The sequence below is a fragment of the Neolamprologus multifasciatus genome, chromosome 22 (genome assembly GCF_963576455.1).
Source record: "Neolamprologus multifasciatus chromosome 22, fNeoMul1.2, whole genome shotgun sequence".
NCBI classification, from domain to species: domain Eukaryota; kingdom Metazoa; phylum Chordata; class Actinopteri; order Cichliformes; family Cichlidae; genus Neolamprologus; species Neolamprologus multifasciatus.
The window spans coordinates 17025257-17228049 of record NC_140459.1 but is presented as its reverse complement, the minus strand read 5'-3'; the positions used below and the strand labels follow the sequence as shown (position 1 = coordinate 17228049).

Here is a 202793-nt window from a genome sequence, read left to right as displayed (position 1 = left end):
AACACAGCTGCCCTGGTGTGCTACAGATAATTGAATTAGGTTTAACAAATGCAGCAGAGGCCTGACTAACATCAGGAATGGGTGAATAGAACAAGACGTTGCCTCATAACACTGTAGTTCCCCTTTAATGTACTGCTTCATAATGCTGTCTTGCTTACACCGCTGCCTATTATTTCAGCAGTACTGTGTTTACTGTTTTGTTTACTTTAAAAAGGCAGTCCAAGTTGAGGAAGCATAAAAACAAAAGATAAATACTTCAGGAAAAAAAAGGAACGAAGGCTTTAAGCTTTAATTCAATCTTTATCTACTCAGCTATAACCATTTATGAGGAAATGGCCTGAAAAACCTCTCAAGACAGCGTCTGGGGTCCTTGTTGTTAGGGAAAAGCCTCACCAAGCCCCTAATCCACTCCTAGTGCTCTCCTTACCAATTAGAGATGTGTACAAGTTAGTGGATCACTTTAAGTCATTCTGATTAGTGATTGCGTGTACAAAGGAAGGAACTAAATGTAGTAGTACAATCCTCTTCACTCACAAATCACAGACGAATAGCACCCCGCTCTTAATTCTCGTGACAGCCCAAGCCATTCTCTGAATATGAGGTAGGATGTGGCAATTTAAAAAGGAACTGAGTCCCCCCCCCCCCCCCCAGTGTAGGACTAATGGGAAAAATGTCCTTTGACACCGAACTGTACAGACAAATCTACCCTCCCTGTTTTTATGAGGTCACTAAAAGAGTATTGTAGAAGTGTTGCTTAAACTGCAATAAAAAATGACAAAGCAATAAAAACATGTCATGGACATTAATAAAGGCTGTTCACATGTAATAAGACGTAAGTGTTTTGAATTTAAAAAAAAAAAAAAGGCATTCGAGAAACTGATACGGATACCCAATTATACCTATATCGAGCTTTAGCTAACTACACACTCTTTACGTGCCTATTAAATAAAGTGGAGTCATTTCCTGTAAGTATGACCCGTGGTTTCAGTCGTCTGCAAACAGGATAAGCCTTTAATCATAAGATATGCCCCAAAGTTATAGCCAGAGCCCAATAATCCAGAAATATGGATGACAGGCTCAGGTGATGCTGTGTCATCCTATTACTGACATCTATTTTCACTCTTTCAAACCTTTTCAAACGCTGCCTCTGGGCAAGCAAGATGTCGCGCTCAGGACAACCTGATTTACTCTCCCCTCCTTGTCCAGCACTGCAAGTGACACCATCTATGGATTTTGGGGGGTCATTCTCGCACAATGCCTCTAATTTAGCTCCCTAAAGGGAGGCGGAGGTGGAGGAGCAAGAAATGCGCCAGAGGTCACCCGGGACAGAGAGGCAGCAGAGCTGCATGAGAGGCGGGGGGTTGGGTAAGGGGTGCGGTTCCCCGAAGGCTGCCAGGGTCGAGCCCTTGCCATTGTGCGACCTCTAGCAAGCTAGCGATCAAGACTGCTGCTGGTGAAAGGACTAGCTGCGATGTACAGTGAACATCTAAAAGTGCTCCACAACACCTTCGGTGTCCGATATTTATCCCTTCATTTTCGGCAGTTATCGGTGATTAGCAGTTAATTGTGACATGCAATTAGTCACTTGACAACAAACAGCCTCCAGAGCGATATTAGCTAGCAGGTGTCAAACTGGAGCAGGTCTTTAACTTGCCCGGTGAGTGGGCACACAACAGTAACTTGCATAGTACAATATATTTTGAAGTGATTTTGTTTTTCCACTCTGTCACCCCTTAGCTTTGGTACAGGGGCTTTCCAATACGGCCACTGGTCACCTACCTCCGGCTAAACAGTAAAGCCGCGGGCGGCTGTGAAGCTAGGCTAGACATTAGCTGTGGTCGTTAGCGCACACCGATGCTAACTATTTAGCCGGGAGAAGGGATTGTGAAGCTTAGGTAAAAGCTCACTTTCCTCCCAGGCTGCGCTTTACAATTTAAAGTAACTTCTATTACGTGTGACAGAAAAGGGAAACAGGTAATGACATTAAGGTATGCCGACGGTGTGACAGGTATTTCACGTTACGTAGTTAACTAAATGAAAGCGTCGTGGAGTTGGGCTAACGTTACCTGTTTGGTGGGATCGTTTCTCCCGTGCTCAGAAGACAGGTGATGTCTCAGCAGCAAGGCCCGCTTGTAGTTGCGACTGCCTTTGACGAGCTCGTCGCTGTTTTTAGTGGCAATGTTGTGACACCAGGAGCACGACATGAGTCCAGTCTCCTGGCAAAATTTGAGCCATGGAAATTCTTGCAACCACGAAGCGTGGAAAAGCGAGTGTTTCTGAAGCAGCGTCTGCGGTCTCATCTCTACCCCAGATTTCCTGGATCCCGTCTCGCCTCCCCTGGCAGTCTCCTGGCCGTCAGCGCTGTTGTTGTGACCGTTCCCCGCAACCCAGTTTTTCCCGTCCCCGGACCCGTCCTCCGTTTCCACCGAGTCGACACGATCGTCGCCCTCCCCAGCTGCCCGACTGCCCCCTTCCGGGTCCTCTTCTTCCTCCGCCTCGGGTTCCGTGCTATCGCTGACAGATCCAGCGCCCTCCACTCTCTTCTGCGATGGTCCTTTCGCCCCCAGATCCCTGTCCTCCTCTTGATCCGGCCTGTTCCCGTTAAAATGTCGATCTTGACAGGCCGGGGCCTCCCAGCTGTTACAGTTCCCCCCACCGATACCGCTGGAACCCGTTACCCCAGCTAATCCACCTCCTCGGAAAGCCAGCGACCTGCGGTTTCTCTCACCGGACATTTTTTTTTCTTAATATATGTTAGAATCTTCACTTTCTCAACAGTATCCCCCCTCCTCCGATTAAAATGCTGTGTTTATAACCGATGTGTTTTCCGAAAGAGATGGACCGTCGTCGTTTCTGCGCTCCGCTCGGCCCTCCCGGTGAGAGTATGTAGGTTATGCGGAAATAAATAAAGGTTTTAAACGCATAATGAATTTCAGGGTTCTCGCTGCGTCCGCGCAGGCCCCGCAGAGGTCGAATGGCAACGACTTTCCTCCCCACAATGCACCTCGACCAGAGGGGGCGGGGGGGAGGGGACGTGTTGGTGTTAGTGGTGGTGGGGGGTGTCTTTTTAAAGGAAGATGACGAGGGGGGGGGGGGGGGGGGGTAGATCAGCATGGGGTCTTTTGTGCTTTAAAAAAAGCACCCATTTTCCGCATGCTTTTCATCTGATGTCTGTTTGTTTTATTAGACCGCGAATGTCAAATCACATTCCTCACGGCGGGGTGTCCCAACATTCACGAATGTCTGCAGTAGGAAACTTGTCGGGTGTCTTTTTTATATTATCCATTTATTTACTTTTTATTATAGTGAATTATACATAAATAAACAAAGGTTGGTATTTGAATATAAAGAAGTGGGGCCAATAAATATACATAAAAGCATGTTAACCGAGATATTTATTCCAAACAAAATTGCTTACACTACACTAATATTAAGTCAAGATTCGACATTCAACACCACAATATTCCCCCTGAGCTTTATGTGGTGTGTGTAAGACTGTTGCCTTATATTTTGTATGTGCTCGAAGAACATTTGCATTTGTGTGTTTTTTCCAGATCTCCTTTGTTGAGTTTGCTGATGCATGTTGAACCCTAAAACAAAGGTGTTATTGATTAACTGAGATTTTGTATACATATTTTGAAACGCGCGTGTCTTAAATAAAGTCACGCAATGCGTTTGGACGCGAAGCGTCATTCTCTGGAGACTCCAGCCTTGTATTCTCGCGTATTTGCTCGTCTCCCACTCCTTGTGATCAAAACGAAATCCAGTAGGTGGCACTCTTTCATCTGAGCGTCTTTTCTCACCCTCAGTGTGTGTCACATTGCTTGGTGTATAGTTTCATTGCTTCCCAATTAAGAGCTTTGCACACACAGCGTGTGAACAAGAGTGGAAATTAACCCGGGTTTGGATGACAATAACGTGGAGGATTGTATATCCCACAGGAGTGGGTAAATCCCCAAGAAGAAGACAAGGAATGTTTTGTATGGCTACTGTGTGTGTGTTTATTCATCTAGCTCGTACAAGCTATCAGCTGGAAAATAAAAATATAATGGAACTAAAAGGAAAAATAACTAAATTCCTTCGATTCTGTCATACTAAAATGCAGTGTGTCATCTCGCATCAAATGAACAGCAGGCCTTGCAGGTGGCAGTGAATTCTGTCTCAGCAGAGCAATGACTGGCTGTATCTTTAAAATTAGAAATAAATCTTGAGTTGACTTGATTGTAAATGGAGGTTAGTTTGAGCTTAAAAAAGATATGTTCAAAACAATATTTAGCCGAATATATATAACTCTAAAAAAGAAACAAAAAGAAGAAAAACAAAAAAGAAATAGAAACTAATAGCCATGATAAAAAATGATATTGATATATAATTTCATTCTTCCTGTATATGGTGGAGTTACATGATGTGGAGCAGCAGTATTTTCCTCACTATTAGTATTAAAAATAAAATGATAATGATTTAAAAGCCCGATTTAACTGGCTTTTCTTTAAACTTATTTAACTGTCGCCGCCTGAGACTGGCACCAGAAGCAACACGTTTGCATGTGTCATAGTCTTCGTACTTCTTCGTATTTTACCTGACACTGTATCTGTAAGAAAAATAAAACAACATATATATACATCTCTGATGGACAGAGTCTCCCACCCCATGCATGTAGATGTTGCTGAACTGCAGACCTCCCTGCAGCTGTCAGACTGTACAATCTGAACGGCTCCCAACAAACATAGATGTTTACATCAATGCTGTAACTGCAATAAGTTAGTTAATTAACCAATTCGCACTACAACCTGGTTTGCCTCTTACCTGTAATTATTTTTATTTAATTTAATAACTGTACAGTACTCTCTGTTTATAGTAACCATTGTCCTTAATGTAAATATGTAAGAAAAATTGTGTATGTTTCTGTTCCGTGTCCTGTGTACTGTTTGTTTGTATATTTGTCTTTTTGGCTGCTGTTACAACCAAATTTCCCCTTGTGGGACAATTAAAGGATTATTCTATTCTATTATTCTATTCTATTCTATATACGACTACACTATTGCAGATACATATACATTTTACATATACATATACATACTCTTGTTGTACAGTAAAAAAACAAACAAACAAAACAGAAACACAAATAATGACGTGTCCTTGCTTTGCATTGTTGTTGGGCTAAAACTTGATCCACGTGCTTGCTTCTGTTTACACTGCTGCGTGCTGACGTCACCGCGAACCCCACCCCGCACGGCGGGCTGCCTGGCAACATGAGGCAGAGAACAGGAAGACCCACAGCAGGAAAGTGAACAACCTGCGGACCCTGAGTAGAAATCGACGAGAAACAACGCTTTGGACGGACAATGGAGGATGCAGACAAAGGTAATTAAATCATCGACGTGTGCCAGTGTCGTAATAGATGTTTTAAAACTACTTTTTCCTTAGAGAAAAGTTAGCGGACTAGCTAACTTTGTGCTGTGACTCGAGTTAGTTCGTTGAGAGCATATGCTACCTCTCGCCATACGAATAAAGTGAGTTATTTTTGCGACGGACAACAGTTTGAAGAATTTGAAGAAGAAAATAACTTTTTTCAGCAGCACCACTGCAAGAGATTTCTAGAAAAATGACACGGAAGTGCGGTGTCACGCCACAATTTTCATTTTTTTTACCAGCATGTAAACCACCCATTACTTATTAGGTGAAACCATAAACGCACATTTTCAGTTTTTGTGTGAGTTAAAAACTTTGACAGGCAGTGAAGAAAAGCAGTAAAACACTAGTCAACAACATATTTTGTAACTGACGGCTTAGCCTGTAAGAATGGGTTACACCTGTTTGACAGCGCACTGCTATAACTAGTTCAGACAAGTCACGCTGTGCTCTTATGCTCTTTCAAATGGTTTTTTACACTGGAAAAAAAAGTTTTATTTTGAAATGTACGAACTCTTATTCTATGCCAAAGTGGTTGTGAGTTGTGGGTTTTGCTGATTTTTCTCGTGCCAAACTATAGCACAGTTCAGTTAACCACAGGTATCCTGAGTGTCTTCTACCTGCATTTCTGTCTTTCACCTCGTTCCTCTTCCTGCACGTTTGCTTTCCTATCAAGCAGCTGTTCTGCTCTCTTATGTACTTAAACACAACTGCTCCTGTCTCAAGTCCATATGTCTTTGCTGGAGTACAGAAAAGTCGATATTTGCACACAAAAAAGCTTGTATGTCCAACGTTTTGTGATTTTACTCATAAACAGCATAATCCATTCTTCTCTGATCTTTGTATTATTTTATTCTACTTCATTTGCACTAAAGTGCTTGTGGAAAGAAGCAAAGCATCTGAGTTTTATTTGTTAATTTAAAATGTCATGTTGGAATTTGCAGCACAAACAACCTTCACCCTCCTCTGGGTTCTCAAAAGTAATTTTCTGATGGTTGAAAGTTGTTTTGTGTTTTGTGTTTTTTTTTTTTTTTTTCTTTTTCTTCTTCTTCCCTTTTTAATAACGCAGAGAGAGAAAGCCAGAACAAATGTTGCGTATGAACACCAGAATTATTGATGTAACTGGTTCCTGATTGATAATTTGTGCTTCTCCATATCAGAAGAAATGAGGTGTGTTTCTGCATCACTTTCTGTGTTGCTGCCAGTGGACACAATAGAAAAGAATGCTTTACTTGGCTTTAAATGCCACGCTTGTGAAGCCCATTCCTGAATTAGAGTTGCAGGTCCTGAACACATCCTTAAGTAAATGGTATCTTAGTAACTGTTTGATCTGGGTTCTCTTTGCTCATAAAGGTTTCTTGTGGTATGCTTTGGAGGGTTTTCCCTTCCCACATGACATGTTTTTTCACTGTGTGCGTGCAGCGGATGCACCAGTAGATATCTTGTCTTTTAGTGGTTTTATAAGTCATTGTATGTGACCTTAAAAAACACACTTTGAAAAAAGGTGAATGCCAGATTTCTTTTAAGGCTGTGCACACTTGCACTACAGGCTATTGTTCATCAAAACTGCAATAAAACAGGCCTGTACCACAAGTAATCGCAAGAAAGTGAAATTGCATAGTTATCAGATAAAGGGGAAACTCTTTGCCAATCTCTAACTTTACTGCAGCCTTGAGGTGGTGTCTGTTTACCTCTCTAGGCAGCAAAAGTAAATGATCTGCCTCTTGAGATGTAATTTTATCACCTTAAATATCATCATAGGAACTGCTGTGCTCTCTGAATTTATAGTCACACTGCTGTACAGGCAGCCAAGTTTGTTTCAAGGTCAGACTTTTGGTATGGTAGCTCTATTTTACTACCATCTGTACCTGCATCCTCCTCGTGGAAGTTGAGGACGCTCAGTGACAAGTATTTGTTTGCTCCAATACAATAACCTCCCTTTACGTTATTTATTTATGTATTTATTTTAAGGGAGGGTTTCATAGGTTAGATGCTTCAATCCTTTTTCAGTAATTCAGGTAAAGCATTTGCAAATAACTTGGTGAACAGGTTTTTTGCAGGACCATGGTCGGAGAGTGCTCTGACTGGTGCCTCTCAAAGGAGTCTGCTCTCCCCTGATTGTGTGTCTCTGTGCAGATGACCTTTAGATAACAAACTTGTCTGTTTGTGTCCTCCCTTTTTCTTGCAGTATTATGTTATTTTTTCCATAGTCAATGTTTTTTTTCCCACTTAAACTCAGGTTCAGTGAAATTTGTGGTTGACTCAGATGTGCCTTATGATCTTGTCAATCTTGATTTGCCTGAACCTAAATGCCTTCTCACTCAGTCATATTGTTCCAGGTCAATGTCAAGGACTGTAGAAAGTTTTTGTACTTCAGACTAACTTTTATTGTTGTTTTGAATGTTGCCTGTTTCATTGTCTGCATACAGGCTTGTGGCTTGAATCAGTTCAGAAAGGACGTGGTCAGGTTCACCAGCCCGTGTTGTTTTTCAGCTGCCCGGTCTAATGAGATTGATCAGGAGCAGAAGCCAACATTTTTTGGCTTTATTAGATTTCTGTGATGCACAACTGTCTGCTTTCAGCTGTCAGAGGAAGTCTCTCACAAACAACATCCCCACCCCAGTAATGCAGATCCGGTCGTTTGAGCTGGAAATACATTCAGCACATCCAAATCATACTTTAAAAGCTGCAAACACTGCATGTGTTTATGTAAAGGTTTGCTATGATTTGTTCAGTCATGCCAACAAATGTCATATTGGGCTACAAGCTGTGTCAGTCTGGCCTGGACCTCCCATTTAGTGAAAACCAGATGTGTGTTTACCAAAACCATTAGTATTTGAAGTCTACTCAGAAATACACCTGTCAGCAGTCATGGCTGTTGTAGATCATTTTAAAAGGACTTTTTGAAGGGTTTGATGTATGTGAGAAGCTGTAGCCTTGAAAGCTGTAACTTTGAATGTTGGTGTCGCCAGGTTTGCACATTTCATTTCAAAGATTAAAGGGAACACCAGCTGTCTATTTGAAAACTTTGTATGTGGACCTGATAGTTGCCTGAAAGAAAACGTTGGGAAATATGGTATAAGATACTTTATGCTGGTCCAAAAAGTCTGAAGTTTGAGAGAATACTCAGGCAAACATGCTTTTAACCTAAATATATACATCACAATGCAATGCATTTAATATTTATCTGAATTGTTTGAAGATTCAGCAGTAAAATGCAGTGATCAGGCTCTGTTAAACTGAACGAAAAAGAAACTCAAAGGTCATTAAATTCCACTACTTTCAGTACAGCTTTATGGAGAATTTTTCACCGACTTGTGAGATTTGGCCAAGCAGCACTCTCACCTGCCTGGTAGTTTACTTTCCAGTGAAAGACTGCAGACAGAAACTTTGATAAACTATTTAAAAGAAAGTTCAGTAGAGATATAAATTATTACTCCCAATTAACCAAAAGTTCTTTTTTTATTTCAGGTTACTTCTGTCCCTGCTTTCATTATCTTTTAATTGGTACCTTACATGACTGTAGAAGGTTTGGCAGACCCTTTGTTCCTGTCCGATACCTGCTGTTTTCATCTAAACTCCATCACTTCAGTTATTTAAGGTTTTGTAACACAATCAGGGAAAAACTTAAACTTTTAGCGTTTATTGGTCATCTTAAGCCCGGCTAAGATGTATAATGACTGCAGAAAGTTTTGGTTTCATTACTTTTTTAATGTGCTGTACTACCATGCTGCTCTATACACCATGTCCTGTATTTGTAGTGCAAATAGAGTAAGATGGTGAATCTGTTTTGGAAGTAGGCCACACAGCAACAGCTTTCTAATCTGTTGCCATACATTAGACCTTGTATTTGGAGAAACAACCCATTTTTAGTGTTTACCGTTGTTTGAAAGATGAGAGGATTGACACCCTTTTCCAGTTTGAATGGTTCATGTACAGTTGTGTTGTGGGTCGTTTAGCTGTTTCCAGTTGTTTCCAGTTGTTTCCAGTTGTGCGCTAACCATCTGTAAGCAGCTGCTTCACATTTAAGCAACAGATCGAGAGGAGATTTTTTTTTTCCAGCCTGTCAGACTAACTTTAATCAGCTTTCATCTCCATGTTTGTCTTAAGTCGTGTAGCCAAGAGTCTAGATTGAATGCACATGTACAGTATTGGTGTCCATCTGAGGTGTAGCCACTTCCCATCATGCACATCTCATGCTTTGTGGGCCTAGTCAAAGTATCCACAGTTATCCATGTCTCATGATTCCTGTTTAGGCTAATCGTGTGACAGGCTCTGCTTTGAATAGTAAGGTAATTGATCGTGCACTGTTCTTCATTAGCCGCTCTAAAATGGCTGTTTGTTTGTGTTTACGGTCACAGTCGCGGCAGGGGTTGATTTGTGTTTCTGTTTGTCTTATAAATCAAATGGGATGCTTTAATGGCATGAACTTATTCTGTGAAAATGTCTGGTTTGTGACCTTGACTTTCATCATTTTTAATAATATAGCTATACAAGCGTACTGGTTTGTGTGCACGTGTGTCTGTATGTGTTGTTTTAACAAGTATCACATGGATTAGGGGCTCCACTGATCAGGAGGGCTGCGGAGTTATGTTGAGTTCATCATGTTGGGAGGCCTGTCCAGTCTAGCTAAGAGAGATACTGTTTGCTAAGATATAAAAATGAGTGTGCTGGTTCGATCCGTTTCAGTACAGAAGGATTCTTGTAGAAAAGTATTTGTGCTTGCATCTTAACGAGGACCTCTTGTATTCATATTTACCTCTATATTTGTATTCTGAGACTTCCCAGTTTAAGAAAATATTTTTTTCTGCTAAACCGACCCCGTCATACAGGCTTTCAGCTCATATTCTGCCCAAAACAATCACTTTCAGCTCTTTCACATTTCCTTCTGATTACCCGTCCCTCGTCTGGCTTCCACAAAGTGAACCACAAAGTCTTTGTGAACACTACTTCCTCTTTTTGGGAGTATGCAAAGTCACAAAAACAAACCTACTGAGGGACGTAATTTCTTATTGTTTATGTTGTGGCTGACTTGTGGGGAATGTCATAAAATGCCAGTTGAGAGGGGAAAATATCTGTTGTCAGGAAATCCCAAAGTTACAGAAGCCAGAGAAATATTACCTGCAGCCGCCAAGTGAATGTGTAATGACTCTCAGCACTGGAGGCTGTTTGTATGCCGGAATACTTGAAGAAGTGCCAGTAATACTAATCATTTAGACTGTTTTAAGAGAATGTGTTCGTACATTTACTGAGACGTTTATATTGGACTGTTGTTTGCACGTTGAGGCTTGATAGTTTGCCTTGAGCGACTGCAAACGCATTACTTCTGGGTTGACTTTGCTAAATAGAAAAGCTGTGTTGTGGAGCCTGTCTAGTGTAGCTGTAGTGTTATGCTAGTTAGCCTTATATGACCAACAACTTATTTTACAGACTTGTCATGTGTACTGTAGGGTTTGCTGTTACATTGAAACTCATCATCTCCCTGTCACCATCATTGTAATACCTCTGCTGCCATGATGGGGGTTCTTTGATACTGAGTTACTCTTAGTCACCTGTTTTCCTCAAATGGAAAAAATGAACATGTTCATCACTTTGATGTACAGTTAAGTAGAAAAATAAGTACATCCCATTAAGATTATGTCTTTGAAACATTGCTTACAGTTGAAAATGAGATCAGACCATAACTATGACCTGCTTATTCAGCAAGTGCTGTGTTTTTTTTTTTATTTGTATTTTTTCTTTTTAACGTGTGGGATGCCATCAGACCAAGAGCTTTAGAAAAAAAAAATCTGGATTCGTTTTAGTCTGATGAGGATTTAAAAAGGATCTCCAAATTGTTTGAAAGTGGAAAATGTGTCACTACTGCTGGTGCAGATTTCAACCGTTTTCCTATCTGCCCAACCAAACAGCAGACCAACCAAAAAACATCACCACAGTGTCTGCAGGTAGCTCAAAGCGCATTCATCTACAGTGAGAACGAGAGGGCAAACATTCACATGGGAGGCTTTCCCACAAACTAGCCTTTGATTCTAAGAAGGCAGAATTTGAGTTTCCTTGTGAACATGCAGGAAACGGATCAGGCCTGTGGATTAAAAGGCGCAGAAGAGCCTCGTATCTTACAGTAAGGTTGGTGGTGCAAAATGTTGATTTGCTTTGCTGCCTCAGAAACTGAGCAACTTGATGAGTTCGGTCTAATATCAAAGACTCTTTTTTTTTTCAATATGAGTTTTCTTGCTGTGTTTAACTTTATCCACAGATACTGATTTAAAGAGACTCAAATGTTGGGTTGTACAAAATATGTAGGAGGAAAAATGTCAACTTTTTTTTTTTACTCTAGTTAATCGTGGAATTTGTCCCCTAGTGTTTCAATACTTTCAGGAGAGCACCGCTCCTTCTCTCTAAATGTAAGGCATTTCCTGGAGAGGATCAAGCAGACATGCACGTCTGGCTTTCTGCACAGAAGAATGGTGGCTGCACAGGCCTGAAGGGAGCTCGTGATTTATGTACATCATTTTTAAATTCTCCTTGTGAATATTTCTGTACTAATATGCTAATTTTCCCCGCAGCGATACCTTTGCAGAGTTTAAATCTTTACCACTTCAATTTTAATGCTGCTCGATACCGGTGCTGCAGCACATCTCTCCAATGTTATCGAGTAATTTTAGGGCAATTTTACATCCGTGGTTGAGTCTGCTGGGATTACTTATTATACATCAGGGAAGAAATAAAAAATTGTAAATCTACTGAAGTGTTTTGGGCTTTCCCCAAAGGAAAATCACCAGGGTAGTAATTGAAATATATTTGAATGCATTTCTTTAAAGAGGGGGTTGATATAACCCTTTCTGTTTTCCCTCTGATTGCCTGGGTAGCCCCTCCCCCTGCAAATTGCACATTTGCTTAAATATAAAATACATTTTTGATTATTAAATGTCCAGAGCTAACAGGAAAGTCTTCGTCTGACACGTCTGTTAACTAAAGGTAAATTACTAGGTGGGTAACTGAGCTGATAACCACCAGACCTCAGTTTCAAACCAGTAAAAACTCAGTATATGATCTTGCTTTGAGTCGGCTTCACTCTGTTTAAACTAGCCGATGTTTGTTTTGTACCTCCTTCCACAATGCTCTCGAGCTCTTTCAGGGATTCTGTCCGTTCATCGTCATAAAACTTGTGCTGCTTTTCTTTTTCAACGCAACCTTGAAAGCTTCAGTGTCTAATATGTTGCCATCTACGCTGCTTTTTGCACGTTTGATTGAAATGTGACATGGATTGCACTTATGTTTTCCTCTCTTTGTGCAGCCTAAATACCTGCTTTATGTCACGGCTCTGTGCCGTGTCGTAACGCAAAAGAAAAAGTCTGCTTTCAGGCGAGGAAAAACTCGATTCAAAGAGTTTGTTTTCATGTGATGAAGGTCTTGCATTACAGGAGCTTTCTAGTTCAGAGAATGCCATTGTGGCAAGCAGTTTGTGTGAGTACACAATCTAGAACTTGTTCCCTCTACCACTTCGCGTAGCCTCTGGCACCCTCTCTTCTCCTTTCTAGCTGACTAGCATTACCGCTGCTTCAAGCTGGACTGTCCACCCTGGATTAGAGCTTTGCTGTAATCTGGGACACTGCAGATTATGCTTTTCATCTAATGCGCCCCTACACAATCACATCACATGACCGGCCCACACAAATGGGGTCGCTCTCATGTCCTCCTCGATTGACAGGCTGGGAAGCGAGGGAGGGCGGGAACAGCGGTGGAACCCGAGAGTATTGGAACAGCAGTACCGTGCGGTATCGCAACAGCAGCTAGGCACACAAAAATGACAGCGATGGCGCTCACGGTCTGCAGGATGGACTAAGAACTGACCTTTGGGATTATAGTGGAGAGGAAGTGGGAGGGTGTGTTTTTTGTGTGTCTGTGTGTGTGAGCCGGCTACAACAGCTGCTTGAGGGGACAGGTAACTTATTAACGGCAGGACGGGAGCAAAGGGCTCACTACACCTTGGCCCAAAACAGAAACCGATATTTAGAAATTGGAATCACTGTAGTCACTCTCACCTTGTGACTACCTGAGGGCCGATACAAAACCTCCTTCCTTGTGCATGCACACACTCGGACACTCGAGTGTGTCTCCGCATGTCTAGTAAAGAAGGAAACGGACACAAGCAGCACGCGCCTGGGTCACATGCAAACAATCAGCAATAAGCACTCGGCTGGCTCTGCTTAGGTAGTGCTGGTAAAAAGGAGGTGGTAGTCGCTCCGGCCAGCGACACGCTGAAAGCTGTAAAGAATAAAACATGGACCCTCTGGAGGAATACCGCTCTCCGTTTGACTTTGAACAAGGAGTCAACACCAGCTATCTCTACCTCTCCCCAGCCTTAAGCGACACACCGCCCAGCTCGCCAGCTGTCAAAACCAGAGGTAATCACAAGGAGAGAAGGGAGAGGCCGAGTGAAGGGTGTGTGTTTTTCGTGTGTGCCTGCTGGATAAAAAGACAAAACATGGGTTTGGTTCATTGAACAGGAAGAATTTGGGGTGGGGGCACAAACTGGAGGGGGAGGGAACAAATGATGATTGTTGGCGATGCGTATGACATCATTCTCTCAATTTAGATGTTTCTAGATCTCAGTGTTGATTTCAGACCATCATAACTCTTTAAACTTCAGTCATAATTATGCTGCTGTACCACACGGCGCGCCGTGCCCTCACTGCTCTCCGCGTTTTCCTTCTTTTTCCTAGAAATGTAGAAAATAAGGATGCAATGACTGTAAAACTGTCCGTTTTTCTGTTTTTGGGGAAAAAGAGAAGTATTCGCTGCAGTAGTTTAAAGTTATTCAGCTCTTTATCACGCTGTCTTTGAACATTTATCCAGTCGAGTTAGATATAAACAGAAAAAGACAGAACAAGATGGACACAGAGTGAGGTACACAGGACAGTTTGTACCATAAGTTATTGGGTGACATTTTTGCAACGTCCAGTACAGACTGTCCATATCAAGTTGTGCTTTGATTTTGTCTCATTTTTACAATTAAGCCTTTCCAACGAGTTCTCACAGGCAGCAGTGTGTGCAGTTTTGTGTGAATTCATTATTCTTTCCTTTGCGTCATGAAGATGATTAAGAGTTTTAGTTTTGTACGGTTTAGTCTTGAGTTTGGTTCTTTCTAGAGTCTCTGAGTCTGATATTAATTTCCTTTCATGTCTCGTCCCTGTGTTCTGTCCTCGGTGTCTCCTGTGGATGTCAGTCTTGTTGTCATGTCCCATTGGTCATAGTCTGCGTCTCTATGTTCTGTCTTTAGCGTTTCCTTAGGTTGCCCTGCCTGTCTTATTTCTTCCTCTCCCTCTCTCCATGTCTTAGTCATGTCTCTGTGTTCTGTCTCCTGTATCTGTTTCCATGTTATTTGTCTCCCCACTCTGCCACGTGCTTCCGTGTCCGTTTACCTCCTGTCCTACTGTCAAGCTTTCATGTCCTCGTCTGGGTCGCTATGTGTATGTCACTTCCTGTTTTATTTTGACGGTGCCTCGTCTCATGTGTGTTATGCTCAGTTTTGCTTCTCCTGTTCTGTTACTCAGATTTGTTCCAGCTGTGTTTCCACCTGTTGCCCTTCCCTTCGTTGTCCTGTGAATTAAATTCCTCATCTTCCTCTGTTCCTTGTCACGACATCGTCAGCTCCCTGGCTGTGTGCGTGCTCCATGTGTCTTACTGTTCCCAGGTCCTCGTAGTTTCTGTTCATGCTGAGGTTTTTATGCCTCAAGTTCTTTAACGCTAGCACTGTTGAAAGTTGCAAATAACACAGAATGGGTTTAGTGCCTCGACGCAGCTGGATGCTTCTTTTAATACAAGCTCTAATTCTAAGTATTTCCTTAATAGGAGAGTTTTGATTGTTGGTATCCGGATCGCTGACTGTCACATTTCCTGTCGTGTTCGCTTGCGTGTTTGTTTACATAATAAGGTGGCCAATATTTTAGGCACCACGATTTCAGAAAAAACCGCACATATCAGTCAAGTTGCCGCTTTTATATTAAATGTCATCATTTTACCCTGCTGAGCATTTATGCTAAATTTCCTTCTAATTGGTTATGGTTGACAGTGTGCTCGGTGACCTTTAACCTTTGACTAACAGTATTAATTCACTCTTGAGTCCAATTAAACCTCTGTGCAAAATTGATGAAATTTCCATGAGGCGTTTGAGGTAGGTCGTATTTATGAGAATAAGTTTGACAGAGAGAGAGAGATGGAAAATCTTAAAGGATGTTCCTCGTCATGTTTGGAGCTGTTTGTGTGCAGACACACACACAAAAGTGTGCAAGGATTAAGTTTGATATAACTCAAATGAGGTGAACAAATAGCTTCCTATGCACACTGTCATTCTCGTCTTATTCTTTCGTAACATTCTGGTTGTGTAATACAACGTTATTGATTTCCATGTTTATTGGTGTGTCGTCTGGCCCTTTATGAAAGCTGCATTAGCGTGGTTACCGCTAGTCAATGACTAGGCGGCATCGCTGCTTTCCTTTTGGGTCGTTATCACAGGAAAAGAGGGACAATCAAAAAGCTCGTGGTCTCTATTTAAGTGCACGTCTTCGTCGTTGCTACAGTACTGACAGACACACAGTTGGGTGCTCATAGGGCAGGATTGTTAAGAGGAAATGAGCTCAAACCATAGAGGTTGGGCAGGGATGTGGGTGAGTATGCAGTTTGATGTCGCAAGCCAAACTTCTGCCTACACTCGCATATAAACTTCTCTATTTGTTTCTCTCTCTGACTCTCCCTTTGTTTCTTTTTTTTCCTCTCATGCTCTTAGCACCTACTGATGGAAACACACCTACAAGACATTTACAGAGGTGCCCAGAATTTTACATAACCCGATGTGCTTGAAGAAAATGAGTTCCTGGGCAGCATATTGTAGGTTATCAAAACATTATGTGTACTAAAATTTAAAAAAGGGTGGTGTATTATTTTTTTCTTTATCTGGCTGAAGCACAGCCGTTATAACAGGAAGTGTCTATTGCAAAATTGTGATGTTGTAGTACGCAGGTTTGTCTGCATATATGGTGTCAGTGCTGTATCACTAGTAGAAAGAAGAGGGGGGTAAATTCAAAAGAGAGTGGAAAAGAGCTTAAGGGCAGATGAAGTGAAACACCCCACAGGAACAGAGGGGGTGGTTTCAGGACTGAGATCTAAATGAGAATTTCCTCTGTGCTTCTTTTTGCCTGATTACCATAATGCCCATCTCCGTTTCCTCGTCGAAACGATTTGCCTCGGATTTTCACTTCTCTCGCCAAAGCGTGTTTTGACATATAAATATTTGCACTTGTGAGGTGTCCAATCCGCTCGCCTTGTCCCCTGGCGTTAATTAAATGTAAAAGGAGAAGCAATTAATGGCACGGCTCCCTCAGCTCGTGATAATAATGTGTGTTTTGAAGGCAGAGGAACGTTATTTCATTAACGGCTCTCCAGACGGCGTGAGGCAATCCCGCTGTCTTTGTGGGAGTGTGCACTGCTAGATTTATGTGATTTTTTTTTTTCTTCTCTTTTTTCTGTCTCCATCTCACGTTTTCACAGTGGTCTGCATCGAAAGAGAGAAAGGGAGTCCTCAGTATTTGGAATGAAGTAGGAGGAGGAGGCTGGAGATGAAGATGTATTTCAAGTAACATTCCTTTTGGCGAGATTGCGCGTTTCACCACAGCCTCCGTGTGGAAACAAAATGTATCACCAGCTAAAATTATGTTGTGCGTTTTGCTGTTTATGCCAAATCCTGACCCCAGCTGGCTGACAGCTCAGTCACTGAGAGGAACATTTCCTATATTCATGCAGTGAACAGGTCAAACTAAAACAATTGGCTGCTGGCTGCTTACGTGACCACCTTCAAATGCAATTTTTCTTTTTAAATCCTAAATAATAATAAGCAGCTTCAAATACACAGAAGCTGCACCTGATGTCTTCATTTCACTCTTGCACTATTACATATATTTCACTGTTATTACATAATTATTACAACCCCAGTCTGCTGAGAAAATTGCACATGGCCAAATTCTCTTACTCGTTAGGTTGAGCCAACGCTTTAATGAAACTTACACTCTTCTCTGTTTTGTGTGATGGTTCTGCCTCCACGCTGAGGTAACAACACTGTATGTGTATGAAGTTCACTCCAGCAGTTCCTTTTTCTTGTATTCTTCCCCTCACACTGAGTTATTCAGCTCTGGGGTTTCCCCTTTTTCCTTTTTTTTTTCATACTCTCCTATTTTGGGTTTTGTGTCTATACTTTAACTTCCTTGAAATAATTTGACTAGATACCAAAAAAAGATAATGACCTCAGGGAGAGATTTTTGTTTCCCCTATTCCAGCTCACTTCTGGCCGAGAACATCCATATTGGGTGTCGTACTTTTGTTTCACAGATCCCAACAACTCCTCCTCTCACACTGTCTGAGCCGAGGATGTCTCCATCTAGAAAGTCCTTTGTATTATTGATGCGCTCTTGTTCCTGCTGAGCACAGCTCTGTCAGAGTCATCAACATCCAAGACAAGCTTGTACTCTATATGCCGTGTGTGTGTGTGAGGGAGATGGTATAGCTGGTCTGTGCAGGAAGAATTGTGGAAAGCTTCACTCCTTAATCTCTGTCACATGTTAAATCACCAGACATGTCTGTGCATCTTTAAAAAGAGATCACTTTATTAAATTTTGCACTTCTTGCTGAGTAAAAAACATTGTTTTCTTTTCTTTCTTTCTTTCTTTTCTTTTTTTTACCTCCCAGGTTCCCAGGGCCATCCGGACTCGGTCCCAGAGGTTGGAGAGGATGCAGTGACATCTGTTGGCGCTGCGTCCTCAACAACACCCGACTTGACAGAGGAAGAGCGTCAGGAGCTGCAGGAGGAGCTGGCTAAGGTCAGGAGGGGTCAAAGATTTAATAGAAGAGATGTTGGTCTGAGCGAGATAAACATTCACGCTCCCAGTTTGGGATAATCAGTTAACCTGACATGATGGACTGTGGGAGGAAGCCAGAGTACCCAGAGAGAGCCCACGCATGGGGGAACATGCCATGCTCTTTAACCACTGAGAAGCAAAGTTCAGGCCTTTTCACTTAAAAAACGGTTCACAGCTATTTAAAACAGCTGAATGTTGTTGCTCCAGGACCAGACCTGCTGGCGCGTGTGACCCGTGTACTAACGGCTCGGTCCTCTCTGCAGCTGCCTGGGTTCGATTCAGCCTCAGGGCCTTTGCTGCTGCCTGTCACCCGCCCTCTCTGGCTCCATGCTGTCCTGTCCGCCTCTAACAGATAAAGGCTAAAAGGCTCAAAAAATAATTTTTTTTAACGACTTATTTGGAGAACAGTCATTCTGTTCAGTTGATTTAAAGTATTTTGATCAAACGGCTCATTTGTCGAAGAATGTATTTACTGCAGATTTAATGAGATAATTTGTATTTGTAACAGCAGAACGGTGGTGTTTGTGGGGACTGGCTCCAGATAAATTGGAAATGTTGCCACGGTCATGCGGTTAAACAATGGTGGAGTTTTATGACCTGGAAAAAATGTGTTTTGAATTTGGGTCTTTTTATAATGGCAAATACTGGATGAGCCAGACTTTACATGTTGGGGTACAGATTTATATGTAGAATCAAATATGGTGTGTGTGTGTGTGTGTGTGTGTGTGTGTGTGTGTGTGTGTGTGTGTGTGTAGGTCGAAGATGAGATCCAGACTCTGTCCCAGGTGCTGGCATCCAAAGACAAGCAGCTGGCTGAAATTAAGAGGAAGCTGGGCATCACTCCTCTTAATGAGCTGAAACAGAACATCACCAAAACTTGGCAGGAGGTCACTGCCTCCACTGCGTAAGTACTGAGCTGCGCGCTTTTCACGATGCCTTCATGTCAGCCGACTGAAAGCGTTTGCTAAAGACTTTTTGTAGTATTTTTGTCCTTTTCCCGTCCTGATCGAGAGCTTTCTTATGCATCAACCCTGCACGTTTTCTCTAATTGCTCTGAAAATACGGATAACTGTCAGCGCTGTGGAGAAAACGCTCTTTCTGCGCTGAACGAGGAGAAAGCTGTCAGTGCTCCTGGCAGGCTGCCCGTGACCTGTTTGAAATTGTTCGATGGGATTCACATTGAAGGAAATGAGCAGAATTCTGATGCTCTCCCGCTTTTCTTTAAAATGAAAAAGACACTGAAGTTTACTTCTGACCTTGACGTGTCTCTTCAGGCTTTGATCCTTCAGTCTCTTTTCATCAGACTCATATCCTTTTTTTTTTTTCTTTTTTTTTTGGCCGCCCATCACTCCTCTTTCTCTCTCTCTCTGTTTCAGCTATAGGAGGACTTCTGAAACTCTGTCTCAGGCCAGTCTGAAGGCTACAGCAGCTTTCACAAATATGGGCTCAGCCATCACCCGGAAGCTCGAGGATGTCAGGTGAGTCAGACGGGGAGATGTCAGCGAATCATATTTTGTAATCCTTTGAAAAGCCACAGTAAAAATGGTTCCGCTGTGCTGCACCTGTCCATCATATCACATGTGATAGAAATGTGTTCCTGTAGCGGTTAGAAGGCCTGAGCTCCTCTTTTCCTTCTGTCCTTCCTCAGCGTTTTAGAGACCACACTCCTGTCTTTCTTTACTAACCACTAACAAAACTCTTTTTAACATGATTCAGAGTTTGTTTTTAAGGTGACAACTTTAAAACTGGGGACAGTGTGAGACAGCTCGCCTGCTTCCGTTCATAACGCACCCGCAGGCCCACATGAAACACATCTTTGTTTAAAGCATAAGCAGTGGCTTCCATATCTCCTGTATATCCATATTCTGCCTTTGTTTGTGTTAAACAAATGAGAAACGTGCGATAATCAGCATGGAAACAGCAGAAGTGGGAGTAACTTACAGCATTGCTTGGCTTTTGCAGGTCACACTATACATCTAATAAAGTTAGGTAAGACTGCTCACTTATTTAAGGCCAGTTAAAGGAGAAATAAATCTTTTTTTTCTTTTCATACCATCTTTGTGAAATGTGTTTGAATGTGGGACTGCAGGGGTCGTTCTTCTGATCGATTTCAATTTGCATGAATAACCTGGACATTTTCCTGCATGTTTTTTTTTTTTTTTTTTTTTAATCAAATTCTGCAGAATGAACTGAAATCAGGGGTGTTTTTATGCACTAAGGTGTTTTATTTAAATCGAATTAGCCTGTTGCACCACTTTGACCAGCTTCTTATTAAAGGGCATATGTTCCGGTGGGTTAGGTGTCAAACTGTGCGTTCAGAGCACCAAACGCAGCACTTCCTGTGAATTATTCCTGATTAAACCCGGTTTAAAAAAAAAAAAAATCAACAGCAGATTGTTGCATTTGAGATGTATCTCTTGTTGATCCTCCCTCTCGTGTCTTAGTGTGTCTCCCCTCCCCTGTCATCCTTCTCTCTGGATTACTGAGCCGCAAACAAGATTATTAGTCCTCTCAAAGCTGCAGTGTGCTGAGAAGAGCAGCCTCAAAGACTCGGGGCTGGTTGCCATGGGGGGGTGAGGGCTACTGAGGGCCTGACAGGGGTCAGAAGGGTGTGTGTGTGTGTGTGTGTGCATGTGTTGTCCTTTTGTGTGTGCGTGCGTTTGATGACATGATACTCACCCATAACTCACAGGATTAACACGTACCCGCTGTGTTAATACACAATCAATCTTAATTGGATAAAGTGGGATTTATAGGATTTATGCACTCGGTAGAATAAATGAGGGTTTGTGCTGTATGTTGTGCTCTCTCGCTCTGTGCATGCTCTGCTGCCGCTGTGCTAAGATGACCACTAACACTTCCTTCTTTTCTCCTCAATAATGCTGTCGGATAGCGTAAAGTCATTGCAGCACTCGGCTAGCATGCCCGTCATGAGGTAAGAGAACCCGAACCAGTCCGTGTGAATGTTGGAGGCTGCTCAGTGTCTGTGGGCGGCAGTAGACAGACAGAAGAGCGTGTTTCCTGTTAAATAAAATAAGACCTGACAGCGTACCCTAATAATACCGAGAGACCGCTGGTGAAAGCCACTTTATCTGCTATCAGTGAAGCTGCAGCTTTAATAATCTCGCTCCGCCAGGCCGCTGCTGTTTCGTCAGGCTCAGAGGTTTAACAGAAATCTAAAAAAAAAAAAGAAGAAGAAAATATGAAGATGCAGGGAAACGCCCACCTGCACAAACTGCTCGCCTGCTTTTTGTTTTTCTGCACTTGGAAAGAAAGTTCTGCCCTAAATATGGCTCTGCTGTCACAAAACCTGGACACACACACATGTAACACATGTTTATTTCTTATTTGGTCTGTAAATATAATCAAAAATTTCTCCCGGTGAATCCGAAAGTTCAGCTCGAGAGCGCACGCACACGAGAGGCTTTTCGGAAGACTGTCCTCTCGCCCTCTTCGCTCTGTATTCCCTTTGTGTGTTTGCATGAAAAACAAGCCCTCTTAGCACTTTCTCAGCTGAACAGAGAAGAATGGGGTCACTTTAGAAAATCCCGCATTGTGTGTATCGAGTATCAGATAACATGACCTTTAAAGGCGGTGCTTGCAGTGGGTGTCCTGCTCTATTTTCCTTTTGAAAGGAAGACGTGTCTGCATCTCGTCTGGGTGTGATTATGTGTGATAACTTCAGTCATCTTTTTTTTTTTTTTCTCTCCTCTCTGTCTTCTGTCTTTTTCCTTTCACAGAAACGCACCAACCTTCAGGTCGTTTGAGGAGAAAGTAGAGACTCTGAAGGTAACGGCTGGATAAAGGACCTTGATGCCGTCTGCAGACGTGCTTGTGTGGATGTAGAATGGCTAGGAGTCAGAAACGCACCATTATTCTGTGCACAAACTGTATTCCACTGCATTTTGGCATCACGCCGCAGTAATGAGGTCGCGTTCAGTTCGTCCTCTCTTTTCAGTGTCCGTGAAAAGAGGAATTCGGCTCTTAAATAACTTTTTAATCAAGCTTTAAAGTGGGCCTTTGTGGCTTCTGAGAGCACACGGTGTCCTTGGTTTCTTAGTTAGATCCAGCTGTCGCTCCACGTGTCTGGTTTAAATAATAAAAATTAGATAGTGGATGTCAAAAGGCTCAATTCGAGGCCTTAAAAAACAGTAGGTGATGTCAGATGCCCTCCCTGAATCAGTCCTGCCACTTATCCAGGCTTGGGACCAGCACTAGGGGTACAGGAGCTTTATGAACCCTCCTTTAGCAATAAAGGCTTTCAGTGTCCTTCATATCCTTAGTAGTGGAAGCTGTGACATTATTTGAGTCATTCAGGTCACAAAAATGTTGTGCAATATAAGTTCCCAGAGTTATTTAAGGGTCATGTAGCACTCTCACTGTTTTCAGCCTGGTTGCGTGTGACTGAATGTCGATGTATCTCCTACCGCATGGCAGGAGTTTGATGAGACGGTGTGCAGGGTGAGTTGGGTATCTGGTGACGTTAGTGGTCCTGTTTATGTAGCGGGCCTAGAAGATGTCACTGACTGCAGGTAGCTGGATCCCAATGATCTTATCATCCCAATTAGTGACCCACTGTGCACTGGTCTAAGTTAGTGGTGAGAAAAACACATTTCTGTGCTCTGGATGAGTCAGAAAATATCACACCTTCCACTACAAAGGATATGAAGCACAGCTTCTGTGCACACTCACATAAAATGATCCCCCTGAGTGCCCCCTACTGAAATCTGAGAGGTTGTCAGATGGTGATCATAAAATGATGGTTAAAAATATGCAGGGATTATAAAAATATAGCAGTAAAATGCAACATATTGCATTAAATGTGACGAGTTTAATGCTGCAGAAAATCTTTGATCTTGGGATTTAGCGTGCAGTTGAGTTAATTATCTTAAAGCTGAGCGCGCTCTCAGTGCTGCTTTTTTAAAGGTGATGGCTTCACTTAAATATTCCTTTATTTAAACATTAAATGTTGCCACAGCCTAATAAACGAGGCCTGATCAAAGTCAGCGGATCAAAGTGAGATTCATTTCACTGGTTGTACAGATGCTGGTGTGTGCTCTCTGTTCTAGTAGCTGTAATTCCAGCAGAGTAAAACCAACGTTGTTTTCTTTCCTCCTGCCTCAGACCAAGATGACCCCATCACCATCCACCAGTGAGACCGGCATCCAGGACGGCGGTGATTCTCCAACCGCTGAGGCTTCGCTCAATCAGCCAGACAACTTGCCCTCCCAGGAGGAGCCGATGCACTGAGAGGGCCTAACCACTCTTGAGCCCTCCCCAGCCCCTCCTCGCTCTCTCTGTCGACCCTCTAACCCCCCGGGCCATCTACACTCTCCCCCTAAACGCTGCGTGCCAGTTTCCCTTTATTGGAAACCAGTGACTCCCTCCCCCCCACGCTCCCAGCCTTCCTTGTGATCTAATTGTCTGATCTTTTCTCATGACACGTGCTCTCACTTGTTAACCACCGCGGAAAGTGAAAGCATGGGATGGGTGCAGGCATGTGGTCTTTTGCTGTGTATCTTCGAGTCTCTTCAGGCTCACTGTGGGAGAAATCCTCCCTGCTGTGCCACTTTTCCTCTTCCCCTTCATCTTCTCCTTCTCGCACTCCTCATGCCTCTGCCTAACCTGCCAAACATGCTCCAATTTATTATTTTTTTCTGTAGAAATGTAACAATTTTTGTGGGTTTTTTTTAAATTTTCTGGCAAGTAGAAAATTGCACAAAAAGTTTTCACTCGTTTATGAAGGATTTACACATTGGTATGTGAACCAGGCAGTTGTAGGCTCCTAGCTTCTGCATGGCCCTGTGTTGTGTTAGTTGTTGTTATTATTATTAGAAGCACTCGTTTGCTCTGCTTACATTTTGGGGTCTTTTTAAGTTTACCTTGTTTTGGGCTTCATTTTTCTTACAGCACGATTGCAAAGTAATTTAACACTGCGTTCAAAGAACAAAATGTAAAAATGTATGCCTTTCAGTGTCATAGGGGTGTGACACCTGGTGCGAGTGCTGTGGGTTAAATTAGTCAGTTTTTCCACAAGTGCAAACACCGACTCGAAAATAGGAATTTCAGAGCACAGGATGGGGGTGAAACACACACATATACGAAAAAAATCCCCCCCCCCCCCCTTTCTTTGCCTTTGTGATGATGTTGTCAGAGAACGATCTCCACGCTCAGATAGTTACAGGAAAACTGCCAAGATCAGCGGAACAGAGATAGAGCAAACACAGCGTCAAGGTTCAGCCTTGACCTGAAGTGAAAGAGGAAAAAAAAAGAGCCAGAGTCAATATTTAAACACTTCATTGTTCCTGCGTGGGAGGTAACACCTAAACCTCCCCGCGCTGTGCATGATAAAACGCCTAGCAAGAGGATACTTCACTGATATGAAATAATATTGTAACAGAGAAGGTTTCCCTCCCTATTTTGAATATGCGCACTAAGCTTAACAGGCTTTTTCCTGCTTTTTGGGGGGAAGTTGCATGAATAATTGAAATTCTGATTCTGGTGGTAGAGTTTTGACAGACTGCACAGGTACATACAGTATTGGGTAAAACAAATAAAGGCTGCTTTCAGAGATCAATCACCATTTCTGAGTGTTGAAGGTAAACTTAGTGGTGCATCTTCAGTGACCACTGTTTTCAGTTTGCTATTGATCCTGCACATCCTAGAAACTATTGAACTACTGAACAATGAATGAATCGAGTTGCGTGCTACCCACGGGTGACGATGGAGGCTCAATGAACCTCGAAGGGCGAACAGAGCCAGTGTGGAGTCAGCCAGGGCTTCCTCTGAGACGTGAGCGTAACTAAACTACTGATTTGTAACCCTTCCCCTCTTCTGGATGCACGACCGACCTTGTGCAAGTCTTCTCCTGCTGGTGGTCCAATCGTGCGTGTGATTCAGCTCGCCCTTCGCCATTAACGTCGCCATGCAGACCAAGGGTCGGGAACACTGCTTTCTAGCCATGAGCAAATTTGTTGCAGCCTTTTATCTGAGGCGTTTTTATTTGGAGTCGTTTATTCAACACACACACACTTTTGTTCATGAATGGAACCATGGAGACAAGAAATGCACTCTAATTAAAAGACTTTTGAAGTAACCTGACTCAGTGCTCATTGACTTTATGTGGGAGGAGTGGGGAGTCACTCAGGCAACATTGCTTACCCTACTGTGTTTATTCATTAGTTTCTATGACGTCATTTTACATTAAATACACAAATATTATAGAGGTGCAATACCTCAACCGAACACAAGAGGGCAGCCAAGATCAGAAGCTCTGCTTGTGGTGCGTTTACGTCTCAGTCCGACCCAGACAGCCTGGAGCCTGCTGCTGAACTGACTCACAGTCATTACTGCTGCCTGTCACGGTGAGGGGAGATGTAGGAGAAGTGAGGAAGTCAGAGGAGACGACAGGCCTAAAATGTTTGTAACCGGCTTCTAAATATATAAGCAGCAGTTTCAGTGACACTGGAGTTGGAAAAAGTTGAAAATACTGATCTGATCAGCGTTTAAATCAGACCTGAAGTCTGGGCTAAAGCAGCGGTAAAATGAGAAGTATAAATTTAGAGTTGACTGCAATAATATGACTAACAAAGCAGTTGGTATTCGTATTTAATTGTTATTCCTACCACAGTAGTGTGCAAAAGTCTCGAGTCACCCCTCATTTCTTTATATTTTGCTTCCAAGGAGCCAGACTTTCTTGTAAAGTGGTCTCGAGCAATAGTTCTCCAGGCTTTCAAAGGTTTTCTTTACACATTGGCTGTTTGTTTTTCACTCATTTTCAATCCAGTCCTCATGCCTGACCGTTTTCAGAGAAATATTTGTTTAAGCTATGTAAAACTGACCCAAGTCCACATAAAATATGGATGAAGTAATACAGACAACTTTGTAAAGAAGTTTAAATTGTAACTTTACACATTTTGTCACCAGCAGCTGGCTACAAAGACTTATTTGCTCCAATTTCTTTAGGGGAGTCGCAGTTTCACTGCCATAAAACAGTATTTTTGAGCCATTAACTGAGAACTTATGTATCTCAGCACAGTGTGCACATTGGCCCCTAAAAAAATTGAGGAAACTGGACAAGTGGAGGACAAAAGAAGTATTGGTAGGCCTGAACTATTTACAGCAGCTGAACAGTATCTGAAAGTCATGTCCTTAAGAAATGGGGAAGCGAAGGGAATCTTCTTCTGATCCACTATGTAATACTGGCATCAGATCAGCAAAATCTTCATTTGTCAGCATGAGAATGATCCCAAACTCATGGACAATACAGTAATAGCATAATTAGACAGAAAACCACATAATGACCATATCTGTTATGGATTGGCCTCCCCAGAGCTCGGCTCTCTACATTACTGAAGCAGTGTGGGATCAGACAACAGAACAAAAGGGAGCCAACATCTGAAGGTGGTTCAAGAAGCCTGGAAAACTATTCTTGAAGACTACTTAAAGAAATCACAAGAAACTCTTTTATCCAAGCTGTGTTGAAGAATAAAGGATGTCATACCAAATATTGAGCTTGTTAGAAATGTACTAACTCAAAAATATATCTGTAGAATTGACCTACATTATTTCCAATAAACAATCTTTAGGAACACTTTGTGTTATCAGAAAGCGTGTGGTTAAACTGCACTCACACAAAAGCGCCACATTCATTAGAAACGACACACCGACAGCAGCTAACAAACAGCTGCCAAAAAATCTTTATTCAGTTATAACCAGACGCCTGCAGAAACTTGAAGTCACACAGATCGCTCTGGAGAAGGTCTAAACTCTACACCGAGTCAAACAACAACAGCACCAGAACGCACTTTGTCAGTAAACACAATTTTACAACAAGAACGATGGCGTTTTCTACACACACAGATCAGTTAAGAAAAAACAAAATGGTACAGGAGATTTAACAGTCAGTGTGCACCGATTCTTCTCAACCGGAGAAAAATCATATATATATATATATATATATATATATATATATATATATATATATATATATATATATATATATATATCTCGATAGAAGTTGTTTGATAATATCGTGGAAAAGAATGCCATTATAATAATAACATCACTGGTGCAATAGAGTACACATTTTGTGATGGATCTTTACTGCAAGTGCTTTGTGTCGTGTGCTGTGTTCACAAAGGATCCCGTGTAGACTCAGTGTGTGACACTGACAGCTGTTGTTGTCGTGCGAGTTATGAAGAAGCAGGCCAGTTTAAATGTGCAGAAAGAGAACATTCAGTCGAAACATGGCTTAGTGTGTGTAAGGTCCAGCAGGCAGAAAAAAACAAACCTCCGGGAATCCCAAATGACAATTTGGGCCGTTTTGGATTTTTCTTGTTAAGAGTTGAACGAGAAGATCGATACGCTGCTATTTAGGGAGGCATTAATGACACGTCCCACAGGGGACCCTGTAGTATGTGTCATTATGTGGACTCCATGATCCCGTTTCCCACCTGTGTGTAGCACAAAATGGGACTTACTATGCCGTGGGGTTTTGTGGGAGCTAGTCAAAGCAATGTGTGTCCAGCACTGGTTAAAGTTTTTCAACTGAAAGAAAATAAAAAACAAAACAAAAAAAACTCCTCTTAGTTAAATAGTTTAGAGCAGGGATGTCAAACTCATTTTCCATCGTGGGCCACATACAGCTGAACATCTTTCTGTCAGTGTGAAGAAGTTTAACCACACATTTAAAGAGCAAATCAGTTTTTCCACACGATAAAGTTTTTCTACTGTAGTAAGTGAAATAAAATCAACTCAAACTTTAAGAAATTATAACTAAATAATAAAGTGGGCAGCTCATCGCTCACAGTATGATAGTATGGGGAAGGAAAAAGCTGTAAAACGTATGAAAACACAGTTAAAAGTCAAATTTTTTTTGCCATTTTTCCTTCTTTTTCAGAGCCATCCAGATTGGGGGTTTTGCCGGCCAATTCTAGCCCCCATGCCTTATGTTTGACACCCCTGGTTTAGAGGATGTGGGTAGGTCAGTCTTGCAGACACCAAAGCCCGCTCGTCTGTAAGCCAACTTGTTGCGGCACGTTGTTCTATAATTTTATAATAAACAAGCAGCTGGTATCGATCTTCTCTTCAAACTTCACGATAATGTGAATAAGCATATTCCTACCCTGCAAAGAGAGAAGTGGGGGAGGGATCAGACACGTGATCGGCCCCACGGACATCTGAGACCTTCTGTTGTGGCGCCAACATGCAGAACCAATTCCACCTTCATGAAAACCAGAGCCTGCGGTTGCACAAATCTCTTTGTCTCGGGTAAAACTGACCCATGTGTGTCTCCATCACCCCCCACCCCCCCAAGCACCCTCACAGTAAAAGGCAAGCTACCGATTTCCCGGCAGCAGCGATTCTTATCATCTAAGGTCACACATGGGGAGCCCTGCGTGCGTGCCCCGTTTCTCATTGTCCTCGTCAATTATTCAAAGACTCGGACGCACGCGTACGCACGAACAGTAGCAGCTCCCCCCGCCCCCTCCCTCACGCGCTCCACCGATAACACCGAACATCGTCTGCGCTCTTGACTCAGAGAGGCCTCCGCGTCCTGTAAACGCGGAGTTACAGCTCATACTGGTTGCCTGATGGAAGGTGATGCTCCGCAGATGCCAGTGTGTGTGGTAATGAATCACGCAGGCGGCCGTTGGGCTGTTGTGAGCAGAAGTGTGTGTAGGGCGGTGAAAATTCATGAGGTACGACAGCTTGAACACTGAAATGTGCATTTATGGTTGCAGGAATGGCTTGACCAAGCTTTGTAGGGAGTAGAGGTGTACAAACACACACACACGCACACAAAATAAGCTTTTGTGGTCACTTGCACAACACAAACACAACAGGAGGAGGTATAAATGCTACATTGAGCAGATGGGACATACCTCGGGCGGTCGTTGGAAACACAGTCCATCATCTCTCTCTCTCTCTCTCACACACACACACACACACACAGATGCCGATAACTCCTTAGCGGATCTGTGTTTTTGGACCAGCGGCCCGGTGAGACACAAGCAAGCTCTTCGCATCGTCACATGATGAGATCTGAAGCCACAGGGACATACGCTGAGCAGCAGGGCCACATATCGCACCCATGATCTCACTCAGTGGGCTTTCACACCTCTTTCACTCATATTGTGTTTGCTTGCTTGCGTGTGTGGAGATGAGAGAGGTCTGTGTTGTGTTACATCACTGTTTAATGCGTGCAGTGACAGAAGCCCAAAGAAAAAAGGCGACAAATGTGTTGTCGCTGATGTACGGTTGCATATTATCCTAACAGACCCTGCTTGATACATGATGCCGACTGATATAAATGATACAGTTGCTTGAGCGATGGATGAAAACGAGAGAGCATCGCCAGTTTGGAAACGGTTTGTACCGCCCCAAAACGGTCTGAGCTAAATCCCTACATCGGCCGCGTACCGCCCATCCCCGTCTTTAGACTCCCCCCCTGCGCGAGACGCCAGCTTCGTGAGAACATAACACTGCTACTCCTGATGGCACAGGAGGAAGGAGGCCTGTGAGACTGATACTGGAGCTCATCATGAAGTTTTAAGCGGCTTCCTAGGACTCATTTTCAGCACATATAGAATGAGGAAGAGACTTTGGGAGACTAGTGTTTCTCTCAGAGCTGACGGTGTTTGAGATGTCAGAGGGGGTGTTACAGGCTCATAATGTTGACTGGAGGAGATACCAGAGGAAATCCTTTTGTCTGGTTTAAGGTGGCACTTGCAAAGATGAACTGATTTCCATCTGAAAACTATCTTAATCAGTCATCACAGCCTGCATCCAAATGCCAAAGGGATAGCTCATCAAGAAAGTCTTTGTTTGTTTTCTTGATGAGAGTCGAGAAAACGTCTGAAGCTTGTGGAGAAGTTAGCCTGTCAGCTTAGCTTAACCTCCAGACTGGGAAAAACAGAAGGAGCTCAGTACACTCTGCCACAGCAGCGCCTCTGACGGCTCAGTCACACTAGAGCAAACACAGGACACGGCAACCTCCATGTGAATAGGTTTAAAAAAAAAAACCTATTCCGAATTTGGAAACCTTTTCCAAATTCATCGGATGATTGCAAGAAAGTGAGGTAACCAATATCACTTTTGATCGCAAGGTGAAACAATTAGTCTGACTCCAATCATTCATGGGCAGATTGGCAGGTTTGCACATAACTGCCATGTAAAGTCTTGATTATACTCCACAGCAGACAAGGCAAACTGCAGACCCGAGGATTGAGCAGTGAATCTGACATCTGCTTGAAGTCTGTCACTTTGGCAGGGTGTGTAGATGGTGATTCGTCGTGTTAACTCTGATCGGTCACAAAACTCAAGCAGGCACTCGGATGAACAGCTGATGATTCAATTTACCTCACAGGGACTCGAGCAAAGTCCCTGCTTAATTCAGAAACGCAGACAGATTTCTAGCACGCTGCAACCAACCTGAGCCAATCCATCAATGACGTGTCTCTTTGCATTCAGGGTCTCGATTCAACTGGTTGCCATTGCGTGTATTCCTACTTACAGGTTACTCAGCGCCTTTGTCATTTTGCAGTTAAATCGTTGTTCTGTCTTCATGTTTTAAATCTGTGAGGTTCGGACTGGACTTACAGATTGTGATATTCGCTGCTTCATCAGTGAATCGCTGCATCAACACAGATTGGATGTAACTTGGCGAACTTGGCCTAGTTCAATCGCAGATGGTTTCTGTCTTATTGCTGTTTTATCACAATCTTCATGAACCAAAGTCACGTTGAAGACATGGTCTTCGTCACTGATGCAACCTTTTTGAAGCTGCAATAATATTGGTCAACCTCGGTCTCCACCCACTGTTTTCTCTAGTGTGACTGTTTTGCAGTGACTGAATCGATCTATAAATGGCATCCACCTGTTTAATGGTGCGGTGGAGCATTTCTTCACCCAGACTTGTTACTTTCTGCGGTGCTGGTGGGAGAGCTCGTAGCATCATAATTGCTTTTCTTTTCAGTTTGGTTGCAGTTAGGCAACAAAACTGATTCTGGTTTGGGTTGAAATACAAAACTTAGAACTAAGAAACAGTCTGGGCCACAACCCTGCTGCCGCTGGCAAATTATTGCTTTTTATGCTTTGGTTTTTGTGCAGCTGAAACAAACAAATGGGTCATTTAATTTAAGATTCAAATATGCTGGAGGTGGATTTTGTTGCACACCAACTCAGCCTCCTTCTCTGTTTCTCCCAGTCTCTGTGTCACAGAGAGAAGCCGAGAGCCAAAAAGTGGACAATAGTGTGCCACTCCTGCAGTTGTGGCATCTGCCAGCTGCTGCTGGGACTGCTCCATAGGACATGTACTGGACATGCAAACATTTCAACCACAAGGACACAAAGTGTCTGCAGCGTTGAGCGCCGCGTCATTGGACACTTCCGGATATCGGCGTTGCTGACATTAGCTTCATATACTTTCACTTCCTAGCTTCAACAGAGCAAAGATTTCTCAAAACGCCTGGCAGCTGCATCAAAAGCAGAACCGACCCCGTCCAAGAAATGACACCCTAAGCACCTCGGCGTAGAAGAAACGCTCCCAGCCGCGGTCGCCGGTGGTAACAGATGAGGAAGTGTTTGAGATTTTACAGCCCAACTGTGGCACCTGATGCACTGAACAGACTCTGGAGCAGGAAAATGTGTTGCATCTAGTTTACAGTCTGGAAACACATATTAAACATTTACATTTAGAGGCTTCAAAAGGATAGAAAAACGCAACATACCGTGGCGACCACGTCAGGGCGGAAAGCAGCCGCCGCCAAACAAAGTCCCCCTTGCAAAGTTTCTTAAACATCTTAAAATCGGGGAAATGCTGTTTTAAATAATCACCGTGTTTAAGGGAACTCGCGGTTAGACCTCTCAAATCATTTTGTACCGTGTGTGGTCTAAACAGTTGATTCAATCAAGCACCACATGATTCAGGCCTCCTGTGACTGATGTCCACACATGGAAAACATCGGCCTTTTCAAAGCTTTGGGTGTCTTTTCAATCCAGCTTCCCAAGGGCGATGCATGCAGGAGGAGGGACGAGAAAGAATTCATCCTCAGCATCCAACCAGCTGAGGAACCGGGTACTTTTAAAGAGATTTGCAAACAAAAGCAGGGGGTTTTATTTGTAAGCTAAACTGTGACACAGCGTGCAGTCACAGTTTAAACCGAGGACTGCACCGGCTGCTCTCGAGTCCCCGTCCTGGACGCCACAGCACAAGTAGAGCACATTTATATAAAGTCATGTTTTCCCATAATTTCCTTATTTGCATGCACATGCAGTATTAAAAATACAGTTAGACCAGAGCAGTGTATATATATATATTTATATATAGATATAGATATATATATATATATATAATGTTTGAAAAAGGAGTGTAAAAATCCAGTGCGACAGTCATTGAGTTCTTGAGGTCTACATGATTGTAATCAAAATGAAACAGCCAGTGAGGTGATCCAGTTTGGAGAGAGGGCCGAGCTCTCTGTTGCATATTCGAGTTCAAACTGAGGAAGCTGCGGCACAAATACCCTGAAAACAAAGACTGAACGCCGTCTCGACTGTTTAGTGAATTAACATTCCGAATGATTAAAAATCCAATGATAGAATTCTGGCTGACGGAAAGTGTTTCTTCTCTCTACCTGATTGCCTCACCTTCACGCCAAACGCGAGCGATGCCCGTTGAGGTTTTCCCGTGGAAGCCGCTTAGCAGCTCAGCGCTAAAAATGGATCATCTCACCGACTGTTTCACATGCCGTTTGCTGAACACGAGGCTTCCTTGATTTCCCAAACATATCGAGATTGCACCACGACAGCAATTCTTCTTCATGTCAACATATATGTATCTACAAGCCCTTACACAAAGGGGAGAGAGGGTTCATGTTTGGGAAAGCAAAGAGAAGGGGAAAAAAAACTAAACAAAAAACACATTGGAAACACAGTATCATCATCATTATCATCATCAGGTTTGGATCAAAAAAATAAGTTTACAGCAAAGAGTAGAAAAGTCACTCGCAGATATCTTGCAACATCTTTCTTTCTGGAGCTGAGACGGGGCTAAAGAGGCCTCTGAACACGACTCACAGGAGAAGTCAGACTAGCCAGCACCAGAAACATTCCTCCAGAGTTTCTCAGAGCACAACGCTGCGACGGCTTGAGGTCCGATCTAGAAACTCCACGCTCATCAAGGCACATTCAAGACTCCTCCAAAAGGTAACCACCAGAAATGAGAGGTGGTGGTCGAGAGGGGGGAGCAGCTCTTGGAAACACACACTCAGGACTTCTGAGCATTTCCCAAAGCCATTTCACCCATCCTTCCACCCTCCTCCTCCTCCTTATTCACATTCCTGAATGAATGAAGGACGGACTCGAGAAGAGGGCCCCTACCCTTTTAAATCGACAACAACAACAACGCTGCCCCCTGTTGCTGCTCTGGCAGCTGGAAAGAGGCAAAGACACCCCCCCAAAAATCCTGCCAGTTAGCACAGCAGCCATAAAAACCAGCCCAGAGAGTTGGAAGGCTCTGACACTGCAAACACACTTGTTCCCCAGTCTCAGCAGAGCGCCACCTGCTGTTAGCCTTGCAGAACACTGGAGGGTCTGTGAGGCAAACTGCAGGGCGCAGGGGCAGATAACAGCACCGTGGGCTCACGCATAATATCGCCCACTAGACGTGGGTGGGTGGCACGTCTGCAGACACAGCTGAGGTGGGAGCCGGGGAGGGGGGGGACCTGACCAAAGGCACAGCCCGTCACTTTAAATAAAAAAAAGTAGGAATTTTGATCGTATTATATTAGAGATATCACACAAATGTACTGATACACACCGATACTGTAGCTTAGATATACTGTACTGTAGCATATATTGACCTCATAGGTGGATGATACAGGGTATATTAAGTGTCAGCCTCTTGTCACAAAAACAAGCGTCGTCACGTATGAAATATTGATCTGGTTAAGGATCAGCTTACACAAACGAGGGGTCCTCATAAAACTGTCAACACGTGAACTGCTGTTAAAGCTGCCGCCGTTCAGGAGCAGTGACAGCCCAAAGTGCAACATGCACGCACGCACACACACACACACACACACACACACACACACACACAGAGGGTCCCTCATAGCTCATGAGAGTTGATGTTTATATCGTCCGTAAGTAGAATAATGCTGTCTTGTTTTACTCGGCTCATAAATCACAGCTCAGCCCTTTAATAGGCAGCAGCGAAGTAAACACGACAGAGAACAAAAGCCAGACCAGCCGCTGCCGCTCCGTGTGACAAGAAAACAAAAAACAAAACAAAAAAAGTCCTCATAAGTATTCATATGGCTCCCTCTCGAGGAACAAGCCCGCCTATCGTGGGCCTTTGATGCCACCGTTTTAATTAAGCTGTGTGAACACGTGTTTATAATGATAGCCCATTTCTGAACTCGTGTTTACGCCTCCACCCCCCAAAATCCCATCAGGTTTCGGGGCTGAGAGATCAGATTAATATGAATGAACAAGTTAGATGATCTGATCGGTGCGATGCTGCCATATGGTGTGCTGCACATCATTAACCTGTCAATTTGGGGGTAAAATGATGAACATCGTGATCTTTTTTTTCTCTTGCTATTTTCATCTAAATGGGAGTAAATTATAAATTATGCATCTCTGCAAACATCTCCATTTGATAGTTAAATAACAAGATGCTGCAGCCATATGTCTGCACGTTTTGTCAAATTTCATCATGCTCGGTGTACGGTAAGAAAAAACTGCCCGTTTACTCACTCCATCCAGAGCCTTTGAAGGTCTTCATCAGCACTGATAAAAGGCAAATTTAAAAGGGGACCTATGTATTGTGCTACTTTCCTATAATGAGCCTTTTATTCTCTGGTTCTGCTAGAGTAGCTTTGCATGACTCACAGTTTGAAATAATCCTTATTTATATGACGGGCTACAGTACAAGCCTGATGAGTTCAGCCCCTTTCATTTTTAGCCAGCTTTCCACCGATTGGCTGCCACTCACAAGCAGCAGTTTTGAACTGCGGGTCTTCTGAAGCAGATGTTTCTGGTTGGCTGGGATCACATTTGTTAGTCTGATTATTTTAATATGAGTAGAACTGCAACAGTATATGTGACAAAAATAAGAAAAGAACACAACAACCCATTTTAAGCTACTTTACAACCCTACTTTACTTTTATGTAACTTAGTTCCCATAGTCCTAATTTTACCAGCTGTGGTGATTATTAATGAACCAATTATTAGACTTATGAAACGAGCCCTCCTGCACGGTGAATATTTGATTCTTTTGAGTACGTTTTGAAGCTCAGACTCGAGTAGACTGAGACTGCACAGCTGAAATAAAATGAGAGAATCATATTCAGTTCAAAGATCTGCAGTTCAATGAAAACCGAACCTGCTGATGAAGCCTGAAAGCTCAAGGACCAGTGAGTACATGGACTGTGATTCGATTTTCATCAGCTGTTATTCTGAAGCTCTTTGTTGTTACAGAAAATAACTTCCAAGCTTGAACATAAGAGCTCAGATTCAATGTGAAATAGAAAAAAAAGCTGATTTACTATTCTGCCGGTGTTTTCCATCTATTCACAGGGCTGAGCCACAGACGCGAGGAAACAGTCATCAATAGAAGTCACCGAAATAAAAGCATAAAAAAAAAAACCAACCGTGTATTTTTGTTTGTTTGTTTTTTGGGTGGTTTTTTTATTTTATTTTCATGTTCTACAGCAAAACAATGTTTACAAAATGGCGTTAATGGAGAAACAGCACTGCGTTGAGTGTTTAGCACCCCTGTTTCTCCCTCCGCCGAGGGCACCAGGACGTACAGCATGCAAAGACAAACCCTGGCAGAGTGTCTCTGAAAGCACCGTCACGACGAGGCCATCTTTGGGCCATTGAGATGTTCTCTGATCAGGCCACGGTCCACAAAACAAATCCCATCGAGCTTCCCCACGATCCAAGAGGACATGGACGGGTTTCAGAAATATGGCAGCAAATATATCTTTGAGGTAATTTTTTTGGATCACCTCTAAGCGAGGGAGTGAGATGAGCTTATTTTGGCCAAATCTTATTGTCAACCGTGAGATCGGCTCGACAACGCAGAGAGAGGAAAAACTAGCTGCCTGGAAATGCTGCCACTGTAATTATCCAGTGCTCTGAATGAACTGAAGGGACTCGTTTCTGGACCGGACCCTGACTGAATCTGATTGGCTGCCAAATATATATAAATATATTTTAAACATCAGTGGAGGAAAACGATCCAGATGCTGAGACGGAGAAGCCCCATTCAGCCTCAACTAAAACATCCTTAAACCCCAGTGCGGGCAAATCAGGAGTGGACGAGACAGAGAAACGCCACGGGCCGTTAGACGCTTCAGGGGAGTGCAGGAGCACCGAGCTTCAGCAGCAGCCTCCCCCCCCACACACACACACGCGCGCTTTGCCCGGGGCTCCTTCAGAGTTCACACACAAGAGCCAGCGAGCGCAAACACACTGAGGTGTCAATCAAACTAATTGCAGGCGGGCCTGCGTGACACGGGCGGGGAACGATGGGGGTGGCGGAGTGGCAGAATTGGAAATATGATAAAGGTTTTAATCAACTGCAGTTTTTGACCCAGCGCCGGCAGTGGAGAGCGTTAAGGTGAAGGAGCTCCAGGCGGGAACGTGAGGGTCACGCTCACTCAAAAGAGCCTAACGAGCTTAGTTTATGAAGCCGATGACGCCACATAAGAGTCTCCCTCAGCAGAACATGAAAACAAAAATCATAAACACTTCATATACATATATATATATATATGGATGTGTATATTCATATGTATGAAAATTTAAAAAAAAACTAATTAGTTTCATTTTTTTAGCTTTGAATGCAACTGTTTCTTTCCAGACAATAGATTTGACTTAAACAGTAACATGTTCACAAAACCTCACTGTAACAAGCACAATGGCCTTTCAAAGAGTGACTTGAAGGCTGCGCCTATAGCACGGCTCGTTCATAAGGTGGCATTTGTGATGACAGAGGTCGGCGGTCATTAAAACAAAAAAGGAGCGTAAAAGGAAAACAAATATATACAGAATACAGGAACAAACTAGAAACAGCTGATCAAACGTAAGAGAGCGCCACAACTTTCAGGCGCTTAAACTGGACGAGCGTGTGTGAGTTTATCAGCTGGTGTTGGTTTTTAGAAACTCTGATGAAGCCTGTTTGTGCGCGAGTGTGCGTGTGAGAGAGTGTGTTTGACAGAAACCCTCCCAAAAAAGGTCGAGGCTTTCAGGACGATCTTAGAAAGCAGATGGAAAGAGTTGGTCCGCGTTTGTAAACGCTCGGGCCTTGTGATTCTACTTCCTGGCTCTGAGGCGGAAGAAAGGAGGCTTTTCAACCTCCTCTCACCTCAGCAGCCAATCACACGGACTCTTGTGAGCCAAAGCTTTGCGTTCCGAGTGAATTAAGTTAAACGCCAAAGGAGTGACTTAATTAGGTGCCGCTTTGCTCTCCCAAAAATGAAAACAAAAGCTTGCTGCAGAGAATTTAAGTGGGAGCAGCCGCAGGCGGGCGGACAAATATTATTACTCTTTCTGTAACGTCCAGTCAGGAGATGACGCGGAAACACTTCCAGCTTTTAAAAGGGACCACAAAGGAACTGTGTTACACAAAAAGTATCTCACTTTGGGTTTTCAGCCCGCCCTTCTTTTGGATATCAGGTCATCGGGAGGCGCCTTTGTGGCGGATGTAAACAAACTTAATTTGTTGGAGTAAAAGTTGGTGCAGGAGGACAATTGCGTTGAACGTTTCATGGCGTCGCATGCTGCTGACTTCCAGTGCTATGAGGAGGGTCTTTAACACACATTGTAGTAGCAGGTAGGTAAACAGTCTTAGTTTCACCAAGAAAAAGAAAAAGAAATAAATGACACCGACTACACTAAACATGGCACCTTAACCAAAAAAACCAAAACAAAACGTGAAGGACAGGATAAAGTTTTTGGAGTTTTTGGTTGCAAAGTTGTCATGAAAGATAGAAGCTGTTGAGATAGTGCTGCATACACTTTAAGCTGCTGGTTTGTTTTGCTCTCTTCAGAATCACATCCCTGGTAAAGCAAAGAAACAACGAATACAAGTCGACGTGATCTGCTTTTGATTGTGTGAGAAGAAACCGTGTTTGTGTGTAGATCACTCGTATGGTCCATCTGCTTTCCCTGACTGGAAGTTGGATCTTCTGCTTTATTTGTTCTTTTTTTTTTTTTTTTGCATTGGTCATTCATCTCGTGTGTGTTTGTGTACGTGTGTGTGTCTCTTCCTCCTCCTTTCCGACCGTCCACCACCCCTTCCCGGCTATGCCACACATGCATTCCCTCAGGGCTGTCCGGGAGGCGTGAGGGACCGGGATAAAAGATCACCTCAAAGTCCAGAATTGGATACAAATGGACGAACAAGTCGAAGGAAGAACAAAAACTGCGAGCTTTACCTCCACGTGCTTTTTCATAGCTTTCTTCAAACGGACTTCAGAGAGTTCCCTTCTTCTTTTGGATATAAAAGTGTTTTTTACTCTAATCTTTTGAGAAAACACACACTTAAAAAAAAAAAAAAATCATTTGGCCTTTTTCTCGACCCCCTTCTTTGACAAGACTTTCATTTAAAAACCAGAGCTGTACAAAACATAGAAAGATGCGACACTGAACCCAACATTGAAAAAAGAAAACAAAAAAAAACTGCAGAAATCATTTTTTTTCTTTACACTGTTTAGCTGCACCGAGGTTTTCCCAAAAACTGGGAAAGAAGGGAATGGCGAGCCCACGCTGGGAATCCCGGACGGCAATGTGAAAGATGACTCTGCCGTCCTGCGGTTGCTTCCACAGCTGGAATGGTTCAGTGGAGCTGATGAGGTTGGGTGGGGTGTGGGACGGAGTCGGAGAACGAGGGCGGGGCCATAGCTTGACAGACAGTTGCGATGTTGATCTGAAGAAAACCGAATGCATGCAGGATGACGCCCCCCCCTTTCCCCCTTGTTTTCCTCAGCTGGAAAACTGCATGGCTTGTTGGTCTGGCGAGCTGCGGGGGACGATCAGTCAGTGAATCTCTGGCAGGCCTTCTTCCAGCGGCACGCGGTGCACCACATGTCGCGGTTCTCCATCCCGTACACCTTACGGCACTTCTTCCCTTCGCCACGCACCTTCCGACTGGAGGAGAGATGAAGACCAACAACACCTGAAGCTGTTATATATTAACGACATAACAAACAACAGCACAACGCTTGATACACTGGGCGTTATTATTCCTGGGCTCTTATTCGTCTTGCCCAGATGCCCACTGCAACAAACTGATTAGCTCCCTTTAAGGCCAGCCTCCCTGGAAGAAAGCTTTTTTCTCACTGGTTGCCCCTCAAAGCCGCAGGAGGGTGGAGCTACTTAGGGACATCATCTAAGATGTCATAACCGAGCAAAAAGAGCAATCACGAGTTTTCAGCTCATAGAGATTACTCGTGTTTACACTGACCTCACTATTTGAAACTTTGTCCGCTATGAAAGCATACATTTGAAAACCAAAACCAGGAAGACTACAACATGTTAGAGGTTAACATGAACACAAATCTATCTGACATGTTCCACATGTTTGCAGATGAAGTTGCTGTCTCAGCTTGTGTGTATCTTCTTCCTCACAACAGCGCATAGTTCCTCTGTGGGGTTCAGGTCAATGGCCAATCAGGTGCAGCAATAACACGGTCAGCAAAATATTTGGCAGTTTTGGTGCTGTGGGGAGGTCCCAAGTCCTCCCCACAGTACTCCAATCGTCCACTACAGCTGTCTGCAAACAGCCAGCCTTTACAGCAGTGACCTTCTGCGGCTCATCTCCCTGTGTGGGCTGTAGATGATCGTAGATGATCGCCATCTGGAGGACCGTTATGTAGTCTTCTCCATGATTGTGGCTGTGTTCACTGCACTAGACTGACAGGCACACACTATTTAAACCGTGTTTATAGCAGTTTACTCAAACTCGAAATGAAATATTCTAATAACGTGAGATAGGGTTTTTTTAGCTGTAGGCCACAATTATAAAAGTTAAAACAGAAATGCTGAAGCATTATGGTTTCTATGTAATGACTTTAGAATAGATTAAATTTTCACTTTCTTAAATAACTGATGGAACATATTCAACTTTTCACATTCTAATTTTTTGAGGTGCGTCCATATGTTGGAAGAAATTTCCTTTTTGCTGAGGAAAAACATGACATCTGTCTCCTCCCAGTCCCTCCATTGTGCTAAGCTAACTGGTTCTTTTTAATTACGCCACTGACTGCAGAGATAGATAAACATAAATCAGAGCCTTATTCCATTTTTCAGGTTGCAGCAAACAAGCTGAAAGAGAAAGATTTAATTCGACCTTTAACTGAAGCTATAACCAGTCATACGGTGAGACTCTGTGACAGTCCAGTACCTGAGGGCAGTGGTGGCTCTGGGAGGGGATGAAAGCACTGCAATGGTCTGGGAACGTTGGTCACCAAATCCTTGGCTTTTACTGGGAGACACCTGGAGAACGAGAGCAGATCATGAATAAGAGAAAGACGAGCTGCGTGAAAGCAAAGGCTGAGCCAGGCTCTCTCACCGTGGTCCCGGTGAAAGTGACGGGTGGCGACTGCCAAGAGATGCTGAAACTGGAGCTGTTGGTGGGAGTGAAGCTGGTGGACGCCGAGCCGGCCGAGTTGTTGCTGCTGCTGGACGGGATTGACACTGGAGCCGTGGCCTGAAGGCAGAGGTCAAAGGTCAAAATATTAAAGTTAAAAATATCACTATTTTTAACTTTTATTTAAATTCAGCATATTGGAATACTTTTATTTCTTTTAGTATTTGTTAATTGATGCAGAGCTTCTTTGTATTGGGATGTCAGACAGTGGTTAGTGAAATCCTCTTACGAAGCCTCAAGCTGAACATTTTTTTGAACGATTTAATGATCAAGCGCCTTAAAGCATACCTTGCTTTAATCTCTTTTTTTGCTTCCAATTAAAGCCATAATTTATAAAATTATCATTTTGTGCTCAAGACCATAAACTAATCAGAAAAGTGTTAATGATGTCACAACCAACAGAGCATCTGTTCCCCATAGACTTAGTATCAACTGGAACCAGGGGAGTCTCCCCCTGCTGGCCATTAGAAAGAAAGCAGGTGAATGACTTCCCTTTTTTTACCCAGAAACTACACCTGTCTTTTACATACAAGCTATGTGTATACTGCAGGCTACTGATTGGCTGGAGATGGGACTTTTCCATCTTTTCTGACACTGAATTTACCCAGAGGAGGTTTCTTTTTTTTGGTCAGATTTCTCTTTCTATTACATTTTTTTGATTAAAAAAAAAACCTCTTGATTTTGTCATTTTCTAGGTGAGGTAGATTTTAATGGTCGGATAAATATACTTTATTCAAAGAAGGTTTTTTTCAAGGCAGATTTTTGGCCTTTATCAGAAACATAACTACTCATGTCAGACCTAAAGCGTGCAGCTCTGCATTAATATTAGATGCACAGATATTAATGGAAAGCTAATGGCGGTTATTCTTTAAACAATAATCTGAAAACCGAGGCTAAAATAGATAAATTGTGTCATTTTTCAACCTTTAATTAATTATTCAAACCTGCTGCTTGTGTGTTGATAGACCGCAACTGTTAGCACAGCTGCTATAGGGATGGAGGGACCACAAGTCGCTGCGAGATCTTTAGTGTGTTTACGAACACTGTGACACATCGTCAGCGTAACAAGGACCTCGATAGTAATGTGTGAGAAACTGAGGGACGTATACAGAGCACATCAGTCTTCATCACCTGGTAGGCATGGTCCGTGTGGATGAGGTAGAGAGCGCTGGGTGCAGAGCGGCTGAGCGGCGTGGTGCCGCCGGCGTGGGGCTCCTTGGTGTCAGAGGGTTGAGTCGGTTTATGGGAGTCTGGCAGCTGGCTGACCGAGGGGAGAGGAGACGGGGGAGGAGGCGGGGGAGACAGGACAGAGGGCGAAGCTGGGGACAGGCTGCTCAGCCCGTCGGCCACCGAGTCCGTGTTCAGCTTAATCTCCGTGTAGTAGAAGTCCTCCTCACCGTCGCTGAGGTCTGAGTCACAGTTACGACTGGGAGACGAGCGCAGGAGCAGGACAGACAGAAATACATCATGAATGTAAATCTCCACCTAAAGGTCAGGTTAGCCATCTATCCAGTATCACTGGGACATATTACTCTGCTGATAACCCGTAAGTCATTAACCAGAGGCAGGATATGAGCAGCAGAGCAGTTTTTGAGGCTTTGAGTGGACTTTATCTCAGGTGTGTATGCACGCCGTCTGTGTCTTACCCCAGGTGGATGGTGCGGATGTGTCTCTGAATGCCAGCGGCAGTACTCAGCACTTTGCCACAGTTCTTCCACAGGCACTTGAACATCACCTTCATGGAGTTCTGCAGGAGACACACAGCACATCAGTGTTTTGCTGGCGCTCTGATGCCAACTTCAAAGAGTCACACGCAACAACTGCAGGGTACATAACAAGAAATCATACACATGAAAGCTTCTTTTCTCTGAAGGATGTGTTTTTAATATCTGCCATTAACACAGAAAACGTTTATCTGCACCACAGACATGTTCAGATAAAGGTTACAGAAAAATATTTTTTTAGGTTATAGAAAAACTCTCTGTTTCATTAACGAGCAGGTGTACCTAATCAAGTGGACAATGTACAGTATAAACTCACTGATAACATTACAGTTGGTTTAAGACTGCACAGAAATAAAAATTCGTTCAGGTAGCAAAGTAGGTACAAAAAAATAGATCCACTGGTTATTATATAATAGTAATGGAAATAATAGTATATATATATATATATATATATATATATATATATATATATATATATATATATATATATATATATATATATATATATATACTATTATTTCCATTTAAAAAGTGTAAAATTTAAATTGCAACTTGCTCTTTCTTTTGCACATCACATGCCATTTTATTTTAAACGAACAAACACATACATAGAAATTACAACATTCTGATGTAGGGGCTGTTTTTGGAGTAAAATAACCATCCATCCCATCCATCCATTCGCTTCCGCTTCTCCTTTTCAGGGTCGCGGGGGGCGCTGGAGCCTATCCCAGCTGTCATAGGGCGAGAGGCGGGGTACACCCTGGACAGGTCGCCAGTCTGTCGCAGGGCCAACACACAGGGACAGACAACCGTTCACGCTCACATTCACTCCTAATGGCAATTTGGATTTTCCAATTAACCTATCCCCACAAGCTGCATGTCTTTGGACAGTGGGAGGAAGCCGGAGTACCCGGAGGGAACCCACGCAAACACGGGGAGAACATGCAAACTCCACACAGAAAGACCCCGGCCTGATGTTGGAATTGAACTCAGGACCTTCTTGTTGTGCGGCAACAGTGCTAACCACCATGCCTAAAATAACCATAATTTACAAAATTAAAGCGATATATGGAGATAAATGTAATTTCTCAGATTAAACATGCTGCTGCACTGCCTCGCTAACTGTTCAACGTCATACCTGTCCTAGATTAAAATGCGGATATGCCATGTTTACGTTGGGAATTTAAAGTATTTAAAGGACTTTAAAAATGCAGTCTCCTTCAGAGTGATCAGTTTATGATACCATATTTAAAGTCTTTGCGTTACACTATAAAGTGTCACTTTGAAATGATGTAGATTAAAACCAGGGAGGAAAACAAAATAGACACACAGCTTTAATGCAGCATCTATCTCTGGTGTTACCGTGGACACAATGGCGGTGATGCTCCAGTGTCTCTGATCTGCCTAATGTAATTAAACCTCCGGCGTCCTACAGAGACCGTGTATTGTTTTCATGGAGTAAAAGAGCCCCGTGAACTTCCTCCCTGCCCTCCTGCACTCTCGCTCCGAGCTATTATAAACGGTCTTATAGCCACGTCTGTCAAGCTATTGTTACGCAGGCTGATTTAACTTTGACAACATGTTTTATTTCTAATTTTCTCTCTCTTTCAGAAACACACTCTCACACACACACAGAACAATCACGTGCCCCCCTTCCCCAATTGCATTGTTTTGTCTTTGCGTAACAAAAGCCGATTTTGTGTGTTGGCGAGCGTGTGCGCCCCTTTAAAGCAACATTTCACAGTTAATTAAATGGGGAGCCTCAAACGGTGCGGCGCTGCCAGGAGAAAAACAAGAGCACGCGAGTAGCATGTAGATAAGTTCACGAGGAAGCCTGGCATCTGCACGTATAGATTGTGTGAGTGCGACTTGTTAAGCCAACATTATAGGAGCTTTTGGAGACACTGTTCATGCCTCCGTCTGCGCTCTCGTCCTTTTTCATGTAATTCCTGTTAGTCACTCTTTAATTTTTCATCCACAACTTCATCTCTCTTCCCGTTTCTCCCTCTCTTTCTCCTCCCTCCACGCCCTTCTTTGTGATCTTCCCAATTATCCGAGTACACTGCGCCAACGTGGAGCTCACTAAAGAGTCTATCGATTTTTTTCCCCCTTTTCTTTTCTTTTTTTTTTTAGAGGGCCGGCAGAATCTTTTCTGTTTGCCGTTGAGGGTATTGAAATCATTACTGTGTTTTTGAGAGGAGCTACACGCGAAGGCTGAGGAAGTAATTATTAAGGACAAATGTCTGGGGAGGACACACTCAAGCAGCGAGAACGGAAGAGAGAGGGGAGAAAACAGAGGCGAGAGCAGGGGAGAGGAAAGAATGAAAGGAGGGGTAGATGGATGATACCGTCGGCACACTGGCACACAGGAGCGCCGATAAGCAGAGGAGAACCCCGAGATGAAGGCAGGCAGAGAGAGAGAGAGAGAGAGAGAGAGAGAGAGAGACGCAATATACGTCAGACAAAATAACGAGTGACAGCGTGGTGTAGATGTGATGAGCTGTCAGTGGCGCGTAGTGATGAGACGAGGTGAAATGATTAGTGTGAAAGAAAGTCTGTGTGTGGCGAGGACGCGTGACACGAAACTCAAGATCGGCGCAAAAAAGGCTTTGTGTCCTTTCCTGTCCAATTTCCCTCTCCGCCTATCAGTCAGAAACTAAATTACATCGGTAACCTCACAGGTTAATATTACAGAAGAGAAATCAACCAGCTCATGTACATGTGGTGGGATCTCAAAGACAAGTTCACGACCTTTATTCTTACCTCCAGATATGCCTGCTATCAGGATCAGTGCGACTGTTTCCTTCAAAAAAAAGCTTTTAACCACACGGTAATAAAAGTGAAGCCACAAGTGGGACAAAAGCACCTGGGAAACATACCATCATATCTCCTTCCCTTAACCCCGTGATGATTAACTACTAACAGTGCTGATGTTTAACAATGAAAAACTGCTACCATGTTAATATGGTTGTATCAGAAATAATCCAGTGCTGATAACTCCCTGAATGACAGTCATTCTTATTTCTCTTGATGCTGCATTGATAGCAGATGTTTATCAGGTAACTTGGCTGCTGATTATTATCCATGAAGCGTAACTGCAGTTAAAGTTCTTCAACAGTATTTTGAGTCTAAAAACACACACTAACAAAAATTAAGTTTAACCACTGAGTTTGGCTCAAATCTTTATTGGCTTCGTCTCTTTTCTACTAAATTTACAGAACCATCGAGATGATATTAGCATAAATTCAACGGACTCGAAAAATCGTGTTGGGAAAGTGGTTTTCATCATTTTGAAGGGGCATTTGATGCTTGTCCTTGTTTTCTGTGTATATGATTTTCCCCGTACAGCAGTGATACTCGCTTTAAAGATTTCAAATAACGAGGCAAATGCATGTACAAGTAATCCCTCACAGGGAGTCGGCTCAGGCTGCTATAAACACTTGGTTTCATGTGTTTTTTGTCCTACTCTTGGCTCTGTCATTAAGTAAGGATATAGCTAATATGATCACTTCAGTGGCCTCACCCTCCTCCACCCTCTCTTTAAAAGAAATGTGCCTTAAAAAGACATCTGTGTCAGGCAGGGGAAGCGCATCAAGATAACAGGGCGAGAGGCAGGGTACACCCTGGACAGGTCGCCAGTCTGTCACAGGGCTAACACAGAGAGACAGACGACCATTCACACTCACATTCACATGGATAATCTAGAATCACCAATTAACCAAACCCCACTAAACTCATGTCTTTGGACCGAAGCCGGAGTATCCGGAGAACCCACACAGGATTTTTACCCAGTTAACGGTATTCACCTTGCGCTTGCGAGGAATGGGCTCATCAAAGAGCAGGCTGCTCCCATCCTGCTCATCCAGAATGGGGTCTTCAGGTCCTGCGGGGCCAGGCCCCACCCCTCCCAGGCTGGGTACACGGAAGGGCTTGAAGCTGTCTGCAGAGAGCGGTGGGGATGGTGTGGAAGGGTTGGACTGATCGCTCGGAGCAGACCAGCTCCAGTAGCCCCCCGAGGAGCTGTTGCTCGATGGGGTGAAGGGTCCGGCCGAGCCGTTGTCTTTCCACGATCCACTCAGACCCTCTGAAGACACAGAGGAACAGGAGATGGAGATCTAACAGAAGCTCAAACATCTTTAGTTATATCTATAAATGCTACAAACACAACAAAGGATGAGATCAAGACATCCAATTAGGTTCAGACAGCTATATTTGCACTTCACAAAAAAAGAGCCTCCCAGGAGCAGTCTTCACTATGACACAAGAAAATAAAGGTTACTCTCCTGTTGTGTGATTCCACCGAGACACTTCCAAGGTCTTCTTTTTTTTTAACATCAAAGAAGAGTTTCTTTTGAATATCAGCCACAAAAGGCATTTCACTTAGTGAAGCAGGGGAAAACTTTGCAGAGAGTGTACATGTGTGTGTGAGAGAGACAGAGACCCAGTTTGGTTTAGTGAAGCTGCTTCCTGGCAGGGTGCCTCTCTCTTCTCTCTTCACTTGTTTCTTCGGCAGAACATTTAACATAAAAGAGGATGTGGCTCACCAGCAGCACAGGCTCTGAGTGATCAGAACAACAAGACTATTGGTTCATTTGAGAGATATCAGCAGTGCTCTGTGTTCCGTGCACGTGACTACATTTAGATAAAAAGTGTACAGTTAGCATTTAAAGCCCAGTGTGTTCATCTGTGCATGACGTACGGCAGTGACACCACGTGCACGGTGGTTGGCTGCGCGTCTGCTCGGCTGAAAGGACAGCAGGCTGGTTACAAAGACCGCCTAAATGGTTTCACGAGATTGCAGTTATGGGGCATTTTGGACTTCCGCCACTTTGCCGAGTGGCAGAGATCCAGACTCATTGTGCTTTTCTTTGGATTTCCACAGCTCATTGATGAGATGATCCTACAGCACAGCAGGTGGCAGTAATTTATCAACCTTAAGCTTCCACATGCATTCACAAGATAACAGCTGTGAGGGAATGAAACTCAACACACAAATTATTGGCTCAGCAACTTGTTTTAGTTCGCTTTTCATAAAACTTCTGTTATGTTATTAGAAAAATAGCCAAGTGATGCATAAAAAGGAAATATTTATTTACGGCTGTTTATTTAGTACTAATGATGCTTACCACTGACTCTCACAGGTGGGCTCCTCACCAGCGGGCTGGTAGAGAGGCTCGTCAGCACCATAGCGGCCGTCACTTTGTCCATATCCACTTCCTCCTCCGACCGCCTGTGGAAACAGAAACAAAAGAAAACTTTACTGAGCTGCTTCCAATCAGTTAAAGAGAAAGACCTTATAACTCTCTCACAAATAAGTCTTTCTTTTTAAAACGGATAACAATAAACACACTACAGGCACATTACCATTTACAGGAAGCTCGAGAGCTCAACATGTGTTTGTCTTCTTCGCTGCTCGGCCCGGTGTTTTTAGGGGGAAAGCAGATGTTGAGGTTTCCATACTGCTGCGATGACTGCAGCAAAAACTGCTTATTAAATTCAAGTTGGGTTTTTTTGTTTGACTGATGCAATCACCCAGACACCATTAAGAAAAATAAACAGCTAACAGAATAAAATGAAAATAGAAACTAGGAAACTGATTTACTGCACAGGATGTTGCAGGCTGCAGAGATGACATGCTTCACCCCTGTTGTTAAAACAACAACAACAACAACAACAACAACACCCAGCATCATTACTGATGCATGCAAAAAAATAATAATAAAGAAATAAGAGGAAGTCGCATAAAAAAAATTCAATATTGATCGTCTCTGCAGTGTTGCAGTATTCTGCTTTGTGCACGATCCTACTGATAAAAAAATAAAACAACAGGGCAGGATGGAAAAATGAGAGAGCGGGGACATGTAATAACATTCACCGCCTCGTCTAATGGACAGAACAAAGCACCGCTGTCACACCCACCGCTGAATACCACAGTCAAAGGCTAGATGTCGTTCTCAGTGTTTATTTTTGGAAGGGTTTTGAGGCGCACACGCTCGGTTTCAAGTTGACTCAGTTTAAGAAGCCAATAAACACAGCTGACATTGAAACTTAAGGTTACTAAATGCATCCGTTTTCTGTGTAGATACAGAGAGGAAAGAAAATGTGAGTCTAGCTTTATCTGCCAAAAGTTTTCCAGAGTGGAACCGGCCTGCAGAGAAGAACAAGGTGCAGTTTTGCTGCTTTGGCAGCAGGAATAGGAGAAAGACATTTTAGGTCAGTGTTTGGATAATTGACACCTCTCCTAAAATGTTTATACATGGAGAAAGACGACTGGTTATTTGCTAAAAGAAGAGTGCAGCTGTTTAATGACTGCACGCTGATGAGCCACTGACAGGGTCACGTCCATGCAGCGGTGAAAACACTCAAACACATAAAGATGATCTCTACCGGGAATGCTTGCTGGTTGGTAATAAGTAAATCTGCGGTCTCAGGTGAAACGGTAACTAAATGTTAATTAAAAGCGGGTTTCATTGCCCAGAACAGCGTTCTTGCTGACTCAGAGTGGGCCTCTGGGAAGCAACAAGAGAGGAAGTGTGATCAGTCATCGATCAGCAATGTGTCAGCCACACTGGCCTAGAGACCAGTGAGGGTAGGGAAACGTGTATGTCCTGACAGGTTGGTGAGTGTTTGCTGGAGGCTGCTCCCTGTTACCAGGTGAAAGTGGTCACAGTGAGGGTGCAGCGCCAAAAAGTTCCTTGTGATCTCTTTGGTCCCTAGCAGATTGACACGGTCGCCAAGGGTTTGCATTGAAGACACCAAGTGATCGGCAAAGACTCGTCATTTACTCTCTGAGCTTTAGTAAAAAAGTGAAACGAACTGGAAACGGAGAACGTTCACCTTAAAATTTCTAAAGCTATGCCTCAGCAAAAGTTGCAGCTTTTACTTTGAAGGTGAGCGTTCGCAGTTTCTGGTTTGCGTCACACCTTTTCAAAGTTCACTGAAGCTCAGTGAGTAGTTTGCAAGCATTTGCAGTCTTTCTTGCACACCATCTACTCCTGACTGAAGCGATTGTGGGGAGGATTTCGTTCCAGCGTGATATTCCTTCTTATGACCAATTTCATGCTGGCAGCAACTTCACCAGCGACAGGTGGTCTCTAGGACGGCGTGACTAGGACTTTAGCAATCTACTTCACAGTGACTGTCAGCAACCTCCTGCCTCCGGTCAGGGAATGCTTTCCATAGTGACCAGTGCTTGCCAGGCAAATCTCTAAGGGAGTGTGTGTTACCTTTTCTGACCAAAATATGTGCATTATATGTGCATCAGACCTTTCGTAAATGACGATTATTATTATAATGCTGCCAGAAAATCATGGATGTGCTATGACTGCAGATGAAGTTTTTATTTTTGGCCGCCGAGCGAGAGCCTGTTAGCAGCTACAAGTTCAAAAAGCTAACAGAGCTAAAGGGGATTTCCAGAGCTTTTTCTAAGAAAAGAGACTTTCAAGGGACTTTTGCAATCAAGTCATTTCCCTAAAATGGATCCAGCACTGGGTCGAATGTACACAATTTTGATAAAAAACCTTTACTAATCAGATCTGAGTAGCAGTTTTCACAAACATAAAACACGTGAAGCTTTATTTAAAAGACATTTCGTGACTTTTCATTGGACAAAGAAGAAAAGAAGTTAAATATAAATGCAACGACAGGTTCACGTTGTAGAGAGGCTCTTTAATGCCAGCATCTTCTTGTCAGTAGTTTCGCTGTGAATAAACGACACTTTAAAATTTATGTGAAAGTAATTAAAAGCGTATTTACTTCACAGGGGAAAAGAAAAGAGCGATGTGAGCAGAGAACAGGAGCGCGCTAACAAAGGAAGAGCCTCAGCCTCCATTAGCTGATATCTAATTTATTACCCTTTCGGCTGTTGAATATGATGTCATTACAGCCTCCACATAAATCAAGAAAAGGAGCTGCATGCACAAATGCCACTTTTACCCCTAACCCCCCCCCCCATCTCCCCCAACCAGCCACCCAACGTCGCCATTAAAAAAAACCACTTCCTGGTCACCTTGGGAGGCCATCATGTGACTGTAGATATTATATCCACGGTAACAACGACAGACAGTAATTGCTGGGCGCTTTGTCAATCTTGAAATATGAAAGAGTAAATCCCAGGAAAACACATTAGGAAGACTCATAATTAAGATGTGATGTATGAGATGACGAGGACGAAGCTGAGAGAGCGGGAAAAGGGAATTTCCCAAATCGCATTTGTCATTAGTGGCCTTATCAAACTTAGTTTCCATCCAAGTGCTTATTATGGCTGTAATTAAACACACGGGGAGAGCATGCATGCACGCATGTGTGTGTGTGTTAGAGAGAGGCCCGTTAAAACACATGATACATGTGACACAGGAGACAGGGTGGGATGGTTAATGGATCAGTAAGTGAATTCTGAGAAATGAACTTCATACCCTGGCATGTTTGTGTGCGTCTCTGTGCGCTTTAATATTCTTACTTCACTTTATTTGTAATAAAACATCTTCCCATATCCAATCCCTGGAGCTTCCTAAAGGGAACATTATCTTGGATGTATAGCTTCATCAACAGAAAACTAGAGAGGAGGTAAAGGGCTTGTTTACTAATGCAGATTACATGAAATGGATCTATGTAATTTTATCTTGCTGCTGGCTATTCATAAATGGAAAATGAGTTTACACTATAGATGCTGTTAATGCTGCTAAACCTTTAGAGACTGATAAGGTTTTTTTTGTTTTTTTAAATGACCTAAACAAAGGCCGCGGACGCTTTAACCGATACTTCTGTTCAAGCAGCGTTACCAAATCGAATTACCTCTCTCCACTTTACAGCTGCCCCCAAGCTCTTTTACTCTAAAAATGCAAATATGTCACTGTTCATGGACAACCCTCCCACGAGATGATTTCACATTTACATACACTCACCTGGCACTTCACTAAGTACACCTGTTCAACACACAAACCCGATCAGCCAATCACATGGCAGCAACTCAACATATTGATGCCAAGGAGATCTGCTGAAGTTCAACCAGAGCATCAGGATGAGGAGGAAAAGTGATTTAAGTGATTTTGGCTGGTATTTATTTTAGAAACTAAATAAGAGTGTACATCACTGTCCACTGACAACAGACCCTTGAGATTATAAAGACACTTACAGTATCACACTTTATTTTAAAGGCAGCAGAGTAATTATAAACCTGCACGCTGCTTCTTTTTTTTTTTTTTACCCCTTCCTGCCCTCAGCTCTAAATTTAAATGCATGCGGTAGAAAATAAAGTTTTCATTAAAAATAGAAAGACAGCACAAAAGATAACACAACTGTGGCTGTGTATAATTTTTTTATAAACATAAATAAATAAGCTGCTGTCATTTTCTAAATTAAAAAATCTAATTATTTTGGTCTGTATGTTTTTAGGATTGTTTTTTGTTTTTTTTTTGTTCCACCATCCACAAAAAAATAATAACAATGTTTTAAAAAATTTAAAATGTCAAACAGACTGTGTGCAATCACATATTGGAAAATCTGTAAGGACAATCCAATAAAGCAAGTGAAATATGCATCTTTCTGCGCTCTCACTGGAGCTTTATGAGAAAAAGTAAAGTCTGCAAGCTTCTTGAACCAATAAGGTGCGACGTCAAACCAACAGGAGGGTCAGGCAGGTCTCAAAATACACACAGTCCACAATCTGAAGACTCGCTTTAGTTTTTGTTGTGTTTTGATGCAGTTTACACACCTAACAGCTTGGTTAGGTTAAGAAAAAATTCATATTCTTTCAACACCGAACAAGTCAGCGAGAGCGACTCTGATAGAAAGGCTTGAGGGCAGAATTTTCCCATATGTGCCCACTCCCACACACACCTAAGGCAAGGTTTTATCCTATCTTTTTTCTTTTAATTATTCATCTTATATTATTAGACGAGCTTAGACTGGTTAATGGGCTGAAGAGAACATAAAGCAAAAACAGAAAAGAAGTTGATTGGGGCTATTCGCCGTCTCACAAAGACCTGCAGATCACTGCCCGACTGCAGGGAAAATCATGAACATATGTTGGAAATGACAGATTAGAAACTAAAGAAGTTAAAATTAGAAGTAGGGATAAGACGGTGTTAACCCTCTGTGGGAATGGAGGCACAAATAAAACAACAGCTCCCTCTTCAGGGGACTGTGATGAGCTTGGATGAAGATGTGGCGGTTTGCCAATATGTGTGTGTGTGTGCAACAAGTGGTGAAACTTGTACTTCCACAGCCAGATGTGCCTACTCTTTTGAAGGCAGTGAATACAACAAAACAAAGGGCCTCCATGAGAACAAATGAGACAGGAAGCGGGGTCACGTTCTTCTTCTTTTTTTAATGTGTAAAGTCAGGTCGCCACCATCGAGGGGGGACGTGGAGGGTTTGGTTTCAAACAAAACACCGGGCAGGAGGAGAAAGGGGGGGAGACAATAACAGGAGGCTCATGTTACCGTGGCCACCGTGGGTTGGCAGGTAGATGGAAGACAAAGAAATGGAGGCCTTGTCTTTGTTTTTCATCATTTTTTAAATTTTAAATGAAAGAAAATACGTGGAAGGTGGAAAAAATATAAACGTCTTACGAACGGGTTAAGTTTGCTGTTTTGTCTCAGTATTTAAGGTAAACGCAGCCATGTGAGTCTTTCCCTTTATTCCACTGGATAGTTACAGGGAGTTCATACGCCAAATATACCAAATAAAAGCTCAAACGCTCCTTATCACTCGTTATCCCAGAATTTGACCACGCACACTCAATTCAACAATCCTCCTTTTTACAGTTAATGAGAAAAAAACCTCTGGTCAGAATGAATAACAAGATCCCGTCAGAGACACAGACTCTTTAAAATCTCTAATCTTTGTTTTCTCTTTCTCTGCACTCCCTTTTTCTTTTCCTCCCAAATGCCTTCAAACTAACTGGGCCAAGGTCAGTCTGTGCACACACACACACACACACACACACACACACACACACACACACACACACACACACACACACACACACACACACACCCATGTACACAAACATGCACAAATGCCTGGTAGCTTTACTTTATATATCACCCCAAAACTATCAGTCATTTTTAATGAAGGCAGCTGAAAGGTGTGGTGGGTTACAGGAATTCCCCTGAAACACAGGCCAGCGCTGCCAAGCACACTCGCCGCCCCCCCGACTCCTACACTCTTCTGTCTCCTCGCCTTCCCTTCGCCCCTGCTGGACTCTCTCTCTCACTTTTCACTCCTGCGCTTTGAGCTTCTCTGACTTTCTTTTGCCGTGGATCACAGCGGGAGCGAAGTTAAAAGTGTGTGTGTTTTGTGCACGCGTTCGCTTTGGCTCCTCTTCTTTGATGCCACGTGGCGTGCGGTGGTCTGCTCCTTTATAACAAGCACTGGACTATGAAGTCTATTTCCTCCTCAATACGCTCTTATAAATCAGAGAGCTCCTCCTCTGCTATCTGCTTATCTGATTTTCTCCCCGCTCTCCAACACACACAAACTGCCAAAAGGCATCTGAGAATGACATGGAGCTAACATGCATGAAGGGCACAGCTTTTGATTGGCAGGTGTGTATGAAGGGAGATGCTCAGGAATTTCTCTGACATGCTTGTGTGCATCGCTCAGAGATGTTTCTGATAGCGGTTCTTTGTTGGTAAACACGCATGAACAAAACAAAACAAAAAACACTGTATTTCCATAAAAGCTGAGACGCAGCGGGGTCAGACTAAAGCAGAGCATCGCCTATTCAATTTCCTGAAGCGCACTTGGGCCCGGCCTATTCACAAGGTGGGCATAATTGTGTCTGTGGGGCTAGTACACATCCTGCCAACAGCTGCAAGACAGTGTTTACCTCTTTGCAAAGTCAAACGTGGCTCGTAAGCAGCATCAGTTTTTATGGCTGCAAAAGGAATTCAACAGCACATAGAGAGTGTGCCCAAAATAAATAATCTCCCTTTAGTGTTGTCCGTTTGCTTATTTATAGACTTGGAGCATGAGGTATACTGGCAGTTAGGTTTATGCATTTTTGGATGCTGGCATGACTTAGCTTTAATTGCAAGCCTTGACCTAAATGCTGCTTTCAAGTTTCACAGTCATTTCAGTGCACAGCCACCTGTTTGCAGTAGCTCATGAAAATGCTCGTGAAATGCTCGCCTTTAACCGTTTTGCGCATACTTTGCGACACCCAGCAACTCTCGTCTGAAGCCCGCGGACAACAAGAGTTGATATGTTGTTTCCAAGATTTTATGTCTTTAGTTGTGACTTCAGCATACAGTGAATTCACCATCAGCTTGACATCGTGACGTGTATAATAATCCACTTCTTTACCTTTAAAAACATTAGAGTTGCTCTCACCGTCTATTCAGGTCAGTATCCATGTAGACCAGCAACGGCCAGCCAACTTCGTGTTGTGAGCAGAAAGTGTTGCACTTTATTTACGCTTCACAATTCGACTGGAGAATTTTGTCTTCAGTCAGTAAAACAGGTGACTTGCAACTGTAAACCAGGCACGTGGCACACGGCACATCTAAAGTAAACACTGCAAATGCAGCAGAACCTGTGAAACGATATATTAAATTGGCTGAAGTTGAAAGTGTGTAAAGTAAAGCAAGTATTTATCTTTAATCTGTAATTTGAATGTTTTTGATACATGGTCATAATGAAATTGCTAGATGCTGCCCGTTTACTACTGCAAATACATCTGAGGTAAACGTTATTAAAGCTGATTCTGCTTCTTTATTGATTTCATACTTTATTCCATCACACAATCACAAGCATTTGGAACTTATCCACTTGCAATTTAGAGATTAATGTGATTAGTTCAAATATGAATTTTAATTATTTCGTTTTACATTTTCCGACTTAATAGATTAAACGACTGATGACTGATTAAGAAAATAATCACATTTTTTCACAGTGAAAATATCCATCAGTGGCAGCTGTAGCTTGCCTAATGACGTGTGGCTTCATAGCTTCTTCTTCTTTAAAAAAAGAAAAAGAAAAAATTCTGATCAATGTCTCTAAAGCCATAGATAATCCTGTCATAATTTTTATGGACAGGATTTCTAGGCGCAGCCAAGTGGCGGAGGGCTTTCGCTTTGGTGGCCTCAGGATCTCATCTCTGATCTTTGCGGATGATGTGGTTCTGTTGGCTTCATCGGGTGAGGGCCTCCAGCTCGCACTGGAGCGGTTCGCAGCCGAGTGTGAAGCAGCGGGAATGAGGATCAGCACCTCCAAATCTGAGGCCATGGTTCTCAGCCGGAAAAGGGTGGAGTGCCCACTCCGGGTCGGGGATGAGGTCCTGCCCCAAGTGGAGGAGTTCAAGTATCTCGGGGTCCTGTTCGCGAGTGATGGGAGAAGGGAGCCGGAGATCGACAGACGGATTGGGGCTGCAGCTGCAGTAATGCAGACGCTGCACCGGTCCGTCGTGGTGAAGAGGGAGCTGAGTGTAAAAGCGAAGCTCTCAATTTACCGGTCGATCTACGTCCCTACCCTCACCTATGGCCACGAGCTGTGGGTAGTGACCGAAAGGACGAGATCGCGGATACAAGCGGCGGAAATGAGCTTCCTCCGAAGGGTGGCTGGCATCTCCCTTAGAGATAGGGTGAGAAGTTCGGCCATCCGGGAGGGGCTCAGAGTAGAGCCGCTGCTGCTCCACATCGAAAGGAGCCAGTTGAGGTGGTTTGGGCATCTGGTAAGGATGCCCCCTGGGCGCCTCCTGGGTGAGGTGTTCCAGGCATGTCCCACCGGGAGGAGGCCCCGGGGCAGACCCAGGACACGCTGGAGAGATTATATCTCTCGGCTGGCCTGGGAACGCCTTGGTGTTCCCCCGGATGAGCTGGAGGAGGTGGCTGGGGAGAGGGAGGTCTGGGCCTCTTTGCTTAGGCTGCTGCCCCCGCGACCCGGCCCCGGATAAAGCGGATGAAGATGGATGGATGGATGGATGGTCTCTAAAGCCACTTTGAGATCAACAGATGGTCTGAAGCGATGCGGACGCTGTGCATCAAGATAAAGTTGTTAAACCGGTCAGTCTACATTTCTGCCCTCACCTACACCCTGGAGGATTAGGCAGTGGCTCAAAGAATAAGATCGCAGATACAACTGGCAGAAATTAGCTTTTTCTAAATGGTATTTTGGCGACTCTTCCGAATCGAAAGGAACCAGTCGAGGTGGTTTGTGTAGTTTAGAATGAGGCATTTCAGGGATGTCTCAGAGATTATGTCTCTCAGGTGCCCTGGTAACCCCTCGACATCCCCCCAGAGGAGCCACAGGTGGTGGATGGATTTTGACAATCTTTTAATCATTTAAACGCTACTATCAAAGAAAAAGATCCAATTTAATCACGGAAGCGGACGGCATCTGTTTATATATCACTGTAATCTGAGCATGTCTGAGTTTTGGTCTGCCTGTCGGATAAACTGAGGCATGTGACGACCTCAACTCAGCCACCAACCAGTCAAGAATTATGAGCTGTTGCACAGTTTGCTGATATTTCACAGTACACCAACTGATTAATCCCAATTAAGCATTGCCACATTTGTTTATTTCATTTACAATAATGTTTCTGAGCTGCACATCTGTTTTGGGAGCGACACAAACACACACATAAACAAGCCATATAATCAAAGGACCTAGTCATCTTTCTAGCCATAACAACATATGCACCGGCCTCGCAGCCAGCTTCTTGAAATAGGAGCCGTGGGCATCCTTCCTTTCACGCAGACTCTGCTTCAGCCCTCAGAGCTGAAGTGCCAAACCTCCATCTGATTCACTGTAACGTGAGTTTCATGGTGAACTTCAGTCCAGATCCTCTGGGCCCTCTTCTTAGAAATCTCAAGATGCCCACATTTAGTGTGGAAACATCACAATGGAAAAATGGAAAAAGCAGATGGTGTTAAATTACAAGCTGCCTTCTTTCTAGATTTGGAGATGAGAGACCTTGACTGAACCCATCAGACTACACGCAAACGAATAACAATGCCACGCTTGGTCATGATTGTTGTAATCTCGCATGGACGTGGCATTTCTGACACAACATCGCGGTTCTCTGGTTGATAAACGAAATAACTGTAGTAAATACAGAATTCTAATCCGTCTCCTATTTTTATATGAAGCTTAAGATCGAGTTGAAACTTCACAGCTGTTTTTTTTTTTGTTTTTTTGTTTTTTTGAATGGCACTGGCCTGAATCGAATTTGACAAACTACACACTAATTGAAAGTGCAGCAGCCTCAAAAGTGCAACCCCAACACTGCAGCAACACCTTACCTCTCATATATCTGTGTAATGAGAGCCGACAGTCGTTCCTTTTTAATCATAAAACGGGGAGTTCACATTAAGGGGTAAAACACACAAAGACGGAACGAGACGACTTCTTCTTCTTCTGATTTGGAAAGTCAAAAAATTAAAAAATCAGACCCTGATAAAATTCTCGTGCTGTGAAGCCTCTCGAATTCACTGCCCCTAATGAAGTGAGGCCAAGACATAATTATGAGTGACTGCTGACTTTCAAAGCTTCAAAGATCAAACAAGGAGACGGGACCGTGTTCGAGAAAGTGCTTTACATGATTAATATCAATCAAACCCCGAGAGGCAGAGCAAAGTGTTTCTGGTTTGTGAAAAATCAAATATGTTGAATGAGAGCCTGAAAAATCTGCCCGACCATGCCAACACCATCATCTCCTTAAGCCCAGAAAATCCTGCACACATCTAAAGTAAACAGTGCAGAGACTGGCTCACTGGATGTAGAGGGCTGGTCACGTATAGATTAGTGAAGATGATGAAACCATTAAGACTCAACAATAATATTGCTGAGAGCCACAAAGCGTCTAATCATTGGCAGCTAATTAGTTGATTACACATTAGCATGTTTTAGTTGTCGGCCTCTCTCTCTCTCTCTGTCCTCCAAACACGCAAAGTCAAACACACAAAGCAAGGCGGGCACGCTTACACATGACAATCTGTGCAGATGGAGATGGACACGCACCGTTTGCTAGGTTTTAAACAACAAAAGCAGCACACAGAGACACTTTTCTCATAGCTACAGCTCTCCCCTAAGTGAAAAACAGGGCGTGGCATTAGCTGGGCAAGTAGCCAAAGCCCTGTGTGTGTGTGTGTGTGTGTCTGTGTGTGTTGCTTCCATGTGTACCCAGCCAGTCACAACTGTACAGTGTAAACTATTTGCAGATCAACAGAGGAAGTTGCACGCCTTTGTCCTTCTCTGCCTCTAATGTACCGAGAGCAGATGTGGCATGTTTTCACCTTTCTCCCGCAGTATCCCCTCAGAGTGCACTTCGTTACAGGTACACAATGCCAGCTCTTCTGTGGCTCGATCTCATTCTTTGTTGGAGTACAGCTGATCTTTAGTATCACAGAAAACACGGCCTCTTACTACACACTACACCACTGGGACAGAGAGTGTGCACACAAAGACGAGAAGAAATTAGATCACAGATGTAAACAGGCACGTGTGTGTGTGTGTGTGTGCGTGCGCGTGTGTATGGACGGGGTTAAAACAATTATTTGCACTTAGATATATGAGTTTGCTTGACAAACGAGCAGATAAATGTGGCTTAAGAAGCCCTCAGGCCTCAATTTTCATTCTGACAGCTGAAATTATAATGATTTTAACATCATCTGGACCAAACAGTCTTTGAGCTGCAGATCACTCACAGCCACTCACAGAGTCAGTGAAGCTGAAAACCTGCTTATTAGAATATCTGAAAGACATTCATATGCTACTCGTCATTGTTGACTCATAATCCCCCCCCCTCCCCAAAAAACCCCCCTCCTCAGTGTCAGATCAATTTCTGGCATGACGGCCGCAAATGTTAAGCAGCAGCTGTCTTTCATGATTTTTATGTATTACCGTTAAAGAGGCAAGTCGCCTTTTCTCGGAAATCACCAGACTCTTACAACCGAGCTTAAATAAGAAAAACATTATAACTGCTGCCTGCAACAGCCAACAAGTCGGGAAAATCAGAGACATCACCATTCGAAACGATAATAAAAAGTTTAAATGTTGCTTTAGGTCTTGGAAAAAAGTGGAGACACGCAGTATCGGCGCAAACTAGTGATAAGCAGCAGCTTGTGTTGAGTGCCTGCTTGAAAAATTAGCCAAGCTCCAGAAAATTTGTCAGCATTCCTTATCACTTTCCTTCTCCTCTCGCTTTTCTATTAAAATGAGGAACTCCAGGAACAGCAGCCATCCAGAACAGCTTTGTTTATGACCCACCAGCAGACTGTTTTTGTGAGACAGGATTAGCTTTGAACTCGAATGTAAATATGTAGTGACAAAGGCGAGTCAGGGGTGGTTAAGTGCACGAAAGAATGTTTTTTTTCTTCTCTTTTTAGGTAGTGTGTGCCTGTGTTTATAGAATGAAAGTGCTGCAGGGTCAAGAAATGCACCTTTCTTATCCCTGTATATGTGTGGTATATGGTATATGAGTGTGTATGTGTGTATATATGTGTCAGTTTGATGTATATAAGCTCTGATTCGTTCATATTTCATATCCACAGAGACGGTTAATCCGTGAGCAACTGAAATGAGGGCAAATGATCATCCGCTCTCCCTGCTGCCCTTTTGACTTTTAATATGCCTTTTGACTGGCACGCACACACACTTCAGGAGTGCGCCCTAGATTTACATTTTGCATTGGCGATTCTATTTAGATCCTAGCATATAGGATATGTACCAGTCTCTGGGTGAAGCCTATACACACAGATACACAATACAGCGCATGCACACCTTCATCACTAACAAAAGGTTTTTATTATCTAATATTATGGTAGCAGCTGTTTTGCTTGACTGGAAGTAAAAAGACACTTAATGGCTAATAATAAATAAGAGTTTCTAACCTGCTGCATTAACTCGGCATCACAGTATAACATGAAACAGTCACAAAAAAGTGATCCGTGTGTTCACGTTTATGGACATGAGAGCTCACTTTTTTATGACAGTCAGTGAGACTTTCTCAGTAATATATCGAAATAGCAAGTCTAATTGTGCCTGCAGCGTGCATTTTGTCCAGAATAAGCAAGGATGTCTCACCATGGCAACCATGAAAACAGAAAAGAAGTGGTAATAGTTGAATTTTTACCAAAGCATGGTATTTTTTTTCCAAAACCTAACTGAGAAGCTTTTTATATCCCAGCCACTTATGTTAAGATGTTCTATGAAAGTGAATAATATACACTCACCAGCTTCTTTATTATGCACACTTCACTAGTACCAAGTTGGAACACCTTTAACTCTTTGTTGCACAAATTCAACAAGGTGCTAGGAGCAGTCATCGGATACTTTGCTTCATATTGACACGAGAGCATCACACAGTTGCACAGACTTGTCAGCTTTACATCCATGATGGGAATCTTGTGTTCCACCACAACCCAAACATACTCTACTGGACTAAAATCTGGTGATTGTGGAGGCCATTTGAGTACAGTGAACTCATTGTCGTTTTCGAGAAACCAGCTTGAAATGATTCGAGCTTTGTGACATGGTGTGTTATCATGCTGGAAGCAGATGGGTACACTGTGGTCATGAAGGGATGGACACAGTCAGCAAAAATACTCAGGTAGGCTGTGGGATTTAAACACTGTTGATTTGGTACTAAGGCAAAGTGTGCCAAAAAATATCCCCCCACACGCTTACACCACCACCACCAGTCTGAACTGGTGGTGGTGGTAAATGACCACCAGTGGTGGTAAAAATGTAGCAACAGATAAATATAAGCCTATGCTTGCTAACAGGAGAGTCACCCAGAGTAGTCTTCTTCTGCCGTAGATCATCTGCTTTAGTCTTTATGCATCCAGAGATGCACTTCTGCATACCTTGGCAGTCACTGATGGTTTTTTGACTTCCTCTCAGCTCAAAGCAGTCTGGTCATTCTTTTGTGACATCAACAATGCATTTTCGTCCAGACAACTGGCGTTCACTGGATATAGAGTTAGAGATATGGGAAAATCCCAGTGGATCAGCAGTTCCTGAAATACACAGAGCAGCCTGTCTGGCACTAACGATCATTTCACGTTCAAAGCCACTTAATCACTATCATCAATTTGAACTTTAGTACGTTGCCTTAATCGTGTCTACATACTTAACCGCACTTAATTGCTGCCATGTGATTTGGTGATTAAATATTTGTCTTAATGAGCAGTTCAACAGGGGTAACTAACAAAGTAGCCAGTGAGCGTATGCAACAAACGGCATGATTACTCATGATTACTGATGGCTCTCTAAGAACGGGTGTTTCTGCATTCTAACAGAGGATTAGATCATTTTTGTCCTGTCTACTCTAATTTATTGTTTTGGTCAGCGTGTTAATGAATGTCGCACACCAGTGGGGGATCCATCGATTGTTTTGACCAGGGGTCCCCAATCCCAGTCCACGAGGGCCGGTCTCCCTACAGGTTTTAGATGTGTCCTTGATCCATCACAGCTGATTTAAATGGATAAATTACTGTCTCAATTGTCTTGAAGTTCTCCAGAAGCCTGGTAATGAACTAATCATGTGATTCAGGTGTGTTGACCCAGGGTGAGATCTAAAACCTGCAGGGACACCGGCCCTCGTGGACTGGGATTGGGGACCCCTGGTTTGAAATTCAGCAGGTTGTCTTGACCAAGTCCACATGCCTCATATACACTGAGTTGCTGCCATATGACTGGCTGATTAGGTGTTAGCGAGCAGATGAGCGGATGGACCTGTGGATGTAAATGTACAGTTATGCTTTTTATACTGTGGAATCTGCAGGCATGAATTGTTCAGTTAAGATTTATGAACTACTGTTTTTTTGCATTTATTGACTTTTTTCTGAGGACGGGGGGGTTGGGGGGGGGGGGGGTATCAACTTAAATCTTGACGTACTGAACTGCTCCCCCGTGACAATGCTATCAGTGCATCTCTGTGTGCTTTCTTCTGAGCTGAATCTACACTTGAATCAAATAAGCACCCTGACAAACACGCGGCTGAATAACAAGAACAACAAAAGCACTCGTCTCCTCTTTTTTAGGCAAAACGAGAAGAATACACAAAACACACATCAGCAACTCTGGAAAGCTGTGATCTGAATGTGTTTGCAAGTTGAACTTTTGCACCCATAAATCGTGACAATCCGTTGTCAGCCGACTGCACACAAACATTATCAGGATTACCAACCATGTGAAGCGCGAGGAGACTGTGAGGTATCATTGTACAGTGTTTCATCTTTTCCTGTCTACAGATTTTCAGCTAAAAAACAACCACATGGAGCGTCCTGATATCAAGGGGTTTCAGACAGTGGCAGGTGATCCTTAGTTAAAAGTCACTACTCTATCGATCTGTCTCTACTTTAACCTGTATTATAGAATAAACAAATTTCCCATTTCCAAAAGAACAATTAGGGAAAAACAAGAAAGCATAAACCTTTGACAAAAAATCAAAAATTATAAAGAGAAACCCTCTTATTCAAAAAACAAAAGATTGTAATATTTCTAACAACACAAAGATAACAAGGGATGTAAAAGATAAAGGAAGAAAGAAAGGTTAAGAGGTGGGAGACGGGATAAGCAATCTTAGCAAATACACACACACACACACACACACACACACACACACACGGAGAGTGATGGGCTTTCCCTGAATAGATGTTGCTGAATGCCGTAATGAGCAGAGCGAATACAAGTGGATCTCACTGCTCCGAGCTATTCATTTGGCTTCTTCGTGTGTTCATGTGACAACATATGTGTGTGTGCATAAGAGTGTATGAATAAATGTGTCATGTTCTGAGAGATGTTTATGTTTTTGCGCCGCAGTATGTGCGTCTGAACACAGGGCAGCCGCGTGACTGTATGTGACGCCGTAGAGAAAGAGTTTCCACCTCATTCTCCTTCCCAACATGTTTTTTTAAATTTTTTTTTTTTTTAAAGCAAATTATTTAAATTATGTTTGCAAATTAATAATAAATATTAAAACAGACATTATATGTTCATGATTATTATTATTATTATTGCTTTTTTTCTTTTTTTAATAGACGATCGTTTTGACTTTGCTGCAGGGGCAAGCTTACCACTGTGTTGCATCACCTCCTTTAACAACACTCTGTAAGCATCTGGGCACTAAGGAGACCAGCTGCTGTAGTTTTAGCGCTGAAATGCTTCCCTATTCATGCTTGCTGTAGGATTTCACCTGCTTTACACTTTGGAACCTCCTTTGTTGTAATTTTTATTTCCGTAATGTGCTAAACGCTTTCGACGGGTGACAGGTCTGAACATGTGGTTGCAATAAGTGCCGAATGTGGTTTGGCTCTGTTGCTGAGATCAGCAGCATGTCAAACTCTAAAACCTCTATTATACAATTAATAATCTGATGCCTGTAGGCTGCAACAGACACCGATCAGAGATGCTGGATTTGAAAACTGTATTCTGATAACATCACATCTCCCTGTTAAACTGTGAAATGTGACGAGAATAGTTTACAAAAAGTATTTCAGAACACTTCACCTGAGCTCACCTTAAAGGATTCTCATTTAACACTTGGTAGAACCTGGGACCATTTCGTGGCCTTTGCGTTTTTTAATTCCACGCCATTTCCACTGTGTTTAATGGAATATAGCCAAATTTTCAAACAGGTTTCTTTTTTTCATTTTATTTTAAAATTTCAGTCTGAGTTTCTTAAATGAGCTTAAATGGCTGAGCTAAAGGCATACATCCACTATCGAACCTCGTGGCCGATTTCTGTCCCTTTGAAACCCATTATAAACGCTATTTTTCATACCACCATTATTTTTACAACGGTTAATGTAATTGTCTCAGTTATGGTGCCATTTTGGAGTCCGGACCTTAAACTTGTAATTTTTTCATTTGTCCATCAGATGGCGCCCTTTTCTCATATTTCAAGCAATGAACGCACTTCAGCCAAAATTAAAGATTTTGAGCGTGTCGTTCTGCAACAAAAAGTGAAAGAATTGGTGTTGTGTGTCACTATCAGTGTTGAATAATGATGTTAGATAATAGTAACTGTGCTTTTTTAAAAATATAAAGGCCTTTATGTCTAAAAAAAGAAAAAAAGACACACAAACACACTTTTTCTTTCAAAAGTATTTTCTCTCAGACGGCCACACAGCAATGTAAACAAATTAAATAAAAGCAAGGACCAAAACCAAATTACTTAAATAAAATTAATTATTTTTTACCTTGAAATACAATTTTTTAAAACTGCTGCGGTTAAATCACCTATGACCCGGAAGTAGTTACTGACGGGAAGCCATTTGGTGCGTTTGTAAACAAGCCAGAGAGAGACACATGTGGGAGAGACGCGGTTTTTTTTCCTCTTTTTATTTATTCAACGGTCACAAATCGGTTAGCGACACAACCACCTGCAAATTGTGAGCGAAGCGGAGATCCGAGGGAACCGTCACGGTGGAATTTCGAAAAACTTACGGACAATGGCGAGGCTGGCCGCCGTTATCGGCGCGCACAGGTAGCCATTTGGTGGCTACCTGTGCGCTACCAAATCTTTGGGATAAACACCCTGATCGCAGTCGGGACTACGAAAAATGCTGATCTTTTCGTGAGAAGTTAAACGTAAGTATTGTTACATTATTATTACGGAAAATTATTAATTTTTAAATGTTACGATGGCCGTGAAGTCCTTCCGATGGGATTTCTTTGTTTACTATGGATGTAAACAAATAAAAATCCTCTAGTTTTATTGTGGATCCTCTTGTTTTATTGTCTACGCAGCAAATTACTTCTAAACGTTGGTGATAAGGCTGCGCTTGTGATCTTGGGCACACGACCCAGACCCCGGCCGTCCGGCTGCCCGTATCCCGTGTAGTCTCCACGGTGGCGGGCGCGCAGCGCGGGTCTGGCCGCTACTCAACGTGGCCGCATAACAGAGAAGCGCCATTCGTGGGTGAAGCATAAGGAACTTTTTAACACATTAAATTGCGTGTTGTACACTACGTGTTGAACTGTGCATGTGACAAAAAATAATCTTGAATCTTACTATTCACATGTGCTATGTCGTGCCAAATTAGACAGCGCAGGTTTAGGCTGCGCGAAGAAGTGTCTTTGTTTCGCGAGAAGCAAAAAGAGTGAAAAATTAGTATCGTTACATTCAGTTTGGGGCTACGACAAAAAAAAAAATGTTTTCACGTGGTGTCGGACGTGTTGTGCTGGGGACACTGACACCAAGACCCAGACCCCATCTCCTGGCAGCGGGCAATGGTGCTGCTCGTGACGCGCAAAGGTGCACCTAGTGGACCGCTGGAGGTGTTGCAACGTCCCGCGGACACACAACTTTCTCTGATTCCCAGTAACATAAATGTTCATGTTCATCCTTCTAAAATAAATGTTTTTCTGATTCAAAGTGATCTTGTATTGTTATTTAGACAATTTCTATTTTATTTTAGAACAAAACAAGGTAATAAGCTTTTGGTGTATGCAAAAAATGATAAACCTGATATGGCACTATATGACATTTAGTGTGCTCCTGCACAAAAAATAATAATGGATCAAAATGAATGTTGGTGCCAATGTTTGGACCATCCAAAGGCCTAATTATAATAACAATCAAATATTACTTCAAATGTATTTTATGAAAAATATTTAAGTTTTTGGTTTTATTCTGTTAAAAAAAAAACCAGGGCGCTCATGTACCCAAACTGGTATTTAAAGGGTTAAAACAATGAAAATATAATTAAAACTTGATATGGATATTTTAAGCAGAAGTAGTTTTAAAAGACTGACTCATTTAAAGTGGAAAAAAATATTGATATAAAACCTTTTAGAGCACTTTTTGGGGCTGGACCATTTTTGGTCCCTAGGACCACGAAAGGATGGATTTTTTTAAAATGTGCTCCTGCACAAAAAATAATAATGGATCAAAATGAATGTTGGTGCCAATCTTTGGACCATCTAAAGGCCTAATTATAATAACAATCAAATATTACTTCAAATGCATTTTATGAAAAATATTTAAGTTTTTATTTTTTTTCTGTTAAAAAACAGGGCGCTCATGTACCCAAACTGGTATTTAAAGGGTTAAAACAATGAAAATATAATTAAAACTTGATATGGATATTTTAAGCAGAAGTAGTTTTAAAAGACTGACTCATTTAAAGTGGAAAAAAATATTGATATATAACCTTTTAGAGCACTTTTTGGGGCGGGACCATTTTTGGTCCCGAGGACCACGAAAGGATGGATTTTTTTTAAAATGTGCTCCTGCACAAAAAATAATAATTGATCAAAATGAATGTTGGTGCTAATGTTTGGACCATCTAAAGGCCTAATTATAATAACAATCAAATATTACTTCAAATGCATTTTATGAAAAATATTTAAGTTTTTATTTTTTTTCTGTTAAAAAACAGGGCGCTCATGTACCCAAACTGGGATTTAAAGGGTTAAAACAATGAAAATATAATTAAAACTTGATATGGATATTTTAAGTAGAAGTAGTTTTAAAAGACTGACTCATTTAAAGTGGAAAAAAATATTGATATATAAACTTTTAGAGCACTTTTTGGGGCGGGACCATTTTTGGTCCCGAGGACCACGAAAGGATGGATTTTTTTTAAAATGTGCTCCTGCACAAAAAATAATAATTGATCAAAATGAATGTTGGTGCTAATGTTTGGACCATCTAAAGGCCTAATTATAATAACAATCAAATATTACTTCAAATGCATTTTATGAAAAATATTTAAGTTTTTATTTTTTTTCTGTTAAAAAACAGGGCGCTCATGTACCCAAACTGGGATTTAAAGGGTTAAAACAATGAAAATATAATTAAAACTTGATATGGATATTTTAAGTAGAAGTAGTTTTAAAAGACTGACTCATTTAAAGTTGAAAAAAATATTGATATATAACCTTTTAGAGCACTTTTTGGGGCGGGACCATTTTTGGTCCCGAGGACCACTAAAGGATGGATTCTTTAAAATGTGCTCCTGCACAAAAAATAATAATGGATCAAAATGAATGTTGGTGCTAATGTTTGGACCATCTAAAGGCCTAATTATAATAACAATCAAATATTACTTTAAATGTATTTTATGGAAAATATAAATTTTTTTATTTTTTTCCCTGTTAAAAAACAGGGCGCTCATGTACCCAAACTGGTATTTAAAGGGTTAAAACAATGAAAATATAATTAAAACTTAATGTGGATATTTTAAGCAGAAGTAGTTTTAAAAGACTGACTAATTTAAAGTGGAAAAAAATATTGATATATAACATTTTTAAAGCACTTTTTGGGGCGGGACAATTTTTGGTCCCGAGGACAAACGAAAGGGTAGGACTTTGAAGTTCTACAGAGTGTTAAGATGAAATTAGTGTTTTGTGTGTGTTTGAACCCATGCAGTGATTTCCACTGGAGAATCAGGTCTGTTTTTAATGCAAGGCCACCTAAGGACTATCTCGACCATTCAGCGCTGGTTTTTAAGTCGTGTTCCTTTTTCTTTGAGAGATTCTTTTTAAAGATATTATGAATTGAAAGTAGGGCTGCTCGATTATGGCAAAAATGATAATCACGATTATTTTCACTGAAATTGAGATCTCGATTATTTGACGATATTTATTTAACACTAACAATGTATTGAATAATGACTTGATTGTCAAAAAAGAAATGAAAAATGTAAACATCTATGTTTAGTGAACTTTGCAGTGTTGCTCTGTGGTGCAGCTACGACACTGTAGCAAAGTTTACACACTATGTCTACTTGATCCACATCTGACTCCACGAACCCATAATGTTTCCACACCACTGAAGTTTTTTTTACCTCTCTTTTCAACCAACGGCAGTCACTCTCCTCTCCAAATAACTTCTGCTTAGCTTTCCGAGCTTCCCTCGGGTCCTCTTAATCAGCGGTCCCCAACCCCCGGGCCTCGGACCGGTACCAGTCCGTGAGTCGTTTGGTACCGGGCCGCGAGAGTTGAGGCTCAGGTGTGAAATGTATAGTTTTCAGGGTTTTTATCGGTTTTCAGCGTTATTTTGTTATCGTTTTTATCGTTTACTCAGTTTTCCTTGGTCTTTTCACGTGTGTTATGAATAAATTTTCTTTTTTTCGGTACCGGTACTAATTTTATTTTGTTGTATTTATCCGCAACACCTTAAAGGCTGGTCCATGAAAATATTGTCGGGCATAAACCGGTCCGTGGCACAAAAAAGGTTGGGGACCGCTCTTAATTGTTGTGACACGTGTTCGAAATGCAGAGAGGTGTGCTCGATTTGCCACACGGAGCAACGCAAGAGTAAAGCACGAGGGAGGGGCTAATAATCGGCTCAGTCCTTTTTAATGATTGTTGAAAGCCCAGATCGTAATCGTGATTAAAATTCGATTAATTGAGCAGCCCTAATTGAAAGTAATAAAATTCCTTAAGTTGTAAAAATAATTTCATGTTTAGAAACATTATTTTTCAACTGCTGCAATAAACACCCTAGCAGTCTTTGACAGAGCGGTCAACTCCTGCTAATCTTAACCTCTGAAAGGCTCTTTGGGATGTTTTTCAAAACTGAATGTTATCATTTAATAACTTGTTTTTTGTTTGTTTATAGGCCATTAAAAGCTACAGATACCATAACTATTGCTAAAAAATGATGCAGGAATGCTTTTATGCACAAAACATTAGGCCATAGAAAGAATGTTTTAGTCAGTACAAACGCAATACTGGACAACACAACTTCTACAGAGGCTTCAAGGCAAAAGTGCAGAGCAGCAGCTTCCATGCTTCGCTGATTGCTACGCATGCTTAGGCACAGTTCTGAGAGATGGTCATCATTTTGGCATCAGTTAGAGCCCAAACAACAGCAAGACTTATAAGTGCCCTACCGTAATTGCAAGAGTTAGCTGGCATCCAAGCATTTACAAAGACGGCCCGTTTCCTGTCCATTTGCTTTATTAAAACTATTAATATTGGAAAAAGGCTTAATGAGATGCAAGTTCAACAACTACTAACCAAGTCCCATCTGATATCAAACTTCCTGTTTCCTTTAAGCACTGAGTATATTTACTCCTGCAGCTACCTCTCACCTCATCAGTGTTTGCGTTAGCGTTGAGTGTTGAGAGCAGTGGTGATTATGGGGGTCGTAAGAGCAGCTGGTATTAGCTCAAAGTGTTCTTTCTCTCCACCTGCCCTCTGGACACCTGCCAATAAGTCGCATAAACCACAGCCACATGAAAAAAAAAAGAAATCCACACGAGCACCCTTTTATCACTGCCGAGCTCGATTATAAACACCTTGGCTGTAACCAGAGCAGATGCAGACAGGCACATGCCCACACTTTCATACATACACCTCTAGCGCTTCAGCTCCCCAGAGAGCAATACACACATTGGAGAAAGGAGCCTCTTTCCCAATTACACTTTGTGAGAGATGGCTTCTGTGTGTCACAGTGTGCATGTGAGTTTGTGTGTGTGCGGGCTTGCTGAAGGTGCTCGTAAAACCTCCGGAGATTGAGTTGATGGAGAGCATTAAAACAGGCCTATCAGCTGGTTCAATCACTTCACCCAGCCTCCAGGCAGGACAAAGGATCTGCCCGCCACTTCAACATCTACCTAAAAGCCTTTTACTTACCCCCCACCCCCCATCCCCTTCTCATTCTTTCTCTCTAGCTCTTCCTTCCCCAATTTATTTGCTAATTGTGCAACATTTAACCTTTTGTAAAGGATAAGTTGACTGCACGGCTTCAGCGTTTAAAGAGCTCCTTGCCCACTGGTATAGGAAAACACAGACACAAAAAAAAAAAAGAAAAGAAAAGAGAGAAAAAAAAATCACTCATTGGCAGCGAGACAATCAATGCAGGATGCAAGCATGTTTGGATGACCTTTCCGTTCAATCTTTCTTTGGTGCAGAAAAAGAAAAAGAGAGAAAAAAGGGACAGAGAGAAGCGAAGGGTGTGTCTTTGGGGAAAGGTCTGCATTAGGCGAGCTTCACCTCTGATTAATTTACTCCTGTGTGGTGTGAGTGTGTGACACCGCCCAAGAGGAGACAGCTGCGACGAAAATAAAAAAAATGAAAACACAAAGCAAAAGAGGGAGCGAGGGAGCTCGAGTAAGAGAGAGCCCACCCCTTCCTTCTTACTTTCCAACATGTCAACAAGTCCACACAAAGACCCCGCCATTATCCAATATAGATCTATACAGATCCATGCGCACATTAGTAAGAAAAAATTCTCTCCAGTCGGCACTTCTGCTTATTTGTTCCCACACAAAAATAAAAGTATAACATGAGAACTGCTTTGCAGCGTAGTTATATTTTCTACTACAAAAATAGAAAATAGAATTTTAATCAATTATTTCATGACAAAACAGTCCTGAACTGTCCTGGCTTTTATGTTCAATTGTCTCTGGCACCTTTATAAGTGTTACTTTTACTCTGGCTGTACCATTTGACGAGTTGGGGTAGCCTAAACACAGCCCAAGAAAGCAATTCTCTTAAACTGTTAGCGGTTGGATGGGTAATACAAAGCAGTAATATTTGAAAGTATCGGCAGTAAAATTAAACAAATAAATAAAAATAACGCCATTGTCTAAAATAAAAACTCTAAGAGTACCCCAGCGAATTGGTCCACTTTTAAAGCAGAGGGGGGGACGGGTGGTTCACAAGAAATCCCGCTTTTACATAGGTTACTGCAGATGCACAACATCGGAATATTTGCAAAAAACAAGAATCTGTAAGTCCCACAAACAAAGAGAAATGCTCCACATCCCTGCTGCATTATTAATAACTGTGTAGGATATCTGCATTCTTCAAAGCACAGCCCGCGTCGCACCATGTGGAATGAATTCACCCGATGAGAGGATTTATTAAATCGCATCCGAATGCAAGTGTGGCAGAAATGACAATAAAACCGGCAGAAAGGAAAACCTACAGGCTACGTGAATGTGACTGCACTCCCGAGCTGCACTCCCGCCACCTGTGTGTATGTCATCATGCCGCTCACGTCCTCAGCGCTAACGCTCTAAGCAGCCGCGAGCGAGGCCACAAATTGATGGACGCTTTCAACCAGCCAACGTGCCAATTGTCACTTAGCATTTGGGTCAACGCTGCGTCCCTTAGCTTACAGTAGTCTGCAATCAAAAGGTAAACAAGGGAAAAAAAGATGTCTCTTTGCTGTCTACCTCTCTCTGATACTGTTATCAGTTTCAGATGGGTGATGGTTCTGATTATTAGTTACTTAACCCTTTCTATGGGGGAACAACTACAAATGACTGGCATATTTGCATAGCTAATTTGAGGTGTGCATATGTGTGTTTGTCTCCAGTGGACCTCTGTATACATGTTGAGTACACTGCATGTTAATTTATGTGTACATTATTAATTAAAGCTAAAACATTTAAAGTTTGCATGTGAGAATGTCCAAATGAACAGCGGGTAGCTCCAAAATATGTGAACACATTTGAAATTTTGAGAACGCTCCAGGTTGCCAGAATTCGACACGGCTCCTTGTCGTCGAACACTCGGACAAACAACGTGTATCCGCCTCTGTGTGTTCCGTACGCTGCTGTAATTTTGCCACGCTGCCTCTTCTAGAGCTCAGCAGCAGGAGAACATCTCTCTTGTCAGTCAGAGGAAAAATACAGTCACATACACACACGCACACAAAGCAGGCAGAAAAGAGAGAGAAGACAAAGGAAGAGAGGGAGGGCTGGACTGTGGGAGGGTGGGAGAGACACGGATCATGAGCGAAGAGGGGGAAAGAGCGGGAAAGCAGAGATGGAGAAAGTAAGACAGAATGTCTCCGGCGAGGGAGGTAAAAGCAGGGGGGAAAGAAAGAGATGGATAGCTCATGCAGTGATCTGGGCAAGTGGGACAGTGGAAGAGAGATGAATGTAATAAAAAAAAAAACAAAGGTACACGATTGGCCAGCAAGAGTACAAAGTGTACTGTAAGTGGGAAAAACAGGAGGGAGGTTAAAGGAGTAAGGGGAGCGACAGTTTTCTCTTTGTTTTAGTGAAGATCAGTGAGACATCATCTCCCACACAGCAGGATACATTCACCTCTGAGTTAATACAATATATAAAGCCAGCTGTCAAGTCTGATTTAGCACCAGTACAACTTTATTCAGGTTAGTGAAGGCCGTGGCTTTGACTGGCAATGCAATAAGTTGTTACTGGAAGAAGGTGTGTGTGTGGCTTATGCGTAAGTTGATTTTGTAAGTTGAAGCGGTCACCAACACTCCCCACAAAGACCATACTGCAGGGAAGCACCCGTATTTACACTGATATCAATGAGAGGTCGTGAATTATTCATGCTATATGGAGGAGTACGGCTACGCAACATGGTTTATGTGCATGTTTGCAGACCTAAGCTGGAGAAAATGCTTCGGTGTGACTGTCTAATGGGAGTGTTATGTTTCCCTCCATCAAGGCTGGAGGAGCAAAAATAAGAGAGGGTGCTTTAAAAGAGAGACCAAGAGAAGGGGAGAGAGAAACCCCTGGTAAACACATCCATTTTCGGCTCATAGTGAGACAGTGCTGCCAAAGCTGCTACGATACACACACACAAGTACACACTCAGGCATACATTCAAAAACACAAGCACAGCATCTGCAGCTCTGCAGCTCGCTGGTTTGGCAGAACATTGGAGTCCCACCCGACCCAAACCCGTAAAGTGATTGCACACACACACTCAGACTATCTCGCTCACATGGGAGTCAAGTCGAGCATGTGGAACCCAAATCAAAACAATAACAACCTCGCCTGCAGAGCTGGTAGACCACGTGACCGAAGCCACGGGCTCCCATTGTTTGCAGGGGGACATGATACAGAAAGCATGTGGGAGGGAGGGTAATGAATCTATAGTTGGGGGAAACAGTCGCATCGCTGATATTAAGAACGCCTCGTCGGTGGGGCTGATGTTTGTCTAGGAAAACAGGAGATGGTGCGAACAATCTTTCCAAATAGGGGGGCTGAGGGGGCAACTGTACCAACTGCCTTCTGAATTCCAGCACCACCCTGAAAGTGTACACCCCACACCCCGCACAAAGATACTCCTATAATCTACCTCAAAGCAAGAAGTGCCACTGCTGGCTGTTTAATTACTTACAAGCTGTTTTGTACAGCTACGAGCGACAACCTGAAGAAGAGCAGTGCTGTAAAAATAAATAAATAAAAAATTAACCTTTTACCTTCAGGGGTTGTGTGTCTGTGAGTCTACAGTAAGCATGTCTGCTGACCTTCAGGTGAAACTAATGAAGCTAATGACAAATGTCTTTAAAGAACAAAGGACGGTGGAGGAAAAGAGAGAGAGTGAGACAAAGAAGAGAAAGTGCGAGTGGATAAAAGAGACAGGGAGAATATTGCACTGGACCCCTACAGAGATGAGACGGGCCAATCAGAAGCTTTATCTTATTTGAAGGTTGGGTGGTGTGTGGCCATGGCCAATTATGATCTGGCGCTTTTATGATGCAGCTGAGGTCCACCATTTAGAAGTTTTAGCACCACCAAAAGCAGGTTTACAGATTTTAAATGTCACGATGATTTCTGAGAGACAATCACAAGGACAAGAATAAGGAGCAAAGGCAAAAGGCAGCCTTTCTCCATGTCCTTTTGTCTTCTTCCACTGAATATAAATCTGTCCAAGTCAGTTAACCGAAACCCGGCAGATGACAGTTTAAAATCTATTTTGGAAGTGCCTGCTCACTTATTTACAGTCCTGCTCTGCTGCCTCCTCGCAGCTTTAGATCTTATTGGAGACACCAAAGACCAGGGAGGCCCCTTATTGGATTATGGAGTAAAAGGATATTCCACTGTTGTCCTATTTGGGAACAATTTATGTAGATCTTTCTCAGCAGATGGTTGTTAGATGTCAGACTCGCCAATGGCTAACTTTCAATTAACTTTATCGCTCCCCTCCTCACAGCATAAGGCCTCTTTGTTGAGGAAGACATCTGTGGGATCGTTTTGGCTAAATGCAGAAGATTTAACAGCACTGAACTCAATTCAAAGAAGGCTGCACAGCAGTGGGCTTTCTAGCTTTCCTAATAGTTATTTCATCGCTAAACATAACAGTACCAAAAAAACCCAAACCTGAGAGCAAATCAAGCACATCTGCACCGAAAGATCCCCGATACACGCTGCGCTGTCACAACATTAAGCGTGTATGGTTGCTGCTTATATGAAGAAATATCTTATTGCTCCCTTTGAGGTGAAATTACATGCAACAGTTCTAAATGCATTATAGCCTCTCCCACGGTGTAAATATCTTTGATGCATCTGTTAGCCCAGAAGGTGCATTCATCTCACATCTGGATATTAACACTCATGTAGACATAATGGTTTTGGCTCGTTACATAAGTCAGGATCGGATGAAGGCCCTGCTTAATCTACAAATTTGTTACTGTAGTTTTATTTTTACTGCAAACGAACAGAAAAGTGCTTTTACAGACTGCTTTTTTTTTTTTTTTACAGTTTGTCTGTAACCCAGGCGGTAACTGACAATCGCTTTCAACATCAGTTCTTTAAACGATAAAACGTATTCCTGTGGTTAAAACTCAGTTCTCTATCAACATGATGGTGTGCAATGTTGTTTCAAACTGCTAATTAGCAGGTAATGTGTCCTCCTCTGATCAATACTCAACTGTCATTGGATTAATACAAAAACCTTTGATACCATTAGTAGAGGATTATGGGGTCAAAGCTCTTCTAAAGGAGGAAAGGAAAAATTGAAAAATGTGAGATTTGTCCATCCAACCACAAGTGTTGGGGGGAGGTTACTGCACTGAAGATATTTTGCTGCACACCAAAGGGTTTTTGAAACTGAGCCAAAGGAAAATGACTAGTAATGTAATCAGATTACTCTGAGCTCACTCTGAGCCAAGAAAACCCTGACACTTTTGGGAAAAATGATAGAAGGCATGTCACGATACCAGAAAATCAGTAGTCAGAGCCAAAGCCAGCAGACGTGCAGGATTCTCCATACCCAAATTAAAACCAAAACAATCTCATGTACTTAAATTTAAAGTTAAACAAACTCTTTTTAAAATTAAAATCAACAAATATTATCATTATATTTTGTAGACAGGACAGACTGAAATGTTAGAATAGTGGCTGATTAGCCTACTAAGGTTACGATGAGGTATAATGTTAGTTACATCACGGAACGCCATGGATTTCGCTACAGCAATGCCAGCTGTCTCAAACAAAATGGTAATGTGTATTTCAGGTTAAAAACCAAAGTACTTTCATACCTGACTCTTACTGCCTTGTCAACAAGTTGGGGTGGCGCCATCGTGCAAGCTGCACTAATCTTTCATGTTGTTTTGTGTGCCATGTGGGCGTCATTCTTCTTCGGCACAAAACGATAGACTAGAACACTTCAAGGTGTCTGATGCCTGGATGAATTGCTGCTGTAGTGCATGCGCTGCCTATGGTTCAATCAATCCATCCAATTCAGAGTAACGGAGGGCTGGAGAATATTCCAGCTGTCACAGGGCGTGAGGCAGCATACACCCTGGACAGCTCACTAGCCTATCACAGGGCTAACACAGAGAGACAGACAGCCATTCACATTCACACCTACGGCGAATTCTGACTCACCAAGTATTCTTTTGAACTTTTGGAAGAATGTAGAGTACATGGAGAGAAACCACAGGGAGAACATTCAAACTCAACACAGAGAGGCCCCGGTCGCCCAGTGGATTCAAACCCATGACTTCCTCGCTGTGAGGCAAAATTGCTAACCAGTTTACCAGGACCTATGGCATATTTGCATTTTCTGAATTTTGCTATCAAAAGGTATCAGCAGCTTTGGTACTGATGACATCCCTAACTTAGAAACCTTTGTTGTGACTTAAAATAACCCGATATAAGAGAAACGCTGTTGGTAAGTAATATGGTAGGATTGAAACAATAAAAAGGAATTAAAACATCCTTACCACACGTATATTAATGTCCCTGAAAATATATACTAGCCATAAAAGAACATGCACAGACACACAATTCATTTGATAAAAAATATGCACTGAACCATGCTAAGCAAGTCTCACAGCAATTTACACATTTCATTCAAAGATCTGAGAGACTAATTGAAAGATGTTCCTGCATAATACCAAGATAAGTTACTGAAGACAGCACACCAAACAGTTTTTATATGGTGCCTCAGTCCAGCTCTCAGCAGATTAAAAATACAATTAAGGGCCCCGCAATAAAACATATGGCGAGCAGTTTATAGGAGGAACTACCACGGGTATGCCGTTGACTTTAATTTGCACTTATCTGCTGAGATTATAACGAAGAATAACGGATGTTCCCATGCAAACACCACGAACAAAGTAAGAAAACCATTCTTACAACATCTGGTCTGTAAAGCGGACGATGCTGGCATTCTGCATAGTGACAACTGAAAAGTAGAAGAGTAAACTCATACACACATGCAGATTAATGAAACACAATCAAACCAGGGCACCTCCACCCTACCTTCACCGCCACTTCGACATGCCTCGCCCACTCTGCCAAACCACGATAAAACTGATGTGCGACACTCAAATTAAAAGGTGGCTGCAGGTATGACACCCTCATGTGGTGCTCTTAATTAGTACATCTCCATTTTAATTAATAAAGCCTGTCAGCCTGACAGACATCAATAATTTAAAAAAGACAGGTCAGTGAAGCTTTACAATTGATGGCCCTAATTAGAAATAATGTGTGCAGGTGGGAGGGACTTCAGCAGCGCCGGGTTTATGTTTGGGTTAGACTTGCAAATTCCTAATGGTACCACAATATTTTTGTGCCCCTGGGTCAGTGTAATAGTACTGATATCAAATTATGGCAGAAATTGTAAAATCTGTGTGACATCACTTTGAGTTCTCTGTGTTTTTAGAGCATTTTTTCTACAGCATGCGAGACATGCGTCTTTCAAAAAAAATAAAGACCATATCTACAAGATTAGTTCAGAATAAAAACACACAGAAACTGGGAAACAAGGTAGTAGACTGCAGCTTAATTCCAAAAAAAATCGAACAAACGTGCTTAAACAACAAGCTGCAATATATATTCCAAACCTGTCAGCACATTCATAAAATGTCTTAGTATGGCAGAGCAGCACACAAATGCTTCACTATTTGAATATTTGTTTAATGGGTTTTCTGCTGAAAAGTCACACATACATAGACTGGTCGGCAACCCCCTTGAAACCTCTGGTTGCTAGGGAAAAATATGTATTCCTTATTTGGTTGCTGGAGGTGACTGACACCAAAAGTATTGACCTTCTTTACACACACATGAACATCCCATTCTTAATCCATAGGGGTTTAGGATGATGTCAGCCCACCCTTTACAACTATAACCCCTCAAACCTTCTGGGAAGGCTTTTCACAAGGTTTAGGAGTGTGTGTATATAAATTTTTGACCATTCTTCCAGAAGCACATTTGTGAGGTCAGATACTGATGTTGAACGAGAAAGCCTGGTTCACAGTCTCTGCTCTAATTCATCCCAAAGGTGTTCTGTCGGGTTGAGGTCAGGACTCTGTGCAGGCCAGTCAAGTTCTTCCACACCAAACTCACTCATTCATGTTTTTATGGACCTCGCTTTGTGCACTGGTGCACAGACATGTTGGAACAGGAAGAGGCCATCCCCAAACTGTTCCCACAAAGCAGGTAGGATGAAATTGTCCAACATGTCTTTGTATGCTGAAGAGTTCCTTTCACTGAAACTAAGGGGCATGGGTGAGTGAATACTTTTAGCAATATAGTGTATCTATTGAGATTTTGGGGGTATTTTGGAGGCTCTTAAGTATTGGCATGCATGTCAATAATGCTATATGTAAGACTTTGCTGTAGCTTCAAACAAATATTACACACATATTGTCATTTCAAAAGCACATCAGCACACGTAATCCACCCTGTTGCTTCTCTTGCTTTTGTTCAGCATCTGTTCACTAGTTAAATGTTTGAGCTTCGAGGAAATCTTTAAGTAAAATCCACATTAACTTTAGGTCATCATTAGTTCATATGTTTGAATACGATGTGTGCTTCTTGACAATGCTGCTAATTAGTACTACCTTATATATACAGACACACACACACACACACCACAGATGAGAATAATGCACATGCGTCAATAGGATCAATGGGTGCTTTTCTTTTCCTACAGCACTCAGCAATCAGTCCATTAAAAATGGGGACTATAGATTAGTCCACTGCAGCAGCAGAGGGCCACAGAGCAAATCTCCATCGTTAATGTCAGTGTAAATCCCGGACTACATGGATGTTCAGAGCAGAGTTTTTAATAACTGCGCCATCCAATTATGAAATCAATTGAAATGAACCACTCAAACCCAACCTGACCAATAACTCCACTGCAAGACAGCTCATCCATAATTCTACAATTTTACAGCCACAATCCAGGCTATAAGCTAAAGCCCAACCAATACTGCATATTTAGGTGCTAAAGACCACAGCAGGTGTTACTCCTGTCAGCAAAGAACAGGAAAAGTGAGAATACAATTCACACACAAATCTCAAAATGGTTTGAGATTACAGACAAGAAATAATGCAGTACTGACAGTAAACGGGTACTAGCAACGTGTATCTGACAAATTGTTTAAGAAGTGTATATTATTATTATTATATTCGGGCACTCATATATTTGTGATAGACAGAAACCTGCCAGTAATATCAGTCATGCCGAGCCTGTTAAGTTACAGGATATTGAATTATGTATAAATGTAGCTGGAGTGCAGTCTGTGCAGGGGGACGAATAGGTGTAAGGTATACTAGCAATCACAGCCCAGCCAATAGCATAAAAAATTTATTTGATTTATTCAGCCTATAACAGTCTTTGTCGCTTTTTGACCCTGACCTGCTCGAACTTATATTATTTTTTATATTAAGCTTACCCAGACCCAAGGGTTAGAGGTCAACTTGCACATAACTCACTATGAGAGCCCAACAATAACACACACCTTGCCTGCACACTTTCTGCGTCCAGCGCTTTGGCAAAAGTTCATATTGGATTCAGGCCAGCCGACTAATCCATAGCTACCTATTCCCCCATGTACACTAGCAGCACACTTAATTAAAAACCCATTTGCATATAAATTTAAACTCACAATTATACTCCTGTCAGGTTTGTTGTTCTCGGGAGCGAGATCCTTTCAAATGTCCTGGCAGACCAACTCAGTGTGGCTCTCACTTGCGTGCCTCAGATATTGAGAGGAGAAAGAGGAGTTTGCCTTTGATTAGTCTACGTGTAAAAAATCTAAAGCTTCATTAACAGCAGGGTGAGGTTGATCCATGAATACTGTATTTGAGATTAGATAGCGGCAGCAAATCTTGCTGAACAGAGTTAGCCAATTTAACCTACTTTCTTCACTTATCAACAACATGTCACCAACTTGTGGAGGCAGAACCCCCGAGAAACAACAGGCATGATATTTAAGTAAGGCCTCTGTTTAATAAGATGCGCTCCACGAAAAAAAAAAATCCTTGATGCGCGAAAGCTCCAACGACACCCTGCGGCACATGTGCTGCTTTTTGTCTCAGCTGGGTTTCACGTCTCCTGTGCATTTATTCTTTATCCCCACAGAGAAGATCTAATTTGGTCTCATTACGCTGAGTTATATTTTACTGAGACACCAAAGATGTAAAATGGGAGGTTAGAGAGAAAGGGTGTGGTATTGCACTGATGCACGTGATAGTTACCGCGCAACCCTGACACTAATTAGATTGTATCAGTCTAATTTGGGCATGTTTACACTGGTTAGCTGATCCTCTCAGAATTGATTTTAAGATTCTGCTGATCCATTTTTTTTAAAAAAAACATACGCAAAAAAACCCCCATATGCACCTGGTACCGAGATATGATCAGAGACCTTTTAACCCCACATAAGCCAGAGCGAACACCTTGAGACGATCCCTAGTGGCTGCTGAGGCTTCTTCTATCAATAAAGCATAAAAGTAAAGCTGTCTCTATCCTACTCTAAGGCTAAGTCAAGATAAAAAAATCTAAGAGTGATTTAATCGGGAAGCAATGAATGTGAAATCCTGAGCTGATATCGATGTTTAAAATGATTTGGCCAACAGATGATACAGACGTCATTATTTATCTCCCCTCGTGTTCAAGAGAAACAAAGAAATCTTTGTTTTAAACTCCTTCAGCTCTGAGTCACATGCTCTTTAACCCTTTAGCCTGTACAAACTGTAGTGACACAACAGATGAATATCGGCCACTGACGTTCAATTAAAAGTTATTTATACAGCACCAAATCAAGCATCTTTACAGTTTTCTGGTCAGTGTTCAGGTTTTATTCACCACAGGACATCCAGTGGTGTTTGGGGTGGGAGCTACTGGGTAGCCTGTAAACACACTGCATCCAAATGTGTTTTTTTCTTCTTTTCTTTTGTTCTCTCCATTTTCCATTTGCTTGTATTTAAGGAATGTGCTAAAGGAAAAAAAAAATTTTCCTTTAGATTTAAAAAGATAACTAAATAAATAAATTAAAAAATCCCAGCTAAGGCTGCCATCAAAATAAATCACAACATTCGTATTTTCAGAAGCCGTTTTTATGGTTCAAAAGCAGGAACGCTGATTTACACATGCTGAACAATGTTCCTTTTATATGAATACAAACACTTTTCTGTTATTTTTAGCTGTGTGTGGTAAAGCCAATCAGATTGTCAAGATATTTGCCTCAGCACACCTGGTTTGGTCATACTGTTGTGAGGAGAAAAAAAACCCATCAACATCCAATCAGATAAAGGCCCGCTGAGATTAGGAAAGTTAGACAGTGGAGGAGAAGGAACAATTTGTCTTTTCAGATAGTAATCTTCTGGTTTCTAAACTCCACTGGCATCCAAACCAAGAAAACTGTTTTCTTTGGCAAATGCACAGTGCGCTTTTTCCCTCCCTCTCTCGCTTTCCCTCTATGTCACTCAGTCTTTCGAAAACCCACGCCGCTCCCCTACTTTCTCTTATTTCGAAACCCGAGCGCCGGCGCTCACCGCAAACACAAACACGTTGTGCAAAAGCAGCGAGAGCAGTGTTTCCAAAAAAGTAAGAAAACTCCATAAACACAAACAAAACCACCGAACAGCAGGAAAACAAACTGATTACGGGCCGTGCCACTTTATCAAAAGACAAACGATAATTTGAGAGTCCCTCTGGGCCTCTTTTTGTCTTTGGCCTTGTTCCATGCCTGAGTTGGCTGATGCAGGCGGCTCTGAGAGTGGAGCACATGGTTGGCTCAGCGCACTAAACTGGGTGATCTGCAAGCACACTGATCAACAATAAAAAAAAATTACAATAACAAAATGCTCTTGGCAACAACGCTGGTTTTGAAGTTGGTTCCCTCCCAAATTCCAGTCCACCCTCCAGACTCCTTGTCATCAGTTACCATAATTAAATTACATGTGTAACTTTGTTGAGCTTTTATGTATTAAAAAAAGAAACAAGGAAAGAAAAAAAATCATGGAGGAACAGCAAGGGGTCCAGTCATTTAGAAATACATGAATAACCTCTGTTAATGCTAGACAGATTTGGGGTTGGGTGGGGGGGTTGCTGGCTTTCTGAAGAGAAGAGGATCTAAACCCTCAGATCTGCTGTTTTGGGATTTTGTAATAACAAGCAAAGCACTCTTGATTTTGCCTTCATCTAGGGTTATACTTCACTTCCCCTGCTAGCAATTAGTCTCCTGAATGCTATTTGTCAAGAGCCAAGCCATTCGTTTTCCACTGGTCTGGCCCCACTAGCTCTTGTTACAATTGGCCGTTTCCTGAATAAAGAAAACATAAGCCCTTGGAGGAAGGAGCAGACCCAGCAGCTGGCTGAGACTAGAGTCTGACAATGTTTAACCATGTCTGATAATTCAGCAAAGACAAACATGGCAATAAACAAATCAGAACCTGCCGCAGTGAGCAAATCTTTCTACTCTTAACGTGCAGAATAAAAAAAATTTTTTAAAGAAAAAAAAAGGAAATAATTTTTGAGCGTTTGAGGGTTGTAGTGATGGAAAAAATATCAGTCAACACATGTCAATCATGCAATGCCATCGATTTCTGTTTGCAGGACTCATAAAAAGTTGCCAAAGCAAGCGTCCTGCAAACAAAAGCAATGTACGCAGCTACTCGATAAAGCACAGAGAGTTGGACAAGCTGGCAGAAGCATGAAATGTAGTTACAAAAAGCCCCCCGAGGTCCAACATCTTATATGGCACACTGTCATTTTTCCTCTAGTTTCCCAATGATTGCAGAAGAGGCATTTGGGTACTTCACTGAATCCCAGCGAGGGAGGGAACCTATTGTATTCTAGGTTGCAAGGGATCTGGAGAGCCATCAAACAGCCAGACATTTTCTTGGTAAATCACAAGTTGAGAGGGAACTTTTTTTTTTTCAGAGCGCAATTAACAACCTCAAGGTCAGACTTCTCTGGAGAGTTCTCTCCGACAAAAATCCTCAGGCATTTTTTTCCCTTTCCTTTCTCTTTTGCTGTTAACTTAATAGCGACACATGCTCTCTCAGCTCCGTTACCTTCTTCCCCTCCGCTGTATGCACAAATTTCCCCTCAGTGCTTGGGCTTCCTTGGGCTTCCGCGTCCCTTTGCCACCATTACTCCTCGCCACCTCCCTCCCTCTCGTCTCTTTGCCCCTTTGTCTCCATTACAGATAAACGTTACTCTTTGGTCAGCGGCGACACAATTTCTTCCCCAGTGTGGGAACAGGTTTAAAATTGGTCGCAGGTGTGCAGCGGATGAGACCTTTGGATCTTAATCTTGAGGCAATAATGGAGCTGTATACCAAAGAGGTCACTGTGGGGATATCTAAAGAAAGAGCTTAGAATCATACCTGCTCTTAGAGGCAGCAACAATGAACTTTCCATCTTCTTGATTGTGCAAGCACACTTTATGAATTGGGCTGAAAATTGATTTTTTTTTTTTTTTTTTTTTTTTGTGGGAAGTCTGCTTTTGCAGTGGGTTTGATTTAGCACTTGACTAGCAAAATAGATTGTTGGATGTTGAGTTGAGGCTTTGAAGTGCTATACACAAAATAATCAGAGTAATAAGTCTATTCTATGCTGTTGGACTTTTCATTAACTAAAAAAAGATTGTGGCATGGGGAAAGGATTGAACTTTAACTGAACTTTAACTGCGAGAACATTAAGAAATAAGAAACAGGAATGAAGGGATGACTTCACTTATAAAGAAAACTGAAAAATCCACAATTATTCTTCTTCAATGCTGAAACTTTATTAAGCAAGTCATCTGCACATATAAACATTTGCTTTATCTTCCCATGTTTCCTGTCTCTGTCATTACTGTGTCTGCCGAATGAAGAAAAAAATAATGTTCAGAAACAGAAAAGAGGTGTCTTTAAGGTATAAATGAAAATAGAGTACTGTACAAAAGTTCATTTGTTTAAATTTATTGCTATGAAAATAGGAAGGTGGTGTAGCGATTTATTGAAAAATGGAAAAATTTATGGAAAAGTGTCTTATGACTTTAAATGGTATTTATGTGACTTTCATTTTTTGGCTCACAAAGTGAAATAACTAACAAATCCCTAATAATGACAAAGTTGCTGATGTGCAAAAAGGCAGTAACACAAACAACCCCAGAAAAGACTTAAAAATACAAGATCTGATAAGGCCAGAGCATTTCAACATGTTTGACTGTTTTTGCTATTTTGGCAGCTTTTGGTTCAGTTGCAGATGTCAAATTAAATTGTCAAACTAAAAAAAAACAAAAAAAGTGAAGTGTTACCTTGACTTGTCAAAAGAAGATAACGCTATTGTTTCACGAAAGTCTGTACACAGAATTGGTTTCAAGGACTTCTTCTTAAATGTTTGTATTAGTGTTTCAACAAGTGGCAGCCAGAGCTTCCTTAGAACAAGGCAGGGAAAAAAAACCAAAACATAATTACAGGATTCTTTCCAAGTTTACTGTGAAAGATCTACTGCCCTTCATTAGAGATATGGCATAAGAGGGTTAGCATACAAGTGGATGGAAAGTTACCTGGATGACAGATATCAATATGTCAAATTCAATAATGTAAAATCTAAGCAGTTGAAGGTAACTTGTGGTGTTCCTCAGGGCTCTGTGCTGGGCCCTAAATTATTTATATTATACATAAATGACATATGTAGCATTTCCAAAGTGTTAAAATGTGTATTGTTTGCTGATGATACCACTGTGTTGCTCAGGTAAAAACCTAGAACAGCTTCTGACTACAGCGGAAAAGGAGTTAAATATATTAAAAAACTGGTTTGATGTAAATAAGTTATCATTAAATATAAAGAAAACAAAATTGATTATTTTTGGCACTAGACAAATGAAAAAATGTATCTAAAATCAGGGTTAATGGAATTGAAATTGAAAGAATGTACGAAAATAAATTTCTTGGAGTGATAATTGATGATAAGCTGAGTTGGAAGTCTCATATAAACCATGTGAAAACAAAAATGTCAAAAACCATTGCTATTCTCTATAAAACAAAGCATGTCCTGAACAAAAAATCATTATACACACTCTATTGTACTCTGTTGCTTCCATATATGACTTACTGTCTGGAGATATGGGGTAATGCATATAAAACGAACACTCTTCCTATTTTCAAGTTACAAAAAAGAGCTATAAGAATTATAAACCAATCAAACTATATAGAACCAACTAACATTTTGTTTATTAATCTGAATACCCTGAAATTTTATGATTTAGTTGAATATAAAATGGCACAGATAATGTATAAAGCACAAAATAACTTGCTTTGCCCCAGTACTCAGAAGCTGTTCAAAGTCAGAGAGAGTCAATATGACTTAAGGGGAACAGATTTCTTTAAAAAAAACAAGATAAGGACAAATATAAAGCAGAGATGTGTTTCTGTTAGAGGAGTTAACCTGTGGAATAGTTATGACAGTGATTTAAAAAGGTGTAGTTCATTTTCCTTGTTTAAAAATAGAGTATTAGAAAAATATATATATCAAGAATGAAAAGAGCAAAAAACAAACAAACAAACAAAAAAAAACCTCTTGAATCTTTTGCTTTGATGTAGTTACTTATCTAAGGTGGAAAGTTTTTTTTTTTTCTTGTTTGTTTGTTTTGTTTTTGCTTTGTTTTATTATTTGCTTCGAGCCCTGTGTACAGGAACTGCATGCAAAAAGATCTTTTGTTAAAAGGGTTGGCGTAATAAGCAAATGCTTCAGCCAATACCTTTTGATTAGCCTTGTCTCATGCTTTCTTGCTTTGTGGTAGATCTTTGTTTTGTCTTCACTGAGATATTTGAATGCTAATCAATAAAACATATCGCTCATCATCAGAGTGGATAGTGGGTTTAGGTACCATGTCCTAACCTCTAACCATAAGATTGGAATTAGTGCGAGCTATTCTGACAATCTGACACGACTAGTTTTTGTTATAACACAGCCCCCGACTCCAGAAGCACATTGCCAAACGCCATCATGCCATGGCAATGTGCTAAAAGTAGCCATGGCAGCCATTGTTAGCTTTTCATTTCACACCAAAATACGCAAAGGTGTCCATAGTTTAAAACCAAATCTAACTTTAGTCATTGGTTGCTTCTATATACACACGTATATAAGAAGTATTGCACACAGTGCTCATGTTTTTGGTGCCTTAGAGATGTCTGCACAGTCTAAATAAGATCCCAGCATACATAATCCAGTTGGAATTCTGGCTGGAGAGCCAATTTGGATTTTCGGAGTGCTGTGTGTGCCCACACCAATAACTCTGAAGATGTATAGCTCTCTGAAGGTCATGTCTTCTTTCAGTCATTTTATGAGGATTTCTGAATGTGACTTATAAGACATCTCCCCGTGGCTACATTGTTTTTAGCTGGCCTCTGTGGGAGGAGGTGCAATCACTAGACAACATGAAGTTGGTCTAGTGATTGCACATAAACTTGAGCAGCAAGATAATCAATAAGACATCCAACCATAAACACATAAATATCAATATTTTTGCAATCCCCATCCAAAGGACAGGTATGAAATTCCAGTCTAATCTATGCAATAGACCTTTCTTCCTTCTTAATGGGCCATAAGGCAGCTTCTAATCAATGACTCATCAACAAATAACAGTTAAATTTAAGGCAATAGCTCAGGATGGAGTGATAAAGTTGCTTTAATGGGAAACTTTTGCTGTACTTTTCAGCAAGTTGCCATCGATTGGACTCTTGCAGCAGAGTGAAGGCAGGTAATGAGGAGTGATGTCCAATAACAGCAAAGTGCTTTACAAGGTATTAGGGTTTCACATTTAATTGAGAAAGAGTGTTGTTCCTTTATTACATAGAACTTCACTGTCGTGCACTGCTGCCCACCAATGGTTAACTGCTCTATTCTGGAAATGGCTTATGTGGGGGATTAGTCTGGTGGTCTAAAATAATATTTGTGTGCATGTGTGTGTGCACGTGTGTGCGTGTGCAGGGTAAAGAGAACCACCGAATGAGTAAAGGAATAACTAATGCATCATAACATAATAATTATTTCCAGTTGTATAGGGTTATGTTCTGCATGTAGGATCAGTTTGGAATATGTGCCCCAATGTTTATACCACATGAAAGCAACAACTGTACACGCTGGCTATGAGGGCAAAGTATTCTGCAAGGCCACGGTGTCTTTGCTGTGTAGCAGGAAAGACGCTCAACAGGGTAACTGTTGAGAAACCACCAGAGAGGCATGCCGTTTAAATAACAATACCCATAAATGCTTCTGCAAGTTAAAGAAACAGCATCCAAAAGCAACATTTTGCTGAAAACCTTTTAATATTCAGAACACGGATAGAATCCTAAATCAACAAAATGTCTGGATCGGTTTATAGAGGAACTATTATGCTCATTTCCGCCTCCATATTTTTACTCTTGGATTCTACTAAACTAGCTTTATGCGAGTCACGATTCATAATAATCCACATTTATCTTATAGTAGACACTGGTGTAGTTCACGCTATGTCAGGAAGCAGTTTTAGCTACCCTCTCCCTCCCTTGAAGTCAACTTTCTTGTCTCGATCACAAGGAGAAGGTTTGAAAAGCAGTTCTTTGAGGCATGTTCTCAGACAGCTGTCTGCCCGAGATGACATCATCCACAGTAACAGTAGAAAAAAAACAATCAAACTGTTGAGTGTTTACATCAGTATGAAGCCTGAACCTTTGGATTATATGGATTACTTGCACATACACATCTATGCAACTATATATCTATCTATTTATAATAAACACACACACACAACACTGTATGTTGGAAGAGTGTAGCATGTGTGAGGCCATATAATAAAATATTTATGTAATGGAGTAAAGCAGACTCTTGCCAAATTATCTTGTAAACTATGTGCTGCAAAGATGGCTTCGAGGATCAAATAAAATACAGGATGTCAGCCCACATAAGGTCTGTCCTATTTGTGAGATGACATATCTATGTCATAAACTTTTTGTGAACTTTGCCTGTACCACTCACCACACACTAGCCAAGCTGCCTGCAGGATAGGAATCAGACTGTCACTGCTAGAGAATTTCATATACACAGTCCTACCTGGCGTGGGGGACGTCAATGCTGGAGGAGACTACTTTGCGTTTCTGCTCCAGCAGGGACACCGATCGGGTGTCAGAGTCCCGGCTAACACGTTTTCCGTCCGTTGAACGCTGCTCCTCCGCTGGCTCTGGGCTCAGACAGCCGCCCTCCACCTTCTGGCCATCTGGAGCTCCGTTACTGGAGCTCTGCTGTAGAGAGGCAAAAAAAAGAAATAATTCAGTGCTTGTGCAGAAATACCACATAAATAAGTTGGAAGAAATGATGAAGTAGCAATCAGCTCCTTCAAATTGCCTCTTTTTTTAATTTAACAAGGTCATAATGATAAATATTTTCTGCAATTCTGTTACTGGTGAAGAACACATCTACAGAATGAGTCCATTTTAATTTATTATTAAAGAGAGTAACCAAAAGTAAAAATAGACAGAAAATAAGGTCTGGGCATTGGCTGCCTCAAAACCTGGCAGCTAAAATTTGAATTTGAATGTTTACATTTTAAATGTGATAGAACACAGTCTAAATACGGTTTAAGAAAATTTCCACATTCTTGGGCCTAAAAAAAGTCTTTGCCAAAACACACTGGATAGAGTCAAAAATGAACAGTGGTCAGTTACAAAACCAGTCTATTATTCTTCCTGCAGACGTTTTGGAGGGATGAGGTTTTCCACAAAAAACTGCACTGTCATGAACAAAAATATAATAAAACATTACATAATAGCACCACACTTGCTTCTAAAGTAATTTGTTAAAAAAAAAAAAAAACTAAAAGAAAATTCATTTTTTAAAAACAGCATCATCTGTACTTTCACAAACACCATCAGGTTTTAGTGGAAGAAATGTGAGCAATTTATTGATAAGGCCAGAGAGAGAACGAAGGGTTTGCATGTATGTATGTATCACAGCCACCTTATTAGGAACATCTGCTTAACTCCTTGGTAACACAAATATCTAGTCAACCAATCACATTTCAGCAAGTTGATGCATTTAGCCATGCAGACATGCTGAAATTCAAACTGACCATGAGATTGGTGAGGAGAGGTCATTTAAGTAACTTTGAATGTGGCATGGTTGTTGGTGCCCAAAAGGCTGGGTGAGGATTTCAGAAACTGATCTACTGGGATTTTTCCCCACATAACCATCTCTATGGTTTACAAAGAAAGGTCTTAAAAAGAGACAACATCCAGAAAACTGCCAGACCGGTTTAAGTGGACAGGACGCTGGTTACAACCAGTGTGTGCAGACGGTATGGTCAGAATTTGGCATAAACAACAGTAAAGTGTAAATCTGTCCTTACTAGGCCTTACTTGAAATTGATGGCCTTTCCGGCTTTTTAATGCTTAAAAAAACAAATTATATATATATATTATTATCCTAAGTCTTTGGTCCCAGACATTTCTATACACAGAAAAAACCCTATCATTGTATTTTAAACCAATACATAGAGAGGAAGTATATTTCACTGGTTTCACTACATCATCACATTGGTTACTTATCTCCCATAGCCAAACCTCAAACAGAGTGGTTTTGTCAGATATAAGAAGCAAGGGTTGGGTCAGACTGAGAAACTTGGGGACACTGCACACTTATTCAGTAACTTCTCAAGAAATGAGAATATAGGTCAACCCTGCTGCATTGCATTGGTTTTACTTAGAGCTGGGCGATATAAGATTTTTTCATATCACGATATGTTTTTTTCATTTCAGGCGATAACGATATATATCACGATATAAGCCAAATAACTATATTTGTAAGATTTAAATGTGCCGTTGCTCACAAGTAAAATGTGAAATAATCAGCAGCTTGTTTTGATTTAAATATTTATTTCCCATAATAAGTTCAACAGGGTAGATGTACTTAAGGAACATGAGACTTTTTCAGATAAATAAAGGCAAATATTGCAAACTACACAAAAGGCAGCCGCTAAAGCGTTTAAGTTTCAAAATAGAACAAACAAAACAGACTACTAAATTGTCAATTCCACTTAGAAACAAAATATTAAGTCTAAAAATAAATCTTAGTTTGTTTTACAGAAGAACAGACGAAATTGACTAACTTTTGTCAATATCAAATAAACTGAGAACTAAAAGGAAATTCTCAATCTCTCCTTGTTGTATAGCTTAGCTTTATAAAAAACAGTTTTAACAGTTACTTTAGTCTGACAAAAGCCGAATGACGAATTAGCGCTTCCAGTCAGAGATTGAGCATGCACCGCTTTATTGTATTTCCAGACTTGCTTTCGGCACAATTTACAGTGCGCGCTACTCTGTTTTTTGTCAGACTTGAAATAGCCGAAATACCTTCACACTACGGAACTTCTATGGCTCTTCCGTTCAACAATCTCTCCGGCATTGGAACCATCATCATCTGTTTTCTCTTTGGTAACCTTCAGTCACGCTCTCGGTTGATTTTTCTCTAGTCGGCACACTCATTTCCTCCATTACCCGGGCGGCACTGCGGCTGGCTGCTTCCCAAACAAATACACATGTGCGGCTTGGCACTTGTGCTGTACGTAACAAGTCACCTGACGTGACGCTGCGGCTGTGATTGGTTCGGCTCTGCGCTACTTAATTTGGATTGGCTGTTCTTTTTTTTAAAAGGACAAGAGCGGTGAGATCTATCGCAATAGTTTAATTTTTCTATCGAGAAAAAGTTATTTCGCAATACATATTGTTATTGTTCTATCGCCCAGCTCTAGTTTTACTGTAAGACTACAGATTTCATAACGTAAACATTGAATCTTATTTAATAAAACACAAACTGTCAACAGAGACTATAAAATGTTGACTAACATCATAGTTCACTGAAGCCAAGGAGCATTTTCCCATAAATAGTCATCTTTTATGTACAGTCTATTGCCACAACCAAAGTAATGGTGTTTATTAATTAAATAAATTGTTAAAGGGTAATAAAAACAACTTTTTTTTTGTTACGGCAAAATAAAGTCTCAGATAAACTGCCTGTTTTATCTCACAGACATACTGATTCATCTTGCTACGATTCTGGCAACATTGCAGAAGCAATAAAAAAGCAGAATGAAGTTCAAGGTAGACTGGGGTAACCAGCAACAATGGTTTTCTTTGTTTCAGGGCTTCAGCCATTAAGGTGACCTGCTCTGGCAAGATTGTCGGATCAAAAAACAAGCGCAAATGCACCCACCAACACATACACACAGACTCACACGCACCTCTGTTTGTAGCTAAAGCCACGGTGATCTTAGAAAAACACACTGAGAAAATGGCAAAACAAAAGCAGAGTGACACACACAGCTGCCCAAACCAAGCGCTGAGGAGAATGGCATTCAGGCCAGTGTGTGTCTGTTTGTGTGTGTGAACTAGATCATTATCTTAAAGCAGTGCAACAGGATTAGTCTTTACTGTGGAAAAGTCAACACACACACACACAGAATGCACACGTCCAACACACAACACCATTCATTTCGATTAATGAGACAGAAAAAAACGTGACGAATGGACATCAAATATCATTCATGATATAGTCTCGTCACAAAAACTGCCCAGTGCTGTGCAAAATACACAATGAAAACACAAACTTGAGTAAAACAACAAGATGGATTACACCGGCTGGGAGAAGATTAGGTGTTGTGTGTAAGATGAGTGTATTCCTCGGATAAAACCAACCGTAATTCCTTCCTTTCACCGGGCTTATGAATTATAGCGTTGCAGAGAGCCAGGAAATTGTGAATCATGCCAAATCGGTGGTGAAATGTGAGTCGCATATGTCAAAGCTGGTGTGTGTGTGTGTGTGAGTGCCTGTGCAGAGAACAAATACCCGGAGTGTCCCTCCTCTACTCATCTATCATTCTCGTTCTGTGTCCCACTCAAAGAGACACAAATTAAAACTCGTAACCTACTTACAGCAGTTTGTGAAGCGTAAAGATTCTTCTACCTGTGCAGGTCAAAGGTCATAATAAAGAATTTCAGTGGGAACCATGTCTGTTAGCTCATGTGGGTCTTTGTTGCTGGGAGGAATTTCTATTATGACTATTAAAAATGGTTCTGATAAAGACAGTTAATGGCTTACTCATAATCTCAGTTTTTCCAATACAGCATTCCTGGGCTGAACCACATCCTGACCACAAGTTTAAAAAAATGCAAACAAACATTGACTTTTTTTAAAACACAATTTCATTCAAAAAAAGTGCAGCAATATATTTTTTGGATGTTTTAAATATTAAATTAAGGGGGAAAAGTGTATCATCCTCATACGAAAATATCCTGGCACATGGCAATAACATCACTTTTTTTTTTTTAATTAAAATTAACTTACAATATGAATACTTTGTCAAAATGACCCTTTGGCATGGTGCCTGGTGAGTCAATCTAATCAGGCTGGGCCAAATATCCTGAGCATAACATGTGCCAAACTGTGGGCTATAGCTGCCTGTAGGGTGTTATGTACAAATTGAAAAATCTACATTTTAATTACACAGCCCAAGGTGTCTAACTAATTTAAAAATAAAAGACAGATTTTAATGACTGTGTTTAGTTTGATTATTTTAGCTGGGCTCCAAATGATCTCAGCTGGATGCACTGTATACATTAAGATTTAGTTAGTGGATGAAGTTATCACCTTTCTTATCCTTTTACTTATGATGTACCTGTTCCTTGACTTGAGAACATGTCGGTAACGCACAACAGCTTTAGCAGCTAAGGATGTTTGCTGGTGTCGTCTTCTTTTATATTCAGAGTAGTACTGACACACACAATAGACTGTGTATGAAAAATGAAAGTCGCTTCAAGGTCTGAAAAGGGAAGCCAATGCAGAAGAGTCTAACCAATACGGGATTTTTAAGACCAATTTCAAGACTGACATTTGGTGATTAAAAAAATCTTATATTCTGATATAGCCAATATTTTTTTTCTTTCAGACACACGAGACATACACAGATTTCTCTAATATTTGTAATGTGTATTTACTCGTGTACACTCTGACCGACTCCGCTCAGATCAGCTGTTTGTTGTGTAGGTAGCTTTCTAAACCCGGTTTAGAAAAATTGTAGAGTGCCCTCTGGTGGACAAACCATGCATCATCAACACTCATAACATCAGTGAAGGGCGTTTCTCTGATTTCTTTTTCTTTTTTCCCCATCAGTCTTTATAAACGTCAATACCAAGAGTTCAATAAATAACTAATAATGGCTGAAAATATCGGCCCACCGATAAATCGGTCGGGCTCCACTTAAGCCTGCATTCTTTCTAAAGGCCAGCAGGCTGCAAATTTTTCGAACTATATAACTGCCCCAATGTGTGATCTCATTAACAGTTTCTTAATGAGTTTATGAGCTCCATCACTACTTTTAAAATCATACTGAATACATTAGTGTCAAAAAAAGAGGCTAAAACCGACTCACTGTGTACCTTTCGATCACAAGTTGTTAACCAATGAGTGTGTGGTGTCCCTGAGTCCACTTCTCATTTGTTACATCTTAATACCAAGATGATATTGGTGAAAATACTCAGCTCGAAGCTTCACAGCAGAACTTCACTAACCTGCCATCGCCATCTAAAATACAGTCTATAAAATGGACACAGCTGGAGAGCCTTATCAGTATAACAAGTGGATATAACACCTTGTAGACATAGTCCATAGTCTAGTATGATCAATGTCAAACACTCAGAAGCAAATAATGGTAAATGAGCCTTTATGTACAATTTATTATTATCATTATTATATATTAGTAATACTTTTTTTGTAGATAGGTTACCACTTTATGTTTGGGTTTATGATTATTCCTGTGCCTGTGTGTAAACAGCAAGAATAACGTGTATGTATAAACTCATAACCTTCCTTCACCCTCAAAGGATTACTCATCCATTTCCACATGGGCGCCAGCATCCAGACTGACTGTAGTTCCTGCTGATGTTGCTCAGCGAACCAATAAGCACAGCCAGCGACGGGCCCGCCTGAGATCACCGCCTTAGAACAAAGAGTCACAGCCTCTGTCAACAAGCTTGCTTCATTGACTCCCGCATCGGTGTGCAACAAACACAAACAACGACAGCTCCGGACCAACAAGAAGTGAGTGAGATCTCTTTGTTAGCAGCTGGAGAAATCACCGTAACTTAGTTCTCACACAACACACATTTGCACAAAACAGCAAGTCAACAAGTGGCATTGCGCCCCCCCCACTCCCGCCCCATGCAAAACAGGGACCATTCGTTCGCCATTCTGGGCACAGAGCCAAGCATCCAGATTCTTTGGAGCACGCCACCCGTTGCCAACCTGGGGGCGCCCACTTTGTCGGCCGTACAGCTGCTGCTGTTCAAACGGGGTGGCATGCTCTCACAAACAGCTCCTGTTCCAGGATTTAAAGCAGTCACATCTCACTCGTTAAAGATCCAAAACACACAACAGATGAAAATCACATTCATATTAGCGCCCTAATGCACACAAAAAGCAACACAGATGCACATGTGAATGCATACACACACACGCACATACAGAGCATACCCCTCCTCCTCATTTTATGGCTTGTTTTCGACATCAGCGGGAATTGAGTCGTGCTGAAAGAGAATTGACCATTGTGCTGACAGGAATACGCTCTCACCCTCAGCTGCACTACTCCAGCCTGCGCTGGGGACTGTAACAGAATTGTGCAACAGCTTTTGTGTTGATCACTGCATGCACAACTGCAAAACGGGAGACCTAAGTTCACACTGCATTTCCCATCACTCACAGATCTAACAAGTCCCCCCGAAGAGCGGGTTTATCTTTGGGAAGATCTGGCATCTGTTTGATTTAAATAACAGTTTACGAGATTTATGTGCATTTTCAGGCAGAAGAGTACAATTTACTGCTGCAGGAACTGTGACAGATCCACAAACTGTGGCTCAACATTTCAGCTTTGGTCATGGAAATAAGACTGAAGATTACAGCCTGCAAGTTTCTGCATCAACAACATGAAAACACACACACACACACACACAAGAAATGCAATCAAAATCACAGCATCAAAAAAAGTTGTTATTCAGCCACAAGCATTCCTCAGTCACTCCCTCGCTATAAAAAGGATGAACACAATACCCCACACACACACTTCCCCTATGTTAGAAACAGTGTGCTCATCCAAGAGCTGAACTGGCCTTTTCTTCCTCGCACAATCTTTATTTGGGGCCACGTGACAGAAAAGCATTCAAGTTGGATTGCAAGGCAATCAGATCATCGCTTGTTAGGCCTACATCAGGACTGCAGATTTGGACACCGTCACAACTTACTATGTTGACTCTAATGCAACAAGAAGTGCGCGTGATCTCTTTTATAATAGCTCTTAAAACAATAACACCCTTGAGCAGAATGAGTGCACACAGAGACGATCGATTTTAAACAGTGTAACATGCATTAATATATGAATGAGAGAAAAACAACAACAACAAAAAAACCCTAAATGTAATTAAATCTTTAACCAAATGTGCAATTAAATGCCGGTTGCACAGAATTATCTGTAAGAAATGTCACATTCACATACATATATGTATAAAATATAAGGCGGCGAGCATGCAAAAACCTCGGGCCGGTTATTTACATCAGTCTAAAACGCTGCAGTCAGAGCGTGTTTGTTTGCCTCATCTTACCCACCCACTAGCCCACATAAACATTGCGCAGGCCCCATCAAGCCCTTTGTCCTATATATCTGATGTCGCCAAATGTCATGACAGTCCGTTATATGCTTCAATATGCAAACGACTTATTATAGCAATAACAACATAATGCGTTTTTTTTAATCCCAGCCGATTAAATCTCCCGTCCGCGGCGGCGGGAACGGCGGCGGTGACACCGTTAAATCCGCTCCGTGCAGGAAGCGGTTAAACGCTGCAAAACACCGCACAACAACAACAGTGAAGCGTCGCCTGCCGGTCGGACCCACGTACCTTCAGGCTGGACTTGAGTGGTCCTTTGGCTGCGGTGTGATTGAAGCCCGAGGCTATCTCCTCCTCGGAGAACTCCTTGAGGCTCCCGTCTTGCATGAGCACGGTGTAGACGCTTCGCCGGGCTCCCGCGACCGACAAGTCTCTGTTTTCCTGCTTGACAGCCTGGACCACTCCTGTCACCGGGGCACCGTCCCCCGTCGGACTCGGCGCATAAACGCGGCTGCCGAGGACCGAGCGCTTCACCAGGCGCCTCGTGTGCATCTCTAAAAACTGTTTCACTGTATTCAAAGCCGGCGAGCCGGTAAAATTAAATCATTAACCGTCGAATTATAGCCGGTAAACAGCGTCGTGAAAAACACAAAACTGCAGCGGGTAGACTACGCGCTCCAACAGCCCTGACAAAATGTTAGAAAGGGGCAACATACTCGGAGGAGGGGGAAACTCCAAACAGCGTCCGGAATGCACCGCGCACAAGCACCCCGTAAAAAAAGAAACAAGAAACCGACCAGCTCTGAATTAGTAGCCGACGACTACGATTCATTCGCCGCTAAACAACCTCTACATCCAACCGGCTACCAATCTTCCTCCGTTCGACCTGTTTGTTTTCCTCTCTGCTCCCTGCGAGCTGAGGGGGCGGCGGGAAAACGCGGACTAATCGCCGTAGTCGTGAGCCGAGACGACACTTGTACACGATTAAGTAAAAATGGTGGCTAATACAGGGCAAACAACTTGAGCGTAGAAGCACGGGAGCCAGCACGTCGAATTTTTCCGCCCCACACGGCTCTGTACCCCGACACCTCGACGTATGTGTTACAAAAGATTGAAATTTGACCGTTAACCGGCTCCGGTTCCAACTACTGCCGCATCCAGTCCGCCGTCACCTCAGACCGAGCGGGGACTCTACCGGCGGAATGCTGCCTGTAAACATGTGCGGTCCGGCGGCCACGGCGGTCTCTAATTGGTCGGCGCTGCACACGCCTCCACAAGCCCCCACCGCTCCCCTTCTCCTCCGAAAGAAGGTAATGCAACCGGGGAGGATGCTCCATTGAAAACAATGACGCAAGGAGAGATTGGAAGCGAGAAGGGAGGGGGTTATGGCAGAGGGAAGAAAGGAAAAAGGCGGGAATTTAGGCTGTGGAAGAGAGAAGATTTGGACCAGGCAGCAAAGCTTCATGCTTTAACCTACTTGTACAGCCTACTTTTCAGGTGCCGTGGGACCTCTGAATTACTATGATCTGGTTAAAAATAAATAAATTAAATGAGGTGAACTGGTCTGCCTTTTTGCTTATAAAAACAACAGGTTATTTCCCTTTTTTTAACATGCCAGTTTTGTTTTGGTAAAACTGGTTGTTAAACATAAGGTCCGGGGGCCATAATCGCCCTGGCAAAGACTTTAACCGGTCCCACCGTTTTAGAACAAATAAAGGAGGGTATAACTTTGGACTCTTAAATATATTTTCATAACTTTTACTGCTGTTTTGTTTTTTATAGATGGATAGATAGATACAATGGCATTGTTTTTATCATTTTGCATCTTTATAACAGCACAGTGGATTTTACACCAAGTGCAAACTTTCACTTTGAATTCAAGGGGTTGCATTCATACAGTCATTTTCAGATGCTCAAAAGTAACTGGAGAGTTAACCAAAGGACCTATGACATTGATGATGTTTTGGCTACTGATACAAGTAGCAGGATAAACAGCAGGATGTGAAGTGTACAGGGCTACACTCTCCAGATAATGTCTCAAAGCATGCTGCAAAAGCAACCCAAAAGTTTCTCAAATCAAAGAAACTGGATATTTTTCAGTGGCCAGGTCAGTCACCTAATCCCAGCCCAATAGAGCATGCTTTTCAGTCCCTGAAGAAAAAACTGAAACCAGAGAGAAACCCACAAACAAGCAAAGAGGCAATACAAATAAAAAAATTGTGCTGTTGTATACTAATGGACCTAATTGTACAGAACATCGTAGAGCAGGGATGTCAAACTCATTTTACATACGGGATCATATAAAGCCCATTGTCATCTTAACTGGGTCTGACCAGTGAAACTTGCTTTTTAGTCAGTGCAAAGAAGTTGATTAAAATGATTAAAATATAGTTAAAAGACCAAAATTGTCCAAATATGTCCAATAGGCCAGATTGAAGGCTTTGTTGGGTCAATTCTGACCCCTGGGCCTTGTTTTTGACAACCCTGCAATAGAGCCTGAAAAGGAGGAAAAGGGGTAGAAGAAGCAGAAAGACACAAAGAACCGAAAGGGGAGCAGAGGAGGACAGGAAGGGGACAACAACAGGTGTGAGGACCCTTCGATTAAACAGCATTATGCTTATAGGAAGAAGGTAAAAAAAAAAACTTAACATATTTAGGGATGAATTTATATCATCATAAATACATTTTAATTTTCCAAGGATAGACAGCGCCCTCCATAACATTTTAGAACTGTAAGAAAAAAGTCAGCAGGGTCTTATTAAACACTTGTGCCCAGAGGTCTCTAACTTGATGACCGGGGTAGCCCCCTTCCTTCAAATAATCTTAAAGCCGCTTCAGAGGGCTGTTAACCCTCATATAGCTGGCATCACGTACTAAATGAGACATTTAAAAGTGTGATTTCACAAGCTATCGCTCTCTGACAACCAAAAAAGTCACGGGATAAATCTCTCTCTTGAAAAGAAAGTTCAGTTTGATAAATCAAGTGTGCCAGCATGCTGATTCATCGTAATTATCACCCAGCGTGGCAGAGAAAATACACCAAAGAATGTTATCGCAGAAACAAATGACCTAATTAATGTCAAACGTTAATGTTTTTGGAAACTCTTCCCCAGCGTACAATCCTTCTACAAGACATCGCCCCGGAGAATTAAAAGACAAAATGGCACCATTTATTATACTTATATATTTAATAGAACAATTCATGTCATAAAATATTTACATGCACAGAATGGAAATTGGACAGAGTGGAGTGACAGATGTGGCTATAACCGCCAAACCAGGCTTTGCCCTTTGATCAAAGGCAGGTGTCACCATAGAGTTGTCTGATGGTCGTGAGCGGGAGGAGGGGGAGGAGAAGGGAGGGGGCGGGGGGCAAATCATCTCATTTAGTGAGGGAGCTTCTCCAAACCTCTACCACTCCCCCCCCCCCCCCCCCCCCCCAATCCCTATAAGGAAATATGTGTTTATCTGACCAACAGCTTGAGAGAATAATTTTTTGGTGCAAGTAAGCATCTATTAGCGGTGTGTTTTAGTTTTGTCCTGATTAGATTTGGCACCAACACCCCCCCCCCCCCCACCCCCACTTTGGCAGATCTTCCTTCCTAGTCAAAAAGAAAACAACAAAACTGATAATTAAAGATGTTTTTCTCATAAAATACTGGGAGGTGTGTGTGTGTGTGGGGGGGGGGGTGTGGCATTTAAAATCCTCTTTCACAGTGGCAGCACTGGGAGATACAACAGCATTTCAAATGTATATAATTTATTAATCCGATAGCAGTCAGAGCAGGCCGGCCACACTTGTGTGAAACCACGGGCGAGCTCCAGCATGTCTAATGAAACACAAACCCGAAGCTGGAGATACTGTAACGCTGTAATATTCTGATGTGGGTGGAAACAGATGACACCGATTTTTCTGCAAAGAGGTTACATACTGTAGCAATGATAAAAATAATAACGACGACAAAAAAAAAAGATATTTACAGCACAAAGCAGAGGCAGTATTCATTTAAAAATAAACAGTAACGAGGCAATTTCTTTTTTGTGTTTAATAAAAGTACCACAGGTTTCTTAATATGCATGTACCAAAAGGAGCTGTACCATATGTCTGGCATTTAAATGGATATTCTCAGATATGAAACACCATCAACTTTGAGCTAAAATAACATGAAAACATGGTTGTAGTTGTTTTTTTTTTTTTTCTTAAAACAAGTCATACAATCAGTGCTTTGAATCTTATTTTAAAACTATATGACTCTGGACATTGTACAAATAAGTAAAAGCTCACATTAAATTTCCAGCGAGTAACAGTTGATTAAAATACTCCTCTAACTACAAGCCTCGATTGGCACTGTCGTCAGTTCAAGCTACATAGAGACAGGCATGGTTTCCTGTATTTAAAAGAAAAAAAAAAGAAGCGTTAAATGTTGAAAAGTGTGCAGCGATGTTAACTGCTTTCGATAATCTGTACTTGTGCTTTAATGCCGACATAAGACTGTACCAAGAATAGACTCGAGGAAACATACAAAGTACAATAATACAAGCTCGTCGCGTCATTTCATCACAATATGTCATCTGAACTTGTTTAACCAAAGTGTGCAAAATGACAATATACACTGACACATTCATTTTTCTTTCTTTCTTTCATTTGTTTGTTGTTTTTTTAAAAACAATGAACTCTTTAAATGCTCTGGGGGGAACACGTACCTAACTGCCACAATCCTCGCAACTCATTTTCATTTAGTATCTCAGTAAAAACACTAGAAATTTTTATTTTTTTTTATAAATGCCTATTCACTTTTTTCTCTCACAGACATACTTTAACATTTCACAATTACACAACAATAATCGTCTTCAAATAAATATGAAATTCACAAAAAAACCCTTTGACATTGACTGTAGCTCTTCTAAAAGAACAAAAAAAAGCTTTAAAAACTTCCCTTCTCTCTTCACTCCTCGTTTTCCGTTTTTTTGGCTCTCCGCAGATGACTAGCGTCAACCTGCGACACGCTAAGCCCACACATATGCGCCGTGCAGTCTGAGCAATGACACGTGTGCGCGGCAGGGAATTCATCAGCTGTGTTAAATGGTGAAAATCTACTGAATGCAACCTCTGTCTCTGCTAACCGTTTGGCAGCAAAACTGAGAGGGGTGGGAGAAACCTAATTCCTTGTGGAGAATGCACAGTGGAGGTGTTGCCGACCTGACAGGAAAAAAGCCTAAAAATACACCACCTGACACCTCAATAAAACATGACACTGAGTCACTCGGAAGAAACTAGAAAGACTAGCAGCTGCAGAGGGAGCACACAAACAATATAACCTTCACGTGTGTAAGTGCATGAATTTCACCATCACTTTATGGCACTGAATTACTTTTTTCTTTTTCTTAGATAGTGTCATTAGCTAACTATTAAAATGCTGCATGAGCGTTGCGATTGGATATTTATTTGGTAGTTTAACTATTGAATATTTTTCTTCCACAATCAAGTGTTGTTAAGGCCCACCAGTACCGATGACATTCACCATGATTGATGAACTAAAGGAGTCAAGTTTGGATATGATAAACCGTACCCAGGCTGTAAGGAGGATGCTCGTGCACGGCTGGGTGGATGCTGCGGCGAGCTGTTTTCTGTTCACAAGTCATGCGCCCAAAGCATCCTTGATAGCAAGCTTAAAGCACTGCAGCGAAGTCTGTTAGATGCATCCAGGCGATATGAGGAGGGGAGCGGGGACGACGACTTAAAGGCGGGACATTTCTGGGCCCAGACCCAGCTCTCCGACGCTTTCATAGTCAGGCTCCGCCTTGCCCACGTCTGACCCCTCGGCTCGGTGCTCATCCTCTGAGCTATTAGTCTTTGGGATGCGGATGGTTTCGTAGCCTGGGTCTGTGCTGTCAACGGGGCCGGGCTCATCGGGCTGGCTGTAGATATCTCGAACGGTGGCGTAGAGGTCACCGGAGGAGGAGGCCGGGACCAGACCTTTAATCTCCGCTATGCTGCTGTAGTCGTGCTCTTTGTCCTCCTCGTTAACAGCGTCGTCACAGTTTGTTTTGTTGACTGTGGAGTACACCGCTGACTGAAATGGCACAGAGAGAGAGAGAGAGAAAGACAAAAATGACACAAACCGTTAACCACAATCATGTTGCTTTTCTTCTTCTTTAGTTGGGCTATTACTCAACTAATATCGCCAAAAAAGCTGCGCGTCAAAAACGGCACAACAGTGGAGATAATAAGATTGTTAAAACACTGACGCATTCATACTCAAGGACCCCTGCTACGTCCCCCACAAGCACATTGTGTGATGTTATCTGACTATTTTTCCACTGTTTCTATTTTTTTTTCTCGGGTGCTCGGAGCATTTGCATTCGCATAGCAGAGGAGCTGCTGTCTCGGGACCGGAGACGTCAGTTTTGGGAATAAGGGAGTTTAACACACACTTACCTCATTGTCTGACAGAACGTGGTTGTCGAACTTCGGTGCAGGAGACGGAGGGGAGTGTAACTGGAGGAGAAAAGAACAAAATAAACAAAAAGAACATTTAGATATGGGAGTATAAAAGGATAAAAGGAAAAGACTGAGGTTTTAAGAGCTTCCACGGTTGCTTAAATCACCCAACAGCGGCCGTTAAAAGAATCTGAAGGTATGTTACACATTTTTATTTTCAGGAATTTAGATGCAATCCGGTTGTAAAAAAACTCTTTTTAATATATATCAAAGCAAGGCAAACCCAATACAGCAAGCAGAGCTGATCCAAACGCCTTTGAAGGAATCAAATGAAGATATAGTGGACTTCATATTGAGCTTCTCAGAAACAGTACCCAGCAGAAAAGCACCGTGAGTATGAAAGAACGCCTAGTAGCTGATCGATAGTGAAATTCTAAAGTGTTCCCAGCAGTGGGACGACAACACGCTCTGCATTTTCGCTTTATACAGTCGAGCATGCGAAGCTACAGCTCGCAACAGGCACTCGTTCATTAAAAAAATTAATAAATAATGGAGTGAAAGTCGGTAGGCAGCGACAGAGAATGCGATGCTTTTGTGCAGTCTCTGTCCACTCCGTCTTATGATCAATGAGAGGGCCATTAATCAAAAAAGCACATCTGACAGCCGCACAAAACACCTCAGGAGCCTAATAAGAATCTCAATAACCCCGCCAGCACTGACTAAAGAGTTTATGTCTTGTGGAAAATAATAAGGAAAAGGGAAAATATTGTTAGGTTTTTTTTTAATTCAGATGTAGTCCTTGGACAATCCAAGGTTAACGGTAATACACTTGTATTAGGGGAAATGTGTTCCCTGCTGAGGCACAGCACTCGATGCCTCATGCGAGCTACAACGTTAGCTGTGCTCGGAGCCCATCCATCAAACTGTCCGCCGCAGCTGTACAGCCGAGTATCTTCATGCAGACACATGTTTCTCCAACGTTTTCTCCAAGCACTTAAATCAATATGATGACTTTATGGTTAATGCATGTTTGGAGACATGATTACTTTTATAGATCCAACATACACTCGTGATGCAGCTGACGCCTTTTGCATTTCACTTTAATTAGCCAACCAATTAGGCAGAATGCCCCCAGAGGAGTGTTTGCACGAAACAAGGACGTAGGTGACGTGACCCAGACACCGCACCTCCAAGTTTGTTAATCTAATGTGAAGCTCGCCTCAAGTATTATTGCAAATTAAAGTGTTTTTTTTTTCATTTACCCGGCCGCGCATCAAGCATCTAAACTGCAGATGGGTGTTAAAATTTGAGTCGTAAAAACTCGATTGTGTCCGCGTGAAACATTTCTTTTATTAAAACGAAGAACCGCGACAGGACGGGTACTTGTTTTGTGTTGATACACATCAGGACATTACGTCTGACAGATTAATATTTTGCTGTGTTGCAGTAAGGTGGTACGCTTATGTCTGTGGGTATAAGGGAGGATTATGGGAGCTTGTTTATGTGCACGTAGGTGACACAGTGATATACGGGGCAACAGGTTTGACTGTAAGCTGATTATAGCTGTCTCAGAGGATGGGCGAGTCAGGTGTCAGTGTGTCCGTCACAGTGACGCGCATGTTAAGACACATATATATTATATGAGCATGAATAGACCAGTTCAGGGTGTTGGAGTTGCATGTAGTTGGTCAAGTACATACGGTTAGGTTTTGCCTCTGTGAACAGTTGAGATATAATTTAAAGGAAGACTTTCAGCTTCAATTTAAGGGGTTCAGCAAAAGAAATGCATTAAATGCAGGCCTTTTTATTTCTGCAGCCACCTGTAGTTGCAACTTGTTTGTGGGTCTTTCTGCCTTCAGTAACTTAGAAGCTGCTTTAGTGGGCAGGAAATCAGGTGACTGACTTCAAGAGTATCACATTTCTTTGAGAAACTTTTGGGTTGCTTTTTCACTTCACTTTGAATCATTATCCATTTTTGCAGTGACGCATGTTCCAATCAGTTTAGCAGCATTTGTCTGAATCTGATAAGGGAGTATAGCCCTGTACACTTCACAGTTCATCCTGCTGCTTCTATCAGCATTCACATCATCAATAAACACCAGTGTCCCAGTTTTACAGGCAGCCATACATGCTCATACCATAACATTGTCTGCAGCATGTTTGTTCATCTCTATTTAAACTCTCTAAGAATTTTTTTATTGCGGGCAAAGTCTAAGCTGGACTTCATGTTCTTGAGTGTAACCAGTGGTTTGCACCTCTTTTAAGCTCTCTCTGTTTCTCCATACCTTGTAGACCAGGGGTGTCAAACACAATGCCCGGGGATTAGAATCAGATTCCATTCCAGCCTACTGGATGTAAAGAAGGGAATAAATTTTGGACGTTTAACTGCATTTTCAAAGTTTACAGCTTCATCTCGACTGATAAAGAGAACCCCCATGGCCATTCATGCTACACCAAAGTAATTAGACCTCATTTTGACAGTTCCATTGAACAGCTATGCTAACACTTTGAGAAGAACCTTCACACAACACTGAAAATGCTTCAGTTGAGCCTTTGAAAATGTGGTACTATGTACAAAAATGGCTAAAATTCCTAAAAAGTTAATAATAACAATAATTTTGTGAGACCCCTTCAATTAAAGCTGAAAGTCTGCACTTCAATCACATCTTGACTGTTTGATGTTCACCACCAGCTGCGATGGCGTACAGCAGCAAACTTGTAAACTACATTAAGACTAATATATATTCTCTCCCATACCACAAAATCCATCAATAGTGATTCTCTTTAGCAACAGCTCAGCAGTGCTGACACGCCACATATCACAGTTCACCTGGACCGTGCCCCCCAATGTATACCCCGGCAGCCCAGAGGCTGGGTCAAATTCATTTCCTGCACCTTGCATGAAAAGCCTGCAGGCGACACACAAGCAAATGACTGCAAACAAGTGTTAGTGCTGTTTATGGCAGTTCAATCACTGTTCAGTGCACACAATCACAGAAGCCGTGAAGAAAGGGTCACAAAGGCTGCGGACGTGTGTTTCAGTGTAGCTGCGGCAAATATTACAATAATAATAAGCAGATGTGTGTATGTATGGAAATTTACTGCATATAAGAAAAAAATGCCATCGTGTGTGTGAGTGTGTGTGTGTGAGAGAGAGAGAGAGAGCAGCATTTACTGAGCTGCTACCTGGGGGGATTCCTTTCAGACATTTACATTCATGCACCTCTGAGATTGCCTGTGTGTGTGCGCAAGAGACAGAGACGGAGAGAGAGTTTCTATAGCCCATATCATCCATCATGAAGCCAGACTAACTGTCGTAGAGATGGTGGCCAGCTGGTGCTCACTGGGCGCGCGCACACTCACACACACTTGGTCAGACAAGACAAATCACAGACGACTCCTGGTCATACATGGGCGTAAACCACAGGGAGCCAAGAACATTCATGCTTAGCCTTAAATACGCCCCAGGGTGTCTATGCATAGCAGAATATATGTAAACACACACACACACACATCATAAAACCTACATGTGTGTTTGGTGTGTGTGTGTGTGTGTTTAACTTGAGGGGATGGGGGAAACTAATATATATGCGGGTGGATGTTAAATTCTGTGTATTTTAAAAATGTGCAAGTGTGTGTGTGGGTGTGGGTGTATGGTTTCCAGATCTGTGTGAAGATACTTTGGAATTTACAAGATCAAGATTTTATCACAGATATGGGGGTTAGACGAGGCCATGCCTGCTGTCCAAACGAGCAGCAGTGATGAACTAATTGGCTACAAAAACACCAGAGACAAAGGAACAAAGACGTGTGAATAAAGTAAAAAGATACATCAACACAGAAAAGAGGGACCCAAACCTAAAGTTCAGAAAAATACAGAATAGTTCCGGTTTATAACAACATGGGTCTTCTTGTTGCTTAGTGCTGTTATTTGTATTTGGTGCAACAACTTACACCATTACTAAGAGGAAAGCAGCAGTTAGACAAACGAGCAACCAGACAGATTATCATAAAGAGCGTATTTAAAGCAAGGACAGTAAAAACATAAATAAATGGATTTATCTTCCGAGCTGGAAAAGCAAAGCCAACGTGGAGGTGCCTCAAACCTGCATTCTATCTGATGGCCACCAGATGGCGACAGCTGTGGTTGCAGAAAGACTTTAATTCCTATAAAAGGCTAATCCGCTTTCCTTTCAAATTTCCTTTCATCCACTCATTTTCGATCATATTAAATAAAAAATGTAGTCTATTTTGAAAGTTTTGGTCTTGGTTTGTATTTTAAATGGAGGATTACCTGCAGTATGATATTGCTCGCTCATTGGCTAATAAGTTATCAGTCACAAGTTGCAGTCAGATGTGCCCCTCATCACATTGGGTCTTTTTACAACCAAGATGGCGATGGCAGAAACGCTCATCTCCGGGTACTGCACCTCCCTCCCACATTTTAAAGACATGTGTAGGGTTAGTTTAACTGGTTACTGTAATGGTACCGCTGTAACCACTTTAATCTAGTTGGCTAACATGCAAATATTCACTAAATAGAAACACAAAGCATAACAGAGCATCCGTGTATTTAATTAGAAAGTAAAGCAAATTATTGACCTGACGCTAACTTATCTTAAGAGGAACAAGTGCACCTGTGCTAAAATGCAATGGACCAACAACACCACAAACTCGTATATCTTTTTACACTGCCCCCTGGTGACAGCACACTGGCACAACACTGTAAACAAATGTATGTAAAAAGTGCAGTAACATTAGAAGTATAATTTAAAAGTACTTTAAGTTAAGAGATGATCTCTGTGGCAGACTTGATAATGTGATTCTTTGTCTGATGCAATTCTTTGAGCTGAGAGTGTGTTGGTTCTCTGATGGATCTCAGCATGCTGTAAGCAGCAGCAGCAGCAGCTCTGCCCTGCCTTGTTCAGTCCATGATAATGAACTGCTGTGCTTCTCTTTTTACCTTTTCTTTTACTCTTCCTCCATCTCTTCTTCTACACATCTCCACATCTCACCCTCTGTAGCAGTTTTCTTCTCCCTCATCCTTTTTTTCTCGCCGCCTCCTTGTCGATGACTTCATTTGTATGCTCCTGGCTTTCTTTCTTTCTTTTTTTTCCTTGTCTCTCACTCCTCTCTTTCCTCCTCACCCGTCATGCCTGCCAGTCCTTTCCGAGTTTTTTCGAGTCTCCCATCATCTCTCTGTCACTATCTCCATTTCATCTATTACTCTCTCCTGCTCTTCTCACTTCGGCTCCCATTTTCATTTTTTTCTCTCCTCCCTTCACTCCCACACCGTGGTTTTTTTTGTGTTTTTTTTCCCTTCTCACCATCAAATTTCTTTCTTCGGTCTGCCAGTCTTCATAAAGCAGCACGAGATGTCAGCTTAGCGGATAGTAATTTTAGCGGAGAGACACATCTGTCTTTTTCTTTCTTCTCTGTGGTCTTTATCTCAAGCCAGGCATGATGTTGAGAAGATGACCGACATCAGCTATATATTGGTATAAATTGCGTTATTAAGATGGGGAGAATGAAAGAGTGGATCCCTATCATTACCGTAGGATGATAAGTTTCGGCCTTTTTATGCGTGTGGGTTTGTCAAATGGAAATCTTATATTAAGACTAAACTGACTCAACTTTTTCCAACAACGTTCCATTTTTCCTCGTGGAATAAGGCCACAATTAAAGCCCATTTGCTCAAGAGAAGCTTTGCTGTGTTTGTGGTTGTTGTGCTTCGAGAAAAAAACCTCGGCATCCCGTTCAGTAGCAGTGCAACATTTTTTGGGTGGTGCATCAAGTGCCATGATGCTAATTTAACAAAAGTTTAAGAGCAGTTTGCAGTTTAAAAGCTCCAGGGTCACGGCATAACTGAAAATTACAACTCTACTTATTATTCTTGTTGTTAAAAATGTAAAAATTAATTTAGTTTCTCCCTTTTTTCCCCTGCACAGCTCCATTAAAAGCTTTTCATTTCTCTGTTCTATCAAATTAACAATGTTCATTATGCAGATTCTAGCTGATTAAATCTACATGCAGGAGACGCATAACACACGCTGGGCACCGCACTCAGTGGAAGCTGAGAAGCGGCGAACACGTCTTTCTCGACCGCACGACTGAATCAAACAAAAGAAAGTAAAATGCAATGGTATATTTTTAGGGTGACATCATCGTATCAAAGATTTATTTGGGTGTTGTAAAATATTTAAAAAAAAATTTATGACATCCAGTGCTTAACAAATTTATTAGACCACCACTCAATATATAAGGTTCGAGCCACACTTGATGTTAATGTTAATGAAAATTAACATTATTGGTAATTACCAAATTTTTTCTTAATTTAATCAAAATGGATTTGACTTGATTTTCTGATGATTAAAATATAATTGTTTTCAGCTGAGAATTTTCAAATTTACCACTTTACAAAAAACGTAATTAAATTATATTTTATATTTTAACATTATGTTTTTAATGCGACAATATAATTATTGTTATCCATGAATTTTCAAATGTGCTGTTTTGCAAAAAACCTAAAAAATGTTAAAGTACATTATTATTTTTTTCTATTAATATGCACAATTAGAGTTATCTACTTACATCCCTGAACAGAAAAAAATAGTTTTATGTCTACAAAAAACCCCCACATTTAAACAATTTTTTGACTGATTTGTAAAATTGAAAGGTGATCTAATAAGTTTGTTAAGCGCTCTAAACGACAAACGTTTTTTTTACTAGAATGTCTAGAACTGCATTGCATTGCTGTATTTTTCTTGTGCTAACTTTTTTGTTTCATTCTACATAATCTTAACAACAATAGCTGCTTCATTCCTCACCTCCATGTAACCTGTCCTCCCTGGCCTTTAAACACCCTCCTGCTCTCACTCTGAATGCATTATAGCGAATACGAATGAAATATTATCACTATAATTTTCTTTTTAAAGCGGTGTTTTGTCAAGATGGTCGAGAATGGATTCATCGTTTTTACCGATCTGAGTATTTTATGCCAAGGGAAATTGAAAAATTACTTTCCCTGTCATATATTTTCATCATCTGACTAATGCTCATTTTCCCCGTCGTCACAGGTTACTTTTCTTCTTTCCTGCCACGCTTCCTCTCGCTCACGATGACACATTGAATGAAAGTTGACTCTAATAAAACTGCTCGCTCTTTAATCAGACGCCGCCTGTAATAAGCAACTGCGGTTATACAGTACAAATATTCAATCACTGGAACGCTCCTACATGCAGCACAGCATAAATGAGACCTTACTTACAATTCACGTGGGGCTTTCTCACAAACATAAGCTAATAAGCACACCCACGTGCACCATCTTTGGTTGCTGGTTGATTCAGAGTGTGTGGAATCATCTAGCGTCCCCTTAGTTATGGTTAATGGATTGGAAAATGGAATTTATCCAAATTTCATCAAAAATGTTTTTTTCAGTTCATGTTTTAAAGTTGTTGTTTTTTTTTAGTAGAAATAAAACCAAATTATGGTCCAGTCGCAAAAATGACATAACGTTACCTTTTCACATCTTTTCACAGATTTGCCTCAAAAGTGTTGAAAATGTGTACGATGTCATATCAAGTATAAACGAAGATTTCCAACCGTGTTTGGTGATTTGTGCGTAACTCACACGAGCATGCTTCATTCTAGATTTGCACCGATACTGGTATTGGTTATCGGGGCCGATACTGTATAATGTGTGTGTACTCATACTCATAAAAGTTAACCGATACCGAGAACCGACACCAACTTATTTTATTAATCAGAGGGTGGCTTGTCATTTGTGTTGTAGTTTTTTAGATTGGCCACTAGGGGGACATCCCGCGCTAAACAGGCACAGGGTTAGGCGAGTGAGACTGGTGGCTCCAGATAAAAAAGAGAAACTGGAGGCTGCTGTAGCTAGGCTAAACAAAATGTCAGCAGTGTGGACCAGAACAGCCAACTTTAACTCAGGTTTTGGAAAAGCGATGAAAAATGTCAAGAGAAAATCCGCGGGCAGTTAAAATGACCTCTGGATGACCAGCCAATGCCGGCCGTGGAAAACATAGGATTGCACCGTCTTCTCAGCATACTCGAGCCGCGATATGAAATTGCCAGACGACCATACATCAGGGAGATAATGATGCCAAAACTTTCTGAAGAGGTAAAGACAAGCAGTGTGTGCGCGATGTCAGTCCTCAGTTGAACAACACAGTGGACTGATGAGGAGTTTGTTCGTCAATGCCAAATAATTTCATTATTTTGTTTGTTTGTTTACAATATGGACACTCTGCAATAATTTAACAGTTTATTTTATTCTCAAACCTAATTTGTATTTATTTTATTCCAAACAGAAGTGTCTATTTATTGTTCTGAAAGCTCGAGACAGTGCCCAATAGTTCAGTGATATTTTGTTACATTACATTGTGGACACTCCGCAATAATTTAACAGAAGTGCTTATTTTTCACTTGAAATTTTATTTTTGTGGTCATTTTTATTAATATTTTATTTTTTATCGGCAGAGAATTAATTAAAACCCGTCTTCCAATTCATTGCATTTGTGTGTGTGTGTGTGTGTGTGTGTGTGTGTGGTAGAAGTATCGTTTTTTGTACTCTGTATCGGCAAGTACTCAGATCCAAGTATCGGTATCGTATTGGTTTGAAAAAATTGGTATCGTTGCATCCCTACTTCATTCCATGCACAAAAACGATGCAATTATTTTACAGATGCACACATCCACACCTGAATAAATACGAATCATTTATGCACAATTTATTAAGTTCTCCTCATCAATGTAATAATTTTACCTTTCAAAAACCTTTCTGTGCGTACAAATGTCTAAAACTACACATATCGTGTCTGTTGCTCACTTGCAGAACCTTAAAAGCACGTTGCATGCCCACGTAGGGTTTTGAGATAGATCCCCATAGATCCACAAATGTAAGATGCATATAAGTCCCATAAATACTTTGAAATCTGTTACAGTATTCATTACCTCTGTCTCTGCAACGTTTATAGAATATTTATGAGCCTTAAGTACACAAAATCAGAAAGACCTCTCATTTACCTGAAATATAAATGAGAGGTCCCCCCCCCCCCTCTCTTACTAGAACAGTGAACATTAATGCAGTAGACCAGCTGTGTCTGTTTGTTGGCTGAGGGAGCCACACCTGATGTGCGGATCAAGTCCATCCCAGCTTCGGCTCAGCACTGTGCACGATGCAGACGGCAACAGATTTGCGACAGACGCAAAAAGATTTGCAACGTATCACAGTTAATTGCCGTATTACTGCAAACAGATTAATGTAACTGCCAACTTGACCTCACTCACTCGAAAACTGACCGCAGACTGACTCCGTCTTATTGCTGTTTCTCCTATTTTATTGCCGTCTTGATGCACCAAAGACGGTTTCAGGACGCCAATTCACTCTAGTAGTAGTAGTACTTTCAGACCACGACCCCGTTTCAGTGTTATTCTACTTCAAAGGCATATAGATCATGAGCTGATTGCACATGTTCACAGCAATGTTGGTGGCGCTGTGGTCTCTAACCAGTGTTTTCCACCAGTGTGACTGTAGACTTGGTTTGCGTTCGTTTTTACATTGAAACAGGTGTTTGATGGCATCGTGAAATCTGGAGCATGCCTCGGTGAAGTCATTAAACTGACATAATGCTTTCTCTAACCTCAAAAATGCCTTCAAATTTGTGAGACACAACTATAGTGGCATGTCAATTTTTGGTCCTCACAAAGATGTTTAAACAAGTAGAAACACACGCACACACACACACACACACACACAGTACCCTATAGTCACTCAAAAAAAAATCTCCAAAGAATTCCTAGAGACACGCACACAAACAAGCTTACCTCTCCATTGTGCAGCCCAGCCTCCGCGAGCCCGTTCATCATCAGCGCTGGTTGGTTGTCATTTTCATCCAGAACCTTCTCCGGTACCGGTGGCGGTAAATCCTCCTCTGGCTCCTCCTGAGGCTTTTGTTGAGGAACGGCAGCATTACCAGAGCGCCTTTTGGCCTCCATGTCTGCGCTGTGACGGCTCTTCTTATTCAGGTTGACAGAGGCGTACTCCGCCCCGGCGAAGATGGGCCCCCGCTCAGGTGTGCTTGGGCTGATGTGGCCGTTAAGAAGAGCGGGAGGATGAGGCGGAGGTTCGTCTGGACTCGGCTGGATGGTACCGTTTGGGAGGCCAGCCTCTGCAGGACCGTCTTTGAGCTCCTTGACCGTCTCGTACAGGGATTCATCGGCACTGACGTCACGTGAGGCCACGGCCATCTCCTTCACCACCTTAACATCAGAAGCACACACTGGTCTTACGTGCATTCAAAAACAAGAAATAACTTTTTGATGTTTCTGCCTCCTGGCTCGAAAATCACTCAATTCACCAGCCACTTGTGAAAAGATCCCTAGGCGTAAACAATCAATCAATCAGTCAATTACTCAGTCAAGCAGCATTACAGCATTACAAGCTTTAATCTCCTCCACTGAGCATGTCCGAACTTACTATGAGTAAAGAAAAAAAAAACATCATTCTGCTGTTTAAAGGTGACTTTTAAACACTGACCTCATAAGTGCTGTCACCTGAGGGTGGGGGTCCGTTCCCGATAAGGGCGTTGTTGGGAGGGATGCTGGGAAGCTCACGGTCCTGAGGGCACTTGGAGGATCTGAGCTCTGATTGGCTGGAGAGCATCTCCTCTGACAACTGGGGACTGGTGTCCTGTGTGTCCGTGAGAACTGGAGGGAAGAAGAAAAGAGTCAGGGCGAGGAAAAAACAGCATCTTTTTACGACTGCATTTAACATTGACTATAACACGAACCAAAGCTGACCAGCGAACACGCTTCATAACAGCCATCACGTGTCAGGAAAAAACACACTGCATGAATGTTGTATTATCATCACGCGGTCTAAATATTAACTACGCAGACAACAATGGCAGGACATGACGAGCTGATAGGAACTCTATCGGCTTACTTGTACCGCTGGTGAGAGGCCCATTGTGAGAGGTGCTGACCGCCGCGTCAGTCGCTGGACTGTCTGCTGATTGGCTGACGTCTCTCTCTGAAACCTGCACAACAAAGGATAAGCTCTTTGTCACTGCTGCACCACAGCTCGCAGGCTTGGAGGCTTCAAGCAGATAAAACCTCAGTCTCAGATTCTTTAAATTACAAAAACACCTACAGAAATGAATTTGCACGTCTTCCTTATGTTGCACAGGATGGACGTCCGTCACACCTGCTTCATGCTTTCCTGACTCTTTATCTCGCTTCTTCTAAGCTTTTCCAAACACATTATTTATTACTTTAAGGTAATTATAAAACCGTTATGCATTCCTAATTAAGTGTAGCTTATTTTTACCTACCAAGAAAAGACATCTAAAGACAGCTAACAGCTTCTGCGAGTATGAGTAACAGGCAGCTCTTATTTTATGCTGCTGATTTCATATTAATTCATTTATAAGAGGCACAAAAATTGAATCAAGCATAAGCAACACATCAAGCCGAACGGGGTAAAAGGACGGCGTCTGTAGTGTCACATTAATAATTATAATAACAATAGGAAGACGCTACCTTAAGGATACCCGCAGGGTAATTTGTCTCCCTGCTTGTCTCAATAGGAGGCTAAAGAACAACAGCTGTGAAGCTGGCAGGGACTCAGTTGTGTTGCAGTCGGGTTTAAACCATGCTCTGACAGGTTCTGTGCTTGCAACATCATATAAGCATGGGAAAAAAATCTGCATCTCTAATTAAACTAGCACAGTACAAAAAAAGCAGAAGGAGAAGAAGAAGGGTTTAAAAAAAAGCTCAAGTTTCCTGTTTTATCAGCCTAAGCTGAGCAGAATCAACTCTGAGAGTGAGCAAACACTCAGATCAACAGTGAGAAGAAACTAGTAATTAACAGAGGACGATTTATCAACATGCACTTCATGCATAAACTGTAATGCTTTAGTTTCCACGATGATTGCTCAGTCAGTCACTAATGAGAGAGCAGAGAAAGTCAAAACCTTTTAAAGAGTGCTCTTTGTCTGGGGTTTGCTGTTTTTCCTTGTGTGAGCAGAGGGACATGCATCAGAAGCTCCATAACTCCACCTAGTGGTCATGCACTCTCATAGCTGTCGGTGCCAATGACGTAATCTTTAGCTGTTTTATGAAACCACTAATTTTATGCTGTCGTTTCGTGATTTAGGCACACGTTACATCCATCTTTCTTTTTATAGTCCATTAATCTTGTGTCATCCGTCCCAATGAGAATATCTTGTGTACACCACAGACGCAATAGCTCACAACTTCACCACCACTCAGGAAGCAGAGTAGTGTAACGCTGTTTTGTGACTCGGACATGTCATCTTTGTTCTTATTAACCCGAGGCAGCGACAAAAGAAGCGGAAAATGAAGCATAAAGTTATAATACTCTCCAAAAATGAAAGCTAAACAAGAACCAGCGTCAATCTGATCCAAGCCGTCAAGGACGATAATCAGTGTAATTCTCTTTTTTTGCAAATTCTGTTACAATCCCATGACAATGTCTCATTAATTGCTCTCCCCAGACATTCACATTGTTTTACAGTTTCAACACAGCTAACATTAACATCTCCTTGCTGGTGTGTCAAATTATTTTTTTGTAGGTCACTAACTGTAAAACATTTGAGTGACACAAAGAAAAAAAGTATTGACAGCATAGATTCAACAAGGTGCTGGAAACATTCCTCAGAGGTTTTGGTTGGACTTGTTTGCTACACATCTGTGACGTGAATCTCCCGTTGCACTGGTTCCAGCGTCAAGAAACCAGTTTGAGATGATGTGAGATTTGTGACATGCTGCTATCCTGCTGGAAGCAGCCAACAGAAGCTAACTGTTTTCATAAAGAGATGGACAAGGTCAGCAACGATACTCAGGTAGGCTGCGGTGTTTAATCAATCCCCAGCCGATACTACGATGTGTCCCAGGAAAATATTACACCACATTGCATCATTGTATCACCGGCCTGAAATGTTGAAACAAAGCAGGAGGAATCCATGGTTTCATGTTGCTTTCACCTTATTCTGACCCTACCATCCGAGTATCACATCAGCTACAGAGTCTTATAAAATCAGGTAATGTTTTTCCAATCTTCTACTCTCCAATTTGGGTGAGCCTCATTTTCCTTTTGTCAGCTGAGAAACGTACACTCAGCGTGGTCTTCTGCTGATGCAGGCTGGATGTGTTGTGTGTTTAGAGATGGTTTTCAGCATCCCTTCGTTGTAAGATATGAAGCGGCCATTCTCCTCTGACCTCGGGCATCGACCCAGCGGACTCACTCTCACTGATTATTTTCTCTTTTTCAGACCATCTTCTGTAAACTCTAGAGATGGTTGTGTGGGAAAATCCCCGCTGATTGGCAGTTTCAGAAATACTCAGACCAGCACGTCTGAAACCGACAATCATGCCAAAGTCACTGAACTCTTTCTTCCTCCTTCTGATGCTCAGTTTGAACTTCAGCAGGTCGTCTCGGTTTGCTGCCTTACTGTAATGTGACTGCCTGATTAGATATTTGCATTAATCAGCAACTGAACAGATTGAACCTGTTGATGTGTTTGTCCTACACTGTGTCGCACACACTCTTTGCATTTGTGATCAAACTGATTGAGCAACTGCTTAACAATCACAGAGGCTGGTCTTTAATCCTCTTAGAACAAAACGGATCACTTTGCCCTGCTTCTGATGGACCTCCACGAGGTGCTTCCTGTATCTAAACGGACTTAAATACAAATTTTGGTTAATCTGCACCCTGTGAGTTTAAAACACCTAAACTCTCTAACGATGGGGAGAAACAGGAGGGACAGCGTTCACCGATGCTGGCTGCAGGAGAGACAGACAGATTGCAGCTCAGTGAGGAAGAGCTAATCTACTCAACCACAAAGACAAAAAACCCCATTTAACTTGTCAGGCTACGACACGGTCCGTCGTACAAATGGGTCCCTCTTGAAACAATTTGATCACCTGGCAATTGGGCTAATGCTTAAAGGTTGCAGTGAAGATATCAATCAAATGCAAAAAGGCTCTGAAGAACACACACACACACATGCATATAAACACACAAACCCCCAGAGGGGAAGTCAGAACAAGAAAGTAAGTGGATGTCACTTAACCTGTGAAAGCCCGACATTTGTCACACTTAAGTGGTGCTTGGTTACTGAAGCATCAATATTATAGTAGTTTGTAATGACTACCTCTGCCCATTACACAGTCTTCAAAAGGACATAGCGGGCGTTCGCCACGCATCATTATGAGCGTCGCATAGCACGGGGTAAAAGGTCAACTCTACAAATAATAATAATCTTTTGTTTTTTTTAATAGTATCCCTCTTATTTCTGTTTTAAGGCAGAACAACATTAAAATAAGTGACATGTGACGAGCAGGCAGTGGAGTTTCCCACGTGTTTTCTAAGCGGGAGAAACCACTTCCCCGTTGGCAGCTGTGAGCCGTTCAGAAACCTCTCGCTAACAACTGGAGGCTGTCAATCAGCCATACGCAGGGAGGCTTTGTTCTCTGTATGTTTCTGTGTCAGCGTGATCGACGTGGGTTACGACGCAAAGAGTCGGAGGGTGTGTTCTAGTGTCACAGGACGTCACGTAAGGGCGGAGATGTGTGTCAGTGTGCACGCGTGTGTTACTGAGGAGGCACGCAGATAAACTCTATCCACAGCGCCACTTGCCGATTGCTCCAGCGCCTGACTAAAGATACACACTCTCCCACACTTGGACTAACGAGAAGAGTATGCGTGGGTGCTTTTGTTTAAGGCTCTGAGTCGATATTTTTAAACCCAAATGGCTGATCTTTGACTGCAAGAGCTGTTTCTTAAACTTCCTGAAATCTGACCTGATGTAGCTTTAAAAAAAAACAATTATGTTTACAGAAAATATTTGTTTATGCAAAAAAAGTGCATTTCAGTGTATGAGTGTAATCACACTATGATTAAGCCTGAAAACATTCAGCTGTTCGCTCTACTTGTTCTTCTTTCAGCTGCTCCCGTTAGGGGTCGCCACAGCGCATCGGCACCCTATCCCCAGTTTCCTCCCCTGTCACACCAGCCCTCTGCATGTCCTTCACTACATTCATGAATCTCCTCTGCGGTCTTGTTTTCCTCCTCCCTGTGAGCTCCATATTCAGCATCATCTCATCCAAATCATCTAAACTTTGTCTCCAAACTCTCATCTCTCTTCCACCTGCTCCCTACTCTTACAGACCACAATGTTGTCTGCGAACATCATAGAGACACGCCTGCCTGAATTCATTTAAAAAAACAAACTTTATCAACTTTTCATTCACTGTCATTAACCCCCTCCCCCAGTCTCTTATAACTTCCCAGTCTACTCTGTGCTTTCTTTTCGTTATAAAGATTCAAATTTAAAAAATATAACAGCAAGTTAGCCACAGCGGTGGAAGGTGTTAGCTGGTGCTGCAAAACAGCAAAGTGTGAAACCATTTTTGATTTGATTTGTTCAGAGGTAATACCCACAGACCTCAAATACCTGCCTTAGAGCTTCCTATGTTAAGGCTCAAATAATGGACATTGCAGATTAAAAACCAAACCACAGAGAGGTTTTGCAAATAAACTGTGCCTTGAAGTCCTGCATACACACCGCTTGACTTTTTAAAAATGTAACAGTGTTAGTATGCATCCTTGCTATTAAAAATAAATAAATAAAACATTATTATTTCATTCCTCTTCAGGACTGTAGCTTTGATATACTGAGAGAAAAGGCTGTGGAAACCTGAAGGAAAAACTCACTCCATTCACGAGGCTCTGATGATCTCCCGCTGGGTGTCCATTCACCGCTTTCTTCTGCCTGAAGAGAAGAAGAAAGGAGAGATGAGAAAACAGAGCAACACATCAAATGTGGGGGGCTCACGGGGGCTCAGCTGTGCATGCAAAGAACTGTGAAAGCAAAAGCATGCCTCCAGATTAGGGACCAAAAACCTGTTTTATAATTGTACAACTCTTCCAAATATCATGCTTTCAACCTCAACCATCAAATAAATCCAAGAAAATTCTAATTTTGAGCCTTTTGACAAATTAAAAAAAACCACAGAAATCAAATATTAATTTGCAAATATGAGTTTTATTTATTACATTTGTTGCTTTATAGCTTTTTTAAATAGCACTCCTTTTTCTTCTGTTGGTTATACTGCAGAGTAATCTAAAATTAAATCAAACATTCAAACAAAAACAACTGAAGTGGGATCAGTAAAATGTAATAATAACCATCACTAATAAATATTACATTCCTTCAGACACGTCCGCTTTAACCTCCTAAGACCTTAACTCTTTCATGGAATGGCTTTATAAATTTCTCTTTGCTATTTGGGCTGATTGGGACCTGATGAATGTAAAAACAAAGAATTATCTGATTTTTTGTTTCTGAGAAAAATAAGATCCACACATGGAGACATTTGTTTTAAATTTCGATAGAACAGTGGCAGTATAATGTCCTCGTCAGTGGATATCAGGCCCTTGTAGAGCAAAATTTAGTATTTTGGTCTAGACAACCCAAAATGTGATGTCCACATATGTGGAGGACAGGTCCTAGGAGGTTAAGGCAGACCTGCTGTGAGCAGGTAAACCCTGTGAGACTCAGCCTTCAGCCTGCTCAGAAACACTCCATTTCAGACATTTTTGTTCTACTCTGGCTCCTTGTGATGTCACTGAGAACAGATAATCTAACTGTGGGCATCTAAAGATAGACAGCTCTTGCTCCAAGAGCAAAAGTTGCTCTAAAGGAGGAGGAGCTAAAACAGCGGGGAGCTATGTCGAGGGACAAATAAGGACTGCATGTATATGCATGTGCAACACTGCTTTCATGCTGCTGTGACACTTAGTTTTTCATTCATGGGTTAATCAAATTTGACTTTATGTCATAAAGCAGGCTGCAGCGAGCTGATGCATATCTAACTGCATTATACTTGTTTCGAATGTTCTGGGCCTCTCATCTATATGAGAAGAAAAGTGACAATCTTCTTTATTTACCTCTGCAAATCTGAAAACTTCAAAACCGGCCGCCTGCCAAACGTCTCCCTGCGGGACATTAACATTCAACTCAGCTCTCTGCAGGGCGAAGAAAAACTCATTTCTCTTAGCTCCTGGGGGCTACATATAAAAACAATTACAATCCCACACGTTGGAACCGCTGCGTAAGAGGTGGGCGTTTGTGTTTAATATACAGCCCGTCACGTCACGCCGAAAAGTAAATACCTCATTAATCTCTTAGCCATTACTTCAGTGCAATCCCAATGAGACAAAACTAAGCTTTACGCACTATAGCGAAGTTCGCAGCTCAGACTCGTTAACATTAAATCTTCATTACACGCTGGGCCGTTAAGTTGGTCAAATTAACTTTTAGTTTCAGTTGTGCTGCTTTATTTGGAGTCTGCTTGCATCAGGTCTTTACGGGGATTACACGAAAGGAAAGTTAAATGACAAGGACACGTGTTTCTCTTTTATATATATAGATAGATGGGTGTGTGTACGGCTGCTTAGAGACAGCACATGCTTCCATTCATAATTAATAATTAAATAATTATGGCCTACTACCCTAGAGGGCATTTTTAGTGTTACTCAGCAGCACTGCTCTGTACCTATAATTACTGTAGCTAAGAACGGCCTCTCAGGTATTTGTGCACTGTCTGCATTTCCCAGCAGAGCAGATCTGCTTTGGATAGCTGACACAGCAGGAAGTGAAGCTTTTTTTGATATGTGAGCGTGCCCTAACAGCGATGACAATAACACCATTCGTACACGGTATATATAGGTGTGTTTGCTTGGTGATGGCGCTCACCCCTGGCAGCTAGCACAGAGCAGCAGCAGCACCGACACCAGCAGCAAAGCGGTGAGGATGCTGAGGGTGACGATCAAGATCAGCTGCCCGCTCCCCAGCCACGACGCCACACCAGTAGAAGCTGCCGTCCCCGACCCGACGACGCCTGCCTCCGGCCCCCACCACACTCCACTCAGCACTGGAGCCATGGCACATCACACTGTGGGGGAAGAGGACATCGGACTGGTACCAGCTGGGGAAACACAAGAAAAACATACTTTTTGTTGTAGATGTGAAATCACATTTAAACGGAAACGAAACTATTTATTTTTTAAAGTTTTACCAGGAATGACGTATATTGAAGATTTTTTTAATGTTTTTAAATGTGAAAAAAAAATTGTGCAGCGTTTTTTTTTTAACTTTTCAGCAGATACTGAGAGATCGCCGTTGGCTGAGGAGGAGCAACGTTTACTGAAGGATACAGTCACAGCCAAACTGTGCAAGCTGTGCGCTGTTTGTTAGGAAAACATACTGAGAGGAGAATTTGAATTCAGCAGCCACCTTAAAGCTCTATCATGGAAACCTAAAGGCGAATCATGCTCGTCAGACAATCACTGTTTATAAACACCTTATGAATCTTTCAAACCCAGGTTGACTAGAATGCAGACAGAAACAGAAATAATGACTTTTTATTGTTTGCTCTTATAAAGAAATCTGAAGGTTTCCAACAAAAAAAAAAACTGCTTCGCCAAGTGTCCACTGGGTGACTTCTTTTTTTTTTTTTTTTTTAATAAAATAGAGTGAAAATGTGTAAAACTTCAAAGTAACTTTAGATTTGAAAAGGTAAAAAAGGGACACTTTGCCACTACTGGGTTCGAACCTCCTTTTTTTCACTCAGTGTTTGGTCCATGTTAACATGATGGCATCACACAGCTGCTGCACATTTGTATATCCATGATGGGAATGTCCCACTCCGCCACATCCCAAAGGTGCTCTATTAGACTGAGATCTGGTGCCTATGGGAAGCCGTATGCAGTGTTGGGGAGTAACGGAATACATGTACCGCCGTTACGTATTTAAAATACAAAATATGAGTAACTGTATTCCGTTACAGCTACCGTTTAAAAATGTGGTATTTAGAATACAGTTACTTTGTTGAAATAAACGGATTACACGGCGGTACTTTCCTGTTTCATAATGTGGCGGGTCAGGACTGTTTGGGTTTTGTTTGACAGCTACGTTCTGTTGTTCCAGGTGGCAGCGTTACGGTTGCCATGGTTACAGGGTGACGCTCTCTCTCTGCGTGTTTCCTGGGTGAGAGAGGCCTTTTTGTTGTTTTTGTGCTAAGCTAATAGGCAGAATGCTACCGGTATAACTCTAAAGAATGTAGCATCATAGGCAGTGTAGTCCGTGCTGCAGGGAGAATGGACTGCCATACACGTTATGTGTCTGTGAGTGAGGGAGGGAGAAAAAGGAAAAGTAGAGCTGTCATCGAGCAAAAACGGGAGCTGGAAGCATGTAAATATAATAATAACCACTGCAGCCAAGAAGAGTGCCTGACGAGCCCAGTTGTAAGTAAGCTATTAAGACTCGACTGTACACCGTGTTCGTGTTCTCCTCCAAAAACAATAAGTTCTGTTGGAGCAGCCTTTCAACGCCTCTCTCTGTCTCTCGCTAGCAAAGTTGACCCAGACAACAAAGTAAAGCTAGTTTTCGGCTACGAGCCAGACACAGAACCCACCGTATTAGCCAGAGGTCCCTTTACTACGGTTCGGAGCCGCGGACCTCCAGTAACAGTAATAAATCACAGCAATAGTACATTCATGTAGTTGTAAACAGCATGATAATATATTAAGTAATCCAAAGTATTCAGAATACGTTACTCTCATTGAGTAACGTAACGGAATACGTTACAGAATACATTTTGGGGCATGTATTCTGTATTCTGTAATGGAATACATTTTAAAAGTAACCTTCCCAACACTGGCCGTATGAATACAGTGAACTCATTGTCATGTTCAGCAACAGTCACCATCTGAGGATTATTTCCTTGTTATTGCGTGATGTAATCGAAGGTGATTATAATACACACCCTAAATATATTCAACATTGCTTATGCTTTTCAAAGAAATGACACACCTTAATAGAGGAAACCCTCCATATTTCCTGGCTATGCTGCCCAGCACAGTGTTGGACATGTTTTCATCTCAAGTCTCGTCTAAACTCCTTTAATATCAGCTCTAAAATGTAAAAATATGTTTGGCTTTCTTTGGTAGAAATACCAAACCTCTACACTCGCTTTTGTTTTGTCACTTAGACTGGACAGGTCAGCTGTCCCAATTCTTCATGGCATAGATTCAACAAGATTTTGGTCCATGTTGACATGATAGCTTCACACAGTTGCTGCAGGTTTGTCGGCTGCACATCCACAACGAGAATCTCCTGTTCCACCTGATCCCAAAGGTGCTCTATCGGACTGCAATCTGATTTTCATTTTCTCCCACAGATCTGCCACTAACTGGTTATTTTCTCTTTTTCAGACCATTCTCTATAAACCCTAGAGGTGGCTGATAGATCAGCAATTTATGAAACACTCAGACCAACAACCATGTCACAATCAGCGTCACTGAAATTACTTTTTTCCCCTATTCTGATGCTCAGTTTGAATTTCGGCCGGTCGTCTTGTTTACACATCTAAATGCACTGAGTTGCTGTCATGAGATTGGCACATTGGTACATTGAAATGCACATGTAAACTACTGGACTATTTTCTTAATTATCTGTGAGAGTGACTTTAAATAACCTACTACACCAACACCTAGTGGAACAGAGGACACCAGGTGCATTAGCTGTTTTGTGTCTTGTACACCTGTGAAGCTCCAGCTACAGAGACGCATACTACAATAAATGAATTGCTGTTTCTGGCTAATTCATTTTGCTTTAACATTCCTTATAAATATTTGAACTGCACACACTGACTAGACATGACCAGCAGGTGGCAGAAGCGAGCAGGCTGAGACCGCAGTGCAGACAGCGATCTGCCTCAGTCTGCTGCAGTGGCCCTCACAACAGTGCCTCCAACAACTGGTGTCTGGGCTCTGCGCACAGCATCAGAAACCTCATCACGTCTCCGTCTAACAGCTAAAGTTGGGTTTAGCTGAACTGATGGAACCCCTGATTTTATCACGGATGATTTATGGGGGCTGTGTGGAGCTGCGGGTGAGTCACAAAAGGGTGGGGAGGGATTGTGAGCCTAAAATAATAAAAATAAATAAATGTGGAGAGGGTGGTTTGTTTCCCACTGTGTGTGTGCAGGGAGGGGAGGGGATGTCGTGCACTCCCGTGACTAAGATAGAGAAATAGTTCAGGGCAGACAGTGTGGAGAAGGAGTGAAACCGCACAATGAAAAATGGGAGTGAAAATAAATCGCACACACTCTTTCTCCTTTCAGTCACAGCACAACAGAGAGCTACAGCAGACCTGGTGGCAGTGACAGTGACAAAAACATGACAACCTATCTTCCCTCGTCTTTTTTCTTGGAGAGTGCAAGAGCCAAACTCCTGTCTGGAGTGTATGTGTGTGCGAAGAATGTGTGTACTCTGTGCCGGCGGTGAAAAACTCCATTGTGTCTCTCTGCTCGCCTATGCTAATGTGACTGGGGAGTGTGGGAGCTGATGTAGCACTCGTCGTATTCGAGCAGCATGGAAGTTTTGTTTGCAAATCAGATGGAGCTGCAGAGCGCAGTTTTAATTTCTCCTTCGTCTTCTTCAAGAAGACACTGAGGAATTCCCGCCTTTGTCAGAAAGCCGATTGTGTTTATCCCTGTACAAAAACACACAGGTGCGCCTGGTACGAGACACCGACAGACTTAACAAAGCCTTACCTTGACACCTTGGATGATTAGTCAGGTCGGCCTTGCCTGGAAGAGAGCAGATAACAAAAAAGGGGGGGGTTAGATGAGTTAATGTTATCCTTGGAGGGTGGTGTTGTCCTGCGAGTGTGTGTGCGTGCACGGATGTAGGCTGGGCAGGCATGTGAGTGGGAGAGCAGCGAGGCTATTGAGTGTTTGTTTTTTAATGCCCGTAGCAAATACATATTGGACAACAGGCTGCTTGCAACCTCTCATGCACAAACACACACTAGCTGTATGCAGTACACACAATAAGCACTGCACAGCATCTTTCGCACATGCGATGTATTGATCAGTCAGCCCATGTAACCGAGAAGATAATAACCAGGTGACATCATCACTCAACTGTGTCCCATAACATGTAACGTGCGCAGTATGCACTGCAGTATTTTACATTATACACGTACAGGGTGCAGGTTCAGTTATACACTCTGATTTTGCTTGAAATGACTTAAAAATAGTCCGAATACTTTGGGGTCCTCTGGGACAGTTACCTCACAGACGCCGTATCTGACCTCGCCTGAGAGGCTCGTGTCCAGGTGTCACTATCTGCCGCTGTGTGCCAGCTCGCCCGCGTCTCGTGCTGGCACTTAAACCAGAATAATTACCGGCTGCCACGGCGCTGCGTCGCCATGGCAACATTTCCTTCTACCCATCGCCACTATTTATGGTGGTTGAGTGGAAAAAAAGGGGAGGAATAAATAAATAAATCTCCTGCTCGACTCATTTTAGCTTCTGTGGATCAAAACTAATCCTGGAACCACTAAGCCAAACTTCTGAAATGTCCTTCAGTGCTTCAGTGTGTCATGGCAGATTTCAGGGGGTGTTTTCTTGAAAAAGTCAGCAACAGGTTGTAAGGATAGTTTGAGGTTTGAGGAATGAAAGACAGTTCAGACCTCTGTTTTGGTTTGTGTGAGTGGTGTGTCAGGAGTGTTAACCAGCCTCCAGACACATGTAAGCAAACCCCACTTTAACACTTAACTTTGCAACTTACGTTCGTGGCTCAAGAGTTGGGCGTTTGTCTTGTAATCGGAAGGTTGCCGGTTCGAGCCCCGGCTCCGACAGTCTCGGTAGTTGTGTCCTTGGGCAAGACACTTCACCTGTTGCCTACTGGCGCCAGTGTCCGGCAGCCTCGCCTCTGTCAGTGCGCCCCAGGGTGGCTGTGGCTACAATGTAGCTTGCCATCACCAGTGTGTGAATGGGTGGATGATTGTGTGTAGTGTAAAGCGCTTTGGGGTCCTTAGGACCAAGTAAAGCGCTATACAAATACAGACCATTTGGATTTTTCAGTATGACAGGAGCATAAAATTAAAAATATGAAAAGCAAAACACAATAACACAATAGTTTGAAAAGTTCTGAATGTATCCGAGTAAAACGTTACAGGGGTGTAGCCTGAGGTCATCTTTAACTGTCATTTAAATTTGGCTTACATACGCCAAGATCTTCAAGGTCACAAGTGATTTCACTCAGAAACCAAAGGACGCTGCACACATGCGTAACTGCACCTTGTCAATAACAAAGCAGTGATTTTACTCTATATTGGACCATAAATTACAAAATAAACATCATACTGAATGAAATGAATCTTAAAACCAGTAAATGAGACCATGACCTCACCATGAGCCTGTCTACTGAGGTCATAGATCGAGTGATGAGTAGGAGCATTTTCTCATAGACTTCTGTACAATCGACACTTTTCCCCAACCAGAGCAGTCACCCCCTGCTGGCCATTAGAAAGACTGCAGATAGCAAGCTTACAACATATATAAAATATAAAACGCCTTTAAGGCACTCCTTCACTCACTTATACAGTCTCAATATTTAGACTTAGAGTAAATTCCTGGCACATGAGGCTATTCCCATACTTTCCACCATTCCAAGGCACCAAACTCTCTCTGCAAAAGTCTTACACTTATCATCTTACTCCCAGAGCAAAAGAAATTGGATACCACTTTGGGTACCCTGCTGTGTACAAAATATACGTAGAATAAACCATCCGCTCTGTCATCAAAGCATACTTTTCTTTCCTTAATGCTTCATAAACACTACACATTAAAGCTCCGAGTATCTTTTTCACAGCGGAAAGCTCTCCACAGGCCACCGTTATGTGATACAAGACTTCAAGCCAAGGACTACAACTGTGCTTTCTTTTGCTGTCACTCTTCTTTCTCCAAGTGCTCCCTGGCTTTGATGAAAGAAAGCAGAAGCCTTGGAACGGAGACAATCAGTGTGGATGTCTTCTGTTTACAGAAAATAACTGACTGGAAAAGTCATTTTAGAAGGAATGTGTGTGGAAATTCGAAGGTAAAAGCCCAAATTTTACCCTCAGCCAGCTGTCCACACACACTGAGACCTGACATAATCATAAGACAGACCACTGCAGGACTTTATATGCAAGACACCAGAGCCAAAAAGCCGCGGCATCTAATCTGAGCCGTGCTGCTCTACAGGAAGAGCGTTTGCCTGACTCTGAGTGTGGGTGTGTGGGAGTTTTGTCTACTGGACAGGTCACTGGCTAGAAGGGAAATGCAGAGAAGAAAAATTAGCATCCACAGGCGAAAGCGGCGCTTCGGTTTCCACGTATACTCTCGCAGCACGTGTGACACCTCCCTCTGCAGGGTCCTCTGGGTGCACGCAGATGGGGAAGGTTTACAGCTGGATGTCTGCAGCAAAATGAGCCCGGGGAAAGCTTCTGAGAGGACAGCCAGAGGCATTTCCACAATAATAAATAATCGAGTTTTCGGGAGAGAAGGAGCCTCCACTTTCTTTAAGAAGTCGTGCTCGTGTGGAGCTCTGCAGGAAGCCTCAAGTAACCTTTCAAACATCATAAAAGGAGCTAGAGAGGGGTTTATTGCAAACAATGAGGACTTCTGCTTCTCAACATCATTCTCCACTGATGGGAGGGGGGGGGGGGGGGGTCATTATCCAGAATCCATCTTTACAATAGGAGTATAAAAAAAAGACAATAATTTTCTGTGACCTTTCTGACCAGTAGGATTACAACAATGCACTTTGGGGCAGGGGCTAAACATAATCCAAAGATATATATATATATATATTTTTAACCATGAGAATACAGTTGGTGTGGGAATCACAGAGTAAAGCCCCATTCCTACAGGATTAGTATCCCCAGGGGACTTCATGTGATTTAGAAATTACACCTAACGTCTGTGCTTCGTGCAGCACATTTGCACGGGAAAAAACAAAGGCTGCATTTTACTCAGATTTACTGACATCTGTGTTTGCTAGCCACAGACTCTAATCTGATATGAACAGGCTGCCACATAATAGCTTTTAAACATGCTGAATGCTGCCTTGCACGTCCGCCTGCATAGTGCCACACGCCCTCCTCCTGCCATCCAAACTTTAATTTCATGGAGCAGTCACACCAGATTATGATCACCGGTAGCTTTCACAGCTAATAGACGTTGCTAGAGGTAAGTAACGCTATGCAAATACTGCAAAACATAATAATTAACATAAGCATTTTTTTAAACATCTGGCACATTCCATGGCAGTGATTTAAATCAAACTGTTTTAATTGTGCAGACGTGAACACGGTAGTCACACTTTGAAGTCTGTGGCCCGTTCCAAATAAAAACTGATGGTTAGAACGTGATCTGAGCCTGAGCTAAACGTGGCATACAGACACACTCAAAAAAAGTGATTCTTCACCCAAAAGTAGCAGCTGGAGCTTTTCTATGTAAAGTTATGCAACTGTATGGTTTTCCTCCAGGTCCTACGTGTAATTAATGACTCTAAATTAGCTGTAGGTGTAAGGCACTTAAGTCTATAAAATGTCATTAAGCAAAATACATAAATATTTCTCATTCCATTTCTGCTGTATAATACACTGTCTGTGCATTAATGTTAGTCCACTTCAGTAATCTGGGCATTTTATTTGCTCTGACTTGCTGTCCACGTTTTTTTCCCGTGTGAGTTTTGTCCTCGCTTACCTTCAGTTCATCCCATCCTCAATCACTTGATAAGCACTGATAAGAGGAGTCACAGAGACTCTGCTAAGTCGAATCCCTTTGGAGCGCCTTCATGATTTAATAAAAAACGTCGATACTTCGTGCCAGTGTATCGATTATTCAGCTCTAAGAGGATGTGATGCGACATTGCCGTGTTTCTTTTGTCTCACCCCTGAAATACTGTGTTTACCAAATGTGCTCTAAAGCCATCTCAATAAAGTGGAAAGCAGCAATATGCTTGAAATGCCTCCCTTTGCTGGTGTAATGTGGACATGGTTAAGGGAAACTGATGACCTCCTAGTCTTCCCAATCAGTGCAAATGACATTTGCATGCACGCACACACACATTAGTATACAGAAGCACACATAGGCAGCATTATCACGATAAACACAGAGATGCATGCAGACACTCCTGCAGGCTGTGTGAAAGCAGAAAATAAAAATGCTCCATGAAATCCAAACACACTACTGAGCATCTTGTGACTTGACCGGAGGGCCATTTGCTCAGTGGAGGGGGTGAGATAGATGGGGGAGGGGAGGAGAAGGATGGGGGACTGATGTCAAGGGTTAAGAATTGAAGATGAAAAAGGGAAAAAGAAGCAAAACAAGTGTGCGGTGTAGAAAAAAGATGTAGAAAAACCACAGCTACTAGAAGAAATAAAGAAGGGGGAGGAGTAAAATAAAAGCCGAGACAAAAATACATGGCGGAAAAAAGCAGAAAGACCGCATAGGCGAGCAGTAGTTCACTGTGACACACACACACCCATCCCCAGAGAGGGTAGATGAAATACAACTCCCCGACAGGATGCAGTGCAACAAGGGACCCTGCCCCTGACTGAGACAATACAATTAAATGCACGCACACATGCACAGAAACGCCTGCAGGTGCTGCAGGATCTGCTTACTCAAATCCATCACTGCAACTGAAGAAACCGTCAAGTTTCAGTTCAGGAAAGTGCATGTGTGTGTTTGTGTGTGTGTGTGTGTGCGTTCAGTCCAGGCCTCGCACAGTCTAATTCACTGATCGCTGCATACGCCCGCATGAGCCAAAGCAATGGTGCGTCCCCATGAAAACAGGTGCTTGCGATCAAGAGACATAAGAGCGTTGCCATGGCAACACCAGCCATCCTAAGGGTTAATGGTTTTAGTCCGAGAAATTGATCTACCCTCCCTAAATGGGGAAATTGAAACTGCATAATTTAGCAAGGCTGCCTCATTTTCTCTCTCTCATATTACAAATTTGCGTGCGTGTGCGTTTGTTATAGATTCATCCACAAGATGACGACCCTCCTTCTTACAAGATGCAGTAACTATATCTGCTGGCGGTAGCATTCACAATCATTTCCCACCGGGGACATGTAAGTGAAATATGAAGCATGTAAACGTTTTGTAACGATCCAAAGAGATTAAAGGAAATGCACAAAGGTGCAAAACCAACCAATCTTACATCGTCTAAGTCCACAGTGTTACATTTACACATATATCTTCTTTTTTAACTTTCTTATACAGAATCTTAAGAAAAAAGAGGGCTAATTTTAACAGTTCACTGCCAACTCCCTTCTTCCTGAATCCCAAACAGCTGCAGGGCTACAGAAACAGCAACATGTGTCTTAAGCTTTCACCAGAAATGACACATCTTCTCTCTCCCTAAGCTTTTCCCTGACCTGCCCTGACCTCGCAGAGCCACTGGAGTCCACAGAGGCTCTGGGCATGTGTGCGAGGATTGTGTAAACATGTGCGCACGTCTGTAAAATCTGCCTCCACTTAATGTCACACTACCCCATGGGAAAAGCCACATTTCCTGCCTTCCTGTGCCAGTTTTCCGTGGTGACCCCGAAGTCTTTTTAGAGGCCCAGGGAGATTTCTTTCAAACGCACTCGGAAATGCAGCTGAACCAGAAGCTGCCGGGCTCTAATTGGATGGGCAATAAGCATTGATTTGATTGCCTGGCTGGATAACCTCTGGCATTCTGGGAGCTAACAAAACATGTTTTCTTTGTGGCAAAGGGAAGATCTCAGGTTCACAAACTGTATCCTGAGCAAAATTCACACATTTTTGCCATCAGAGGTAGACTATCCTCTTTACCCCCTTTTTCTTACTTTATCTGCTCCTTCATCTTCTTCTTCTCCTTTTCTTGCCAAAGCCCCAGGCAGCTGCTCTGCATGTAAATCATTAGGACTCGAGTCCGTGAGGGTTTGTTCAATTAACCTCAACAATGTGTGTCTGTGTGCAGCATGGAAAACACAAACTATTAAAAGAATATTCACTCACAAATACTGCAAGCATCTCGATTTCACTTCTGCTTCGTTTCCTCCCTTTCCTTCCCTTCTTTCCTCCTCATGGTGAACAGCTTTCTCGACCTCGCTCAGTTGCCTCCTCCTACATGCGATTAATCTTTAGCTTTCCACTGTTTTTCTCTCACACACACACACACTCCCTCCGCTGAAAAGCAGAAGTGTACTCTTGCTGTCAAAAACATCACCTATCTATAACATATACTGTAACTGTCTGCTGCTGCCCTAAACTCCCCTCTGAATGTGACAAACGCGTGCTTGTGGTTTTTTTGCTTCTCTGCAGGAAAAAGCAAACTGAAATTTCAAGAAGCAAGCTACAGTCTGCACCACAAGCCTCCACACGCGCCTCGACAAAGCAACTTTTATTATCCCTGCTCGGGCATTAAAGACGTCTGCCGTTGTTTCAAATTGATTAGCTCGGTGTCGGCGGTGCTGCGCGCCTAATAATAAGATGCTGAAGCACAAAAACAACTTTAGTAATTGTGCAGCCGACCAGCTTACAGCAATTAAACAAACCAGCCGGGCGTGTCATCCAAATATGTAAATGGAGGCATGCTGCCTTTAATGAAAAGAAAAAAAAGGAGATGGATTGTTTTAATGATTTCAGGGATTGTCACTCACATCGTAAGTGACCTTCTTGGCAAACACTGACGGGGGGCTGGAGGGGCAGAAGGAGGGTGAGGGGATTGAACTGTTGAACTCTGGGAATTTGAGGAGGGACAGCCTGGATGTGGGCTGTAAAGTGTGCCTGGTTTTGTGTGTGCAAACATGTGCCGTGGCTTGTTTTGACTCCTGCTCCCGGCCCAGAAATTAGGAAATCAGATTTATTAAACTCCGAACGACCGCATGCATAAAATTTCTCCATCACTGTCATCCCCAGATGAAGATTATCACTGGGGGCGAGCGAGGAGTAGATATGACCGCATCATTATTCAGTGGCATTGGCCCTTTATGTGTTGAATAGCTGCCAAGATAAAGGGATTATCAGGGTGGATGGAATAGGATGAAGGGTGCTCTGTGTGTATGTGTGTGTGTGTGTGTGGTGGGAAATCCACTGAGGTAATTCATTCTAAAAGCTGCTAATGATATGCAACAGATGCCTGTTCTCTCCGTTGAACGCGCGCACACACAAACCCATGCACATTTATCACACTGAGGTGACACATGGACAACCCAGATGCACACTTTCACTGTCAAAGATGCGAGCAGCCACAGATGTAATTCTTTCTTCTTCAAAGCCTTGAAACCACCCTCCGAAGCTGCCACTGCTTCTGCTCTGAAAATTGCCACATGCCACTTCATTTATCTCCCCCTGTGACACCAACCCCTTTGGACAAAAGACACAGGCCAAAAAAAGGAAAAGGCAAAGGGATTAACGGAGGTGTGCGCCTGCGACTGAAATGGAAATGTGATCCATCTTTACGAGGCTCAACAGCAGGGGCGGGTTTATTAGATGACCCAGACGGTGCTATTGGTGGTGGTGGGGTGGGTCTGAGCCTCTCTAAAGGCTTCTATAACACATTGGGGCTTAAGTAGAAAGTCTGCTTTGCTAATTGGTGTACGTGCGCGCTTTGAAAGGAGTACTAGGAGGCGTGCTGTCATGGCCTCTGACCTTTAAGAGCAACACATTTTTCAGACATGCTTTAACAGGCTGGTAATTTTCACACAAATGCACGTACGAGCCTTATCCAACCCTTTCCGGCTCTGCTGGTTTTACCCCCTCTTCCACATCCTATGTTTTGTCTTTTTCTCCCCCAGTTTCCTGCCATTTATATCCCTGCTCTTGTCCACTCTTAGTCCCATTTGTCAACCCCGGCTTTTAACAATCTGAGGTTAAACCTTTTCGGCTGCACTTTCGGAAGCCTCGTCCCTCTTTGGAGCTCGCCATCGCATATTCAACACGTCTTCTAGCTGGACCATAAAGATATGGTAAAATATGGAAGCCTGCAGGAACTCAAAGGGCACATCTACAATCAGGAGCAGCCGGCAGGTGGGGAGTGGGGGGTGGAAGCAAATGGCAACCCCCATCCTACCCCCCATGCCAAGCAGGGGGGGTAGGATGCTGCAAGACGTGGCAACCTTCAGACGACTATCTTCAGATTTCTGGTTAAATTCAAGCAGCACACGCCTGAGCAACACACGAAGATTGCAACAGCACAGATGAAGCTCTGCCTTCACCGTTTTCACAATTCCATTTGATTTCTCATTTCACAGACCAGAGGTTATTCCATTTTTCATAGCAATGAGCGGAGAGGGGACTTCCAAACAGAGAGTAGGAAAATCAAAAGCTGATATGGAGAGAATATGCACAAAATTATTGTTTTTGTTAACAAAGTCTATATTTTTTGACTTTTCGGGAATTATGCTTGTGACTCTTGTGTCTTTATGGTAAACATAAAGTCCTTACACTTTCAACCGGACACTGCCGGAGGTTTCTTCCTGTTAAAAGGAATTTCTTCCTTCCCATTGTCGCCAAAGTGCTTACCTTACAATATTAAGCACCTTGAGACAACTGTTGTTGTGAAATCTGTTCGTAATTCAGTCAAAAGACTGAGACACAGCTACCTGCTGAGCGTTTAACATGATGCCGCTTGTCTACGAACCGGTTGAGGAGATGATGATGACAGGGTGTTTGTAGGCCCTGTGAAGCTCTTTAATACACTGCTCACAATGTAAAGCAAATTAATTTATAAAATATGCACAGTGTAATCAAAACAGGAACCTTTGTTGAGACTATGAGGTTTTAAAACACTTTTACTTACCAATATTTCTAACCTAGGTAGTTGCAGCAGGCTGCCTGCAGCCTCCAGCAGAGACTTAATTATGCTCTGAACATAACAGGCACAACTGAAGCCAAAAACTGCATAATCCTACTGCTGAACCCTGTGTCGTCAACACACTATTGCTCAGCTACATGAACTAGAGGGCCAAAGCGTGTATAATAAATATGTAACATGGTAGAATATTTATTTACAAAGCAGCAGTGGCTGCCACAGCCCTTCTCAGATCAGTTAATGGGGGCGGCTCTGTGTGTCCCCAGGGAGGGCTGAAAACCAAATGAACCAGCTGAATGTGCATCAGAGCAGTAAACAGGATGCCGGCTGGTGGCAGAAAATCTGCTGTCAGTCACACACACACTCTCACACACACACACACACACACACACACACAAAGCCACACTCGGGAATTTAGACTCAAAAAATACACCGAAAATGGTCACGCTCACAGAGTCATTGGAATAGAGATGAACCAATTAGCAAGTGGCACACATCAGTGTGACAGAACGAGGTGGAGGCAGAGAGGAGTGAGTGATGAGAAAGAATATATTAGAGCGCGCTCAGTGTGCGGGCAGCCGGCCGAGAGGAAAATGCAAGTGAGGCACCTTCACACTCTGACACTTTCAAGGAAGCTGAGGTGGCCAGTGGCAAATCCACCCTGACGCAGTGGGTGGATAATGTGGCAAGATGTGATGTGAGCAGAGAGCAGGACACACACAGAGGTGACACTCACTGATATTATTCACAGACGCGTACGGACTGAGAAAGGTGAAACGTGGAGGAAAAACCTGTTTATACCATCAGAACTGCTTAGTGGAGGGTCCCTAGCTTACAAAACTACACCTCCCACACCTTTCTTACTTTGCCTCAGGGCGGTGCTTCATATAGGAATGCCAAGCCTGCAGACTTTAAGTCAAATCAGGCCGTATAAACTGTGCCTTAACTCGAAATCACAGCAGTATCTGTTTAGGGCGGACAACAAATTTTGATGATAATTATTATGGAGAAAAAATATATTAAATGTATGTTTTTAGCACGGTGATGCAGACACCTTCTTGCCTCACAGGAAGAAGATCCTGGGAGGCCGGTTTCTCTATGCTTGTGTGGGTTGTCTCCACGTACTTTAGCAGTCCATAGAGATGCACGGGTCGGGTTAATTGTCTGCTGAGTGTCCGCATGAATGCTTGTCTGTCCTTCCAGGGTCTACCCTGCCTTTAGTCCTATGACAGCTGGAAACGTTTCCGTCCACCTGCAACTTGACTTGAATATGAAGATGGATGGATATTTTTATACCAAATGAAGCACTTATTGTTTATCTACTCAGCTGTGATAGATTTCTGCCACAGATGCTCAGAATAATCTAAAAAACAAAGCCAAAGGTGGCGCTTAATGGACACCATTTTTTCCGAGGGGCAGTTACACATTACATATTTTATTTATGTAGTGATGTATCCAGGTTTCTCCTGGTATGTGGAACGGCAAATGACTTGACTAGTTCTTTCTTTTAGAGGACCTGTGGATGTTTTATCACTAAGCTGATGTTGATTTTTAGCACACCTGACATGTTCAACAGGTAATATTCCCTAATTGATGGATGATCGAATGCTACCTGAAGTTAAACGTTTGTAAAATTGTGTGTGGGTGATTATATGAAAATTGTTTTGTGCCTGATGAAGGTGAGCTAGTCTGAAGCTTTGTGACTCAATAAAATAGTGGTAAGTGGGAGAGTGTGCAGAAGTTAAAAGTTCTAAAACATGTGCAAATGCACAGACGTCAGAATGCACACTCCTCTCGAGTGCCCCTTAAAATCAAGAGCCCTTACAATACAGCGTTTGTAAACGACCTCTCAACGCTCCTGACCGTCAACTCATATTAGACCATTAGCAGTGCCCTGGAGACTTAACACACTGCACAACAGAACCACTCTACATCGCCCTGACCCCACCAGTGCTGCTGATGGAGATTTTATTTCTTGTTGACATCACCCAGGGTGAAACACGTAATACATACGACACGGTATGGTGCTAAAGCTTTATGACTTTATGTCTAGCAGTTATTTTAAGCCAGACTATCAGGACAGACAGGATGCTTAGTGTAGCTCTGAAGGTTTTCCCAAAGGAGGAAGTCAATTAAAGAAACGCCAACACGATCTCCTTAAAAAGAAGCTGAGTGAACGAAAGCATCTCTTGGATTTCTTTATCGCCTGCAGACTTTAAAAACAAAAGACCCTAAATACCATGAAAATCCAATTCAAAAAAAAGCATGCGATCTGAAGATTAAGAGGAAGATAGAAAAGGCACCCAGTCTGCCGTAAGCTGACGCAGCAAGGAGCACAAAATCATCTCTTGAGGAGGAATTAACAGCGTGAACAAGGCCACAGACGAGATTGCAGATAAGCTGCTTTGGGTACAAAAATGACATTTGCAATCCCCGGACTTCCTACAACAAATTTGTTGTGTAATACTTTCCTAGAAGCCTCCATTAGTAGACCGAGCATGGAAGGATGACAAATCAAGAACTTTAATTCCAAATGTCATTTTTAAATAAACCCCTATGCTACAAATAAACACCACATTCCCAGAATTCAGTTAAAGAGTCCATCGGGATGTGCGCTCGGTTGTGTGTAAGTAGGGCTTCACTTTCCGAATGTTTTCCAGAGAGACCTCTGAGAATATCACGCACGTAAATGCCTTCCCAGGCGCTCCAGCACAGGATCCGAAGAAACAGAGAGAGGGATTCCCGTGAGGAATGCCTGGAATGTAAACAGGCCACCCACGCAAAATGAAATCACACATCCTTTTCTCTGCATCAGAGGCCGTGAGATGACGGCCTCAGCTGGAAAAAGATGCCCCAGAGAGCAGTGCAGTTTGTCCTTCTGGTTTACCCCTTTCATCCACACACATCCCTCCAAAAAAAATAAAAAAATCCCATGAGAGGCTCCAGGAATGCAAATGCATGCTGGGAAATGTGTCGACCTTCATCCTTTCATTGCAGCAAACACCCTCTGTGCAAAGTGTTGCAGAGTTATGGTCAAAATGCTGAAACTTAGAAGAAGAGCTCTCGCCTACACACAAACTATAGACACACAAGAGGCAGTTGTAATTAGAGTGCAGTGGTCAGCCGTCAAAATTTGAAGCTTTCTTTATGAACCCTCCCTGGTTTTAACACCTTCTCAGCCATATGACACCGCTGCTGTTATTAGTCCTATGGCCCACATAACCACCTGCTCCAGAAATGACTTTCTGGGTCGCCGGGGGATTACTGTAAGGCTAATGCAGCAGCACACTAGCAGTCCTGGGGGCCACAAATGGGTCAAATACCGCTTGCTTCATTTCAACAGCATCATAAACAATAAAACGTGCAACAGTGACACTCAGAGCTCCTTCCTTTGAGACCTGAAATCCACAAGGGGGCTCTGTGCAATTAATTAGTAGGAGCGAATGTAGGCAAGCGAAAGTAAACAGTGGCTAATTTCCTGTGTTTTAACTTCTCGTGGCCTTGCTCGGTGGCTATTCCTGCTGTTTAGCCAAGCGGCGTTAGCCACTGCCCCGCCCCCCATGCATGTGGCCGCGACAGTTATTGTTCTGCTGCAAGGCCGCTAATAAACAGCCAGCTGGAGCCCGTGTTGTTGTGGCTAAATGAGCCACAACTGCCTTTAAAAAAATCCACAACAACCCGGCAAGCGTTTGAAGTCGCCCGCCTGCGAAAGGGTGGATTCCTTATTGTTTAAAACTGGAGATTCCTCCTTCAGCAAGGAGGGAAACCATGTTTTCATTTCAGCTTTCATGTCCTTTTTATAGAGTGTTTTGTCTGCTATGAAAGTGCTGACACATTTGTTTTTAAAAAGAAAAAAAAACCTCAGGGCTGAGGAACAAGGAACAACATCTGAGGAAATACAAAAGGCAGAGACGATCGCATGAAGGCAGAGAAAGTAAAACCTATTTTTAACTTTAAACAGTTCATCTGGAGTGGAAAAACATGGCAGACTTACAGTGTGTAATGTTTAAGGTTTACTTAAAAGCTCCCTTTTCACTGGTTCCTATTTAGCCCTAATTAAAAGGAGACTGGAGAAGTAAGCAACACGATAAAACAACACACATCCTATGGTAATAAAGGCCTTTACTGCATGGTCATCGAGGACCATTAAATTATCCAGCCTGCATTAGTAAAAGCGTCCAGCTGAGAGGCCTTTCATGTCAAGCTTTCTTAAGGTAAAAGAAGTTAGAACAGATGTCTGGAGTTATTCCAAAAGGCCACCAGCTGATCTTCAAAGAGGAAGGAAATGAGAGCGATACAGAGCAAAGAAGTAGAAGAAGCGATGAACTGACTACTGAGCTGCTGAGCACCTCAATCTATAACACCCCTCGAAGGAAAGTGTAGACTTTAAAGCTGCAAGAAAAACACTGGATGCTTTACACACTTAGAAAAACACAAGTGAACACAGACAAACTCATGATGACTGAATAACTGGTTGACACATTGAGCTGATGGTCCACATGATGGTTTGGTAATGAGCTCCGTGGCCTGATTCGGAGATTTAGTGACTGGAGCGTGACGCCGTTTCTGGGGGAATGTGGATTTTATTGATTTTGAAGTTTGAAGTCAAAGCAAAGACGAGGAAGTCCTCGAGTGGAAACTGATGTGTGACATATGTTACAACCTGGACTTGAACACGCAAGAAAATGAGATTCATTAAACCAGTGACCCACGAAGAGGCGCCACCGGAGATGCAACTGCACTCACTAGCCCATGAGCCACTCGTCTTACTGTTGACTGTCATTAAACTTTCATGAGTTTTTCCCATTTTAATCTTTTTAAAATGATTTCTTATGAGCTATTTGGTATTATCTTAATGTGGTTATTATATCTTTCTATTTTTTAACTCGTGCTTTCTGTTCTGTATGTTTTTATAATGTTACTCCATCTACATCGACTCCTTTTTAAATGTGCTATTTGAATAAAAGTGACTACCATTAAATACTGAATATGCTATCTGCAAGTGTTATTCTCAGCTTTAATGGCTAAACATCTGTCAGACTAAATTATTGACCTGAACTGGAAAAATAATAATAGGTAATGAAAATAATGCAAATAGTTACAGTCCTTTAAACAACAGAAAAAATCCACAATGGACATTAAGAATAAATGCAAAACAAAAAAGTGCAGTTTGTACTTCAGAACATTAATGTTTTCAATATACCAATATACTCGTTCTTTATATTTGGAGAGAAATATGAGAGAAGTGGAGTGATTTATTGAAACGTGCAAACATACAGAGTTTGTACAATTTTAACAACTCTCTTTGGCTTCCTGAAGGACTTTTAAAGATCTTTTTTTGATGTTGCCTGACTTTTGTTTCATTTTCTATCAAAATGATCCCACGCTGCTTCAATAATCTCGAGGTCCGGGCTCTGGGGAGGTCAATCCATGACTGATAGTGTTCCACTGTGCATTTTTTCTACCTAGGTATGCTTTTAATGCACAGGCAGTGTGTTTGGGATCATTGTCATGCTGAAAAATTAAGCTGTTGCCAATCAGACATTGTTGCAGCCCCAAACCATGACAGCCTCCACCGTGTTTTACAGTTTCAGACCTCTTCTGTACACACAGATGGTGATCTTCAGTCCAGTTCATGTAATTTGGAATACCGGTTTTCCTTCTTTAAGAATTGCTTTTTGACAGCCACCCTTCCACTGAGACTATTTCTAATGAGGCTTAGGTGAACAGTAGACGGATCAACTAAATGTCCAGATCTCACAGGAATGTCAGATACTGTTGATCTGCCTAGATAGTTGTTTTTTTTTTTAAAGCCTGACACTTCTTCTTTTGTCCTCCACTTCTCCAGTTTTTTAAGGACACACTGTGCCGAGAATTCAGAATATCACTCTGAAAATCACCATGTTGGTGCAAAGAATTCTCTTTTCTATCTGTCAAACTGTGGATCTTTATCATTTTCATAGATTCAACTAAAGGAATAGGAACATAGTGTGTTTCGTGACAGGCTGCTAATAACAAGGTGACTAAAGATACTATTTAAAATTGGTTCTTTGGTAAATTGTCTGTGATGTGTAGACATTACACCAGCTCATACTTTGAGGCAGGTGCCTTCGCTATTCATAGGTCAGAAGACTTTTGTATAGTATTGTGTGTTATGTGAAAAAAATCTTCATCAGTTAAACATAGTATGACACATTTAAGTCTCCTAAGATTTATATATGAAACAAAAACATTCACAATTGGATGGAAGGAAAACTTCTCCTCCACGGGGATCAGCTGAGTGACGTAATCAAGTACTACACCCCGTGTGCAGTCACATATGTGTGAACATGCACGCTGCATAACAAACAACCAGGGATCAAGAATAGCTTGTTAACATCCCATCTTATGTTCAGAGGTCAAAAAAAAAACCTCTCCCCGGGTCTTATTATCGGCTGGCACGCTGCCTTGCTCCAAAGCAGCGTGTCCCAATAACAGGCTATAAAAATGACAACGCGCATCGACGGCCTCAGAGACACTCGTGGAGACGCTCCAGAGGATATAAAGCAACCTTGAAGTGTGACGCTGTGGCGCATGAGAGATGACACATCCACAAGCGCGTACATGCTCCTGCAGATGCAATACATATCGATAATCCCAGACGACTGGCTGGCTTTGTACGTCAGGGGCGTGTGTCTGGGGCGTGTGTGTTTATGTCTAAGTGCGGGGTTGGCCGCATGACAAATCTGCAAAGAGCAGAACGTATGAACGTCGTGAGAGTTACAGGTCAATAGAAGAGCATTAGCATAATCCTATGATAAGTCACGAGTAACTACATAGTAATTATGTAATTATTAGAGGGTTTAAATCTATGTTTAGCCACAATATGACGTGCATTCAATTATCTGTCATGTGTAAACACAGGCAGCTTGGTCAGTATCTGTGAGGCTTACCTAAGTAAACAACTCTCTATGCAGGGTTTATCTCCAGGACAAAACATTAAATGCTGCTAACATTTGGTGTAATCAAAAGAAGGCTTTCATAAAGCAACACTCATGTTGTGTAGTAAAGGCTTTTGTGTTGTTTGTGTCTGTCACCAGGTAGACTGTGACTAAAGAGGCACCAGCTGCTTTGAATGCCGCAGGAACGACTCACTGACTGCAACTGAGCAATGAAGTTTCGCCGGCTCTCTAAATCACAGATACACACACAATATAGAAGCAAAGTTATGTGTGTACGCGTGGTGTGTGTGTGTGTGTGTGTCGATCATCCTGCTCATTTGTTGTAATTCTCCCATAATCCTTTACTCTACAAAATGACACAGCTGCCAGACATATCCTCTTTGCTGGCGCCTCAAACCTCCACTTCTTTCCTCTCTCTCCCACTCTCTTTATATGACACACACACACACACACACACACACACACACACACACACACACACACACACACACACACACACACACACTATGACACACACGTATTTCACAACCATCAACCATGCACAGAGATTATCTTGACGATTACATGATCAGCATCATGTTAACTCGTGCACTTTACAGTAAAAGCATGACACAACTATTTCTCTGATTTGCAGCGCACAAAGACGTGCCTCCGTCACCATGACAACACTATTCCTGGAAACAAACAGGATCTCCATTCCTGATGCATTTATGATTCCTCGTCTGCTAATTGTTAAAAGAAAAGGCATTGCGGCACCAGTTGGGGCAAGAGGAGGATGATGAAACAGAGCGCTGGCTTCCTGTTTGTGAGGACAGAACACACCCTGTTTACACAGCGAGCGCACAAAACTGCTTCCTAATCCCCCACATGGCTCGGTGCTGGACTCGGTTGGTGGAGTGGGTTTTTGAGAAGCACCTGCTGGGGACTTATCAGCTCAGTTTAGAGGAGTTTAAAAAAAAATCTCACCTGATTTTGAAATCGGGTTGCATCACGCTCAAAAGGAGACAGTTCATAGATTTCTCTTTTCTTAAATCCCAAACGGGCACGCGCTACAAGATGTCGAAATGGTGCAACACACACATACTTTGAGAAATCTTTAAGATGATCCTGGCAGAGGGAGCAAAGCGGCATCTTATGTGCGGATGAAAAAGAAAACTGCGGTGCAACAGCTTGCAGCTTAGCAATGAGCAAAAAAGCTGAAGGTTGAAGCTAAACGAAAGGTGCTAGAGAAATGCGGTCAGCCTATTCTAACCTAGTCTATTTAGAAGGGAGAATTTAGCTTTTGTATTACATATATATCTTTAGCAGCATTGCTAAGTAGCAGTAGTTAACGATATGAGCCTCAGGGGCTAGAATGGCAACAGCTGTACTTCCATCTCAGCTGACTAACGCTCCGGTAGGCCCTGTGGTAGTTTCAGATCTCATTCTCGTTGTAGGCTCTCCATCTCGATCTCAGTGGCTGCTTTGAAAGTGATGATGTTATAATAATCACAATCAACTGAATTTTAATTTCTTGTGACACCCTGATGAGTATAGGAACAGTTTGGGAGGTTTTAGACTTGCGCAGAAATGGATAATCAGAGGCAAAAAAAAACAAAACAAAAAAAAGAAATCCAAAGAAAATGTAACTACCAAAGGTCCTGGACCCAATTTATCCCACTGAAAGTGCTGGTGGCTAAAGTGACCCTAAAATCCCAGCACAAGAAAGCTTCTTAGTTTGCATGACGTGGGCAGAAAAACGGTCCTATCGCTGCTTTTCACCTGGCAAAATTAATTTACAGCCTCTCTGATATAAGACAAAAGGGAACATATCACACAAAAAGAGCAGACCAGAGATGTGGAGCACCCCACATGCCGCGCTGGCACTTTGGTGATGCCAGTCTGTCCGTCTATTCCCTAGCAACCCTGTAACCCGGGGCGACAGGGCCTCGGCAACAAACAGACAGACCAGAACTCTGCTTGCTTGTTGCCAAGAGGCTGATAATGCAGATCTTTTCAGATCTGCATACAACCACACGCAATAGGAACACAAAGACAGGAACTTACACCTCCAGCATATGCATACAATATTACCATCATACTTCATCTATTCGCACTTGCATGCAGTCACACACAGTGTAAAGCAGGAATAGAGACATTATACATAAGCGATATGCTGCTTAGCAGCATAGCACGTTTTTCCTGGCTTAATACATCCACAATATTAATGATGATGGCATTTGTTAAGTTGAATTGATAGAGACAGAGACATGCTCATGTTACGCATTCTGGTTTGAATTATTAAAGCTGTCAAACTTTGCACATCTACACATAAAAAAACTTTTTTGGGGAAAACTTTTTGCAGGAAAGAGTCTAATTTCTCCGTCTCTGAGCGTTTACACAGATTCTTTGCCTGCACCGTGTGGGAAGGGTGGAGGTAGGGAGGTAGAGGGGTTACTGAGAAGTCTGCTAATTGGCAGGGCTTACCATTCTTCGAATGACTGAGTAACTGAAACAGTTAATATCCTACCTCAAGAGAGAAATGGATGAGCCTCGTGATTCATTACCTGTAAAACAAAAACAAGACCGTGTTTGAGAGTCAACACACACGTCTGCCGGTAACATAATAAGGAAAAATAACCCCAGAATATGCAGAGAGCTCAGGAAAAGAGCAAGCACACTGTGTGATTCACGCAGGGATTCAACATCCACTCGAATGGCCTCCTCGCAAATTCTTGTTGATCGAATCTGAGCATGCTTGGTTGACAACGTCAAGTTAGGAAAGCACGAGGGGGATAACCCTGCTATAGAGATAATGTGTTATATGCTCACTTCCAGCCCTTAGTGGATGCAACATAACAGAACAAAGGGGGAGAAAGTGCTGAAAAAGCTCCCGTGTGAGGCGGCAGCGCAGACATCAGAGCAAATGGGATGTGAAGTTTCTGGAACAGCGTCTGTATTGTTGGGGGAACGCAGCAGGGGGGCTAAGCTCATGCAGCTTCTGTTTACTGACAGAATATAGGAAAGAACAGAGCTCGCCTGCATCTATTAACTGATATTGCGTCGCAAGCACCCGTATCCAGCACAACTACAGAGCTTACAGATATTCTGCCATTAAGTCTGAAAGAACTGTGTGTGTAACAAGTATTGTAGAGTCATTAATAGTGTTCCTTTCACTGTTACAGCCTGTTTAATGAGAGGCCACAACCACGCTGTCTGAGTGATTAGTTACTGTGGCGGCTGACGGCCAGCACTTGTCTTTGTAAGCTCAAAATATTTGGAGGGAAAAGGAGGTCTAACAGCGCGCCACATACCTTCAATCATTCCAATATCAGCTTCTAGTCTACTTCCAGCCCCCTTTATATCGTCTAAAATGCTATAAAAACAAAAAATTTACAGGAATTCAAAATCAAAGAGCAACCTACACCCACAGGCACAGAGCCAGAAATGTGTTCAGAAGCCAAACCCTACTAGCGTTGTTATTCTATGAGGTATTGTGTAGATGACAAGAGTCTAAAAATAACCTTCATAACGTGGCTGAAAAGAAGCTAATGTCCCAGCTTCATTTGTTGCTCTGAGTCAGGCTTTTAAATTCCCAGTTAATGACCTGTTTTTGAGCTCTTGAGTTTCTCTTTCTCTCTCTGTCTCATATATCGTGCACATGTACATACCCATACATATACATACATATATATAGCATATTTATAATGATGTGTATAGGATCAATGATGGAAAGTGACTAATTATAGTGTGAATCGTCCCATCCTGCGTCTCTCCTGCTGAAGGAGCCACCGCAGCTTGCTCTTTATTGAAACCGGCATAGCTGCTTAAAAAAACAAAACAGGCCATGTCACATTCTTTCTTACTGGTACTGACAGGTTAGGAGGAAACAAATCTCTGAACATTTATTTAAATCTGACAAACAATGCAGAAGCTGAACACAATGGCATGAAGGGAATGAAGAGAGGATGTAAATAAAACAGCTGTAGGGGCAGATTAGTAAGCAGATTATTTTAGTGACCTTTGCGGTCAAACGGCAACACGATACTCTCTGTAACTTTTAGAGATGATGACATGGAGAGAGGTGAATTAAATTATTAATGCCTAGAGATCACCGGTTTCTTGGTAAAATTTATATCCCCCAACCGGTTGGTGAGTGGTTGCTGGAGGTTGATGGCAGCTGCTGTAAAATTTATTGCTTACGTCCAAATCACACAGGTCTAAAGAGAAGTCAATGACACCCTGGCAACACCTGGTTGCTAGGGGAAAATGAATCTTCCCCAACCAGTTTGCAAGTGATTAATGAAGGTTACTGTCAGTTACGGTAAAGAGGTATGTGGTGCTGCACTGATAACCTCCCTGTGATTGCATTGGTTGCAAGCAGACTGCTGCAGTCACTTATTGCTAGCATGGAAGATGCAAACACGCTGAAAACTAGCTAAGTGGCAGCGGAACTTGAAGTTTTGAATGCAAATTGGAAACATTAAACGTTCATCTTCAAAGTAAAAGCTGTGCCTTTTGTAACATTGTTGTAGTTGCTGAGTTTTTGCTGACAAGCCTCCATCTTACACACAAATTAAGGGGAACTGCAGCACTGTGGGGGTGGTAAATCATAAGGAGGTTTTTTGGGTGCAGTGCCTTCTTTGTGATCAGTTTCACCCAGCGATAGCCTGCAACCTCCAGCAACCACTCTCCAACTGGTTGGGGAATACAAATTTTCCTTAGCAACCACAGGTTCCCAAGAGGTTGCCAACGGTTCTCTAAGCCTGTGTGACTGAAACCTAAAGTAAAATCCTGAATAAATAAGCAGAGAAACACAACAAATGCAGAAGCATCCACATCCATAAATTGTAATATCTTGCATAATAATTAAAATGCCTTTACTCATTTCACTAATTTGTGCTTTCCTTGTGTCCCCTGCCCTTAGTATGCTCTGTTAAAGGATGTCTAAATTGCTAAAAATGCATCTGGAGCACAGAATACAGCAAGCCTGTATTACTACACAGAGTTTTTACCTTCAGCTCATAAAAGAGGCGTGGCACACAGCTGGGACATACGAACTGATTGGAGGACTGCTCTTAGCGTTTTAGTGATTTTAAGGTAGTCAAACTTTCTGCTCTTCACGACACGTGTGTGTCACACTCAATTAAATGTGACCCTGAGTACAAAACATAAAAAATGTCTTAAACACTTACACCTGAGATCATAAATCAATGTCGCTGTGTCAAACTACACAACTACAAAACAAGTCTGTCTCATCATCTGCCTCGACTCTTCTATCCACAGGTTTCTGTCTTGCTCTAGTGTCTCTCGTAAGTCAAGGAAAGGAATTGGGAAAGTGCAATTTGGGGAAATGAGAAAAGGTTCAGATGGCAGTAGAAAAAGGTCAGAGTGAGTTCAATGCGGGGGCACAAATGGAGAGTTTCAGTCACCAGAGCTTTCCAGATGGCTTCAACAGGAGTAAAGATTGGTCTCAGAAAGACATCGTGGTCAACGGCACACAGTAAATGACCGTAAATGATTCTTGTGCATTATTACAGGTCGGCGTCAGATGTGATCACACTGTCAGCAGTAACAACAACAACTTCAACAACTACACAAAGAGGGTCATTTTTATTGCACATTACAAAGACGAATGCACATTTGAGAGCTCAGTAGGGGAAACAACATAAATACAGATATGGAAAAAAGGTGATATGATCAGATAAGTTGTACTTTATGGTATTCACAACAAATGGGTGAATGGAAGTGTGGTGTACACCCAAAGATTAGGACAGGCCTGAATGCTTGACCTTTACATCTGGTGGCTTTGATACCCTGTAGGCGCATTTAGCTGGTTTGTTTCATATCACTACAAACTATGCTGAGCTGTCCCGAGTGCTCACTTTTAAACTCGGTGAAACCTTTCTATCCTTGCTGGACTGGTCTCTTCCAGCATAACAATCATGCACAGTCATCTTCACCAGATATCAACCCAACTGAACCTGAGGGAGGTTTTGAATCCAAGGTGTTAGACAGCACTTTAGCACCTTACGAGGAAATGTTCTTTGAAATAATGGTATTTTATCCCTCCAGTAGGATTACAGAGACTTGCAGAACCAACGAAAAGACACAAGCAGACTACACAAAAGTAAGGTAAGGTTGATGGGATAACTAAAAGGATAGGATAGGATAAACCAAAGGATGTAACGTTGTACAAAAAGGAATATCGATCACATAAAGTTTAAGAGACCTGTCTCTGACCCAGAGGAGGCATGCCCCCCTTTTTCAGCAGAAAAGGAGTTTAAGTATCTCAGAGTCTTTTTCACAAGTGAAGAGAAGTGACAGGTTTCGTATCTGTACCAGCGCTGTGCTACTCTGGTGTGGGGAAGAGAGACAAATTACCCATCGACCGGTCGAACTCCGCATAGTGACCGAATAATAATGAGATGGTAGATACAAGCAGTGAAAATGAGCTTCTTCTGCAGGGTAGCTGGACTCACCCTTAACAACAGATTGAGAAGTTTTATCAAGCCAAAGTGAGTAGACCAGCAGCTCCTTCACACTAAAAGGAGCCAGTTGATGTGGTTCAGGCATCTACATAAGACTAGAAGGCCTCAAAGCAGACCCAGGAAACACTGGAGACACTAAAACTCTCAGGAGCGCTGTGGTATTCCTGGATTTCTCTGCCTAGACCGCTGCCCTGACGACCTGGATGGACGGACATGGATGGATGGATGGATGGATGGAGGGATTGAACTCCTATTATATTCCAGTCTGATCAAAAGTTGAGGTTCAACCGGGTTATGTACAGTTCTGCTACTTGCTTTGTTCTGTCTACCAGTTTTTCACCACCAGCTCCTCTGTACATTGACTAAATCTCTACAAGCTATAAAAGGTTGGGGTCTCACTTCAGGATTAGGAAAATTTTCCAGAAGGACCACGTCAGACTGAAAACATTTTCATCAGTGTGCTAGAAATTTCTAAGATCTGTTATGTCTAGCAAATCTGTCTCGTTTGGCCCATCTGAGAGTTGTCACTGGCTCTTATCCCCAGCTATAGTCTTTCATTTCTAAATTCCTCTGGATCAGCGAACACTTTTGAATCCATTTCTGAATGAGTCATACGCAAACCTCCACCTAAATTGCACCCTCTAATAAATTTCCACTGTTATCCCAAAGGGAGTCTTCATGTTTGAATTCCCCCCTTTGTTTAAGAGTGGTTGTAGGTTTCGTTTTTTCTTACAGAAACGGTGTCCCCTGGAGAATTATTGTTCTGTTTTGGAAATTACTTCTCATTCCACAGCTTCATCCCGTACTCTGTCAAGTTGAAAGGAGACTGTGGAAAGCACTTTCCTTTACGTCTCTACCCAGGTTTCATCTTTTTCGCCTCTTTGCCGTCCTCTCCGCGCCCATTTTCCTCTTTCCTCTTCAGTACTTGCAACTCTTTTCATCTTCACCCCTCCTGTCTAATCCTCCCTTTTCTTAAACTTTCCTATCCTCCCATCATTTCCTCTCTTCTTTTCTCCTCTCCTCAGTCCCTCAGTATCTGTATAGCTAAGGGGTCTGGCTCAAGTTCAAAACCTTTTTCATGTTGCTCTTTAGCGCAGCTCAGCAGAGCACCCTGCTGTGGTGGGTCTCCTTGCTTCTTTTCAAGCTCACATCCCACATCTATTCCTCTCTTTGCCTCTCACTGGCACTCAGATCACTTCCTTTACCAGGAGCTAGAAGGTACACCGCTTTCATCTTCCCCTCCTTGTTTTTCCTGCTCTTGTCAAAACTTCTACTTCCACTGTCTGAAGAAAAAGCGCTGCTTCTGCAACGCAGCCCAAGCGTTTAAGCTTTGCTGGGATTTTTTTAAGTGCTACTCCCTAGGCCAAGCATGCTGTCTTTGCAATGTCACTGATCTATAGAAGAAGAAAAAAATTGCACAAGTAAATAATCAGCAAACTGTCAAGTTGTTGCACATGACCACTGATTTCGGTTTTATCCTCAGCTTCATGTCTTCGTGCAACTTGAAATACACAGTTTGCTTAAATGTTTTCAAGATAACAACGATTTGGGTCGAGGTTACCTTAGAACTATTAACAACTGAAGGACTTATTCAAATTATTGAAAACATTTCTAGTGCAAACAGCTGATTCGCACAACCAAAATAACACTTCAACATCGAACAGGTTTCCTATTCTTCTATAAAATCCTAACGATGTTTAACCCAATCACACAAAATCTTCCAATAAAATTACTTTGAAAAAAAAAAGACAAAAATTAATTTTTATAAAAACTAGCGTTGTGATGATGGTTGATGATATCAGTGATAGATGACAGCCAAAGTGATGGGCGAAAGCTCTCCCACGGAGGTTATTTTTAGCTCTTTTTCTTACTAATGCATTCAAATAATATCATTACTATGAGGTTCATGATGAATTGAATCTGCGTCGCTATAGTTTCATGTTGCACCGTGCCATGCAACTGATGCTTGCAACACAGACATGTCCAGGCACGCACGGGCAGATACCTTCTGCGAGCTTTTAGGTGTAGCGTGTGGAGCATCATCATCATCATCATTATCAAAAATCACAGCTTCTCAGAATGTTGTGCAGGTCATGTTTTTACACACCACTTTGCATTTAAACATTAGTTTTTATTGATCTCTGGCTCTCTTCCACAGTGTTTTGTCCTGTTTCTACCAGAGGTTTCTTCCTGTTAAAAGCAAGTTTTTCCTTCCCACTGTCGCTAAGTCCTTGCTCATAGGGGATCGTCAGATTGTTGGGGTTATCTTTGTATTATTGTAATGTCGTTACCGTGCAATATAAAGCACATTGAGGTGATTTAGCGGTACACAAATAAAACTTGAATTACAGTAAATTACTAATCAGAAAGTTGTTGGTTCAATCCCTGGCTGCACCAGTCTGCATGAAAGATACTAAATCCAATACACTTATTAGAAGATGAATGGGTGTTAATATTAGATAGAAAGCGCCTAAGAGTAGAAGTAAAGTGCTTGCATGTGAATAAGTGAATGAAGTGTATTGTATAAATTGCTTTGACTGCTCAAGTTGAGTAGAAAAGCGCTTTATAAGAACCACAGCGCTGAGTTATGAAATGCCGCCTTTGGAATATAAACCAGGATTAAGTGATGGTAATAGAATCAGTAGCAGGAAAGAACTCACAGACTTGTGATTGCACTAACATCTGAGACAACAGCCACATTTTGTAATAATAATAATAAAAAACATAGTACCATAGAATTAAACTACCAACCAAGTGGACCTGCTGAATCCTGTAACTTCTCCTCAGAGAATCTAAGACAAACATCAGGGACCAACTGTCCAGGAACTGAAAGGCCCCTCAGTTTACTGCGACAATCAGCTCTTTGTCCGTCCACTTGGCTCCAACATCTTTCCTCCAGTTCTATTTACTCATTCATTCAGCACTAATTCTCTGTCTGTGTCACTCTGTCTCTCTGCATCTTTCTCTTCTTTCTTCTTTCCTTTATGTCTTATCATTGCCATTGTCTCATCCTGGACACAGAAGCATATTTGCCAGGAGCCAGCGGAGGCAAACAGGGAGCCTATTCAAAGAGCTCAGCACGGACACGAGAACGAGAAGGGTAAGAGAAGGAGGAGGAGGATGGAGTGGAAAAAGCAGACAGAGAGTAAATTCCCTGGATGTCTTGATATCAATAAGCAATTTCTTCAAGAGAAAACATTGGAGGGAAAAATAACTAATGGCTTTAATTGCATCCTTTTCAGACCTTCTAGCAATTCTCACGTTGCACACTGTTGCGCTCAAGCCAAACCACACAAACAATATTTGCCTTGCTCTTTATCATCCCCCCACATACACAGACCCCATGCTCTCTGAGGACATAATGCCCTGAAGTCCATTAACAAATACAGTCCCTGCTGACAGACAGTCATTTGCAATCAGGCTGAAAGAGAAAAATGCATAGCTGCTCATATCCTCTGTAGGCAGATGATAGCCTCAAACAATTACACACTCTGAGCCAAGACAGAAGTCAGAACTGATCACTTCCTTTATTGCTTATTGCTACTGCTTGGGCGGTGAGCAAAACGCAGTGATCAAACAGACATTGTCTCACAAATATTGGCTGTTTCTCTGATGAAGGAAAGATCAATAGGATTGCAAGACGTGCCCTCTAATCGCTGTTGTTTTATGCTCGTCATTTGATCCCTGATCTAATTTGTTTTACATGCCACAAAATTTCTGTCACAGACATAAATGGCTGAAGTTAGCTGCAGTTTCAATATTCAGCCTGCTTGTAAATGAAGCATTTTCACACGTGCATTTGAAAAGAGGAAAAAGTGACTTATTTGAAATCCGACTCGATCTGACTCTCAAAGGAACAGAAAGCAGCTTTTTAGCTGAGCTGGCAACAAGTCAACAAAAGAGGAATGGAAGACAAACAGTTACGACAAATGGGTGGATGGTACAGCTTTTTAAATAAACCGTGTGAACCTACTGTTAGCAACAAAGTAAACAGACACTAAACAAAGTAACACATTTGCTAAGTGTTTGGCAACAAACATGTTGAGGTTTTAGGGCTTTTTTTTTTTTTTGCCTCATAATAAAAAAGTTTTGTTTTAGTTTAAAAGAGAACAAATTGGACAGTTGATGAGCAGCGGCTGCCTGGACTCAATCTTCTAGCCCAGTGGATGAACTTTCCTCTAACTGTGAGGCTGTTCCTTTGATTCAAGTATTCAGGTTGTGAAATATCAAAATTTAGTCTGTGGTGTTACATATTTCTGGAAGGATCTAGACCTTCAAAGCTGAACCAATTCACAGACAGTTGATGTGGGACATCGAGTAGGAAGGCAGGTGTGTGTGTTTGGCGGGGTTTTCTGAGATTTTGTTGGAAGAATCTTTTTTAATTTAATAAAATAAAACAAAATATGAAATGTAGTCACCCTTCAAGATCTCCATCACCACTGGTTGACTTGAATTGTGGAGCGGACACTGCCCCTTATTCAAAAAGTAAGTACACAATAGAAATAATAGAATTCTCACAGAGGGATCATCATGTTAAGATTGTAATAAAATATCATTCTTCTTTTTTGCACAAGAATAACACCACATAAAACCATAAAAGTGGAACTAAATACAGTCCAACTCATGCAATCATCCATTTAATACATTGTGAACTTGAGTCTGCCCCCCACCCCCCACCCCCTCGAGTCTTTTCCCTCCACACTCAGCGATGTCTCCATCCAATCAACCCCCCAAAAATTCCACATCACACTCAAGAATTATTATTTCGCCCTGGAGAGCTCCACACGTCACTTCATTCCCCACATTTCTCCCTTTTCCTTTCTCGCTTATCTGTCCGGCACCTTTCTGTGCCCCATTACCACACTGATGAGCACAAAACCGCTGAAGAGGTTTGACCGTAAAATATCAGCCTCGAGCATAGCAGAGCACGTACCCACACCTTGTTTGTCTGCGGCTTATATTAATAATGCTGGTACGCGACGAGATAACAAGGGCATTTCCTATTATGAGCCTGCTTGGGAAAAGGGAAGAGGGAGGTACGCTTTAATTGTAAGCAGAACAGACCGTCAATGTAAGTGTGTGTGCGTGTGCGAGCGTGAAGCCAAGAAAGAAAAATAAGTCGTCAAAGGGAGGCAAAAGGGATAGACGATAAATACAGAGGAATTTAAAGCAGGCAAACTGAAGAAAAATGGGACTGAGTGAGATATGGAGAAGAGGAAGAAGAGTGGTATGCAAAAAAAAAAAAAAAGATGACGACGGAGAAAGAAGAAAAAAAAGTAGACTGGAGAAAAGATGGAAAAAGTGGTTCACAGAGCCAAAGAAACAAAGAGAGAAGGGATGTGAGCAGGGGAACAGCAGACAGACAGAGAAGAATAAGAAAGCGTAAAAAATGGCCCGAAGGCTTTGCTGATGGATAAAACCAATCCCATGCCCATCCCATCCGTCACCTGACTGCACATAAATGAAGCAAACAACCACCCTGTGGAGCACAAAACCTCATCACAACATCACCTGCATGTGTGCACCTTGTAGCTTTGTCCGGTTTACTTGTAAACACACAGGGAGACATCAGAGAACCAGCAGATAATCATCTCTTTGTGGTTTATCTTTTCATTTAATCTCCAAGCTTCATTCAGCTCCAGCTGTAAAGTAACCATGAACAGATATTTTAGCTCTCCACGAAAACCTGACGTTGAACAATGGACCACACAAACCAGCAGCTGGCGTGGTTTTAGGCCAATGCAGGGGGAGTCCCACGTTATCCAGTTATACTCCATTTGTGGTAAGAAAATGACAAATGATGAATAAGAAAATGACAAATTTACATCACCGAGTATTTCAGTATGTTTAACGCTTGCACCTGTCTTGTAAGTGCAGTGACGCTAAAGTAGCTAATAAAGCACTTAGCATGGGTTTGAATCCCACCTGTGGTCCTTCTTTTTCTCCGTTTTCCTGTCTGTTTCCACGATCGCTATCAAATTAAGGCAACACGGCAAAAACAAGAGCACTCAGAAAGTGCAACTCTGTCTGAAGACCAAGTGCTTTACTAAAACTTTGGATTTCGATGGTGTTTTTATAACCACATATTACAATGTTAGCCTGCTATGGTGTCCCTGTAACCTCATAGGGCTTCATATTACAAAAACAGTGTCTTGTACAGCCCTCTCCGTGCCCTTTCATATGATATATTACTCGATATAGTTTCTTCAAATTTTGTTTTTCAAGGTCATCTTTGACCTTGGGCGCTAACGATTAAGGTCAAGGTAAAATGCTTAGTCAACTTAAGTACCCCCCCCCCCCCCCCCCCCCCCAGGTATAGTATACTGTTGTAAAGTTTGAAGATGGTCTATGAAAAAAATATTGTGGGTAATATGAAGTTTTTACTGATTTCCACATTTGGTGTGAACTTACCCTTGACTCGAATTTCACACAAATTAAATCAGCTCGAGTTGTTTTGTGTTTCTTCCTTAACAACGGCTGAAAAAAAGCAGAAAACTACTTTGCAAAATATAACGATTTTGTTCTCACAAAGGCAAAAATGAAAAAAGCTGTACAGAATATAGATAGGATTCTGTATGTGCGTGTAGGAGTGTGCATGCAGGCCTTTGTATACAACTCATGTACGTGTATGTGTGTGTGTGTGTGTGTGCGCGTGTGTGTGTGTGTGTGTGCACCCTCCCTGCAGTGCCTCAGCCAGCGGAGCGTGAGATGAGGCGGCTCCCTTTGAGCGACATTATAGCGTCCCAGCCCTGCAGTGTGTGACTGTGTGCGTACATGTCTACACCCGCTGCATCAGCAGCTCTTTACACCAAGTAGGTACACGCGCTGCGTTCACTCACCCATCTCTGCTGTCTGTCACCTCCTCTCACCTCAGCCCTTCACACTCAGCATGCTGGTAATCATTTGTTGCCACTTGTTTACAGTTCACGCATACATAACACTCGAAGGTGTTACGAGTTGGAGTGGTGATCAAAAACACAGCCACACTTCCCCACAGATCCCGCTGCTGTTATTACTTAAAGGACGCTGCCGCCCGTCCCCTGCCCGTCGCTTGCATCGCTCCGTGAGGTTGAAAAATGCGAGAGGCCTCAAAAGATGGAAACATGGCATCTACTCATACTGGAATAAAACTGCAGGAGAGTTGTGACACCAACCTGACCAACTCAAGGTCTGCCTGTTGTGGATTTTTTATGAGGTAGCAAGGCTGTCATGGAGACAGATGTGTAGGCATGCAAAACTTTATTTGGTTTTAAAGGTGAACAAACCAGGAGATTATTTGAAACTCTGATCGAACGTCCACTGTTCTAATTGTACGTTTCCAGGCTGGAGTTAAATTGGAAGACTGACACCTCTCTTCAATACATCTGAACCTGTCACAAAACACAGCACACACACACACCAACCACAGAGAACCAGTCTTGTCAAATTCACACTCTAACAATAGGGGGCGAATGCATAACAATGCGTTACCCACAATTCTTGAGAAGTGGGACTCTGATTTCCCATTAGACTTTCCTCTTAGGCAATCTCAATTAATTGCATCCACAGTGTTTACTTGCCATTAACACACAACACTCTCTCTGTCTTCTGTAGCCCAGAGGTGAGTTAGGTTTAGTGGGGTTTTTTTAAAGCCTTTTCATTTTCGCACTACAGGAAAGAGACTTGGTGCACAACACAAACACAGAGCAGCACAATAGTCTAGCGCAAGCTGAAGCGCCCTGTTATCCTTGAGAAAATTGCTGAGGGCCAGTGTGATTTGATAGCGGCGTGTGTTTCTTTGCACGTGAAAGAGATAAATAGTATGTGTCTAAGTGGAAACCGGTTCATTGTCAAGTGTGTGTGAAACATAGGAGGGAGTATATCTAAATTCTGCATGTGTACCCGTGTACTGTAAACGGGTTCATACATGGGTGTGCACTTGAACACATTCATGTTCTGTATGTCTGTTGTGAGTCGAGAGTGAGTGTTCCCGCTGTGATTTGGCTGCTTAGAGTGAGTGTCTCTGGGCATGATCAGGCTGGATTCCAAATACTGTATGTCAGGACAAACAAGTCTAGCTCCAGCAATGAGTGACATACTAGTTTGCAAACACACACATACACACACATACACACACACACCTACGTTTGGTATGCTTACCTAATGAGCTCAGAGGCTACGTATCTCCAAATATTTTGCTTCTTTTTAGAACTCACTTTCACAGAAACATACAAGGTGATGGAAGAAATGCAACAAGTTTTCTAAGCCACGCCACTATATTCTATTCTGCAGTCACAGTTAATACAGATGAGGCTGGTAAACATCTACCAGCTAGTCTTAATGGGTGATAAATTGGTCCAAATCTGCAGGTTTTTCTAACCCCAGGTGAAGGCGCTCATCATGGTTCAACATTTTAGATTACCAGAACATTCGGTGCTTTCCCTGCTTTAAATGTCTCGCTACAAGCATTTCCTGGTCTTACTGAGATGTGAAACAAGACTTTTACATTTTAACACCTGCCTGCTTTCTTTAGGTACGTGGTTTGGTGGTGAGAATTTCTGAGCAACACCTGCTAAACATCCATAGACTGTCTTGGAAACTGTGTACTTGTGTTTCTTTCGAACAAAAAATAGGTTCAGCAAGTCCCCCTTACATTGTAAGAAACAAATTCAATTCTTGCAAGGGTCAGTAGTGGTTAGGAGACGAAGAGGAGCATGAGTGATAACCAGACTCACGCACTGAAGATCAATATCCTCTTTTTATTATTAGAATTGCTCTCTCGTTTTTTATTCTCCTCATCTGTCAAAGTCTCCGTCTAATAGTTTTTTTCCCTCCAGTTTCTCGATTCTGTCTTCATTCTCTGACCGGATCTGTCCCATTTCTCACCATGAGCCTCCTAATCTTTACAAGGAGTGGACCCGATACATTTTCAGCGACTAATGTGACCAGGGCGAACAACCACAAAGGCAATGGTCTTTTCTCCATGAACACCTCTCTTCATTTGAGAAATGACAGGCCTCACATAGTCAAATTACAGATTAAGGTGTGAGATGCGCGCAGCACTGAATCAAAGGCACACAGTTCCAGAAAAGGTGGAATGGAAACCTAATTATATCAGATCTGCCCACCCAGTTCCAGACATGGGCGTGTACTTGACAGTTTTTGCTGGTACGTTCTCAGGCCACAGCGGCTTCCCTCAACCAGAATGTGTTGACCACATGAGCGGGTCTTGTGTGCGTTTCCTCTTTCTCAAAGAAAAACTCAAGAAAAATTTCTAAAAAGCCACACCTTCTGTAGCTGTAAACAACTTTTGGCTGAGAAATGGAAGAAAAAAAACCCATAAAACAACCAACCTGCGACATGGCAAGTTCTGTTTTTCTATTCGTGTGAAAATATTCACATGTTGAACATGTGGAGTTCAAATAAAAGCCACTTCTGTGATGTTGTGATGTCTACACAGCTGACCGTCAAAGGTTTTACAAACAAAATTAAACAAATACTTGCAATAGCTCGATAAAACTATGGACAACTGTTGAAATTATTAGCTAATAGTGTGTAATAGTGTTTGTTTTGGTTGTTATGTGACTTAACAGAGATCTATGAGTCATTCAAACATAAAAAGGCACCTAAGTCAAGGAATAAAGCAGTGTTGTGTGTACATAACAGACAAGAAACAACCAATTTGAAAATTTAACTTAAAGCATTTTATTACTAATAGTGCATTCAAAAATATCATTTGTTCTATTTCCTTTATTTGAATCTACAAAAATGCCAGTGATAACACAATTTGACTTGAAATAAAATACTATTTTTGCACTAAGAAGGTGATTCCCAAAGCTCAAATTTGGCGTTTCTCAGCATGGTGTGCACTGTATCCTTAGAAAAATCTGAGGGCATTGGACAAATAGAGGATAAAAGTAGTGCTGGGCCTAAAAAATCTTTCAACAGCTGATGAAAAGTATCTGAAAGTTATGTCCATAAGAAAAAGAAAGAGAAAACCCCAGAAAAACTGTGACACAGGACCTGAAAAATACATTTGTACTTCGTTCTACTGATCACTGAAACGTCATCAGAAGTGGTCTCAGTGGAAGGGTGGCTGACAGAAGCCATTCTGAAGGAAAGAAAACCGGGAGGCAAATTACAAAAGAGCTGGGCTGAAAATCAGTGATAATTTTCTTATGGAGTGATGAATCCAGATTTTACTATTTTGAACAATATGTATGTAGAGCTATCTGTAGAACACTGTGAAGGCTCTTTCATGGTTTAGGGTTGCATTTCAGCTACTGGTTTTGGAAAGTTTCTCAAAATTGATGAAATGATAAATATAGAAAAGTACCATCAGTTTTTGATCCACCAAGGAATAAAAATTCAAAAATCAATGTCATGGATTGGCCTCCCCAAAGCCCGGATTCAACATTGCTGCAGCAGTGTGGGATTTGAATGTCCTTCAAGGAGACTGGAGACTCCTGAAGACTATTTCAAGAAATTACAAGAATGCTTGTCTAGGAGAGCTCAGGCTGTGTTGAAGAATAAAGGCGGTCATACCAAATGTTGACTTTCAAGCTTGTTAGAACCGTAGATTCTCTGCCATGTATTTCCATGTATGTTTGCTTATGTTTCTGCTGCACCTTTTTTCCATTTTCCTCGCAAAAAAAAAAAAAAGAAATGAGATGTTGCCCAAGTACCACAAACTCATGTAGCAACCTAAATTATTAATAACTATTGGTAAGATGTGTAATAAAATACGGCTAGCGGTTTATCTGTTGGGTAACAGCTGAAGTTGCGAGTAAAGATTAGCCAAAGATGATGGATAAACAGTTAGAGAACAGTGTCAAGCAAAAATTATAAATAAAATAAATTACAAATTATTTAGCTAAAAGTATGACTAGCAGTTAAATTATTAGCTAACAGTGGATTAGCAGTGCTAGCTAACTGTAAGAATGCATTTTTTAGCTACATGTAGTGGTTAAACAGGTTCAGCTGGACAGTAATAGCTAACAGATACAGAAGCAGCTGAAAGCACTGGATTGAAAAAGTACGTTAATATTAAACTACAGCTGACAGACTTGTTTGAAACAAATTTCCGAAGTCCCTCTGACATGGCTGTGAGGGTGGGCAGCTAAAAAGTGGACACAGCTGTTCTAATCTTTCACGTTGCTTTTATCTCCTGTGGACCAGTACAGCAGAAACTGCGTGGAGAGAGACAATAATTACATTTAGCTCCTCCATTTCTCCGTTCCAGATCAATGATGGAAAGAAATGCTCTTTGCAACAACACCACATAATAGCATTTTCCATTTTCATAAGAGCAGAAACTACTCAATTCAAAGCAAGCTTGACATTAAACAAAAACACTCGCACACAGCAACACGCACTTCCTCCAGACTCAAGCCTGCATATTTCTTCCCCTCAGGGCAAATGCAGGGTAATTGTAAAATCTGAGGTGCACATCCAAAGCGCTCCACTGTTTGCCTACCAATGATGGGGCTGAGGTCATTGCTTGTTAAAGCCTAACTGACTGTGAAATGTGTGTAGTCTGCTAAACGACATCTTGACAGCCTATGATGAAACAATAGTCGTGCAGCAATCAGACAGAGAGTGATTATGCTTTATCCTTTCAGCAGGAGGACCTTCAGGCCCGGGGCAGCAGCAGCATCACTGGGCTCTCTATCAGACCAGACACATTATGGCCAGTTTTAATGAGCGCCGACCCGCCTGCAGCTGCTCAGCCTCCACCCCTCTAGAATACAGAATCATTTTCTGATGCAAATGACTTTCTACAAAGTCATTTTACTAACATGTGTTATAACTTGAAGTCACAGTTTTACTATGCATTTATTTCTATTTCCTGGAAGCACCTGCTTAACAGGTATCATTTATTAAGCCTGTATCCAAACCACTAGACTACCTCGTGAGCTAGGAGGTGTCAAAGCACAGTGTAGTTGACTATTGCGATGTTGCTGAACCAACCAGTAAGAAAAAGAAGCAATAAAAGGTTCAAAATTGCTTAAAAATGACAAAGAACTTGTGTGGAAACCTGTTGGATTCTTGCGGTTGTAGAGTAAAAGCACACAGCGGCCAGGCCGCAAAATTTCCAAACCTTGCAACTCTTTCGGGAACACTCACTCATTTCCCTTCTTCCATACAACAGCTGCACATACCCAGCCCCTCATCTCCATTCAAATTCCAGCATTAGCAGCAAGGCTATGAATACTCTAGAGTTAAAACTGTCACAAAGCATTCAGCTCGCCCTCCCATTCGCCCAACAACGTTGCTTTTACAGTGACAGAGATTTAATCATACGCAGACATCCTGCTCTGACCCGTCTGACATGTGCATGTTATAAGCTGCAAAAGCCCGCCGGCTACTTTCTATAAACATAATATTACATGATCATACCTCATCAGGCTGAGCATTTCAACGTTTTTAAAGCATCGTTCCCAATCCTCTGATTTCCATAAAGGCCATTAAAGGCCTGAATGGCAGTCATTGTTGCTGTATGGAAAACAAATAAACAAATTAAGGATCAGTTTTGTCACAGAGGTGGGAATTCATCCATAGGGCTCTTATCAAGTGATGTCACAGGAAAGAGGAAAAGGAGGACAAAAAAAAATAAAAACACAAAAAAACAAATTTGTTAATGTTTAGCACGTGACAGGAGGAACTCAGAGAGAAGCTGAAACAAAGCACAAACTGTGTTTGCTGAAGTGAAGTGAATGTCAACTTCTGTGAAAAGCCAGACCGCTGCAGGGTGAATGGTCTGCTAACATATCGTATTCAACTGAGCACAGACGGAGGGAGAATGGGGGTGGTTTTTTTGGGTGGCATTTGGCTCTGTTTGCCTGTGTGAATGTGTGTGCCAACGTGTGCAGGAGAGGGGGAGACTTGGGGGCAAATCTGGGAGAAGTGACAGAGAGTGAAAAGGGGGGTGTTTATTTATCCGGCAGGTGAGCCTAGGGAAAATTCATATTCACGATTACAAGGAGGGAAAGCTGTCTGAGGTTCATCTGCAACTTGCTGTATATGCATGTGCATGCAGTAGGGCATGCATGGCTGCTTGGAGCTATGAAGAGGGAGGTAAGACGGCCCATACTTGTTAGTGTCAATGAGGGGGGGGGCACAGGGCTCAACATCCACGCACATGACCATATCTGTGTGTATGGTAAAGTTAATATGCATCTTTAAAAAATAGATAATGATCTCGTGATCCTTAAAAGAATCACCAGGAATTTCCTAAAAACATCATAAGCTATGAGCTTGTGCAAAACTTAAGCAATAGATGTTATGGGGGAGGTTGCATCCTTTAAAGCGCATGCACTGTTTTTCATTTTAAAGCTCGATGTACTGCAGCAGCCCTAAACCGTACACAAAGTGTGCAGGGGAAAAAACGAGATTTAAGACACAGACAGCTCGCCACTTATGGAAATCAGCAGGAAAGACGAAACGCTCAGCGGAGGGCAACAAGTCCCTGTCTCAGCATGACTGTCACCGCTTCTTAAATTTGGTTTCACTGCGACCACCGAGGCTGCCTCTCTGCCTGCCGCAGTCACAACTCTCAGTGCACTCAGCCTGTGCGTGAACTTTCCCAATGCAGCCCTCCACACACAGACAGTCACTCACAAAGAGAGACATAACACTGGATATACCGACTACATATTAAAAAAACAACAACGAATAAAAACACAACTTCTACACACAGACGTGAAGATGCACTCACCGGAGGGGAGAAGACAGTCTAAAAAACCCAGCATTCAGCAGCCGCTCTCAATAGAAAAGTGCGCCTGGCTTTTCCCGCTGAGCTCTTAACCTCTGTCCACGCCGTCCACGCGCTGCATGAAGCCGGTGTGAAAGTGATCGGTGTCCGCACACGGAGCGATGCGGCTCGTCCTTCAGCCTGAGCGCATTTCAGGACGCTCACTTCAGTCTGCTCCGCCGTTCCAGCCAGCCAGGACGCTGCTGTGAGGAGGAGGCGGAGGAGGAGTGCCAGAGAGCTGCCCCCGCAGGGCTTCACGGGAAATGTAGTCGGCCATTCCTATGAGTGGCCTTGACCGTCTCCCAGTAGCTTGCGAAGATGTGCAACAGAGTCACTTCTTCTGCAGGGCACTGAACCCTGTTCATTTAATTCAAATATAAGCTTTAAGAGGGATTATGGGATGTGTAGTCAATTTGGATCCTTTACCTGGCTGCTATGTAGACATTTTTGAGTTTTCAGAAGTGAAGTAACCGTGTGTGAGGTTTATTAAATCTCTCTCACGGTGAAGAAAACCCACAAATTAGGTATCATCTATTTTTTACGATGCCTAAAACATTATAACTAATTACTGTAATTAGTTCAATCCAGACCATTACATGCAATGCACTGAAGAGTGTAACAGTTCCAGGCTGTAGTGCAGTACTCTCTCATACTTGTAGCTTTGTACTTTGCACAGATTGCTGGAAGGAACTCATCAGGAATCGTTTTTTGTTATTTACTGATTTATGAGTTTTTGTGCTTAATTTATATTTAATAGGTTTACGGAAAGGCATTGAAACAGGGAGCTCTCAATGAGTAAGAGCACTCAGTGTGTTTGATTTCTTTCCATTTTGTCAGCAGTACGATGATTCTGTGTTACAGATACTCCCTTGTGATTCCTCTCAGTGGTGGGGCCCTTTGCCACAATCCTCCACCTTTCCTCAGAAGGGAATTCATCTCTATTACCCATCAGACATTCATTTGGAGGCTGTTACAGTCACTTCTGATTCATTCTTTCATATTACAGCCTCTTTGGTTTACACTCATACCTAACTTGGGTGTCATCCTTAAGGAGGAAACAACAATTCAAAGCAGGGTTTTGGCACCAGAGCATAAATTTCTTTCGACATGTTGCAGAAACAGCAACGATGGAGCCTTGTGGCAAAGAAGAAGACATGGCAGCTCATGTTAAACACCACAGCTTCCCAGGGGGACCATCTCATAAGTTCATATTGTGCTCAGGCTGAGGCCTTCATAGATGAACTCCAACACCAAGACAATACCCTTTTCTTTCTGAGGTCAACATCCCCTGGAGCATTTATTGTTTCTGACTGCCCTCTCCCCAACTTTCTTACAGTAAGCCTCCGACAAAAACTTATTGTGTGTGAGTGTGTGCATGGGTGTGCGCGTGTGTGGTGGGAGGTGTATAGGAAATGCTTCGGCCTCTCAGTAGCCTTAAGGTTTAAATTTAGAGCCCTCGTGCCTCTGCTGACTGTCACAGGCTGGGTCAGGCTGTCGCTCACAGGAAAGAGACTTGAGGCGTGTTAGAGCTGGGATAAACAGCACACACTCTGGCGTACTGATCTGAGAACAACACATTTGTTCTGCTCATGCCCTGACACCAGGAGTGTCTATAAATAACCGGCTGCAGCGAGCAGAAGTCAAGAAAGGCCTTGATAAAGTTTAGATGAGGTAATTAGTATGTGCAAGGCTTCTTCTTCTTCTTCTTCTTCCTTTTTAAGTCACAGGAAAACAAACTGTTCAATGAGAGGAATATATCTGATCCCCAAAAACATTTTTAAGTATCACTCCTGAGAAGTATTAAAGGGGTCATGCCCAAAATGTGCAAAAAAAAAAAGTGTTAGATTGTCTATTTGAACAGCAGCACCTCCTTTATTGACTTATTTCCTCACAGACCCCCTTCTCCAAAGTCCTGATGATTGCACGCCTGAAGGTGCCCCAGTCACTTTTCCTCTGAATTTGTCACTATGATTGGGGATGTTGGTGTTTACATAACAGTCACATTTTTGTATAAAGGCTGTGTTGCAACTTGTGTTGTTATCAGTGAACTGCTTCCACTGGTGAAGCTATCACTGGGAGTACTACAGCAATATTGCACCAATAATTTACTCTGTAAAGTTGCAGGAAACGCTGATATTAAACAGACAGTGCCTAACTAAGTAGACAATGCATAACTTCACAAGTTAATGCATAATATCCTAGAGGGGAAAACATTTGTTGGTATGTCCGTGCTTTGCTTATAAATGATCTTATGAATGATCTTTTGATCTGTAGCAGAAGACTGCAAGGATAGGAAAACACCTGCTTTAATAACTATGAATACAAGCTAAAAAATCATGATCACCTCCCATTCTTTATTAAATGACAGCTCCATGTAGTGTTCAATAATAATTATCTTTGTATGGACCTGTTAGTGAGGCAGCTACTGGAATCCTCAATCCTGTGGCGCCCTCTCGTGGCCAATGTGAGAAACCCCATTCTGGCGAGGTTAGAGGTCATTAAATCGAAAACATGGCGGCTCCCAGCAAAGCGACCGTGGTATTGAAGGCTGTGAAGAAAATAACCGTTCAGTTTTGTCCGTTCGAGTCCAATGTCCGGTCCACACGGTAAGAAAGGCGCGTTTGACGCTGCTGTTGTGTCAGAGAGCCGTTCGGTGTGCCTGAAAGGCGGGTAATGGTCGTAATTTGACAATAACAGCCGCCAACCGCAACGTCATTTCATGTTTTATGTAGCGTATAGCTCGTTGATGCTTGTCGGAATAGACTGTAGTTATGCTGGCTTTCATGCTTAGTAAAGACACCCTTAAAACATTCAACATTTGGTTAATGTTAGTTGAAGAACCCCTCCGTAAATTCATAGCAACACTATATGACATGCTGCACGAAGGTTTAAAAGTAAGTTTTGCTTGAAGTAATCTCAGCACTTGCGTTTGTTTTGTTAGTTATTTAGATTGCACATGACATTATACGGTCATTATACACCGGCCACTTTATTACTGATTTTCCACGTTTCCGTGTGTTTTTATGTTTCTGTGTGTTTATACTGTGCAAATGTCACTGCAGAAATTGAGAAATTCAGAGCATGCAATGTTTTCTCAACCTGCTGTGTGAATATTAGCCTCAGTTTCCTGTTGTTAGCTAACTTGAATCCCAGAGTGGTCTTCTGCTGCCAAAGTCCCACCGACTTCAAGGTTTGACACACTGTGTTCAGACATGCTCTTCTGCATCTGCATGGTGGTAATGAGTGGTTGTTTGATTTACTACCTGTTAGCTTGAAGCAGTCTTGCCATTCTATTCTGATCTATGACCTCAAAAAGGCATTTTAAACCAGATGACTGCGGCTGAGATGGTTGTGTGGGAAAATCCCAGCAGATCAGCGGTTTGTGAAGTACTCAGACCAGCTTGTCTGGCACCAATAACCATGCCATGCTCAAAGTCACTCGGTTGATGCTTGGTTTGAACTTCATCAGGCCGTCTTGACCACTTGTCTACACACCCAGTTTAGATACTTGTGTTAACGAGCATTTGAAGAGGTGTAACTATTAAAGTGGCCTTAGAGTATACATTACTGCCTTAATCAATGGTTCACAAGTATTTTGAGAAAATACGCGAAGTGTCAAAGCTAAAGGGAAATCTTTATTACTGATGTTTAAACACTATTTTTCAAGCTTTCAAGATTTCAAGCTTATTTCATCTAACTTCAAAGCAGCTTGCCGGTTTGGTGTCAACCTTACTAGTAACTAGTGATTACTGCTGTAAAATCAATGCAATGGAGCTAAGTGTGTCATACTCGATGTCCCCCACTGTGGAAATACTCACGTCTACTACAGCATCTCGAGTTGTGCTAACATACCATACTATAAGAAATGTACTTTAATGCGTTAATTCGTTATAAGGTAAATCTAAAAAAGCTTTTTTTATTTTCCTGTCCCACAGGGAGTTTCTGACCTTAGTGGGTTCAGAGAAGGCCAGAGCTACCAACATGAACTGTGAGGTGATACCAGTGGTGAAACATGACAAGTCTGAGCCTGTAGTAGATATCACTTATGGTAAGTATGACGTGAGCACATTAGAATGAGTGGGGGAGGCAGAGTTTGGTCCATGAGTTGTTTTTTTTTTTTTGTCTAGTTTTACCTAAGTACTCCACCACAGTGGATTTTAAATCAAACAATCAAGTTGTTACTCGAGGGGTTTAACAAAATGATTGCATTAACTCTGTAGAAATTACAGCTATTTTTATACACAGTCCACTATTTTCACTTGTTGAAGATGAATAAAATGTGATTCATGTAGTTTTATAGGTGGGGAGGCCTGCTAACTTGTTATTTCACGACAACTTAAGGAGATCGATCTGGAGATTAGGGCTGTGCGATATGAACAAAATCTCATATCCCGATATAAGAATTCTATCGTCCCGATAACGACATAAATCACAAAAATGTAACATTTTCTGTAAATTCTGTGAATCTCGGGCAGCTCGACTTGCGGGAAGTGTTTCCAACTTCGTGTCATGTAGCTGGAGTCGAGTGTTTTAACCGATGCATGAAACTATACATTTTTAGACATAAGTTGTAATGGCCGCCATTTTCTTTGTGAGTATTTATTACACGGCGTGCTGCGGGGAAAAGCCTGTTCTAACGTTTGAGTCTAAGGTTTATTTTTTTTAGCACCTGGCGACTCTTTTTTACTTCTCATCCGTAAATAATCTGCTCTTTCACGCGATTCAGTTTATTTTGAAAAGTCTCAACAGGATCTTGAGCTTTATTGTGAAAGATTTATGTGGAACATAAACAAGCGGACACGCGATGCTGTTACCGTCGTTGTTGCTAACCACAACTCATAAAAACAGGTGCTTGTCCTTCGATAGTGTGGTTATATAAAATATAAGAGAAAGAGAGAACTTTAAGAAATTAATATAGCCACTACAGTGACCATCAAAACGATGAAAAAATATTGCCGTAAACAGTTTATTTTGCGACACCATGAAACAAACTATAGCGTAAAATGAAACATAGATGTTTTTATATCGTCATCCAATATATATCATTATATCGAACAGCCCTGCTGGAGATGGTTGTTGAGCTGTCAGTATGAGGTCCAGTTACATGCTCATATATCATATCATTACACTTCAAGACTTAATGGGAGTATTCTCATGGGTGGAGTTATTTTGGATGAGATAGTTGCCGTTGTTCCCTCAGCTGTCTGAAGTGATGTGTAGTTTCATAACTGGCTTGTCTAGCACTTGTGAAATTTAGCAATGAAATGTTAATAATGCATACAAAAGTAGCTGTCTGACTTTTTTAACCAGCTGCTAAGACAGAATATGTCATTTTATACAGGTGTGTTCATTTTCCATCAAGAACTTGTATTTGTGCATAAAGTCTTTCTCAATGTGGGGTTAAGGTGGTGTCCAATTCATGCTGTCTCCACCACTCTCTCACAGTTTGAGCCTGGTGGCTCCATCTTATGCATCTTCCCTGTCAGGGAAGAATTTTTTTCATAGAAAAATGTGGCCATTCAGTTTTTTCAGGTAGTCAGCTGATCTCCGTTTGTTGTCAGAAATTGTTGCCTAACGTCAACCTGACCAACTGAAGTAATCCCTGATCATAACACCGCCTGCACAGAGTTTTACAGTAGGCACTAGGCATCACTTCATCCATCTCTCTTCTTACCCTGATGCATCCATCACTCTGGAGCACCAAATCATAACTACAATCACCTCCAGGCACAACAATGATAAGGCAACTAAGACGTTCACTTTAACCTTTGACTCAAGACAGTCGTAACCTGTTTTAATGTTCTTTCTTATCGGTTATGTTTTTAAAAAGCCCATTCCAGATATGTTACGGGAGCCAAAGATGATAAAAATTGTTTTCTAAAAGCTCAAAAACAGGATAAAGTCCTGGAAATGGTGCATATGTGCAGTTCATACACTCAGAAACATATAACCCAGTCTTGGAATTTCATACAATTAGCATCACTCACACAGTGAGTCAGGCTTTTACAAAGCTGGAGATGTCTGCCACAGGTCAGCAGAGCCGCAGCGTGTCTTACTCGACTTTTGTGCAGAGTGAACTTTTGAACATTTCCTTTCTGTACTCCTTAAGCATGTTGTTCTTATGAGTCATCTCATTGTGTTTTTGTCCTTCTTTTCCGCAGTAGACGGAGAGAAGCTGCTGATGAAGGGAGCAAATTTGACCAGCAGTGAGATGCTGAGTGCTTTTCAATCCCGCTGCGTCGCCAAGGACCCGCAGGCAAAAGTTGGAGAGAAGAAATAATCATGAGCTTGGCAGATGTGTATTTATCTGTGAATATTGTTGAACATGTACAGTAAAACTATTCCATTTCATACATATGGTGTTGACTGGCTTTAATCTAATATAAAGAGAACTGTATCGTTTTTGTCATATGGCCAAATAGTTTCTCTCAGCTGGGTTATTTCCCAACAACATTCGCCGGATCAATTAAAATGCTTTAACTGCTAAAAAAAAAAAAAAAAGTGCTGCGATCAGTACGGGGTCATGGTGTGTCCTTGCATAATGTGTAATTTTCCTGATAAAGGAGACCATTCCAGTGTTTGAGAGAGCGTCATGCAAGCTCCAACCTTTGACACAGCAAAGCTGAAATGTAATTTGGCACAGAGTTTTACATCCAGCCCATCTGAAAAGGAGAAAAAAACCTTTCACCCAGTCACAGATAAGTGAAATCCCGCCCTCTCACATAGTCAACCTCTGTCCCGTTACCATCTGTGACTTAATGTTTTATTAATGGATCATTATTGCATCCACACACTTATTTTTTGGCAGGTTTCCTGAAAAGAACTGTAATATAAATGACTTTTCTTTAACTGACGAGCAAAATGATGGTAGGAGAACAAATTTATTGTGACTGTGTGCAACTGTGTCGATCTCGTTGCGTTTGAAATTGTTGCTTCGAAGATGAGGACCAGGTCTCCGACCTCGCGGCGTGCCTTGCTGTCTAGTTGTTTCAAGACAGGTTGCCTCCGACAAGGAAACCTATGCAGTTGCCTTGTAATCAGTAAGCAGAGGTGCAGCATGATCAGGGACCAGCTGGTTGCTGCAACTACCTTAAATAGGTCACTGAGTGTGAAAAAACTGCAAAAGTCAGTCAGTCACTGATTTTTTTCTAATCACATTCAAGTCTGTAGTTAAAACTACACATTACAGTTTTGCCAGTCTTTAACAAGACACAAGGATCCAAAGTGAATTTAACTGAAGTAAAGGTCATCACAATATCAACAGAGCCCCTGTTTGTATTTCCTCAAAATGAAATCAGTCAGCAAACTAATAATAAACTCAATATGACTTAATGTTCACCTACAAAGTTGGCCTAATAGTAATACTATTGTGCTGGAGCCTATCCTAGCTGTCATAGGGCAAGAAGGATGTGATGGATTTGAACTCAGGACCTTCTTGCGTTGAGAGCACAGTGTTAACCACCATGCCACCATTATTTTTACCATGATAATGTCATGGTAAAAGTGTTGTTCCGGCAGATCCCAGGAACAACATCTTAGATCTCGGTCCAGAAGAGCGCAGTCCTAGGAACAGCAAAGATACTGCGCAGGACCCTCAAACTCCGAGGCCTCTGGTAGACGACCTGAGCTTGAAGGATACTGCCTGCAGGGGTGAAAGGGGGATTAAGCCTAAAACTAGGAGGGATATGCAATTTTTCACCTGTTAAGAGGAATGGCTTCTTATCAGCAGATCACTACAGAATGATGGCTCATAGCCAAGCTGAAAACAAATATGTCATTTTTGGCCTGTTTGGCCCGCCATATAAAGTGACATCTCTGGAACCAGAGAAACATTTGATATTAAACTGTAAAAAAATTGTTTATTCTGTATAAAATTACCGTGTTTTAAGATTACTTTTGATAAATACACATGTAGCTTAGAATATAAAACTATTACCACGACTATGTCACAGATTAAAATAAATAAGTGGGGGAAAAGGGAAAAACTCACAAGAGGAGGGATTTCGACAATTCGTTATATGACGTTGCAGGCTGTGATTGGCTCCTATCGCGTTGCTGAAAAAAAGAACTGTCCCTTTAAAACGGCCACACTCTGCTCCCACACTGGAAGAGCGCTGAACCCAGAGTCGCTGCACACTTTGTTGTTGAGGATAAAGAGGAAAAAAAATTTCAAGGATTGCAAAATGGTCGAGAAATTTGTTGGAACATGGAAGATGATTGCCAGCGACAATTTTGACGACTACATGAAAGCAATTGGTAAGAAAGTCTGCGGTTGGAGCTAAATTTAGGAAGAAAAACATTTTAATCTTAATTGTAATTTTATTTTCTCAAGTTTTCACAATAGTTTTTGAACGTCTTAATTAAAAAGCGTCTCTACATCTGACACATTTCCTGACACCTCGCGCTCTGCAGGTGTGGGATTTGCAACCCGGCAGGTGGGCAACCGGACCAAGCCCAATTTAATAGTGACGATGGACGACGAAGGGACTATATGCCTGAAGTCTCAGAGCACCTTCAAAACCACCGAAATCAAGTTCAAACTCAACGAACCTTTTGATGAGACGACCGCAGACGACAGAAAGACCAGGGTTAGAAAATCAGAACAAGCATTTACACGGCCTGACTTTTAGATGATTGTTTATTGATTTAATCTGTGCTGGACGTGACCACTTGTCTGTTTTGTGCCCTGCAGACCGTGGTGACTCTGGAGAACGGCAAACTTGTGCAGAAACAGAGCTGGGATGGCAAAGAAACGAATATCGAGAGAGAGATCACAGATGGGAAATTGATAGCGGTGGGACTTTTTTTTTTTTTTTTTTTTTTTTTTTTAAATCCTCAAACTATCTGTTTAGAAGTTCTACGTAAAGTTATTTTACTTTCCCCCTGTTCTATATGTTATATAGTAGATTTAGTATGTTAATGTGTGTTAAAATATACTGTTTATACTCAATGATAGTGTTAGGATAATAAGAAAAAAGGTATTTGTCTTAAAGTGAGGAGTTTTACAGGAAATAAAAACATCACCACAACATACCTGAGGAAGATTTATATAATTAATTTTTTTTAAATACATAAGTCTCTCAGTGACTTCTTATATGATTGTATGCTCTGCGTGATGTTTGCCAGAGTTGATGCACATGCAGCTTTCTTCTAATCACCTGATGTCTCCTTTCCACACAGAAATGCATCATGGGAGACGTGATCGCAGTGAGGACATACGTAAAGGAGGCATGATGGAAGGAGTTTTTCTCTTTTCTTTTTCAATTTTCAGCCCACTTGTTGGATGCACTGCTGGATGACAGGCTCAGTTCAATGAGCGCAATACCAAACTAAAGTACCGGCGTACTCTGCTTTTCTTATTCGCTGTGTTGATAAAAATCACTCTTCCGTGCCTGTGTTTTCCAACATGATGCATTTGGTTTCATTTGGAATTGTTGTGGTGATTTGAATAAAAATTAATGAAAAGGCTGTCGTGTGTGTGCCTCTGAGTTTGTCAAATGTTGGTCAGCAAGGGAGTTCGCCTCGTGCATTTTGGATAATATCTTGATTTAATTGTGACATACTTGAAAGCATTCCAGCCACTGGGCCGTGCTGAAGAATGTCTTAATTTAAAAAAAAAAAAAGTGCTCTAATGGGAACATACCTCATCTATTAGTCTGACTTTAATGGGATCCCATTCATGGTGATTACAGCAGTTATTCTACATGCAGTGGCTTTTTAAATCTGCGTCGCTTTATGTAGTTGTCTTTGTTCTTTAAGGTCAGAAAAAAAAAAGAGATTTGAACATAAACCCCCCCCCCCCCCCCCCCCACCACCACCACCACCTAAAGTTCAATCAGGAAGCCATTCTGCCTTTCTCATTATGTATAATGTGTGTTGGCAGGGACTCTTTGAGGAATGTGAACTCATTTTTAGAAGCATTGAGAGGTCAGTTGGGAACTACAGCCCCTTTTCCGTTTTGGGAGGTTGAACATTTCCCATTGCACATGTACTGACAGCTGTATATGAACATGGAGTACATGGAAAACCCAAAACATTACGGGGTCTTCCCAACAGGCGCTCCCACCCTTTGGCCACTTGTCAAGTTTTTGTATGTTGGGGAGATTGTTCGAGAGCCAACCGCCACTTTCCCATGACAGGAAAGGGAATTGATTGGCTCTAATGGTCAAAACAGCTGAACCAGGTGGAACTGCAGCCCAGTGCTCTCGTTCCCTTCAGCCTGGACAATAGAACTGACAGCAGCCAAGGACGTACAGTGTCTGAACTTCTGGGAGACTGCCAAGAGAAGGGTAGTATCACAGTGGACAGCTAGCAAAGGTCAAGTGGAGTTGTGTTGGTGTGTTAAGAGCTTTTTTAAATATTGTTTTCCTTTTTTAAAAAGAGGAAAGCATAAATCTACCAGAGCAACTGCAAAACAGCATCCAGCACGAGTCTGAATGAATTGTCTGAGGTTCAAAATTACACTTAACTTGTTTTCAGTACAGAAAAAAAAAGAAACTCTTCATCAAACAGCTTACATTGTATTGACATCAGGTTTCCTCTTTAGCCCCTCGGATCACTGTACAAGTCTTTTTGTTTGTGTTTTTGGTCATTTGATAGCAAGCAAGTTTGTCAGGAAATTGATGCCTTTTGCTTTTGGGGGGAAACTCCCACTGGGTTTAAATCTGGGACTCTCCACCATTTGACTTTAGAACTGAAGAAGCTTCTCGGATGAGAGGTGAAACGTCTTCAAGCAACTTAAAGAAGTCCAGACACTTTTCTTTCCAAGCTCCTTAGACTACAATGACCTGGATGACTGAGAACCTTCACAGACACGCCGCTGAATTCAACCGGTTCTTGCAATTTTTGAATTCATTTTTTAAAATGCAAGTTTTCACTGAAACATGTAGGGCTTCAGCTAGCTGCAACGGTTATTGTAAATATGGTGGAAGCACCATAAACAGGATACTGTGCCTCGTACCTTCAAAACTAGAAGCAACAAAGGCCTAACGGGGAGTTTCAAATTACAAATGATGGATTTATTTTGTCTTTGTTGAACATCATAAAGGAAGATCTGGAAAAAAGGAAGAAAAAAAAACATCAGATCTCTGTGGGTTTCCTGGACTGTCTGGCACGGACGGTAATGTGAAGAATGCCAGGAAGCAACTCTCCAGAAGTATAATTACATCTTTTGTCCATTTTGATAAATGAGGATTTAGTGCAACAAAAATAGCCAACAACACAAATGACGCAACATAGTTAAACAGCAATAAATCCTTCAAAACATTCTTTCTTTTATTGTATTAGTGCAGACTGGTGGCACACTGGAGGAGTGCCACGCACTATTGTTGATTGCATTAAGGTGTGCGGACTCGAGATGGGTCAAGTGAGTGGGCAGGAAGGCTAGAAAAAGGCTGCATAGATGCTGGTACTTTATTTATGCCTTCTCGCTTGGCTTTTTTGTAGCACTTTGCCTTATTGATCTTAAAATTGAGCTATCACTGTTTCAGACTTTCAACAGTAACCCAACGATTCCTCAAACTTGCATCATCCTTGCTGTTATAAACAAAAAAAAAAGCCTGATTGAATTCACCTGAGGAGTTGCTGCTTTTATATCTTCTTCATGTGAATACTATTTAAAGCGGTGCATTCTGTGAGAACATTATTTAAAAAGTGCTCTAAAGCGAGAGCGTTTTCAGAGTCACAGAAGGCAGAACACATCTGCTATGGATTGACTTACAGGTGCACCGCTTGTTATCCGCACCATTTTTGTTTGGATAACTGCAGGGACTGGAGAGTGGATCTCCACCTCTTTGTTTTTATCTCTCACATCTTTCCCCAAATGAAAATGAGAATCTCATTCTGCAACTCGACCCAGTGGAAGGTGTACGCAGATACAGACACAGTGCAGGCGTAAACATGAACTCGGTGAATGAAGCAGAGATTCCAGCTGACCATCTGAAATAATAGTGTTTCAGCCCACGGCCAAGCAGGACAGAAAGGGAGGTGTTCCACTGAAGAGGAAAGGTCCTGATCTTGCAGCTGCCTACTGTTGACAGAGGTGAACCTTGCAGCAACGCGGAGCAATTAGGAAACTGCTCAGGAAGGAGGAAGATAGTTGGAAGCCCACAGAGAGAGTGGACTGGCAGTGAAGGAAGTAAAAAAAAAAGAACCTAAGGAAAAAGATCAATGTGGCATATACTGTATGTCGTGTTGCTGAAAGTGACTCATACACTAAACAAACACTGTGACACTGCTTGTGCGTGTATGCTTCACCCAGTGTGCGCTCTCCTACATGAGAGACAAAGGTAACTTGTTGACATTGGGGTTGTTTTTTGTTAAGAAAGATTGTCTTGGACTTTAAGAGAATGAACTCACATCCTCTGTATAACATCTGGAAAGCTCCACTTGACTTCTGACGCTGACACCCTTCCTCTGTCTGTCCTTCACTTTTAAACATAGCACTCTTAGACATAAACACCTTTTGTAGCAAACCCATGGGATCAAAGATACATGATATGGCCTACAGTACGAGTTCGTACTTGCTAAACGTGCTGACGTATAGGGATGCTGAGGGATGTGGAATCGCACGAAGTACGAGCTGCAATCTGCAAAACGGGGAGCAGATTCGGCTGCTTGTTTGTTTTCCTGTGTGTTTTAACATCTGAAGCAGTGTGAAGATAAGGAGGATTAGACAGATAATAGTTCTAAAAAAGCAAAAGATCCTTTTGTTTTCCCTTTAATGTCTTTGCACGACTTTGATGTCTGAATTTAAGAAAAGAAATCAGCAAGGAGAAAGAGGAGGTTCCAAGGAAAAGAAAGACAGGTGACCTGACTAAATGCCCCATCATCTCCAAAAGCCTTCTGTTCATTTCCCCATCACAAGCTGCACATCGAAAATAGAGGGACTGCTCCTTAATGTGCTTTTTTAAATGGCAAAGCATTTGACATTGACTTGTTTCATTCTGGCAGCTTTCTCGCTGCTGCTTCTTGTTGAGTCTGACTGCATTGTTTTCAAGAAACCTGCAGTAAAAACAGAATGAGCAGGCTATCTCTGTTGCACCTGGAGAGTGGGGATGGCCTTGAGGTCGACATCCACCTGCTTTTCAAGGGTAACTCCTGTGAACGACGCCTCCTTGCTGGCTAAAAACCTTGACTACACGATCCCCTCCCTGTACATCTTCTCCATGGGATTTATATATGTAGCCTACACTGGCTCGTTTCCAGGGCAACCAAACAGCTGAGCAGAAATATGTCCGCTGAGGCCCCTCGGAGCTGTCGGGGAGGCTGGCTGCCATGCAACGAGGCTTTTTTTCCACTGAAACTCGCAAGCTCTGATTTCTTCAACAAGTGTGAGAATGTTATGCAAGCTGTTCTGTCTAGGCGCGCAGGCTATCATCTCTCCAGAGACTGCGGCAGAGACGCTTGGATTAAACTCAAAAATCTTTAAAATACCAGATCTTTTCACACAGCACATCTTCAGTTATTTGTCTTTGATTTTAATTCTGAATCTGATAATCATAAGGAGTTCATACTTTGTTAGGTATGACAGTTCAATCACTCATTAACATTAATATCTAATCAGCCAATCGCATGGCAGCTCCTCAATGGATTTAGGCACATAGACATGGTCAAGGCGACCAGCTGAAGTTCAAACTTTACATAAGAATGATGAAGAAAAGTGATTTACGTGATTTTCAAAGTGACAAGTTGAATAAGTATGAGCATTTCACAAACTGCTGATCTGCTGGATATTCCTGCACAGCCGACTTTAGAGTTCACAGAGAGAAAAAAGAGAAACTAGAGAGTGACAGCTCTCAGGGCCAAAATACCTTGTCAGAGAATGGTCAGTCTGCTTTGAGCTGATAGGAAAGCATCAGGAACTCAAGTAACCTCTCATTACAATCAGGGTATGCAGAAGAGCATCTGTGAATGCACAACACATTGAACCTTGCAGCAGATGGCCACACTGAGGCTACAGTTTGCACAGCCTCACCAAAATCGCACGACAGAAGGTTGGAAAAATGTTGAGCTCAATTTCCACTGCAACATTTGAATGGCGAGGTCAGAAGCAACATGAAAATATAAATCCATCCTGCCTCGTATCAACAATTCAGGCTTTTGGTGGCACACTTTGCACTCATCTTCTGATGACTGCTTCCAGCAGAATGGACTCCTTCAAAGCTGCTGCTTTCAGGACCTTGTTGAATCGATGTCATGAAGAATTAAGGCATACTACTAGAGAACAGAGAGGCTTAGCTAATCCAATGCTGTTGACTAAGTTCAGTAATTTAGTTATGATATATTTTTGATTTTGACAGGTTCAGTTATTCATACTTAGTCTCAGTCTTTCTGAAAGGAAACAGACTGTCTATATTCTCACTGTTTAATCTTTAAATTATATACTTCTTTAAGATGCTGTTACACTGCTTTATATTTAGAGGCAGCTCAAAATATAACTTCTGACGGGCCTCTGTACTGTATACGAGGAAACACTATTACACCCTTGAGAACACAACAAATAATCTATGTTTTTCTAGTCATCTCAACAGGAGTTCCTGTCCGAGTTTACCTCAGAATAACAGCCCCATGAGTGATTGTACAGCTGAAAGGAGGAAGGATGGTGGAAATCTTTAAAGCGGGACTATGCAAACCAGTCTCTACACAATGGGTACCCCTGGGAACACTGCAGCTCAGACCTCAAGCTCTATAGAAATGGAATTACCTGCCTACTACTTTGTCTATTTTTGTGATCAAAGACATATAAATGAATGGAAAGCCAACTTTCCTGATGGCCTACTTTAGAAAAAGTCAATAAACAGAAGTGGCTGTATTTTCTGCTCTGAATCCTCCACCAGTTGTCACAGTTTTGGGCTTATCCACTCGAAAGACTACTGTGTGACAGGACATGTGATCTATAATCTGGAGGGGGTGATCCAGAGAGGGGGGAGCGAGGACTAACAAGTGTGGGACCACAATGAGCCAGATGGGAAGAACCATTTCAGGTCCACATGAGGCTTTCTTCACGCTGCGACCTCTGAGAGCACTCAGTGACTTTACAACACGCAGAGCAGTTTATTTTATGGCCACAGCATGAAAAGCTTAAGCGGAACTTCTGTGAGGGAAAACCAACTTCAAACGCCAAAAGAGTACACAAACCAACCGGCAAAAACAAAAGATGTATACACTATACATACAGAGGAAGTCGCTGAATAAAGAAATACATTTGCAGAAATTAGAAAGCTTAATGAAAACAAAGCAAACATCAAACCAATGCTTTATCATCATCATTGGTATAATTTACCAGCCTGACGATTTGAGCAGCAGACATTCCAGTCTGAAAACTGATTGCTTTCTTCCAGAACAGATATTTGCCCCGTTGTGGCAGACAATACAGCAGGCTCTCTGTCGCACTGCTTACAATAGCAAAAATGTGTGAATCTAAGTGGCTAGAGCAGCGGATAAGTGATGCACGGGGACGCACTGACCTTCTGCTGCAGGTGGCACGGCCGAACGGAGCTGATATTTTAAAGGTCAGGCTATGCGGTTTGTCTGCCGAAGATTCAACAGTTTCACTGTTTTTTAATCAAACCATTTAACTTCAGGAAAAAGCAGAGGAGGTTAAAATACGAGACCGACGCTCAGAATTTAACATTTCAGACACTGATTTTATTCTTTTGAGTTTAGCAGAGTTTGTGTATGTTTGCATCTTTATCATCTCTTAAGAGGATTTATTATCACACTGGCTGCGTTTGTGTCAGTTTGCCTTATTACTCCTAGTAAGTCCATTCAGTGTGTGATGTTAGATTTCATCAGTGACAGAATGCAGGTAGTTTAGACTTTCATAGGAAAGCTTTGCTAAAAGCAAAACAAAACAATAGGTCATCAGGAAAGTTGGCTTGATGGACACATTGCGACGTGCTGTAGGCAACAGGCACTTCCCCACAATGCTGCGGAGAGATAACGGCAGCCTCTGATAGGCGGGAGGAAAACGGAAGGCATTAGTCACAAACTGACCTTTCTCTAAGTGGACTGTAAACAGCTCCTTCTGCACCATAAACCCGAAACGCAAACCTTTCAAGCAAGACTTTTTTAACATCCATCCAAAAAGCTCATTTATAAAAACAGCACAGTTGCTTTTTTATTTCACGTGTAACATCTACACACTGATGTGATACTTAGAGCTATTTTCAAGATTTTAAAAACTAAAATATAATAATGTAACAATGTAACAATTCGCACTACAACCTGGTTTGCCTCTTATCTGTAGTTATTTTTTATTTAATTTAATAACTGTACAGTACTCTGTTTATAGTAACCATTGTCCTTAATGTAAATATGTAAGAAAAATTGTGCATGTTCTGTTCTGTCCTGTGTACTGTTTGTTTGTATATGTGTCTTTCTGGCTGCTGTTGCAACCAAATTTCCCCTTGTGGGACAATTAAAGGATTGTTCTATTCTATTCTATTCTATTCTATTCTATTCTACTCCGAGGCCTGTGGGTTTACAGCTGTTTGAGTTAAAGTCGGTCCGTGTGAAACTCACTGGGAAACAGCTTGGCCGCCTTCCCTGCAATGCACAGCTGCACATTAAACAAACATGCACTCTGTGCCGGTCAACTCTTTTGTTTTAGCTGCTTGCCTCGTCAGGCACTTTTGATTATGAAAAAGAGAAATGGAGCATGTGACTTTAAGTCTGGATCCTGACACCGGTGTAATGAAATAAGAGTGGGTGGCGGTGGCGGTGGCGGTGAAGATTACAAGTGAGATATTGCAAAACGTCTATTGAGGGTCTTTGCTCTGATTTTAGAATTCGTCATCATTTTTTCTGCTGAGCCAGCAGCGCTTCGTTACACTGGAGGAAACAGGCAGCAAAAATGTATTTTATAATGATATCTGATGAACTCAAATATTGATTTAGAGCCACAAAAAGTACAATATTTGTTCTTTGAGGCAAATATAAAGGCGATTTAAGTGACTTTGAACGTGATATGGTTCCTGGTGCCAGACAGGATTGTGCAAAGATCCCAGAAACTGATGATCTGCTGGGATTTTCCCATAAAACCTTCTGTAAGGTTGGCCGGGAATGGTCTGAAAATATCCAGTGAGCAGCAGTTCTCTGGGAGAAAATGCCTCGTTCATGCCAGAGGTCAGAGGAGAGCAGTCAGACTGCTTGGTGGTGATAGGAGGATAACAGTAATTCAAACTGAAACTGAGGCTACAGTTCACATGGGCTCACCAAAATTGAGCAACAGAAGATTGGAAAAATGTCGCCTCGTCTGACGAGTCTTGATTTTTGCTGTGACATTCAGATTGTAGGGTCAGAATGTGGATCCATCCTGCCTTGTATCAGTAGTTCAAGCTGCTGGAGGATATTTTCTTGGCACACTTTCTGGACTTAGAGCGCTAATATTGACTCTTTTTTTTGTATCTACGAGTTTCTGATGGAAACATCTGGATATTGAGACCTTAAATGCTCCACTATGTACACCACCAAGTGTTGATTTTGTCTGGCTAGTGCTGAGCAGAAAGGACTCAGTTACCTGCTAGTGAAACAAATTAGATGAAAGTGGTGAGAGTAAACCATGAGAGCAACCTACTAGCTTTCTCCATTGGGCGCATGCAAGCTGCAACATTTGCAATTTCTGCAGGAATTCTACTCTTTGACGTTCCACCGTAAGTAAATGCAATGTGAAGATCAAACACTGATTAGAGCACATTTAAAATGAGCCCCCCCCCCCCCCCCAAAAAAAACCCAACAACAACAAACAAACAAAAACAAAAACAAAAACCAATGAATGTGTGGAATGAATGAATATGAACAAAGTGCCGTACGGAATGAGCGAGGAAAAACAAAACAAAACAGGGGAGTGTGATACGTGAAAGGGAAGAGGAAGGGGAGGTTTGTTACTGTTACATGAGCTAACCTCTCACCTCCTCACTGCTGTGTACTAACAGTGGGGGAAAGGTGAATACAGGCCGGGACATTAAAGCCGCAGGAAACTGCAGAGAATTAGGCGAGGGAAGCGATGAGAAGGAGGACGATGATGAGAGGGAATTTGCTCGAAACTGAAGCTGGTGGGAGAGCGGTTGTGCTCTCGTTCTCCCCTTGGGTGTTCCTGTCAAGGCTCTGGGGAAGCAGACATAATTTACTTAATTGGTTCTCACTGATACATATAAGACTAAGAGGGGATTTTTTTCCCCTGTTCTTTGGGGCAAAGGTAGCAAGGACTTCCCTCTGCTGCCTCAGCAGATGAAGTTGTTCCCCTTCAGCGCTCTCGCTTTTTGAAGTTTCGACTGCACAAACATATATTTAGCACGACAAAATTTTCTTTAAAAAGAGTCTTTGATCCCTGCATGAAATTAGGGAAGGATATTGAAGGCATTAATCTGATTTGAAGCTGTGAGAACTGACTTTAAACTACATGAAACATTAAATGCCACGTGGATTTTGGCCAGTCTGAGTAATGTATACACAAATCACATGCTGCACTCTCTCCACCCTCTAAAAACAATACGAGTGACCCCTTACCCCACATTCTCTGGATGACTGAATGCCTGAAATCACAGACGCACTCCAAATCTAACCTTTGTGTCCAGTAAGAACTTAAAGCAGTGTGTGGTTTATGACACAACGTGCAAGGACAAAAAGCCTGCAGACTCCCAGATCTTGAGTTCACACATGACCATGAGAGGAATTTCTCAAACTAGGTTTTTTTTTTTTTTTGACAAACTCATGATACTTTTGATACATTTGAAAACCTCAGAGTCATGACCTTTTGTAACGGGCTCCACACCAGAGATATGGTGTTATCTGAGGAACTTTAACATAAACTATTCCACATGTTTGAAACTGACACAACCAAAGAACCCGAGACTTCCCGAGACATTTCTCAAGCAGGGGACTGGACTAAAAAAAACAATTTTAAAAAAAAAAAAATTACATTTTCAAATGCATTGGACTCGAGTATAGACAACATAAATTAATAATAATTAAATTAATAATTATGAAAAAAAATTTCAATGTGACCTGAAACTAGCCCCACAATGCATTAGCAAACTGTTTGAGGTCACACATCAAAGCCTTTTAGCAACCAGGTTAGTCGCCCCCTACTGGCCATTATAAACAGTTTAAAAGTTTAAGACACTTTTGTGTCAGCTTCACTGAGCTGGGACTCGTGCTTTAAAGTTTGAGACTTCAAATGTTGTTGTTTTATATGATCCGTTTGGTTCTTCGTTCTTTTTGCCTTTTTACTGTCATGTCTATTGAATTGTCTTTAGTTCCCATTTCTATTCGTGTGAGAGTTAAGTTGTTTCTCGTGGTTTGATTGATTTTTATTCAGGATCTTCATGGTTTCCTAGTTCCAGGTGTTTTGTAAGTATTTCCTTATATTCTGAGCTCTTAGTTCCCTTTAGGTTTCTAGTCTTGGTTATAGTTTATCTGTGACCTTTTATTCCTTTTGCTCTCCCTTCTGTGTCAAGTCCCGGTCTCTGTGTTAGATGTTTCTCTGTTTGGCTGCTTCCTGTTTTATTTTGTGTCCCTTTTGCTTGGCCTTTATTTTTGCTTCCTGTGGCTTCTGTCACCTTGATTATGCTCAGGTGTGTCTTTCTCTCCAGGTGTTTCCCATCTCCCCGACTGCCTTGTGTGTATCTATAACCTTAATCTTCCCTTTGTCAGTGTCTCTTAATCCTTCCTGTTATCCTGCTTGGTGTGCTCCTTGTCTGTTTTTAGACTTTCAGTCTGCTGACTGCTCCATATGTTTCCCAGTTCATCTCTTGGATTCGAATTGCTTTCTTTGTGGATTCTTTGCACCACTTTGGCTTCGTACCTAAATACAAAACGAGTCTTCTGTTTACCCATTTTGCAACAGTGCTCCATGATGACAGTGGCCTCCCTCAATAAAATAATCCTCACATGTTCCCTCGCATCAAAAAACTGCTCTAGAACACAACAAAGAGCCCGAGGCACTGACCCGGTCTGCAAACTGTTAATCTGAATATGAGGAAACACTTGGTGGATTCCCTGGAACAAACCCAATCTGTGAAATGTGATGCCCTGCAATCCACTGAACCCAAAAACCATAATCTATGATTTTAGCAACACAAGAGACCAAACGATAGTAGACAGGTGCTTTTAATGCTGTGGATGATTAGTGTAGATTCATTTAGGATGGTTAGTATAATAAACTGCCAATAATTACTTAATTATCAATCAATTATCAATCAAATTCTCCTGTTTTTCAATGATAGAATTGCCATATTGGTAAGTTTATTAACAGCTGAGTTTTACCGACTAAAGCGCACACTTTTATGGTTCAGTGCTGATTCTCTGATGCTTTCAGTGTTCTGTGTTTAACTCTTCCTAATTGATAAAGACCAGCTGTTTTTGCTCAGCTAAACCCTGTAATTGCCTGTATTCTGAGTATGTCAGAGTGTTATCAGTGTTAAATTTAATTAGAACTATGCCAAGTTCTTATCTGCTATCCTCCTTTGTGGATTTTAAATATCCCACAGAGAGACGGGGCGGGTGCCGGTTTTCATCCATCAAAGCCACTCAAAGAGCAGAAACATGTTTATATTTAAGAACTCAAATATGTCAGAAATGAGACTTAATCTTTGACCACTGAAGACCAAATACACAAAGAATTCAGCTCATATTGCGCACTTCAGAGCAGTTAAGGTTATTTGGTGACCTTGTTCCCTTTAAGTGTGTCTGGAAGAATTGTCCACATCCTTTATAGACACAGCAAGCTCTCTCAGCTATGAACACTCTGTGTTGTGCACAGATACTTTCAGTGGCTCAGACAACAAAAGGAATGATCAAAATGAAGGGGCCTGTCTTCCATGTAGGGCAGTGAGTGTGCACACAAGCAAAAGCTGAACAAGAGTGCAAAAGGAAGAAATATTTTCCTTGTGAAATACCCAATTAAGAAGCTGCCTCAGATAAAAGGAGAGAGGCTGCTCTAAATGCCATTAGTGTTCCTCTACAGCAAAGTCGACTTTACAAGGAGAACATCTGTCTTCACACACACTTGTCCAAGCGCCTCTCTTGTCTCACCTTGACAATATAGGGGTCCAATAAGGGCACAGGCAGATTCAGCAGTTTTAAAATGGGCGCTCACTGTGATTCACTAATTCCCTTCAAATCCGATGGATTGCAATGGAAACATCCCAGCAGAATGAGCATAATAGGCAGTACCGTGAAAAAGTCTTGAGCCACTCTTTGTTTCTTTATAAATTCCTTACAAGGAGTCGAACTCTTGTTGAGCAAAACTTCTCCAGGCTTTGTGAAGGTCCTTTAATTTTTTTTTATTCAGACAGTGTCATTGTGTGCTGTGTGGCAGGCAGGATGCAGGACTCAAATGCAGGACTCAAACGTGGGAATTTTAACTGAAAGCGGCAGTTTTATTGGTGAAAAACAGTACAAAACAAAACTAGAAACCAAAAACTCAAACTAAAGCATGAGAAAATAAACCAGGACCTGAGAACTAGAATTACTTGGAAAACAGAGGGAGGAAACACAGCAGACTGAGGGTACGACATGACAACTGATAGAGAGAAACACAGATTTAAATACAGAGGCAGGACAACAAGAGGATGGGAAACAGGTGGCAACACAGCTGGGACACATCAGACCTAACAAGACAAGAGAAGCTAAACCAGACACACACCACACAGGACAGGGACTATCAAAATAAAACAGGAAATACACGACATGCACAGAGGCATGACCTTGACAGTGAACAGGGGGAATAAGGAGCACAGGGACAGGAGTAACAAACTGCGACATGAGACACGACTGGAGAACAAGAAAATAAACATGAAGACAGAACTAAACCTACGCTAAATGTGAGGGGCTCGGGAACAAAACCCAAGAACTAGAAATCACAAAGCAAAGAAGAACTAGAGCTAGAAATACAGAATCAAGAACTGGACTGAAAATCAGTATGTGTAGAGGAAGTTTGGAGAGAGGTTCAACAGTGTCAGCTGCTATCTGTAAAACATGGTGGAGGCTGTGTCATGGCTTCCAGCTGCTTTTCAGTCAGTGGTGTGTGGTATCTTCTTAAAACTGATGGAATTATCAACACAGAAAATACCATCAGACTTTGATCCATGCACTCAGAGTCTGATTGCCAATGCAGTAAGTAAGCATACCTGGACAGAAAATCACAATATGTGACATTATCAGTTGTGGATCGGCCTCCCCAGAGCCCGGACTTCAACATGATTGAAGTGTGGGATCATGTTGACAGAGATCAAGAAAAAAGGCAGCCAACATCCAAAGAAGACAGTTAAATGTCCTTCAAGAAGCCTGGAAAACTATTCCTGAAGACTACTTAGAGAAATTACAAGAAAGCCTGTCTAAGAGAGTTCAGGCTGTGTTGAAGAATAAAAGTGGTCACACCAAATATCAACTTTTAAGCTCGTTAGAATCCTACAAACTCTGTTTTTGCCTTATGTACCATATTTCCATGTGTTCTCACATAGTGCACAGTAAGTCACTGCACTGAAGTCCTATTTTCTAGCAAAAAACCCCCAGAATAAGTGATGACTCAAGACTTTTGCACAGTACCGTAATATTTGGTATTATTGCCAATATATAAGATTGCAGTAGCAGAAACACACAGTCCAATGAAGCTTTTATTTGTGGTTTCTTTGAAGATTTAAAAAAAATAGGCTGTGTAATAATTTTAGTTACTCTTCATGTTTCTACAGTTTTGACAGTCCTCAGATGTCGTGGACGACATTATAGCACATGCACAAATGGAAACTTATGAATAAATTTTACACAATAAAATTACAGATTCTTCCTTATCTGGGTGATACATAGCCCACCACTAACCAGATCACCAAACCTCTCTTGCTCATTAATTTCTTTTCTAGCACACACACTCGCTCAGACACACCTCCACAGCAGTAATCACAGCAGGTTGTTGGGTTTCTATGGGGGTCAGCGTTTGCCAGACACTGCTTTTATTTGGACCCGATTACTTTTGGGCACAGTCATCGTATGGTTTCTGTCGACTGGGATAACGCTCATTGGGGGCGGATTGGCATTCGCCTCACTGGCTCCATTCACTAGGCCCGGCACAATCATGTGGATCTGGCAGACCTAACACCTAACCCAAAGAGTCAGGCCAGCCCAGTCAGCAAATACAATGCCCTCACTTCCCCGGTAATCAGAGAGGAGGGGGAGTAAAACGATAGCCAGCGAAGACACACAAAAAAAGAGACTGATGTGAGAGAGTAAGTTAAACATTTAGGAGGGGAGAGAGGCGTGAGCAACATCTGTAAAGTGGGGTTAAAAAGAAAGAGAGGGAAAGAGTTTGTGAGAGCGAAAGCAGCACAGCTTTCCATCAGCTGACTAGCCAGTTTTAGAGTTTTTGACCCCAGTGACCTCAGCCGCAGACCACTTTGCAGAAATCACTCAATTAAGATGTTTGTGAGCTCTTAATGTGGTAGGAGGTGGGAATGTACATGGTCAAAAAAGTTCTGTGAGGAATCATTTTATTTTGAAAAGCCCAGAAAATGCACCTGAATTAAAGCAGACAACATAAAACCTGCAATAAGCCTAACTGTAAATCAAGTCTGACATCATACAGTCACTGTTCATAAAAGTGTACAAACACAGAGTAGGTAATGCTGTTGTTTGTGTTTAGTATTGTTGAATGTGCATAAACAGACCTCTGCTGCTCTCTTGTGGTGCAGTCTTAGAGTAATGTTGCACGTGCTATACATATACTGTAGACATCAAGTATAACATTATGACTATGTGTCTAATATTGTATTGGTCCCCCTTTTGCTGCCAAAACAGCCCGACTCATCAAGGCGTGGACTCCACTCGAGCCCTGAAGGTGCGCTGTGGTGTTTCGCACCAGGTTGTTAACATTTTATGAAGTCCTTTAAGTTGCAAGGTGGCCTTGTGTGTCCTATCCTACAGATGCTCACTTGGATTAATATCTGGAGGCTTTGGAGGCAATGTGAACACCTCAAACTCGTTGCTGTGTTCCTCAAACTATTCCTGAACCACTTTTGCTTTGTGGCAGGGCAGATTATCCTGCTGAAAGAGGCCACAGCCATCAGGGAATACAGTTTCCATGAAGGATGTAACAGAGTATTGTAACAAACACTGTGAAGGTTGCAGACCCGTGCTCTAGACGGATGCTGTGGATTTCCTGCCCTTCTCAAAAGGAGCTAAGATGTGAGGAAGAGATGCCAGTAGTGGAAGCAAGTAGGACAGCACACTAACACAAATCACACTACAACTGGAAACTAGCGGTAAACCATTTAAAACTTGTGCTGTGAACTTGTGGAAAATTAACAGCTCAATAAAGGGCATAAATTTAAAAATCAAAAGCAGTAAATGTTTGCTATGGCTGCCAAAGGTGGAAGAAATGTACTTTTAAAAGTATGACAAGTATCCACAGGAACCTGAATAAAATAACAACAAACAAACAAACAAAAAAAACCCAGAATGATCCTTTAAATGGCTCATACCATTAATGTCAGCAGGGGGATAGAGTTTCTTGCCATTGTGACTACATAGTGTTTATTTATGATAAATGAAACACTGATAAAGTAGATAGTGTTGTTTTAAAGACACACAAGTCTTTAATTTGAGCTTCATAAATATTATAAAACGACACAGACTCAGGGCGCGGCGTATAGCAGTGAGTGGTCCCGGAAGTCCCCGTATTTACAAACACATTTAGCCGGCGCTTCCTTGCACCAGCCGGGAGCTAATGAACGGGGCACCGGGAGGATTACCTGAGGGCTAAACGCGTTTTAAACGGTTTTCCTGCCAAATTCAGGCAAGCTTGTGAGGACGCTGAGGTATATTTGCGGCTATGACGGACGAAAAAAGCAGCAGCGGTCCTGAAAGTGACGCACAGCAGCCTCGGAGCACCGCTACAGCGGAATACTGCGCAAACTTGCAGCAGTGGATGTGGCAGTATTACTGGGGGTACGCCAGCTGGCAGAGCTGGGTGGCTCTGTCAGCTTTCCCCTTCCCTCCGCCTGGGATAAGCGCTCAGACGCCGCCGGGTACACCCGTCAGTGGGCAGCAAGCATTTGACACAAGGAGCTGGTACAGCTACTATCCTGTCACATCCCCCGCAGCTTTCTTTCCTCACCTGGCTGCCGGAACCGAGCTGGGCTCAGCCACTAACCCGCTCCCGGGTGCCGATGCTCGTCCTGGCCAGCAGCAGAACGGGAACCCGCCTCAGGCAGGTAGGGCTCAGGTTTGGCAGCGCGAGTCGGTTACTAAGTGCTAATTACAACACATGCTGCTCAGTCTACATGAATACTTTTACATTACTTCAGTATTAAACCTATTTAAACAACTCACAAATTTAAGTTTCTCTTTAAACGTTTTTAAATTACCCTCATAAAAACTGCACAAGACGTGCACATACTAAATATATATTACTGTTTATGAATTGAAAGCCTTATGATTAGTAAAAGTTTAATAAGAATTTATGGAAGTAATCAAAATGTAATCTTTAAAGCAGGATAATCATCCGGGCTGATTATTGTTGCTTATTTGTTGTAATCTGATTAATAACAATTGAATGTAAGACCCAGCTCTGTGTTAAAGCTAGGTCATGAGTCTGACCAGGCTTAAATAAATGACGTAGAGGAAACGAGCTTATATGCTTAAAAGTCTTTCAAGGTTTTTCCTCTGTCCTCTGTTTTCTCTTGTGACTGTCAGCAGTGTCTATTCACTGAGTTTATGAAGCTTTGAGTTGCACCATGGTAATGAAAACGGCTGTTCTGTTGTCTTTTCATCTGCCGTGCAGGACAAGAGTACACCATCCCCTCTCCTCTCCAGAGGTTCCTCGCAGAGACTGTGGACTTCTTCATCCTGTTTTGTGTGAAAGCCACCATCGTGTTATGGATCATGTATCTGAGTGGTATGAAGTGAGTAAAAAACACCAGGATAAGCGGGCAAAGACTCAACTTTAAATGAGGCCTCTCAATCTGCTTGAATTCCAAGTTATGCCACTTTGCACAGACAAACTGTCTCTCTTCTTTAAAGGGACATTGCCAAATTTATAACCCACTTCATTGTGGAGGAGATAGACGAGAACACGTCCCTGGAGGACCTGCAGAAGATGATGGCTGTTGCTCTGGTCTACAGGGTACTGGTGTGTGTCTACGAGGTGAGTCGCATTTCTCATCGCCTTGATAAATGCTCAGTTAGGTGCGTGCAGAAGTATATTAATATTGAAAATTTGCATGCTAGCGTGTGTTTATCTTTACCCAAACGAAGCTTTCTGTTAATTCTTTTATAACATTTAATAACATTTTAGAGTGGATTAATCCTTGGCTTCAGCGTTTGCTCTACTTTATAAATGTCCTCTTAATGTCATAGTGTACAAGGTTTTCCTGGTGCAACTGCGAATTAAAGCAGAACACCTGTTAGAGTATAAATAACATTTTGCACTGTTCTCATTTACACCCAGTAGCAGCAGCACGTTCTCTCGTTTAATGAGAACAGGCAGCGTCAGAGTTCTTTGCGGCGCCCACAGAGAACAGTGATGCAACGTTGCATTCATAGTTGCCTGCGATTAAGTCACTTATCCTGTCTCTTGTTAGATATTGTCTTGTTTTCCCAGGTGGGAGCCAGCTCTGGGATATTCATGCACCTCTGCTCAGACTCACACCATATGGCATGTTTCCTTCTCTGCCTCTGAGCTTGTTTGTGCCATACTGAAAACAAATTTCTTGTCCTGTTACTGTTTTGGGCCGGGGTTTCTTATACAACAAATAAAAGCTTGAGTAATTTATTTTCATGGCCATGAGTATTGCACTGCGAAAATATCGGGCAATAAAAACTTGAGCCTAGCATTAGTTCAGGTTCAGACAGGTTTGTGTTAAAGTTAGCACATTATATTACTCATTTAACGCTTCACACATTAAAACAGGCACATTTTCTGAAAAGTGCAAGCTTATCTAAATATTCCCCTTCAACCGGTCTCTGACTGTTGTTGTGCATGGGGCTGATCAAAAGCTGGAATTATACTCTTGATTAATTCACTAATTGTTGCTATATACTGTTATTTTTGTTTGTGCATCTGCTGGCTGCTTTGCAACCCATCTGACACCAACTGTGACTTAATCAATATTATCTATCACCACTGATGCCTGCTCTGTTCTGTGGGCCTTGCTGCTGTTCTTCCAGCCTCCACCTTTTCATGTATGCACACTGAGGGCGAGGGTAGTTCCCAGAACAGCGCAGCTAAATATACGTTGCAAGAGATGGAAATGAAAGTCTTTCGTAATTCTCCTACCGAACGACATTCGGTGACAAGCGGTGTGATGTTTGTTGTTCTCGTCCAATCAGATCATCTGTATTTGGGGCGCTGGTGGAGCTACTCCAGGAAAGTTCCTGCTCGGCCTGCGGGTGGTGACGTGCGATACGTCCACCCTTATACGACCCAACTGTGTTCTTGTGGTCCCAGCATCTAATGTGTCCTTCTCAGCGTGAGTCTTCACACAACACATGTTGTTGTTTTTTTCTGTTGAGTTATTTTTATATTTATTAACAAGTTAAAAAAAAGTATATTATTTGTTGTTTCCAGTTCTTTTAGAGCATCTGTGTGGGATTCAGTAAGTCCCTGTTTGAGCTCATATTTTGTCTTGTCTCTCTCGATTTTCACAGCTCTACTGTGCGGGCGTTGAACAAGAACTTCTCCATTGCCTTCCTCTTCCCTGTCTTTATCACCCTCCTCTTCTTCCAGCACAACAGGACTGTGTACGACATTGTGGCGGGGACCATAGTTGTTCAGCGCAGAGGAGGCAGATAGCAGTATTAGACTTCTGTTTAAAGAGTATCTAGAAAATTTTATCGAACTCAGATTTACTAACACAGAGGAGAGTGACTTTGCTGGGCAAAACTTGGAACGCTCTATAAAATGAAACGTATACAGACGTAGACCTGGTACAGTGGGATGAGAAACATCTCCTGCTGTAAAGGATTTAAAGGTGCAATATGTAAGATGTTTAATTAAAAACACTGAAAAATTAACTGGAATCATCAGCACAATGTGAAGAAATCCTTCAAAGTTTCTGAAGTTATGTCAGATTCTACATGTTATGTTGTAGAGATGAAATTATAAATGCAGTGGTGGACGGTTTCTGTTTCAGCCTACAACTGACCTTACAGTGTGTCCTGTGCACGTTAATGGCAGTAGGTGACACAGACAGCTGGAGGCTTGGATCCTACAACATGATGTTAGCTAGCTTTATAATATATCAATGCTGCAACAGCATCTGTGATAGCAAACACAAACACATATCAGCATTTTGGTGATTGCATGATTATCAGTCGTGCAATCCAGCACAGTTAGACGCTGCATTAGTCTTTTTTCCTGGCTCAGTTGGTCTTTATCTGCCAACAGGCTCATCAGTACTGCATGAACACTACTGCTGTTACTGTGTCCCAAAGCTAGAAAGTCTAAAGCTGAGATTGGTGGAGAGGGAAAGCCAGGGAGAAGTCCTGAACTGGACACTGGTTGTCTGTGTATTTTAGGCAGCCCGGCCAACCTATTATATGGATTTCTAAAGCCGATAGCTCGTGTGTGTCTCCATGTAAAACAGAGCACAGGAAAGCAGCAAAGTAAGTGGAAACAAGTAGACGTGAGTTAGCTAAACAACATCAGTGTTGTTTTTTTCAGTGTCATACGTTTATTAAAAAAGAATAAGAGCAATATTCTGAAGTGAGGTGCTCTAACATGCACTTTCATAAAAGAGTGACACGTTCAGGAAACTTTAAAGGAGCAGTTAAAAAAAACACATTTTGTTGGTGTGCTTTGCTTTTTATTTAAGAGCAATTTTGTTACGTTTTATCTTTTAAAATTAAATGACAGAACATGACTGTTTTTGTCAGCCTCTGCATAAAAAGGTTATATTCAAATTAACAAACTTTGCAAGTAAAAAGGTTTGAGTCATCCGTCACTCTTTTTCTATGCACAACTGGTATATGCAAAGCAAGATGGCATGCGAGGCTCCTGAATGACCTACTGTCCCCAAAATAAAACTGGAGGAAAAGTCCATCTGCAGTCCTGAGTCAGGCTGAGAAACGGAACACTTTTTACAAATTGCACCTTTAATTCTCACCACTGTATCGCTCTAAATAAGCTCAGAGGACAAAACTAAAGTATTGCTCATCACAGAGTGTGTAAAGTTGGAAAGTTTGTTGTCATGGAATAATCCCGCAGCTCATGTGAATTTTAATAAGTGCGCTACTGTATGACACAATCTACTGTTTCCTTCTTTTTTTTGGTGACCCTGAAAGGATTTGATAACTTTTACCTTTTGTGATTATGTAGTTGCAGTATGCAAGATTTTTGTACCACTAAAGTGCATGTCCACTATTGTGTGATTGCTTCATTTTTCTACAAACTGAAGCTAACTGTTCTTTAATACTTTGTAAGAAAATGTTTTCAATAATTTAACGTATTGGCAACTTGCAAACACATGGGCAGCATTGTTATTAGAGTACGACACCTTGCAGCCTCTTTCTTTCTTTATGCTAACAATGATCAGTCAAATGTCTAACATGCTGATAGTTTCTTTGTGCTTTATTAATGCTGAAAAAGAACATTTAAGAGTTGTTTTTATGTGCCCACGGACCATTTAATGAAGTATTTTTTTGATGTGGTGACATCAATTTGTCCAATTTTTTTTGGGGGGTGGGGTGGGGTGGGGACGTGTACGGAGTGCAAATAGATTTCTAAATTCTCTGCTCATGTTTTCTCTCTTCAGTCTTGTAGTTTTTGTGACTCAGGGCAGCTTTTATTTTGAAAGGACCCGTGTTCGTATGACCGCTGTTACTCTTCAATTGTGAAGACTCATTTTGTTTCAGTGCATTTCAGTGCATTTAGACAAGTAGACATAGTTAAGACGACCTGCTAGAAGTTCAAATCGATCTTAAGAACAGGGCATAAATAATGTAATCTAAGTGATTTTAAGGGTGGTATTTCAGAAACTGCTGGGATTTCCCCTCGCAACCAGAAACTTAACAGAAGTTTGTTTTTTATAATAAAAATACATTAAAGCATCTATTCTTTAAAATATGAATAAAACATTTTAGTAGCCATAATGAAAGTTTACATTTGCTATTAACACAGGAGATTACACTCTCCACAGTAAAAATGACTTCTCAGCCTTCAGAGGAAAAATAAGTTCAAACACTGATGAAACTGGTTACAATTCATCAAATGGAAAAAGACATTTCAGTTTTTATGCAGTTATTACATCATATTTAACGTTATTTAGGCTGTGGAGAGAGGAAGGGTTGAAGATGTACTGCGGTAATAAAATAACAGCAGAAAAGTTTACTTTTTACTACAGTGTCTGATACATTTGTTCCAGTCATAAAAGCAACTAACAAAGGGCCCTTAAGAGACCGAAGGGTAAAAGAAAGAAAAAGAAAGAAAAGACAACAACACTGACAGATAATCTTCAGAATACATTTATGAATCAGTTTTACTTGGGTGTGCACTTCATGACAATGTTTGCACTTTACCACAAAGGCACTTTGATTTAAAGTAAAGTATAGTTCCAGTCGGAACAACAGCAACAGTCCTTCCAACAAAGCACTCAGTCAGGTTGTTTCCCATCACATGTCTGCACGCTATTAGTTTCTGTTTTCATAGAGCTGTTAATACTGACATCCTTTAACTGCTGCACACTTGGGACCAGGCCACATGAGGGCAGCAGAGAATGACACAGGCTGAGGCATCCTGTTTTATCATCTTTGTAAACGAAGCGGCGCTTCTATGGTGCTTTTCTACTCTGTTTGAGCACTCAGATTGTTTTCTACTGTGAGGCCCATTCACCCATTCATACAAGCACGTTACCCTCTGACATTCATACACATACAGTGAACAAACCATCAATATTCCCATCAGTAGATGACCCGCTCTACCTCCTGAGCCACAGCCACTCCCTCAATTCCTGTCCTGTATTGTCTTGTGAGGCCACAGGTGTGTGTCAGACATGAACCCTGAACAGGTAGCAGTCTTACATTCATGACACACAAGAGAAATCAAAATGCTTTTGCATAGGACAGTGAAACATTTCCCTTTGATTTTAAAAAATAAAGTTAATTATATAAAGACAGGCTGAATTTTTTTTTTTTGTTTGCGTATATGGTTTTATGTATTCAGTACAGGGGACGTTATGGTCTACGTTTAGAAAAAAAGAAGCGAAGAAGTGTAACTTTGCAGCCCCATTAAACAAGTGGGAAGAGGACAGTGATTCTTTAAGCCTTTAAACCTGCAGTAGGTGATGCCAATGGACACTTGGGGGCAGCAGAAACCAGCTGTGAACACAATCGACCACCTTTTAAGTAGATGAACTTGTAAGAAATCCTTTGCTGATTTACACCTCCAGTGCCATTAGTATTAATTCCGAGTTGTGTTTAATTTGGGGGATGACTGTCCGTCTGTCTCTGTTGGCTCTGTATTTAACTTTTCCAGGGTGCGCTGTACCTCATGACCTGTCACAGCTGGGATAGGCCCCAGATAAGTAATTAAGAAAATGGATTGGTTAGTATAATCCACTACAGGTGGTGTTACTGTGCATAGCACTGCTCTTTTGTAATGCTACAGTGACTTGGAATTAAGACTCAGGCCTTACTCATTAACCATAATGGTACAGCACTGGTTCCAGTTGAATCAAACATTCCAGTCAGTCATAACTGAACAAAACGTTTGGATGCTACTTACTGTGCAAAACTCTTGATCCACCTGTCATTTCTTTATTTTGTTTCCAAAGAGCCAGACCTCCCTGTAATTCTTAAAGTGGTCTCGAGTGGCTTTCTGAAGGCCTTCAGTCATTTATCTGTTGTTCACTTATTTTTAGTGCAGTCTTTGTGCCTGACCAAAGACTGGGCCACTTATTACTGACCTAACAAATAACTTTGCAAGGAACCAATTTAACAGATTTTTTTAGCAAAACACAATTTGTTCCCATTTCTTTAGTTGAATCTACCAAAGATTCTGAATTTAACACAGTTTGACAGACATAAAACAGTATTTTTGCAACAACAAGGTAATTCCCAAAGAGCTTCTATCTAAAGTCTTATATCTCACATTACAAAATATGAGGAAACTGGACAAAGAAGTATGTCTAAAAAGCTATCTACAGCAGATGAATGGCATCTGAAAGTCATATCCTTAAGAAATAGGAAGGAATCCAACAAAGACACAGGACCTGAGAGATGCATCTGGCTCTCCATGTGATCCATCTACTGTTCACTGAAGCCTCATCAGAAATGTGTCAGTGGAAGGGAGGCTGACTGGAAGCCATTCTTAAGGAAGTGAGGCAGAGAGAAAAGGCTGAGGTATGCCAAATATCAAATAAGTACCAATACTTGTGGAACGATGAATCCAAGCTTGAAACCTTTGGTTCAAATCATCGGACAGAGAAATACAACAGCAAGAATCTAAAGCCATCTGTAAAACACAGTGGAGACTCTGTTGAGGTTTGAGACTGCTTTTCCATCGCTGATATCGGGAATCTTGTCAAAATGAACATAGATAAGTACCATCAGATTTTGATCCACAGGTAACAGATTCCTTTTTCAGCATGACAATGATCCCAAACACACTTTCAATGCATTAAAAGCATACCTGGACAGAAAAACACACAGTGGATTGGCCTCCCCAGAGCCTCAACATTACTGAAGCAGTGTGGGATCATCTTGACAGAGAAATGAACAAAAGGCATTGCATGTTCTTTGAGGAGCCTGGTGAAACATTCCTGAAGACTACTTAAAGAAATTAAAGGAAAACATGGATAAAAGAGTTCAGGCTTTGTTGAAGAATAAAGATGGTCATACCAAATATTGACTTTCAAGCTTAGTTTTTGACTTATGCGCTCTATTTCCATGTATGGTTGCACGTGTTTCAATAAATCACCAAACCTTTTCCCCATTTTCCAAGCAAATATAAAGAAACGAGGGTTTTTTGCACAGTACTGTGCGAAGAAATCTACAGCAGGTATAGCTCCCACTGACACCTCTCACACATAAAGACTCAAGATACCTGCCTGTCCTTTAGGAAACATGATCAAGTTGTTATTCAGAAACAGCTTATTTAGTTATCAGAGGCTCATAAATAACTTCAGCTACAGCTACTTTTTTTCCTAGTGCCAAATTGTTGAATTTTTATGAGCCGTTTTCAAGCAGAGATTAGCTGGAGGCATATTTTGTCTCATGGTCCCATTGGGAAGACACAACGCTCGCTCGGCTCTCCTCAGAATGGTAGTTTTTAAATAGCAACCATTAATCCTAATGAATTAGTAATCACCACCAATCTCTTGCCAACTTTCTCACTCCAACATGCTCACAAATGACACTAATGAGAAATCACAGCCACCATTCACGACTTTTTACTAACTCTAGTCTTTTAATTTCATTGTCTTTACTGCCAAAGCAGATGTGGCTTACCCTCCTGTTTTCATCTGTATATTTCTTTCATAGCTTTATTTTTAAAAATTCTTAGCAAAATCTGGCCTTCGGGGACCACTAGATCAACTTTAGGTTGCTCTGACGCCCACGTGTGTGGCCTGGAGCTCCAACAGGAGTAGAACATATGTAAATGCATCATCTGAATTATAAATGTATAGCACCCTCCATAAATTTTGAGCTAGTAGAACTTAGATATGAGTTTAAAAAGAGGATTAAAGTCCTTAAATGGCTTTGAGGCAACGGGAAAATTAGCTTTCTGCTGTATAATCTCTGTGCATGGGAAAACTATCCAAACATTTTGTCAGCTATTGTGCATGATTTTAAGAGTTCATCACAGTTCGTCCTTCAGTAGCAAGTTTTTGTGCAGAGAGTCATGAGTTGTTCTCTGTGCCAGGGAACTGAGAGAGGCTTAGCAATAATTACGCCTCGAGTGGCTCTAATACAAATTTCACAGGGAGACAGAGTGGGGAAAGAAAAACAACAGAAAGTGTGAGACACAGAAAGGGATTAAGAGAAAGACAAAAGCCCAAGAGGAAGGAACGGATTGGAAAAGAGAGTTCAAAATGAGAAAAGAGGGAGAGTGCAAAATGGGAAGAGACGATGAAGAGAAAGGGAGGAAGGGAGTGAGAATGAGAAGGAGTGAGTGTGAGAGACAGAGGGACACCATGCTTGAAAATTCTCTCTGATCTCTGAGCTGTGGGACCAGAGGCGATGGAATACCCCGCAGAACTCTATTAAAATTCACCCAGCCTCACTTAAGCTTTCAGTTATTATACAAGAGATGCCCTGCAAAGCTCAGCTTTCTCTGTTTGTGCTCTGTCGCACACACGCACACACACAAACATAGTGCATGAATGCACATGAAAAAGACAAACAGCCATGGCCATACACACACACACCCACACAACACAAACCAGCACTTTGTCCTCACTAGTACACATACTAGTGACGGTGCCTTTGAACTGTACTTCATACAGTATACACACATACTTCCTGCCTTTATATGCAGTCTGTTATTGTAATTGTGAAATTTGTACAAACTTTAAGGAGTCATCATCTAAAACACAAAACACTAAATCGAATCGAGCTGGAAAGACTGATGTTTCTCCAGTGGTTATTTGGGCTGGCTCCAAAAGTGGTATAATGCCATAGAAAGTGGATGCAGCCACTAGATTTTAAAGCATCAGCAGTAGCATTTATTTATTTATATTTTTGTCACACTTTGTTTTGGGGGCTGGAAGTCATGGATGACAGGAGTGGAGTGCAAAGCTTCCTTAGCAAGCTGCAGCCTGTTCAGGTGCAATGCACAGACATAGCGGCTAATTTGTGTAGGTAATGAAGTAACTGGCTAAAAAAATGCTAGAATTTTATCACTCATCAAATTTGAAGCGCAAGCTTCTTGAATGGCCTTAGCCACATTGCATGTTGTATTATTGTTAGGCTAATCCATTAAAATTCTTCAAATGTCACCAACAGCAAAAACATGGCAGAGAGGTTAACTTCTTTGACCCCAATTAGCAGATCCCAATCAGCTCCAGCAGCCTGCATCCATCAATCAAAAGTGGCTATGCCCCTAAGTCTAATATCCAGGTGGAAGAGTTACATAAAAACTCTTCTCTACAGTTTTTAATGCTTTAAAGTTTTTATTTTTAACATGTTAACTTTTAGGGAATGTCACACTTTTGGATCCAGCCTCAAGTGGCCACTAGAGGAAGTAAAGTTCCTGTAACAAGAGTTTGGGATTTAGAGTTTTTAGCCGTTCTGCACTGATGGGGCTTGATCAATCGTCATAAACTTCCATATAAAAATGCCCAAATTTAGAGCCTGGCTCAAAAAAATTGTTTGGGCTATATCCCTGATTTCCCCTTTCATAACAACCCCTAAGTGGGAGGTGTTTTGGGCGGCATGTCTATTAAAAACCAAATGATACACAATATTACAAGTGTGGGTGCTTTGACTGACAGGTACATGCTGACACCTGTCTGTAGTCTGTACCTGTTAGCTAGGCTTTGAATATGCTAATTCACGTAACTGAACTCCTCTTGCGTAGGCTATTTGCACTTAGTGTTTTTATGCATCTATTTGTAAAATTAAATGGCTCAGAATGCTCTTAATTGTTCTAACAGACTGTCAAAGAAGTGTGTGCTGAATGTTGAGTGATTTAGTAAGTTAGCTAGCATGAATTAGCACAAACTGCAACTTGCTAACCAAGCTAGTTAGCATTAAACGATAACTTAGCACTCAGTCATCTTGATTAAATGCAGTCACTTCTGACTTCATGCAGTGGCCATAAAGCCATCCTGCCAGGCTTCAAAACAGGGCTGACAAACAGGTGACAGTGGCTACCTTCATGTTTTATACAGAAACAAAAGCTGACAAAAATATATGCCTGTTAGCAAACAAATGGACACCATAATAGCTTTCAACATATTTAATATGTATTATATATATTTTAATTGATTCAATTTGTCTTATAAAGTTGATCTGGCAAACTTACACACAGAGTAGTTAGCCTACATTTAACAGTTATGGTGAAACATTATCTCTACCTTCTAAGGGAATTGTTTAGGTGCTGAATACTCTGTGCCTGAATGTTAAGTGTGAGGGGAACTAGAAAGGTTGCGAGGTTATGATTATATGTGGGATCATCATTTCACAAAACACCTTTAAAGACATGACAAAATTCATTCAGTGGTGTAAACGTCACTAACAGTATTAGAGTAACTTCATCACTGCCTCACAGAGAGGCAGTGAGAAGACCAGAAGATTCACCAGATCCAAAGGAGGTTACGGGACGCACTGGTATAAACTGTGACAGCATTTTCTACTTGACTTGCTTTCTTTTAGTAAACTAAGTAAAGTTTATACAGTCACACACACACACACACACACACACACACACACACACCTGTAAACTCCACACCATAAAGAACAGATAGAACAGGACTTTCCATGTGACTCAGCAAGCTTACATTTACTGGGAATTTTCTTGAAAGGACACCCCACCCTCAGATAGCTTGCAAAATATTGTTACAAGCCTTTGGATGCTTTCCAACGCCGCACACAGCTGAGCAGAGCCAGGGAGCAGCAGCAAACTGGTTGTGTGTGTGCGTGTGTTTGTCTGCTGTAATAATGAGAACGTTTTGTACTGTGCATCATCTGTGAAATGCAACAGAAACCCATCCCTTTGTGTGTAAAAGTGAGCAAATGCTAAGTTGTGTTACTGTGTCTACTCAAGCGTGTGGCAGCGACAGGCTGTATGGCAGCAGAGCCTCTGTCTGATTAATACTGCTGGAAAGTGGAGGCAAGAATAAGTGACTGAAGAAGAGGTGAAACTGGGAAGTAGGACAGGAAGGGTTTGTATAACTGATAAATTAATATAATGGCTGGTGGGATTATGTCCAATTCAAACCCTTTAATTTCATTAAAACATTTTTATTCTATCTAAACAGATGAATTGAGCCTCTCTCTACACTGCCCAACAGAGGGAGTTCATTTTAAACTGTCTGCTTCCTAGAGCCAGCTCTTTATTGGTTCTCCAGTGGCGTCAGTGTCGGAGGTAGCTCAGCCAATCAGCACTCTTCTGGGCCACAAACATCTGAAGTAGTAATAATGTGGAATGTGCTGGCTCGGCATGAGCTGTCAACTGGAGCATGTAGTACTATACTATATACAGACGAGGGGAGGAGACGTGTGGAGAGGAGGAGGAAGTGGTAAACACTCAATGACAAAGCAGCAGTCTCATTGTGCGTGTGTGTACAACCCGTACTGTCAGCTGTTCTGTTGCCTAATATGCAGAAATGCACCACACCCTCTCCTACTCTCCCTTTTCATAAGAAGTCATGCACACGTAAATATAATTTCCTAACAACTGCACTCTCGCACAGCTTAAAATGCCTTTATATTCAAATCCAGGGTCTGGAAGAGCAGTCTATGTCTAGGCATGCATTTCAGGGCTTGCAGTGTGAGAGATGAATATTGCTGTACTAATGTTGCATGCAGTCCTCCAGGAGACTCAACCTGGAGACTGTGACCTCTGTGAGGGTGCATTGCATGTTTGACACGTTGGTTTTGGGCTTCTAGGTCCTCACAGTCAGCAACAAACCAGGATTAGTGCATCTGGTGGGGCCTCAACAAACCCAACACCAGCTTGCCTCTGGTGGAGGTATGCACAAAATGTCAGCGGATTTAAAATTATCCTCAAGTTGGCCCCTGGCGTGGGTGCACCGTATGCCCATATGTGTGGATGCGTGCCTGTTAACAGGTGGCATTTATGTAGGCGATTGTCTGTGGCTTAGTGGTGCCCAAAGGACACAGGAGAGAATCACAAAGCATAAATGAACAGGTTACTAGGAAAGATTAAGTTAGACTTGTACAGATATGCAAATAAAAGTTATATATCGCTGCCAGTCTCCAAGTTAGTTAGCTGAAAACCCCACCCTCCTCTCACAGATGGCAGCGTCTGATAGGTCATAATCTGGCGTGATGACTGACAACATGTGCTAATGCAGGGTCGGCTACTGAGGTCTGCTATTAATAGCAGCAGGCTAGCACACGTGCAAAGAAGAACAGACACAACATATTGCACAGATCAACACTCTGCTGTGTTATTTAACTGCTGGGGTTCTGCTGGGGTTATTATTAAGTACTGCATGCAGTACTTAATAATAATATCCAGTTCAGGTAGAACAAGAAATGGGCATACTGAAGGTATCAGCTGCCACTGAAGCTATTGTTAACATTTCCTTCTAAATTGACTCTCTTGTTATCAGAGCTTGCGGCTAGGACTTCCTCTCCAAATGCTTCTTCGTTAGCTGCCGGTGCCCGGCCATAGGATTGGTTGTCTATCCTCCATTATCCATAATACTGTGTCGTTTTTAATTTGCACACACATCTTTTTTTTTTTTTTTTTTTTTTTTTTTTTTTTTTTTCGCCTGTCCCATTTGGTTCTTTAGCCGTCAGAATTGTTGTCTGAAGACCAACAAGGATACCCAATGGATTTATTTTGCCAAATGGATCATCATGGCATTGCCGTATTGGTCCATTTGATCGACCTTTGTTTTTATTATTTATTTTATTTTCAGTTGTTACAGACGGGACAGACATGAGTGAGGGATAGGAGAGGGAGAAAGAAAGAGGAAGGAAAAGAAAAACAGAAGGGGAGAGGGACAGTGAGAAAGGGGGGAAGAAAAAATATCTCCGGGATCACCTGTTGAGAGAAAAAGAATAGAAAACAAGCAAAAAACAAAACAAAACAATGCAACATACTATACACAACACCATCGCATTAATCTAGCTAAGTGAAAACAGCAGTAAATACTAAATATTGAATGTTGTTGTGCAGCACGCAGGACAGACAGCGCACAATGTGCTTTGAAGTAGCAGCCAAGAAAGGTGTGATTTAAGTCTACGAATAGTGAACACCCATGTGCACACCTGTGTGGATCGGCGCGCTTGTATTCAAATGGTTTCCCCATGTAATGGTCTGCTAGAGGATGTAGAGAGCCATAGCCCCGTCCCCCAGGGCATGAAGCAGGCATGGAGGAGATCCAGGCCCCAGACATCCAGAGGCCCCAGAGTGCAAGAGCCCAAGGAGGACCACCGGAGGGGCATCCGTGCCACCTTCATGGGAAGGGCTGAGGATCCCCAGATGAGGGGTCACCCAGTAGCCACCGGGCAGAAGCTAGAGGGGGCTGCACCGGCGTGCCCGCCGGCTCTGCCGGCAGCCAGCTGTGCCAGAGTGAACCGAGCCGCAGGCACAGAGGCCGGAGGCCCGAGGGCCCCCCGCGCCCCGGAAGAGGCCTGACCGAGCAGCAGGCGCCAGGCCCCGCCAAGTAGTCACCGGGAGTGAGCTGGTACATACCTGAGCGCCCAGCCCCGGACACCAAGAACCACCAACGCACCGACCCCTGAGGGCATCAGTCACCGGCAGGGAGTGTGGTGAGGGGAGATAGGCCTCCACACTTTGGAGGGCCTTGGAGTTCCCAGAGAGGTGAAGTCTAAGACCCGACCTGACATATAGACACAGACAAACAGGCACACACAGACACAGACATGCATTCCCACCCTCATGCACACATATACAAACACTCAGCACTCACCCAACGCAGGAATAAACGTAAATGGACATGTACACACAATCACACTCCCCAAACATACTCTATATCCCGGGTCCAGGTATCTCCCGGGTCCAGGTATCTCCCGGGTCCAGGTATCCGTAAGGTAATTTGCACACACATCTTGCGCAGCGTGGCGGTGGTGAAATGTGCCTCTGCCCCAGTTGTGAAATAATTTATCCATGTTCGGAGTTCACTGATGGAGGTATTTATAGTATTCGGAAAACACAGTGTTTTCCACTGTAAATGAATCATATGCCTCAGCGCGCGCACGCACGTGCACTCACGCACACAAGGGGGAAACCATCAGCTGGGATACATGACTCAAAGAGACGTGTCGTTTGGAATGACAGTGAGTAAAGACTTTTGTTGAGTTGTGGGGGCATTTGTAAGGCAAAGTACACGCTGCTACTTTGAGCGTTATATCAAATAAAGTCTGTGCTGCGGATTTTATGAGCAGACAAGAAATGTGTAATCTAATAATGAAATTCCAAGTGGTACATTCAAACAAGTGTGCATAGATGAAATTCTACAAATCCGATGAAATAAAGAGCAGGAGAGCTACAGCTATAGAGTAACCGTCATTCCTAATAAGCTTCTTCAATAATTGGCTTCTTCTAATCAATCTAAGTTAGAACTTTTGGCAGTTTGCAGGTCTGAAGCCAACTGAGGTCAGTGTTGTGTCACAATCTTCCCAGGATTGGACGTTCCAGCAAATTCACACCAAGGTCAGACTCTCCACTGTTTAGAAAAAAACTGCAGAAAACCCAAGAGCTGCATCTCAGACTTTGCAGGCCTCAGTCTTTGGGCTTGTTCTGCAGTCACGGGACTTCGGCACCTTGCAGTCATTGACTCAACCGTGAACACCTCTGTATACCAAAGTGAGGCAGAGAGCTAAAACTGAGTCATGCAACTGGAGAATGATCCCAACACAACAGCACATCTACGACAGAATGAGTGAAAACGAAGGTGTAGCAATGGTCCAGTCAAAGTCCACGGATCTTAAGAGGGCTGTGGATAATAGAAATACCTGCAAACCTCAATGAACTAAAGCAATGCTGGAAAGTAGAGAGACAGAGTTAAGAGAAAGTCATTCTGGAAAAATCTTTACAAGTTACTGCTGCTAAAGGTGGTTCTAGAAGCTTCTGAGTGTACTTAGTTTTTCACAGGATTCTATGCGGTCCTGGGAAAATCTCTTTTTCTTTCACACGACACTACAAAGAGAAGCTGATGTGAACAGTGAGTGGTCAGGAAAATGCCTAGCAAGTTTCTTTTTCTTGTTAGCGTGCTTTGAGGCATGCATTAACAGTTCACTTTTGTCCAGCCATTGCTGTTACATTATTTAATCTTGTATTTCTTTCTGTTTTTTTAAATATCCATTTTGTTTCTGAGCTCATGACAAGTGGACTGTACCAAATGTAGAAAATCATGGGGGCCACCTGGAATCGGTTACCTTAAGTATATTGTGTAGTTTATTTGGCAGTGTTAAGTTAAAGTAACTGTTAGGCTACTTGTTTTTGGTTTTGGTTTTTTTGTGGTATTAGTTAAGTTGTGTTGGTTTCCCCCGTGTGTCTCTGTGCCATTGACAGATATTGTCTTAGATAGTTGTAAGTCTTTTATTTACTTAATTTGATTTCTTTTATTTTTTTAACAGGGTTAATGATCATTAATAAACTTAGAGTTAGCAGTTGGATAATTTTCATCCATAGTCACTGGCTAGATCTTGAAAATAACCTAAAACCAAACAATTTAGTGAATAATGCCAACATTATAAAGATGGCAAATAGGGGAATAAAACCAACTCGGCGCAGACAGAATTGATCAATCAACCATGTAACCATTATTAATTAATAGCTAGGCTCGAGTGGCCTTTGTTTGTTTGACCTCTTTTACCTGCCCAGAACTTCATTGTTTGACTCTTTTGGAGCTTGATCAGCCGTTTCTGTGAAAAACACCAGCTTATTGTATTTCAAAGCTTGTGTCCCAACCTTGTCTCGTACCAGCTGAGCCTCTTGATGATAAGCCTCCAGTTCACTGTTTGCCAAATCTATAAAACTTTGGGCTTTGAGATGTCAAGTGAAGCATTCAAAACATTGGGAAATATCTTTGCCACTCAAAATAATTATTTACATTTCGCCCACATTGCCTGCACATAAATCAACACTGTTCAGTAAGTGTAAGCAACGTAATCACTTAAAATGATGAGAGTTTCTCACTGAGAAGGCTCTTCTTCACTTATTTTGATGACTGCACATGCAGAGAGGCGCGGTGGTAACGATTAATCGACAGGGTTTTAGTGTTTGTGCGAGCTCAACGTTACGAGGCCTCTTGTGGCCAGACATCTAGGGAAGCAGTGCGTTGATAAGACGGCAACTTTATTGATTCAAGTTTTTAAAAGGCCTTTGAAATCGAGCGTCTAGACGATCTGGCCTTGTGGATGCTCATGTTCAATTACACTGTAAGAGCAGAGCAGTCAGTTAACTTTGGAGGCAAAAATGAAACGGCGAGAGAGATTACAGAGGAGATGAGGTCTGCTTTCTTTTTTAAAAGTTTGTATCACAGTAAAAAATTTACTCACTCGTTATTGAATTAGACGACCGCTGTGAGCGTCTTGTTCTCTTGATCGCATTGAGAATTTTAAACCTGTTCCACTTGCAAGTGAAATCAAAGTGGTTCACATGAGAGAGTATAATTAGAAAGAACCGATTAAGGAAACTTTGGGGAAATCCAATCCTAGTATGTACAATGCAGGATGACACTTTTATTATAGGAAGAAGACAACATTTGGAAAATATGCTCATTCCCTTTCAGAGAGACTAAGAGAAGATCAGCACCCCTCTCATTACCCTGACTCTGTTAACAAAATTCACCACTGCTAATGCTTTATTAATACATTATAACTTGCTTGTTCAATCTATGCAAAACAATTAAAGGGAAAAAACAAATATAGAGTGTAAACTTCTGTTTTTGATGAAGAAATACTTCAGAAAATCCTCCCAGTACAAAAGATTTTGGTATGACAGTGGTAATAATGTCAATCCTGGATACAAAGTGGGGCTTATGTATGTCACCAAATGTGCCATCTACACTATTTTTCTCATAACAATGAAACAACCTAAAACATCTGTGTTTTTCTATCAACAGA

At 42.0% G+C, this 202793-nt stretch overlaps 7 protein-coding genes and 2 long non-coding RNA genes across 21 annotated transcripts in view; 5 read left to right on the top strand and 4 right to left on the bottom strand.

Moving 5' to 3' along the window:
* Nucleotides 1-3006, bottom strand: part of zbtb10 (zinc finger and BTB domain containing 10) — a 23569-nt gene extending 20563 nt beyond the window's left edge. Inside the window, exon 1 of one of the 2 annotated variants that reach the window (XM_085148741.1) lies at nucleotides 2067-3006. In XM_085148741.1, coding sequence (XP_085004867.1) covers nucleotides 2067-2735 — 669 coding nt within the window. In that variant the 5' untranslated portion in view covers nucleotides 2736-3006. The remainder of the gene's footprint in view (nucleotides 1-2066) is intronic. The other variant, XM_085148740.1, reaches the window with a different exon arrangement.
* Nucleotides 3007-5210: 2204 nt separating this feature from the next.
* On the top strand, nucleotides 5211-25419 carry tpd52 (tumor protein D52). Of its 7 annotated transcripts, none has more exons than XM_085149817.1 (8): nucleotides 5378-5621; nucleotides 5655-13820; nucleotides 18154-18284; nucleotides 19079-19227; nucleotides 19700-19801; nucleotides 21217-21258; nucleotides 22064-22112; nucleotides 23448-25419. In XM_085149817.1, exons 2-8 carry the CDS (start codon nucleotides 13697-13699, stop codon nucleotides 23571-23573), a joined length of 723 nt encoding a protein of 240 aa, XP_085005943.1. In that variant the 5' UTR covers nucleotides 5378-5621; nucleotides 5655-13696; the 3' UTR covers nucleotides 23574-25419. The 7 variants fall into 7 exon arrangements, with proteins under 7 accessions (XP_085005949.1, XP_085005943.1, XP_085005942.1 ...); XM_085149822.1 differs by lacking the exon at nucleotides 5378-5621 and adding an exon at nucleotides 16202-16302 and having other exon boundaries at nucleotides 13710-13820; XM_085149823.1 differs by lacking the exons at nucleotides 5378-5621; nucleotides 5655-13820 and adding an exon at nucleotides 5211-5364.
* znf704 (zinc finger protein 704) lies at nucleotides 24218-98806 on the bottom strand. 2 transcript variants are annotated; one of them, XM_085149809.1, is made up of 9 exons: nucleotides 96038-98806; nucleotides 88152-88336; nucleotides 47838-47941; nucleotides 46518-46795; nucleotides 42634-42734; nucleotides 42119-42413; nucleotides 40910-41047; nucleotides 40742-40833; nucleotides 24218-39486 (listed from the first exon to the last, which is right to left on the bottom strand). In XM_085149809.1, the coding sequence occupies exons 1-9, from the start codon at nucleotides 96296-96298 to the stop codon at nucleotides 39372-39374; spliced, it is 1569 nt and encodes a 522-aa protein (XP_085005935.1). In that variant the 5' UTR covers nucleotides 96299-98806; the 3' UTR covers nucleotides 24218-39371. The 2 variants fall into 2 exon arrangements, with proteins under 2 accessions (XP_085005935.1, XP_085005934.1); XM_085149808.1 differs by having other exon boundaries at nucleotides 88152-88339; nucleotides 96038-97435.
* On the top strand, nucleotides 64194-66666 carry LOC146493254 (uncharacterized). The gene is made up of 2 exons (XR_014872143.1): nucleotides 64194-65253; nucleotides 65413-66666. It is a non-coding gene; the product is annotated as an uncharacterized LOC146493254 (long non-coding RNA).
* LOC146493253 (uncharacterized) lies at nucleotides 69990-88151 on the bottom strand. Its single transcript, XR_014872142.1, has 2 exons — nucleotides 85909-88151; nucleotides 69990-84562 (listed from the first exon to the last, which is right to left on the bottom strand). It is a non-coding gene; the product is annotated as an uncharacterized LOC146493253 (long non-coding RNA).
* A 109-nt stretch (nucleotides 98807-98915) lies between the features above and the next one.
* On the bottom strand, nucleotides 98916-160273 carry pag1 (phosphoprotein membrane anchor with glycosphingolipid microdomains 1). Of its 5 annotated transcripts, none has more exons than XM_085149810.1 (10): nucleotides 160038-160273; nucleotides 142381-142417; nucleotides 123861-123896; nucleotides 119999-120230; nucleotides 117955-118012; nucleotides 113158-113251; nucleotides 112750-112919; nucleotides 112038-112472; nucleotides 102186-102245; nucleotides 98916-101820 (listed from the first exon to the last, which is right to left on the bottom strand). In XM_085149810.1, the coding sequence occupies exons 4-10, from the start codon at nucleotides 120184-120186 to the stop codon at nucleotides 101485-101487; spliced, it is 1341 nt and encodes a 446-aa protein (XP_085005936.1). In that variant the 5' UTR covers nucleotides 120187-120230; nucleotides 123861-123896; nucleotides 142381-142417; nucleotides 160038-160273; the 3' UTR covers nucleotides 98916-101484. The 5 variants fall into 5 exon arrangements, with proteins under 5 accessions (XP_085005936.1, XP_085005937.1, XP_085005940.1 ...); XM_085149811.1 differs by lacking the exon at nucleotides 160038-160273 and adding an exon at nucleotides 158720-160019; XM_085149814.1 differs by lacking the exons at nucleotides 142381-142417; nucleotides 160038-160273 and adding exons at nucleotides 130134-138620; nucleotides 138795-142374.
* Nucleotides 160274-162544: 2271 nt separating this feature from the next.
* Nucleotides 162545-166426, top strand: mrpl53 (mitochondrial ribosomal protein L53). Its single transcript, XM_085149825.1, has 3 exons — nucleotides 162545-162679; nucleotides 164009-164121; nucleotides 166235-166426. Exons 1-3 carry the CDS (start codon nucleotides 162585-162587, stop codon nucleotides 166351-166353), a joined length of 327 nt encoding a protein of 108 aa, XP_085005951.1. The 5' UTR covers nucleotides 162545-162584; the 3' UTR covers nucleotides 166354-166426.
* A 1742-nt stretch (nucleotides 166427-168168) lies between these two features.
* fabp4a (fatty acid binding protein 4a) lies at nucleotides 168169-169538 on the top strand. The gene is made up of 4 exons (XM_085149824.1): nucleotides 168169-168329; nucleotides 168486-168661; nucleotides 168766-168867; nucleotides 169254-169538. Exons 1-4 carry the CDS (start codon nucleotides 168257-168259, stop codon nucleotides 169305-169307), a joined length of 405 nt encoding a protein of 134 aa, XP_085005950.1. The 5' UTR covers nucleotides 168169-168256; the 3' UTR covers nucleotides 169308-169538.
* A 15219-nt stretch (nucleotides 169539-184757) lies between these two features.
* Nucleotides 184758-190103, top strand: fam8a1a (family with sequence similarity 8 member A1a). The gene is made up of 5 exons (XM_085149275.1): nucleotides 184758-185281; nucleotides 185851-185971; nucleotides 186090-186213; nucleotides 187398-187537; nucleotides 187716-190103. Exons 1-5 carry the CDS (start codon nucleotides 184900-184902, stop codon nucleotides 187858-187860), a joined length of 912 nt encoding a protein of 303 aa, XP_085005401.1. The 5' UTR covers nucleotides 184758-184899; the 3' UTR covers nucleotides 187861-190103.
* Nucleotides 190104-202793: the final 12690 nt, after the last annotated feature.

Bases quoted from the DNA above. Each gene is read 5' to 3' on its own strand.
- tpd52 (XM_085149817.1), top strand. From the start codon at position 13,697: ATGGACCCTCTGGAGGAATACCGCTCTCCGTTTGACTTTGAACAAGGA. The intron at 18,285-19,078 runs GTCAGGAGGGGT...GTGTGTGTGTAG, and splicing joins TGCAGGAGGAGCTGGCTAAG to GTCGAAGATGAGATCCAGAC. The intron at 21,259-22,063 runs GTAAGAGAACCC...TTCCTTTCACAG, and splicing joins GCTAGCATGCCCGTCATGAG to AAACGCACCAACCTTCAGGT.
- znf704 (XM_085149808.1), bottom strand. From the start codon at position 96,298: ATGCACACGAGGCGCCTGGTGAAGCGCTCGGTCCTCGGCAGCCGCGTT. The intron at 46,796-47,837 runs GTAAGCATCATT...CTGTGTCTTCAG, and splicing joins CCCACCTGTGAGAGTCAGTG to AGGGTCTGAGTGGATCGTGG. The intron at 39,487-40,741 runs GTACTGGACTGT...TCTCTCCTCCAG, and splicing joins AGAGCCACCACTGCCCTCAG to TCGGAAGGTGCGTGGCGAAG.
- pag1 (XM_085149810.1), bottom strand. From the start codon at position 120,186: ATGGCTCCAGTGCTGAGTGGAGTGTGGTGGGGGCCGGAGGCAGGCGTC. The intron at 112,920-113,157 runs GTAAGCCGATAG...TCTTCCCTCCAG, and splicing joins GCCTCTCACCAGCGGTACAA to TTCTCACGGACACACAGGAC. The intron at 102,246-112,037 runs GTAAGCTTGTTT...TTTCTCCTCCAG, and splicing joins CTGGGCTGCACAATGGAGAG to TTACACTCCCCTCCGTCTCC.
- mrpl53 (XM_085149825.1), top strand. From the start codon at position 162,585: ATGGCGGCTCCCAGCAAAGCGACCGTGGTATTGAAGGCTGTGAAGAAA. The intron at 162,680-164,008 runs GTAAGAAAGGCG...CCTGTCCCACAG, and splicing joins TCCAATGTCCGGTCCACACG to GGAGTTTCTGACCTTAGTGG. The intron at 164,122-166,234 runs GTAAGTATGACG...TCTTTTCCGCAG, and splicing joins TGTAGTAGATATCACTTATG to TAGACGGAGAGAAGCTGCTG.
- fabp4a (XM_085149824.1), top strand. From the start codon at position 168,257: ATGGTCGAGAAATTTGTTGGAACATGGAAGATGATTGCCAGCGACAAT. The intron at 168,330-168,485 runs GTAAGAAAGTCT...CGCGCTCTGCAG, and splicing joins CGACTACATGAAAGCAATTG to GTGTGGGATTTGCAACCCGG. The intron at 168,868-169,253 runs GTGGGACTTTTT...CTTTCCACACAG, and splicing joins CAGATGGGAAATTGATAGCG to AAATGCATCATGGGAGACGT.
- fam8a1a (XM_085149275.1), top strand. From the start codon at position 184,900: ATGACGGACGAAAAAAGCAGCAGCGGTCCTGAAAGTGACGCACAGCAG. The intron at 185,972-186,089 runs GTGAGTAAAAAA...TCTTCTTTAAAG, and splicing joins ATGTATCTGAGTGGTATGAA to GGACATTGCCAAATTTATAA. The intron at 186,214-187,397 runs GTGAGTCGCATT...TCGTCCAATCAG, and splicing joins TACTGGTGTGTGTCTACGAG to ATCATCTGTATTTGGGGCGC.